Source organism: Electrophorus electricus, chromosome 7 (genome assembly GCF_041902795.1).
Source record: "Electrophorus electricus isolate QZ-2024a chromosome 7, ASM4190279v1, whole genome shotgun sequence".
Taxonomy (NCBI): Eukaryota; Metazoa; Chordata; class Actinopteri; order Gymnotiformes; family Gymnotidae; genus Electrophorus; species Electrophorus electricus.
This window is the reverse complement of record NC_137503.1, coordinates 33,625,001-33,843,020: the sequence shown is the minus strand read 5'-3', so window position 1 is coordinate 33,843,020 and position 218,020 is coordinate 33,625,001. Positions and strand designations below refer to the sequence as shown.

General features: G+C 45.9%; 11 protein-coding genes and 1 long non-coding RNA gene across 44 annotated transcripts; 4 read left to right on the top strand and 8 right to left on the bottom strand.

Moving 5' to 3' along the window:
- Positions 1–275: 275 nt before the first annotated feature.
- Positions 276–20,774, bottom strand: fam49a (family with sequence similarity 49 member A). 9 transcript variants are annotated; one of them, XM_035524459.2, is made up of 15 exons: positions 11,751–13,043; positions 11,589–11,664; positions 11,375–11,486; positions 10,387–10,442; positions 5,252–5,331; positions 4,797–4,876; positions 3,702–3,823; positions 3,056–3,161; positions 2,831–2,967; positions 2,639–2,716; positions 2,403–2,519; positions 1,812–1,891; positions 1,387–1,513; positions 1,146–1,216; positions 276–965 (listed from the first exon to the last, which is right to left on the bottom strand). In XM_035524459.2, the coding sequence occupies exons 6-15, from the start codon at positions 4,867–4,869 to the stop codon at positions 902–904; spliced, it is 975 nt and encodes a 324-aa protein (XP_035380352.1). In that variant the 5' UTR covers positions 4,870–4,876; positions 5,252–5,331; positions 10,387–10,442; positions 11,375–11,486; positions 11,589–11,664; positions 11,751–13,043; the 3' UTR covers positions 276–901. The 9 variants fall into 9 exon arrangements, with proteins under 9 accessions (XP_035380352.1, XP_081574317.1, XP_081574314.1 ...); XM_081718191.1 differs by lacking the exon at positions 4,797–4,876 and having other exon boundaries at positions 11,751–13,044; XM_081718188.1 differs by lacking the exon at positions 5,252–5,331.
- A 123-nt stretch (positions 20,775–20,897) lies between these two features.
- On the bottom strand, positions 20,898–25,325 carry fbxo16 (F-box protein 16). Of its 3 annotated transcripts, none has more exons than XM_027015956.3 (9): positions 25,129–25,325; positions 24,800–24,969; positions 24,592–24,627; positions 24,253–24,459; positions 23,887–24,051; positions 23,407–23,657; positions 22,864–22,927; positions 22,374–22,593; positions 20,898–21,984 (listed from the first exon to the last, which is right to left on the bottom strand). In XM_027015956.3, the coding sequence occupies exons 2-9, from the start codon at positions 24,890–24,892 to the stop codon at positions 21,929–21,931; spliced, it is 1,092 nt and encodes a 363-aa protein (XP_026871757.2). In that variant the 5' UTR covers positions 24,893–24,969; positions 25,129–25,325; the 3' UTR covers positions 20,898–21,928. The 3 variants fall into 3 exon arrangements, with proteins under 3 accessions (XP_026871757.2, XP_035380397.1, XP_081574313.1); XM_035524504.2 differs by having other exon boundaries at positions 24,800–24,942; XM_081718187.1 differs by lacking the exon at positions 23,887–24,051 and having other exon boundaries at positions 24,800–25,325.
- Positions 25,326–25,432: 107 nt separating this feature from the next.
- fzd3a (frizzled class receptor 3a) lies at positions 25,433–40,681 on the top strand. Of its 5 annotated transcripts, none has more exons than XM_027015918.3 (7): positions 25,438–25,637; positions 26,668–27,077; positions 33,200–33,396; positions 33,652–34,669; positions 36,568–36,716; positions 37,339–37,587; positions 37,671–38,615. In XM_027015918.3, exons 2-7 carry the CDS (start codon positions 26,859–26,861, stop codon positions 37,897–37,899), a joined length of 2,061 nt encoding a protein of 686 aa, XP_026871719.2. In that variant the 5' UTR covers positions 25,438–25,637; positions 26,668–26,858; the 3' UTR covers positions 37,900–38,615. The 5 variants fall into 5 exon arrangements, with proteins under 5 accessions (XP_081574311.1, XP_081574310.1, XP_026871720.2 ...); XM_081718183.1 differs by having other exon boundaries at positions 26,603–27,077; XM_081718185.1 differs by lacking the exon at positions 33,200–33,396 and having other exon boundaries at positions 25,433–25,637.
- cdc42bpab (CDC42 binding protein kinase alpha (DMPK-like) b) lies at positions 39,538–90,804 on the bottom strand. 10 transcript variants are annotated; one of them, XM_027015920.3, is made up of 40 exons: positions 89,824–90,804; positions 75,069–75,160; positions 73,441–73,524; positions 73,244–73,339; positions 71,781–71,929; positions 66,480–66,573; positions 66,198–66,398; positions 65,473–65,721; positions 64,031–64,110; positions 63,488–63,648; positions 63,230–63,352; positions 63,000–63,133; positions 62,186–62,428; positions 61,092–61,202; positions 59,348–59,598; positions 58,674–58,779; positions 57,721–57,845; positions 57,360–57,465; positions 56,993–57,141; positions 56,679–56,770; positions 56,337–56,413; positions 55,363–55,401; positions 54,625–54,741; positions 54,462–54,539; positions 53,714–53,819; positions 52,164–52,300; positions 51,686–51,825; positions 51,519–51,600; positions 50,101–50,314; positions 49,936–49,998; positions 48,422–48,720; positions 48,050–48,344; positions 47,831–47,928; positions 47,583–47,667; positions 47,254–47,377; positions 47,022–47,139; positions 45,018–45,135; positions 44,648–44,805; positions 43,945–44,019; positions 39,538–41,191 (listed from the first exon to the last, which is right to left on the bottom strand). In XM_027015920.3, exons 1-40 carry the CDS (start codon positions 89,996–89,998, stop codon positions 41,060–41,062), a joined length of 5,376 nt encoding a protein of 1,791 aa, XP_026871721.2. In that variant the 5' UTR covers positions 89,999–90,804; the 3' UTR covers positions 39,538–41,059. The 10 variants fall into 10 exon arrangements, with proteins under 10 accessions (XP_026871721.2, XP_081574308.1, XP_035380071.1 ...); XM_081718182.1 differs by having other exon boundaries at positions 47,254–47,374; XM_035524178.2 differs by having other exon boundaries at positions 66,198–66,573.
- Positions 90,805–91,110: 306 nt separating this feature from the next.
- On the top strand, positions 91,111–96,214 carry lft1 (lefty1). Its single transcript, XM_027015964.3, has 5 exons — positions 91,111–91,221; positions 94,155–94,464; positions 94,596–94,839; positions 94,965–95,204; positions 95,304–96,214. Exons 1-5 carry the CDS (start codon positions 91,129–91,131, stop codon positions 95,626–95,628), a joined length of 1,212 nt encoding a protein of 403 aa, XP_026871765.2. The 5' UTR covers positions 91,111–91,128; the 3' UTR covers positions 95,629–96,214.
- A 1,633-nt stretch (positions 96,215–97,847) lies between these two features.
- On the bottom strand, positions 97,848–107,362 carry hnrnpub (heterogeneous nuclear ribonucleoprotein Ub). The gene is made up of 14 exons (XM_027015932.3): positions 106,741–107,362; positions 105,408–105,522; positions 103,986–104,059; positions 102,277–102,416; positions 102,087–102,186; positions 101,462–101,574; positions 101,103–101,366; positions 100,857–100,976; positions 100,317–100,445; positions 100,030–100,198; positions 99,616–99,876; positions 99,057–99,340; positions 98,855–98,956; positions 97,848–98,616 (listed from the first exon to the last, which is right to left on the bottom strand). The coding sequence occupies exons 1-14, from the start codon at positions 107,210–107,212 to the stop codon at positions 98,566–98,568; spliced, it is 2,394 nt and encodes a 797-aa protein (XP_026871733.2). The 5' UTR covers positions 107,213–107,362; the 3' UTR covers positions 97,848–98,565.
- A 1,638-nt stretch (positions 107,363–109,000) lies between these two features.
- kif26bb (kinesin family member 26Bb) lies at positions 109,001–126,494 on the top strand. Of its 4 annotated transcripts, XM_027015972.3 has the most exons (16): positions 109,001–109,490; positions 109,621–109,637; positions 109,797–110,186; positions 110,973–111,317; positions 113,207–113,364; positions 113,675–113,837; positions 115,063–115,263; positions 116,120–116,213; positions 117,033–117,295; positions 117,571–117,754; positions 117,950–118,094; positions 118,194–118,353; positions 118,502–121,421; positions 121,609–121,778; positions 124,575–124,719; positions 125,102–126,494. In XM_027015972.3, the coding sequence occupies exons 3-16, from the start codon at positions 109,806–109,808 to the stop codon at positions 125,182–125,184; spliced, it is 5,412 nt and encodes a 1,803-aa protein (XP_026871773.3). In that variant the 5' UTR covers positions 109,001–109,490; positions 109,621–109,637; positions 109,797–109,805; the 3' UTR covers positions 125,185–126,494. The 4 variants fall into 4 exon arrangements, with proteins under 4 accessions (XP_026871773.3, XP_026871774.3, XP_026871771.3 ...); XM_027015973.3 differs by having other exon boundaries at positions 109,001–109,637; positions 124,592–124,719; XM_027015970.3 differs by having other exon boundaries at positions 109,001–109,637.
- A 1,744-nt stretch (positions 126,495–128,238) lies between these two features.
- On the top strand, positions 128,239–138,620 carry cnstb (consortin, connexin sorting protein b). Of its 5 annotated transcripts, none has more exons than XM_027015945.3 (11): positions 128,244–128,395; positions 130,646–130,743; positions 131,388–131,601; positions 132,199–132,302; positions 133,739–133,769; positions 134,333–134,419; positions 134,796–134,913; positions 135,473–135,491; positions 135,606–135,896; positions 136,944–137,085; positions 137,224–138,620. In XM_027015945.3, the coding sequence occupies exons 2-11, from the start codon at positions 130,654–130,656 to the stop codon at positions 137,439–137,441; spliced, it is 1,314 nt and encodes a 437-aa protein (XP_026871746.2). In that variant the 5' UTR covers positions 128,244–128,395; positions 130,646–130,653; the 3' UTR covers positions 137,442–138,620. The 5 variants fall into 5 exon arrangements, with proteins under 5 accessions (XP_026871747.2, XP_026871746.2, XP_081574331.1 ...); XM_081718204.1 differs by having other exon boundaries at positions 128,266–128,395; positions 131,218–131,601; XM_027015946.3 differs by lacking the exon at positions 130,646–130,743 and having other exon boundaries at positions 128,239–128,395.
- A 9,020-nt stretch (positions 138,621–147,640) lies between these two features.
- Positions 147,641–170,693, bottom strand: snap25a (synaptosome associated protein 25a). Its single transcript, XM_027015962.3, has 8 exons — positions 170,534–170,693; positions 159,150–159,294; positions 157,792–157,833; positions 154,945–154,993; positions 152,590–152,707; positions 149,902–150,021; positions 149,514–149,658; positions 147,641–149,219 (listed from the first exon to the last, which is right to left on the bottom strand). The coding sequence occupies exons 2-8, from the start codon at positions 159,219–159,221 to the stop codon at positions 149,151–149,153; spliced, it is 615 nt and encodes a 204-aa protein (XP_026871763.1). The 5' UTR covers positions 159,222–159,294; positions 170,534–170,693; the 3' UTR covers positions 147,641–149,150.
- Positions 170,694–178,817: 8,124 nt separating this feature from the next.
- ankef1a (ankyrin repeat and EF-hand domain containing 1a) lies at positions 178,818–188,887 on the bottom strand. The gene is made up of 10 exons (XM_035524261.2): positions 187,405–188,887; positions 186,709–187,081; positions 185,624–185,823; positions 185,099–185,248; positions 184,743–184,866; positions 183,457–184,291; positions 182,918–183,144; positions 181,850–182,016; positions 181,135–181,269; positions 178,818–179,881 (listed from the first exon to the last, which is right to left on the bottom strand). Exons 2-10 carry the CDS (start codon positions 187,076–187,078, stop codon positions 179,726–179,728), a joined length of 2,364 nt encoding a protein of 787 aa, XP_035380154.1. The 5' UTR covers positions 187,079–187,081; positions 187,405–188,887; the 3' UTR covers positions 178,818–179,725.
- A 151-nt stretch (positions 188,888–189,038) lies between these two features.
- Positions 189,039–200,889, bottom strand: emilin1a (elastin microfibril interfacer 1a). Of its 3 annotated transcripts, XM_081717816.1 has the most exons (9): positions 200,381–200,521; positions 196,680–196,948; positions 195,613–195,732; positions 194,474–194,661; positions 191,406–193,454; positions 190,494–190,610; positions 190,376–190,393; positions 190,149–190,283; positions 189,039–189,992 (listed from the first exon to the last, which is right to left on the bottom strand). In XM_081717816.1, exons 3-9 carry the CDS (start codon positions 195,687–195,689, stop codon positions 189,685–189,687), a joined length of 2,892 nt encoding a protein of 963 aa, XP_081573942.1. In that variant the 5' UTR covers positions 195,690–195,732; positions 196,680–196,948; positions 200,381–200,521; the 3' UTR covers positions 189,039–189,684. The 3 variants fall into 3 exon arrangements, with proteins under 3 accessions (XP_081573942.1, XP_026871731.2, XP_081573941.1); XM_027015930.3 differs by lacking the exon at positions 196,680–196,948 and having other exon boundaries at positions 200,381–200,888; XM_081717815.1 differs by lacking the exons at positions 195,613–195,732; positions 196,680–196,948 and having other exon boundaries at positions 200,381–200,889.
- A 5,805-nt stretch (positions 200,890–206,694) lies between these two features.
- On the bottom strand, positions 206,695–211,449 carry LOC118241033 (uncharacterized). Its single transcript, XR_004775804.2, has 3 exons — positions 210,575–211,449; positions 209,165–209,336; positions 206,695–207,849 (listed from the first exon to the last, which is right to left on the bottom strand). It is a non-coding gene; the product is annotated as an uncharacterized LOC118241033 (long non-coding RNA).
- Between the last annotated feature and the right edge of the window lie 6,571 nt (positions 211,450–218,020).

The window sequence follows — 218,020 nt, the reverse complement described above, 5'->3', positions numbered from 1 at the left end:
TACGCCACATAAGACCAACCATATATTTTAATATGAAGTGAATAATATGTAAAATAGATATATGTAAAACAAATATGTAAAATAGCCCTGCTTTGTCCTAAGCCCATGAGTTAAAACAGGATTTGTGTAAATTCTAGCCTTGCTCTCTGGTAACCATGCAAGGAGTACACTGTGCATAGGCCAGCTGGGTCCAGTCATGGTCTCCACTCTGAGTATATACCAACTGCCATAAGAACACACACGCTGTGATGAAACACGCGTCCCAGTCAGGCCCATTTAAAATATACTCAATGTCATTTTATTTTCATTTTTAAAGCTGTGGTGATAAGTAATGAAAATGTTAGAGAGGCACGCACACACAAAGAGCACACATCACAAAACAAAAACAAAAAAACAACAACAAAAAAAAAAAAATCCAAACCTTTTGCCAAAATCACATTATTAAAAAAACATTTTGGTTACATTACTGCTTACTATGGCATTGCAGAACGGTCTTCTCACTGTTGAGTCAATGAAACAGCACCACTGAGTCAGGGTTTAGTCAGTCAGTCACAGAACACTTCAGCTGTAGCTGGTTCACTTCACTGGACACCCCCACGGTGTCGCACCGAATCCACAATAAGGCATTAGCCACTTTTGGTTAAAACATTCACCGTTTTTGATTCGAAAGAAACAGATCATGAGTATGTATAAGGCTGCCTGGATTCGTTAAGTTGTGCTTTGACAGACAGTACAGAATTTGTTCTGTTTAGATTACAAGCATGTTTTCTTTTCACTGCAGTAACTTGGAGGGAATGGCTATGTAAATACGCACAAGTATTAACACCAAGTCCTTAAATAAATGTAAACATATACATCTTTTGAGGTCTGTACACTGATCCTCTTCATTTTAAAAACAAGCTTACTGGAGCATCGATCTGATGTGTTTTGGAGTCGTCTCATCATTCAGATGTTTTGTGGTGAATCTGGAATAAATTGGGGGTGGGGGGAGCATAAATGAATCTTCCCAATACACATGCCCAAAGCCAAACACAGCACTGGACAGCGTTTCACATTGATGGTTTTCATTCATAGAGTGCGTTCGTCAGCTGTTTAAGAGTTCGGCAGGTTTTGCCACCGTGTATGAAGAGGAGGTCAGAACTCACTTCAGGGCATTCAGGAGACCTTCAACATTGTCAGCAGGCTGCTCTTTCAGGACTTTTATGCATCCCTTCATCTACAGAGAAGAGCAATGGGTAACACCAGAAGCATTTATTAAACATTTATTTATAAATACACTGGAAAACTTAAAATGCATACTCACTACCAATATGAATAAGATAAACAATCAATGGCTCAAAATAAGATTAAAATAACATGAGAATATGATGGAAGTCTTGGTCTCACATCAATTTTGGAGCTCCTGGTGAAGGCACCATTGGGGTGCACGTGGTCATAGAGGATGATGACCCCAACCATCACCCGCATGCAGAAGAGGAGCGTGTCCTCACTGTTGAACCGGCTTGTGTACTCTCTACCAAAACACAGAGCACTGTGAGCACTTCCATCAAACACAACTAATCCCTTCACAAGCAAAGAGCACATATTGTTATACATTAACACAAAAATAAAACACAAAACAAAACAAGGGGAGGAGGGGTCCCCCCACAGTCCTCTTGAAGAACATAAAGTGACAGTACCTTCAGGACTGCAAGAGCAAATGAAAAGCAAAACTAAACCAAATAAAAAAAGAGCCCAACTAAATATCGGCAGTTCTGTTGCTGAAAACATTCCGACTCCTGAGCAGCATCTGAAATAAGAGGTGCACTCACGGTGTCTCCAACATGACTTTACACACACTGGCCATCGTGCTCAGGCAGTCCGTGGTGTTCTCCAGGGGCAACGTCTTATTCTGCAGGGGAAGATGGGAGTAATGACACAGCATTAGGTGCCCTGTATAGCATTAAGTGACATGGCTGGAGATACTCACCCACACAGCCACACCACACTCACAGTTTCAGAATTTAACACAATCTTATGCAGAGCAGTGTGTGTTCTCCCTGGGAATCAAACTCATGACCTTGGTGTTGCTAGTAACACATTATCTGCTCTACCACGCAAGTTACAGGATATATACCCTGTGAAAAAATATATTTACATTTACGGCCTTTAGCTGACGCTTTTATCCAAAGCGACTTACAATTAGAACTGAGTACAATTTTTGAGCAATTGAGGGTTAACTGCCTTGCTCAGGGGCCCAACAGTCGCAACCTGGCAGTAGCATGGCTTAAACTGCCAACCTTCTGATTACTAGTCAAGCAACTTAATCAATGAGCTACCACTGCCCTGTTATATTCAGCAGTATCAAGATGACAGCTGTAAACTTTAATCACAATCAAAGCTAATTGAGAGACATGGATTACCTCAGTGACAAAGTTTGTTGTTGCTGTACTGAGAGTTTTCAGCATGGGGGTAGCCTCAGCATAGAAGAGAGACATTCTGTTTGCCATCTCATTGTTGACTTCATTTTCAATGTCCAACTACAAAAAAAAAAAAAAAAAAAAAATAAAAAAATAAAGGAGTCAAGTACAACTTCAACACAGCTGATTTTGTAAGCATTAGGGAGTGGACACGGTCATCCAAACTGGATTGTTCTTACATTCATGTTGTTTATTCTGTTTCGACTGATTGTTCTTCTGTAGTAGCTGAAATCGTTCTGGATGGCAGGAATCCTCATCTGAAAAAGAAACATTGCAATTTATATTTCAATTTTCATAATCCATTTATTTCCTTCTATTTTTGATGCACTTTTAGAGTCAGCGTTTGAGGGGGGGGGGAAAAAAAGGTATACCTTGAGTTCATCAAAGCGAAGCGTGAAATGCAGGATTTCAGCAAACTGTTTAGCGAGGGCCTGCTCCTTCTCCAGGTGCTGGGTGGGTGTGCACGGTGGACAGGTCAAAGACTCCAACAGACTCTGCAGGGCTTTTTCTGTGCACAGTAGAGAAGAGGTGTCAGATCCACGCTGCACATGGTTCAAACACTACCACGATGGAAAATGCTGACAACGGGGGCATACCCAGCTTCAGCGAGAAGCTGTAGAACTTCTTGAGCCGAATCACGAGAGGACACACGGAGTTCCATGCCCTCTCTTGAAGTAACAAGTCGTTAGGATTCTGTATCGCCTGAGAACAGACCAAAGCGAAGGGATAATCAGACATTCAGGCTATCCATAAGCAAATACATTACTCAAATAACATACTCCTACCACAAACAATGCACTAAAAACAACAGCACGAGTACGAAATCAACAACAGTCTCCCTTTTGTTAATTATGGCAAAAATGAATGCTGGAATACTGTACTAAATCAGTACTGTATTCTGAACTGTTTATGGCTGCTACAGGTGACTGCTATGTTCAGTATAGCATGTCACTGACTCCTATGCACAAACCCACTTTACATATTCCCAGTCTGCTCATTGCGTATTGTATTTATTTTTTATGGTATTATTGCACTGCATTGTATTGCTGCACTCATGTAGTTTGCTTTCTGTTGCACTTGTTTTGTGCTGCACTATGGTCCTGGAGGAACAGTGTTTCATTTTTGCTGTGTATTTGAATATAGCTGAAATGATATTAAAGCCTTTTTGAACCTTTGAATGACTTTTGCTAAAGGATTCTGCTAGATTGTGCATTTATGGGTGGGTGAGTATGCGTGACATACATCTCGTATCTCACGTCCTGCGCCCTTGTATGCCTGCAGGCCAGACAAGATGCTCTCAGATTCCTGGAGCACAGCGTTCACCTGGTTCCACACTTCTCGCTCACTATCTGTGGGCTGCGCATCTGACAGAGACACAGACAGACACACACACACACACACACACACACACACACACACACACACACACACACACACACACACACTTAAAACAACTGGCATTTATGGTGGTTAATTGCAAAAACACCCACACTGAAAAGTTAGAAGGCATATGTAATAAACAAAACTTTGCTCTAAATGCAAAGAAAAATTAATTTTCCTACGCTGCCACAAATGCTTCATAATTTCTTATCACAACTCAAGTTTACATTATACACGTGTCAAGATGGAGAGAATTGTGTGTGTGTATTCAGTCTTTCATCTTTGTACAGTCATAGGGGAAATTGGAATGAAAATTTAGATCAGCATACTAAAAGCAGATGAACACTACTTCCAATAGGTATATGCAGCACCTGTGCTAGGGTTAGTACGAGAAGCATATGACAGGTGGGGATTTTCAGAACAAAAGTGTTTTTACAAGATTTAAATGCCATGCAAATGAAGGTAAAAACAGGATTCTTTACATTCTGCCACACATTATAAAATATACATTATTGGCTGTTAAATTGATTTAAAAGCCAAAACTAATTTAGCTGTTCACATGTATTCTTTTAGAAACGATCAAACTGATGCAGCCACAAAAGCTGGACATGGACTTTTAAACCTCTGTGCTTTTGTCTTTGGTACTGCATTATAAGTATTTACATGTGCAAAGGACATGCAAACCCCCCCCCCGCCCCCAAACACACAGAGAGACAACACTGTGCAGTCTTTTAATTTGCACAAAAAGTATTTGCACATGCAAATGTTCCATGGAGACCCTAGAGCAAGTTCTTCAGTAGAAGCTCCTCACAGAGTTTTAAATAAATGCATGTTGTTGATCATCACTTTTGTGGCCACATCTTTACAAGCAGATTTAAAAACATGATTAGAAGAAGCACACACAGTGTTAGTCATCGGTGAAAATGACAGACTGGGCCAAGCAAAAGCTATGCTCACTTTCAAAGTCAAGGAAAAAGTTTGGTCCCTGATCAAGCTCTGTGCAAGTGAGCACTTTTAAAAGATTCCCCATTTGGTTTCTGGAAGAGAAGAGCAAATAGAGAAAGAAAGAGAGAGAGGTGCATCATGTCATGGACAGTAACATCACTAGGCTCCGGCTTTACTCGCCAACACCGCCCCGACATGCTCACATAAATGTTTGGGGGTTTTGGTGAACACCGGAATGCTAAACTGAACTTCGTGGACTAAGAACTGAGTGAGTAAGATCATCTGTAGCATCAAGATCAGAATGTTTGTTGCAAGTCCTGACATCTCAGTGTTAACCACAAAAAGCATGGAGTTAATATGCACCACGAGAGCATTCGGACATGAACTTCTGAGGCAGGTGTTCTGTGGAGGGGAGAGATGACGGGTTATACAGCTTATACCCTTAGACTCCATCCTCTCAAACTTACTTTCAAAGTCCAGGAAAAAATGTGGATAGTTCTCTATTTCTCTTGTAAGGACTTTTAGAAGATTACCCATTCCAGCAAACCTAATCAAGATATAAATGATAAAAGATGAATGAAACAGCATGTGATCCAACAAGGCATGACTAAATATCTTTGTACATGTCTACAATGTTCAAATGATATTTAAGTGTGTTTATTGTTCACAAACACGCTGAAAAATGACTAAACGCGTTAGCTTCTCAGATACAATGTCATGAAACAAGGAATGTGATTTACAAAAAGGTGATATAGTTGTCAAACTACCTATATGTTTCTAAAATTCAAATGGCCAACAGGTTTGGGGGGGAGGGGTGTCACTGAATGGAAAGCTCTTACTATGCTTTTGGTACATCGTGATAAAATGATGCTTCAGTTAAACTCCCAAAATACAAAATCTCAGTGTGTTTACAAATAATGTAATGTACATTTAAAACATCTGGCAGACACTCCTATCCAGAGTGACTTACATTCATATTGATTTAAACATTTGAATTAAAAATACCAAAACACTGCATGTAAGCAGTTGAGACGGTAATTTTAACATGGTGTAAAAAAAAAACAACAACCCTGTTTAAACTGCGAATAAACTGAACTGTAATTTAAACCAGAAATTATGATCAAGTTTACAGCAACAATACATGTTAAACAGCAGAACTGGTTTTGATGCCTGGAGCTTTACCTCCTAGTCTTACAAGACCATAGGAAACATAGGAGGCAAAAGGAACTGATTTGACTGGCCAGGGGGAAAAACTGGAAGAAAAAACAAATCTCCACAGTAGCATAATCAGATGGTGCAATACTTCAGCATCCCAGAAGATGGCACCAGTGTACATAAAGATGCCAGCACTACAGATGCACCAAGCAAGGTTGTGCTTAGCAAATTAGAATCCAGAGCACTACAGAGCAGCACGCCACACTTTATATTTGCCACCGTTTCAGAGATGAATACATATTACATTACAATTAACGCAAAGTGAAACATACAGATATTCTATATATATTTAATGCAGGGTGGCTTTTTAAAAACTTTTTTAAATAAAGCCATTACGTTGCATAATTCATTATGAAAACATGCATATGGCAACTGGAACAGCCCTATGAAAAGAATAACCAGTGAACTGTTCAATAGCATTTTTTGTTACACTGCAGGAAATGAAAGTATGAAATTACATGAGTTGTCATTAGCTCATTAGCACAGTGGAAGCAATGCTATGAATGCAAGTCTGAAGTTGCTGGGGGTTTTTTTGTGTTTTTGCAGAAGAGGATGTGAAAATAAAGCGTCTTTGTAGCGGGTGGTTAACCATTTTACAATGACTACTGCACATTCAACAAAACTTCCTGTCTCATTTTTACTACTTCAGCTGCTAGACAAACTACTCTTCAAAAAACATTTCTGCTAATTTGTAAGTGTTGTACCCGCATGTGCAAATCCTGTTCATTATACTAAAAGGAGCCATAACATTGTGACTTATTGCCATAAAAAAACAAGCAAATAAACGTTAGCACACATGCATGCATTCAGACAAAAACATACACACAAATCAAGTCATGTTTATAGTCAAGCATGCCTGTGCATTAGACACACATACACCTCTTAAATTCTTGACCCATGTCATGTTCATGACGTGACCTTGCGGAGTAGAAATGTCTGGCGGACCTTCACAGGCTGTTTGTAGAGAACAATAACCTTTAATAACCTTCAACATGCTCCTTGGAACTGCCGCAGCACTCTCAATATGTCTTTACTATGCTAGTGAGAACTAGAAAACCACAAAATGTGCATGAAGTTAGAATTAGGGTTTGGAATCTCTTAGAAGTGTCATGAAATAAAAATGTTAAAAATAAATTAATTCATTAATTTAAAAAAAAAACAGAACAGGTTGGTGAGTAGTTGCCAGAAAACAACTTTCTAATGAAGGTATCAAAGCCAGGGGGAACCTCAAGAAACACAACAGTAAATATAACAACACAAGGTCTAAATCTATTAGATATGAGCATAAGAAAAAGCTCCCGCTCTGTGTAATGCAGTAACTGATTATTCTAGGCAGGAACAACTTCAAGCGCTTTTGCGTTCATTATAGGCCACTGGAATGCTGAGGAACGTGCACAGAGCTACCTGCTTGCCCAGATGGAGAAAACGTTCTTCCTGGTTGCGAATCTGAACAGTTTCCAGAGTTATCATCAGATGATGGGATTTAACAAGATTGGCAACCAGAAAGAAATCACGGCCAGTAAAAGAATCAACTCCACATACTTTTTCTAACAGAATGTCCATCCAAAAATAGCCCCAAAAAGAGGAAACTGATTTTTTTGTATTCAACAGGAAATTCTCTTTAAATGCTCATCAGTACTTGTAACTGCCAACACATCACATGCTGTGATTTATATTCATTTTAGGAATTTAACACGCAAGACCTGAAGCATTTAAAAAAAGATTCATTGTTCTGCCTTCATCACCAGAAACATGGAAGTCCACCAGTTTCTACAAATTCCACACAGGCATTTAGGGTTCACAGCATCCAGCCCTTTCCACACAAGTGATCAGGGCTTATATCCCTAAAGTATGTCAACTTATGACAAACACTCCAGAAAGTATTTTCAGCTCAGAATGTTGTTATTCTCAGAATAATATATCAATCTTCAGATATACACCTACTCCTGCCAAATAAAGACTATATTGTGTTCAATATAGCAAACCAGGAAATGTTCCCAGTAGGGTGACAAAACTAGATACTAGATTAAAATTAGATCAATCTTGAATACATTCGACTCCAGATTCGGCATAAATATAATCCACACAGATTCCACTGGGATCTGAGAGTTAAAATCACTTTCACTATAGGAGGCTCATCTGGGATCAAATAAGTGACACTGGAAGGCAGTAATGTTTGAGAAGAGTCAGCCTGTGAACAAGGCCAGGCCAGCAGCTCCTTATGGTGGTGTTTATTTTCTTTATGGCAGGCTGGGGCCTGTGGAGGCTGTCACAAATGAGGCAGAAAAGGAGCTTGCTTCTTTCCTTCTTTGATGTTTAACTGCAATTTACAGTTTAATTGCAAAGCACAAATACCTTTGATTGCACCAGAGTTCTAGAGGTCACAGGTGGCTCAGCTGTAATGTAGTGCTGGTAGCTTCTTAAGTTAACCTACATGACAACAAAACCAAAAAGCACCAGAGTAACAACAAAAGCTTCTCTGATGCTTTCCCACGTGGCCTCTCTGATGAGTTCACTGACAAGTTAGAGTTGAGAGATCACTAAACTGAACACATGCATCAGGCAGTTCTGTGACTTGCTGGCAAAGAGCACTGCTTTTAGGATGAAAAGTAGTCACTAAATTTGCCACAAGCAAGGGTGTAGCGCCAGGTGACGTCTGAGAACTACAGAAAAAACAACAACACAAAAGCACCTCCCTGAAATGCGATGCACATTTGCCACATATTTGAAATATGTGTATATCAAACTGTCACCTGACTAATTGGCATTTTAATTTTTGCACATACTGAAAATGTGATTGTTGCGATGTCACTGTTGATTAAAATGTGCTCCCTGGATGTGTGGTACTTGGAGGAACTCATGCCACATCCCTCCATGTCTGAGCCCATGCTTCACTTCTGAAAGCTTACATGTCAAAATGTGCTAAAACAAAATGGAGTTAACTGTCTCCTCCCAGTTGTGAGATGTGAAGGTTTCAACTGGACCTGATAAAATACCAACTGACTGATAGCACAGGACTGGTAATATGCTGGAGCAGTATTTAAACATGATGTATTTTAGCACACATTTCTCAGTACACAAAACCAAAATTGCAAACTTATAGCTCACGCCTTGGTACAGTTCAGTTAGCCCTCTCCTCACCACAAAGCTGTGACCAAGATCCCATTTCATTTTGGGCCTCAACAGGTAGGCTTTAAGGAAATGGAACACGGCTCAAACAACAAGAGCATAACAGTGCATTCCGTTTATGTGAATCGTCGTCTCTGGAGGAAATGAATTGTGTCTGGACTTCACTCAGGGACTTGGACCGAGTTTGCTATGACTTTCAGCACCTTCCAAAAACCTCTGCACTGTTTTCAGTCATGGCATAATTAATGCAAATATTTGACAGAAAAGCAATAGCTAATGTGCATTGCAATTCAACAGGTGAGCTTGTTTTTTTGTTCATCTGGCACTTTTACTGTCACTTTGTTGTAGATAAGTTGTTCTAAAATACCTCTTATATCACCTTTGAAGTCAGACCTTGTTCTTGTAAATTAACCCTCATTTCAAAAGAAACCCAAGATGCAACGCTCTATACTCAAGGAACTTACTGGACCAGGTGTATTAGATTAAGGTACAAAGAGACACTCTGAAGGAGTTACATTTTTGGTTGCTCAAGTTGCCATAGCATCCATCATCTAGACTTTGAATTCACTTAGACAGGAAATAGAAGTTCAGACAAAAGTGGTGGTAGTTCTGTCTCATTCAGGAGTGTTGCAAATAAGCAACATCCTGTGATAAGTCTGCAGTGAGCTTCATGCTGTAGTTGGTTAGTTTTATCCGAGTACATGTCTTGTAATGCCAACCATCAAGGGCAAGCTATAGAGGGCCACTGCTGTGACTGCAACTACTACCAGCTCAACACCCACCATTCCAGCAATGATGCCAACGTTTACACTGAGATGAGATGAGAATTATACTGATTGACACCTAGTATGTGGTTAGCAGTGGTGTTCTTGCCAACAGATGGGCCATTATTTGCAATTGTACAGTTATAAACTGGCCAGTGAGTGCTGGTACATGGTATGGTTTTATAATAAGGGGGCACCTTAAGAGTGTGTGTGTGTGTGTGTGTGTGTGTGTGTGTGTGTGTGTGTGTTAAAAGTTATTGATCTCTAGCTACACCTTTTCTATTCCAAAAAGGGAAATTAACTGAAATTTAGATACTGAATACAGTAACTATCGCTGTGCAATTAACGGAACCACTTATACAAATGCATGCTTCTATTAAAAGCATCAATAACAATTATTTATTACAAAATGAAGGCTTATTTGCATGGCCATAGTATATGTCTAAAGAACATTGTCTAAGGAATATGGTCTTAGCATGAAATGTGCACATTACCTTATCTGGAGGAGAACCTTCGATTTCCTTTTAGATCATTCGCTTGTTGATGGTTTCTAAAAGAAAGGTTAAAGATTTAAATTAGCTATACTGTACATACACGCCTACCCGAGGAAACAGAACTACTAATACACACAGGCACAGAAATGTCCCACGCCTGTATAAATGGGAGACAAACTGCAAATTAAACTTTCATAGTCTCCCACAAGGTTTGAGTCCCATAAAAAAAGTTCTGCAGATAGTCCTTCCATTCCACATGTACACACACGCTCATATACGCTTGGACATGCACTTGATTCAAACTTGTTATCATAGGTATGGAAACGGAAACAGTGTTCCAAGCTGGAGGAAACGAACGAACAGCCCCCCCAACCCAACACACACACCCCAATTTTAAGAGCATATTCCTTTTCCTTACACCACTAATGCAATTTCACCTTTGTGCATATACAGTGGGTTTAAAATACATTTGCAAAAGCATGTCAGAAATTCCGGATTACACTAGCACATGAAAATCAAAATCTGATAAGTGATTGCTCTTCTGTGTTAGTGGATTAGTAAATGTCAAGTGAATTCAGGGTCCAGTGAATATAATTAAACGTGACACCACAGCACACATAGTAGGACAGGGCTAAGGCTTCCCTGACGACGCAGTTACAGCACCTTAGATAAGCTTGGACAGTGGAATTAAATAAATACACAAATAAGCAGGATGCTGTACATGGTCATCTGTAACACTGCGAAAACAATACTATAGTCGCTGACTATAGGCTAGGGCTTCACCAGCGCATGCCGGTCATTTTGTTGCCTGCCATCTCTTGGTGAGCTCTGTTCCGCAACCTCCGTCAACAGCGAGCAGTCATAATGGCACCCTCCGCCATCGTACTCGCAACCTCCCCCATCGTACTGGCATCCCTTCAAACAGGATCTGCCTCCATGAGATCCAGCGAGGTCACTACAGGCACCTTTCTCCTCCTGTCCCCCCTACCTGACGTAGACAGCTACAGATGAGCACCGCCGACAAACATGGACGGAGTGAACGGGCAGCACCACTCTGTCCAACCTCGCCTTCCATCTGCCAGGGCACATCACCATCAGTCCTGAAACCACCCCCCCCCACGCCCCTCATGTAAGGAGAGACGGTCATACCTCTTCATGGAAGCAGGTGTATATGTGGCCCCCTCACCCACACCTAAACCCACCTGTCCAGTTTATGCCATCAGCAGGGGCATCCACACGCACCGCTCACCACGCCCACTTTGCAAATCTACACAAATTCTACAAACAGAAGAGATGCTAACAGGCATTAATGCTTTTGTTAATACATAGATAACAATGATGTAACTCAGTAAACTGTATTATACCTCCATCCCATCACCATCATTTTAGAGAACTTCCTGCAACTGTGACAAGGTGCGGAGCTGTTCCACATGAGGGTGAAATTTTTATCTGCGCCATTTCCAGGTACTGGAATCAGGAAGAGTAAAATTCCCTGAAAATAAACATGTTTTTTAGAACTCGCAATGGAATTTTCCATCAACTTGAATAACTCGATCTGCTCCATGCTGAAGGTGCAGTCTCTGGGCCAGTGAGGGTCGGCTCAGTCATGAGCTCCTGCGAGATTAAGCTGAAATCAGGCAGCAAGGCAGCTTGCTCTCTGCAGATGTCACATCACGCATGCTGAACACTTACCGCATGCAATGCGAACATTTTTTGGAGAAACAGAACAGGGCAACACGTGCTGTAATATGAGAATCTTTTCTTTAAGCATGAAATGGCAGTTTGGCACACAAAGTGAATTTGTTTTTTAAATCCCTCACTGAGTGATTGCAAAACTGACTCTACCGCCTTTGGTCGAAATAACTGGCTTTTTTAAAAATTATTTAAAACCCTCTGACCTTAGGTTGAGCTTCACTATGCCTCTAATGTCTTATGAGCCCTTAGTCTCCTAAATCCTCAAACATGACAAACATATTAACAGCACAGCTTGCATGCAGCCTCCTGCCTCCTGTTAGTGTGACGAGTGTCTCCATGGCAACAGGGTCATTACACAGGGGAGCACATTTGAGTGGCAGGTTTCCTCCAGGGCAGCCTAGGGAGACTGCATAACCTAGCCCTTCACAATCAAGGGCTGAGCAAGATGGAGAAATGTACTTTGGGGGGGTGGGGGGTGGGTGGTCCTTAAACAGGTGAATAAAAGAAATCCCTCTGGCACCGTAACACATGAATTGAGAATAACTGCAACTGGAAGTCTGTGCTTCCTATGGAAAGGCATGCTCAGGGCCAATGCTATAAAGACTCACAAAAACTAATAAAAATACATCATCTTCTGGTGAAAGCCTCTGACACCGTGGCCGACTGCACTAGTCCTGTACCCAAGAAACCCATTATCTGCTGGGTTTTTTGTGCGTTATCTGCATACTAAAGAGGTCACGAGGTCAAAAGGGGTTTTCAAGTGCCTTGGCCAAATCAAAAGGAAATGTCAGGTCCAGAGCTGTAATTTTAATAACACTGGACAGTTCAAATGCTCACTCCCTTCTCACCAGAGGAAAAGAAAGGGCTGTTTCCAGCCAGACATAGTATACCTCTAAAACAGAGGCAAGTGATTCAGGATGCAGATGATTCTGCCCCATTTTTGACAAGACTATGTTCCTTCATACAGAGACACTGTCTACCACCACCACCACCACCACCACCACCACCACCAATACTACGTAAAGGTCCCAATAGGAGTAACCACACTGCAGATTAGCAAGAAAAAAAATGGAAAGGAAAGGATCTCCTCAACTGTAGAAATCCGCTGTCAGACTAATGTGAATGACCAGTAGATGGGGAAATTCATCATTCCCCACACCGCAGCTGGTCAGTCAGGCTCAGTGATGTGGCCCACTGTGAAGTCACAGATGGTCTGAGCAGATGAGACTGACCCCAGACCCATTTATATATATTTAAAATAAAAATATCCGCCCCCATGGACACTGGTATGAAAGACTTCACTCATAAACGTTACACACACACACACACACACACACACACACACACACACACATACACACATACACACACCATTTTTCATGCACATCTTTGTAGGAGTTCTTGTTCTTTGTGAAGTTTGTCAAATATTTTAATAAAACACTCTGGATTTCCAGGATCAGTGTCCATTTCTGTTTGTAACAGAAGAACTGATTTTAATTCAGTTCTGTTTGTGTAGACAGAGTCAAAGTTTGCCTTACGTTAAAAGGTACGTTAATAATCCAATACTGCACCGAAGTGGGGTCTGGACATGATGGAGACATTATCCATGGAATGTAATCATGTGACCTCTAAAACACTCCTAGATATCCATTTGGTGTCCACAACATTAGAGTGGTGGGGGAAAAAAAGTTGGGTTTTGTGTTTGGTTTTTTTTGTTTGTTTTGGGGTTTTTTTTACGTAAAGGCAACATCCACTCAAGAGGTTCTTAAAAGAGCGACTCTTCAAAATTCAAGCAGAGAGCATGCAGCACAAGCCCCAGAGAGATTCAATGAACTGCAAAAAGGACCAAATTTCATGAGTAAACAGCTGTGGGTAGTAATCATAACACAAGGCCTGGGGTAAGGAAACAATGCAAGACACCAACATCTCTAAAACTCTTCTACAAGGAAAGTGCTTCAGACTGTTCATTTGTAAAGAATGCCCTCTTGCCTTGGGGTGGTAGCAAGTCAAAGATAACATTCAACACTAAAGTTGTAGGGTCTTTTTTTAACCCTCCTCTTTGTAAACTGAGTTGATAATGGTACTTTAGAGATCCAGTTAACAACTGCAAAAAAAGATTTGTATATTTGTTGTCCCCTTTAAGCACAAGCTGAAATGCAACAACTGAAAACACAGATTTAAAAGGCAGTCGGACTCCTGCAGGCTAGCCGTCAGCACACCTAGGACCACAGTAGATTCCTGCAGCTCACAGGCACTCATCCTAGTTTGATTTATTTACATTTTTTTTTAATTATTTCTGCAAGTGGGGATATCGTGTGTGTGCGCATTTATATATATATATATATATATATATATATATATATATATATATATATATATATAAATAAATAAATCACATACACAGGGTTTTTTTAAAAACAGGTAATTTCAGAGATCCTTCATCAGCTGTGCAAGCAAAGTGCTTTAACACACACGCGCGCACACACACACACACACTTACTTTCCTGTCTCTGTGTCTATGACTGGGAGGATGGAAGACAAATACTTTTTTTCCAACAGACAGCACAGCATAGTTAAGATTAAATACAAGCGAGAAGTGTCAATTTTGCAGATGCACTCTATATTGATCTAATAAGCTCGCAGCCACACACAGCCTCAAGAATAGGTCAGGTAACGTAACCATGGCACTGCAACACTCAGCAAAGCAGGGTCGTTATGGCTGGGATCGTCATACACTCCAGTTGTTCATTAGATGAATGCAGAGTGCAGATTTACTAAATACATACTAAATAAATACAATACTCAAAAATAAAACAAATAGTTAACTTTTACCCCAATTAGTTGTAAATAAAAATTAGAAGTAGTAATCAATTCCAATAACCATAAGGCTAAATATGGGTGAAACTAGATCATGGCAATGTGAAAATAAACAGCAGGTCCCATACAATGATGTGCCAAACAGCGTCTAGGCTAGAAAGGCGTTCTGCACATTAAACCTACTCACACAAGTGGACTGAAGTAGAGTACTGCAGGGAATGTCTTCAAGCACACTGAAGAATTCAAAACACACACCCACACAAAATAAAGAGAGAATGTTGAGCACGTGTGTGACTTGAGGTCCCTGGTCACTTTCCAAACACAGGCCTTGGTTTGTTTTTTTTAAGTAATCAAATTAAGTCTCCTGCTTTGGACACTGCTTTAGAGGGGATGAGTGCTATACATCAAAACGTTAAAGAACTTTGAGAGAGTTCACATCACGATTCTGAACAGCAAGATGAGCTGTTTCACTGCAGGTTATAAGTCATAAGTCAAAAGTCAGCTACACAATAGACTTGAAGCAACCGGCGATGGCATCAGGAATTAAGTTGAATGATATAAATGTCACAATGTCAATTTGCAATAGTGTAAGGTGTTACAATAGAGGAAACCAAATGACTGATATGAAGAAAACCAGCCTCTTTTTCACCATGGTCAAAAGAAGAGGAAAAAAGATTAAAATGTTTAGAACTACTCAATCTGGCATGATCAAAATCATTGCATGTGATGCGCACACAGTAACCACGACGACAGACCAGAGAGTTTTGCTTTAAGTTTGAAGTAGAAGTTACAAAGTTGTTAAACACAAGCCCCATTTTAGCACAGACATGAATTTCAGTCTACAGGTATATTTTGCCTTCATCATCAAGCATTAAGACTCCAGAGAAGGAGAAGTGGCACATACTGGTTAAACCCAATAAGCCCCTCCTACCCTTAGCAACAACTGTCATCAACAATGGCTACGAGGTGGGATTGGACAATTGTGTATTCCATCTCAAGCCTACCATACATAACCCGCATTGGCTACTTGGAGAACGCTAGCTGTGTTGAGTGCCAAAATAATAAGTGCCACTCACAAGAAGCAAGATCAGCATTGGGAGTGTTTCTGATGGCTCTGAAAAAGCAGTCAGCCTCACAAGAGAAGCACTTAGGGCAGGCAACCACTGACAGAATAGCATTTGAGATGTTTTTTCCTATATACTGCAAGCATAGGAACTTGGTTAGATCACTTATACATCATTAAAAATACAACTTAGACATGCTTCAACTGCTCTGAACCATTCACCCCAACATGGATTAAGCCCACATGTTCTCAAATATCCATTTTTAAGAGAGCCCTCATGTCACTAAGGAGAAAAAACAAAACTATAATTGGTTTAAAAGAACTCGGTCTCCTTCAGGCTCCAGTAAATGTGACGGTGGACTGAGCTGGCCTTCAGCGAGGCTGGTTCAGTTCTGCCCTTATTTGGGTACTGGTGGTGGGGGAGAAGGTCCAGCGAGCTCAACGCTCCAGTGATTGCCTGGTCTCCTCAAACAGATGGCTGCACTCCTCACAGCACAAAGCTGGGGATGACCCACAGGCACTGAACAGCAGGCCCAATAAACCACAGGCACATTCTCGCATCTGTGAGTCTTCGCACCACAGCATCGTGGTTGAGAGAACTGGTGGCCATCTCCTTTCTCAACATCAGAACGTGTTAGATCTTTGGGGTTTCTCGTCACCTTAAATCATCAAACTAGCTAGTGATTTTCAGTGCCGGTTTTAATAAGGGACAGAGAGAAGGGAGTTGAACGGGAGGGTTAACAGAGGGGGATTGGTATTCAAAGGGGAGGGGGGGGTGTCTCCACGGCTAGTCATAAAACGTGTAGGAGTACGAGGCATACAATTCTTCTTGAGCGCTCGCCACCGTTCTGAATGACCCTTCTGTGCAGTGAAGACCGCGAGTCTCAAAAGCAGCACGACACAAAAGGGCCATGTCTTCCAGTCTAGGAGAAGACAGAGGGTGTTCACTAATCGGCGAGCCCAATCTGAGACATCACTGTTAAGCCTGCCACAATATAGGCTCTGCTTGACTGTCGCCTCTGTGTCCCTCTGAAAAAACCCAGCCCGATCAGTGGGCTCACATCTTCAACTAAGCTTCATCAGTCTAGCTCATTGCAAGATATATAGAGCAACCGCTTCAAGCTATACTATATATACACACTATACATGAGCAAAAAGTAAAATGATGCCCCACTGGGCAAAGGTGTGATTATTCATTTCAAGAGTGGCAATGACAGGAACACAAAGGTTTGGGAGGTTTAATCAAGGGCTTTATTAATTCTAACAAACCGAACACCAGATACAGTTATTTTTAAATTGCATAACCTCATGATCATCCCCACCAGTTATTAAACCATACTTATAAAACAAATCATCCCCACATTCCGCATATGTTGCCTGGGCTTTCACATTACCATGGACACAAATATCATAAATCTTAGTACTCCAGCAGCTGCTGAAATCAATGAGAGTACACCACCACCAAGGAGAGCCAGGCAGCTCGATGGGCTGAAGATGCCAGCTGGAAAGCAAAGTCTGGTAATCTGACTGCGCTGTTTCTGGTTCCGCTCACTGTACATCACACCTCATCGAAACTGCCTGCAGGTGCATGTAAAGAGTACAGCATCTGTGAGCAGACGGCAAGCATCAAAGCGCATCTGTCAATTGGTTAACGTAAATGTACCCATTAAAATATGAAAGCCTAAAAGACCCTCATACATCACATCTTACTTACAGTACTTCAACAGCAACATTACACAATGTTAGTCTAAGCATTTCACATGATGTACTTCCTCTCTGTCTAACCACAAAGTCGGCACAAGAACTCCTTTCTGATGCACAGGCTGTAAATCCAAAAAGTGAAACAAGAACAGGAAGTGCAGAGAATGAAAGATCACATTTTCACATCATCTTAAAGTGAAGGGATGAAGTGAATACTATGATCCACTCAGCATGCACTTCCACAAAAGTAGCTTTCTTCTCAAAAAAGAGAGGGAGCTTCCCAGATTATGCAATTTCCAAACACTAGAAAATTTGTTTATGCAAAAATGGCATCACTGTAATAATACTAAGCTACGTGTTAGATCTCACACTTCATGAACTAGTGTAAAGATTTCTAACACCATCATTCTCCAAGCAAAACCATGAACAAAGCACACCCTGTTTTGTCCATTATAGTTTCTAACTATTGACCTTTGATTCCAGATCACTACAAGAGAACTGAGAGGAGAGTTTTCTAACCAATTATGCCACAGACCACTTTGCTGACCTAAAGTCACAGCGCTGTGGTTTCACACAATTTCATAACAAGCTTTCCTCCAATAGCTTGCCTAATGAGTTAGCCTACGAACACTTGCATTTTGTTTAATATTTTACAATGTGCTTTTTTTTTTTTTTAAACAGCTCTTTGTAAAATCAGAGCCATTTGGCTTAAGCATGCTACCGTGCTTAATCTAAGAGTGCATCTGCTTCAGACAAAGCAAAGCGCTAACTAGCACACAGTATTGTCTGTCTGTTTAGGGTCATAAATCCCAGATGGCACTTTGGCTGATACTTATATGACGACCACCACCACCACCACCACCAGAACATACTGTACAATAGAAGCTTCTTTAAGAGAATCTAGACTGGATCGAGTTAAAATCTATAATACACAGAAGTAACACAGTAGTAACAGTGTAAAATACATTGTGAATGGCAAAAATAAAAAAAAGATTATAGTAGCCTACAAAGGAACTAAGGACATTAAGGATCACAGACAAGGTAAATGTGGACAATGCAGCCATAGTTGGATGTGTTGGTGAAGAAATTAACTAAAATCAGCGCACTTTAATTAAGACACTTCTTGCCGTCATGCTATGTCTGCGATCAAAACGTCCAAAAGGAAAGCCTTCATTATTTCCTAACTCGTACTGCGCGCTGTCCAAATTCAGCCTTAGTGAACCATAAGAAACCAGAACTAGGCATCTCGTTTCTCATGCTACAGATGTGTCACTCTGAGAAGGGAACCTCCGTGGATTAACAAACGCTTTAACACATGCCTGGCGGCCAGCTGGATGGGCCTGTGAAAGCTCTTTGGACAGCACACAATACATTTTACACTCTGCCAAGACTCAGTTAATGCAGCCTCCCCTCCCACTCTTTTCCCTCCTTCACACCCACACGCTGGCCATGAAAGCCCAACGTAGCATTAACCAATCAGCCAAAGGTGACCCACACTTAGGAACAGGGCACTCAACACAAGCTGATTTTTGCTGTTCTCTCCCCACCCACCCATATGACCTCTATGGTTTAATGAATTGCAAATCATTTTTATAGTCCATATAATAAAAGAGGAAGGAATACATCCCTTTTTAAGCTTCGGAATTTGACATTAAGCACAGGTTCTGGCTTCAGTTAGGCATGGAGTTGGATGGTGCATTTAAATATTTCTGTCGACAATGAAAACGCGCTGTTGTGATGGATACGCTGACCGGTCAAACAGCTCTGTAATTAGATCCTGTTCGTTTCAAGAGACATCATGCAAGTGCACACCCTGGGGAACAGCCACCAGCGGGCTGAGCAATGCAGCTGTTACAGGACGTCTTGGCAACAGGCAGTGCTTCGCTATGAATCAGGGATAACAATAATAATCTGGAAAACCTCTGGTGTGCGAGGAGAGCACACAAGAATACAGAGCTGCAAAACAAACAGTCCAACAATTCCGCTGCACTTAAAAAGACCAAAGGATGTCGCCTCTTGGCCAATCCCTCACTTGCTTATACCTTTCCCATTAACATGCCTCATTATGAGTGTAAATGTAGAAACAGTGGTTGTGGATTGATGCTTCCACTGACACCTTCTGCTACTAAACATTTTTCATTTTGATACAATAAAACTGTATTTATATGACACGAAGATAAAACAATATTTCTTCCATTTAAGCAATTACTATTTGACAGTGGTCTGACGTTCAAAGCTACTAAAACGTACTGGGATAAGCTAGCTACCGAGACGAGGGACCGCAGTGTGTATTACTGTCACCAACCAGTGAACAGGGTATTATTTGAAGCATTTCTTTATAAACATCTTTATAAATTTGAACTTTGAAACGAAACAGATTTAAAGTCACTGCTTACACTTACCCTAGCCGCGTCCCTAACTTACCCTCGCTCGTAATGATGGTGTGCTGGGTAAAGAAGTTAGGTTAGCTAATATCAGCAAGCTAGGCAGTGGCACCAGCAGCAGAGTCGCAGTTTAAACGCAGTTTAAAGACATGGAGACATGAAGCTAGACAGCTAACAGGCTAAGTAGTTCAGCTAGACCTCCGTTACTTCAGGTAAACCCCGCATGGGCTAACGTTAAGGACGGTTAGCCATCGCCATCTAGCAAAACTTGCTGTCAACACTGCGAATCTCGCGAAACTCCACTGACAAAATCTATCGAAGGTTCACATAACAGGCGAGAGCTACTCGTCCGTTTACTCTCCGTCCTGCACGAGACCACGGTCCCTAGCAACGTCCCGCGGCGCTCGCGGAGCTAGCTGGCTCGAGCGTGCCCGTCTGGTAGTCAGGTTAGCCATCCGGCTAAAGACGCAGAGAAAAGTCGTGTGAAGCTCGCGAGGTCTCGGAAAGTGTCCTTCTGTCAAAATCTGACGGGAGAGCCGGCTCGTTCCGCTTCTAAAACACGTTAAACAATCACCACGGTTAAAGACTTACCGGTTTTTTTTTCCCCAAAAGTGGCTCTATTTTTCCACAGCTGCCAAGTTTCTCCTGCACTTTCTCCGGTACCCACGGTTCTGAACTAGTTTAACGTGCACTGGCCCTATCCAAATTCTTCGAATGTAGGGCACTAGCCACTTAAATTAGGGAAAGTCCACGAAGCAGGGGTGTAGCTGAGTGGTTGATAGATGGTGCGACCTCTATTTATTGAAGCTTCAGAATTTTGCCCAAAATACGCATTTAATCACAGCACAGTATTAACGATTCAAAATGAGTTTTTATTCTTATTTCAAATATTGCGGTCTTCAAAAAAGAACTTTACCACCCTTGCCATATGGATTTTCCCAAGTGGCGTTGGCAAGTGAAAGAAGACGAGAATTGGGAGGGAGCCGGAGGTGTGAACTCTGCCACTCTACGTTACAAAAAAAAAAAAGAGCTGCTATGCGGGTAATTTTCAAAGTATAAGTGCCTACGGTGGCTTGTAAAAATTGAACTAACCGCCTAAATTTGATAACAAAAAATGTTGTAGAATAACTTTGCTGTCGTTGTGAAATATCGGTAAATAATTTATTTACTATATATTTATTTATGCCAAATGTAACGAGATTACGATGGCAAAACATTACAATATACTGAAAATTTTTCATAACAGTAAGCAAATCTCTTATGTAAAATTATGTATTTAAAGTATTTTTAGATTGTAAATTATGTTTCAGTATCAACAGGTTTCCTGCTCTTAGGTCCGTGTAGCTATACTTTAAAACATTAAATTCTTAAAATGTTCTAATAAAGCGGAAAATATAAATAAACTGTGAAAAAAAATGCAATTTGTTTTTAGCAGACATAAGCCATACACACACTAGTTCAATATCAGTGAACTGTGGGAAAATAGATATTTTTTAAAGAGATTTTACAGCTTTTTATAAGATCGACAGTGCCATCTAGTGGCCATAAAATATACTGTCAATTCAAGAACATAAAACCTTAAGAATTACAGGCATATTTCTTCCTTAAAAGTAACACATTATTTAGGAGACATAATGATATTAATATTAAGTCTAGCACATTTCTGTAGCTTTCATACATTTCTGTTATTCAACATGTAATTATTAATTTACTAATTAGATAAAAGTATTATAAAAATAATTATAATAAAGATAATATCGTTACATTTGTTGCTATGTTTACCTGCAATAATTCTTAAATATGTATGACGCAACATCCAAATGAAGCCTCCCGAATAGCAGATTTTGTAGTTCAAATATTGTCCAACAGATGGCACCATATGTCAGGCTTCATCCGTGGCTGTTCTCCTCCAGGGCTGTTCTTCAACCAGGGCAGCTGCTGCAATAAAATGCAAGCTATTAGTTCAGCTGATTACACAGATGGTCCGAATTTAGTGGGATTCCTTCTGACAAATCAGACAATACTGATACACCATTCTTTTAATACTTTTAAAGGAACAGTCATAAGATACAGACCAATGCAAGAATTTGAATGAATATCACAGAAGACATTTTTTTCAATGAGTATTGGGCACACATACAGCTGACGCTTTTATCCAAAGCGACTTACAATTATGACTGAGTACAAATTGAGTAATTGAGGGTTAAGGGCCTTGCTCAGGGGCCCAACAGGGGCAACCTGGCTTGAACTGGCAACCGTCTGATTACTAGTCCAGTATCTTAACCACTGAACTGCCACTGGGAAGCTATACATAGCAGTGGCCTTACTTGGTGTGCTCCTCTGGGATCTTAGCAACGCACGGAGTCCCGCCTTACTCAGCCTAGGCACCGGAGCCGTTACTGGACTTGGCCGTATCCCAGCATTCCACTGGCTTGAGCCGAGCCGTTTTTCCAGACCCTGGCCGGCTGAGAATGGTGCTAAGCTGCGCGCTGCCCACTGTGGCCTGCCCTGCCTTCTTTTCCCGTCTGCCCCGGGGTCCAGGAGCATCTGAGAGAAAACATGCAGGAGTCAGCGTTTCCTGACCTCTATATTTCCCACGACAAGCTGCTAATCCCAATTATATCTCATCTGTGATTCTTCAGATTCTTTCAGTCAAAAGCAACACTTCTTTTTTGTTTAAAATCTAACTAAACTTGTCTGCAAATTTGCTGTCTCCCACTGTGCACCGCATTAACATGATGTCCCACATAAAGTGTGCTGAGCGTGTGTAATGCCTCGCGGATCGGAAGCACCCAGGGAAGAACTGCAGGATCTTACCAAGGATTTGGCCTGCCGCAGTTTGTATGAGGAGGCAGACACGGACTTCTTTAGGCATGCTTGTCTGCAAAGATAATAAGGAATGTTTTCCTCCAGTTCACACTTAGAAACACACTTACATGCACACACACCCCCCCCACCCCCAACACACACACACACACACATCCCCCCACCCCCAACACACACACACATATACACACACACACACACACACACACACACACACACACACACACATACACAGTGTTCATATAATAGAGAATTTTTTCATATAATAGAGAACATGTTTTGACCTGGTACCATATTAAAAGTAAAGGTCCATGCTAATGATAATTCCATGATCATGAAATGTGGGCACAGCTGGGTGAGCTTCCTACTTAAAAACCCCAACTAAACCTGCACAAATCATCAAACTAGGCTAGACTTCAGCCCTGTATCTCTGGCAAAGGATCATATGTGTATTGCGTGCGTATTGCTTGGTGGATTTGTGTGTGTGTTTGTAACACAATGGTTCGGGACAGATCATTAAGGATGGCGTCTTACCCTTGTCTTGCATGCTCTACTGGGTCGAGGTTTTCTAAGTAGTTGAAGCGTATTGTGTCTGTGGGGTGCCGGGCTGAGTCTCTCCACGGTGGAAGCCCTTTCGCAGAAGTCGTTACGCCACGCCCTACGGAACTCCTCCCACGCAGGGGGCCGGACTTTGGTTCTTGGTAGCCAATCTCTGCAGTCATCTCCTGCATCTCACTTCCAATCACTTTCACCTCAGGAACTAGGAACTCTTCGCATGCAGGTGCCTGAAAAAAAGGATTGAACAGGGCAGATTATTTTGTTAGTAGAACATCTGACAAAAAATCTTTTTGAACATGAACATAATTGCCTACAAGACAGCAAAAAAAAAAAATCAGTAAACACTGGATTCTATCAACCTAAAATACCAGTGACCTCCTCGTGCGTTAGACGTGCAACATGTGCCCTTTGATTTTCTCCGTATCTTTCAGGCGCATCTCCTAGACTGGGCCTCACCTTGGGCCTGCCGACATGGAGCCCCTGCACCGTCTCTACATAGTGCCTCTTCCACACACCCTGCTCAAATGGTGTGGGCGCAAAGCTTATGCACCAACCCAGCCTCAGGCATTTAGGCATCCACAGCTGCTCCAACTCCACCAGACTCTTCCAGCGCCAGCTGACCTGTCACCAGGGAGACGGGTGAAGCGGGCGGAGCTGCACGGCCACAGACAGGGCACGTGTGCGCTAGACACGCCCGCTGTACATTTTGACCGTGAGAAAAAATGAGCGTCAAATAATGAAGTGTAAAAACCGGAAATTGGAAGACTGAATGTTGAGACGTCAGTCTGATGGTACGAAAGACTCTGGCCTGATGCTATTTACCTGCGCACATCTACAGAGGCTTCTGGGGTCCAGGAAGGAGAAGATGTAGAGAGCTAGGACCCTGGGAAGGACGACGGTGAAGTCCAAAGCTTCCTCGGACACCAGCCTGCACAGGGTCTGTCGCAGGTGCTTCAGCTGGCCTACAGAGCACCGCGCAAGACAGTCCTGTAGCACCTGCTTCCTCTGGCTGTCTGTCCACTTATCAAACTGAAGGACATAGAGAAATGAGAAATGTGTGTGAGGTCTTACTTTAGCCATGACATTGCCCAGAAGGGTTTACCTAACTAATATACTAAATATATACGCATTTTTGGCTATTTCTCAAATGGTTTTCCTTACCCACTTGCCAAGGAGATTTCGTCTCTCTTCAAACATCTGTAAGGTTGATGGTGCACGGATTAGAAACGATAACTATGACCTCAGGATCGCGCAGGTCTACATGTTTTATTTTCTATTTTATTTTAAGTTCAGGCCTAAAGTTAGCGATCATGAAACTGATGAAAGCATGAAGTATGACGTGGTGGGTGCCGAAGACAGAGACACGTACCCGGCTATTGGACGGGCCGTGGTTAAGCGGGGTCCACGCGCTCCGTTTGCTCTGCATCCTGGTGCCAGGCGTCTCTCTAAGCGCGAGGGCCATTCCGCAGCAGCCTCCGCGGCCCACGTGTCCTCCGCTTACACCGATTTTAACTTCGAGCACATTAAATGACGGGCAAGCTATCGGGTAAACATGTGTACTCGTTTGCAATGCATTGCCAAATCGACTGGGTCTGAAAGCTCTGCGATAGATCCACCAAATTTATAAAGATGGTCAACCTAAATAATTGATCACAAAGCCTTTATTACTGGAGAAACCGAGAACAGCGGATAACATACCAATAACAGTGACGTCGAGGCCGTACTAGTAGTGAGGCGTTTCTTCCCCGGCTGTACTGTTCTGCCGAGGTTTTGATGGTTGTGCTTTTCTTGTGCATTTGGTTTCTATAGCAATGTCGGTGTTTGCACCTCCTCTCCCAACTCTCGCCGCCCCTAAGACGCTCCAAGCCACCGAGTGACCGACTGCGAGCAGCTCAGCGCGCGCCAGCGGGGCACCCCCGGGGGCAGCCCCCCCCCCCTCGTTTTGCAGAAGGAAACGAAACTTCTGCAGCTTGGTTTTGCATGGTTCTCTGGTTGGCAGCACGTACTGCGTGTCTTTAATGTGGCCTGGGAACTTTTATTACACTCCTGCGCACGCTCCGCGTCGGGCGACGAGACCGCTGCACTGGCAGCGCGCTACCGTGTGATGCGCGCGCCCGGACGAACCTGCCGCGAGAGACCGGGCTTGTATTGTTAAACCGAGGAGGAGCCGCCGAGTCCCGCACGTGAGTCTTCGTGCTGAGACAGAGGTAAGGCTTATCCAACCTGCACGTTCAGGTTCGCGAGTGAAAACAGCTCGAAGTGAGCAGCGGTGGTGGGTCGTTATAAAGGACGAGCGCACCTTTCCCGCGCCGTTAAACGGGCCGCTTGGACACTCGGCAGACGTCCATGTCTCTGTCCTTTGTTCGCGAAGGCAGCACGTCAGAAAGCAGCTTCACTCTGTCCGGATCCGTGCAGTCTTGAGACAGGTGTCCTCGCGGGTGGGTACGGGCTCGTTCCTGTGCGCGTTTCTACAAACCGCCTCGCCTGTAATGCCGTTACGCACGACGCGAGTTGAGGGTGTAGAGGTGCCGCCGTTTGATCGCATTCCTTATCATTTTCGGACGCGCATGTAAACCGTCCGGATGCCCCGCGCTGAGACGCTTGGCCGGACCTGTACGGGCTGTTCTGTTTTAACTGGACTTGCTCTGGCACAATAGCGCTGTGCCGTTATTGTTAAGAGAAGGAGACACACTTTGGTGAAACGTAGGAACTTCGGGTTGGCGAACAGTATACAAGATTCACGCCTTTGCGCCTTTATTATTCAACACTTTATTTTAGGTTTAGGTTTCCATTTAAAAACTCACGTTTCCGTGCACGTTTTGATGAGATCTACGTATGTTGCGTGCTAAAGGGATCGCTCTGCCGTCTCTGATATGCGCCAGTTAACCCTGACACGTTTGATGTTCGTCATTTCTGTTCCTGTTACTGTGACAATGCGGTGTCTTCGTCTGCAGGTTAATTTAGGCTTACACGTGATTTCTGATCGCCTTAATCGTACTTGAGCTTGATTTAAATGAAGTAGAATTTAAATTTGTTTTCAATTTCACATATTACAACAACATTGTGATGAAAGGGGAATTCATCGTTCACTGTGAGCCTTTTATCCAGGTAGTTAATTATTTATTTGCCAGTGCTTTTGCATCGAACCTTTAGGCATGTGTTTCTTCCACAGATGCTGTAAAATCACAACAACAAAAACAAAACGGTGATTTCAGTTTTTTTGTTTTTTTTTTAAAGCAAAGCAAGTCATCCAGAGATGCACTGTTGCCTAATCGTGGTAATCCAGTGACAGTCCGCTTTAGCTCCCACTCAGCAAAGCAGCAGCGGACACGTCCAACCCCGAGATGACGGAGGCTCTCCTTCCGTTCTAACGCACATCTGAGCCAATCCCCCGAGACCCGGAGTAGACAGCACTTGCCTCTGCTACCATGCGTTGGACGTGTCCCAGGACTATGGGCGTGGCGTGGATGCTGACCTCGGCGTTGAGCGCCTGCGTGGCTATCAACGTGGAGTCGGCCGGCAGTCACAGCGCATTCACCTGTGAGCCCGTCACCCTGAGGATGTGCCATGGTCTCGCCTACAACACCACGTTCATGCCCAACCTGCTTAACCACTACGACCAGCAGACGGCAGCTTTGGCTATGGAGGTAAATCCTCACTCTGCCTTCTCACGTCCTCTGTAACTGAGGAAGACCTGCGTTTTAATGCCACACTGCTGAGATTGGTAGATCAAACACAGATCGGCTTTTCATTTCACACACTCAGAAACCCTAAAAACTCTGATAGTGATGGAGCGCATCGTGATTTTCAGCAAGCCTAGTTTAGTGTGTTAAATGTGTCATGGAAAGTGGCACACAGAATTCACTATTATCCTCTAGAATTCACTATTGTCCTCTGGAATCACACAGCTTTTATTGCCCTTACTGGGAAAATCATATAATTCCTTATGTTATTTGTACATGACATATCTGTGTGTATTGAGGTTTTTTTTAAGTGTTTATTCCCTAATACTTTGTTCATGGGTGGGTGGGCGTATAATACAGACTACATTATAAAATCAAGGGTGAAATGAAATGTGAATCTTTCTGAAGATTCTTACCATGGCCCTGACGTGCGAATCTCCTCACTTCCCTGACCTGAGAACAGTAAGGCACTCGTGCACTAGTGTTCGCACCACGTTTCCAGCTTGCGGGAGTGAAATGTGAGACCGGTTGGACTTACTGGTCACACAGTGATCTCAGTATCTGCAGTTCTAACGGCAGAGTCGATCGCTGCAGCTGGTTAATCTTCCTTGCTGGACTACTGTATGTAGTTGGGTCAGCAGAAGGCCCACAGCTCAGTAAAGTTCCCCGTAACCCTGTGGTTGGGGGTCACGTGGTTTTACTCAGTGCGTCCTTCGGAGAGGAAAGAGTGACGGCGAGAAGAAAAGTGTTGAGGGAGGGAATGAAAGGCTGGAGATGAGCTGAGACCACCATCTGCTTGGCCTCGCTGAGGAGCAGCATTACATAATGACTCTGAGATGGGCATATCTCAGGGCTTTTTGTTGTGTTTCTTCACACACACACACACGGATGCATGCACACGTACATATTGATGCAATTTAAGAATGATGCTGAAGTGTGGTTATTCCATGCAATCGCCTGCTCAGTCCCAAAAGTTGTATATTTTATGAGAGTTAAATAACTATCACAGTCATATTTTAATATATTATTATTATTATTATTATTATTATTATTATTATTATTAGTCACATTTATATAGCACCTTTCTCATACTCAAGGATGCTTTTACAGATAGATATCAGCTTCTGCAATCAGAATATACAGAATATACAGTAAAATTACGTTCGCTGAAGTGCTGAATTTATTCATATGGTGTTTTATATCAATTCTGTAGGAGTTATAAGGAAAAGCTGTGAATTTGCTCTGTGCACATTTCAAAATAATCTTATTCAGTCATGGACCTTCAATATCTATTTATATTTGTTTGGTGAAAAGGGACAATATTACAACACTTCAGTTTAGCTATCACTTAAGTGTTGAAACCTTTGGAATACTGTTGGATCTACCCAGAACTGCTGCAGGGACTTTGTGTGGGTTTTCCACTCACTGCTTGGCTGTGGAGTTTTTACTGTCATCTTGCTTAAAATATTTGGTTATATGTTCATGTGTAATTCAAAAAGGCATGGCTTCTCACGAACTAGCTAGCAGCTGATGGTAATTTGCACTAAAAAACACAGCGTCATATCAGTGCAAATTGTCTAGTGAAAGCTGTTGTATGTATGTTTGTTTGTTTGTTCACTGGTAGAGTGCTTGTAAGCAGTTACCTGCAAGCACAAATGTGGTACTGATTCAGTAAGAATTTTCATAAACAAGTTATTTGAGTCTCACTGTATCACACTTTCACTGTGGCCTGATTCCAGTACTGGAATTACAGTTCCGGAACCCCCTTCCATCTTGGCAATATTTCAGTATTGGAATTCCAGTTCTGGAACATCCTTCCATCTTGGCATGATTCCGGAGGGTGCAAAGCTAATGGGCAGATAAAAGCCCAATGAAGACTGACATAAAACTTTAAATGGGAATTGGACCCACTGAACAGCCTGAGCATGAGGAGTAGTGGGAGCAGAAGGTCTCTTGTAATCCGTACAGCTGTCTGAGCTCGCTGCTCTGCCTAAATGCTTGTTTAAAAATAGATTTGAACAAAGGAATTTTTCATAGCTCTGCTGGAATAGACGAAAGGGCCGAGGGAGTTGTTTTTGGCCTGAACTCTGTTTAACCTCCAACATGGGAAGGGACTGTGGTATAGGAGTGAGGGACTGGTGTGGTGTTTGTAGGGTGTCGGGGGGGGGGGTATCTGAGCATGTGTGGTGCTAACGTGAACATGGAGAACGACCGTGGTCCAAATACTGACCAGTAGTTTGTCATTTTGGTTTGTTTGGGGGAGGTGTTGCATTGTGGGGTCCGGATATTTAACCCCAATTTTGTCATTTGACACTGTTTGGGATGCCTGACCTCCCTATGAGAAGGATTAACCCACCTGCAATGTAACTCAATTAAATGTGGGTATTTAAATGACTGGTACAGTAAGAGGTTTGTATTTAAATGTCTGGTGCGGTATGAGGTCTGTATTTTAGAGATGTTAAAGTGAATCCGTGCCTAATGATGCCCCAGTCTGAAGATGGCGATTCAGTTGCACTAATTTTGGAATATAAAAAAAAATTCTAATAAAATATATAATTATAATAATACTAAAATAATGCATGCTCTTATTTTCTGGTTAAAATAAAATTCTTTGGGTAATTTCAAACATTAAAAAAGAAAAATTCAATTTCAGAAACTGTATTGTTCTTAGTTCCTATATTCCAATACTGTCTAAACAGTCCTTCAGTTACATTTGTGTATTGTGTGATTGTTTTTTTAGATTGCACCAGATTAATATAACCCAAAACCTGGTGAAATGTAAGATTTCATGATTCAGTGAATCATTTGCTGAAAGATTATTTATAATGGATGCACTGGGAATCCAGAGATGTTCACCCTCCACTGAGATGTTTCCTGCAGTATCTTCTTTCCTGTCATATATATATATACCTTATTTGTCTGTCCAGTCAGTCACATTTTAAATTTTGGTCTTAAGGTACATATATAATATTAAGTAAATTAATAATATTTATTAAAATATAAATGCAATTACTAGCTGAGGCACACCAGCCCACAGCAGTGTGTTCTCACTCCTGGGCTGTGAAGCACACATCCTAGCTGCTCCATTTACACCTTTACCAGAGCGCATTCATCACAGTTTCTACTGAGCCTGTGGCCCACACTGTGACCTCCCCCCCCCCACACACACACACACTTTAGCTTTTGTTCTTTTTTTTCTTTCATTCAGACTGTTTCACTCCTCCTACCCTTCTCTCGCTCTCTGTCTCTCCCTCCATTTCTCCCCCAGCGTAAGGTAGTACCGTTGCTTTGGAAACGGGTCCCTATTGTCTTGCAACAAAAGAGCAGGGCTTTCTCTCTCAGGAGGTGGTCCACGCCCCACCCCCTCGGCGCCCTCTGACACTGCCCCATACTGACCCCTCCCTGAACGCGCGCCCGTGGTGTGTCTCTGGTTGCCATGACAGTGGGCTAGATGTGCAGAGAGTAGAAGGCTAAGCAGAGAGCCGTGAGCAGGACAGAGCAGCGCAGAGGAAAAGATTATTCCCATATTAATAATAATAATAATAATAATAATAATAATAATAATAATAATAATAAAGGTAATTGTGTTTCTTATTATTATTATTATTATTACTATTAAAGATTATTCTGATTGTTACTATTGCTCATTTAGAGAAATGCCACAAAGGCTGAAGGTTTTTAGGGGAGAGGAAACTATAAATGAGATGATATTAACGATGAAGTGTGAGAGAGTGGTAGGTCTTTGTATAATTTAGTTGCCCGGTGCTTCTTTGTCCTTATCTCTTTATATTCTCCTTGACATCTTACTCTGATAGTTCAAATAGGTCTGTCACAAACTGACAGAGCTTCCAGCTCTGTGCCATTTATAAAACCCAACTAGGTCTTATTTGTCATACCAGAGGTAGTCTATATTTAACAGGTCTATATCTAAAAACTGAATTGATTCATCCCATAAATCACTGAATTTCATAGCTCCAACTCAGAGATGTCTGTGGCAGTCTGCTAGAAATACAAAACAATTAAAGACTAAAAGAAACCACAAGCAAAACGGATAAATCTCGACTTGAGCTCATAATCAGTGCCAAAGTCACAGGAGATCCGAGATACCCAGATCTCACAAGCTCAGCTTACGACACAACAAAATAGGAGGTGCTATACTGGGATACTGGCACTGGTAATATTGGCACTGGTGTGTTGCTGTCAGATGCCAAGACACCACACTCTCATAATCAATATTCATAATTGCTTATTTGCAATTATTGACTTCAATTAATTAAACAAACTTGGTTGAGGTATGGTCAGCTTAGCTAAATTTAACAAAACACTGAATTTGGCTGAATCATATAATTAGGCAGGCAGTTCTTTTAAATTATAAAATATAATAAAACCAATTTCCCAAATAACTGAAAATCGGGATTCCAGTAGTGGGCAATAACAATCCCAATAATCATTTTTTCCATTATTATGCAGCTCTAGAGTAGCACACAGACTTGCATAAGACTGCATGCTAACCCACAAACATCAGCCCTCTCCAGAAAGGCTGCATTTCCTGAGGACTGCCGAGGGCCATCTGGATGTACAGGCTGGAGTCTAACAGACCAGCCTGGTGCACGTAACATGCCGTGGCAAGATAATGCTCTCCTTCGCCCTCCTCCGCTGGAAACCGTGGCACTTGTCTTTATTTTTAGCTCCCTCTCCATCCCATGTGCATCCACCCATTTGATCTGGCCAGTCAAGTTCTCCAGTGTCTTCGAGCCTTTTGTATGGCAATACAACTACAAGTATCACCAACAAAGACAAAAAGGTCATTTTTGCTCGGTACACACTAGGATGATTCAGAACACCCTCAGCATTCTAGCCAAAGCTACGGACTGTGGTGCACTGGAGAAGTGTGGTTAACCGTCAGTCACGTGATTTAGCGCAGAGAACGCGAAGCTCCCGGCACGGATTCTGGCTCCAAGTCTTGAGTGTTTTGACATAGGGCCGCATGGACATTATACAGCTGCGCCGGGTCAGCGGTGCGCATGCGCACATTCGTCATTGTTCTTTCGCGTATCACGGGGAAATCTCGAGCCAGGCACAACGTAGTGTGTTAAATATGGATTAGATTTGTGGAAATGATGACTTGATGTGAACGCTTTGTGTCAAAATGGGCAAGACTAACATGCATCTTAATCCCTTTTTACAGAGGGAACGGGTAAAAACAGGGAGGCAATAGTAGCCAAATCTAGCTATGAATATTTACGTAGAGTATATCCCACAAGCACTGTGACATGAGCACTGTGGTGGCACCATCAGTGGGTCGAGCTCGAGTTTGGGAATAACTGCCTTAGCATACGTGATGATTTATTGATTGTTTAGTGTATCAGGGCTGCAGGACATAAGTATCCATTTCAAGACGCGTGCGTGCCAAGAACTACATTGACCCGGGTTTGCCTAAGACTCCTTTGTAAATTGTACAGTTTCGTGTGTGTGTGTATTGTTACTCAAATGTAGAGGTTTCAGGATTTGGGGCAAAAATATCACTAGATTGTAAATGAACGTGGCGCTCATCCGCACACATCAGAACCAGGATGGGTTTCCTTCCCCCAAATGTCCATACCAAAGCCCGAGTCTGTCCTGCTGGAGAGAGCGGGGCCCTCCACCCAGTAAGAGGCAATCATTTGCATATTTAACTCGCCCGCCACTCCTACTACCAGAATGCCTCATGGCAGAGTGGGCCTCAGTGAACAACATGTGTCCCCACCCCACACAAAGGGCACAAAGGTGTCCTCACTGAATCCATTCTCTCAGTACTGGTCTGGACAGCTTAGACGTCCCTCGGTTGCTCAGTGTGCCTGTACCACCTATTTGATCAGTTCAGCAGTCATACAGAACAATCTTGTAGTGCTAAAATGTTCAAGCCCATATAAATAAATGAACCAGAATGGAGAAAAACGGTACTGTTGTGAAAAAAGGGATAGTATGCAATTTTAAATAGGTTTTAGTTTAGAAATCTTGAATAGCTTGAACTTGGCAACCCTAAGGAAAGCGGAATGTGGTAAATGATTCCTGCTGCCCTAATGACATGGTCTCTTCCCGGCCAGCCCTTCCACCCCATGGTGAACTTGGAGTGCTCGTCTGACCTGCGGCCCTTCCTCTGCGCCCTGTACGCGCCCGTCTGCACCGAGTACGGCCGCGTGACACTTCCCTGTCGACGCTTGTGCCAGCGTGCCAGGAGCGACTGCTACAAGCTCATGGACATCTTTGGCGTCAGCTGGCCCGAGGAGATGACCTGTAGCAGGTGGGGTCTCCCTGACGCCTGTGCGCTGGGAAAGAGGCTTATACGTGTGTGACCATTTACTTATAAACAGTAGGCAAGAGGGAGAATTGCTCTGAGTAGCCCGGTTGTTTCTACGCATCTCGTTTTAGTATGCGATGTGTGAGATTCTAAGAAAAATAGGTCAGTACTGCGAGGCAAAGTCCTCAGACATCCTTCCACATCCCCCACGGGGAGCCCCATCAGAGCTCCAGTTGTAATGCCGTGACCTTGCTGCAGGTTTCCGGACTGCGACGAAACCTACCCCCGAGCAGTGGACCTTCTCCCGAACGCCGGCGGCACGGGCAGACCTCCGCCGTCCGTGCAGAGGGACTACGGCTTCTGGTGCCCCCGCGAGCTGAAGATGGACCCCGAGCTGGGCTACTCCTTCCTGGGCGTGCGCGACTGCTCACCCCCCTGCCCCAACATGTACTTCAGCCGCCACGAGCTGGCCTTGGCACGCTACATCATCGGCGGGGTCTCCATCATCTGCCTCGCTGCCACCCTCTTCACCTTCCTCACCTTCCTCATCGACGTGGGCCGCTTCCGTTACCCGGAGCGGCCCATCGTCTTCTACGCCGTCTGCTACATGATGGTGGCGTTGGTGTTCTTCCTGGGCTTCCTGTTGGGCGAGCGGGTGGCGTGTAACGCCGCGGCCCCGGGCAGCTTCCGTGCCGCCACCGTCACGCAGGGCTCGCACAACAAGGCCTGCACGTTGCTCTTCATGACGCTCTACTTCTTCACCATGGCGGGCGGCGCCTGGTGGGTGGTCCTCACCGTCACCTGGTTCCTGGCTGCCGTGGCCAAGTGGGGCAGCGAGGCCATCGAGAAGAAGGCGCTGCTGTTCCACGCGGCGGCCTGGGGCGTGCCCGGGGCACTCACCGTGGCGCTGCTCGCCCTTAACAAGGTGGAGGGCGACGGCGTGAGCGGCGTGTGCTTCGCCGGCGTCCACGACGTGGCGGCCCTGCGCTGGTTCCTGCTGGCGCCGCTGGCGCTGGCCGTGGGAGTGGGCGTAGCGCTGCTGCTGGCCGGCATAGCCGCACTCAACCGCGTGCGCATGGAGATCCCGCTGGAGAAGGAGAACCAGGACAAGCTGGTGAAGTTCATGATCCGGATCGGCGTCTTCTCTGTGCTCTACCTGGTGCCCCTGCTCACAGTCATCGGCTGCTACCTGTACGAGCAGAGCTACCGGCCCGTGTGGGAGCTCACCTGGGTGCAGGACTGGTGCCAGCAGTACCACATCCCCTGCCCATTCCAGGTAAGGACCCCTGCCGTGTAGTCTGGACATATTCTGCTCAGGGATGTTACAGTAATTCTCTCCAAGTTAAAGTGCAATGCCAGTATACCATGTGTTAGTGCCAGGACTCTTTTAAACTTTAAAAACCAATTAGTGTTTTTTGAGTTATCTGTTTACTCGGTTTCAATGCAATCTGTATATATATTGTGTATGTATAAAAGTATTATGCCTGCAGAACCAATCTCAACACACTCACTGCACACTGAATTATGCTTTACTAAGACATTTCCGACTTCAGTTTGGTTGTCTGCTGGTGTTTGGCTCACTGCACTCAGTAGTTTAGCTCCGCCCCTAGGCGGAGCCTTTAGCAGCCTCCCATTGTTTTCCATTGGCTGGTAGTATTTAAAGGCACGTGACTGATGTATAATGGCAGCTGCACTGCACCTGTGTTCAGGGCTGTAGGCGCGGGTCTGTGTGTTTTAGACGACTCTGTACTACTGAATGCTGAAAATCTGGGTTTACATCCATTATAATAGATACTTTAGAATATAAACTTGGTTTTATGTGATCAAGCACGCACAAGCCGGGCCTGTAGAATACTCTGCATGTGCTCTCTTAGCTAGGATCCACGTAGTCTATGGAAAGAGACAGGGACACACAGTGGAACATCACTGGATTAGTCTACAACAGATAAACATGAGCAGCTGTGTGTGTGTGTGTGTGTGTACAGTGCATTCTCTCTCATGCAGCATGAATTGAGCCACAGTAGAGGTGATGGCTATGAAGTGTGTGTGTTCCTGAAGCATATTAGATTTTCCTTTAATGAGGCCCTGTCTACTGCAGTATATTCTGATAGATAGGACAGCAACAGACAGGGACACACGACTGTGACTGGCTTGTGTCGCTCTGCGTCGGTGCACAGGAGCACTGGGTAGAATTCTGCCCACAGTCCTGTCCTCCTTTGGACTTAATGGGAGTGTTTATTTATAGCAGTGAATACAGTTAGCACATGGTGAGATTGTGTCCCACTGTTATTTCTTTGTGTGCTTTGCTATGCAGCTAATATACTTGAGCTGCTGTAAACGTGAACCCAGTTAACAGGAAAGTCAATTTGGAGAGTGAGAGAGAGTGAGAGAGAGTGAGAGAGAGAGAGAGAGAGAGAGAGAGAGAGAGAGAGAGTTGTGTATGCCTTCAGCATTGTACTCTGTGCAGAGAGCTGAGATGAAACCCCATCCTGTCCACACAATCACACAAGCGTAGCCCGCGGCAACAGTGACACACAGCGGTCTTGCATAGCGCACAGCTGCACACGGCTCTCTCTAAGGTGTCAGCTGCCACTGATCACATATCAGGCGTTTTCCAGCCTGCCGAGGCAGGATGTGTTCATAAAGGCTCTTGAAGGAAAATTCCTGGCCACATCCGTCACGTATCACATATCAGGTCATCACCTGACACAGCAGACCTGCAGTTCGATTTGTGGTCACGTAGCTGGCTCCTTACTCCAGACCTCTGCTCCGGACAATGGAACGGTGGTTGAGAAGCCAGAAGCCCCACTCTCTCAAATGAAGACAATAGATCATTTGTTACAACAAAAGCTCGACTCTAGATAAAAATGGACATGTCTGGACCCTTTATGTGGGTCAGTGAAATATTGATTCCTCTGTTGATAGCTTAGCCTTGTGTTTTGGCTAATGAATGTGTCCTACCTTTTCATTAATGATGATGGTATTTGAATCCTGAGGAAGACTGGAGCACTGGCTAAAATTCTCCATTATCAGTCTGCCGTCTAACGTCCACCAGACCAGCACGAAGGTTGACGAAGCCAGTGGGGACACAATGGCACAAAATTGGCCTTCTATAATTCCCTATGAGACTTTGTCCTTTGTTTCTGTCTCCGTCTCCGCTGGGGTCCCGCCCAGGTGGAGCGGCTCAGCAGGCCCAGTCTGGCGCTCTTCGTCCTGAAGTACCTGATGATGCTGGTGGTGGGCGTCCCCTCCGTCTTCTGGGTGGGCAGCAAGAAGACCTGCTTCGAGTGGGCCAGTTTCTTCCACGGCCACCGCAGAAAAGAGTAAGTCTCCTAAAACCATCTGCCCCCAGCACGAGACCCGGCTGGTTTTCCAAACGTAGAAAGAAAGAAACACTTCCCTGCATGGTAGTTGGAGCTGGTGTAGCAGGCCCACAGCAGAACATAACTAGCGTTCAGCCTGAGACAGTCACCTGGCCGAAATTCTCTGGCATTTTCATAAAGGACCAGACGCTCCCTTATTGAGTCTCGCAGATATCCAAACAAAAAAAGATATTTCTCCCTAAGCTGATCAAGGGAACTTTCCTACAACACACCCAGCATGTTGGGTAACGATACCAGTCACTACAAATCATTTTATAGCGTGTTAAACTGCCCCAGTTGGTGTGTCACATTGTAATCCTGAATGTTAGCAGTAGCGCTATGAGAGAGAGAGAGAGAGAGAGAGAGAGAGAGAGAGGTTTATCAGTGGTGAACATGCCTTCTCATCTCTGCACTCACAGTCCTGGTTTCCTCTCGATGAGTACATTAATCCTCTCTCCTACTCCCTGCTTCACCAACTTCTCCATCCAACACCACCTGTCCATTCACATTTCCCTTTGCTCCTGCGGCTCTCGCTGACCCCACCCTATTCACCCTTGGCCACGCCCCCTTCCACCGCCTCCAGCGGCACGATGCATGAGAGCCGGCAGGTGCTACAGGAACCCGACTTCACCCAGCTCCTTCTGCGCGAGCCCGGGGTGCCGGTGGTGCGCAAATCATGCGGCACCTCCACGCAGGGCACCTCCACCCACGCTTCCTCCACCCACCTGGCCATGCTGGATGAGCCGGCCAGCGGCAGCACTAGCCGGGCGGGAAGCGTTCGCAGCAAGCCCGCCAGTTTCCACGGCAGCCTGCAGCGCTCACGCGACGGCAGGTGAGAGAGACGATCTGTGCTGATTGGCTGTCCAGAGGGTGGTGTTTCCCACACTCTTAACTGCACTCTGTTTTCTAACACAGGTACACAGCCTGTAGTTTCCGTGGCGCCGAGGACCACCTTCATGAGCCGCCCCAGCACGGCACCTCCCACCGTCTGGATAACCAATCACCGCACGGCAGCTCGCAGCGCCTGGACAGCCAATCGGGGCATGGCAGCATGCGGGACCTCAGCAGCAAGCCTCAGGCTGCGCACTGCGTCCCCGGCAACGGTGTCCACCGAGTCATAGAGGAGGGCGGAGCCATGGCCTAGGCTTTACGAGTCTCTGAAGAGAACGCATACTGAGCATGTGCACATGAGCCACCAGGGAAGAAATGGAAGTTACGGACCTTAAAACGAAACTTAACGTCTATCAGAACTTTAAGGCCTAATCCACCTCAGGACGAAGGCACAGTGAGGAAGACTACATGGATACAGGGTTGAGCTGAAGTCTAGCAGACATGTCGAGTCTTTACATTCCCACCCTGTGACCTTCTGATCACAGGACTCCAGCATCCACAGGGTAACCTGCCTTTTTAACGCTGTTCTGAAGCACTTGCTGCTTAATGCTCAGGCCCAGATTTTACCTGCATCTGGCGTGTTTTTTTTTTTTTTTGAAGGACATTTACAGGTTAACAGGTTCCATTCCGCTGTTTCCATGGCACCTTCATCTCCTCTCCTCCAGTTTCCCTACAACAGGAGTAGCTGTGGGTGGTGCTGGATGCCTGCTTTAACCCAGAACTCGATACCACCTCCAACCTCAAATGCTTGTAACCGCTGTTCCAAATGTAGGATATTTTTTTTTGTTTGTTGTTTTTTTTGTTTTTTTTTCCTTTCATAATTGAGTAACTGGATAGTTTTAAAAAGTCTTCAAATTTGTATTTTTTTCATTCATGGTCCAGCACTAACTTAAAGTAGTTATGTTAGTTGTGTTCATTTTTTGTAAATTGTGAAATTTGTAACAAAGACCTTTTGTACACATCTGGAAATGAGTCTAGTCGATTCTTTGCTGAGGACAGTCACATCTGTGTCTGGTCTGAGTCACATTTGAGTCACATCTGTGTCAGTTCAGAAAAACCTTCACCTGCAGAAAGCGCTCCTCAAGAACCCACCACACACACACACACACACACACACACCTCCCCAAGAACCCACCACACACACACACACACACACACAAACACAAACAAAAACCCTCAGGAACACATTTTAAGTGTGAAAAAACATAATACAACCATGTAATGAAAGAAAACAAATGAATACATCCATCACCATGTAAACTGTACAAGTTGTTACAAAGCTTTAAAAGTGATAACAAAAATCTAAGATAAAAATATGAATATGGAACTACAGAGATGGTTTTATACTGGACTGTTTCCTCTCTCTGACTGTCCAAAGGGTGTGTGTGTGTGTGTGTGTGAGTGTGTGTGAGTGTCATTGGTGCTTCACCCATCTCTAGTATTCTTTCACTTGCTAAGAGGAGCTACAGGTGGAGTTGTACTGAGAATACTAAACTGTCAGGCAAGGCAGAGATCTCTAAAAATGATCAGGACAAACAGAACAGCCGGAATGGCACAAAGACAGCTTCTGTCATAACAGCGTGAGACCCAGGGCCAGAAACCAGAAATTAGAAGAATAATTTTGTTGACCTCTGACACTTTCTAATGATTAAGATTATTAAGGTTATAAATTAATAAAGGACAGAAGGATATAGATCCAATGGTAGCCTGTACAAACCAAAACCAGTAATGGACAACCAGTCCTACAAAATAAGTTTGTGTCAGACTCCCAAGGCTGTTGTAGAACGCTGTTCTTAATGCACATCTCACTGGAGATGCATTAAGGGAATCTATCCAGTTGCACATGAATGAGCAGTTTAATAACAGCACATAATAGAATCAGAAAACCATCTGGAATGGTCACTGGAGGTTTTATTGTCCAACACCAAGGCAAGACCATCATACACGGCATAATCTTCAGAGGAAGACACAAAGCATTCTGGCCAGCTGGTCTGTCTTTCACAAAATAAAGTGAAACTGCATCTTTGTTGCAGTTTGTGGTGAATGTCGTCGTAAATCTACAGTTAAATTACAGGAGTGAATTTACAGTTAAATATAAGGATCACAATACTGTTAACCCTCTCAAACATTTTCCTTCCAGAAAATGTTTGAAAAAAAAGCTACATTTGTTCCATTGCTTAAAAGACCTAAAGTACAGTAAAACCGCACTGCAGGTTACACGTACTGTTGTTTATGGCAGGAATGTAAAAATGTCAATACAGTTTTCTTCTCTCCTTTAAATCCAAATACGCATTGTCAGCTTCTGAAAAATGTATATTTCTATTTCTTACAACACAGTCAAATAAAATGAAAGCAAAACAATATACAGAGATGTGTCCTGTGAGGGATGAAGCGTTTAGAAACATGACTTTGGCCAACGGCTCACAGAAATCTTCAAATAAACCCTACCAAGCATGGTTTTCAGGAGGGGAGAAAAGGTCAAAGCACAATAATGCACCTAAAACCGTTTCAAATGGCCTTGGACTGGCTATGTTAAAATTAAAAAAAAAAAAAAAGAAAAAAAATGAAGATTTCTTTGTTTTTTTGTTTTCTACAGTATTCCATTATATTATACTATAATTATACCTATGTACATCACTGCAACGCAAATCTGTTGTTTTGCAGGTGGTCTATGGAAGTTTTAATTATGCTGAACCGGGAAAACAATTCATGATGTCATCAAAATCAGACAGAGGCTTAGGAGTCTATTACAGGAAGCAACTGATGAGGTCGACCAAGAACATTTCACAATGAAATCTGCAGCCAATCAGAATGGGATTCAAAGTAGGAAACAAGTCTCTGCACATGTCACTTCCTAGAGCAAAAAAAAAAAAAAAAGTATCTGAAATAAAATAAACAATCACATTTATGTCTTTTCCCCCCATAAATGCAGCTGTTTGTATGATCTACAGTTGAAGAGGAACGTGAGAAAATCCATACAGATTTTCACCAGCTAGTGTTGGAAACGAGAAATAAATACTTCACCCCAACCCCCAGTATATGTACAAACGCTAGTCAAGATAAAAGCCTCCTCCTCCCTCCTGCAGTCGTGTGCGTTGCGTATTTCTGGATTAACTGGCTGAAGTCCAGTCAGTAATATTCTGAAGTAAGATCCTCAGTGTTGCAGTTGTCCAATCAGCTTCAAGCCAGTTTGAAAGGGGTCGATTACATCCACTGTGTACGCGTGCACGCACACACACACACACACACACACACACACACACACACAAAAGTGCTCCTCGTTTGTGAACTGCTTGCAAAATTAAGTGGGAGGGGCTGTAGTGCTATGTGCAGTTACGTTGGCGGGGAAGGAGGGAGGGAGCCTGTGGCGGGCAGAGCCAGGGAGTGTTGCGATTGGTCTAGCTGTGCGTCCATCATGTGTCCCAGCCCATACGGTCTGTGCTCTCCAGAGAGAGAGACTTGGTCTTGTGCGGGGAGGCGGGGCTCGGCGGACTGCTGAAGGCGGAGCTGTTGGAGGCTGTGGAGTGGCGAGGAGAGTCCGAGTCCTGGGACGCCAAATCATAACACAAACGTCAGAATCTGAGGACACCCACGCTAACGGAGACGGAATACTTCCAGCACATGCTGCTCTCAGATGTGATTTTGCACTTCAGTTCTTTAATTGGCCTGTTTTTAGATTTTTAAAAAAGAAATACCTGCATCTGACGTATGTCGGCTTTGCTTGAGAAAATACACAGCTAAACCTGTAATCTGAGATCTGTAAACGTACAGCACGTACACAGTAATGTGACTACACGAGAGTGCAACCGGTGGGGACTCCTCGGAGTTCACTGTAAAAAGAATCGGCATGGCCGTGTGAAACCTGTTTGTACGTGCTTAATCTTACAGACACCTGAGGTCTGGGTTCACACGTATTAGATTCCTTAAACTAAAACAATACTGATCCAGGATCAGCTTAGAGAATCTGGTTTGCACAAAAATCATTTTCCACACATCTCAAAGTGTTTTAAAATGATGTGGGTGAGTTTAGTATGACCCTAGCAGATCTACCACGGAGCACAGTTCAAATGATACAACTCTAACAAATCTAACATCGGAGCCTAAGGCTATTGCATGGCTTACAAATCAATTTAACGCAAATGTAACTTTCTTTAGCATAAAATACATACTCATGGCGCAGGTGTTGTAATATTATAGGCTCTCTCCTTCCTGGGGCTTCACTTAAAGTGAAGGTTACAGAACACTATCTCTGCATGTTAGCTGTATATTTATACAATATTTCTATATTTCTCCTTTTCTTTTTGCTGTCTCGTTCTATATATTTCTGTGGAATTACTTTGCAGCTAAATCAGGTAGAAACATTTCACACAAAACATTTTAAAACAGGCAGAAAATGCTTTTAAAAAGAAATGTTCTTTAAGATGCAAAATCTCATTTTCTGCCATTTTTCAGCAGCAATTTAAATTTTAATAAAATATATTTACACTTAAAATACATTTTATATACAACAGGCCTTTTAATGATTCAAAGATATTGTATAATACCAAACCTACCAATTTAATAATAATAATTAGTAGTAGTAGTAGTAGTAGTAGTAGTAGTAGTAGTAGTATTATCAATATTAATAGTAATAATAACTAATAATTGGTATTAATATTAGTTATATTAATATTGGCATTATTAATACTAACTTTGCACACAACAATATCTAAAAGTATATTTCATTTTCATGCCATTGTTTTTTTTCCAAATTTTTAGTCTGGGAAGAATTTCTAATCCGTCACTGATTTCCTGATTTTGATTCTATAGAAATGAGGCTGAAAAATGGTAGAAATCTACCATAACATTCCAGACATTCTCGATAATCCGATTCTGACTGATAGCTGCTTTGCTATGTGTGCGATGCGATGGCCTCCTGCCGGTAATGGCCCTCAGGAGTCGTTCCCCAGGAAGGTCGGAACCTCGGACCAGTCATGGAAGTGTACGAGTTAACCCTGGGGAACACGGAATCTCTCCAGGCCTTCCTGACTGTGGCCCCAATTGCTTTGACTGGCATTTGCCGAGGCCAATGGAGACAGTAAGGCGGAGCATGCGGACAACTTGGCCATCCCTAAATCGAAATTCAAAAAGTGCCACTGCCCCGAGGGGGAGTGCCCTGGATTGCAGTGCCATGGACAGGGTCTCGTAGACCATGGACAGATTCTCGCGGGACAGGGTCTCTTAGACCATGGACAGAGTCTTACGGGACTGGGTCTCGTAGACCATGGACAGGGTCTCGCGGACATGGTCTCGGTAGACCATGGACAGGGTCTCGCGGGACAGGGTCTCGCAGACACGGTCTCTTAGACCATGGACAGAGTCTTACAGGACTGGGTCTCGTAGACCATGGACAGGGTCTTGCGGGACATGGTCTCGCGGGACAGGGTCTCGCGGACATGGTCTCGCGGACACGGTCTCTTAGACCATGGACAGGGTCTCACGGGACAGGGTCTCGGTAGACCATGGACAGGGTCTCGCGGACACGGTCCCGCGGACACGGTTTCTTAGACCATGGACAGGGTCTCGCGGGACTGTGTCTCACAGTGCCATGCACAGAGTCTCACGGGACACGGTTTCGTAGTCCCATGGACAATGTATTGCAGGACACGGTCTCGTAGACCCATGGACAAGGTCTCGCAGAACACGGTCTCGCAATCCCATGGACAGGGTCTCACGGGACAGGGTCTCGGTAGACCATGGACAGGGTCTCGCGGGACTGTGTTTCACAGTGCCATGCACAGAGTCTCGCGGGACACGGTTTCGTAGTCCCATGGACAATGTATTGCAGGACACGGTCTTGTAGACTCATGGACAAGGTCTCGCGGAACACAGTCTCGCAATCCCATGGACAGGGTCTCGCAAGACACGGTCTTGTAGACCCATGGACTGGGTCTCGCAGGACACGGTCTTGTAGACCCATGGACAGGGTCTCGCAGGACACGGTCTTGTAGACCCATGGACAGGGTCTCGCAGGACACGGTCTTGTAGACCCATGGACTGGGTCTCGCGGGACAGGGTCTCGGTAGACCATGGACAGGGTCTCGCGGGACAGGGTCTCGTGGGACAGGGTCTCACAGGACACGGTCTTGTAGACCATGGACTGGGTCTCGCGGGACTATGTGCAAAGGCAGAGGGCTCTGCAATGGCTCAAGACACAGGACAAAAACAATGGCAGTGCTGGGTGGTGTGGTGGGTGGAGGAATGCTTCGCCAACGTGGGGGTCCATGCACGCATCCCCACGCGGTGCCATTCACGTTACCTTCATTTTACTGAGCAGCGTCCTCAGCGCCCGCTTCAGATCGGGCGTCTTCTCCGAGGGCGAGACGGCCTGCCACTGGGGACGAGAGGCAGACTGAAGGCGGCTTCTGTGCAGGCTGAGGCTCAGCAGGGGGCACACGGGGACGCGGGGGGCGTTACGGTATGGAGATGTCAGGTATAATAGGGCCATGGGGGGGGGGGGGGGGGGGTTGAGACACGGGGTCCGCCCGTGGCCTCCGATTGGCCAGGGAGGACGAGGACAGAATGGACACCTAGAGGATGGGGCCAGTAGCTATGGAGAAGGGTGAGCAAGGAAGGGATGGCCGGCCGGCGATTGGCTAGCCTGGGTGGGGAGGGTCCGTGTATGGATGCCATGTACAGACTTCACTGTGTGGGTGGGGCTGAGGTGAGCTGCGGTGCATGCTGGGAGACTGGGATGGGAGCAGTTCCAGCTCAATCTGGGGACACTGGGAGTGCGTAGTTCTCTCTCTGACCCCCAGCCTAACAGCAGACGTGCTTGGTTTTACTACAAAAACAGATGCACCTTTTTAATGTTACTGTAGCAGCTCCATCTATGGCGCGTGTGCTTTTTAGTGAGCGGGAGCAACATTAGCAATCCCATCTCCACGCTGTGGAGGCGGAGCAGTGCTAGCCATGGCTCTCTGGAACTGGAGGCAGGGGACAGAGGCGCAAGGACGACTCACCTCCCTGTCGAACTGGGAGAGCGGGGCGTCTCCCACGTCCATCCCCCCACCCGAGGACAGCGAGCTCTCCGACGGGGAAGTCATGGTGTGGCGTTTGGAGCTGTAGCTATTGCTGGACAGCTCTCTCCTCAGGGCGCTGCCGTTCTGGGAGCTGGGGCCTGGCCGGGGCAGAGACAGGGACACAGGCCTGGTTTATTCACACAGCGCAATAAAAGCAAATATTGATAAGTTGGAATGCAGGTGTGTGCAGGAGGACGTGGTGGGGAGTGTGTGTGTGTGTGTGTGTGTGTGTGTGTGTGCGTGTGTGTGCGGTGTGTGAGCGCACAGTGTATGCGTGTGCATGTGTGTGTGTGTGTGTGTATACACTCACGTATTCCTAGGCTGCTGCTGGCACTCATGGATCTGCCAGGCTCAGCGCGACTCTTCGTCAGTGACGGGATGCTGACGGAGCCGCTGAAGCCAGCACGGCTGTCCTGAGCACGCACGTTCTACACGTTCCACACACAGACGCGCGCACACACACAGACACGCGCACAGACACGGACGCGCACACACACAGACACGCACGGACACGCGCACACACACAGACACGCACGGACACGCGCACACACACAGACACGCGCACACACACAGACACGCACGGACACACAGACACGCACGGACACGCGCACACACACGGACACGCGCACACACACAGACATGCACACACACAGACACGCACGGACACGCGCACACACACGGACACGCGCACACACACGGACACGCGCACACACACAGACACGCACGGACACGCGCACACACACGGACACACACAGACACGCACACAGACACGGACACATGCACACACACAGACACGCACGGACACGCGCACACACACAGACACGCGCACACACACGGACACGCGCACACACACGGACACGCGCACACACACAGACACGCGCACACACACAGACACGCGCACACACACAGACACGCACGGACACGCGCACACACATGGACACGCGCACACACACGGACACGCGCACACACACAGACACACGGACACGCGCACACACACAGACACGCGCACACACACAGACACGCATGGACACACAGACACGCACGGACACACAGACACGCGCGCACACACAGACACGCACGGACACGCGCACACACACGGACACGCGCACACACACGGACACGCGCACACACACGGACACGCGCGCACACACAGACACACATGGACACGCGCACACACACGGACACGCGCACACACACAGACACACACGGACACGCGCACACACACGGACACGCGCACACACACAGACACGCACGGACACGCGCACGGACACGGACACGCGCACACACACAGACACACACGGACACGCGCACACACACGGACACGCACGGACACGCGCACACACACGGACACGCGCACACACACGGACACGCACGGACACACAGACACGCACGGACGCACACACACACGGGTGCACACACGCCACATACACGCACACACATGGACATGGACATGCACAAACACATGCACACACAGACATGTGCACATACACACATGAACATGGGCACGCACACATGTACATGGACATGCACACATATACAGCCATAGACACACATATAAATCTGATGAGGTCAAGTGGTGCAAAATCTTTTTTTTCATGGGCTGTAGTCTCGTAACCGCAACACACCTACGCCCCTCCCTTACACCTAACACACACACTTTACACTTAACAGGCTGAACAGTCTGGGCAAAATATCCAGTTAGCATTGTTCTGCTACTTTACACAACTACAGCGTGTAAAAACATCTGCTAAGCATAATTACAAACTTTACTGTTAAGTGAAGTTCGTACATGGAAAATAAAATGATCGTCATAACAGGAAAATGTTAATGTTCTAAAAAGTACATTTTGTTCATGTTTCACATATTGCATTATATCCACATCCAAATGTAGCATCTGAACCTGAGCATGGGCAGGTCTTTAAGGGTCATAATATCACCATGGGCAGGTCTTTAAGGGTCAAAATCTCAGTATGGGCAGGTCTTTAAGGGTCATAATATCACCATAGGCAGGTCTTTAAGGGTCAATCTCAGCACAGGCAGGTCTTTAAGGGTCATAATCCCATCACGGGCAGGTCTTTAAGGGTCATAATATCACGGACAGGTTTTTAAGGGTCATAATCTCATCATGCGCAGGTCTTTATTGATCATAATATCAGCATGGGCAGGTCTTTAAGGGTCATAATATCATCATTGGCAGGTCTTTAAGGGTCAAATTCAGCACAGGCAGGTCTTTAAGGGTCATAGTCTCATCATGGGCACGTCTTTAAGGGTCATAATCTCACCATGGGCAGGTATTTAAAGATTTTAACCTCACCATGGGCAGGTCTTTAAGGATCTGAATGCCATCTCCAGGCCCCATGTGAGCCACATGGTTGAAGTTGGTGGGGTTGGAGATTAGTTTGTTCCTCTTCTCAGGGTCCCTTAACATCTCCCTGAAGACACACAGAGGTCTGCATCACAACTGAGCTTTTGCTATACCACCTAACTCACACTCACGTCTGTACAGTCTGTATAGTGTGTGTGTGTGTGTGTGTGTGTGTGTACACCTCCTCTGCTGTAGCCGCTCCTCCTCAGGTATGCGGAACGAGAAGCGTCTCTTGTTGGTTATACTGCGCACCATCTGTTTCCGACTGTTCTCAGACACCTCTGGCACCACCAGCTCATCTCCTTCTGAAACACACGCACGCACACACACACAAACGCGCATGCACATGCACACATGCACAGGCAACACGTATACAGACACAAGATTTTCATAGTGGATTCCGCACTCTCACACAACAGACACACACCCATCCCAAAATGACACTGTGAAATCCAGGTGTCCCATGCAGAGTGTTCAAAGCCAGCCCCAAGGCCCAGTAGCTGCTCGCACCTGCTGTCTTGTTTCTGAAGTAGATGAGTCTCACTGTCTCTGTGCCAAGCAGGTTCAGTGAGCCATCCGGGTTGAGGGGCCGCACCTGTGGACATCAGACCCCGTCAGACCCCGCAAGCTCCAGCACAGAGCTGCTCTGTAGTTCCCCCTGACGGCACTGACATCTGCTCATGCTGGTGTGGTCACACACACGTGCGCTGAACTAGTACTACGCTGTCAGCTCAGGGTCACCGTGAGACCAGTCAAACCTTTTTGAGAGGGACGGTCTGTATCCACTCCATGGTGTTCACATCAAACACATCCACAGCATTCTCACTGTACACGGACAGGTAGGGGGCACTGTAGCCTGCAGGTGACACAAAACAATTTGTCCAATACTCCTGTTTTACATACGTGTTAAGTAAAGGGGACATTTAGAACTTTGTAAAGGGAGACATTTGACACTGAAAAGCTTCTGTGGGACTCACAGCAGGAGGTGGGGATAGCAGGCCACATCAGCTCCTGCTGGCGCGAGCGGCGTCCATGCATGTCCACGTAGACGCCCACGCCACTGAAGCACAACAGCAGCTCCCGGCCAGAGATCTCCACGGCGCCGAGCGCATCCAGGCCCTGCTGACCCACAAAGGCCAGCGTGGGGTCGTCAGGGTGCAGCAGGCTCACGGGCGGCGTGTCCGACTGCAGGGTGTAGCGCGTGAAGCCTGCCTGGTAGCCCACCACCAGACGCTCACTCAACAGCGCCATCCACTGGACCAATGCAGGTGCCTGAGAGGGGACGTCACGTAACCCGTGTGTGTAACCTCTTTCATGACCTCAGTCTCTCACATGTGGGGGGAGCTTACCTGGATCTCCCGTAGCCGTCGGTGACGGCCCTTGCTCTTGTTGACCTCATAGCAGATGATCTGGCGCTTCATGGCCACGCACAGGCAGGTGAGGGCGCTGTTGCGCAGTGTTCCGGACGCCAGCGTCTGGCAGCCCTTGGTGTCAGGCAGCTTGAAGGATTCGGCCTCGCGGCCGTCGAGCGCTGCCATGGGAACCAGGCGCACGTGGCGGTTCCTGCCCGAGATGACGGCCAGCAGCTGCTGAGAGGGCAGCAGGTCCACGTTGTAGACTTTCTTATTGTCCCCCACACGGACGATCTCTGTGCAGGAGAGACAGTGGGGACATTCACTCAGAGAGGACCGCGCGTGGGACGTGTCTGGTACAGGGAGGACCGCGCGTGGGACGTGTCTGGTACAGGGAGGACCGCGCGTGGGACGTGTCTGGTACAGGGAGGACCGCGCGTGGGACGTGTCTGGTACAGGGAGGACCGCGCCTGGGACGTGTCTGGTACAGGGAGGACCGCGCGTGGGACGTGTCTGGTACAGGGAGGACCGCGCGTGGGACGTGTCTGGTACAGGGAGGACCGCGCCTGGGACGTGTCTGGTACAGGGAGGACCGCGCCTGGGACGTGTCTGGTACAGGGAGGACTGCGCGTGGGACGTGTCTGGTACAGGGAGGACCGCGCGCGGGACGTGTCTGGTACAGGGAGGACCGCGCCTGGGACGTGTCTGGTACAGGGAGGACCGCGCCTGGGACGTGTCTGGTACAGGGAGGACCGCGTGTGGGACGTGTCTGGTACAGGGAGGACCGCATGTGGGACATATCCGTTATGGAGAAGACCATATGTGGGACGTTTCTGTTATAGAGAGGACCACGCATGGGACGTGTCCATTAAGGAGAAGACCATATGTGGGACATGTCTGGTACAGAAAGGACCACACGTGGGAAGTGTCCGTTATGGACACGTCCGTTACATGTCCTCTGCAGAAAGGACCACGCATGGGGCATGTCCCCTACTAATCTGAAGCATCTCACTAAGAACCTTGACAGCACAGAAGGGACAGAGGTGCTGAACAATAATCAACGTTTGACTGGTTATTCCTCATTTATCTACAACCTGCATCCTGAATGCTCGAACAGATGAGCAGACTGCACCTGATTACCACAGAACCAGTTTACATTTTCTACAGTGGAAGGACGCATGCTTACACGATCCAGTTCTTTATCCTGCTCAGACGTTCACTGCTCCATGTTGCCCCCTAGTGGAATGTCGGACATTCACACTCTTTCTGCAGGATCTTTCGTTTTAAAACATTCTATTTTTATTTGGCCGGCCAGATTAGAACTATAATTGCTTTCCGTATGTTTGACCGCCTCAGGGCAACTGGAATGTTCAACAGCTCCGAGGCATCCGGAATGGAGGCAGGAGGGATGTTTTGTTTTGTTTTGCTCTTATTGTATGAATGCAAGAAAACCCCAAGACTTCGCAGACCAATAGGTGCTCATGTGTGTTTAAAATGTGACACACGCTTACCGTCCTTGGTCACGTGGACCACATAGAGGCCCTCCTCGTTACCCAAAGCCACACGTTCGTGATCTGATGACAGAAAAGAAAGAAAACGGAAATTATTGTCAGTAACTTGCTTGTCGTATGCGGTGGGTAGGCGGGGCAGCTGTGAGGGGCGGGGCTCGGCTGTACCAATGATGGCGGCGGCCTGCGTGCTTTTGATGAGGGGCAGGGCACTGTCGTAGGCCTCTTTGGGTGCATACACGGAACGCTCCTTCAGCTTGTTCTTCCTGAGTAGGCGGTGCAGCTCGGAGAGTAGCCCCGCCCACTTGGCCCGCTCCGATTCGCTGTCGGCCAGGATCAGGACAGATGTCTTCTGGCCAGAGGACAGCTGGGATGCCGTCACCTGAGGAGGATATGGTGTTAGAGGACAGTGGTTATTGTTCAAGTATACAGCAATCAGAGTACAGTCCACAAAACAGATGCCAAAGTCTGATAACGAGAGGTGGGCTTTAGACGGCAATCTGAGACTGCGGCGCACGTACACCCCATGTACACTCTGACGTACACTCTGATTTCTTTCGTTCTTTCAGTCTGGACATGCAGGCAAACATAACTGGGTACAGTGTAGAGCTGTCCTGGGAGTGGCTAGCAGAATGAAGTGTAACTGCCGCATTAATTAAATAAATTAAATGTAACTGCAGCATTAATTAAATGAAATAAATGTAAATGCAGCATTAATTATCTGAATTAAATGTAAATGCAGCATTAATTAACTGAATTAAACACAAATGCAGCATTAATTCACTTAAATGCAAATGCAGCATTAATTAGATGAATTAAATGCAAATGAATCAATAATCATCTGAATTAAATGTAAATGCAGCATTAATTAACTGAATTAAACACAAATGCAGCATTAATTCACTTAAATGCAAATGCAGCATTAATTAACTGAATTAAATGCAGCATGTGCTCATTAAAAAAAAAGCTCGTTTCTGTCTTTGCATCAGTACAGAGATACTGTAAACAGGGCAGCATTATTAATAACCATAAAAAAACAAAGATCCATATTTGTTGGTTAAGTGGGTCCATGTTTACAAAAAGATGCGGCAGGAAGTTTGGAGTTTATGTCACATTATTCTGTGAGATTATTGGCTGGTTACAAAGCAGAATCCGATTACTGCCTGACCCCTGTAAACCCAGAGCTGTCCCATCACTTATCCAAGCGCATGTAAACGCCTTGATCAGATTACTGACAAAAGCGGATTTTCTGCAGTTATCAGATTATTTATTGCATGGAAATACTCTCATTGACACTGGCAATGGGCCCAAGCAATAATGCTGTGTCGGATAACTTCAGATCATATTACCACTCACAACAATGCCACTACCTGCGTGCTAAAGCTTTGACCAACCACCAAAACGAAGACTGGCCATCAGCGGGCATGTGCACACACACTGGGCATACCATCATATGAGCTAGTGGTGAAGTAGTAATCCTAGTTATAAAAGTCACCTATAAGATAGATATTTTTGCTGTGAGTGTACATATAACACACACACACACACACACACACACACACACACACACACACACTCGCTCCTACTCGGAATATGCAGGGGACGTCCTTCCTGTTGGCGTGGATGACATCTGACGACAGCACCGAGCTCACTGAAAACTCTTCGTCCCTGAGCAAGCAGAAAGCAGGTGAGGAAGATGTGGGTTAGTGTCGAGGCGCCACCGAGAGAGCCCTTCCGTGGAGCTCTTCCTCACCTCATGTCAATGACCTGGCTGACCACCACGCTGGGCTGGGTACTCCTTCCCTCACCCAGCTCGTACAGGAAGAGCTTGAAGTCACACACCACGGCCAGCACTCTCTGCCAGCCCTTCTTCACGCCCGTGGGCTTCGGCACCTGTTCACACACACAGCAGGCGGGGGTCACGGGGGTCACCACGCCTGCGGCACTCTGCCTGACAGGTGAGGGTAGAAGCTCGAATGTGAGGTGGGAAGAGAGAGGTGGTGATCAGGTAGAGTAAAACTAAACAAAAAATAGGTCTCCTGCTCCACCTTCAGGTGAGATCTGGAAAACTCTGCACCACCCAGAGGTTCTGAGCGATAGTGACTCACTGGAATCACAGGTGCCCCCTCCAAGGACAAGAACCGTCAGGCACCTTAAAGTGCTAATTTGGCCCTGAGTGGCCACTGTAAGCAGATGTGCTGGGGATCCTGTGCGCAGGGGGAGGAGCTCACCCGGACGTGACCCTCGTAGGCGGTGCCGATTCCCTTCTGCGGGTCGATGCCCAGAGGACCCTTGGTCTGGTCCGGAGGGACAGGGCACACAGCTGGAGCTTTGTCCGCACACGTCACGTGACAGGAGAAATTACACACTGCCGCAGAAGACGGAGAGCGATGCAAGTGTTGGACGTGTGGAAACATTAATTCACATTCATGTTCAGATCACAGAACGAACACACGCGCCCTCTAGTGGTCTCCAGAAAACTATACAAAAAACTTTTTTAAAAAACACTAAAATATATGCCATCTACATCTGTTTCCTAGATTTTATGTTTAAATTCTGTCCCTGTTAACACTTCCACGACCATCTTTTACTTAGCTTTTCCTACTTCACTGTTTGTCTCTCTCCCCCTGCCTCTGCATGTGTGCGTCTCTCTCCCCCTGCCTCTGCATGTGTGCGTGTCTCTCTCTCCCTGCCTCTGCATGCGCGTGTCTCTCTCCCCCTGTCTCTGCATGTGTGCGTGTCTCTCTCCCCCTGCCTCTGCATGTGTGCGTGTCTCTCTCCCCCTGCCTCTGCATGTGTGCGTGTCTGTCTCTCCCTGCCTCTGCATGTGTGCGCGTCTCTCTCCCCCTGCCTCTGCATGTGTGCGTGTCTCTCTCTCCCTGCCTCTGCATGTGTGCGTGTCTCTCTCTCCCTGCCTCTGCATGTGTGCGTGTCTCTCTCCCCCTGCCTCTGCATGTGTGCGTGTCTCTCTCTCTCTGCCTCTGCATGTGTGCATGTCTCTCTCTCCCTGCCTCTGCATGTGTGCATATCTCTCTCCCCCTGCCTCTGCATGTGTGCGTGTCTCTCTCCCCCTGCCTCTGCATGTGCGCGTGTCTCTCTCCCCCTGCCTCTGCATGTGTGCGTGTCTCTCTCCCCCTGCCTCTGCATGCGCGTCTCACTCCCCCTGCCTCTGCATGTGTGCGTGTCTCTCTCCCTGCCTCTGCATGTGTGCGTGTCTCTCTCCCCCTGCCTCTGCATGCGCGTGTCTCTCTCCCCCTGCCTCTGCATGTGTGCGTGTCTCTCTCCCTGCCTCTGCATATGTGCGTGTCTCTCTCTCCCTGCCTCTGCATGTGTGCGTGTCTCTCTCCCCCTGCCTCTGCATGCGCGTGTCTCTCTCCCCCTGCCTCTGCATGTGTGCGTGTCTCTCTCCCTGCCTCTGCATGTGTGCGTGTCTCTCTCCCCCTACCTCTGCATGCGCGTGTCTCTCTCCCCCTGCCTCTGTATGTGTGCGTCTCTCTCCCTGCCTCTGCATGTGTGCGTGTCTCTCTCTCCCTGCCTCTGCATGTGTGCGTGTCTCTCTCCCCCTGCCTCTGCATGCGCGTGTCTCTCTCCCCCTGCCTCTGCATGTGTGCATGTCTCTCTCCCTGCCTCTGCATGTGTGCGTGTCTGTCTCTCCCTGCCTCTGCATGTGTGCGCGTCTCTCTCTCCCTGCCTCTGCATGTGTGTGTGTCTCTCTCCCCCTGTCTTCCTCTGCACGCGTCTGTCTGTCTGTCTGTCTGTATGTATGTATGTCTGTCCTCACCTTCACAGGTGCAGCCTTGCCTCATGAGACCCACCATCAGGGAGGTGCACTGGTGGCATTTGGTGGGGACGCTGAAGGACGTCACCACAAACTGATGGGCCTTAGGCTGCAGCACACAGACCGTCAGAACGTTACTCACGCAGACCATCACAACATTACTCACGCAGACCGTCAGAACGTTACTCACGCAGACCATCACAACATTACTCACACAGACTGTCACAACATTACTCACGCAGACCGTCAGAACGTTACTCACGCAGACCGTCAGAACATTATACACGTAGACCGTCTGAATCTTACTCATGCAGACCGTCACAACATTGCTCACACAATTGTTCCTCATACATTCACAACTATTCTTCCTGCCCATAAAAAAAATCCAAAACCTGAAGAAACTTCTGATATATACATGACGTACATAACAAAACGCCTCACATTCAGAGCCACATCATCATCAGCTTTGCTCAGCACAGTGTGAGACACCAGTGCGGGTCTAGTCCTGTGTGAGACACCAGTATGGGTCCAGTCGAGTGTGAGACAATAGTGCGGGTCTAGTCCAGTGTGAGACACCAGTGATGGTCTAGTCCCATGTGAGACACCAGTGCGGGTCTAGTCCAGTGTGAGACACCAGTGATGGTCTAGTCCAGTGTGAGACACCAGTGTGGGTCTAGTCCAGTGTGAGACACCAGTGTGGGTCTAGTCCAGCATGGTTCTAGTCTGGTACGTGTCTCGTCGGGTGCCTTACTTTAGGGGAGGCGTGGCTCAGGCTGCTGTAGGTGGACCTTCCCGTGGGGGTGTGGAGGCGTGAGGCATGGTCCACCAACTGCAGGAAACAGTTCGGCAGTATAAGAGGGTCGCGAAAACACGCCTCTTTTAACAGTGCTCAGAGGTCAGAGTTCAGAGGTTACCTCGATGGGCTCCATGTCGCTGGTGGTGGACGGTGAGCGAGAGCGTGAGACACGGCGTGATTTAGAGTCCTCGTCCCGCGATGGCGTGTTGGAGGGAGTGAGATCAGCAGAGTCGATCTGGATGGGGAGCAGGGATACATCATCACAGGGGACACCAATCAATACAGGGCACACCAATCGATACGAGAGACAGGGGAGACGCCACACCATGCATTAACAAATCACCACCCCGTAAACCACAGAGGACCAAGGACCAGCTGGGATCTGTGGGTCGTTTACAGACAGCCCAACCCACCAGCACAGCGAAGCCATGACGACCAGGAACGCCCTCACCCCGCATGCACAACAAAGCATCCAACTACAAAGCTACGAGACACACAGGAACAGGAAGCAAGTGTGGGCAGACAGTAAACAATGAGCACATTTTTGGCAATGGAGTTTGGGATGGACAGAAGTTCAGAAAGTGGATGAGACGTTCCTCAACCAACAGGGTGTAAAGCATAAAAACCACCAGCAACCCATGCAATACTCAGACCACGTAAACATGAGATCAGACAATCCCACTGCTCTGAGGTCAGTGTGATGCCAGGCAGACAATCCCACTGCTCTGAGGTCAGTGTGATCCAGGCAGACATTCCCACTGCTCTGAGGTCAGTGTGATGCCACACAGACAATCCCACTGCTCTGGGGTCAGAGTGATTCCAGGCAGACAATCTCGACAACAAAACTGAGCCTTACGCGTCTGCCTTTGGTTCCTGGGCCACAAGAAGGTGAGCGCTTTGGAAGAAGAGAATAAAAAAGAAACAGAGTCATTCCTTTGTGGAGTGACAATAGCAGGAGAAGACATGCGCTGTAAGTGAGGCACTAGTAGCTGTCTGGAACTCCTGAAAGTAAGCAGAGGGACAATGTGCAGAACACCCGAGGACGTGATCTCTGGACGTCCTAACGGACAGTGGGAGACATGAAACACAGGCAGGCGTCACTGACAGGATGAGTGCAGAGGACATCACGAGGACGTGGAATGGGCGGTCTCTACTCGCCCTGTTACTGTAGCAAGACGCGCTAAATTGTGGACGGGCCCTTTACAAAGCGCTGGTCAGATGACCAAGAGGGGCGGGGTGTGTGTGTGGACGCAGGTACACGCCCACTGTCTGACTAAGAGAACAGTCTGCTGGCATGGGCCACTGGGCTCAAGTAAATCACTGCGATGTGGTTTCACCAAGGCGGGGCTCTGGGCTCTGGATCTCTCAGGTATCGGACAGCTATTGCGTTACTGAGGTATGGCAGTGTGCGTTTGTATTTCGGACGTTTAGCACTGATGTGGCTCACGCCTTCCCAAACCTCAGCTACAGAGGAGGAAGGGTTGTCCTGACGTCCAACACAATGAGAGCCATGAGACAAACAAGTCTCATGAAAGACAGGGAGGGATGAGACATGCGGGTCCCGAGGCACTTACAGAAGTGCTGGGTGGTTTCTGTCAAATACAGAATGTCCTCGTGTGAGCACAGACAGGTCAGGGTTGGGAGTACTGTCAGGCCAACACCTTGGCTAGAGGGGAAGACAGTGAAGTGCGTATTCACTCAGTAATAAGTGCTTAGTGACTCAGTGAAGACTTGAGTTTTCTGTCTTGGTTACAGGACAATATTAATGGCCCCGGCGCCTTCCAGGACCTATAGGGTGTATACTCGGCGCTAAACTGGATCGACACTCACCTCATACTGGTCGAGCGTCGAGGTCGGGGTGTTCAGGAAGGCCAAGATAGAGTTCTGAGAGTCCTGCTGTCTGACTCCTGAGAACAAAAAGTCACGGTGTTGAGGTGCGGTTCTGGAGGAATACCATTCAGACCTGGCCCAGGAGACACTGCTCTCAACGCTCGACGGAATTAGTATAGTTATCTGTGTATTTATAGCCTTAGACATCATTTAAAAGAGCAGAGGACACAAACTCAAATATAGCTAAACCAACCCTGCATCCAACAGCTAAACGCCCTTACGTGTGGTACGAAGCACACATATAAAGGACAGAACGCTGGACTCCAGTTCCGAGGGGCTCACCGCGCCTGTGCCGAAGGTCCTCCGCCTCCTTCCTTAACCTCTCGACCTCCACCAGCAGCTCCTGATTCTTGGTCTCTGACTCCTGCAGTTTACTGACAGACACACGCTGTGTGAGTGGAGGCGTTCAGACAGGAATCTAAATCTTTAATGCGCTCCCTCTGTTCACACCTGATTCAGCACATCAAATAACTAGTGAAGTGCTGTTTGGCAGAAACTGGACCAGAGACACAACTAGACTGTGTGTTACTAAACTGTGTGTTACAGAGTCCCGTGGGGGTGTGTTACGAGCGGAGGGTGGAGAGCGCGAGTCGTACCACTCAGTGGAGATGTTGGAGGCTTTGATCTTGCTGAGCTCATCCTGGATGGTTTGCTTGGCGCGAATCTCGGCGTCCAGCGCAGACTGTAGCTCCAGACGGGCAGACATGTCCAGCTTAGCAAAGCGCCGCATCTTCCATGGCATGTCCTGAGAATGGAAGACAGACATCATCATTATCATCATCATCATCATCGTCATCACTCTCATAATCATCAGAGAGATACAGAGAGGAGAAAAATTGTTAGATAAATAGTATGAGTCTACATGAAAGAGAGAGGTGTAAAGAGGCAGAGACAGAGAGAGAGAGAGTGAGACAGAGAGAGAGAGAGCGAGAGAGCGAGAGAGAGAGAGAGAGAGAGACATACAGTGCCTCTGGCTCCCAGGCTGGTGTTTCTCAGACCCTCCAGCTCCTCAGTCATCTTAGTGGCCAGTGCTTGGAGGTAGCATCGAGCATCTTTCTCATCACTTACCCTAAACACACACACGCACGCACACACACACACACACACACACACACACACACGCACAACCTTTAGTCCATCAGAATGTGACACTGGACATCAACAGTTAGAAGTGTTTTAGGCTTATGTTACTTTCAGTGTGGTTAAACTTGTATTTTAGGTTGAGGTTTGAACTGATTAAATGATATACACAAAGACCAGCATGAGATCTCAGAGCTGAGGGGAGTGCAGTCCAGGGCAGCGACAGACAGGAAGCACCACTCACCACTGGATGATCTCAGTAATCTGGGCCTCCCAGTGGGCGACGCTCTCCTTCTTATCGGCCACCTCCCTCGTCTCCTCCTCCAGCTGCCGGTGGCTACTGCTCAGACTCTCATAGTCGGAGCTCATCTAGAGGGAAGGAGAGAGAGGGAGAGAGAGAGAAGGAGAGAGAGGGGGAGAGAGAGAGAGAGATGGAAAGAGTCAAGATGAGGAAACAGAGACGAGGTAGATAAGCACAAGGAAGAGTCAAAGACACACGACCAGGCAGAGGACAGAGAGACATGAGAACAGTTTGAGGACAGTGGAGGAGAAGGCATACGAACACATGATGGATGACTGTAAAACACCACCTACATGCTGTAGCTCGCACTAAAGCGCGTGACAGTTTACGTGACATGTAAGGAGAGGAGATTCTTCCAGTTGGCGAGAGACTGATCGACGGGGACCAAAATGAATGACCTCAGGAAATCAGGTTTCTCCAAATGTGTTTGACCTTTTTCACACCCACCCATGAGCCCTCCACCTAGGAGGGAGTGTGGGTCTCCACCCAGGAGACACCACAGGACTGAACCTGTGTCCTGAGTATATAGGTATTAGTATTAGTGCTCTGTGTATGGGTCTGTGGGTGTAGCAGGTGGAGCTGGCTCTGCTCTGTGTATGGGTCTGTGGGTGTAGCGGTTGGAGCTGGCTCTGCTCTGTGGAACGGTCTGTGGGTGTAGCGGGTGGAGCCGGCTCTGCTCTGTTTATGGGTCTGTGGGTGCAGTGGGTGGAGCCAGCTCTGCTCTGTGGAATGGTCTGTGGGTGTAGCGGGTGGAGCCGGCTCTGCTCTGTGTATGGGTCTGTGGGTGTAGCGGGTGGAGCCAGCTCTGCTCTGTGGAACGGTCTGTGGGTGTAGCGGGTGGAGCCGGCTCTGCTCTGTGTATGGGTCTGTGGGTGTAGCGGGTGGAGCTGGCTCACCTTCTCCAGTTCGCTGCTTAACTTCTGGTTCTCCTCCGTCAACAGAAGCTTCTCCCGCTCAAACTTCTGCCTGCACTCGGCCTCGAACTCCTCGCGCTCGTTTTGACTAATGAACACACACACACACACACACACACACACACACACCCAGAGAGGCTAAAGTTAGCTAGCTGCACTGGTCATCAGTCTGAACCCATAAAAATCCAACGTCCTCCAAAGTCCAGTTCCTGCTCGCGTCCCGCTCAGATTCTCCGTCCTCCCGCATGCTCGGGGGTCCTGGCGCCAGGCTGCTCACAGCGACACGCACCAGGCTGGCGGGTCACTCAGCAAGCGCCATGGCGACCAAACTTTGGACTGCTCTATTATTACAGCTTTCAAATCTCATAAACCATCTCATCACAGAGCGTCGTTTGTCTTCTACCTGGTGTTTGGTGGCCTTGTATTGTTATTCTACTTTCTGAAAAACCTTAGCTATAAGAAAGTCACTATAGAAACAGATAAAACTGAATGAAAAATGGTCTTAGATCCGCCTCCTACGAAGAGGTCTGAAGCAGAAAGGAGACTTGAAGGAATGTCTTCAGATTAGCAACTGCATGTAACAACAATCCAACACAACTCGGTGTGGATGTGTTTATGCTGAGAAGCGGGCATGTTGGCGCGTGAGCACCCTCTACCTCTCCCGCCATGTCTTCTCCAGCTTGTCTTTCAGCACGAGCGTCTCCTTCTGCAGGGTGAGGTGCTGGGCCTCGGCGTCGTGCACCTCCTTGCGAAGGCCCTTGAGCTCACTGCTGTGCTGCGTCTCGCGACGGCTCATCTCCTGCTCATGCTGCGCTCCCTGCCTCTCCAGCTCCGCCCGAAGACGAGCCACCTCCTCCTGCTGCTGCAGCGGTGTGGCGGCCCCTGGCGCAGCGTGGCCGGGGCCCGTCTGCCAGCAAGAGAGACGGTTGGTTAATGGCTTCGGCTCTGTGAGTTTAATTTGTGGAGCAACAGCAATGTGGGCCCAGACCAATATATCATTTATATCTGTATCGTGATACTGGCCTCTACTATACTGATGACACATAAATCCTCAAAACACACAGTTTGCTCAAAACCTGGGCATGAGCACTCCTGATTAAAGCTTTGTGTGTCTTTGGACAAATCAAAGCTTTAAAATGACATCAAATGTCAAACATTTTTGTTCAAAATATGTCAGGAAGACCATAAAGTGTTACTAAAAGGGTTCACCAATATTTTGATTAATACGTCCCAAAAATATTCATACAATATTTATTGAGGAGGCAGTAGCACAATCCAACAGGTGTTAGTGTATTAACAATGAAATACATGTTAATGTGTAAATGAGGAGTGTGTGTGTGTGTGTGTGTGTGTGTGTGTGTGTGTGTGTGTGTGTGTGTGTGTGTGTGTGTGTGAATAATGGAATAGGTATTAATGTAAACAATGGAACGGATGTTAGTGTGTGAACTATGAACTAGGTGTTAGTGTAGAACATGTTAGTGTGTGAACTATGAACTAGGTGTTAGTGTGTGAACTATGAACTAGGTCTTATTGTGTGAACTATGAACTAGGTGTTAGTGTGTGAACTATGAACTAGGTCTTAGTGTAGAACAGATGTTAGTGTGTGAACTATGAACTAGGTGTTAGTGTAGAACAGATGTTAGTGTGTGAACTATGAACTAGGTGTTAGTGTAGAACAGATGTTAGTGTGTGAACTATGAACTAGGTGTTAGTGTAGAACATGTTAGTGTGTGAACTATGAACTAGGTGTTAGTGTGTGAACTATGAACTAGGTCTTATTGTGTGAACTATGAACTAGGTGTTAGTGTGTGAACTATGAACTAGGTCTTAGTGTAGAACAGATGTTAGTGTGTGAACTATGAACTAGGTGTTAGTGTAGAACAGATGTTAGTGTGTGAACTATGAACTAGGTCTTAGTGTAGAACAGATGTTAGTATGTGAACTATGAACTAGGTGTTAGTGTAAAACAGATGTTAGTGTGTGAACTATGAACTAGGTGTTAGTGTAGAACAGATGTTAGTATGTGAACTATGAACTAGGTGTTAGTGTAAAACAGATGTTAGTGTGTGAACTATGAACTAGGTGTTAGTGTAGAACAGATGTTAGTGTGTGAACTATGAACTAGGTGTTAGTGTAGAACAGATGTTAGTGTGTGAACTATGAACTAGGTGTTAGTGTAGAACAGATGTTAGTGTGTGAACTATGAACTAGGTGTTAGTGTAGAACAGATGTTAGTGTGTGAACTATGAACTAGGTGTTAGTGTAGAACAGATGTTAGTGTGTGAACTATGAACTAGGTGTTAGTGTAAAACAGATGTTAGTGTGTGAACTATGAACTAGGTGTTAGTATGGAACATGTTAGCGTGCGGACGATGGAGTCAGTCTTGGCGTGCGCCTGACCTTCGTGACCTCCAGCTCGTCCTCCAGCTGCCGGCTGTGCTGTCTGCTCCTCTCCCTCTGCTGCCGCTGTTTCTGGGCTACGCTCCTCCACTCGTCTGCCTGGCCCTCCAGCTGGGGACGCACAGAAACCTCAGTCCCCCTGGACACGCCCAGGACCGCTCCCTCTGTTACAGTGCTTCCAGAGGACGCTTACGGGGTCCAACAGCACAGTAAAAGTGCTTTCAGAAAATCCAATATAAAGACGCAATGCAGTGCTGCCCAATTATGAGGTAAATAATATTACAGCTTCCAACACCCCCCACATTTACGTGGGTTATTTACTCTATCAATAGAGCCATAACACTACGCTTACTCATATGATATAGTAGGATACAAATATGATTTGGCTGAAATAAAATGTAAATATTAAAAATATAGGATACTAATATAAATGTACATTTCCATTTGTATCCTTACACTTTTTAAAAAAAAATTAATTTGGCACCCTTGGTCTTAAGGACACACTAGAATTCTCTCACCATTTCAGCAATGTAGATGAATATGTAGTTCTCAACTAACACTATTATTAACATGTACGTTTTGAACTAATTTATACTGAGACGTTTCTATGAACATGTTAAAATATTCATAATTCACATATTAAAACAGGGATATGAGGTCTCCTAATTATAGCAGTTTAAGCGTATTTTGAATCTAAAGCTGAACACAGTCCTGTGCCCTCTGAAAGTGCAGAGAGGTAATATTTGCAACATCAAATCAACATTAAGCCAGCAGAGCTTCATCTGTATCTAATATTCTCAGTCTGCCATGTATCATATTCATGTTAAAGAGAGACTCCCCTGCTATGCGGGCTTACATAACCGTATCAGAGCTCGCTGCCTTTAAAATGGCGCTCTGGTTTTGGTCTGGGTGTTGGATCTGCGGGCCTCTTCCCTGTCCCCCTCAGTGGAGACCCTCGAAAATCACCGCAAGTACACACAGAGCTCAGAAACCATGGCAACGGTGCTCGGGACAGAACAGGACAAGCCAAACCCAAGCTGGCAAGCCCATTGTAGGGCAGGGGACCAGGTTGGGCAGAGCCAGCGCACCCTTACCTCCTTGCGGGCCCTCTCGGATTTGCGCGCCTCCAGTCTCTGCGCCTCCAGCTTCTGCGCCAGGCTCTCTACCTCCTCCTCCTTGTCGCGGAGCTGGCGCGTGAGCCGCTGGCGAAGGGAGCGCAGCTCCGTCAGCCGCTCGTTCAGCTCGGCGAACTCCTGCATGGCCAGCTTCCTCTGGCTGTGCGCCTCCTTCAGCTCCTTGCCCTGGGTCTTCAGCTTCTCCTCGGACGCGAGCAGCCCCTGCATGGGCGCAGGCAGCCTGGCTAATCGCGCGGACGCTGGAGGTGTGTTAACGTAGTACTGTCCACCACCATCACCCACTCTGCAGCATCTAGTCCACTGTGCTGTGCTTGGTCGTTTAACCTATACCGTAGGGTTTTGTGTGGCTAACAGTCATTTAACCCGGAGTATAAAGTTCTGTGTACTTTATTGTACAGCGTTAAGTATAGTTTTTATGAGTGTATTTATGCTTTGTTTATAAATATGCAAACAGGAATATGTATTTGTCATGTTTAATGCCTTTTTGCATTCCTGTCTGCTGCCGTTTCATGTCACATGTAGGAATCTTGTAGAAACTATATTTGACTCCTTATTCAAGTTCCTCGTGACAAAGTGGATTTTAACAGAGTAACTGAAGGCTGGGCACCGTCTGCATGCTAAAGGTCAGAGCGGCAGGTCACGACGACTGACTAGCTGGACTCTTCAGGCTATAGACCAACTCATGCCCCTCATCTGTGACATTCTCATCCCAAAGAGACCAGGCCTGCTACAGGCCTGAAGTCCTCAATGCTAAGAGCAACCGTGCACTCACCTTCTGCAGGTCCTCGTTCTCCTGCATCACGCTCTTGAGCTGTTTCTCCAGAGTCTTGATGGTCTTGGAGGAGTCTTCCAGATCCCTGCGCACCAAGCTGGCCTCCTCCAGCTGCTGCTCCAGCTGGCCAGAATCTGGAACAGAAGGACCCCCACGGCCCTCCTTAGCGAGGCTCCCCACGCACCGAACGCTTACACCACGGGCCCCGGGAGCAGGCACGCCGCCGTTACCTGCAATCTGCTTTTTCAAGATGTCGATCTCACTCTTCAGGCTCCTGATCTCCACCTCCTTGCTGCCAGTGACCGGCACGTCTGAGTTTGGGTACTGCAGGGCCTGGACCGTCTGGCTGGACTCTGAGACAGAGGACAGGATTGTTCACAGAGGATCTGTGTGCTTGTGTGTGTGCATGTGTGTGTGCATGTGTGTGCGTATGCGTGCGTGCATGCGTTGGTATCTGTGCGTGCACGTGTGCGTGTGCGTTCACCCACCCTGCAGCTTGCGGCTGAGCTCAGCCTTCTCCTGCTCCAGGCGGCGGATTCTCCGCTCGTATGCCTCGGAGGCCAGACTGTCCTCCAGACACCTCTGGAGCCCTTCATCCACCTGGCCTGAGTCCCCGCTGTCCCGCAGAGAACCCCGGTCTGACAGACAGCTACACACACAGAGATCCCCCCAACAACCAACACACACACACACACGCACACGCTTTCAAACTAGCTCCAACACTAATCCCAAACAAATGGAACACCAAAATCTTTTTTTTTGGATGGGGGAGGGTAGTAGACAGGTTGGAGCTCTCAATCTGCCTGCGTCACTACCATCACTGCCAAAGGAAAAGAAAACTTGCAGAAAGATTTCCACACAAAACCCACATCACTCAAAAAGCGAAGGATAGAGGATTACAGTTAACTCAGTGTGGTTCCTTCAGTGCAGCAGTTGGATAGCTGGGCGGGGTTGACAAACGTCTGATAGGCCGCACACCCATCGGGGGAGGGCGCTTCTCCCTGGGGCTGGATTCTGGAACAAACCCTCACCATTTACTAGTGTAGGTGAATCCGACAAAGGGGAGATGGTGTCCGGAAAAGGCCGTGTGGGAGGGCGGTGGCATCGTTTCCTGTGGCGCACAATCAAAAGAGTGTCAGAGACTATGATGGAGTGGCGGTCCGATACGTCCGTTCTGATGTGCTTGTGCAGTACTGAAGCCATGTGAGAGTCGTTAGCCTGTCACACAGGCTGGTTCACCATCGCACGGAAATCTTAGCGTCTCCTATGACACAGAGCTGTGCCAAAGAGACCTAATTCATGCCAAGGTATAGTGTTCGCTATATTTGTGTATAGCAAGTGTTCTGACACTGCAGATGGTATCTAACAACAGATGGTCTGTACCTCTGGGCCTGGTCCTCTGAAACAGACTCCTGTATCTCTATATCGCCTCTCTTTATATATCTCAGTATATCCTCTCTCTGTATCTTAGTATCTCCTGAGTCTCTGTACAAGTTAAGTTAGTTGTATAACTTGCTAAGTTAATATGCTGCAGGGCCAAGTTAGCTGAGTATATATGCTGTGGGGTTAAGCCAATTGAGTTTATATGTTGCGGGGTTAAATTAATTGAGTTTATATACTGCAGGGTTAAGTTAGCTGAGTTTATATGCTGTGGAGTTAAATTAATTGAGTTTATATGCTGTGAGGTTAAGTTAATTGAGTTTATATGCTGTGAGGTTAAGTTAATTGAGTTTATATGCTGTGAGGTTAAATTAATTGAGTTTATATGCTGTGAGGTTAAATTAGCTGAGTTTATATGCTGTGAGGTTAAGTTAATTGAGTTTATATGCTGTGAGGTTAAGTTAATTGAGTTTATATGCTGTGAGGTTAAATTAATTGAGTTTATATGCTGTGGGGTTAAGTTAATTGAGTTTATAAGATGTGAGGTTAAGTTAATTGAGTTTATATGCTGTAAGGTTAAGTTAATTGAGTTTATATGCTGTGAGGTTAAATTAATTGAGTTTATATGCTGTGAGGTTAAGTTAATTGAGTTTATATGCTGTGAGGTTAAGTTAATTGAGTTTATATGCTGTGAGGTTAAATTAATTGAGTTTATATGCTGTGAGGTTAAATTAATTGAGTTTATATGCTGTGGGGTTAAGTTAATTGAGTTTATAAGATGTGAGGTTAAGTTAATTGAGTTTATATGCTGTAAGGTTAAGTTAATTGAGTTTATATGCTGTGAGGTTAAATTAATTGAGTTTATATGCTGTGAGGTTAAGTTAATTGAGTTTATATGCTGTGAGGTTAAGTTAATTGAGTTTATATGCTGTGAGGTTAAATTAATTGAGTTTATATGCTGTGAGGTTAAGTTAATTGAGTTTATAAACTGTTCACTATCAGAAAGTAGCCATCTACTTTCTGTCAGAAATAGAGAAAGGTCTGATGTCAGAGCTTGACACACAGGAGCAATGAGGTGCTGAGGAACAGGTACCGAGTTCTTGAGACAGTCGTCCTCCACGTCGAAGTTGGATGTGTCTGTGGGGCTGCTCACTTCAGGGACGTAAGGGGCCTCGCAGGAGCGGATGCTGTCCCACTCGATGCCTGAGAAGAACGGGTGTCGTCTGAAGTCCTGGATGCCGTGCTGGCCGAGCCGGTGCTCTCGGGCACAGATGAGCCGCCGCATAAGGTCCTTCGCCTCCTCCGACACGTCGCCCACATGTGGCGGGAACTGGAAGCGCTCCTAAGGAGGAAGGGCGGTGCCAGAGAGCTGGGGTGAGAGGGGAGGAGCGTTCGACTAAGCTGACCTCCACCCGAGGACTCTCGTGCAAGGGTTAACTGCCTCACTGTGGAGGGTTAACTGCCTCATTGTGAAGGGTTAACTGCCTTGCTGTGGAGGGTTAACTTCCTCACTGTGGAGGGTTAACTGCCTCACTGTGGAGGGTTAATTACCTCTCTGTTAAAGGTTAAGTACCTCTCTGGGTTAATTACCGCTCTGTTAAAGGTTAATTGCCTCGCCGAGAGGGTAATCCAGAATAAAATGGTGAAGGAAGGGAGTATTAGTATTTTTTTAAGGTGACAGTAAGCACACAGAAGACAACCTGAAAATATTTAACACTTTTACACCACAGAACTCACAAACCCAGGCCACCTGAGCTACTTGCTAAAACTTTGTGTTTTTATTCAATATTACAAGGACATTTTCAGCAGCGTGTTCACCTTGTGGTTCATGATCTTGCCATAGGTCTCCACGAGTGACTCTGCGTAGAAGGGCGTCTCCCCGTAGAGCATCTCGTACATACACACGCCCAGAGACCACCAGTCACACTCCGGCCCGTACTTCCCCTTACCATCCTCCATGGCCTGCAGGATCTCAGGGGAGATGTAGTCAGGCGTTCCCACAGCAACTGATGACTGTACCTGACAGGGGCATAGCCAGGAGGTTAGACCCAGCAGCTGGCTCACAGGACTCAGCACTGGTGCAGACACACGAGGACTCACCATTCCATCCTCCGTGAGGCGGAGGCAGGAGCCAAAGTCAGCCAAGCGGATGTGACCGTTCACATCCATCAGGATGTTATCCGGCTTGATGTCTCTGAAAGCACGTGGGAAGTTTCCTTGTTAGGAAAGGCTGCCTCACACATACCCTCACCATCTACTTCATTAGCTACATTTACAGCATTTAGCTGACACATTTATCCAAAGCGGCTTACAATTATGACTGAGTACAACTTGCTCAGAGGCCCAACAGTGGCAACTTGGCAGTGGTGGGGCTTGAACCAGCAACCTTCCAATTACAAATCAATTACTTAACCACTGAGCTACAACTGGCCAAGCTACACACATCATAGTTTGTCATATGACATATGTAACGACATACAAGCTACACTACTAGTCATGCTCTGTTAAACTGGTGTAAAACTGGTATGAGTGTATAAAGTAAAGTCCAGTTGTTGGAGGATTTTACACTGCTGGTTTGGGACATTCCAGCCAGCAGCGGTCCTGGAGCTGACCACTGAGTTAGAGGACTGGTAACGCACAACGTGCAGGAAACCAGATGGGCTGCACTTGCACCTGTACACTTACAAGGTATGGGAGAACTTTCTCCAAAAAATCATGGATAACCATTATCTGGGTGCTCTATGATAATATTCCATCCTTCCCTTACACATGGAAAAAAGGTATAATTTGAGCAGTGAAACAAAGCGATAAAGATGCTTTAAAGAGGTTTTGCACTCCAGTTTGTAATCCAAACTGCTTGTCCTCCTCGGTCACTGCCCTCCGAGCCTGGCGGGATTCAGCCCTCTAATTACAAGCCAGATAAGCACCCACGCTACACGTAGCCATGCTAAGTACAAACTATGGCAACAAGACGTCATCGCATTGTTGACATAAACCCAGAAATGTTTTGGCCGAAGTGCTGCTATGTTCTGGGATTTTGACAATGAAGCTTTGAAGCAGGGCTTCCAGCAGAGTTCTGGGACGGGTTTTGTTGCTGGTGCTTATGGGTAACTGGACAGCCATCCTGAAAGTAGGGTAACAGACAGCTCAGTACACTACTGCTGAAAGGTTTGGCATCACCAGTCTTCATATTAATAGAATCATTTCATTCAATGCTAATTTAAAAAAAGCAAATTTAAAATTAACACCAAATGAAACACTGAAATATTTTTATTCAGCAGTATTTCAAGCACTTGCAGCTTCCTGCAAGTTATTTGAATCCTATTAAGTGACCAGCACTAGCATTATGCTAACTTCTTATTATACAGTATGTGTATCTGCCACATAATTTCTATAGTATATGAACCCGCAGCACAATTAATTTTCTATTATTTAGGAATCATAGAAAGGTTCCCAAATTTGAGCAAGAGTTTTAGTCCAACAGGGTCTGTGGAGAACAGCTTACTGACCTGACAGGTCTCACACAAATGTAGTATGTAAAAACATCTGTAGAAATGTCTGATCTACCCTCCTCCACCGCGACCCAGCGGATCACAGGTTAAAGGTCATCAATGTAACTGATGCAACGGTTCATGCTAGCTTCTGCCAGACTTAGCGCCCCCCCCCCCCCCCCCCCCCCAACGTTCTTCGGAAGCCCCTCCCTCCAAAGACTATCCTTCTATGTGCTGCATGCAGGCAGGAAGGCGCGCGTCAGTCAGTGTAGTGTGCAGGCTGTGTGTGTGTGAGTGTGTAGTATGTGTATGGGTGTAGTACGTGTTTGGGTGTAGTGCATATATAGGTGTAGTACATTTGTGTGCATGTCCAGCATGTGTGCACTTGTGTGCTTGTGTGTGTGTGTGTTTGTGTGTGTGTGTGTGTGTGTGTGTGTGTGTGTGTGTGTGTGTGTGTGTGTGTGTGTGCGTGTGTGTGTGTGTGAGTGTGTGTGAGAGTGGAAAAATAGCCAGTGAGCCATGATGTGACTGCATTTCTGCTAAAACTAAACACAAAAGTGTGTTTGCGCTTTGTGCTGTACAGTGCCTGGCTGCTGGCAGGTCTCTCCTGTGAGCACCTTTCTGCTTCCTACAATCAAACACACCCTCCGTTACATTTAGGTTCAGACTGTGAGATAGGCACTGCAGCATAAAGGATCAGTGATGAGAAGGTGTGTGTTAGAGATCAGACCGTATGACTCAGTTTAGCATTTCACACATGGTAAGTGACTGCAGACTGACACGGTTCACACATTGCACTTAGATTATTCATATGAAATCTGTTTTAGATCCTCACTTTATGCTGATCTGGGAGCAGTTTGTGGCTATAGTGGGCTGTTTCACGTTCCCAGTCACACTGGATTTGGTTAAGAATGGCTGATCATACTTTTAAGTTGGCACATACACTCCCATATACTTGCTCTTGCCTTGTCTCATGTCTCGTCATGTCTCGTCATGTCTCGTCATGTCTCGTCATGTCTCATCAAGTCTGTCTGTCTGTACATCCATGTATAAGGTGCGTGGGTGTGAAGTGACTCCACGTGTACTGAAATCACACTTGAATTTAAAAACCCCACCCGACATTAGGAGTATTTCTTGTTGTTGTTTTGTTATTTGTTGTTTTGTCTTAATCAGATTTCTGCTGCGTGTGTGAGAACCCTGGAGGTTACTCTATAATTGACATGATGATCTGATGATTTTTAATATAGTTGTATAATATGCATGCACAAAAATTAAAAATTAGAGTAGTCCCCCAGAGTGTTGCGTGGTGGTGGACAAGGAATAAAGTAATAACTGAATAAATTAGAAATATGAAAGAAAATAAATAATTTTTGATCCACCAATCCACCGCATGATAGTTATGGAACCAACAGACAGGCAGGCCCGCAGTTCAGACAGACAGACAGGCAGACAGGTCCGCGGGTCAGACAGACAGACAGGCAGACAGGTCCGCGGGTCAGACAGACAGACAGGCAGACAGGTCCGCGGGTCAGACAGACAGACAGGCAGACAGGTCCGCGGGTCAGACAGACAGACAGGCAGACAGGTCCGCGGGTCAGACAGACAGACAGACAGGCAGGTCTGCGGGTCAGACAGACAGACAGGCAGACAGGTCCGCGGGACAGACAGACAGACAGGCAGACAGGTCCGCGGGTCAGACAGACAGACAGGCAGACAGGTCTGCGGGACAGACAGGCAGACAGGTCTGCGGGTCAGACAGACAGGCAGACAGGTCTGCGGGTCAGACAGACAGACAGGCAGACAGGTCTGCGGGTCAGACAGACAGACAGGCAGGCAGGTCTGCGGGTCAGACAGACAGCCTTCTCATCCCCTCAGTTTCTCAGTGCAGGTGTGTTCATGACAGACGCTAAAATTGCTTAACCAGTAGAATGGGCAATTTTGTAAAAGTGGTGCTCATAAGACCAAAACTGTCCATTCTGGGCATTTTAATATGCACTAATTGTAAAAAATAAAAATAAAAAATCAACAAATTTAAAAGGACCTATAGGGACATATTTATGCTGTTTTCAGTGACCTTCTGAAAAGCTCTGGAAATATTAGCAAAAAAGACCAGCAGAAGTCTTCTAGGGCATTAGCGTGCTCAGTTAGCACCTCTGCTAAGCTAAGATGGAGGCTGGCCCTTAGGAAAGGTGAGCAGCAGGGGTGGAGCTGCTAGCACGGACGCTAATTGGCCTTCTTCCTCCCAGACTGCCGGCTTTAGGGATAGCAGTGCAGCTCAGAGCTATAAAGAAGTAATCCCCTTTAACAGCACAGATCCCATCTGTGACAGCCATATGGGTATGCCTGAGGTAGAGAGAGAGAGAGAGGGAGAGGGAGAGAGAGAGGGGGAGACAGGGAGGGAGAGAGAGAGAGAGAGAGAGAGAGAGAGAGAGAGAGAGAGAGAGAGAGAGAGAGAGAGAGGGGGGTGGGGGTGGAACCGAGTGCTGCCTCTAGGACTGTTGATTTAACCACAGCTGATGTCAGCAAGAACAGCCCTTGATGAGCTCACATGCACATTCAAGCACTTTTCAAAAAACGTGCAGGCATCCATAGTGCCCTTCTGTCTTTAGCAGCTGACCTGCCTGCCAACAAGCAACACGCAGCAGCTCGGAAGGTTCCAGACTGTTCACCATGTCTTCCTCCGATGAGCGGCAGTGAGTGTCCTGCGGACTGGCACTTTTGGGTGACCAATAATAGAGTGATACGGCGTCTTCCATTAATAGACGTCCACAGACGCGCGCGTGCAAGCACACACACACACACACACACACACAGTCACACACACACACTCCGCTGGCCGCACAGCCTCAAGGGACAGATGCAGATGTGTGTGGTTGATGTTGTTCGGGCGCAGTGGGCTAGGGAGCAGGCTGGAGGTCTGCAGTCTGAACCTAAATGTAACGGAGGGTGTGTTTGATTGTAGGAAGCAGAAAGGTGCTCACAGGAGAGACCTGCCAGCAGCCAGGCACAGTACAGCACAAAGCGCAAACACTCTTTTGTGTTTAGTTTTAGCAGAAATGCAGTCACATCATGGATGCTCACTGGCTATTTTTCCACTCTCACACACACTCACACACACACACACACACACACACACACACACACACACACACTCCTATCACATGCTCTCAGGGGACTGTCCATGCTTTCTCCACCCTCCAAAAGCCAGGCGTGCCAGACTCTCACAGGAGGAGAGCTGACCACACCTCTAACCCCATCTGACCACACCTCTAACCCCATCTGACCACACCTCTAACCCCATCATTAATGCCTCACCATACTCCCCACCAATGTGCTCAGACAACCCCCTAAACAGCATACAATTACTGTAAGAATAGAATGTGTGTGTGTGTGTGTGTGTGTGTGTGTGTGTGTGAGAGAGAGAGAGAGGATTGTGTATACAAATACACACATGTGGTGGAAAGAGAGAGTATATGTATGCGTATGTGCGTGTTCCTGTGTGTGCACACAAGCATATGAGTCTATGTGTGTGTGTGTGTGTGTGTGTGTGTGTGAGTGTGTTTGTATTGGGGCATGGAGGTTTGTGCATTTCTTTCTGTAAGATCAGTTAATTTAAAGGCACACCCAAAGTCCTGCCCCTCATAGGCACAAACACATCAATCATGAAAGGGCGCAAAACTACTGGTACCTGTCCTTATGCCAATGAGGTGAAACCACTTCCTGTGACAACTGGAGACTAGCTGTAGCCCCAGAATTCCTAGCAGTACCAGCATCTCTGATGCAAACCGTCAGAATACAACTGAATCCATTTTGTGTGAAGTCAACATCATCATCATCATCCTCAGAGCAGCACTGGGTTGATGTCCACTGGGTTTATTTCCACTGGCACGCCGGGCATGCGGGGTCTCACCTGTGGACGTAGTGCACCTGGTGCACAGAGTCGATGGCCAGCACCATCTCTGCTAGGTAGAACTTGGCCATGTCTTCAGGCAAGCGGTCCTCAAACTTGCTGAGCAAGGTGAGCAGATCTCCACCTACATAGTAGTCCATCACCAAGTACTTCAGTCAGAGAGAGAGAGAGAGAGAGAGAGAGAAAGAGAGGATGATGTAAGGGAGAGTGAGAGACGATGTGAGAGAAGGCAGATCCATGAGACAGTCAGACCCCCCGACACACACCCCTTCTGCGCCTTCCCACCCTCCCTCTGGGCTTTTTTCCGGCCAGTCCTATTCAGCACACACAGCACCACCTCTCTGCACCACCTCTCTGCACCACCTCTTCTCTGACCTTTTCCAGAGTCATTATTCTTCACGGCTCAGTCCAGGTTCAAACCAGAGGCAGAACACACACTGCCATCCGCTGCAGTTGCATCAGGCTGCATGCTGCTCTCCCTTCACACACACACACACACACACACACACACACACACACACAGAAACACACGCACACAGACACACACACACTCACACACGCACTCACACACACCCACACGCACACACACACACACACGCACACACACACACACGCTCACACACACCCACACGCACACACACGCACACGCACACATGTGCACACACACACACACGCTCACACACACCCACACGCACACGCACACACACCCACACGCGCACACACGCACACGCACACATGTGCACACACACACACATGCACACACACGTGCACACACACACTGTTCCAGACTTACCATCTCTCCTGTCGTCTCTCACTCAGCAAGGGTGATTATATAAATTGCCCATCATTTGAAATCGGTTTGTGCTTGCGGTGATCGTAACAAAGCCCTTTATGACCAGGGGCTCTACATCACAACTGTGCACTTCTGGTTATAACACCAGCTGCTGATCAAATTATAAAGGGAAGGAACTTTCATTGACTTTGTAATGAATAAATTATGTCACATTTATTAATAACTAAATAATATTAGCAAATCTTTAACAATAATTACAATGATTTATTATCTGCTGAAATAGTCCCTCTTAATGGATATTCTATAACAGTATCCTTCTCCTCACTCTATATATAAACAAAGGCACAGGACCCCCTCAGTGGGGGTCCGAGGCAGCCACTCAAACACACAAACACACGACACCAGTTGTGAGTTAATTTCCCATGACACTTCCCATGATGGCAGATTCAGGAATGACAGTTTTCAAACCCAAAGCTTATCTGTCATCAACGTTCAGCAAGAATAGAAATCACCTTTTATGCTTTCGCTAAACTCTTTGGATAAACACAGACACCAGAAGGACCCCTGACAGTTTTACCGATGCCATAAACATCGATACTTTGAGTCAACAATATTAGAGCATTGACAGGTGTGGAACTTTCACGATTAACAAATAATCGGAATTCCTCACCAGGTGGTTCTCATCCTGAAAGGCGTAATGTAATGCGGTGATCCACTGGCTGTCCCCATTCACCAGCACGTCCCGCTCCTCCCGAAAGCATGCCGTCTGGGGGGCGGGGTTATAAAAGGTCAAAGGAAACGGCGGTGTGCAGAGTCAGGTGCTCACAGTGGCTTTGTGGGAAGTGTCAGGTGGGATGGCGTGCTCACCTCAGCCCTCTTCAGCATCTCCCATTTGTTGAGGATCTTCATGGCAAACACTTTGTCTGCGTTCTTCACCTTCACGACGGCCACCTGCAGACAGCGGTGGCGTCAGTGCTAGCAGCAACTCACCCCTAACACCCCCCTTGCTAATACACCGCAGACACACAGTCCCGCCCTTAACACAGAGTGCTGCGTGAGATGTTGGCTGGGACCCAGGGATAACAACTCTTGAGGAGAGTGCAGAGTTGAAACCTCAAAGCTCAGCTATAACAGGCTTTGATATGTTTATGACAAAGAACAGAACAGGAGTTTATGAAGCCAAACCTAAAACTCACTAAACCTAAGTGGAACTATAAAAGCGAAAATTTTTAACAACACCATCCATGAACAAGCCCTAAAACACCTTTGAATGTTACCATCAACGGTCGCGATACGTCAGAAAAACTATTGAAAAAACCTCCTCTAGTGCATGGGACATCGTTGTCTCTGTAGAAGGAGTTCTTGATATGACCTACAGCCGTGTGAACAAATCCACAGTGCCGGTTTCTCTAGAGGGACAGATTCTCTAGGAGGTCTCGGAGCAACAGTGTGGGGGGATCTCCTCGTAAATGAGGAAGGACCCTGCTCTTAGCTCTGCACTACCCTGGCATCTCCTCGTTGCTCTCCATCGCGCCAGTCCCTCTCGGAGTCTCCCAGGTCCAGAGCGACTGGTCGACAACTCGCTGCTTCGTCTCCTTTATCATGCGCTACTGGAAACGGCCTCCCAAAAAAGGAAATACAGGAAGGAGTTTGTACTGGGGTTCCAGCTGGAAAGCACAGAGGCAGAACGGCGGACAGAGAAGCAACACTTCACTCTGGGCATTTAGCATTATTCTTCAACCCCTTCAATTACCTGTTGAATGAGGGAATAAAATGGCAACTGAATGGGAATTCACTAATCAGACGTCCCGTTACACGGCTATAGGTGGCTGTCCGCCACGATGCTGCCCAGATGCAGGCGATAAAGGCTAAGCTGGCACAGGCTCTGGAGGATGGAGGGGCCTGTGGAACGCAGCCCTGATGAATAAGGTCAGACAAGACCAGCCATGGGGGTCTTAGCGCTGGGCAACAAATTTAATTACACTAGATTAGCTTTTTTAATCTTAGCATCTGATATTTCTATTTAAAACTTCTTGTATTCTTGCCAATGAGGAAACACTCAAGATTTTGAGAACACTGCATTTATATTTCAGTGTGATCTGAAATAAGATGATGTGACTACACAATCCTTCTCTGTATTTCTGAAAGACAAGCCCTTGGGATTACACAGATAATGCTACTAAAAAGGTGTGCCCATAAAGCAGTGTGTGTGCGATCACAGACCCCCAAAGGAATCCCCCATCCCACTAACTAAGTGAAACAACATGAAACATTTACAGACATGCATTTTTGTGAAAAATAAGATTTATAATCATTTAGCAGATGTACACCATCCTGTTTTGTGCATAGTTTGTGATAATTTAACACGGTTTCCATCCTGCGCAATACGGAATCGTTTATATAGAACACTCCTGCTCCAGAACCGGAAGCTTTCAGAGATGCAGAGGGCCTGTTATGGGATTCAGGGAAAGCCGCCCCGCGGGCCGCGTGCGTACCTCTCCAAACGCTCCGCGACCAATCACCTTCAGGATCTCAAAGTCCTCCTTGTGCAGGCGCATCTGCTTCACCTTGGAGGTGAAGGGTTTGGCTGTGGAGAGACACACAAGGCAATGTCAGCAGACACTTCACCCAAAAAGGCACCATTGCTAATATGGGACTAACATCAGTAGGTTCCAGACAGCATGAAAATTAAAATCTTGAAATTAAATATAGCTGGAACCATAAATCCCTAGGGAGTGAACATCTGAACATACATGACACCACAGGTCCTCATGTTCCCACTGGATTTTGAGCCAATCAGCTTTGTGAACCACACACATCACCCACCCAACAGTGAACTGAACAGCCTACAGCTCTGCCCACAAGATTACTGGAGTGCAACAGGAGGGTGGAGTGAGGAGTCTCACATCGCCATGTCCCGAGGCTTGCCCGAGGCCATGCAGGTGCAGGGAGGGTGAGGGCAGAGGGCGTGGTCACCTGCCCCGCCCCTCCGTGTTAGCCAGGCCCTCCGCGGAGCAGTGCAGCATGGGAACAGAGCACGGCACAGAGCAGTATCAGCTCAGTGGGGTGATAAGTAAAGTTTTGTCCAAAAGAACCTTGAGCAAACCCTCTCGTTCCTAGTACCAGAGACGCATCCTGCATAAAGGACTCACATTACTGAACAGTGATACTCATGAGGATTTTCGGTGCACCCACAAGAAGAGCTTTGTTTCCCCCTCCCGAGTTCACCACGTGGACGTAAGTACCACCCAAGTTTGGGAGTAGACCAAAATCCCTCACACACCAGCCTAAGAGAAGCGTACAAAGTGAGGCACCACTGTTTCCATGGCAGCTATGAATTTTGCTCAGGGGGAGAAATCCCTCAGGTGGCAGCTTTGTGCATACACTCAGAGCAGAACGGGGAGCAGAACCGCAGAGTCAGGCCACCAAACTCACCGGGCTCGGGACATTATGAGGGAAAGAAAAACAAAACCATTTTTACCACTGATTCTATACTCCACTGATTCCACTGATTATATACTCCACTGAATCCAATGATTCTATACTCCACTGATTCCACTGATTATATACTCCACTGATTCCACTGATTATATACTCCAATGATTCCACTGATTATATACTCCACTGAATCCAATGATTCTATACTCCACTGATTCTATACTCCACTGATTCTATACTCCACTGATTCCACTGATTATATACTCCAATGATTCCAATGATTCTATACTCCACTGATTATATACTCCACTCATTATATACTCCACTGATTCCACTGATTACATATTCCACTGTTTCTATATTCCACTGATTATATACTCCACTGATTCCACTGATTATATACTCTACTGATTCCACTGATAGTATATTTTAATCTTTCATGCAAAGTTAATTAACAGATGAATTTAAGGTATAATCACAGCACATTTGTGATTAAAGGAAACGTTGCCATGCAGAAGTAAAGTATTTGAAGTATGTAATGAAGATGTAATGAAGCGAAATGCAGAATACCTAAACCAACGAGGCAAGTGTTAGAAGCTGAAGTGCTCGCACTAATGACCAGACAACCATGCCTCTCTTTGAGATTACAGTCCGTTACATTTAACACTGTGATTATACCACACCATTGACCCACGCTGTAATCTCAGACCACACACCCTCAGATTAGCATCTTTATATGGCACAGACTACATCACTGTATTCCCCAGTGCTAGTGTGCTAACTGCCCCAGTACTGGTGGGCTAACTGCCCCATTGCTGGTGGGTTAACTGGCCCATTGTTGGTGCACTAACTACCCAGGTGCTAGTGTGATAACTGCCCCGGTGACTGTGTGATAACTTCTTCAGTGTTGGTGTGCTAACTGCCCTGGTGCTAGTGTGCAGCAAAAATGGAGCACTACAATACCCATGAGACACTGAGGTGCATATATACACACATCCAGGCCAGTCAGTGTAAATATGTTTAATCTGTGTACCCAGGGCAAACTCAAGCATATCAGCAATCACTCTGAACACGAGATCACCGGACACTTCACCCTGACCCTGAATGCACTGGGCCAGATGACCGAACTGAACAGAACCCAGCAACAAAACATTGGGCCAGAGATGACAGAACCAAACCCAGCAACAGAACACTGGGCCAGAGATGACTGAACCAAACCCAGCAAAAGAACAATGGGCCAGAGACAACTGAACCGAACCAAACCCAGCAACAGAACACTGGGCCAGATACGATCGAGCCGAACCAAACCCAGCAACAGAACACTGGGCCAGAGATGACTAAACCAAACCGAACCCAGCAACAGAACACTGGGCCAGAGACGACTGAACCAAACCAAACAAAGCAGGAGAACATTGCACCAGAGGCGACAGAACCAAACCGAACCCAGCAACAGAACAATGGACCTGAGACGACCAAACCAAAGAAAACCCAGCAACAGAACATTGGGACAGAGACGATAGAACAGAACTGAACCCAGCGACAGAACACTGGGTCAGAGACGACTGAACCGAACTGAACCCAGGAAGAGAACACTGGCTATAGACCAGACACCCTTCTTCTAACATTAGATCATCTGCGTTATCACTTCAATGACTCCATAAGGGTGGAAAATATAGCAACAATCACCATGACAAACATGTAAAGCGACTTGTTGTTGTAAAGACACGTTACTGTGCGACATGTCTGCCTGTTGCTGCAGTCAGGAACGTTTTGGGATCGGTTCAGATATCCAGAGCAAAGACTCATATCACAGGCAAACCGTCTAAGATAACGAAAGCAAACAGCGAATGAAAGCTACTGAGTACATTCACTACTCAGACTGGAAAAACATGTCTAGGTCTCTCGCAGCCAAACTGGTTCAGAGAGTGTGTGATTGTGTGTGTGAGAGGGTGCCAAAGTGTGTTTGAGAGAAGCAACACGAGCGAGTGTAAATCTGCGCTCCCTGTTGCTGGACACACAGGGTGCATAGAGTTTGGGATTTAGACAAGCCTATGAGGTAGCATGTGAATGAGAGAGAGAGAGTGTGTGTGTGTGTGGGTGGGTGGGGGGTGGGGTGCACGTGTACACATGTTTGTATAGTGTGACAGGGGATTCCAGGGCAGAACCTCCTGTGTGTGTGTGTGTGTGTGTGTGTGTGTGTGTGCTATCCCAGAGCTCTGGAGAGAGGACATCTGGAAACCATAAAACAAATTATTTATAGCCACAGTGAAATAATGAATTAAAAATGTCGTCTCTAGGAGAAGCGTCTCTCACACCTGGGGACAGACATCCCCAGCACCATCCTCTGGGCAGGAGCCCAGATAGGGGCCCAGACACACCCGGGGCCACCACCACCCTTACGTCACACTGTACATGCACCAATAATACACCAAAACCTGTGCAACAGACAGCCGCATGAACACAGTCAAACCGGGGAACGCCTCTGCCCGTGTGCCAGGGCAAGCATCTCAAAACGTTGTGAGTCTTCAGGTGTGGAGGACAGTTCATCTCTGCCTTTATAAAACCTTTATAAACCACATCTAATGCTTTAGTCTAAACAAACTTACTGACACGAATATTCCAAGGCATCAAGTTAAATAAATAAAACCGCACCATAATGAACTTATCTGAATTTTAAGACAAAAGGAATCAGGACGTGTTTATGGAACGGTGCAGCATTGAGGCTCCTCACATGAGGGCAACAGTCATGCACTGAAGCCCTCTGACATTCAGGTGTTTGCTCCAACATGTAGGACTCCAGAGCTGGGAGACGCGATCTGCACCTCCACCCTGCATGACCCAGCATGACCCAGCAACAAGGTGAGCTAACAGACCTGCACAGAGCTCCACGGACCTCCCCAGACCTCCCCATACCTCCCTGGACCTCCACAGACCTCCTCAGACCTCCACGCCACATGCCACTGGGAGTCACTGGGAGTGTGCCACTGGGCATGAGACAGAGACACAAGAAGGGAAACTGGGACAGGGCTTTAAAACATTCATGAGCTCCAAGCATAAGTTATCATGCCCGAGATTCACAGTCATACCAAATACACATGCAGTGGGGCATTAAATTGGGCTCAATGCCACACTGAACACCCACTATGGGCCACGATAAACAGACCTTCTCCCTCCCGAGAGAAAGGGGGGTGGAGAGGCGTCTGGGCGCCTGCAACGACACAAACAGGATATTCTAAAAGAACATCAAGAGAGAGGCAGCAGGGGCAGAAAAACAAGGCGATACAGATCTAGAGTGTCGGACGCTGCGTGAACGTCCGGGGAAAAGCACACAGCTAGTACGCTAAGGAGCGCAAAGGGTGCCAAACACTTTGGAAGAGGGTTTCAACAGCAGTCAGGAGGCAAATCAGCACTGACCCTGTAACAGAGGTTATAAAACACTGTCCAGCACTGAGCCTGTAACACAGAGGCTATAAAACACTGTCCAGCACTGAGCCTGTAACACAGAGGCTATAAAACACTGTCCAGGACTGAGCCTGTAAGAGGTTATAAAACACTGCCCAGCACTGAGCCTATAACACAGAGGCTATAGAACACTGTCCAGCACTGAGCCTGTAACACAGAGGCTATAGAACACTGTCCAGCACTGAGCCTGTAACACAGAGGCTATAGAACACTGTCCAGCACTGAGCCTGTAACACAGAGGCTATAAAACACTGTCCAGCACTGAGCCTGTAACACGGAGGCTATAAAACACTGCCCAGCACTGAGCCTGTAACACAGAGGCTATAAAGCACTGTCCAGCACTGAGCTTGTAACACAGAGGCTATACAGCACTCTCCAGCACTGAGCTTGTAACACAGAGGCAATAAAACAGTGCCCAGCACTGAGCCTGTAACACAGAGGCTATAAAGCACTGTCCAGGACTGAGCCTGTAACACAGAGGCTATAAAACACTAGAATGTGTCTCAAATTCTTTTAATTAATGGACAGGAATTGGGTGAAACTCTGGATAAAGATTTAAAAATCGCAAACATATTAAAAACCTCTGTGACAAAAATGCAAATCAATTGCAGGCTGTGGGAACACAGGCTGTGACAAGATCTCTCTTATTTATAGCTTTGCCCTGGCTACCTGGCTACCTTGCTCTGGTAACTAGAACATGTGTTTTGTAGTTTGGATTGTTTTGCGGTTGTGATGGAAACGATCGTGAACTATCACCTGCAGGACTGGAGTGCTCACAGACGAACGTGAAAGCAAAACCGCAGAAGGCGTGCCAGTGCCGAAGCTCGGGAAAGTGCCTTCAGCTTTGCGTAACCTTTGCAAAGTTATGTTGCTGAAAGAATGCAGACCTTTAGGAACCTGGGCCGTCTCTGAAGAGTGGAGTAGAGTAGTCAGAGGGATTCTTACAGGAATATTACATCTGTAGTCCTGCTTTAGGAACACATTTAAGTTCTGGGATTGTAACATCAAGCACATCTCAATGAGGTGGAATCCCGGTCTAAGTAGGATGTCTCTGGGGCCAAGAGGACATAACTGATGGTCTTACTCCCCAGAGAGGGATACATGCAGGCCAGCGGCAGCAGAACCTCGGAATGCCTTCCACAGACACCAACAGTGAGAAGCCCCCCTGTCAGCTGTCACTGGGATCGTTCCACGGCTCCCTTCCAACACTGCGTGATCAACTCACCTCCCTTCGGCTAAATGCGCCTCACTAGATGTAACTTTAGCCTCGGTTGTTGTCTGGGAGCGGAGGAGTGAGTGAGCTAACATGGAGGACAAGAAGACCCCGAGGCTTGAAAAAGTCCCTTCCCATCTCCTCCTGATTGAGAACATGGACACAAGGACCTGTTCACAAGTGGCTTACTGGGCCAGAACAACCATGTTACAGGACAACTACCGCACGTGCTCACCAAACGCCACAGGTTTGAAATGGCCAGTTACCTGTGAGGTACATTCTAATCTTTGAGCAGGGGATAAGCACAGAAATGAACCACAGTGTTAATACACCACAGACATGAACCACAGTGTTAATGAACCACAGACATGAACCACAGTGTTAATGAACCACAAAAATGAACCACAGTGTTAATAAACCACAGGCATGAACCACAGTGTTAATAAACCACAGAAATGAACCACAGTGTTAATAAACCACAGACATGAACCACAGTGTTAATACACCTGTCACGAATGGCCACCCTCCTGACATCCCTGTTTCCATAGTTTCCCTGTTGTGTCTGTTTTTCTTTTGCTTCCTGCTTGTTCCATTTCTTGGTTTTGTTTTCTCCACCCTGTTCCATGATTCCAGTCCTTGTTTTGCTTCTCCCTGTTCATATGTTCACCTGTGTCTGATTAGTGCTTGATTGTCTCGGTTATTTAGGCCCTGTTTGGTTTCCCAGGTTGTTGGTTATTGGGGTAAGTGATGTTCCTGCCTCAGGTTTACTGTATGCTTGTTGTACTGTCCTTGCTTTCCTGTTTACTCTGGTTGTGTAGTATTTTACTCAGTGTTGCCCCTTTGCCTGTTTTGCCCTTTGTGTTCATATTTCCCTCATTTAAAAAACCACCCCCTGCATTTGCATTCTACCTCTTGCCTCATTCCTAATGGAATCATAACAAAATGACTGTAAAATGAGAATGCAGCAGGAGGGCCACGTTGAGTCACATTGTGTTCCATCTGTGTCAGTCCAGCCATCTAGGCACAATGGCTTGCTCCCAGATGAAGACATGGATTTCATCGTCATTACGCTCTATGCTTAGAGATGGGAAGCCTTTGGCTCTACCTTCACTTATGGCAACTCCTAGCGAGTACAATGGGAAGGGTAAGTCTGTTGGAACATTTGCTATGCAATGCTGTATATACCTGCAACACCTGACCTGCCCTAATCCCCTGGAGTTTGGAGGTAGTGTTTTTGAAAACGTTTCCCTGGGGTAAAGCGCTTGAATGGGCAGAAATACTACAGCTCAGGGCTCAGGAGGCAATGACAGTGGAGGGTTTTCTCCAGTTGCTCACCACACGATTTGCTCCACCAAAAAAGCCTGCTTTAGCTACCAGCCTCCCAGACACCCTGTTAGCTCTTGTCTCTGGTGTGAAGGAAACCACCCAGCCAGTTCCTGCCTCCAGTGTGAGGGACCACGCCTGTCTTGACCCAGTCCCCGGCACGAGAGACACCACCAGTTCTGTTCCTGTTCCCGGCGTAATGGATGCCGCAAATTCTGTTTCCTGTGTCAAATCCATTCACGAAACCTGCTCCCCTAGACCCACCACTGACCGTGCATCCGGACCTCCCTGCTGCTCTGCTGACCACGGCAGCTGCACCTCCGGACGTGCCACTGCAGGACACCACGTCACCGAACCCACCTGTTCCTGGAGTGGAAGAAGCCATTCCACAAGTCCCTGTGCCTGGTGCCAGGCCTGTCCCTGTGGTTGCTCCTCGAGGCTCCCCTGTGCCCCGAATAGCTGCTACAGGTGTGCCTCCTAAGGCGCTTGGGACTCCTTCGGCTACACCTCACAGCAAGCCAGTGACTCTTGGGTCCTCTCCGTCGGCCTTCCGGACCCATATGACTCCTATCTACACCTAATGTACCTCTTCTGCCTCTTGAGGCTGCTGCGCCAGCCCCCTTTCTGGCTCTTTTTCCTCAGTTCCTGTTTTGGCTGCTCTTGTTCCTGTCAATATATCGATGCCTATTGTTACCCTGCTTTGTGGCATTAATGTTCCCTTGCCCGTCCCAGTACCCATATCCATGCCGATTGTGTATTTTGTTCCTGTCTGTTGTGCTGTATATACAGCTGTTCCTGTTCTCGCAACTGTGCCCGCTACAGCACGTCTCCTCTCCTTACTCTGAATCCACCTCCTGTTCCAGCCACATCGCCAGTCCGACTCCCTTTCCCTGTGCTGTTTCCGTGCCTCAATCTGCCCGGACTCCAGTCCAGGGTTTAGCCTCAAATCCTGTGTATGCCCCTGGTTGTCACAATTCCTGACTGTAGTCCTGCTCCTGGACCTGTTCCTACTTCCTACTTGCATGTTCCCTGTGTCCTCTTATCTGTTTCTGCTCTTCAACAAGGTTCTGATTCTAGGCTCACTTGTGTCCTTCAGGCTTCTAAGTCCAGGTTAACTTCCTCAGCATCCTATGGTTCTGTTTCCTGTCCTGCCTCGTCATCCCTAGCTCCTCCTTTTGGTCATGTCTCTGCTTCAGGTAATACTTTTTGTTCCTGGTCTCTTACCTGAGCTCCTGCATCTGTTCCTGGTTCTTGTCCCATTCCCTAGGTTTCTATCCATTCATTTTCCCTGGTTTCTGCATCCATCCTCTTGTCTGCTCCTGTTTGGGTCTCCAGTTTCTCTCAATTCTTGTCTTGGCCATTCCGCTTGTCAGTGTCTCATCCTGTTCTGTTTTGCGCACCCTGGTGTTGCGCTCTTTGGTGGGGGGGGGTTCTGTCACAAATGGCCACCCTCCTGACATCCCTGTTTCCCTGTCATGTCTGGTTTTTCCTTTTGCTTCCTGCTTGTTTTGTTTTCTCCACCCTGTTCCTTTTATTCCAGTCCTTGTTTTGCTTCTCCTTGTTCTGTTCACCTGTCAGATTAGTGCTTGATTGTCTTGGTGATTTAGGCCCTGTTTGGTTTCCCAGCTTGTTGGTTATTGGGGTAAGTGTTCCTCCCTCAGGTTCACCTTATACTCGTTGTACTGTCCTTGCCATTGCTTTCCTGTTTACTCTGTGTATTTTGCCCTCAGTATTATGCCTTGCCTCTGTTTTGCCCTTCATGTTCATATTTCCCTCATTTAATAAACTGCCACCTGCATTTGTTCTACCTCATTCCTACTGGCATCGCAACAGACAAGAACCACAGTGTCAATACACCACAGAAATGAACCACAGTGTTAATGAAGCTACCATTCACATGTTCATTCTAGACAAAAATATCTGGGCCATTTGGATGTTCAGAAACATACCTCTCTCTGAGATGAGTGCATGGGAAAACTGCTAAAGAACATGTATTCCTTACCTCCAAACAATTAAGCTTTAAAAGAAACACAGCTAGATTTTATGACTGTTCATGGAACTCGTAGGTTAACACTTCCACACATACATATATAAATGGTGCTCCATATCATACAAACTGAGTAACGGACATGAACACCTCACATCTGGTATTAATGACAATACTACAACAACCACAAATATTGCTTACAGGCATACAAACAAGCCAAGGGACTATATATATATACACAGTCATGCATACACAATCCTCTGCAGTTTTCCAGTGAATACAATTTCTAGGCCACAACCAATCCCTTAGGCTGGAAACAAGTACTAATTATAACCTGCAGAAGAAAGGTGTCAAGACTGGCACTTCAGACTAGAAGAATGACAAATCTGTGGAGAGGCATGTCCTAACGGGTCCCACGGTACAACCAGGCCTGGGTCTCCACAAAAGTACAGACCTTGCACAACACCTGGTCAGGTGACAGATGATGAAAGTGGGGGGGTAAATGTTGGGGAGTACAGTGAGTCATGTTGTTGCAGTACTTCAGCGCGCGCGCACACAGCTAGTTCCAGCTTTGTTTTGATTTGTCATAAAGCGTGCTACAGTTGCACATGAAAGGTGTGATCACTTTAAGTGATTAGAGCATCACTCCACAGTCCCTGCCTGCCTGTAGCTGCACCAACACACACACACACACCCTGCCTCACATTACGGCTTTGCCACGTGAACTAATCCATTACATCATTAGATTACTGCAGGACTTTTTAAACTTATTTATTAGGGTTAAACTTTCTTTTCCAGCAATCTCTATGTATTCAATATCTATGCATCCTTCATATTGAATTTTGGAATTTTTAAATATGCTGTAAACATATAAACATGTTCTAAACCAGAGAGAACAAATCATGACGTTATAAACAAAGAAAAAAAAGAATCCTCAGTGCAGAAGTAAATATAGTTCAGCAGGAGCATATACTCACTGCTTAGAAAATCTACCTTTTTCTAGCCTTAATATATTATTGGCTCCATTTGGTATCACTGTTTGTTTTCTATATGACGTATTTGACCATATGAACATGGTGATTTTTCAGTACACTACACTGTGACTATATACGCCATCAGTAGGATATTCATCAGAAAAAAATGTGAAAATGTAAAATTGACACTCACTAATACTGCAGGAACCATTAACAAAACAGTCTACGCAAAATTAACAAAACAGTATATACAAAATACAGCATGCATGCAGACTTAAAACAGGATATGAGGCATGCGGAAGTGATGTGAGCTTTTCCTCCAGCGTTTCCCACCGGAGCTGGAGGCGCCTGGGGAGTGCAGGGACAGAACACTACAGACATCACCGCACGCACGGGCTGGAGCACTACAAAGTGTGCTTTTATAGCACACGAGAGGACCACAATCAGATTTAATGTTTACCTCGTACCTCTCTAGTCTGCGAAGCACCTGCCACTGCTGGGAGGAGGTGCACACTAGCGACCATGCCCAAGACCAGTGCATTTATAGTCAAGGCAATTATGTTAAAAATATCCAGCTGCTCACGGATGTTGCTTAGAGCCAGTAGGAATATCTGTGCCCTGGTTGACCTGAGGCATAAAATGTACTGAAGTGTTAAGCTCTGTTGTCATTCTCACATGGGGCAGGAGTGACAGTAATGAGCAACCAGGCTTCAGGCAGGTACTCTGAAGAGCTGGGCTGGGCTGGGCTCACTGGTAGTGCACCGTTTTCACGGGCAGCACCCACGGAGAAGGCGGAGTGCCGTGGTCACCCATGGCCCAATCCCGGCTGCACCCAAAGCGGCTTGCGAAGCCTCCGATTCCTTGTGACTTTGGGAAACACATGGAAGGCTGTAATGACCGCCATGTCGTGAGAGTCCCAACCTAGAAAAAGCCTCAACTCTCCTTGTCATGGTTTGGTTTGGTTTGGTTTGGTTTGATTGGCTGGTTGGTTGGTTGTTTGAACGTACAGCAGGGTTGTGAGTGCTATACTGAAAAGGCACCGTGATAAAGTCTCTGATAAAGACACACTGCACAGCCTTCAGCTTAGCTGTTCTGATTATGAACAAACTGATGAACTCTTTCAGTCTCTGACAGCAGCAGACTGCAATGACGCAGACTGTGCTGAAGTCAAGCGTCAGCTAGTATCAGGCCACCTCTCATCTGCGCTGAGCGCGAGCCCCAACTTTGTGAGGGAGCATCCCAGCAAGACGGAACCAAAAATAAACCTGGACACCCACTGCAGCACGAATGCAGAAGAACAGAAGGACATTGCTCTATGAGTGCTGCACACACACACACACACACACACACACACACACACACACACACACACACACACACACACACACACACACAGGTTAGAGCAACCAGATAAGAGCACAGTACAGGGCCAGCTGAGTGTACAGTATGTGCAATGCTCCAGTGAGTCAGCAATGGCAGAGGGGCGGAGCTTATCGCCATGTGTCTGACTCTGCACACAGAGGGCTCACCACTGAAGACAGAGAGAGAGAGAAAGTCCACAAAAACAGACACACATACAGGCAGTTCTGTACGTGTGTCTACACACACGCACATGCACAGATAAATAGCATCAGACAGGGAGATCTGGAAATATCCGTCTATATGCCATATGCTGATGTGTGTGTTAGTGATGGAGAGATGCAGAGAGAGATGGAGAGGAAGGGAGAGAGGTGAGGAGATCTAAGAGCGGTGCGATACGCCAGCGGAGAGCTCTTACTCAGCTCTGGGGCCTCCCCACAGCCACAGCCACGCTCCACCTACAGCCACAGCCACACTCCACCTACAGCCATAGCCACGCTCCACCTACAGCCACAGCCACACTCCACCTACAGGCGCAGCCACACTCCACCTACAATCACAGCCACACTCCACCTACAGCCACGCTCCACCCACAGCCACAGCCATAGCCACGCTCCACCTACAGCCACAGCCACACTCCACCTCCAGGCGCAGCCACACTCCACCTACAGCCACAGCCACACTCCACCTACAGCCATGCTCCACCTACAGCCACAGCCACACTCCACCTACAGGCGCAGCCACACTCCACCTACAGCCACAGCCACACTCCACCTACAGCCACGCTCCACCCACAGCCACAGCCATAGCCATGCTCCACCTACAGCCACAGCCACACTCCACCTACAGCCACGCTCCACCTACAGCCACAGCCACACTCCACCTACAGCCACGCTCCACCTACAGCCACAGCCACACTCCACCTACAGCCACGCTCCACCCACAGCCACAGCCATAGCCACGCTCCACCTACAGCCACAGCCACACTCCACCTACAGCCACACTCCACCTACAGCCACGCTCCACCCACAACCACAGCCATAGCCACGCTCCACCTACAGCCACAGCCACACTCCACCTACAGCTATGCTCCACCTACAGCCACAGCCACGCGCCACCTACAGCCACAGCCACGCTCCACCTACAGCCACGCTCCACCCACAGCCACGCTCCACCTACAGCCACAGCCACGCTCCACCTACAGCCACGCTCCACCCACAGCCACAGCCACGCTCCACCTACAGCCACGCTCCACCTACAGCCACGCTCCACCTACAGCCACAGCCACGCTCCACCTACAGCCACACTCCACCTACAGCCACAGCCACGCTCCACCCACAGCCACAGCCACACTCCACCTACAGCCACTTTGTTCCCACAAAACACACTGGGAGACCCTGTATTGCAATTATATTGCGATATACTATGCAAACACATCACTGGACACCTTCATATGACCTGGCTGAAGACTGGCCCATGTTATTTTGATCAGAATTATTGACACTGTTTGGATTATAAGCACAGAGGCTGCACAGGTAGAGAACTTGGGCCCCAGGGCAGTGCGGGGGTTGGGGGGGTTGGGTGCTGACAAACCGTAAACTACAGCAGTGGCAATGTGCAAAGTCTGCACTGGCAGTATGAGACCTGAATTCCCTAAGGGGGCCCCGTGAATTTTTGCCAAGGGCCTCTAGAACCGCCACTGAAAATGAGTACAAGGTCAGTGATCTTGCATGTAAACATCCGGTCGGGTCTGGGTCCAGTTGGGCTCTGTTGATAGCAGCCAGGGTCCATAGGAAAGGGCAACAGACTGGTGCAGTGCCCTCTGGGATATCCAGCGAGGAAAACCCAATGGAGCAGTTGGGGTTTCCATGTCTAAAAACCCAAACTCACCTCCTTCCTTCTCCGTGACCCGGATGCATGACACATTAAGGAAGTCCACATGTGCGTGTGTGCCATAAAGAGACAGGACGTGCAGGTCCCTGGTGAGATCCCACTGAGCCTGCAGGCCTCTCTCTGTCTCTAAATCCCCACAACCGTGAACGCATCTGTATCTTCCGAGCCGTGTGCCAAACCGTCTGGAGTGCCTGAATGGGTGTGTGTGTGTGTGTGTGTGTGTGTGTGTGTGTGTGCGTGTGTGTGTGAGTGAGTGTGAGCTCACGAGTAAAGGATCTGATCCACCAGGTGGCTCTTTAAATAGTCAGACATACAAAGAGGACAAACACCACGCACTGCTGTTTCCCTCTCTGACATCATCACCGTGTCCGGTGGCCCTGCGTGGCTTCCTTAGATTGCCCTACTGAGCCTGCCCACAGGAAAAGGGCACGCACACACACACACACACACACAACTCTGTCTGTTTCTCTTTCTCTCTCTCATCCATGCAGACAGACACACACACACTCACTCTTTCCGTCTCAAACACACCTTCTCAAAGCGGTCTTGAACCTGAAGTGGAGCTTTCACCCGTATCCTGTCAACTGGCCTACATAAGTGTTTCATGTACCTGATGTTCCTGCAGGTTTTACCAACTAATGGTGTCGGTTACTACGTTCTCCCCATCCTAGATAAGCGCTGATTCCAGTGTGGCGGGTCAACATGTCCAGGTAACAGTAACAGGAAACAGCACCTCAACGCCTGCTCACTCACTTCACCTTTTTATTTATTTAAATCATTATTGTAGTTATTTATTTATTTATTTATTTGTGAGCAAATCCATTTGGGGAGACTAAGGAATGTTCTCACTGACAAAGTGGTCTAGACATGGTAGGCCAAGGGTTTGGTTTCTTGCGTTTGTCTGAGCTAAACACTGGGTGAGACGGTAAAAAACCTGTTTATCTGAAGGGCATAACTCCCGTCACTAATGGTTGACAGGTTGCTCTCTGTTTCAGACTCCCAGGAATGAGGTCAAACCCAAAGACGAGGTGATATCTGTTTATCATTGGCCCCATTCTGGGAAATACCACAATGTGTCCAAAGCCACATCAGAAACAAAGAACAGATGACACCAGCGCTGTCAGAGGTTTGAGCGAGTCTTAAGGACTACTTCAACAAGCCACTCAGAAACAGGCCAACAGTGGTTTCTCTCTCTCTCTCTCACACACACACACACACACACACACACACACACACACACACACACGCACGCACGCGCGCGCGCGCGCTTTGACTACAGCTTGGACTTTGGCCCTCATCAGGAGCGCAACATGAAGGCAGCTGCGATTAAACACCCCCGACCCCCCCGCGCGCACACACTGCACGTCGCAGTACGGCACCTGAAGCCGCGAGCTCGGTTTAGGTGAGTCGCTCGCATTCCACATTCGTGCACAAACCAGTCCGGCCGTTATGTCATTGCTCGCGCTCACCCCTCAGCCAACAGAGGCAGTACAGCCGTGATAACGATATACGCGTGCAAATGCATGCGAAAATCCTGCAGTGTTTAAGCGAAAAGGCCGTAATGCACAACACAGCAAAGGGAGTATTAGAAACAGATTTACCCCACTCCAGGAATTCCAAAATCTTCTTCTCCCTCCGGAGAGGAGAGTTGGTGCACTCATCGTAGAGGCAGACGAGGACGTCCAGCAGGGCTTCCACGCTCAGGCACTGGTTCGACTGGCACGGCCCGTCCAGAAACAGCTTCTCCAGCCTCCTCAAGCGCACCTCCCCAGACATGGCTCCAGCTGCACCGTTGGCGAGGAGGTGTACCTCCAGCACAAATAACCCGACTACGCCTGCCAGCCAGCGGCACGCTCGGATGCTCTCGCCATAAAAGCTCAAGGCAGGGAAATGACCGTCCAGCTAAAACGGCTCAGACATGGCCGGCCTCGCCAAAAGCGCAGAACGACGTGAAGGTTAACGTGACGAATAACATCGCCCAATGTCTCCTGGGCTTTCTGGACCTGGGCACATCAAGGAAGACTTACTCGCCCGCAAGCGACCGTGCCCTGGCCGGTGGGTTTGACGGAACCACACGCTTGATGCTTCTTTCTCTCTGGGTTTCTCTGATTCCCGCAGATCCGCGCCAATAGAGCGAAGCCCCGGCTGCTGCTACATGTGTGTATCCAGAGTGCAGTAACCAAACACGTATCGCCGCTGGATCTGCAATGCTACAAAAGCTCGGATGCCCCTCCTCTGGCAGGACTGCGAACGGCGCGAGGCGGCGCGAGGCTGCGCGAGCTCGATTCTTTCCTTTAGATTCCGGTCTTCGGAAATGAGCTCGCGGATGCGTCTTCTCCTCCGTTACAGCGGTTGGCGAGACGCGTCTTCATTGTGGGGCGGAAAAAATTAATGATTTCATGTTTTTTTTTTTTTGTTGTTGCTGTTGTTGTTGTCGGAAGAGGAAAAGTTCTGCTGCGAATTGCAAGAAATTGCGACCTTGCTGACGTCAATCTGGGCTGCCTGTCCCTGTTCACTGCTGCGGGCAAAACCCCAGCTCATCATGGCGTCCGGCATCTGCTGCAGGGGATGCAGGGATACTGGAGGGAGACCGGGGGGAGACTGGGGGATACTGGGGGAATACTGGGGGGAGACTGGGGGATACTGGGGGAATACTGGAGGGATACTGGGGGGAGACTGGAGGGACACTGGGGGACACTGGGGGACACTGGAGGGATACTGGGGGGAGACTGGGGGAATACTGGAGGGATACTGGGGGAATACTGGCGGATACTGGGGGGAGACTGGGGGATACTGGGAATACTGGCGGATACTGGGGGGAGACTGGGGGGATACTGGAGGGAGACTGGGGGATACTGGGGGAATACTGGAGGATACTAGGGGGAGACTGGAGGATACTGGAGGTCATGGGAACTGCAGCTGCTGATGAGGAGCATCGCTCATCAGGGAAAGACTGGACTCATACCTGCGGATGCAGGACATGGCAGAGATTAAACGCGGTATGCTTCTGTAAATTATGGAATCTAGTGCGCGAGATCTGTTTCATTGTTGTAACAAGTTAAACGTGAATTAAAATTAAAACAGTTGCTGACAATTGTGTAAACATTATTATTGCTTATAAAAATTGATTGTGGAAGACCTGAAGCAACATTGCATTGCAACATTTTTAATGAAATATAAAGATGTCAGGAAAAATTCTATATCATTTCTTGTTTAATTTTATATAACTCAGAGGTAAACACTTCAATTTTAATTTAAGACTTAACATAATATAAATGTTTTGGTCATCTGTTTCATCATGGCGTTAGCATCGCGTTTTATGTATCCTAACAAAAACGTTGCAACTTCTTACCGCACAATATGCATAAGAAATTTATTAAAGGCACACTTACGCCACCTGGTGTCGTAATGTAGGTTATACAGTTCATTTAAAGAATAGCCCATCCTTTCTGAGGCTGCAGTACCGCGTGAAAGTGTGTTTATTTAGAATGACAATTAAGTCGTGTTTTTAATCTTTAATTTGATATTTATTTTATTGAAAGTTTTAGATAAAGTGAAAAAATAAACTGCGTGTTTTGTTCAAAAGTGTATTAATTAAATTAGTTAAACTCTATTAAAGAACTAATTTCCTAATTATTCGACCCCAAACGCATTTTGGGCCGTTTTTATTTCTGTTTTATCCTGAGTAAGGACTGGCTTTCTATATTATCCTGAGTTAGGACTGGTTTTATATAGTCAGCCTTGTTCCCCACGTTGTAACTCGGAGCTCTGGCAGTCCGCACCCCACGGAGTTATTCATATGACCGCGGCTCAGCTCAGCATGCAGCCTTTGAGGTACACAGGGTGACAAGACGGCCCTCCCTTCTCAGCGCAGGTCTGCCGCAAATCGCTGCAGTTTAACAAATTTCGATCTGGCAAGAGTCACACCATGGCTAATAAGGTGCTAAACTCGTCTTTCATGTCAAAATATCAGATGTAAGATAAGACTCCGGAAGGAGCTGACGTGACCAAACTGGAAGGTAGCGTTTAGTTATTGATCCGCATTCCGTTTCAAATAACTTTCCGTCGGTTTGATCCAGTCGGACGGTCTGCGATGTTGATTTAAAGTTGGATGCCATTTGTTTGTTTATCAATAATTGTCTCGGTCAGTGAAAGAAAGAACGCGCATTTGTATTTTGCCTCGTTATCTGCACCTGTGGTAGCCTGCCATTGTGTGTTGGTTTATGAGGCGGGATCCGTCTAAATAGGACGTCTTTTCTTATGCAATAGCTGGGTGGTAATTAGCACGCGCTTTGTGGATTGGACCTTCTCTCTGTGCTTTGATTAAGGGCCACGGCATCCGCGAGCGTTAGAATCCGCGAGCGTACGGACGAAGTGGCTCGAGATAATTGACAAGGGAAGGGGAGAAGACTGACACATCGCACGAGGATTCAAGCCTCTAATTTACTGATGCGTGCTTTGTGTGTATTGTGCAGAACAGACGACTGGAAGCATGCAAGCTGGGATTTCGAGTGAATATCGTGTTATTGTCACAAGTCACAGCTACAAATCTTAATCGGAATTCATTAAAAGACGTATAGCTAATGTGCTTGTTTAAATGTTTAAATCTTGTTTTTTAGTGGATCAATCATTTCTTGATATACTATTATGTTTCAAGCATAGATGGGTGCGTGGTTCTTAAAAGTCCCTTGAAATGCCATTAAAACCTAGACATTATTACATTATTTTCAAACAGTCTGCATGCATTAACAACTATCAATAAAAGATATGTCATTTTGGCAAATGTAGTTTTGACATAAAGCAGGTATGACAGTGCTTACTCATGTAGAGTCAGTAAGATTGCTGTCTTAGTCTTACATTGTGTTCCATTCATTTTCTTCAGTAGACTGTTCCTGTGAGCTGCCTCAGTCTGTCTGACATCTCAGGGCAAACAGAGGACCAATACACAAACTCAGACTGAGGTCCCTCTGCATCGCTGGCTGCCCTTCTTATGTTTGTGTGACCAAACAAGGCATGGCAAATTTGGCAATGGAATCAGATGATCACCAACCTGTGAAGAGCTCCCCAATCCACATTCACTCTGACCTCCCTGGATTAACTGTCTGTTTGACTAATAATTTTAATCTGGGGATGCAGAAGCAGGGGTGCTAATCTTGGAATAAACATCTGATTGCCACCGCCACATCCTTCCATCCTCCTCCTGTCGTGATACGCTGTGTGGTTAAAGATGATGGTGCACACGAGATGAGACAGCCACGCTGTTAGACACTCTCCCAGACTAGGAATGTTTTACAGTGTCCAGGGGAATGTACACACAAGGAAAGGGAGCAGTGCTGCACCACACACACGCGTGTGGATGAGAGAGGATTGCCCAGGGCAAAAGGCCAGAATGACTCAGCAAGAAGCATCTTAAATGAATTGTTGAAAGTTTAACTTCCTTATGTAGTGGAAGGAAGCCATGCTATGAATTACAGCAAGGAGTTTGCTTGTGTTTTGGGGGACATGCATATTCCGGAAATTCCTACTTCAGAAAAAAAGGCTAAACACAAAACTGTTTACACATTTTGCATATTTTTTGCAGCTTGTTGTATTATGACATGAAGAAGTTAAAAGTTAATAAGAGAATAGTTGTAGATGTATCTTGTAATTGCAAATTATATTTTGCCTTATATATATATATAAAATTCTATCCAGTAAAAAGTCAAGATCTAACTCATAAGAAAGAGTACTTGGATATTAGAAAAGCTGTTTTTAATTACATTAAATGAATGACAGATTTATTGATTCAGGTTGAATTGAGAATTTTGTAGCTTTCATGTCACTCACTTCCTCTCATTTATGTCACCACCCCCTTGTCAGCGTGCGAATGGTCGGGGGTCGCGCAGGCATATAAGGACGAGCGTCTGTCAAAGCGATTTTACTTTGTGTCCAGGACAGCTTCAGACCCTCTCCAACCTCCCAGGTTCTCAGGCCGATGGCTTCGCTCCTCGTTTCGTGCCTTCTCGGCGTGGTGTTTCTTGCCCTGGTAAAGGGTTTTACGCACGAAGATATGAAAGACGTCATGCTAAAGAAACTGGGACTCGGCGAAGTCCCAAGAATTCAAAAAAGGGATTTGGAGAACCTCGTGGTGCCCGCGCATATCAAGAGCAAATACTTATCTATGCTGAGACTTCACCATAAGAGGAGACGTCGCTCCCTTCCGAGCTTGGCGGGGATTCTTCGGGGCATTCCCGGTAATGCAGGTAAGATGGTTTTTACACTTCAAACTGCGTCCGCGCGCTAAAGGGACCGCAGCATTCACGCATCACATTACTTACCCGCATCTGATGCAAACGGTTTAACGAGCACCCTTTTTAATTGTACGTTCTTTTAGATATTTCTGGGGACTTTGTTTACTCTGACACCAGACGTCAGGGAGTGGTTTTTGAGATGCATTCACGGATCCCGGAGAACAGCGAAGTGACTATGGCTGAACTGAAGCTATACAAAAAGGCGCCACATAAGCGCTCCGCGCCCGAGAGAAAGGGTCAACGACCGGTGAACAACGCCCGCGTGAGCATTTACTGGGTAGATGTCCAAGAAAACGGGTCGAACCGAACTTCCCTCGTTGACTCAAGGTACGTTAAGTGGGCAGACAGAGTCCCTATGATTTGCCCATTATGATAATGACGTTGCTGCTCGGCGCTCTCGTCGTTTGCAAAAGAAGTCCGAGATCTAAGTGTCACATCGCTGATCTCCGCAGGTTAATTCCTATTCACGAGACTGGATGGAAGAGCTTTGATGTCACCCAGGCTGTGCACTATTGGTCCAAGTCTCAAAAGAAACGGCCAATGCACCTAGAAGTGTGGATCGAGGGCGAGCGACCAGGCGGTTACGCGGCAGAGATGGCCAAAAGTGTCCACTTCACAACTCAAGACCCCCGTGACAACACCTTAGGAAAACCCGAGCTCGTTCTTTACACACTTAACTTTGACGAGTTTGGGTAAGTGCGACTGTCTTGTATGGATAATGTTTATTTATGCCCGTAGAAAAATATTTGGTGTACATTTTAATGCAATTGTTTTCCTTTTTTAACCTGCAGGTCAAATGGTGACTGTGAAATAAACAAAAACAAACAAATGTGCTGTCGGGAAGAACACTTTATAAATTTCCGGACTCTCACCTGGACACAGTACTGGATCATCGAGCCTGCTGGATATCAGGCCTTCAGGTGTACCGGCGGCTGCAAGCAAACTAAGCGCAATTACGGCTACGGGGAGCGGAAATGTGCCGTGGTGGAGAGCGCGCCGCTACCGATGATGTATCTGGTGAAAAAGGGAGATTATACTGAAATCGAAGTGGCCGAATTCCCCAATATGATCGTCGAGAAGTGCGGTTGCACAATGGATAATATTTCAGTTGTGTGAATACGCGACGTCGCCGCATTGGCGAGTCTTGGAAACGCGAAGTACTTAAAAGTGGACTGTTCTTGACGCATTGTGTCCTGATCGGTCTTTGTTCTGGCGAAAAACATTAAGCACTTTGTATAAGTTTGTATATAAGTTGCCTGTTGGGCTCATAAAACGTGACATATATTTTTGCATTTGCAGCCTATATGACGTTACACTAAACGTTGGTATTAATTTTCAAAATGTATATTTTGAATTGTAAATATCATGGATTTGTTGTGTGTTTCACTGTGTAGGATATATAAAGTAAAGTATTTTTCACTGAGTGGTATGTCCGCCGTACTGTTATTTCTAAACCCAGCCGAGGTTTGGGTATTGTGCTGTTTGCAGGCGTCAGGGCGGGTAGTTTAGTCACACACAACGCAGACTTCAGCACACAAACCAATTATAATTGTGTTTGCTCTGTTTTGCATTCTAGGTCACAACTCCATACAATACTACTATAGGTTTTCAAACTAGACAAATACACATTTTCTCGTTTTAAAACGTAATTTAACATAGTTTTCTTTTTTATGTAAATTGTATCCCGCTTTCTCAACCTGGGTAGTTTTCACATTTCTTTTCAAGACTAAGCACTAGATCCTCAATTAACACAGGAAGTCTCATTTTAAAAGATTCCAACGTCCAGCATAGGTTAAATAAATGGATAATCTCTGAATTACTCTTATCCTGTATACAAGTGCTTCCACAACTGTATGAATGGTGAAATAAAACGACACCAATTGGGAAACATTTCACAGGTTTATTACATAATCTCAAATGCCATTACCGTCTTTGCATTATCTAAAGTTGTTGGAAAAATAAATGCCACAATACAAAACAATATAAATAAAATGTATTTGTATGCATAAAACCTTAGCATTCTGCGAGTCATTCAAGTTACCATAATCCCATTTTTGAAACTCTAGACCATTGTTATATTCACGAATATTTTGAATATCACATGCATATTCATAAACACATCAACACATTTATGCATGTCACAGGACAATGCCAACAAAACCGAACCCAGAAAAGGACCACTACGGAACAAACCTATATCACATCCGGTTTGTTTTAAGCACAGGGCGCCAACAAGACTTATTCCTCCATACGAAGGTTTCTCATTTCAAGTAAAACCTAATAGCTGCCAGGATTCTGGTGGCTAACATCCACCAAACAGGTAGCAGTGCAGGGACTGCGAGCAAGGTGTTCTTCAGCCAAAAGTGCAAGACTGCTGACTTCTGGCTGACGTGCGCGCTGGGTGAAGGATTAAGGGTGGAGCTGAATTTCATAAAGTAACAGATTGGTAAAGGTACAACTGGTAAGAAAATCAGTGGTTAATATTTTGGATATTAAAGAAAGAAATCACATATCTGGAAGACTTTCAAACTTTCAGCATGGTTAGTTTCTGAGTTTTGAATATTTAGCTTTCCTGACATAAAAAATACTGTAATATAGCTAAATAATGAGTAATATCAGGTGTAGTAGTATTAATTTTTTCTACAACATTAAATGAAAGTACATCCTGAAGAACCAGAAGATTAAGAAAGTGTTAACTATTTTGTAGCATATTTGCCTGCATCAGTAGTGCATGATGCGTAAGTTAATTTTTAGTTTAACCATAATTACAAAACATCCCAAAGATCACCATTAAGAAGAAATTATGAACACCGTAGTTATATTTTACACTATTTGAAGTAGCCTATGAAAATCGTTTTTTGATTCCATAAAAATGTCTGAAAGGGAAAAAAAAAAAAAAAACCTTCCAATTTTTAATACGTTGCTGCAATCATTACATTAAAGTTCTCGGTATGGCAACATTAGCTTTGAAAACGCGGCCTTGTGTAAAGGAAGCCGGATATAAACGCTCCAGAGTGGGGATGTGAGGAAGCGTGACGCGCCACCGCGCTGGAATGGGGCGGTCTCTACTCAACATTAAACTTTCTTTTTCTCTCCGTAAACGACTCCTGCGTTGAGGTACCGGCACGACTACGTTTGTGATCCGTTCAAACGTGCGAGTGCCGAGCAGCTCTGGAGATTTATATTTCTCGTCTTGGCAGAAAAGGGAAAAGCGAGCAGGCGACAGGAAGGAATCAGTTGGAAGCACAGGCGCCCCCGGCCATCTTCTCCAAAGGCTCTTTAGCACCTTTGACGTGTGACTGCAGACGGGCTCAGTCAAAAACCAATACAAGCGGTACAAAAGCAAATAACCCATTTATTGTAAACCTATGGAGTTTAACTATTACATACTTGACCGAAATACACAAGGAGGGGGAGGATAAAGAAAAAAAAAAAAAAAAAAAAAAGTTCATAAGAAGAAATTAATGTATAATAACAATGATATCGCTTTCATATGATCCATGAAGGGGCTGTTTTTGCTGCTAAATTCTTACAATTACTGCCAATAAGCCTCTAAAAGGACCAGTCTGGATTTGCAGGACTCTCACATACTACGATTCTGACACAAAAAATACTTGCAAAACAATAATTTACATTTAGTAAAAATGACATTGTACAGAATAAAATGCACAACCCTGAAATTTAATCAAAACCATCCCACGCAGAATGAAATGTTGTGGTTCTTGATAACAACATATCAAAACATGGGCTCTTCAACAAAAGGAAAGAACAAAAATGAGATTTACAAAAACAATGTGGAAAACGGAACCCATCACGCGTCTATGGGAGACCTCGTCTCGGGATGTGGAATGTTTGTCCATTTAGAATTTCTCATTTAAAACGTGTGTTTAAGAGTTCAACGTTTAAAAAAAAAAACAAAAACAAAAACAAAAAAAAAAACAAAAAAAAAAACCAAACCACACGAACAGAAGAGTCAGTAAAAGTGGATGGGTGGGTCTGTAGTCACAAGAGGAGAACCTCCACAAGCCACCAGTCTTTAATGCAAAAGCCCACTCAGTAATATCCCGGGTGGTACTGCTGACTCCATGGCTTCTGGCTCCAGAACTAAGGGGTTAAAGAACAGGGTCTGGTCAGTGCGAGGGCTTCACAGTCATTCGTCAGTGTGCATTTACACGAGGCCTGCCGAGCTGCGCCATTTCATGGAGCCAGTATGTTGAACAGTACGCAAAATATTTTGATATGAATATATTTAACACTTCATTTCCTTAGCCACACACACAGTCATTGTACAGCTCCTGTGTTCCATGCTCATCTCCGTCTGTACCCATGTGCTGCTACTCACCCCTTGCTGCCAGCTCTGGTTGAAGGCCTGAGCCTTATTCATGCCGTTCCTGTTACCGAACCCACCGCGGTTCTGCTGGTTTCCTCCCCTCCCGCGGAATTTCTGCAATCAAAGTGATCAGCTGGTCACCATCCAGACAATCCCAAAACAACCCCCCTCCCTTAAAAGCCAGCGGCTCGGTGCACGCATCAGCCAGACGCACCTGGTTGAAGTTGCCCCGGCTGGGGCCGCCACCTTGCCCGCCTCGGTTCATGTTGCCCCTGTTCATGGGCCGTCCGCGGTTCATGGCTCCACCCCTGTTGCCCATGTTGGCCATGCCACCCCTGCCAGGGGCCCCCCTGGGAGCCATGCTCCTGTTGGGCATGCCACCAGCACCGCCGCCTCCGCCCCGGTTAAAGTTGCCGCGGCTAGGGAACCCTCCGCGGAAGGCTGGCGGTGGCAGGCCGCCACGTGGGGGGCGGCTGAAACCTCCACGGGGACCGGGCACTGGTGAGAAACACAAACCAGAGTTGAGTGTTCTTAGTCAGGCTTCTTCAGGAGAGGAGAAGCTGGACCATACAGCCAAACACCCACAACCCTGCAGATGTGTTATAACCCGAAGATGTTGAGATGTCCCCCAAAAGACCTTTACAAGTCTCAGGAACTATGCAGCACACCTCCAGGAGCTGGGCTGCATGTCCATGCCTTTTTGTTTCCAACAGAGAGTAAAAAAATAAATAAATTAAAAAAAATCAGGTAGACAGAAAGCCAGATGTACTTACTCCCTCGGAAGTTTCCGCGGTTCTGGAAGCCACCCCGGCCTCCGCGTGGGCCTGGGCCTCCTCCCCTGTTGAACTGGGCCTTGCCGCGGTTCCGAGCTCCCCCCTTCTTGGGTGTGCCCTGGTTGGGCTTCTTCTCTGGGGGCAGGGCACTCTTGCTCTCCTCCTTGTACTGTTCTAGGAGCTTGGTTGCCTCCTCCTTCTGCAGCTCCACGTAGGTGACCTCCGAGAAGTAGTCGCCCACCTCCGGCAGCGTGTATATGCCTGCAGAAAAAAACAGGAGAATGGAAATCAACCCGATTACTCCGTCTGCCTTCAGTGGCCATTAAATTTAACACAGGCCCTCATAACCCACTTTTGTGACTATCGCACTTGGATGATTTTGTAGTGCAAACTAAGACACTCTCGGGGCCTCACCCTTCATCTTCAGCACAGCGTGCTCGGGGACGTCTTTGCCATCAGTTTCGGCTTTTTTCTGCGTCCTCTCTTTGTATGCCTCGTCTGTGGGCAGGACCACCACAGCCTTGCGCTGGAAGCCAGCAAACAGGCACATCTTCCTCCTCTGGGCTGCAGCAGACACGTTGGTCTTGCAGGAGAGGGGACACACAAGGGAGGGGACCTTTGAAGCCAGGGTCTATTGCAGCATATTCAGTTTGATGTAATTTCCTCTTTCCTGCGCACACAGGCTGGCGATTGGCCCTTACCTGATCAAGGATGTAGTTCCTCTTCTTGCGTGCGGCGATTTCGATGAATTTGCCCAGGAACAGAGGGGCACTCTGGGAGATTGCCGCAAGTTTGGTCGTGTCTTTGTTCTGGCGCTTCAAGCTGCTAATCTGCAAATGTTAACAGATTTTAATCCAAATGCTTCATACTCAATTTGAATTCAAAAATTAACCAGCAAAATATTTAATTGTCTCATTTTCATAATACAATCGTTTAAAAGACTTCATGACAACACAAACATTTAGATCCTTAAGCCTTCATTAATACTGATCATTTCCAGTGAATTCAGCATGCTATCAGTTTTTTCTGGGTGTTTTACCTCTTTTTTCGTATTTAATATTTTCTACCAATAAAAATCTTTTGGCCAACTCGGATACATTTACATTTATTTAAATTTCGATTAATGTCCCTTTCTCAAAACAAAGAAAATTAATGTATATTGGAGTCAGTGGATTATGTCCCAAAACACAATCATATAAGCACAGGTGGAAAAATGCACGTGGCCAGAAGAGAAAGCCCACCATCATCTTCTCCACGATGGTGTTGGTTCCCAAGACGGTGTATTTGCCAAGGTTCTCCTCGGTGTGCTTCGTCACCCATGTGGTCTTCCCTGACCCGGGAAGACCAACCATGACAATCACCTATGCCAGCAGACACACAGATTACTCTCCACCACAGCCTCCTCTACTTTTCGTGAAGCACCTGAACCATTTTGGATTTTTCAGTCTTAAAAATGGCTCACAGGAAGAGAATGTGTGTGAAGTCACCTCGCAGTCTTTCTTAGCATCAGGGCCCTTGGGTCCTCGAACACGCTCGTCCACAGGAACCTGCTGGAGCATGGTGAAGCCCTCCAGCTGGGTGCAGTGTGGTGCCTCCTTCTGGCCAAAGTTGAACTCCACAGCACAGTTGTGGCAGAGCACGTGGGGGAAGAGCGCACGGTCAGCCAGTGCTTCCTTGCTCACCTTAAATGCCACGCCGAGGTCCTTCCCGTTCTTGGAGTAGGAAATCTCAACTTCGTCCCCATCAAAGTTCTGTGGGTGAAATTGAAGAATAAAAACACTGACTCTCAGCGGTTCAACAGGGGGAAAACAGTTAAGCTTTAAAAAAAGGGAAGAAAGGGTCTTACAATAAAGCAGCCAATGACATCATTTTCATCAAAAGCCTCTCCGTAGTCTTCGGTCACACAATTGGTGGTTTTCTTCCCTTTGAGTGCATAGGCATAAGAGTGCTCCTCCTCGCCTAGCGAGAGTGATCACAGACACGTGTTTCACAACTCCATCACCACCATACTCTTACACTTATAAAAGGAATACATCATAGGTTAACTGGTCAATACATCTGGTTTTAGATCAAGCAAACGTTCTCCGGCAACCTCGAGCACTCAGCTGGATGGGCGATTCTCAGCTTGGGAAATTACTAGGAAGTCTTTACTAGTCATGCTCTCTCACTTTCATTCCAGACACGTGGCAGCTTTGCCAATCAAAGAAACAAACCTATATTAAACGACTGCTCCAGAGCAAAAAAAACAAAACAAAAAAAACCCAAACTGACGCTCTGGTTACAAAAAACTGGACCTGTACATTACATCATTACCATTGGAATTGTGCACATGGCTTTACACAATGCTGTCATTATGGTTGGTTTGCTACAATATAAACCATAGCCGAACCATTACTGCTCAGTCCTCATCCCCCAGACGAGGACAGCGATCCTCAAAAACATGACCACCCTGCTACATTCGGAGGACTTACCCAACAGCAGGGTGCTGTTGGCCAGGGACCAGCCAACCTGAACATCGTGGACATCCATGCTCTTGCTCTTCACGTGCTTCACAGGGATCTTCTCAATGATCTACAAGTTCCACATCACCACAATTAATTCCGACTGCTGCGCCGCTCTCCGGAGGACTGGCGGACAGAACAGGCAGGATGTGTCTCTCACCTTCATTTCAAAGGAGGCTTTGCCCTTGTTCACGCCGTAGGAGCCTCGACCGCCAGCCCACAAGTAGGCAAAACTCTCCATGGTGAGGGAGGTGGCGCTGTAACGGTCTCGGGACACCTTGAAGTGCAGGTCACAGTTGTCTGTGCAAATACAACAAAGGAAAACAAAGAGGCATGAGACTAATTAACCTGACCACTGACATATGCAGCTCTGCACTGGCACCATTTTTAAAAAATTTTTATTTATTTTTAAAAGCCCTCATAAAGGAATAACACCTGTGACTCAAGGTAATTGACTATGTAAATACATCAATTTGCATAACGTTTTGCGCATTGCTGGCTGCTCCCAGTCCAACTATGGATCCCCCTCAAAGGACAAGCTACAGCTTTATTTAAAAACCCACCTTGCCCATGATAAGCTAAGGTGGGGGAGAATTTGACAGGGACCCAACAATGTGTTGCTCTGCAAGATCTGCAAATCGGAAATGGCTCATCAAAGCAGCAGACCCCAGAACACCGTTTCAAGACGGCAGCAAGATAGCATTACTAATCCTGTTTACTTTTTATCGCCACCCAATGACAAAACATTAGGACCATCATCAACACATGGAACGTGCTTGTTAGTAGTATTCACTTAAAATCAATTTTCTAAAATGTTTCTTCATTGTCTCCACAATAAAACTAAAATTTCTGCACTGCTGCTGTTATGCTGTACTAGAGCGTTCCAATAGCTGGTATCTAGCTAACTGCCACTTGGTCGTTTTATGTTTTATGCTTACAAAAATAGGCGTGTATGAGTATGAAATTGGCTTAAACATTTCTGGCTGTTATTTTTGTCTGCATTATTTTGCTTGTCCCAGACCATTGCATAAACACAACACCAATGACAAACTTAACTCCATATTACACCAGGGATTGGGTGTGGGGGAATTATTTCAAAGCCATTTTGAGTTTTAATTCAAGCACTTAAGTAAAAAATACCCCTCATGACACCACACACCTTTGTTAACATCCTTAACTGTGTCTAGTTTCCCTTAACATTAGTGTGTGTATTTCCTCCCTTGGTTCTACTTTTGGTTGCCAGTTGTTTATTGAGTTTGTAAGTGTTTTGTTGAGTGCGACTATTTTACATAATCCTGTGAAGGTTAATGTGCTGTTGATGTCTACGTGCATAAGTATTATAGGCTGCCCTGTCTGTGGTGTTTGTATTTGTTTGAACATCTTTTTACTCTTGGTTTCCTGCTTGCCCTCGACACAATTAGTTTCCTGTTAATTTGTTAAAAGATATAATTGAAAATATTAACAAGACAGGTTTTTGATATTTATTCTGGGCAAGTTGTTATATAAATCCAATAATAAAGAAAATCTTAGAATAGCCAAAAAACTAGTTGCTGAATTAACCAACATATCTGAAAAATAACTATATTAATCATTAATAAAATAATTGATAGGTGCAGCCCTACATGCCACACACAAACACAACCATAGCTTGACTTCTATATTAGTCTTCACAAGTGTGATTAATTAAAAACCAATTCTGAAACGTACTGTACATTTACAGCAGCTGGTAGATGCCCTTCTCCAGACCGAATGAGAGATTTATCAGTGTGATGTTATGGGGATCGAACCAATCATCTGGCAGATGCCAACACCTTGCTCTAGCTGCTTGACCAGGTGAGTTCAGGACACCCACATTGGAGAAGTACTTACATGGATCCAGACACACCAGGGTGTCATCAAACTCCTCATCCTCCTCTTCCAGAGGTGGCAGAGGGGACTTGGCCCTGGAACAGGAGAGGGAATAGTTAAACCCAAAGCAAAAGGAGGGGCGAGACCCGGCTGGAGTGCTGTGGCACGGTACCAATCCAGATTAGGTACCATTTTTTTTTATGCCACATCGGGAAAGGATCTCTAATACGCATGCTTGACAGAAAATGGCTTCGGTGCAGACACACAGGAAACTTTAAGATTACCATCAGTACTTATCAGCGGACCCCAGCACATGGACACTGAAAGAAAGCTGTCATACTTTGTTACAGAAATTGATAACGAAATAAATAACGGCAGATAAAGATCAGGGTAGATCAGACATTGACCATCAGTCCTATGCATCTTCAAAAAAAAAAAGGTCCTCCAAGTATATTTATATCCTCTAGCTGTGCCTTCTGGAAAGGTCAAGACAAGTCAAAGACTCAGAAAGGATTTAAAATGGAAGCCCATTGTGAATTTAATCTAACTTGTGAAAAAAAACACTGTAAAAGCAAGAAGAGAGAGAATCTTCACTTCTAATGTTGAGAAAAAGAACGATTACCATTACTGCAGTGCCCTACAAAGACTGGGATGTCGTACTTACCCACTGAACAAGTATGAAATAATCATTAAAACAACAAGGACACACAGCTTTACACTCACTCACACACAACCACCCAAAATGAAAACCAAAACAAGAGATATGAAAGACAAGGACCTGCAGCATACATTCAACACCTTGAGAAGCATAAACAAACAAAAAATAAACAAAAATAAAATCCCTGCAAGAGAGCAACATTAATTCAGAGAAGACAGGCTAAATGTAGCATGCAAACAACAAAGGTGCGAGTATACATCTCCCCCGACCACCCCATCCTGCCCTCCTTCACCTGCTTTGGCTCGTTACCAGAAGACAACACCTAATCGCCCCCCAAAAACATGCTTTCGGCTACGTGACACGCTTAGATCTGTACATGACATAACGGCCCCTTTCCCTCCCCTCAGCATAAGACAGCTGCTACTCTGTTGTTTGACCCCTCTGAGCCAAAGGGGTGCGTTCACAGCCATACGCGCGTACAACAATGTCCTTGCCAAACAATGTATGAGGAACAATGACAAGTCAGAATTATGTGAAATTCTAGATGGTAAATATCTGACCAGATATTTATTTAGGTTTTATTTTATTTTGCAGACTTTTCAGAAGTTACTATAAACGCTCTGAAACTTTTTTTATAAGCCGAGGATGACCCCCAACTTTTTTACACTTTATTAATGAGATGTGTGAGGGTATTTTTCCCTATAGGTAAGGCATTGGCTTTTAAAGCCAATACATATTAAAAGTGGCACTTCAGGGATAATGAAGGCCATTACTCCCATCCTTACCGGCTGTATTTGCTTTCTTCAATAAATTCAAAGTAGCCCCTTCCATGTTCCTCCCGGCGTCTCTTAACCCCCTTCTTATTCTTCTGATCAGCACTGATGTCTTTGTCCGCATCTCCTTTGGGAATAAAACAAAGAGTGATGAATTGCTCTGGCGTGTTGGACCCTGGATTTAAGGGTGGCCCACACGACTTGGAGCTCTCGGACTCCTCCCACCCCAGTTACAGTAAATTGACCACCTCTGATCAGACAGAATATTTCTTATGTAGTTAGAAATGTGCATTCATGCTCTAGGTAGCAGAGTAGAGGGCCCACTCTGGTGTAATGAACCAGATGAGCAGTTTAACATGACTTTTCAAATATGAGCAATGAGGATGAATAGCAGTTTGCATTTACAGTCGGTCCTTTTGCTCAAAAATGTGCAATATAATTTACACGTCCAAATACAATTGGAGGTAGCGGTGAAAAGTTGACCTACTTGCTGATAACGTTAGCAAGCTATTTTCAGCTTGGACAATTGCGAGCCTGACGTGCCTTTGCAAAGCAACAGCCAGCTAGCTAACAGTGGCCTAAAGCTGCACTAAACGCCTGAACCAAAACCGGACCAATTCACCTTTTTTTGTGTTCAAAAACCTGACTGGTGTTTCTAAACCTCTGTAAAACAAACAATTCGGCTGTTATTATACTGCGGATGCCGAGGTTGAAGCGGCCTCACGGCTCTGTGGGAACGTTGAGGAGACGCTCGAGCCCCGTAGCTAACGCGAGATAGCAATCCAACCGCGCGCGCGCCGTTAGCCAGCTAGCTGCGGCGCGAACAAAAGCATCGGAAGGCGCTACAACCGCGAAAAAGATACTCGCTTGGCCTCGAACAACACGACGAGGCGAACCGCTAACTGCACACACGGGACTATTTCCGATTTACACGCGTGAATATGACGAGCTATTGTTTAAGGCGGACGCTTTTATCTAGTCTAGCGAGCTAAATTACATTCAGAAATACCTCAGAGAGGACCCAACCGGCTAGCTTAGCATAGTTAACTAGCGTTAGCTAAACAATAAAGACAGATGGTTTGTGCAGGACATGTTGACCATCTTTACACAACTAATAAGAAAACCCCTTGCCAATACGAAAATAAAACGACGAATCAGCAAAAACCGACCAATTCAAGACCGATGGCCAATTATCTAGCTAAGCCTTTTCACAACATCCAAAAGCCGCCAGCTACCAGAGCCTACGCGGCACAACGTAGGCCTACTGGATGGATTCCGCGGCCCCGCAAGGCACACACGAACACGGCAGGTTAGCAGCTTTGAAAATGTCCACCGCAGCACTCACCCTCTGTTGGCTCTGTTGGCTGCGATTCTTGTTCAGCATCCTCGTCGTCGATTTTGTCTCCGTCGTCGTCCTCTTCGAACGCTTTGTCCATCTCAACCCCGGCGTCCCCGTCCTCCTCCTCCTCGGCCATTTCGTCGTCCTGCCCAAGGTCCTCGCAGTCGCCCGCTGCGGCATCTGCTTCTCCCCCTCCGTTTTCCTCCTCAGCCTCCATGCTTTCTCCGACCGTCTCTTCCTCCTCTTCTTCTTCGGCCATGCCTTCTTGCTCTGGTTCGAGCTCGCCGGTGTTTCCCTCGGCCCCATTTTCCTCCGCTTCTTGCTCGATGGACGCGTCTCCAGCTTGGGCCTCTGCATCGAGCGCGGCCTGTAACCGGTCCATAAGCTCGGCCTTCAATCCTTTATCCGAAAGCTGGCGCTTTTTCAGCTCGTCCTTAAGCTCGTTCACTTTGAGCTTTTTCACGTTGATTGTACTCATTTTTTCCGCCTTAAAAGTATAATTATTTATACTCACTTATATATATATAAAAAAAAACAAACGAGTTGCAATCGCTCTTCAGGACGATAAGACTCAAAAAGAGCTACCCAGCTACTTGGTTTCACTTTAACTGCGTCGATCCTCAACAGCGCCGACGGTCGTAAACCCCTCCCGTGTGGAGCTGCAGGGAGGCGCATACCGTAATCATTGTTGTAGACACCCAAGTGACATCAGCTCACCCATTAAGGCTTCATATCAGATGCAGTTTATTACCTTTTTTTCTCCACATGTGCTTACAAATAACACATAACTAGCTTTACGCAGATATGTCCTATCGCTGCCCGGGCCTATTTCCAGACGCCATAGGCTAACGGTCACTCACAAGACAATGTTAAAACAGATTCATCATAATGGGTGTATTAAGGACAATGCACGAAATAGCTATTGTTTCATATTCATTTTAATCTTGCAGTGGTCATTTTGAACTGCAGCGCAACAGACATATTTTTTGGCAGTAAGATAATTTCTCAACACACTGTCGTAAAGTTGCGGGAGAATTGATAAATTGGTAGCGGGTCAGAAAAGATTCTGCTAAGGAACCCTGAAGAAGACAGCTAGGCTAAATAACCACAAACATATACCTGCATAAGTATACAGGAAATGTAGAAATGGATTTTTTTAAAACCGAGTGTCATACTGAATGAACTAAGTAGGCCTACATTTTAGGCATAAACATACGCTCAATTCTAACTTAGGCCTTGTCTTTTTTCTTTTGGGTTGGTTAAAATTAGATTCTTACTTGTAGTCCACACATGCATTTTATCTCCATTTCCCCTTATGTTTCTCTTTCTTTTCACAGATTTAACTAACAGTTCAATCTAACCGTGTATCTCCCTGCCGCTTATCTCATACATGCTCACGAGCTTGGGGGGACAAAGTGTATTATCTGTCTCTGCTGTACTACAGACCAAATCCACACTGTTCCAAAGAACTGCCACAGAGAACATCATTCGTCACTGGACTTTGACATTGAAAGGGATAGCCACTCTTGCAGTAATTATAAAGAGATATTAGAAATCTTTAGGACCAGAAACCATGTATATAATTCACAACTGGCACTCCGTTTTGAATGACCATACAACTCAACACTGAAGATCAGGCATCTAAACAACTTCTTGATAAAAAAGATAGGACAACTGTCCTAATTATTTCCCATTATTTTAAAAATACTGTGTAATTGACAATATACTGTAATGATATAGTATAGGACTCGCTTTTATTGCCATAAAGCAAAATAAACATGAATGTAGTCTATTTCACTGACTGCCATTAGCATCAGTTTGTTAGAGCAGTACCAATACCTGGCCTCCTATTTCTAACTTCTAACTCAGATTGTTTGGTGCACGTGCTATGAGTCACTGGAAATTATTAAAAAATAAATTGGGTTTTCTGACGATTTTATATATATATATATATATATATATATATATATATATATATATATATATATATATATATATATATATATATATATATTACTACTGCAAGAGTCTTTTTCTAGGCGAACCTTATTTAGAATAATTTCAAATATCAACTCTACATTCTAAGTCTACTTTCCCCCCCCCCCCCCCCCCCCCATCAACAGTTCGCCATACCACGTTTAATTACGATTTCAGCAGTTAGGCCTACGTGCTTAGACTGGCTCCTGGAGGCGATTTCACTCTTGTCTGCTGGTCCATGGGTGGCGCTATTTCTTTCGGATAATCATTCTATAATCACCATGCGGTAACCACAACAGTTTGCAATCTCCATGCTTGGACTCATGAGAATAAAAGGGTGGTACCCTGCTGTTCGGGATGAAAAGATGTGCACAGAATTTAGGCCCAGTGCTAATTAACAGGGGGAAAAAAACAGTTTATTTTTAGGTTTTTCCATGAATTGTGTAGCATAGTCCGGTTTAATAGCCTACTGTATTCCTTTGAATAACAATGAGTAAAGTTAACATCGAAAAGGGGGCGAAAGATGGAGTATTCGCGTGAAAACTTGGGAATGATTTTATTGTCTCAGTAGACTGGTTGTGTCGATGCTGGAGGCTCATCGGATTCACTGAGCGCACATTCATCCCTGGTGCAGTTTCTGCCTTTCTGTGCGCTCCTCGTGATGCGACTTTTAGCCGACGCCTGCCCAGTCCGGGAATGACAACTGCGATCAGAGAAGTGCGTGAAATCACACCAAACGCGGACAATGTCCTAACTCATCTGTCTATGTCGTGGCTGATGTGAGTGACCGCAACCTTCTTCAGTTTGGGATTTAGCAGTAATTTATTCGTTGAACGTAGGACACGAAATGATAGATTGAAAAAAATATTTTTGTCCTTTTTTTCTGTATAATGGGGTCCTCGGAAATAGACAAAAGTCAAAGATACGTAAGTATAAGTTTCGTGTACAGCCAAACGAGTTTTAAATGATTTAGGAAAAGCATTATTAAATCTAAATATTGCATTGTAGACGAATATTGCTGTGTGATATGTCTGCAACGGTTTAAATGAGTCAGATCGTTTTTGCATGTACTGTATTGCTTGCAGCTCTCGCAGATGACCTGTAACAAACTCGGTTCCCGGTTCAGCGGGACAAAGAGTCGCACAGCGCTAGTGAGCTTTCCGTGCGTAGAGCGTCCCTCGCCCGAAGGCGCCGGCGCTTCAGGTGATGCCCACGGCGCCACACTGAAGACGGCCGATTTCTCGTCCGCGGGTTGTCTGGTCGGTCCCTCTGGACGCACTGTCTCAGGATTCAAACTGTCCTTGGAATCCATCGCCGGTTGTTCGGGATACAACTCTATCAAGTCCTTTGGGGTGAAAGACAAGACCCCGCCGATACCCGACACGGGACTTCTGTGCGAAGAATGTGTCGCCCGCGTGGATGTCTTCAGGGAGAAAGCGCGAAGGCTGTTAACTGAAGGACACTTTTCTACCAACGTAAGAAGCTCACTTTCACTTATTATCAATTCTTTACATTTTTCTAACTTTAGGAATGGGTTATTATGCAGGCCTATCACATCTTTGCTCACGGCTCCCCCTCAGACTGACAGACTGAAATGACATGACGTTGATCCCACTAGCTGCAGTCTCAAATATCCATTCCATGCAGAAGCGAGTGTTTTTTTCTCCCTGAAGCGAGTTTAAATCGATTAGCTTCTGTAATAGAAACGTGACTCACATGTCTCCCCTGCAACTGTCTTTAATGGGGAGAAAAGAGATAATAGGTAGAATGAATATATATATATATATATATATATATATATATATATATATATATATATATATATATATATATATATATATATATATAAACATGTTCCTTACTGAAAGAAAAAGAAAATGTAATCTAATTTAAGAAAGAGCCATGCAGTAACGAAGATGGGTTATTGGCTCAGCTACTACCCTACACCACTCACACGGATAACATTTGAATGCTAGGTACCTCTTTTGTTTTGGACTATAAATGAAGTGATTTACTTTGACATTTATCATATTTGTACAAGAAAATAACTTTTGCAGGTTATTAAACATTTAATCATCATGATTTATGGAATTAATCCAGTCATACTACACTGTCTTTCACATACTGCGTGGACGCCAACAAAACCAGCCTTGGGCATGAATTTTCACTTGCGAGACGTTACATTAGGGTGAATCATGCTTCCGAAAAAAAAAATCCGATCGAGGGTCCCACGCAACACGTCTTCCTCCTTCTCACCCCAGGACCCGAAACTCTCCGTTCTCCTGTGCGAGAGCCTGCGGGTGAGTGCCGATCGCTGCGACGTCTGCTCCACACACCAGAGCCAGCTGAAGCAGGAGGCAGTGCGCACGCTCCTAACCCACGACCGCGCCATCTGGCCCGGCTGTGTCCCTGCCAACGTCGCGCCTGGGAGCCCCGCCTTAGGGGCTCACACCCTACCCAGAGCTTGTGGCTCCCGCTTCCCTGACTCTAGCCCCCGCCAGAGGCCCCGCAGCCCGGACAAACACTGCTGGGTCACACAACCCACGCATTTGCACACCTTGTGGCCTCTTTCTGAATGTAATGGAGTCTCTTCTTTCAGTCACACGGTAGGCTGCTCCATTTAAATGAAACAGGCCGTTTTTATTATTATCACGGATAACTGCACCATATGGAAAATGTCACAGATAGATTTAATCCAGATATTGCATTCAGAGTGTACAGTATACACACATAATTTATTGAAATACTGTATACCATAAATGTTGCATTTTTTAGAACCATATCCATGTCCATTTGGAAACCTCCCAAATGAATGGACCCAAAGCTTGTTTGCTAATGACTATCCATTCTGTTACTTTGCTCTTGAACCATTATCTCCAGTATACGAGGCTTTTCCATGCATTTCCTCATGGCATATCACTTTCCTTTCATGTTTTATGTGCGCTCTGCAGATAGCCAGGGCACACGTGTGTCAGCTTCTGATTCACTGCCCCTCTAATCAACCTCAATTAGGTCCTTAGCTGTGGCTGCAGCCCTACTATAGCTAATGGCAAAGTGGTACCTGATTTATTCCTGTCATACTGCGGACAAAAAAGGGGGGACGTGATCAATATCATGGTAATATTTAATGACCAGTGAAGCATTCATATCCTCACAGGGCTGGGCTGTAAATAAAAATGAAAGGGTAATGTGTCCAACTGCAGTGAAAGTTTGTAAGCAGCGCCAGGTCAGGCGCGCGACAGCCAGCTCACTCCATTAGGCCAGCGCCATTTCATTACCAAAACATGCAGACATCATGCACTTGAATTTGCATCCACTTTAGTCTGAATGGCAGGCACCACATGGCCGTCAGCGATGGGGGAGTTTATCCACGGTGCGCAGGTAACTAAATCTCCTTTCAGAGGAGACAAAGTGTGCATAGACAGAGGCTGGAGGAGAGGAAAGTTGACCAGAGGGAGGGTCAGTATAGATGACCTCAGCATGGTCATTCCTGTGTCGCCTCTCAGATGTCTGAGCAGCCCTCCCAGTGCCGTAATTACAAAACTACATTATAATCTTGAAGCAAAAACACAGCACTCCCATTTTGAATGGCTAGGAGTAGACTTCCATGAGTCGCAGAGGCACGCCCGGGAGTACTTAACGTCACCGTATATGTGAGAGAGAGGGAGAGAAGGACCTTGACCTAGGCTGTCTTCAGATGCTGCCTGTAGATTCAGCCAGCCATTTTGTGAGTACTGGCGCACATGTCAGGGAGTGCATGATTTCACCTGAGTGTCTTGGTCAGCTTGTGCTCAGTGGGGGTTTGTCTCAGGTCCTGTGAATTTCAACCTAGAAATATATTACATTTATGGCATTTAGCTCTTATCCAGAGTGACTTAAAAAGTGCTTTGTCATCTACTGATAGAATGCATCCTAGCCAGTACAATAGGTTTGAGTCCAAGATACCATTGGACTAAGATACTGCTAAATACAGGAGTCAATGCTGACACCTAGAAAGAATTACACAGTAAGCAAAAGTGAAATACTAAACCACAATAAGTGCTAGATGCTCAATTAATCAATAGTTGTGCAATACAGTATTTCCATAAGTGCAGGATTGATGGTCATTTAAATACCCCACAAATAGATGAGTCTTCAGTCTGCACTTGAAGACAGCAAGTGAACGTTCGTTCCCACAACCAGGAGCCAAGACAGAGAATAATCTCAATGCCTGTCTTCCATGAAATAAACAGTAAGACAGAGACATCAGGCATTATAGAACTTGGCCTGATCACTCTTGCCACTGTGAAAATACACAAAGTGTATATAAATGTATCAAGAATATTATCAAATCTCTCCTTTGCGATGCCAAGCTGCTGTCATCTTTGACAGATTCCTCCATGTAGACATATATCACGACTCATACATTTTCTGGTTAGATTAATGAATAATTGAGAGGAAAATATGAATCATTTCCTTGGTTAAAATGACCCGTGTGTCCTGTGGCATTCTGCAGATGTCCCAGGATGCTCTGAATAAGAAGAAGGAGGATGAGAAGGCTACATCACCAGCCACGGTGCTCTGCCAGTTCAGTGGTCCCCTACACTTCAACACATCCAAAGTCTCCACAATGCTGCCTGCAGGAACCTCTGCTGCTGTCTCCTTCATTGTCAGGTAACTGATGATAGAGCTAATGTTCACTTAACACATAGGTCATATTTGTTGTGTCAAAGGCGGGCCCCATGAAAAATGCATTGGAAAGCATTAATAATGTACAGCTGGCTCTTCTTAAATACGCTAGCAAACTAACTCTTGAGTGGATGAATGAGCCGAAGACTTTATAAGTTGTGATTTTTTTTAAATTTGAAGTACATAGGAATGTAGTGGATTGATTGTAGGTTTAAGTGAAATCAGATTGACTGAGTGATATCAATGAGTCAGCAGTTTCTTTCATCAGCAGTAAACAAAGCCCACATGTCCCCAGGGCTGTCCAGAAGCTGAACTTGACCTCACGACGGAGGAAGCAGCGCTCTGACGACCGCTATCCAACCAACTTCAGTGCTCTTCTCCACAAGGCGCCTCCTCCTGTGCCCTCAAACCTCTTCCACAGTGCCAGCAAGGGCAGGGAGATTCCAGAGACAGGGAAGGTGTGAACATTTTATCCTAGTGGACCCGTACTGCAGTTTGGTAATGTAATGCACACATTTGCCAAATTGGCATAACAATGTATATAAAAGCAGCATGTCTGAGAATGAATGATTTTGAAATTATTTGGATTATTCACCAACATTTTTCACACATATAGCCATAACACAGGCTGCATGATCAGTTTGATTTGCTTTTATCCCGCTTTTGTCACATATTGAAGACCCTTTAGCTGCTACATGTATGTTTACAACTGCATAACTTTTAAAATTTAGACCTTAGAGTGTCCTTCACAACTCCTTTTCACTGCCACGAGAGCAGGAAAATTGTTTGAGTTAAAGTAATGCATTCACCACCTTCACAGTCCACACTGAGGAGCTTCTTAAGTTTCACATTAGACTGCTCTCACGGCAGCACCTGGTAGTGAGCATGCACTCAACCAAGCTCATCCAACAAGAAAATGGGCCTTTAAATAATTAATTTTTCATAAATTAAATTTGACAGGTCACTCAACTGAGCTGGAGATAACGTCAGTCATCGAACAAATGCATTACATATCAAACATCGCATCAACTTGAACTCAAGCTCAGAGAACTGGCTATACAGTAATTTGATTCATTGAGATCACAGTTCTTCAGTAATGGGTAATCAATTTTACCATCACAGCGCCAGTTACTGAACTGGGAAATATTATCTCTCCACAAGAGTGTTAATGAACTTTAAAGGAAGACTGCATAAACATGCAGAAAGACTGTATGTTTCTTCTGTATTTGTCCCAATTGTCACAGTTTACCATTTCTGATATTTTTGTGCCAGCAACCTTTTGATTATGTAAAACTAAAGCATATTTCACAAATAATACAATAAACCTGTGGCAGTCTATTTGATGTCTAAGTATTATAATTAAGGGAAAAATTAAGCATCTAGTTAATTTACCAATGTATTTAAGTTTTGTTTCACTGAGATATTTATTGAACTTTTATTCCAAAACTAGAAATAATCACTAATTAACCAATTGCTAATTTAATTAATTACTAATTTAATTAATTAATAATTTAATTAATAATTAAGATGCAATTTGCTGGATAATAATAGTGTTCATTTGCATTTGTTGCTCATGTTGTTCCAGGCAGTCTACAGCCTGGAGTGTTTCTAACTGTCCTTCAAATGCTGACATTTGTGGGGGGGTTTTTAGTAAATTAGATCCTTTTTTCCCCATATTTCCAGGTTAAAGTGATGTTGCGTGTCAGTCCGTTCCCCAGGGCAGACACGTCCCGGTCACAAGCTCTCAAACTGGACCTACGCAGGAGACAGGTCATAGTAGTAGAACCCACCAACAAAAGCAGACACGGGCGTTTGTCTGAGGGCACTGCATTCACCCCAAAGGCCTTCACCTTCGATGCTGCTTTTGGCCCCGGGTCTTCCCAGGTCGTTATCATGCTTGTTGTTTCTGTCTTATGACCTAAAAACACATTTTGCCACCCGGGCTATAATTGTATCCACATTTCTAGCATCAAGGTTCCCAGTTGTGTATATTTAGCAGAGCTGGCTTCTACATGGTTCATGGAAAAATCAGCTTCATACAAATGTATCTGCAGTTTGCATGCTGTTGGTCACAAGCATTCTTGTTAACTATGTTAGCACCGAATGTTCCAGTGCAAAAACTAAAGCAAAATTTGGGCATCTGTAAAAGTTTGATGTGTAACATGGAACCAGTTCATTTGAATTGAATTGGAAAACATTACACGTGTAATCGATTTGATTTATGCCAAAACTGTTCCACATTCATCTCATAAGAACATTCCAAAACACAGTGTCCATGTGTTCATTAAAGATGTGACATTTGGGTTGTTCTTGCCTTACATCACTACAATCCAACAGTTACTGCACTGATGGGAATACTAGACACGATACCATTAGTAGTTTTTTATTTGACTTGCAAATGTTTTATGAGCTGCAGTCTAGCATATATGGAGTCCAGCTTTGTACTTAGGTTGAGGGTTATGTTCACATCTCACTAAGGTATTTGGAGAAAATGGGCGGATATTAGCTCCTCAGCCCTTTCACTTTAAAAAGGCACTGGTGTACTTTAACATGGTTGTCAATCCCAAGTTACTCCAAGGGTCCTCTAATACTCTGGGGAACATTCTAATTCTGTGGATAAAAACCTCTGCTGTGTGGTGGCAAAATATTAGGCTTGCACTTTAGTGTAATTAATTCAGATAGGGGTCAAAACATATTTTATATAAACAGTTTTAATCCAGCAACCACACCCTTCCACTAGGCTGAGGTGTGCGAAAGGAGTTTGCTTGAGGTTCTTCAGTCTGTGGTCGCTGGATCTGATGGCTGCCTTCTGAGCTTTGGGCAAACCAAAGAAGGTAAGTGCAAAGCTGTTTATTATATTAAAACCTTCTGCTGAAAGCTGAAATTCACTAGCGCCATTTCATATAAAAGACCTGCTGTATCCCCTGCCTCCTTTCTAAGACATATTGTTTACATTTAGGCATGTTAGTGCTATGCTTACAGCATCTGTTTCATTGTTAACCTTTTGTAGAAATGCACCAGATCAGTCAATTATACACTGGCAGGGCTTTCAGGCACTGCATGCCACTTGCCTTATGGACACAAAAAGGCTGGAATTCAACTGCCTAGCATGCAAATGCCCATAGAGGAGACTTGGAGTTACTTCTAATGGATGTGCATTAATGTTGTCCTATCGTTGAGGGGAGGGGGGGTCCCTATCCTGGAGGTCATCGTGGGTCATTCACTCAGAGGATTATTAATAGTTATCCACCCAAAATCATGAAAACCATTCCTCCCTGTAGCTTGGAGCATTACGTCATTCGCTGTTAACTAATTGAATTTGCGGCCATCTGTAAAGGTTCCTGGCCTTCAGCCAGACATTATAAATCTTTTAAAGCGGCCTGTAGTCATGAATGCCCAATGGTGCTTTGTATTTAATTGAAGATGACATTTCCATGACATTTTTTTGTTACAAAAACATAACCCATACACACACATTGTAGTACCCTTTTAAACTTTCGCAAATCTAAATGAGTTTATTCAGAAAATGCAGATGGTAAGATTATTAAACCATAATTTAAAAGATGCCTCTGCTTCTGTTGTCTCCTATAGAAAGAAGTCATCTCTCTTACCCTTTCTCTCTCTCACTCCCTCTCTCTCTCTGTTATTTACAGGAATGTCTTACACAATGATTGGGCGGGATGATTGCACATCAAGTGCTGGAATAATCCCTTGTGCCATCTCTTGGCTTTTCAAGCTTCTTAACAAGAAGAAGGACAGAACATGGGCAAATATTTCAGTATCTGTGTCAGCTGTGGAAGTCTGTGGAGAGACCGAGGTCATCAGGGACTTGCTGGCTGATATTGAGTCAGGCGATCGCAAGGACACCCATAAGTCAAACGTTTGTCTCCAAGAGGACCCTATCTGTGGAATAAAGGTATAGTTTTACATACACCGCTATTAAAATCCCATTGGTGAGACTGGGATCCATATGTGTTAAAAAGGTAAATTATACATAGACTAGTGACAAATTAAGACATTGACTGTATTCATAATTGCTTTTTTTTATAAGTATTTAATATTAACATTTATAATTTGTCAGACAACATTTTTTAAATTAATAAGATTAAATAACATCTTCATCAATATATATTAACAGCCAGTTAAGAAGGCTTTTAATGTGCTAGTCAAGTTGTCAAAATTTCATTTTAGGTTTGCAACAACAGTGTGCTGAGCGCTCCTACGGCAGAGAGAGCAGCTTTCCTGCTTGATGCAGCTCTAGTGTCTCGGCGCACCGGCATGGCAGGACAAGGCGGGACATCCCTGCACAACTGTCACATGTTCTACACCCTTCATGTCTGCCAGAAACACATAGAGTGTAGCACCAAATCGGGAAGTGAGTTACTTTGACTGCTTTATTTTGCTATGCCAAATTTTGATATTATGTTATTGTTGAATTATCTGTGAATATGCATTTCTAATTGATAATTATTTTATTTTCAAACCACATATGATTTATTTGTTGTGTGGACTATAATGGGTAGACATGTATTTATTTATTTTTTATATCTTCACATTTGCTCTTTCTTAGTGTATGTGGACCAAAGCAAGCTAAGCCTAATTGACCTGGGTAGCTGTATGAGAGAGAGCAATAAGACCAATACAGCAGTGTGCCTTGTTGACCTTGGTAATGTCATTATGGCCAAGCTGAGTGGGCATAAACATCTCCCTAACAAGTATGGCAAGCAAATATTTCAGCCACATAGTGAAATGTTATATATACATGAACCATATATGAGCATAAATACAACGCATTGTCATTGTCTATTTTACAGGGGAAGCAAACTGGCCATGCTTATGCAAGAATGTCTGGGCAATGTCAACTGCTGCACCACAATTATAGCCCATATTTCCACGTCACATGAAGATGTCTCAGAGACTCTTTGCACCATTCAGATTGTCTCTCAGATTCGGAGATTACAAAAGAAGACCAGGGTGTGTCTCCTAAATGATTTTTGTTAGATCTAAAGGAAAACATTAGTTCTTTATTTACCTAGGATTCCAACTATTGTTTTTTTAAAATAACTATTTCTATTTGTGATTGAGTTGGTGGTAATGCTGATAATCTTTTTTTCATGATTAGAAATCTGCTTCCAGCTCACCTGGCGGAAGAAGCTTGGGCAAAGAAAGGAAAATGAACACTTCCCCCAGACTAAGAGCATTTCGGTCTACAGGTACATTAAATCGTGATTTCTCTCTGCCTAGCCTCTTCGATGACCCAGAAGAATGCTCTGGAAGTGACAAGTCATGTGATGCTGTTATCTGTGTGGATCCAAATGGGTGTGCCAATTTGGACCAAGAGGTCAATGCAAGTCAAGAGTTTTTGCCAATAATTCCGTCCTTGCAAAGGAGCAAGGGAGGCTTAAAAGTGTCTACCTCTACAAAGCACTGTGATCTCTTATGGCCAGCATCTCAAAACCCACGTGCACCAAAAATGGAAACAAAAACTCAGACCACTCAACAAAAATCATTAGGGTGTGGTATTCCTGACTTGGAGTGCCTCAAGTGTAACACCTTTGCGGAGCTGCAGAATCGATTGGTGTGCATAGATGGAATTGATGTGGCTGGTGTGAATTCTTGCAAGGAGCAGGCAGCTAATACTGTGATCATATCAGAACCTCTCTCAGGCAAAACCACTAAAATCCATACTGAACAACCAGAGATCCAAGGGTTTCCAAGAAAAAAAGACATTCATGACAAAGGATTAGGATATTCCATTCAGAGAAATACCCCAATGAAGAACACAGCGGAAAGACCTTATAGTCATATTAGTCAAACAAAAGCAGTTCCAAAGATTCTCCATGGTTCCTCAAGGCTTGTTAATAACTCTATAAAGTGTAAACAAACATCTGGACCTAGTGAAACTGAAACAATGCACATGACTCCTTCCTTACAGCCGCCAATAGAAGGACTGTCATCAGAAGACTCCACTCTGCCCCCTAAGGTTCGGATCTCTCCCCTAGGTAAAAGTTCCTCAACCTTGTCTGCTAGCCCTGCTTCTTTTCCTATCACTCTTAATGAAGTTCCCATGGAGAACCAAAAGGAAATGAAGGCCACAATCACTGTGACAGTTCAGCAGCCACTGGATCTGAATGGACATGATGAAGTTGTATATTCTGTGGTTGAGGAAGTGACAATCAGTGGGGCAGTTAATAAAAACAAACATGCAAAAATAGCTAATATTACTGACTCCAATTCTTCTAAGAGCTTGGCATCAGAATTGCAACCTGTGATGATTATCAGTAGTGTAGGAGGAGAACAGGCTGCAGCTGATTCTGAATCGCAACTTCAGTCTTTAGAAAAAATATATAAGACCTCAGGGTTATCTGAAGGCAAAGCCATTCCTTTGGCTCCAAACTTTGTTGTCAACCCACAGATTGACAACAACACTTCTCAGCTTGGTAATAGCTCAGAAGAGTCTCAGAATAAAATTCAGAATACCATGAAACATGTCTCGGAAGGACCCATTACCCAGTATGAGGTTTTAAATTTCAGAGAGCACTCATGTGAGATTAGACTAGATCAGAATGCTACTAAGCGAAAGTGTAACCAAGGTAACAGGCAAAATTCTAAAGAGAGCAGTGGCAGCTTCTCTCCAGTTAATCAGATGTTAGCAGATGGTTACAGGATAGAACCACAAAAAGATCCAGTTAGTAGTTGCTTTGCCCATGGCACAAGCAGTCCTACAAGAGGCTGGCTCAGTACAGAAAAACAGGATGACCACAAAGACTCCCTTCATACCTCAATGAAACGGGACAGGGAGTCCAAGTGTGGAAGCTCAAGAACAACACTCGAACGAAAACTGTGTCCCGTCAAACATGGTTTCATGGAATGGGCAGGAGAAAGAGACTCAAGCCCACCAGTGCAGAAACCAGATAAAAACAGCCCCAATAAGAGAAACAGAAAACCCTTTATGACTTCATGCCTAGAGTTAGACCGACCCATCCCAGACAGTAAACACAACAAAAATACCCCCAAATCCCCCGTTGAGGACAGCAGTAAGCTATTTAGTGCAAAACTTGAACAGTTAGCAAGCAGAAGCCGATCCCGGGGTAGATCACGTTTAGACTGCTTTGAATTCAGATTCGTTGAGCAGTGCACTAATGTTTGTAGTCAGGACTGTTCAGGAAGATTGGTGGGTGGTGGTACCTTACCAAGGGTCACCAAGAGACATTTTGAGCATGGCCATTACATGGCCTTGGGTTCTAAAGGAAATTTGGAGGGAAACTATGCTCAGGCCAAAGGTATGACCCCACTGGCTGAGAAGACCTATGAAGAGGACCTATCTCAGGCTAGCTGTAGTCTCAAGATAGTTCCAAGGTTTCACCCTATGCACAATGTTGTTGACAGTGATACACCCCAGCCTTCCAAACCAAGTCAGTCGAAAATGTCAAATGAAAAAAAAATGTTGCCCAGTCCCAAGATGTCAGGAACTATACCCAAGAATTCATGTGTATCTCCCAGATCTACCAGGCACTCAATTAATAGGAGCTCAAGCCTTTCTCCTGATGGATTCTCTGTGAAAAAAATCTCATGGTCCTCTCAGTCTTTATCTCGAAAGCAAGGGAAAGCTTCTATCTCTTCTAAAAATCCTGGCAGAGCCCTGAATGGAAGGGTTGAGCTACTTAGAACAGGTGGAGATTCTCTCCGCAGCTCCAGCCAAAGTAGCTTGGACACTGATGACCCTGAAGAATCAAACGAAAAACTGAAATTGTTGACTCGCCCCTTACCTTCCCCATACAGTAGAATCACAGCCCCACGTAAACCGAGCCACTGCAGCGGGAATGTCAGTGACAACACCAGTGTTCTAAGCGGGGAGCTTCCCCCGGCCATGTGTAAGACTGCCTTGCTGTATCATCGCAACAGCACAGTCAGCAGCGGCTATGAGAGCTTGAGAAGGGACAGTGAGGCCATGTGCAGTAGCACATCAACACATGACTCCATCAGTGATCACAGCTTCTTCTTCAGCTCACCAAGAAGTTCCAAGAAAAGAAACAGTGCAGGTAAGTTTTCTGCAAAGTAAGAGTATTTATGGTTTTATGGCCTTTCTTGCATTTATGGCTTTCATGTTGGCTTTAGCTGTAATGTATTTCAAGTTATTATAATAATATTATATTATAATAATATTGTCCAACTTTTTAAAAATATATTTTTTCAATTATTTATTTACACTGGCGTTTTTATTCGTAGCATCTCATCAAAGACGTTCATCGCAGGATACCGTCCTTTCTGAAAGGAGGTCTGCAAGTGGGTCTAAAATCTGCTGGGTAGATCGGGGAACCTCAGAGTCATATGAAATCAAAGTCTATGAAATTGACAGCGTGGCTGGATTGAAGAAGAGAGGAGAAACAGGGAACAAGGTAATGTCTAAAATAAATTCAGGCTATAAGTATTACTGCAGTACTCATGCCCACATATTAATTGCCTATGTCTTATCAGGCACTTTGGTGACTTGAATTAGTTTTAAAAACTGGGGACTCAAAATAGAAGGGAATATAACTACATACCCATGAGAATATAACTACATACCATAATGATCTGCCAACCCCACCACGGTACACAAACCGTGGCCCAGGCATTCACTCACCACACTGGGCCGTTCCACACTGAGTCAAGCTTAGGCCAGCGTACCTTCCAGTGGTTTGGGTTAAACAGCCACACTTGACTGCCTACTCTCAAGACAGCTGACGTAAATCCAGTGTTTGGTGGTCATGATAGCGAGCTGAGTGGTGAGCATTTGATTGAAGTGCTCCATAAGGCCATTGCTCTGGGGATGGAGTGGCTGCCTGGCCAGTAGTGTAATACAGATAGAGTTCTATGCCATTGTGGCTGCCCGGCCAGTAGAGGTGCCACTGTAGCTATTTCAGCATTTCTGCCATGCCAAATGGCCCATGCACCACTCCCAGCACCACTAGAGCCTGGAGCCCCCCATGTGCCCAAGACAGCTCCACATCTTCCTCTTTGGTGCAATGGTATTCCTCACAGCTAACAGTGTTGATCCCAGGGTCAGACAGGGTTACTGATGGGGTGATGGCATCAGCGGCAGAACTCCTCTCAACCACTGACATGTTTTCCTCGATGCATGCACAGTATCAGCATCCCTCAGTGGCACTGGAGTGGCAAGTCAGGGCATTAGCTTTACTGGGCAGGTGCCCAGCACGGTGGTGAACGATGAAGCAATATTCCTGCAGTGCCGTGATCCATCTCACCACTTGGAATTCAAGTTCTTTAAACTGCATAAGCCACAACAGTGAAGTGTGATCAGTCTGCAGGTCACAGGGGACATCACAGAGCTGAGAGCACAAATGGCAGACCCCCACCTCTACAAATAACACTTCTCTTCTTGTCATGCCATAATTTCAGTCTGGCTTGCTCAATCACCTACTGTTGTACACTACAAGTACATCTTCTATCTTTGATAGGATGGCACCAATACCTTTATTGCTGGTGTCTGTGTCCACGATTAACTCGTAGCCAGTCCCGGGGAAAGCTAGCTCTGATGTTTTACATAGCCAAGCATGGAGCACAGTGAACGCTCAGCCTCCTTATCCCAATGGAGCATGCTCCACTTTTCTGTGCACTAGTGTAGAGGTCTGGTAAAGTTGGTAAACCCATACGTGAAACACCGGTAGTACGATGCCAATACCAGGCAGTTCTGCAACTGACTGGACAGTGTCCTACGGTGTGGACCACTGCCACAACATGTCCACTGTAGCACAGCCCACGATGTGCTCACACTGTTGGAGGATGTTGCACTTCTTTGGCTGCAGCTGGACGTTTGTTGTAATAAGAGCCTGGAATATTTGTTTCAGGATTGTGAGTGCATGCTCAAAAGTGGGCATGTGGACCAACACATTGTCAAAGTTTGTCAATCAAATGTTCAAATGTGGCCGGTGCATTATGTTACGACCACGTCCAGGCAGGTGGCAATAACACGGTGTATAGAAATTATGGTGAACAATGCCCAAAAGCCATAACTTTGAATGGCCAGAGTCTGGTGTTTAGTGTGAATGCTGTTTTCTCTTTAGCATCAGGGGCTTATGCTACCTGCCAGGCAGCCCCAGCGAGCTGAACCACACTGGCGAGTTGATCCAGAGCTACGTCAATGTGTGTGATTGGATGTGAGTGGAACTCAGTGACAGTGTTGAGTCTCTCTGATAGTCCCCACAGAAATGCCAGCTGCTATCCTTGTTCCATGCTAGGACCACTAGTTTGATGGCTCGGTGATCCCTGCAGCTAGTCTCTTTCCATGCAGCCTCTTTCTTAGCTAGAGGGAGCCAGTGGGGATGAAATTGGATCAGTGTAGCGTCGCCAGTCGTAATGCTATGCTGCACTGATTTGGTGTGTGTACAGCTTTTCTCTGTGACTGTGAAGATGTGACTATAACAACTTGGAAGCCCCCACATTGGCTGTTTCTGCTCTTTTGTTAAGCCTGACTCAATACGTTGCCGCAGTTCACTCACAGAAAAGTAGATGTTAAAATAATAACATTAATTCCATGGGGTTCTAAAGTTCTGAGAATGTAGATGAGTTCTTTTTCTTTGAGTTTCCTAATTTCATTGCTGCCATAGCAACAACTGGCAGTGCCAATAGACGTGTCATTAATGCAGTGTCCGATGGCATTAAAATGCTTTGCCATTGGAAATGACAAAACTTTAATTGTGATTAGTGGAGGCTCCTTAACAGGGCTGCAGTTTCTGCATTATCCTGCAGGATTTTGTAAGTTGGCACCAAAGGAATTGTTATTGTTTTAACAGTAGATTGTATATAGGTGAGTACATCTATTCTCTGAACAGGTAAAATGAGCAAAGGCATCATCTATGAAAATATTCCAATATTTATGAAACATTCGCATCAGTATCGATTAGCAATGTCTTTGACCTAGACTCATCTAAAGTGATCTCAAACCCATAATAGCCAAAAGTACAAAAATGTTCTATCATTCGAATCAACACTCCTCATCCTTTGTTATTACTATCAGCTGGCCACAATAATTACCACCTGTGAAGGTGATGATGAATTAGAGGTATGTCCAAATTACTGTTTGCTGAAATGGTCTATACAGTCGATTTGCATTTCATTTCAAGTCTGGCAAATGCTCATAGTCATTGGCCATGATTAAAGGGGCCTCTCCCTAATGTTGGCCATGTTGTCAGAGTGTGGTCTGTTTCAGTGCCAAGCTAAAATTCCTGGAGCACGAAGAGCAGAGGATTGTGGAGGTGAGGGCCAAGTACACCAACCTAAAGAGAGAGATAGAACTAGTCAAGCAGCATCTGATAGTGGATCCACTGAAAAGGACTCGTGAGTGTTGCAAAAGTGGTTTCGAATTATTTACTTTAGCTGTGTTACTAAATGACAAAGAGTTACTAAAGAACCACCTTGTAATTTTTAAGGGTGATGTTACCATTTTTTATGTATTGTTTTACCTTTACATATGAATGACTTCTTAAAGAAGCTAATGGCAATTTTATCATTTTTGAAACAAATTAAAGGAAAAACACATTCTTTTGTCCTAAACTTCACAAAGTAACAACAAAGTCCACTTCCTTTAAATGATAACATTACCATTGATCTACCATTACCAGATACAGTAATACAGTAAATATAACAGAAATAATATCAATAATGTTTTCAGTGCCCCCCTTAGACTATGTAACGATTATTTCTGCTCTGGGCTTTACAGTTGACCTTTGGCAGACATTTGAAGGTGACTCCCTAGAGCAGGGAGAAGCATTGGAATTGGTGACCAAGTGGCTGGAGAGTTGAATTAGCCTTTACAAGGCCAGCGTCCTGGTGGTGACCTGCTTTGGTGCCACACCTAAGCGCCGGAAGAAGAGACACCTCGGGCCACCTGTGGATTATAAACATCTAACGGGGACGCAGCATAGACAGCAATTCAACAAACTTCCCACTCCATTTAATAATGCACAGAACTGATATTTACACAACACTGTCAGAAACACCTCTAAAATTCCATTAATGTCTTTAGGCCAAGTTTCACTGGTGCTGATCAAATCAAATTTGGAAAACAAAGCTGTTTTGGCCTTTGCTAAGGCTTGGACACAGGTCAAAGCAACATACGGGAGCACAGGGCTACAAATGAACCTGACAGATGGAGGTCCTGAGCCAACCAATGAGATGAGTTGGTGAATTCCTGAGCTCCTGGTTTGCTTCTGCAGCCATGCTAACAGCATTCTCAGTGCATTACTGTGATAATGTACCCTCATCTATCACTCAGAGGTTGGTCAACAATGCCAGTTAACAACATTAACCACAATGTCTTTGAGTCTTTTTCTCATAACATAAATTTCAGTTTTCAGTTAATGATTTTGTGCATTGCCACACTAATGTTTTTCATATGCAAAAATGTACAAGTCTTATTTAAATGGGCATTATATTTGCAGAACGATAAAATGTACATATAGATGCATGTGTAGTGACCACTCATTCTATTTTACATTTGCGTAGAAATAGCCTCATACTGCTCATGTTTGTTTAACCTCTCTTATTATGTTGCTTTTCATGCATATTCACTAAGTGATTCTTTCCTCTCCTTCATTAACCAAACAGCAGTGAACGTATGTCCTTCACAAAAAACGACATATTAAACGTATGTTGTTTTTAACCTAAGTTCACTGCAACCTAATTCAAATGTACTATGTATCCTCTACAGACCAACCTATTGTGCTGTCCGAAGGAATGTTGCTCACCTGAGGTGGGGGGTGGGGGGTGGGGTTAAATTCAGAGAACCGGAGAACAAGGCCAAATAAAGTTTGAGTTCTCCTTCTTCTTCCAGGACACTGTATGTTCCTCTCTGCTCCTGTTCCTGCCAGTGGGTTCCTGTCATATTCCCCTTGTTGCCCAAACTCCTTATTTATTCTCTAAGCTAAAAGCTGCTGAGGGTTAAACATTTACTACTGTCTATTACTCTTTTCTTTTGTTTTTGTAATCAGGAGAGAAATTAGAAATTGTAGAAACTCAAAGGTAGTCTAGACATGAAATAAAGTTTGTATGTATTGGCATTAAACAATGTGCGGTTTGTTAAGGTGAAGTGTGTGGTAACTGCTTCACCATTAGTGATATATAAATGTGGGGTTTTAATCATAATGTACATATTGTGCATATTTCTCACACAGTGTTAGCGTGTGAGAGTAATGGCTCAATACTTCCACCACAACTCTCTCTATCCAAAAACACCCAGATCTTTATGTAAGGAAGGCCAGCAGTGATGTTTTGTAATGTGCAGTATTTAAATGGTGGCCATTTTCAAGTCTTTAATATAGGATAAATTATTACCAAAGTTTCACCTTCCAGTAAATGGAAAGCCCCTGACAACTAATAGAAAACTGTAAACATCTCTGTTTTGTCTAAATTATCTACCAGTAAGTCAGTCTACATCCATCATTTGATTTTCTTAACACACTCCTCAGTCTTAGTGTGGAGACACCCCTCGTGTATGACTCCTGATGCTTTGAGGTGTAGCGTTCTCCAGTACCTTAGAGATTACAGAATATTCAAAACTGGTCTTCACAATCTGCACCCACTTTATTATCAACACCTCATTTTCCCCAAAGACTCACGTGCCATTGTAGCTGAACTTATAGGTGCATTTTTTGTGTGTGTATTTATAGACCAAGGCCCATCTGTTACCATGCACAGCTTGTCAGCCACCCTCAACACCCTTCATCACTGATCAGTTTCCCCTCTCGGGTCCACTGCTGGGTCATGGTGCCATCACAGAAGCACCATGGTAGTGACACGGTAGTGGATGTTGCACTGTTATGAATCAATTGGGCACAGCAGTGTCCCTGGTTTGTACATGTGTCAGTGTCATGGCTGGGCTGACAGTGGTCCACAACCCAAAAATGCCCAGGCTAGTGGCCAAGATCGGGCCAGAAACAGTCCGCTGATGAGGGGTTGGAGATCAGCCAATGCAGATCATCATCCAGCCAACAGATGGACAACAGACTCACTCTTAAAAAGCTGTTTCCAAGAAATAAATATTTGTAATAAAGGGGGTGGTAAGTGAATTAGCTCACACAGATAGAGGTTCAGTTTCTTAATCAAATATTTGATTATTGCTAAATTGAGAGTTTTAGGAATTTAAAAGAAAAATGTACATCATGTAATTTTTATTACTTTATGGAGCATATTATGAGAAACCATGACCAAGAAGAGTTTTTACCATAAGAAGAGCCTCAATATTCAGTATAAATTGATGTTCAACGGTTAGTAGTAGTAGTCAGTACTTCCAAGGTAATGTGGAATCCTGTGACATGTTAACTGACACCAGCCAATTGTAATACAGATACAAATGTTGCTATGGTGTGTTTTGTACATGATCAGAATTAACGCTAAAATTGCTAACAATTACAATTACAACTAAATTTGAGTTATGAAATATTGGTAGAAACTCGCAAACCCTGTGACAAGAATAGCTTTTATTTGTGGATAAATTAATTATGTTAAGAAAACAATATTAAGTTTGTAAATGTGTTACAATTTGAGAATTTTATTTGTATCCAACTACATCTATTACATTGTTATGAATAGTTACTATGTCATATTCGGACATTTAAAGACTGCTATAGGCTATACGGAGCCTAACCTGGATAAATGTCACCTGGTCAGCCATATATTCTGTATAATAATGATCATGTGTAAGATAGATAAAATATCTCACAGCAGGCTAGAGCTCACAGTGGGCCCTGGACCCTAAATATGAAGCATTCAAGACCAGTACCGTCAGTAAACCGCTAGATGGCGCTACAACTTTACAAAGAACTTTCAGTGAAGCGTTGCAAAGCGACGCCCCTGACTGCATCGAAAACAGCTGCACAGTTGTGAAACCCGCCTTCCCGATCTGTTTCCACATATATGTCCTCCCTAGTTACAGCGCCAGGTTCCGAAGACCCGTGGAGTACGCGCAACCCGTCGCCCAGCAGGGAGCTTTCTGGGACCAGTGTCTAATTCTGATGTAAGTGAATGCATATTGCACGGAACGCTATGGCATGCGACAGAGCTGTAGAGTTTTGTAACGAACACGCAAAAGACAGGTGATACCGTGCATGGCAGGGCGAATGACATAGGGCAGCTTATGGCGTTAAACCATGCTGAGCCGACTGTGTATTGGTTAGGCACTTATTTTATAAATACCTTAAATATGAGTGGGGCACGCTGTACACTATCGCTTGCAAAGAATCAGCAGACACGCACGAGCAAGTGACACGCGAGCAGGAACACTTTTTAGCTCAGTGCGCCCTGGCAACCTCACGTCCGCGTGCCAGATCTAGGCGTTTTGAATGTTATTGTAGGATAGCAACCTGGTAAAACTAAGAGAGGATAGATTTACCACTTACTATAAAATCACACTGGCAAATAGTTTGGAATGTCCAAAATTAAAGACTACAAAATAACATTGAAGGTTTTATTATTTTACACTTTTTGTGCAATGGAATCTTTTGGTTATATAAACTGCAAAGATTCGCATTTATCTAGAAAAGAGAACTATAGAAAAGGGCTCCATTCTAAAAAAAAAAAAAAAATCTATAGATCATATTTGGCAACAACTTTGTTATTAAACCATGTTCTTCCCCTGCTCCTTTCGTTCTGTAGTTGTTCAGAAGCTGCCAGATCCCTCTGGTGCTTGGTCATGTCTCAGTAGATCCAGACAGCACACGAGCCAATAACGCTTTTCTGCAGCTTTATAGTGCAGCGTTCTCTTAACAGGCTGCCCAGCGGGTCACAGCTGCTCATGCTGGAATGACTTTAACTTTCAGGAACCACAGCAAGCATTCTTTCCAAACTAACTAGGGCTGTACATGAAAAGATCACAACTCCTGGCAGGTTTCCCTGGGCCAGTTTCTCATTAAGGCTACACAAATCTCACAAATTCACTAAGCTTGGTCTAAATTAAATACGAGTAGGTATTTAATGAAGCGATGTGTCCTTCACTCCCCCTGGTGGGCGGAGCTAGTCAGAGCCACTCCTCTCAGGCCCAGCATGGAGTTCCTCTGGCTCTGGAGGTCAACAATAAAGAAATACCCTCAAAGAGCTGTAAACTCACCAACAACCTCCATGCTGGAGGAAAGATCTACTACACACAAAAGATAGTCAGATATAAAAGCAAATCAAACCCAAAAGGAAAACTAACCAGTACAAAGAGATGTCAGGCTTCTGAGGGCTTTATAGAGACATATGATGCAATGATAAACCAGTGGGACTGTTCATGTGTGGAGAAAAGAAAAAACAACTTCAGAGTGTTGAAAACATCCCATAGTTTCTTATCCATGAACCATAATGGAAACAATGGCATGACTCAATACTCCACACCTGTGCTCCGTACTACACAACCATACTCAACAACGACGACGACGATGACAAACAAGTTTATTTATAAAGCATGTAAATGCAGCTCAACATCCTTTGTAGTGAAATGTTAAAATAAAGAAAGGAAACAAATAACATTTTAAAACTTAAAACATTTTAAAACAGTAACATAGTTAAATGTATCACTTTACTTAACTCTGTAGGACAAATGCAGTACATCAGCTTCTGTTTAATAAACCGTGCATCTGACTCCAAGCAAATGGAGGCAGAGGGCATAGATCACTAAAAACCACAACCAGAAATGTCTTGGCAAAACTTCAGTACCTCAAACCGAAGTTGCAGGCTTGATGGATTTATTGCCTGCAAGAAATAATGCATTTCTTTTAAAATATTTTAGCATGCCATAATTGACTTTAAATTACAAGCACCTAAATTTGGGGGACTTGGCATAAAAAAGAGCTCAAAAAGGACCATTATTCTTAAAACAGTCAAACCACACATGCACCAAAACACCATAAAATACCACATATGCACCAAAACAGCATAAAATATCAGATATGCACCAAAACACCATAAAATACCAGATATGCACCAAAACAGCATAAAATATCACATATGCACCAAAACACCATAAAATACCTCTATGAACCAAAACATAAAATACCACTATGATGCCCTGTGGCAGAGAGTAAACTACTGTGTCTAGCTTGGGCATAGACCAGGCATTCTGTGCTTTATCGTCCAATGTCTTCTGTTGCGCTGTTGTTGATACTAAACGGAGCACATCTGTCATGATGCGGGCGTGTCGAGAGAGGAACGTTCCTGGTGCTTTCTTTCAGCTTTCTGTCCCCATTGTTCACCCTGATTACCTTACTGACACGTCACACTTTATTTCCAGTGAGCACCATGGTCAGCACTCACACCCCACCCCTGCCGCCTCGCTGTCCTGCTGAGCACATGCAGAAAGCACCACAGGCCGGTGGTCACTGCTTGTCTGTGAGTGCACACACGAGCTGACATTCTGCCGGCAGCGTTCCATCTGGCCTTGAGAGTAGCAGCGAAACGATAGAGGAGGCAGGAGGTTACCACTAAGGCAACCCGGTTTCAATGCTTTGACTAAAATGCAGGCCAATGGTTAGGCCCAAAACACATTCCTTCCAAAACAAGTGTGCCTATCTAAACACAAGCCATTTATGTTTTAGGTTTAGCAAGGTGAATAAAATGTTTACTGCATAGGGGAGGATTCTCTGATGTACTTTGATGATTTGTGTTAAAATATCACAATTTTAGGTGACCTATTTCACAGGGCCATGTGGCCATGTGGCTATAACACGATAGTTGTTTAGACATTTGAAACAAAAGAGGGAAGATTTTGTCATAACAGCTGTATTGTTAGAAGAAGTGAGGTTTTATTTATGCACCGAAGTAAATATTTTATAAAATTTGTGTTTGTCAAATTTGAATATTCAGGCTCTTCATGGTCACCTGTTGGAGTGCTTTGATGTTTAGAGTGCTTTGAAGTTATCGGAGACCCCAGAACAGAGGAGGCCAAGGCAGGAGGTGACAGTAGCATCAGGGAGTAGTCCAACAGCAGAAACACCATCATCACCTCCTGCTCCTTTGTTTCTGATGAGAACCAGAACAAGCTGATGGAACCAGGAGCTATCGACTTGGGAGCAGTGCCAGAAGACATCAGGAGTGAGAACCCAGACGAGAAACCAGGGCTGGAGCCCACAAGATGGAGCAGGAGCCCAGACGAGAGACCAGGGCTGGAGCCCACAAGATGGAGCAGGAACCCAGATGAGAGACCAGGGCTGGAGCCCACAATTTTCCCCTTAGACAGCAGTGGATTGGGTAAACATGTCTGAGTGTAGTAGTGAGCAGGTCCCGTGATCTCCAACCCAAACTGAAAGAACATGCAGTTTGTCTTCATGATGTAACTGTTTATTTGTTGCGTTAGGCTGAACAATCTAATGCCCTTCTTTAACTAATGTACTCATGCACATGACCATAATTTAGTAATTTTGCTTAAACATTTAAAAAATGATTAGACCTACTGTTTAGTCAGTCAGTATTTGATGAGAATATCTCTAAACACTTCTTGTAATTATTACCCAATTTTCTGCCTTTTGTATTTTATACAGAATTCTTAGCTTGTTTAAATTGTACATTCTGACCTTATAACCCATATTAAGGTAAATATGAAGGCAAAACGTATTTGGGGTTTTCCATTCATTTTGAAAGATCTGGTGAAAAGGGTCTGTGTGCCAATGAATGAACATGAAACTACTAAAAACCTGCCCGTTGAAGCCGGAATATTTGGTAGTTTTTTTCCACCAGATGCTCCATGCTGACCTCAGAGGTCATGCTAGTGCATGAATGTGCTTGTGTTGTCGAAGGCTTTAATTGATGCTACTAACTAGGCGCCATTACCTTGGTATTCGTTGGAAGGTGCTTTCTGTAGAGCTCCTGGGCCGAGTCCCTCTCTGCTGGCCTCTCTGCGCTCTCTAGCTGAACACAGCAACCACATGCTTCTGCCACACTCCTTACACCAGGTCTGTTTTTGGTCCGTTCTGCACTCATAGCTGCAATTAGCTCCCGACCACTTGATTAAGCATAGCATACAGTGCAGTCATGGCCATAGAGATAGAGGTAATGTTATACTGTATAATTTATGGTGCATACAAATGTTAGTCAATTTATTTTTCAAATGCTAATTTAAATATGTATATCACATTTTCTTGAGAAAGACAATAGACATGATTTCTATGGTCTTTCTTGCAGTGCTGAGTCACCAAACCCATTTGGCAACTTGCTGATTACTTCATCTTTCTTATGTTTTGGATGCCAGCTCTTGACAAGACCTTTTGTTAGTGTAAAAGCAATCAGCAAAAAGGTTTTGGTAAACATCTAGAATAAGTGTCATGGGTTGGTCTTCTCAGTGTTGTGTACAGGTGTGACTTAAGATATGTGTTTGAAAGTCCAGATTGTCCACCTCGTGTTTGGAGGTCCAGATTGTCCGCGTCATGTTTGGAGGTCCAGATTGTCCACCTCGTGTCTGGAGGTCCAAATTTTCCACCTCGTGTTTGGAGGTCCAGATTGTCCATCTCGTGTTTGGAGGTCCAGATTGTCCACCTCATGTCTGGAGGTCCAGATTGTCCACCTCGTGTTTGGAGGTCCAGATTGTCCACCTCATGTCTGGAGGTCCAGATTGTCCACCTCATGTCTGGAGGTCCAGATTGTCCACCTCGTGTGTGGAGGTCCAGATTGTCCACCTCGTGCAGAGAGAACCTTCCTGTGCCCTTGTTTTTGCAGCCACTGGGTTACATGATACATGATCAAGCCAAAGCACTTCATTAATAATTAAAGCTCCAGTTAGCAACTGCTGTGACCACGTTTAAAACGCTCAACAGATGCTCTCAAATGCTGTGTAATGCTGCCACCCTGCACACCACACGACGTCTGCAGTTTCTGTACCGTGCACACAGAATGCAGGAGTCTACAGCAAGGTCTTAGCACCGAGATTTGTTAGCGTATCCGTCATGATTTTACTACTCCACACTTAACGTCTTTAACATGAATCATATGCTGCTTTCCAGAAAGAGAACCGGTCTTGGTAGAAGCAGGTAAGCATGAAGATCAGTAGGGTCTTAGCTCCCATGTGACTGTAAGACTCTAGGGTCAAGCTTGGGTCAGCACAGCACTGCCGGCACACAATCGACGCAGTCACAACTACTTCTTATGAAGGGAGCTAAAATTGAATTAGAGCTCAGAATCAGTTAAATGTTCGATCTGAACACTATCCAGCTGAACTCCCATCTTACAAGCTAGACATCTATTAGTCTACAAGGAGACGTGACCTTGATTTAAGCTCTACTGGGAGTGCAAGCTCACTATGGCCAAGCATGTATCTGGAAGTAAATCAGGTTAAAGCAAGCACAGAGACGCGACAGTGAGGTCCATCTTCATCTAATGATTTCCTTTTTTACAGATAGCAGAATCGTATTTCCTTGAGGAGGACTGTATCCTTTCAACTGGGGCCCACCCCTTTTAATAAACAGGACACTGGAGGATAATGCTAACTTCTATTTTTTTGGTTGTAGATTTCTGTTTGAGTGTGCCATGTTTCAGGGTCCAGTGTAGCAGTAATCAGAGTGATATCTTATACCTTAGCAGTGATTAGCATCTGATCTCTTAGCTGTGATCAGGATCTGATCTGATTACAACAAAAGTCGGGGGGTTATCTTATATCCATGTCCTCTTTTGTCTTCCCTTTACTGCCCTTCCTATCTGGGATAATTGCGCTGTTTATTCTGTCGCCATGGTGACATGAGTGGGTGTGTGCTGGTGGAAGCTGTCAAGGACAGACCTCTCTGCGCTGATGTTGGCGCCTCTCTAAAGAGGAAGGGCACTGGATCCAGTCTGAAGGAATTTCAGATCATAAAATGATACTTTTCTAGTGTGTGCTCCCGATAGGAATTAGCTTTCTTCTAAAACCCAGAGATCATACTGAGACTTCAATGAAAACCATCGGGTTGTGGTCACCACGCTAGGTGTGAGGTCTTTAACGCACCTCATCTGCCAGACCCGTGGGCGGTGCAGTTTCTGCGCCTGGAGCAGCTGTACCACGAGAGGCTGATCTCCAACCTGACCTCCCTGCAGGAGGAGTGGGGTAAGGCAGGTGGCGTCGCACACTACACCTCCACACACGGGTGAGAATCATGCATGTTAGAAGCTGTAGCCCTTCAGAAGTGCCTCATTAGAATGCTGTTCCTGGCGTAGCTGTACACTGCTGTAATAGCCAGATCTCGTGAGAGTTTGGTGAGCTGTCTTCTACTTATCTACAGTACTGAAACAATTCATTTGTCTGGCACAGATGGTTTAACTTGTTTTTCAGCATAGCAGCATGTAGACTGGGTGAAAGGGGAGTGTGAACGTGATGTTAAGATTGTGATTAAAGTGGTGCGTGGAAAAGAGACAACGGCAGGGAAAGATGAGGAGGAGGAGGACGAAGGCTAATCAAGGTCATCAATTTTGGTTGTTCACAGAATCCCAGTGGAAGTCTGGCACTACAGCCGGAAGCAGCACACCTATGAATACCCAGGGCAACGATGCCGAGTCCAAATGCATGGACTCTCTGAGTCAAATCTGCCAAACACACCAAAGGTGAGGTAATGCTGTCTCTGCCTCATTGATATCAAGTGTACATGGACCGTCTGATAGATGAGGCAGAAACCCAGCACAAGCACTCTAAAGACCAGCTCCAGGACAAATCCAAAAGCCACGGAGAGTTTGCAGAAAGGTTGTTTAGTGAAAAGACAAACCAAATGCTGACACAACATACAATCTGATCATGTTTGGTTTCATCTGTGCTGTGTGCCTGCCCAGTTTCTTTCTTTTTTTTTTTTTTTGCAATATTACAATATTTTAAATATTTACAATATTTTTACAGTATTTTTGTAAATAAAATAAGAAGAAGACACACAACTAACCCGCTGAAACAAGTACATGTTTGAGCTCGACTATGTAGATGCACAAGGCAGCCTGAACACGTTTTTTTCTGTCCAAATGTTCATGTCAAGACAAGAACTTGATCCTCGTTAAGAACACATTCCTAAATGTACAATGGTGGGCTGTACGTGGTCGTTTGACCTCAGAGTTACCATGCCCATAGTGCGTAGTTTTGGCGCAGTGAGACTGAACACCTTGCCTCTCTTCCTTTCAGACCTAATCGCACTGGTCAGGTAAGGATGAAGCCAAGCAGACACTGTCCCGTCCACAGATACAGTCAGAACGACCTTTGCATGGGTGGGAAGTAGGTTTTGGAGCGTATAGTATCCAAGGCTGCATTTCTACAGGGCGTGGTTGACCTGGCCACCAGCCCAACGCCAGCAGTGGGGGAGAGGAGGTCGGTTGAGGAGACGCCCCGAGGGTACCCAGCACGGTGGGAGGAGAAAGAGAACGAATCCTCGTTGCCACGCAGCGAACCAGAGGAGGGAATGGAGGATGAAGAGGAGGAGTTGGAGGAGGATTTTGGGGAGGAATTTGGGGAGGAAGACGATGGTTTGACGGACGAGCTCCAGGACGATTTGGCCACAGCAGGGTTGGCGTCTGGAGAGGAGCTGGTTAAACCAGTTCTAGCCCAGCAGGTGAGGTGGACACATTCTGTAGTGCAGATTCTTTCCCTTAAAACACCATTTGAATAGACTGGAGCCTGACACGGGCAGATTGGAGGGAAGTTCCAGCTTTAGACCCGCCTCGTCACCTGTTGGACCTTATAGCGCTGTAAAATCCCTCAGAGATCTGGAATAAGGGGGAAAACAACTGCCGCTGTGCTGTTGCTAACCTGACCGAGTGGCATCTGCTTCCAATTAGCTGACCCCTTTGGTCAAGGGGAGGGAAGCATCTCATTAAGTCTCTGAAAACAAAACCGAGGTGATGTCACACTCAGGACTCACAACAGCCGCAGGAATTTGTGGAAAACTGGTTTAGGGAGAATACGACTCCCTAATCGGCCGGGCGTGGTCCTGCTGTAGAACACAAAGACGCCACAGGCCCACAGCAGAGGGGAGAGCAGGCACAGATGCGTCTGAACTGCACGGCAGACAGGCTGAGTCTCTGAAACACCTAATCGTATTCACAAACACTCACTTTTATTAAACGGCTTTAAATAAGCTTGTTAAACATAGAACAAGTACTTGTTTCTAAAGTTAAAAGTTCTAATAATGTCTTGAATGATTTATTTAATATGGCAGTTACCTAAATGTTACACAAATAACACAGAAACCGAGATGTAAGACGATGAATCTGCTACTAATTATCATTATTATCTGACATCTAATTATCATCTGTGTATGACTGTGCTAAACCTGTTTATATTTGATTTTGTAATCCACATCATAAACACAGATGAAAGTATTCAACATGATAAGCACACATGCAACTCTAGTGGATGGAGAATTCTCTCAGTTCACTCGCTGTACACACTGACCCCATGTGGTGACCCTTTGCCATTACAACATCAGCTCTAGCGCTGAGGTGGCGGTGTGTTAGTGTCACTGCTCTGTGTTTGCCTAGTCTGTGCTTGTTCATTTAGCCCCTGGACCGTAATCTCTCTGTCCACTGCAGTCCTGAAAGACTCCAGCCTTTGTATGGGAAGCTTCATACGTCCTGATGTCTCACTCGTCTCGTTGTAGAGCGTCCCCTCCAAAGGCCTGGTGTCCATCCTGAGGAAGAGTTCACGTCACTGTGGAGCCGGTATCACCAACCACGTTCCACCCAAAGGCTCCTACAGACGCAAAGTCCGTTTCAGTGAAATGGACAACACACTCGACACTGGTACGACACCGCCCACGTGCTGTATCAGAGTCGGCGTTTTATGGATAAATGCTTACTGACTGGCACCTCAAATAGCATCGTTAAACTGTTTATGAAGTGTAAATTAACGAAAAAATTTCTGCATTTCGTACTACACAGATGAAGTGGGCGGAGCCTCTTGCTTGCTCTTCTTTCTTCTGTGCCTGGTGACCACGGTGATCAGCATGGGTGGGACTGCAATTTTCTGCCTCATGGGCGGGGCTTATTCAAACGTCTGCACAGATTTTTCACAAAACATGGACTTTTACTTTGGACCCGTGCGACGAGGGATGGACACTCTCACGCACTGGTTCACGCCCACGTCGTCATCGCCCTGATTAACAGCCTCTCAGACTGGAACGACGCCCTGGTTTTCCCAGTCATTTCTTTGAGTTGTCAAAAGACTCCAAGGGTATCACTGTACCTACTGAAAAAACTCCTTAAGATCTCAATATGCCAAAAAGGCCTTAATGTTACTTAGTGAAGCCACTGTGTAGTTGTGCATGATCCACATGATGCACATTTAGATTCTGCAATACACTTGTATAGATTTAACATGAAATTAACTGGATTGAGCAATATTTCTATGCACTCAAGTTCCATCACCAATTAATTTCATAATGTACTGTTCATGTCTATTTATGTGTTAAAATGTATTTGATACTTATGTTTCGACTGGACAGATTTCTAGTGGTGTTATCACCACAGAAAGTGCACATTTTTGTTAGCTTTGTTTTGCATAATGTGAAGGTAATACAGGCACATTTGCACAAGTCCCCAGCACCTTAGAACTATGAGATTCACAGTTCAGTATTGATCGTTGCTTTGTTGAGAAATAGACTTTCTTCACTTTTATTCATCTGTAATGGGGAACTGATTTGCTTGTAGTCACTTTTGGATGTTTGGTGATGGATGTGGTTTGTAGAAGGGCATGGATTGCTGAGGGTGTGGTTTGTAGAAGGGCGTGGTTTGAGGATATGGTTTGTAGAAGGGCGTGGTTTGTTGAGGATGTGGTTTGTAGAAGGGCGTGGTTTGTTGAGGATGTGGTTTGTAGAAGGGCGTGTTTTGTTGAGGATGTGGTTTGTAGAAGGGCGTGGTTTGTCGAGGATGTGGTTTGTAGAAGGGCGTGGTTTGTCGAGGATGTGGTTTGTAGAAGGGCGTGGTTTGTCGAGGATGTGGTTTGTAGAAGGGCGTGGTTTGTCGAGGATGTGGTTTGTAGAAGGGCGTGGTTTGTTGAGGATGTGGTTTGTAGAAGGGCGTGGTTTGGTGAGGATGTGGTTTGTAGAAGGGCGTGGTTTGTCGAGGATGTGGTTTGTAGAAGGGCGTGGTTTGGTGAAGGGCATGGCAGGGCACAATAAAAGGATAGTAGCAGATCTTAAGGGGACAACATTGAGTCTTGTAGTGTTGGTAGTTCTTTAATAATGTTCTGTATTTATGTGTATCACTATGGAATTTTCATATTCTTTTATGGTCACTGTGATTACTGAGATAAATAAAATCTGTTGTTCTGTGACGTATCCTGCGCCATATTTTCATTTTGGATCAAATTTGTACAGCAGTGTGTTGTCCAAAAACACCCCCTTTTTTGGTTGTTATTCCCTCATTCAGCAAAAGAAAAACAGGAAAAATGGCTTAGGTTTAGGTGCAAAATAAAGTACATTTTAAAGTACATTACAATGGGACACTTTGTTCAAGGATCACACACTGTATCAGTAACTGATGGGGCGCCTCTCCTGTCTGACAGATTGGAATATGATGTAATACTGAATTCGTAGCACAAGGTGTCACTGTTGGCAAGCTGACGCTCAGGATCCGCTATCTTTCTCCCGTGGACAGCCACGGCTGTGATCCGCCGTCCTGCGATGGCATGCGGGTCTTGTTCAGTACAAAGCCTCGTTTATCGAAGTTACGCAATCTGCATGTCAGTACCTAATCTCGATACCTGCGGGTGTAATGGCGATGATTTCCCTGTCCAGCAAAAGCCCTTATCACTGAACCCATAACCATGGTGACTTGATGCGTACTCGGGATATCCAGTAGAGGAATTCAGGAAGGTCGACTCAGTTATTTATTATGATAGGTTTCATCACCCATGCGAATGTCTCTTCTTAACACTGATCTTTAATAAGGACTAAACCAGCCCCACGGCAGAGAAATGGAATCAGCCTTACAAAGGTCATATATGCTGATCACATGCGACCGGGTTACAGCTGCACTCATCGCTTCGTAAGACGGGGACAGATGAATCCCCCCCTCAGCCGGTTCATGGATCCAGCAGCCCCGTAACCTCAGAACGTTCATCTTACCTTTAGGTACCAGTGGCACAAGCATATGACCTGCTGTGGTGTAAAATGGTATGAAAGCTTTAAACTTTGGAGATGATGGGCTGACACAAATTATTTTATTCTCCTGAAAAAAAAAAGAACTACACTGTTCCCCCGGCACATCAGAGCTGCGGGACGTGGAGGTTGACATGGTACACGTGACTGACGTGGCCCAGCTGTAGTCTCTGGCCATCGTGTGCCCGCAAGACACAGTCGTGCTCTTGGAGTCCACGGTGCATGTGGCAAGCCATAGATAGGAGGTGGACCGCACACCTGTCTGGTGTCGTGTCATAGTCCTGGGAAAAGTGACCATCATGGCAGGAACACTGTTATTCCGAGTGGAGCAGCTTAACAAGATGGTTGTGAATGCTGCTGACTAATGCTGAGAATGGGTCTCACTGCACTGTGTCCACTGCACTGTGTCCACTGCACTGTGTCCACTATACTGATGTCCACTGCACTGTGTCCACTGCACTGTGTCCACTGCACTGTGTCCACTATACTGATGTCCACTGCACTGTGTCCACTATACTGATGTCCACTGCACTGTGTCCACTGCACTGTGTCCACTGCACTGTGTCCACTATACTGATGTCCACTGCACTGTGTCCACTGCACTGTGTCCACTATACTGATGTCCACTGCGCTGACAGCTGTGTGGACATGGCAGCTCATTGTGGTTCTTCATTTCCGTGTACTGTTTGTGTACATGGGTGCTTTACAGAAGAGGCCACTTCAAAGGTGCGTGTGTGCGTGTGTGCGAGAGACTCTTGAGGTTTTCATAAGCAGATTTAAAGATCATCTTTTTCCTTCTCACTCATCAGTGCTGAATTTAAAGTGGACAAATACAACCCTGTTTCCAGTATATTTGTATAAAACACTTTGCATTAGGAGCTCTGCTTGCCTGCACTTGCCTTTAAAGAGCAGCAGTGAATAACATGTTTTAGCACTTTCACAACCCTTTTGAAATCTATTTTAGCCGTTGCTTCTCGGCTGCATCTCTCCTGAAGTAGTTAATGTGAGGTACTCATGACACAGACGCTAAGAAGATCTGGAGCTCTCTCCGCTGTGTCTGCGAAGTGTCGTCACCTTGTCCTAGCACACCTGCCTCTCTCACTGCCTCGGCCAGCTTCGTCGAAAAAGAGGACTGTTTATGCATTGCTCTGCATGGACATGTGTCTTGCTGGAACGCCTTTGATCTATTATTAAACCAATCACAGGGGAGCATCTGCTCATGCTAATGAATAGTGTAAAAGGTTATTGAGGCCACTGCACTGTGGGATTTGGAGTTTACCAAGTGCAGTAGTTCTGTGTTATCTGGGCCTAATGCCGGAGACGTCCTGCACTTCACAGGACTGCTGTCCCGAGTCCCTACACTCCTGACACGGAAAAGTTTAGTGCAGGGATACTAATGGATGAATTCCAGCTAATGCCACCATAGAGTATTTTCATTACCAATAAAGCAGCTGTACCTTTGGATTTATTGACGATGAAAAGCATTAGGTGTCCCGTGGGCCAGTAAGTGGAATGATTTTATACGTTTGAATAGTGTGTTAGCTTACAAGTGCCTTCTCTGTGTGCAAGGAAATTGCAGGTCCCAGATGAACTGTGAAGCGTTCCAGTGGGCTGTTTGGGTTCGGAGCCGTGCCAGCGCAGAGTCCGCGGGTCTGCAGGTCTGCGGAGGGCGCAGCAGGTCTTCAGCTGCAGCTGGTGGTCTGGGCTCTGCTGACAGCAGCAGTTTTAGAAGTCTGAAGACTGGCGTGTGGCATATCTTCCTGTTGTGGGAGCTGCCACTCTAAAGCAGGTAATAACGCCCCTGTATACCTGCGAGACCATTTTAATATTCAGACGCTTTACAAATGAGGCTGGTGCAGTAATGACTCCACCCCAATGAGAAACACCATGCTTGTACCTACACTCGCTGGACTCGCTGTTTTTTGTGCACCTGAGCTATAAATGTGATTTACAGACCTACAGTTACAGACTGCACCTGTTATTGTGTGCAGTCTGCCGTGCACCAGCGACTCCAGCCATGGATGGTCAGTTAGGAGAAGTATTTAATTCCCTTCATGTGGTCTGGTCCTTTAGGGGGGACCCTGCACCACCACTTCCACCTGGAGTGGCACCACCCACCCACACCACCACCACCACTTTGTTTACATGCAGATCTTTGTTTACATGCAGGTCTTTGTTTACATAACACTTTCTTACTCTATTACGAACTGGACGTTTGGTGCAAAGTTAACAACCTGTTTCTGAATGTGGACAAAACAAAAGAGGTGGTTATTGACTTCAGGAAAGTACGGCGCGATCTCTGTCCGCTGGACACCTGAGATTGTCTGGAGCACCCACGTCCGGAGAAGGCCAAAGAAAGCTCACCTTCTCCCACCATCTTCCCCTGGGTAGAGAGCGCCCCATGCAGCCACATCTCAGCCTGGTTGGGGGGGATTTCACCACCCCTAGAATGCAGAGAATAGTGAAGACAGACCAAAAGATCTCTGGAGTCCCTCTCCTCTCCATTACGGATATTTACACCACCCACACCACCCACAAAGCCACCAGCAATGTGGATGATCCCACACACCCCTCATAAACTCTCCTCTCTCCCGCTGTCTGGGGAAAGGCACCAAAACCTTCAAGCTCTCATGACCAGACTGTGCAACAGTTTCTTTCCCCAAACCATCAGGCTCCTAAACTCATTCACATGCTCACACACACACACACACACACGCACGCACACGCACACACACACACACACACACACGCATGCACGCGCACACACACACACACACACACACGCATGCACGCGCACACACACACACGCATGCACGCGCACACACACACACACACACACACACACACACGCACGCACGCACACGCACACACACACACACACACACGCGCACACACACACACACACACACACGCACGCACGCGCACACACACACATATACGCATGCACGCGCGCACACACACACACACACACACACACACACACGCATGCACGCGCACACAAGCACACATAACTTACACCATCTTACTCTTGGCTAGAACTGGACTCCATACTTCTCCCCTGATTCAGTGTGGGAGCTATTAGCATGTGAAAAGGGCCATGTGGGAAGAACAGATGAAGCTGTGAATGATTCATGCCCCTCTCCCCCCTCCCATGACTCATCGCTCTCCTCTCCTGTCTCCATAGAGATTATTGGAAGTGATGTCACTGGACTTGTGAGGGTTCTGGCAAAGCGCTTCTCTTTGCTAGTACCTGTACAGACCAGCGTACGTGAGCCGTGGCCTGTTACTGTAAAGTTCTGCACATCTCTAGTAAAATCATGGTTGTCTGGCTCTGATTGGTCGGATATGTGTAACAGGAGGGAAGAGGGGAGTGAATCCCTTCCTGTTGGACCTGAGTGTCTATCTGACATGCTAAAAAAACTCCCTCCGGTTCTGCAAATTTTTCCGTGTCTCTCCTAGGTCCAGTACGGCGCGTACGTCAGTGCTGGAGGGATGTTGTCGGTGGTGAAGGCCCCCCCCTCCCCCTCCGAGGGCCGTTTAGCTCGTGACCAAATGCAGCCTCTTACCAGCGTTCTGTCGACTACACCACACACTGCGGCTGTCCGTCCTAGCCTCGAGAGATGGTGCCAGAACATCGAGCGTGAGATCCTTCAGTATAAACTAATACTTCACCTAAATGTTGATACTGAATGGAAGATGGAGGCAATTAATGGGCATAGTGGACTGGAGGTCTCAAATTACAGCTCAACGTTTCACTGGTGTATCCATGGTGGTTTTCTCCCTTGCTATGTTCTCTAGGGCACGTTCTCGCATGGCCTTTAAATGCCACATTAAAGTACTGCCTCCCATATATCTCCTGTAGCACTGCCTCCTGCACTAAAAACAGCTGGACTGATGTTGTGGTTTGGTGGAGGATTGGTAGCACTCTTATCTCAGCTGCGAGGACAGGACCTTCCCAGGCCAGCCATGACCAGACATCACCAGAAACACAAAGCCACCTTCTCTTAGTTCCTTAGTACAATCAAATGGAATTTATTACAGGTACAGTTGTTCTAGTTACTGTTGTCATGCTCTGCAGAGGCAGTTCACATGGCCACACCAATCTCAGCAAACCAGTCACTGAGCCACAATCCCTCCCAAACACGAAGATCCTGCCAATCTCTGTAAAGATCAATGCAAACTATGGATCTTTTAATGATGGACGGAAGTCCAGGATCTGACTTCAGTTGGTATATATAGTCTGACTTCTGCTGGTCAGATGTGTGTAGGCTGGACCCCATGGTGAGAAGGTGTTGTTTTAACAGAGGTGGCTGGCATGTGCTGGAATGATTCTCACACACAGACTTCGGATGAGCACGTAAAACACATCAGGAGACGCTCGCTGTACCTCTGACTCTCGGACTGTGACAGACAAACAGCTCAGAAGCCTTTTAGAAGGTTCTAGAACTGTGATATCATGTTGTTAGGAAGGTTTATGTTCTACAACTATTATAAACAGCATAAACTCACCCACAGAGAATGCAATCATGAAGTGATTAGTAATTCAAGACAATGGAGCTGTAACTACATTCTTAAAATGATATGTTTAAATATTAAACCATGAATAGGCATCTTAGCATACCCTTAAAACTATTCTCATCACGCACAAACATTAGCAGGGAGGACTTGGAAATGGTTGTATTTATGAGCAGGAAAGGAACGCACGTGCTATGCAACACTTGCCTCGTGAGTTCTTCGTTGTTTTACAGTGTTCCTCTGATGCCATCAAAGACGTGCAGGTTACAAATACACGCATCCACCTGGCTTCTGCCGCCCGCTGAGTTTCGTGTTTTCCTAATGAAAACGTATGAGCCTGCACCAACATAATCCCACCGCATTCCCTCGTTTTCATACCAGCGTCCAACACAAGGTGGCAACATTTCCCCGTTCGCCCCATCTTGCCCCTTGAGTCATTATTTTACGAGAACTGAGATGACAGTAGAGGTTATTCAGTACGTATGTGCATGTGTGGGTGCAGGTGTTGTTTGGGTGAGTAGGAAAAGCCTCGGGCGTGTATTCTGTGGGTAAGTAGTGATTTGGGGGTGTTTTGGATGGTGAGGGCGACGCAAGGTGAAAAAGTCAGGGCGAGGTTGGAACGGCCTGGAAGATGTGACTGTGAGTGTGACTCAGCCGCCCAAAGCCCCCATCAGAAGCGCCCACCCACACCCTGCCCTCCACCCACACAATGACAACATGCACGACTCACAGTCAGATGGAGAACAGGCAGAGCTCATGACATTCTTATCTGAAGTCACAGTAGCTTCTTTCTGTGCTGTGTTGATTCACGCCCGCCTGAAGCGGCAATGATAGCGCGAAGTGTTAACCTGTGTTTAAAAGCATCTCTCTCATACAAGGGGGTGGGGGATGGGGCAGAAAAGGAACAACAGAGCAAAGAGATAAATGAGAGAGAGAGAGAGAGAGAGCGCACTGGGCTGGAATCTGAGACCCACCCTCCTGCTACTCTTCTTTTGTTATCGCTGCTGGAGATGCAACTCTGCTGATATTTTCATATTGGAAGCACATCCCTCGCCTCACTCCACACCAGCGCAGTGCTTAGCACGTGTCTCCCCACACACACCCCACACACACCCCACACACCCCCCACCCCCCACATCCGCTCCTCACCCCTCCTCTGGCTCGCCTCGCCATGAGTCGTGGCTGCAAATTACCCACAAGAGTCTCTTCCTGAAAGTTTCTGCTGCAGCGTGAGCCAGCCATTGGCAGTCCAGCCAGTCTGTGCTGCTATATCTCTCTCTCTCTCTCCTCCTCTCTCTCTCTCCTCCTCTCTCTCTCTCCTTCTCTCTCTCTCTCCTTCTCCCTTTCTGCTTCTCTCAGCTGGGTCTGTGAGTATATCGTGCATTTGCTGTGTACTGCAAAAACCTTACATAACACTTCCTCCTCTCTCCCTCTCTCTCTCTCTCTCTCTCTCTCTCTCTCTCTCTCTCTCCCTTTGCCCCCTCTTCATCTCTTCCTCCTCCTCCTCACCAGGCCTATGCCAGCTCACCACGGGAGTTTGGCACGTTGTCACGGGGCGAAGCCCCATGCTGTTGCGCCATGCTGTTGTAAATAACTGTCGCCAGGGCACACGCGTGCACGTGTGCTTACAGGGCGCGTCTCTGCTGCCCCTGCTGGTGTCTTGTTCACCCCATGTGGTAGCACAGACGGGGGTGGGTGGGGGTGTTTCTAGAGCATTGCAGGAGAAGCAGTAGATGGCTGGGAAGCAGGTGGAGAGAGAAGGTGCAGAGATGTCAGAGGAGAGTCACGGAGGATGTGTAGATCTGCGCAGGAGACAGAGATAGACTGTGACCCAGGCAGGTGTAGGAGCAACGTGGTAAGTGGGACGTGGAATCAACTGGGCGTCACAGCATGCGCTAAAGGGCGCGTGGTATGACTGAACACCCACGTGAAACAATTACGGAATGGAGACAGGAATGCTACACTAACATAGCAGAAGCTTCTGTTTCAATAAATCCACATTACATTCAGTCTGGTGTTAGTGGGAGAGATCACCCTAAACTCTAATGCCAATACTGGACGAAAGGCCACTAGATTACAGGTGAGATTATGCTCCCTGCTGCTGTCTGTTGTTTGCAGCATAAGTGCAGGTAGGTGTAAATACAGCAGAAATTGTCCCTCCATCTGGAGAGACGACAGGTTCTCCTCCACAAATCCCCACCTCCCAGATGACTGGAGTCAGCCTCCCCTGGTACAGAGGAGAGCAAGTCCCCCTGAGTCCCCTAACCCCCCACAGGATGGCTGGGACTCCACGTGCCTGCGATGTGAGCAGCTCAGACGGGGAGGGAGCCGAGAGGAGATGTGCTACTGTCTGTCTACCGTATCTGCCTGGTCTAGGAACAAAATGCAGGTGTTGCCTTATGCTGCAATGTCTGTCTGCAGTACGTGACAGATGTCAGTCTGTTTACAAACACACAGGAGCAGGGCCGAGGACGGGTGCCGGACGGGGGCGGGGCGGGGGACATATACCGGCAGACAGCGTCTGGCCTGGAGGCGCTGTTCGGATTGAACTGTGTGTGTGAATCCTCCTGTGTGTGTCTGCCTCTCTGTGTACCAGGCGTAGCTAGGTAGGGCCGCCGCGCGGGATGGTGGCCCAGTTCTTGCCGGCTGTCCTTCCTCTGAATACTGCCTGTGCCCTTGAGCTCGAATCGCCCTGGGGAGATGCAGCACAGTCCCTTCCCCCGCGCAGCCCCCACGCACCCCCACGCACCCCCACCTGAGCACTGGATGAGGACAGGGAAGCGCTAAGTGTCCTGTCACACATAATAAAGACACTAATAAAGACACCTAATGTTGCAGAGTAATAATTGATTCTCTTATTCCAGGTGGAAAAAAGTGTGTAAACACCAGTCGCCCAGCCCACGTTAACTCCAGTGTGGATGGTTTTATTATTTTAATAAATAATGCATACAACAGTGTAAACGATCCCTCCTCCCCTCAGGGGTAGTTTATAATGAGGTCCAAGTTCAGACCCTAGCTGGGGCCTTTCTAGTAAAGAGTGCCCATCTACAGATACATTTCTCAGCTTTTAGAGTGTGAAGGAACTGTGTTATTCAGTATGCATTTCTGGTTCACCATGTTTAGCACTGCTGTAACTGACACACACTTCATTCACACAGCAGCCCATGAGCCCCCAGAGACACACAAGCTCCCTCATTTGCAGTGGAACAAGATGTACTAGGACAGAGGGTCAGCAGGTGACAGTAACTGACTGACATACGTAAGAGAAAATACTCTTATTCTTATTTAAATAAACGTATGTTTTGGCTAACCTTTAGGTAGACTTATCTGTCAGGGAAAACAAGTGTGATGTGAAATGTATTGCGATGTTGCTACTGCCTAATGGAAGTAGATTAGAATTATGTATTATAATTATTTAATCGTGGAAACACATTGATACTTTTATTCATCCATAGCTTTGGGAGACATCCCCACTCCCAGAATGCAACACTGCAAACAATAAGACTCCAGTCAACTTAGTCATCCTCTCAGTTGATTTTAGTGGGACTGCTTTAGCTCTTTGGCTTAGCACTGTGAGCTAGTAACAGTAAGTAACAATACCTCATCCAGTGTATCTTCTGTACTGTACTGTACTGCACTAAGTTCCTCGTGCATTCATGCAAAACAATAAAGACAACCCATGATGAAGAGGGGTTATATTACTTTTAATCAATTCAGCTAGCTACAAAATGTCAACCACGTCACAGACTGATAGGATACAGTGGGAGATTTTTTAATAGTACATGCGTTGAGGACATCAATCTCACAGTTTGACTTTTGTGTCATCCAGGTATTTATTTGTCTTCTTATACTGACTATTCAACATCTCAGCGATTTGGTGTGCATAGCTCTAAGTACCGTAGCAACAAAAACGTCATATCATATATATATATATATATATATATATATATATATATATATATAGTTTTATAGTTTTGTAGTTTTTTGTTATGGAACCAAACCACATGGGGTAAGTAAACTTACAGGATACCAGTATACAGTCTTCTTATAAAAGTAATGTCTCTCAGAAATATGCAACTTTGCTTTACATTGCAAACGTTTATTTTTTTATTTTGTCAGAGCATCCAAAACCTATGATACAGTAAACAACCAGTCCACACTGTTCAGTACTTAATCAGACAAAATCTTCATTGAGCTGCATAATCATTTAGAAAACAGGTCATTTTGCAGTACCTTATCCCTCTTACAGCTTCTCCCTGTCATCTCTGTTACATCTCCGCCTCGCCATCCCTGTTACATCTCCTCTTAGTGAACTCTGTTACATTTCCTCTTTAAGTCATTTTGCATTATTTTACAACAATGGTCACAGTCTGTAAATATATATTGACAGAAATAGTTGCACTATTGCAAACTTGCAGGAATATGGAACGTTCAACGGGGCCTAATACTGAGCATGCGTTTGTCGAATTTTGCTACTGTTGTGATTTTTTTTTTAAATATTTTTTTAACAAGTTTTATTTATAAGATTCTAAAATCTACCATTTGTCATGCATAACGCACAATTCACATCACCTGGAATGCAATGTCTATTACAGCCACAGAATCTAGTTACACATCGTCTAAACAGTAACTGATAATGGCTATGAGGATGAACATGAACCAAGGCCAGATATTGCAAGTGCTTTTTGTATTGGCTTCGTCGTTGTGTAATTTTTACCCCTTTTTCATTTGTCATGACAACATCAAAATAAGGAGCGTGACAGTACCCAGTAATGGAGGGACACAGCTTTACTAAGACAATACTGAGATACTGGAAAGGAAAGACAGATTGAATAGCATTCCTAGTATATATTTCATCCAACAAAGAGGCTATATATACGTATATATGTATACACCTATATGCGTATATATATATATATGTATACATATATACATTTTTAGATATAGGTGATAAAGAGAATAAAAACTTCACAAGTGTGCTTGAGCCTTCAAGTCAGCATTATATACAACCTTTGGAAAGAACGAGGCGGATTATAAGAAACCATTTATGAGAACAATCATTGAAAAAGCCGACAAACCGCACACAGAACGACGCTTACAACGGGGGAGGTGATATGTGCATGTGTGCAAACCTAGAAGGTAAATACCATGACAAAGCATGTGTGCACCTCTGGCCACGCTGCAGGCGGCAGCTTAGCCACTACCCAGCATCTTTGTGGCCCTCTGGTTGGCTTCGTCAATCCTGGTCTTGTTGGACTCAGCCTGGTCGATGACAAAGAGAGAGAAATTCTAATTACAGTGGCTTCCCCGTTTAAACATATTGCTGAGATTTTCTAAAGTTATTGCTCTTTTCAAGATTCATGTATTAGGTTAAATGAGCTTTAAATTTTGTATATTATGTATTTCTGAACTTCTCTTTAAAGAGGGAACAAAGGATAATTAAAAATGAAAAATCAGAAACATGGTGTCTGTTGTAAACTTTAGAAACGGATGCACGATGAGACCTTAGTTTGTCACAGACACTAATGTTTGCCCAACTGGGTGACTGAGCCCTACCTTGTCCATGATCCTGTCAATCTGGCGGTTCTGGGTGTCGATCTCGTTGCCCATATCGAGGGCCATGTGGCGCAGGTTCCCAATGATTCCTCCCACTTGCTCCAAGTTCTCGTCCATCTCATTTTCCCTGGCATCGTCTGTTACCCTGCACCAAAGCGCACGTACCGATCAGGACATGTGCCTCCTTCTGGGACGTGCATGCCACTGTTCCCAGGCAGTGAGGTAGAAAATAGAATTATACATGAACGCAGTGTAGCTCAATGCTTAGATATGCTAAAGGTTTGAGGACCCATCAAGGGCCCCCTGCAGCCAAGGCCAGTCCTTAGAGTCAAGCAGTGACCTCCTCTCTGTGCAGGACCCCTCTGAGGCCCCGAAGGGCTCCCCTCACCTGCGGATGAAGCCCCCGCTGATGGCCATTTGTTCCCGTTCGTCCACCACGCGGGCAGGCTGGCTGTTCACCACGCCATCCTGGTTGTTCCCCCATGCTTTGCTGCCCCCGCTCTTCATTCTACAAAAGGAGCCGAAGAGGGCCGTATCACCGTGGTGACCGGGACGCTTCTGTATGAGCAGACCAGCAAGGCACAGTACCAACACTGCTAACAGCAGGGTCGAGCTCCTGCTCCTCTAACCGAGATGGTATAACCTGCTGACATGTAACATGCGTGCTCTATTCGCTAAAACACGTAGCTTTTTAAAGGGGTGACAAACAAGTCAGAACTTGAGTAGCTAGCAAAAGAACTGTTGGACCCAGAGGTCACCCTTCAGTTACTTCATTTGTTGAACTATTTTGCTTCTGCACTGGTTATAACCTGTTCCCCCATCCCAGACTATGACAAATAACAAACAGGACAAACCTCGGTGGACAGACAACACAAAGTAACAGGACTGCCACATCGTCAGAGACAAGTGCAAACAACCGCAAAGAAAAAACAAGCGGGAGGGAAGAGAATCTATTGCTAGGCCGCCATTATGTTTGGGCTTCCCTCCGAAGACACTTCCTGTTCCTTTGCATGAGGATCGTTTCTTTCTTTTCTTTTTTTAACCCTGTGACTTAAAACGCAGCTCAGCACATTCGCCACCGGTGCCTTCTGGAAATGTTGCCTGTCTGTCAAAACATTGCGCTAGGGTTTGTTCTTAATACCCGAGCCAGACTATCATATTCCGCCTAAATGAGCCAGAACGCTGTTGTTTGATATAGGCTCAGTGATCGTGGAATCCAGGACTTATTTGATTTGAAATAAGCGGAGATGGGCAGTCCGCCCACTGCAGTGTTTATATATAGATAAGGATTAGTGCCTCGGTTCTACCATCACTCCTACCCGCCATCTTGGCAGTGTATTAAGCTCTGCCTAACGTGCCCTGATCTGCTACCTTCTATGATGCTAACAGGCATCTGCGATTCTCAGAAAAGCACAGCGAGGACAGAGAGAAACTAGAAGTGCCTGATGAGATATTCAAGCACATGACCCACAGAACAGACCTGCTACTAAAGCTAAACTTGACTTAGTGTGAATCAGATGCTGTCTCGTAGTAGTGGGTTAAAACTCTTTATTTTGCCTTAGCAAGAAGTGAGGCAATTTACACGGCGTTATTATTTTAGCCAAAGACACTGGTGGCAGGCACTACAAAATTAAAGCAGAAAATCTCTCCAGCAGAGCTCTCTCTCTTTGTCCGTCTGTCTGTCTCTCTCTCTGCTTGACCTAGATGGAGTCATCTCTCCCCCCGTGGGGAGCAGCGATACCGCTGCTCTCTTCATTGTGATCTAACGCAGCCTTCTCGCGTTTTCTGCCTCTGTCTTCTCCTCGGCCCACCACTCCTGAATCCAAACGCCAGCCCGGGCGAGCCAAGCGGCACACTCAGCGTAACTGCTGAGCGAATGTTTTAGGCGATCGGCTTTGCTCGTAGGACTGTGCGTCGTTATGTAGCAGGTGGCAACATTGTCATTAATAGCAAGAGTTGCATCAGCATGCATTGGGCATTCAGGTTCATGCTGTCCCTGACAAGCCAGTGCTTTTGATGGATGTGCTCGCAAAGTTGCATGGAAAAGGCCTTTTCCATGTGGACTTTTCATTCATCCCTGACAAATTGTAAGTCCAAATGAGAGGACATGTAAATGTTTAATTATTGGTGATTCCAAACTGGTTCTGATGGTTTGAGTATAAGTGAGCAGGGATATCTTACTGATTTAAGTAATGATGAGCTCACCAAAAGAGCTACAAACAGCATCAGTGTTTATCGTTTATTATCAAACTAGCTCTGCTTTCAACAGCTGGTGTGTAGACAGTCCTTCCCACATTGCAAATGTAACCCTAGGCTGGGAACTCAACTTTGGCACATCCATACAGTTCTTAGAGTGGATTCTTCAGCAGTTCAGACTGCAGTCTTTAAAAACGACAGACTGTTTCATCTTTGCATGCGGGTCTCAGAGAGGGGGGATCTGTGAAGGGTCACACTATAGGATTAGTGCAGTGTGCCTTACATCATACGACTGATGGAAAACCTGCCAGGCCCAAGGCTGCAGGACAGTTGTTTGTTTTTGTATGTGTGTGTGTGTGTGTGTGTGTGTGTGTGTGTGTGTGTGTGTGTGTGTGTGTGTGTGTGTGTGTATGTGAGTGAGTGTGTGTGTGTGTGTGTGTGTGTGTGTGTGTGTGTGTGTGTGTATGTTGAGCGTGGGTGGTGGAGATGAGTGGGTGGAGCATGGGTGGAGCGTGGATGGAGCATGGGTGATGAGTCTGAGTAAGTCTGGCTAAGGCTACGAGCCTCTAGGGTGTGTGTGGGTGGAGTGAGGGTGGAACGTGGGTGGTGGGTGGAGTGTGGGTAGTGGGTGGAGTTTGAGTGCAGTGTGGGTGGTGGGTGGAGCATGAGTTGAGTGTGGGTGGAGCATGGAGGATGGAGCATAGGTGGAGTGTGGGTGGAGTGTGTGTGGTGGGTGGAGCGTAGGTGGAGTGTGGGCGAGGAGTCTGACTATCATTGGCTAAGGCTATGAGTGTTTTTATTTTTATTTAAAATGAGTTTCTTTTTTAAGTCATTTTCGTAGGCAGGCAGGCAGGCAGGCAGGCAGGCAGGCAACACCTACTTGTTACATGGACAGGAGCAAAGACCACAGAATTTTCCTAGATCGTTCAAATTCTTTTCTGCATCCTTCATGTCCTTATTGATTTGGTCCATCCCCTCTTCGATGCGCTCCAGTTGTTCTGATTAAACAACAAGCAATTTATCCCCCACAGAACGAAGCACGTGTGAAGAAAACAGGGAGGAGAGGCAGAGGAAAGAAAGGACAAAGAGAAGACAGAAAGGGAAAGAAACTTCAGACACTCACTGTGACAAAAGGAAAATGAACGCAAATAAAGGGAAAGTAAAAAACACGGACGCCACCACAGACGCAGAAGACCCTTCCGTCACATGGTCAGTACCTACTTGTTACACGGACATATGAATAGGCCACAGCATTTCCCTAAATCTTTTAAATTTTTCTCGGCCTCCTTCATGTCTTGGTTGATATGGTTCATGCCATCTTCAACACGATCGAGTTGTTCTGGTCAGGACAAAGGGACGACAGCAGTGACATGAATTTTATTGGCTTTTTTTTGTTGTTGTTGGAGAAATGAATACTATGACGATGAGAAGTCTGAGTCCGCTGGAATGCACCTTGGTGGGGCAGCATGCATTTTAATAGGGCTACAGAGACACCAGCAAAGTATCCAAAATAGCTCAAATCTCTACACTGGAAAATATTCCATAGCTAAGGATATTTCTATTTAAAGTGTTATGGGCTCGAAGGAAGAAAACGTTTTTTAAAAATGTTGCATGTGAACAAAAGTAGAGTTGACAGCTCTAGAGTGAATGTGAACCAGATCGCTGAGGTCAGAGGTGGGACAGAGATTTTATGTCCCATGAGGGCAGGACTTCAAAGGCCCATGATTTTAATTAGACCTCAGTGATAAATGAGAGACCACCTCTGTCTCTTGCCGCCCAGGGAAGTAACGCCCTGAAACACGCCTCGACAGGACAACGTGTGTTTGTCCGGCTGGGGGTTTGTTTGTCCGGGTGGGGGTTTGTTTTTCCGGGTGAGGGTTTGTTTGTCCGGGTGGGGGCGGGTTGTGATTGTTTGGGTGGGTGTTTGATTGTCTGGGGGGTGGGTTTGTTTGTCTGGGTGGGGGTGAGGGATGAACATGGCACAGGTGTCTGAGCGACCTGTGGTGATGCAGCCTGGTGCTGTTTTGGCAGGGTGGGCGTGGCATCTAATCCGTGGCCCATGGAGAGGAAGTCTGGTGAGGTATGTTGGGGGGGTGGGGTGGGGTGGGGTGGGGTGGGTGGCGATCGGCAGGACAGAAGCCTCGAAAGTTACATTTGTAGAATCCCTGGCATTAAAGCTAAAGCCATCTGCATCTGACGGGAAAATGGTTATTGTAAAATACGAAGGAACATTCAGGGAGCTGTTTTAGTGGCTGTGCCTTTTAACAGCAATTTGTCATTCTTCAGTTTCATCAGCTCCGTTGCCTGCTTGGCTAGTTGAGATCATTCCTGCACTGAGAGCACTCCCAGCTGAAACACGCTGCACGACTCAGCCGTGAGCGTTCAGGAACGTCTCATCACCGTTACAGCCAGACCGCAAGGGAGTAATCATCAGCCAATCACAGTGCCCATAGCAAGGCCAATTACACCTGAATCATGCTAGGATCGCACTGAGCTAAACAAGCAAATGTTTTCTTTTAGTGTTGGCCCAGTGCGGAGGCCTGGGTGGGACACTGTGGGTTCGTTCCCTCTCTGAATTCTAAATGGACATCATGCAGCTAAACTCTGAGATATTCAACCAGAGATTATACAAAAAGGATATTAGTGTGTTTTATGGGAAAGAGGCATTTGTCATTACCAGCTAAATCGATCGTTTTAGTTCTCCCCGCACAGAGAAAGTCGCTCTTGACTACGTTTTCACACATTTGGCCGTGTTTACTGCCATGATGGTACAGTTAAAGTGAGCAGTCATAAGATGGAAACGGGGAATGTTGTAGACGGTAAAAGGACATGTTCAGTGACCACATTCGCTTTGTTAGTGGAAAGAAAATGAATTATAGAGAGCATCTCAAAGTTCAGAAGCACATTTGTCAGAAAAAAAGATATAAAGTTTTAAAAAGTTGTTAGTTAAAAGAAAACAGTTGAAATGAACACTGGCAAACACTGTGAAAGAAATACTGGCGGTATAATTAATGATAATTGATTAATCTAATAGTCAAGATATCAGGCATATGATTATCTTAATTAAATGAAATCAAAATTAATTGTAAACTTGTGTATCAAATATGAGAAAACATATAGAAGAAAAAAAACTGGAAATGTACTAATACTACAAATAAGTGCTTATTCCATGTAAGGAAGTGCACTGTAGCAGTTGTTGCATGGTCGTCATCATCCGTTACGTGCTGGCACTTACCTCCCTGCTCATCCAGCATAACCAAAGTCCTGATACCAGCATCTTTACTCTACACATTGAGGCATGGAGGTGACAGAACAGAGGAAAGAGAGAGAAAAGAAGGAGAGAGAGGTGAACTCGACACGGTTCCTTTAAGAGTCAAGCAAAGAGAAAGCTCACAGGACACAGGACGCAAGCACTGCGTCCACACCTGTTCCGCTGTCTGAAAGGAATGGGACAACCTACGTCCACAGCTGTCCTGCTGTCTGAAAGGAACAGGACACATTACGTCCACACCTGTATTTTGGGATTTCTAGTCATTAATGTAACTGTAGTCTGTCCTCACATCTGGATCCCATGTAAATGAGGACATTTTGAGGACAGTGATACACACTTTGAGGACAGTGATACACACTTTGAGGACAGTGGTCTGCACTTTGAGGACAGTGATCTACACTTTGAGGACAGTGGTCTGCACTTTGAGGACAGTGATCTACACTTTGAGGACAGTGGTCTGCACTTTGAGGACAGTGGTCTGCACTTTGAGGACAGTGATCTACACTTTGAGGACAGTGGTCTGCACTTTGAGGACAGTGATCTACACTTTGAGGACAGTGGTCTGCACTTTGAGGACAGTGGTCTGCACTTTGAGGACAGTGATCTACACTTTGAGGACAGTGATCTACACTTTGAGGACAGTGGTCTGCACTTTGAGGACAGTGGTCTGCACTTTGAGGACAGTGGTCTGCACTTTGAGGACAGTGATCTACACTTTGAGGACAGTGGTCTGCACTTTGAGGACAGTGATCTACACTTTGAGGACAGTGGTCTGCACTTTGAGGACAGTGATCTACACTTTGAGGACAGTGATCTACACTTTGAGGACCGTGGTCTGCACTTTGAGGACAGTGATCTACACTTTGAGGACAGTGGTCTGCACTTTGAGGACAGTGGTCTGCACTTTGAGGACAGTGGTCTGCACTTTGAGGACAGTGATCTACACTTTGAGGACAGTGATCTACACTTTGAGGACAGTGGTCTGCACTTTGAGGACAGTGATCTACACTTTGAGGACAGTGATCTACACTTTGAGGACAGTGATCTACACTTTGAGGACAGTGGTCTGCACTTTGAGGACAGTGGTCTGCACTTTGAGGACAGTGGTCTGCACTTTGAGGACAGTGATCTACACTTTGAGGACAGTGATCTACACTTTGAGGACAGTGGTCTGCACTTTGAGGACAGTGATCTACACTTTGAGGACAGTGATCTACACTTTGAGGACAGTGGTCTGCACTTTGAGGACAGTGATCTACACTTTGAGGACAGTGATCTACACTTTGAGGACAGTGGTCTGAGCTCCTCTGGTCTACACTGCAGAACTCCACTTCATCATAAAAGAGACGAGTGCATGAGCGTCACCATTACCAGACTGCATTTACCTTCTGCTCCTCCATTCTTCCCTTGGTTTTACTATAATGGCCATAAAGTTGATTCATTTCATTTGAACATGGAAATCAAATGTATGCAGGCCTATCACAACATGAACTGGGTTTACGTTTCCATAAAAGGCTTTAACTCATGTACCACTGCCTGTTTTAATTTAATTCTACAGTTTTGTGAGTTTTAAGACTTGTTCATTCAACACTCATAACTGCAAGTGTTGGGGGACTTTAGGACACTAAGATCTGCACCAGAGTGGCCGTAGCTAGTCACAGCCCAGGACACGTCTACCAATAGTCCCCACAAAGAACCAGTGATGGAGAGATTTAAATAAAGGAGCTGAATCAGACGTATCAGATTGATCAGATTCCTGCTTCAAACGTATTGGTCGTATCAAATTTCAGCCAAACTGGTCAGCCAAACCCCGCTGAGCTAAGGCTCCAGCACACGTGTGCACACACCGCACAGCAAACACACAGCACATTAGTTATTGATTAGCTTCGCTGGACATATTGACTTTCACTAGCCTGCATTCCTTCCACGGTGACGGCGTACTGGGTAAATTCAGTTGCGTTCAGGGAGGTGATTTTTCCTGTGCTCCCCTGCTCTGTTTGGGAGTATTGGGAGAACGTGGCATCGCACAGCTTCAAGAAGCACCGTAGCTCCCTCAGTGTTTGTTGAGGCAGGGACCTACCCACCCTTTCCCCTGACTCTGCCCACCCTGGAGAGGTGACTGCTGGCTGCTCACTCTGCTGCGTCTCCTCCACCTTTTTGCTTTCCTCACCGCCGCCGCGCTTCCCAGGACCAATCGGGGAAGGGAGGAGCAGGGAGATGCTTCTCCCATAAGTAACCGTGGTGAATCAGTGGCTCAGAAAACCGGCCTCTCTGCTGCTAGTGTTCTTCCCCGCCCCGGCTGTTTGACACTGCTGGGGCAACTTACCACTTCCCCCTCACCAGTTAAAAGGTGTGCGGAGGCGCATTGCACCATGACAAAGCCACTGATTATCAATATGACCTTGAGCCATCCCACAGAGGCTTGCCAATGTGGCTAGCCCTACCCCCAGCCCCGCCTATCCCCTCAGGCCCACACTTCCTCACTCTGTCTACTGCTCCTTTTCTCTCTGTGCCTTCCTTTGTCCTTCTCTCACCCTAGCCCCGCCCTAGCCCCGCCCTAACCACGCCCGGCCCCGCCCACTCTCTCCATAGCCCCCCAGCCCAGTTAAGAAAGGGTGCGCTGCTTACATCACTCAGTAGTGGGAGTAGCAGTGGAACAGAAACCCTCCTCTGAAGATCGATCTCACAACGGCTTTTCCGTTGTGTTTCGCGTCTTGTGTTTCATGTCTTTGATTTGATCTGAAATTGCCAAAGTCCCAGTTGAAGCCCCACAAATGCTTCAGGTGTAACACAGAGAGGATAATCACTCACCTCCTCCACCAGCTGCAACATGCGGCGTGTGCTCTCCAGCGACTGGGGGAAAGAGAGAGGACATGTGACATGGGACAGTTAATCAACGGGGAGGCAGTTACCGTGAAAGAAATAATGGTCCTTTCACACAACCCAGTGACTGAAACAAAACCCAGAAATGAACCCAGGTGTGAACTACAACCTTTTATCTTACACGCAATAAAGCATTCTGTTTAATGAGATCAGAAAATCTGGCACTGAGAAAATGAAAGTAAAAATGAATGACTCCATTTCAGGAGTGGATAACAGCTAAATGTTGTGTGATGTGTGCTTGTGTCCCTTTCCACACAGACTGACTGTGTATCCCTGCACCCTGTAGGATCCAGAAGAGTAGATCTCCGGGCAGGAACACACCTGAAACTGCAGGCCCATCCCTCCGCCACACCCCCTGACACGCCTCCCTGACGACCCCTGACACGTGCCTGACATCACATGAGGAGCGTCATGGTTGCAGCTCTTCAGATAAAGTGTGCTGAATTCGAATTATGTTGTAATTTCCTTTTTTTAAAAGGAAGACTCCTCTTCCTGGGCTGTTGATTTAACAGTGAGAGAGAGAGAGAGAGAGAGAGAGAGAGAGAGAGAGTGTGTGTGTGTGTGTGTGTGTGTGTGTGTCCAGATGAAAGGGCCACAGGATGTTTTTGCAGTGTGGAACTGTTTGCACTGCCATTTTATTACTGCATCCAGCTGTGAGGGTGATTCATACACCACGCACACACACGTGCTTGCATGCACATGCTTGCACACCCTTGCTTGCACACACACACACACACACACACATGCATACATGCACACACACACACACACACATGTTGGATCAGCTTAGTGTTTTCTCTGTCTCACACACGCACAACAAACGTTGCAGTGTTATGTAAGCCTGGCTGCAGGCAGACCTTGTGGCAGGTGTGTGCGTGCGTGTGAAATAGCACAGTCACAGTTCACAGGACAGAGTATACGGTCCCCAAAATGAACTAACAGCCACATAACCTAACAGTCAGCAGTAGCAGCACGTGCCTAGCGTCCGCCCATCCACCGAGCAATCGACATCCTGCCACAGAGGACTGCAGTCCAGTGCAGGGAATGTATGGCACCCCCGCTATTGAACAGAGCTCCGAAAAGAGTTACCAGAGCACACTGCAGAAACTCATCCGCAGGACGTCGCATGCGTTCCTGGGACTTGAACCCAAGAGTCGCAAGCACCTTCCTCTACTAGGTGAGGTAGACGGTAAGGGTTAACCCTCCGGAGCGCCTCTATGGCCTGTCGTTATGTCTGTTTGCTTGTCGGCCTCAGGGCTGCGAGGCGCACGCCCGGCGGGCCTCACCTCGTCGGCCAGCTGGTCGGCACGCTGCTGCATGTCCGATAGCTCATTGCGCATGTCGGCGTCATCTGCCATGGCTACTGGTTGGAGTGGGTGGAGCTGGTCTCCAACTGGCAAGTGTGGGTCCTACTGGGAGTTCGGGGGAAAGCTGAGAGAACAAGGGATGGGAATAGAGAGAGAAAGAGATAGAGAAAATAATTAGACAGTTAGACAATTTACATCACAGCTCAGAAGCGTGGAACGTGTATTCATTCACTGCTCTTGAGTTAAGATTTGGAGGGGCGCCTCTATTGGCTGTGCAGGAGAGCTGTTGCTGCTCTGGCCTGGACCGCCAAAACTGCGTGACGACTGGTACCAGTCTGGTTTAAGGCTTAGAGGGGGTAGACAGGCAGGAACCTTAAGCCCATACTTTCCCCACCATGTGACTTGAGATTGACTCACTGTTACCGTGCTATGCCACGCCACAGTCAGCTCAACTGATGAGCGCAATAAGGCCGTTCGGTTGATCCAGATTAACATCACTTTGCCCGCAGTTTTTCAGAAACTCTTTTTGCATAGAAATGCCAGTTCCATAACCCGATAGATTCACATTAATGGATGCTGGGTTTTACCCAACAGCAGGGTTGCATAACAATGAAAGCAAGCCTGTATTTATTGAGTGGGATTGGAAAGAGCCTTGTCGTGACTGTTGAGTTCAGCTGTTCAAAATTCAACTCTAGCACCAGTACTAGGTATACCGCCCGTGCTTGGAGTACCATCAGTACTGAGTCTCCTGCTGACGGCTAGTAGGGCGTCCCCAGGGAACCAGATGGACAGAATGCTGGACGTCCATTTTTTGTTGCTGTTGCCTCAAAAAGGAAACCTACCCCTCTTAAAGTATTCCACGCGCCCAGACTAGTATGTGAGAACACCATTCTATGAAACATACTCTATATCAGCTGCAGTGTACTGCATAAATATCTCCTTGATGTCTTTCCAGTAGAAAATCCAGTGAGGTCTAGGCAGGCATTAAAGGTGTACGAGTGGAATGTGATGTCCTGTAATTGCATTAACCAAACTCGGTCAACTGGGTTTAATGCGGCAGCCTGACTTTGTGCTGTAATGGGAAATGCAGAATGACATCTCGGAAGCCTCAAGCTTCCCTCTTATCTTCCAAACCTCTCAAAGAGGCGAAGAAGGCCAGCATCCATATTAAGAAGGGATTTGGGTACCAGCTCAGGCTACACAGAAGTGAGCCACCACCGAGTGTATTGTAACTTCATTTAGACCAGTGTATGCAGACATTAATGTTAATAATTAATCATATATGTCATATATGTCATATATGCTTTAGAGAATATGCGTCCCTACACTGATGGCAGATCAGTAAATGTACACTGATTATTTCTTCATTCATACCACTTTTTTGGTTCTGGTGACATTTAACCTCAGACATGATCAAATGTTGCCAGCCCAGTAACACGGTGTAAAAGCAGCACGGCGTAGCTGACATCTGAGAGAATGAGGTGGTAAAACCAACACCATCCGCCGGAGACTTAAAATAACCCAGCGCAGCCAGCCAACCAGCGACTGGGCTTCATCTCGCCATGTCTGAGCAGAGCGGATTGGCACCAAGGAGCAAGCCAGTGGGAGGCCCATGCTTCTCACCTGTCCATGTCCCCTATGGTATCGGTTATGTTTTCTGTCTGATAGCTGGACCGTGCCGAGCCTTATTCGGACTCATTCTCGTTTTCTGCTGATTTATTCCACCTCTCCCTCCTGGTCTGACGGCTGACAAACAGCTTGTTCCAGACCCTCTGCTTATTCCCCTTTATCCGGTAGGAGCTTTTTGCTTTGGTGTGGTCCTCCCCCATAAGATACTGCTTTGGTATGGTACTTCCCAATAAGAGATGTTGTTGGGTGAACACTGCTAGGTGGTCCAGACCCTCACAGTTAGAGCATTTAAGAGATGCTCCTCTCCAGTAAGGGTTGTGTATGTTCGCCGACACATGCACTCTCCAGGAGTCAAAGTCACCAGGCTGCACTGATCTTCTCAAACCAGCCTAGTGCAAGCCTTCACGCTGACTGCAGAGGGACAAGATCATACTAAACATGATCCTCACTGGAGAAGAATCTAGAAAAGGTCTAGAATATCCAGTCACATGGCTTGCAGAAGAAAACCTGGTCCTTGCTCCAAACATTACAAGTTTAAGACCATGGTTACTTATATGAAATATGTAAAGTTAGTTTGAAAGCAGTTTTATTCGTTAGTTATGATGCAATGATGATGCTAGGTTATGATGTTATCATTAAACATTTCGGTTTTCTGGGTTTCTGGTTTGGTTTTCTCACCCTTGAGAGGAGGACTATATATAATTTGCTAGACATAGTTGGCTATTCTATATAGGGATATAATACAACGGGTGAGAGGACAAAACAAGACAAAAGTGATATCACCATGGTGATATCACAGTATCTAAACTCAGTCTTACTCAACAACAGGGTTGTCCAGTGTTTTCCTGACTGTCCAGAAATGTCCAATAGTACACCTGCATCCTGCTTTCAGAGGTTCTAGAGACGGACACTTCACTTTGAAGTTCTTTCAAAACCAACCTATGGCGCGGCCCTGATGCCATATTCTCTCATATCCCATGTTCAGGGTTAAACCCCCATCCTGACTCACTGCCCTGATCTCAGGCAAAGCACAGTGGGTGTTCTCTGCAGAGAGGGGCTGGCACACACACACACAGAGCATAGGTGCACTTTCCTTCTTCACTCGCACTCTGCATACATTTTTCACACTTGCCCATGACAAACATATCCAGCAACACGACCTGGAATTATTAAGCATTTAGTTACTGCTAAAGTCATCAGGAAAGGCCTCGGGTTTTAAAAAGACCTCTGCAATGTAATCATCCAGTGTTCTAATCGTGTGTGTGTATCCGTGCTCTAGACAGCCGGCCCTGATCCCGTTCCCCACACGCCCGCATTCCACCAAAATCACAGTGCCAGGAGCAGCCGCCAGTTTGCCTGGACACTGTCCTGTTTGTCAGTGCTGACGCGTGTATGCGCCCCCCACAGAACGCTCGTCAGACCGTCCAAAGCCGAACCACACGCTTGGTAGCGGATAGCGAGGATGGGGGAGTGAGAGAGGACTCGGCATTTGTGATAACCAAAGCTCGTCGTGTGATAATGGTATAATCAGTTGACGGAACTCAAGTGCAACAGAAGAACGTCCAGTAGTCTGTGTGTTGTGGATTAGTACAGAACACAACAGAACCCAGCCTACAGAACCTTCCCAGTGCCTGCAGGACTCTGAGTGTCTCTCAGAGGTGTGAGATACTGGGACAAGCACTGATACAGACTTAAACAGAACAACTCCACTATGCACTCCACATTCCTCTACTCCACACCCCCACACTCCACACTCCTCTCCTCCACACCCCTGTACTCCACACTCCTCTCCTCCACACCCCTGTACTCCACACCCCCACACACCCCTGTACTCCACACCCCTACAATCCACACTCCTCTCCTCCACACCCCTGTACTCCACACTCCTCTCCTCCACACCCCTGTACTCCACACTCCTCTCCTCCACACCCCTGTACTCCACACTCCACACTCCACACTCCTCTCCTCCACACCCCTGTACTCCACACTCCACACTCCACACTCCTCTACTCCACACCCCTGTACTCCACACCCCTCTCCTCCACACCCCTGTACTCCACACTCCACACTCCACACCCCTGTACTCCACACCCCTGTACTCCGCACTCCACACTCCTCTCCTCCACACCCCTGTACTCCGCACTCCACACTCCTCTCCTCCACTCTGGAGTCTGTTGGGAGGACCGTCCGTCTCACGGTAGGATGCAGTTCCTTTTTCTCAATGTCACGCTGGCCATACTTCAAAATAAGAGTCACGATCACTTTCCATTTTCATGTTCTCTCTGAAAATCACCAAAGACCACAGAAACTGTTCCTGGACAAAATGTGGTCATGTGAAATGGATAAATCATAAGTAGCTACGTGCATTTGAATCATCTCTGAGCTTGAAAAAGTAAAAACATTTGCTAGGTATAATTTCATGGTTTCACCCAAATTTGTTATATTGAATCTGTACTGTATTAGAAAATAAAATTGCAGTAAGTATGGTATTCCACTAATGTGCCACAATCATATTTTTCAAAATGAAAAGGTTTTGACACTTTTAGCACTAATCACTATTGTATATAGTATATATAAGTGAAGAAGAACAAGGTTAATGAAACAACCAGTCTGCTGATTGAAAGCTAAATGACGGAGTACAATTCGAATTTGTCATAGCATCTCTGACTCATCCAGCGCAAAGGTGATTCCTTATTAAAAGCTTCCTGTGACCCCCATCTTTAATCACTCAGGGCCCACACTCACACCCACACCCACGCCCTCGAAAACTCCACCACGTTTTCCATAGAACAACAGGACCTTTCACAAGACAGCAAGACGTCTTCGGGTGAAGGAATCCCATAGGTCCAGGATGTCTGTTCATACCTCACTAACCAACGGTGCTGACAGAGATGCATCAAGGACATGTGAACACATTCAGAACAAATGCCTCTTGAATACATTTGAAAATGTAATACTTGGTAATGTGCCAAGTTAATCTAGTGCAGAGGTGTTCACAGTCCTGAAGCCTCACGCCTGCTTGCTGCCATCTCTGTATGTAGGAGTCGGGTGTGATGACACACTGGCCAACCAGGTACATGAATCAGCTACACATGACTACTAAATCCAGGGCTGGATTTGAATTCGACGTCTAGATTTGAATACTGCTGCTCTGGTATATTTGGCCATTTGTATAAACTCACAGAGGAAAGTGCAGTAAGCTGATATCATTTCATAAAGGCAAGCGCTACTCTGCAGTTCTGCCTCTGCAGGGCTGTGAACTCTGACTGCTGACAAAGCTCTGTTACTAATCGCAATTACACTACGTTCGCCATTCAGGGATCTTGTATCTCAGCAAGCGGCATCTCAGTGGCACACGACACTCGGTGCCCCCGTCAAAGCACAATACAATCAATCCTGCTCGCTGTGTCTAAAGTCAACAGGCAGGACAGTGAGTTTATTCCCGAGCAGACCCAGTGTTCACTCTGCCCCGGGTCCTTTCTTCCTTCTGTATGACTGCTGATTTACGACTCTGACGAGGGATCATCTCCCAGGTCCATCTGAGCCCATCCAGCAATAGCGGCAATGGGTTCCACCACAGTGACTAACCCTGACTCCCCCCCCCCTCCAGCTCCCACATCTGCTGGTCCATTCTGCAGTTCGCTCATTCCGGGCCAGACCAATGCCGCTGTCTCTGGGGGTTTATTAATGGTACGGCCATTAATGGCTACAGCCTTCCACTTACATCATGCCCTACTGGCATGGAGAACCTCAGAGATGTGTTCCACCATCAGCAGAGAGGGGGAGGGGCCTGAGGGGTGGGACCGGGAGGGGGAAGGGTCTGGGGTGGGTGGGACAGAGAGGGGGAGGGGCTTGGGGGGGGGACAGGTTTGGTGTGACCTGCTTCTAATGAAAAGTGTGACCTTTCCTTTTTTATTGCTGCTTTATGGTTTTGTAACAATAATTAAAGGGGAAATGTCAGTGTGTTGCCATTGGAGTGGAACATCGATCCATTTTTATTTTCCCAGATGCTCAATGAAGATGTGATGGAATTCTGAGCCCTGCAAGTAATTGACAAGCAATGTACGGATTGCACTGTGGGTATGTGTTAGCCCATAACAGTGTACGGATCACACTGTGGGTATATGTTAGCCCATAACAGTGTACGGATCACACTCTGGGTATGTGTTAGCCCATAACAGTGTACGGATCTCACTGTGGGTATGTGTTAGCCCATAACAGTGTACGGATCACACTGTGGGTATGTGTTAGCCCATAACAGTGTACGGATCACATTGTGGGTATGTGTTAGCCCATAACAGTGTACGGATCACACTGTGGGTATGTGTTAGCCCATAACAGTGTACGGATCACACTGTGGGTATGTGTTAGCCCATAACAGTGTACGGATCACACTGTGGGTATGTGTTAGCCCATAACAGTGTACGGATCTCACTGTGGTTATGTGTTAGCCCATAACAGTGTACGGATCACATTGTGGGTATGTGTTAGCCCATAACGGTGTGTTTACACTACATTCATTAGCATCGTATCAAAGGGAACCATTAAAAATAATTCACATTAGCATAAAAAACCATGCTGTTAGTGTGATGACGAGGATGAAGAACACGTTAGAAACTGTATGTGAAGAAGTGTAGCAGTGCACGCTCATGAGGGTTTGAAGCTTCAAGCTGAAATATTTGAGGAGCAGCAATGGAAAAAAACAAAAACAAAAACAACAATACAACAAAGACATTAAAAAGCCTTCAGGGGGGCCAAAGGTCAGGACAAGGTCACAGGTGTCACTTACACTCAGCAGAAGTAGAAAAACCGCATTTGTCAAGTGACAGTAATTTGGCAAAAAGCCATTTACTCCTAACTTTGGCTCCTACTGTAGGATAACTTCAGTGCCCCCAACACTGGAGTTTTCGGACACTCTTGTTCCTGAGTCTGAGAGTGTGGGAGCGTCATGGCAAGCTGACAAATGAGCAGGAAGCTGAAAGCTTGTTTCTCTCAGCCTGCTGCTAACGGATCTTTCTCCAGCAGAGTGGTTCAGAGCGCCGACGTCAGAACCATCGTCAGATTACTGCCTAGCACCGCGTTCGCTTTCATGGCTATACGCAATTAAGGATGCGCTGACGTGTGGTCGGACAGGACACCGGAGCAGGGCTGGGATCCGGAAAGGCTTTAGGCCCAGTTGCTCATTCACATCAGTGCATCACAATCAATTAAAATGATCTCCCAACCACACAAACCTCTTTAGCACTGATTTGATTCAACTTGATTTTAGCTGAAAAAAGGGAAAATCTACTTCCGCCAAAAGGAATTTATGACTGAACTGTCATAACTTTGGTGCAGATACAAATACTAATATAGGACCAGAAGATTAACACAGTGCAGATAATAATCTGACTGCATCTATAGGTGCTGCTCACCAAATGTAAAGCATTGATAAATAGTCCTTTTGAAAGCTTATCAGGCTCATGTTGACAGATGCAGATTAACGCTAACGCTGCCCATTGCAGAAGAGATTATAAAACGTTGTGCTAATCCTAGTCAGGAAGGCTTTAGACAGACATATGACACATGACAGAGCTCAGGCTAGTGGACTGACACTTTCATAACCACTGTCTTGACCTGAGGACACAATCAGGACCTTCAGAAATCATCAGTTCCAGTATCCTTTCACATGTCAGTGATGAAGTGACTAGTATCAGAAAGGCAGAGCTGGGCATGTAATGGAGGATTTAAGGGATTGGTTTGCTGAAGGTTGTTAGTGTTCCTTTTTTTTTTTAAATCAATTTAGAAGTGATGGCTTCTTGTAAAGATGAAGGCAGTCAATCCCTCTCCTGTCTAATCTCTCTCCTGTCTAACCTCCCTCCTGTCTAACATCTCTTCTGTAACCCCTCTTCTACTTAACCATTTTAAAATGGTCATCAACTGCATTGACAGCCCAGTAGAATGTATATGAAGAGTCTGCTGAAACATAACACAGGAGCCCAACCTCCTCTAAAACGGAATATCTAATACTACATTGATATTACTTAACACTCTTATTCCTTCATAGCTATTTCATTCAGTAGTAATTTATTGAGCTAATGTGATTTTTTTTTCTCATAGAAGCCATTTAAACCCACTGACCTATTGTAACACCCTAACAACCACTTTAGACTCTATAGCGACAATAGATGAGGTGTCATGTTCAGGTGTTTAATGTCATGTTTAGGTGTTTTAGTGTCATGTTTAGGTGTTTAATGTTACGCTCAGGTGTTTCAATGTAATATTCAGGTGTTTAATATCCTGTTTAGGTGTTTTAGTGTAATGTTTAGGTGTTTAATGTTACATTCAGGTGTTTTAATGTCATATTCAGGTGTTTAATGTCATGTCTTCAAGTCATCATCTCCGTTTTCTGGTATCTCCTATTCCTTTCACAATGATTTAACTCCTGCCTCTACAGCCTCTGTTTGTGATAAAATCGAAGACAAAGTTCACAATTGTCCCTGTTCTGCATGGCGAGTAGATGGTTCCACTGACGTCCGAGACCATGCACCACAGGCTATGGTAGTTGGAGATGTAGACAGGCCCTGGCAGGCCAAATTCAGCAGTTTTATTGGAGTGTTTGATGTGTCAGGAGGGCAAAGTACCAGGTCTGATGTTTGAAATAAACACATGCATGGCTACAATTGCAAAGAAAAACTTGCAGTTAAAAAATATATAACAGGGCTGCTGTCATGTCTTCTTCTCTGACTTTGGAAAAAGGTTAAAGAAACTGCCCCAAAGGAAATGTTTCTGTACTGCTATGCACACAAATCAAACAGTCACATCATTTAGCTGACACCTTTATCCAAAGCAACTTACAATTCTGACTGAGCAATTGAGGGTTAAAGGGCCAGGCTAAGGGGCTCAACTGCAGCAATGGGGCTTAAACTGGCACCTTACAAACTGAGCTACCACTGCCCCGGTGTTATGCCTGCTGTTACCACAGGGGACAAAATGCTCTGAATCCAGATTCCTTTTTTGCACCACTCACTGGGTTTGCAAAATTTTTTGCTAAATCTACTAAGAGGATGGTTGCTCTGGACTCTGCGGGACGTGCACAGTTGCCCAGAAACACTCCTACTCGGTGGAACTTGGCATCATGGGTAGTATGCACCATGGCTAATGACTGTGCTCAGCTCCTGCGAACCTTTGAAAAGATTTCAGAAGAAGAGACAACAGAGGAGGACGCACTCCGAGCCACCAGAGGCTGCATCCTGAATGTGTTTTAACTGCACTATCTCAGACGCAGATATGGTCTTTGGCATTTTGCAGCAGGGGATAACAGATGTGCTCACCTACAAATACAGAATTGAGAGTCTTCTTGCTGTTGCAAAGGGAAAGAGGTACGAGGAAGCTGTGTGGTATCAAATCTCACATCAGATCCTCAAAACGAACCAAGAGGAACGTGTTGGTGTCTTTCACAGTAGCAGGACCCCCAGGGACGTTACAGAAATCTGTACATGGCCACTTCAGTGAATGCATTTCTCAGTGCCTTTCCAGTTTGGAAAGTATTGAACTAATCAGTCCAAGCAATTTGATTAAATAAATCAAGTGTTTCCTGAAGCTTAAATATTATGGCCACTTCTTTGATGCAGGGAGACTGAGCACCAGGTCTACTCAGATCATGACCTTCAGAGCAACAAGGCAACTTCTCATTTTGTGAAGACCAGGCGTTGGAAAAAGCTTCGCATCAACTACACAAGCTGAGGTGTTTAGCTGCAGCCATCCGCACTACGTCAGAAGTTATAGAGAGAAGCTTCTGCTCCAAACAAGCAAAGTCATACAGCTGGAACACAACAGCCCCAGACCGTTAGAGCAGTCTCGCTCTTATGGCCACTGAGTGAAACCTGGACGAGTCTCGGGAAGAGAAGCCCTGTTGGTAGCGTGGGGTAAGACAAACCAAGGACGGCAGAATGCACTTAACAAAAAAAATACAAAATTTTAATAATTGGCTAATTTTATGACGTAGACCGAAGCTGTGGTTCCCCTATTTCAAAGACCACCAGTCGTCACTGATGAGTCACCATTCGGGGAACAGCCCAGCAGCCAGCGCTCTGCAGTCTAACCAGCGAAAGCCGCATTCATCGACCAGGTTCAACAGTCGTGCCGAAAGCACCCCCACCGCTTACAACACACTAAAGATAACGAAGCGCACCAAACATAAAATAGCTCCGTAATGACGCATTTTCGACGGTCTCTTCTTAAAACCTACAACTCCTTTTATGAATTTCTGGTCTCAGATGATAGCTCTTTGGAGGTTTCCATTGTAAGAAAGCACGTTTCGGGATTTTTCTTTCCTTTTTACGCGTGAGGAACGCGGAATGAATAATCATTATGAAAATCCGGAATAAAATGATCCACATGGATGTTAACTATGCAAAATACAGCACTAGACAACACGGGCTACCAAAATCACTGCAGCTACGAAAATAAATAGCATATGGAGGTGCAAAAAAACGGGCACGTGACAGAGACAGACGTCTGCAGCAACCTGAAATGCCAGCTCGCGTGTGTGACAGTGCGTAAACAGGCGAATAGTTCTATTGAAAATAAGGTTTTTCTTCAAACATCCAGCTAATTTATGGGTTGGACATTAATGTTAATATCACTGTGCCACTGCAATGCGCGCAATGCTCTTAACTTCCCGTGTAAAGATGGCCCGTGTGGTGAGTAGGACATGCGTCACGTAGCCTCAGTAAATAGGACCCCGAAGATGCATCAGTCCGGGTGTTTCCACCGTCCGCCCGCGCCCACAGTCTTTCACCAGAAAGACACAAGCGGTATTTACTGCCTCGTCACGTAAACACGGCAGGGCTGTGGCCATTTTGACGAAATAACTGTAATCTGCAAACCTACATTTCTTCCGCGCTCCGCTAAATAAGTTTGATGAGAGCGCATCCCCCCTCGCCAGATTCCCGAGCCTGTCTGCCGCAGGTCACGCCGACAGCCCCCCTTCCACGAGCTTTCCATACCGACTTTTTTCGACGTCAATCCGCCTTGTCAATACCGTCGGTTTCTCCTTTTCGCTACGCGTGAGTATTTCAGACAACTGCAAAGTATCGCTCAACTCCAAAATAAACGTGCCGTCCTTCATTTGATCGTATTGGCGGGGGGAAGACAATATACGAACGAACAAACTAGCCTTACAGAAAACCTAGAAAAAGCCATACCAACCAAATCTTCAGGTGCAAATGAGTCCTTTGAAACATTGTAAAAAGACCACAGACCCGACTTGACATTCATGCTAAATATTTACTAAACCTATAAATAAACAAATACATAAATAAAAAATAAAATCGCATTTGGCCGTCGTTGTCCAAGGTGCTGAAACGCAGAAACCGCCCACATCGTACGCATTAACACACATGCCGGATCCAACATAGTTGAAAATGCGTATTCGGCTTCATACATATAACTGAACCACATCGACACAACCGTCAGATAAATAGCAACTCCATCATTATATTATGAATTTAAAGCGGTTTCACCAAATGAAACAAATTTCTTTGTTAAGTACCTAATTTTAGCAACAGTGTTCGACATAAGCTTGCAAAAATGCTTTCACTAGTTACCCTCTGTCTGCGATTGTACTGAAAATCTAAAACAAATGTTAATTTGTTAATTTGGTCCAGATTTCTTTTGTAATAATATAACAAAAAGTGTTATTCTGTCATTCTAAACCGTTTTCTTCATGTTGAAGTGAAAGCGGTCCTTACCTGGTCCCGCTGTAGCTCTCCGTCAGTAATGAGGTGAATAGGTCTGCGTATTTCAGCCCTTCTGCTGGGACTGACGTGCTGCAAAGACACTGCGCGGGTTTGGTGCCGCTACACTTCTTCAATGGAGCGCGTCTCTGCCCTCGCCAAAGATGGCTGCCGCTTTGACGTTAGCTCCTTTTAATAGAAGGCTGCCGGGGGAGCAGCGCAGCCCAAACCAAAACTGGCAACGAAAACGCTGTTTGGGACCAACGGAGAGCCACGTGAACGAACACACGCACCCGCATCCAAAGCACTTTGTCTGCACGTCTGCTTTTACTGGCAAACTGTGAAAGGTTTGTTTGTGAAAATAGCACATGAAAACCTGGGCCCACGTTATGGACTTATAACTGGCTTATAAATAGCATGTCATACAGCCTGATATCAAAACCATACTGGAAAAGTAAAAAGAAAAGAAACCAAATGAACGCTGTATTATAAGCGAATCAAATGAGCGCTGTATTATAAGCGAAATGTACTTTGGTTTCTTTAGTTTGATGGCCTTGCTGTAATTTTTATAACTATTGTAACATTTTACACAGAATACTGCCGATGTTGGGCTATGGAAAATGTGGGGGAAAACTGCTGCTAAGTCTGAGCTTTTGAAGTTAATTCTGCTTTCGTGTTGTGGGCAGTGGTCGCTCAGTGGTGAAGGTACTCCACTTGTAATCAGAAGGTTGCCATTTCAAGCCTCACCACTGCCGAGTTGACCCCTGAAGAAGACCCTTAACCCTCAATTACTTAAGATGTACTCAAATATAATTGTGGCAGTCCCTTTGGATAAAAGCGTCAGCTAAATGTCATAAATTTACATTTCTGTACACACTGGAAATAGCTTCAAATTTCAAATGAGTAGAGTTTGTAGTCCATCACGAGTCCTGTGTGCTACTGTAATAAGAAAATGTTCAACTGATTTGCTCTGAAATGGAAGAGGATTGAGGTTTGTTGACCTCAAGTAAGACAATAAGTAAGTGAATATCCAGATAATGTGGTTTACTGTACAAGCTCCTGTTTGTATTATCCGTACATGTAAACTCATAATGGGGACAGACAGCTGCACAAAACCTCCATTTAAAAGAAATAGACTTTTAGATAAGATTACCATATATTATAGATTTATCATACATTGTTATATAAACCAAATCTAATGTTTCTTTTTTAAAGCCAAATCCCCATCACCTTAAGAAACAATGCAGGCTATGCCTGTGGTGGTGATTTACTATTGGCTGCTCTTAAGAGTTCCCACAATGCCCCCGCTCCTGGGTCGTCCCCAGCTCCTGGGGTCATGCCTGCCACTTGTGTAATTGCTGCCTTTTCTCGAGGCCTGTCTTTTCCATGTCACCGTGCTCCTCTGCAAGGTAGCAGCACTGCCAGCCTCCGTGACTGTCGCCGCATAAATCTTAAATGCTTCGTGTTCTACACTGGTAGGACAAAGCTGAAATCCACTCGCTTCATGTTAGCAACAAAAATAAACAGATCCTAAATAAACCTGCTGTGCATAAGGAGTTTTAATTAGGAATGCCTATGGCAAATCTAATAACAGAATAAAAATGTGTTTCTATTTTCCACCTTTGTAACGCACCGTCTTTCTTTCTCTCTTTCACCACGTGAGGACATTTGGGAGAGAGCGAAAGAGAGTGGGAGGAGACGCACAGGCCAAGAGAAAAAGAGGAGTGGAACAGGGGAGGAGTGGAACAGGGGAGGAGTGGAACAGGGGAGGAGTGGAGGAGTGGAACAGGGGAGGAGTGGAACAGGGGAGGAGTGGAGGAGTGGAACAAGGGAGGAGTGGAACAGGGAGGAGTGGAAGAGTGAAACGGGAGGAGTGGAGGAGTGGAACAGGGGAGGAGTGGAGGAGTGGAACGGGAGGAGTGGAACAGGGGAGGAGTGGAGGAGTGGAGAAGTGGAGGAGTGGAACAGGGGAGGAGTGGAGGAGTGGAACAGGGGAGGAGTGGAACAGGGGAGGAGTGGAGGAGTGGAACAGGGGAGGAGTGGAGGAGTGGAACAGGGGAGGAGTGGAGGAGTGGGAGGCGTGGGGTGTGTGTGCATGTTCGTCTGCTGCTGAACTCTAGCAGTGAGTCAGTACTCTCCTCCCCCAAGCACGGCGTCTCCCCCCCCCCGGCCCTGGGGAGGAGTGGAACAGGGGAGGAGTGCTCCCCACAGGCTGCAGAGATGACTCAGGGGAACAGCAGACTCGCCACTGAGCACCAATTTGTTGTAGTGTTGATTTGATTTCATTATTTACAGCACAATGTTTGTGCAAAGCTGAGCTTCCTGTGCACATGCATCCCAGGACCGGACAGGGAGGAAGCAGGCCGATAAAACACTTTCATCAAGAATATTTATATGAGAATATTAACGTCGTCTCGTCTGCAACATTTGCTCACAAAGACACTACAGACCATGATAAATGGCTTGTGCAAGCTTGCTAGCTCATAATGCAACATGTAACCTAACATCTAAAGTGTCCAGCGTACGTACGCGTGCTTGTTTTAAAAAAAGCAAATCACTATCTGTTATTTTCCACATTTTGGTTTCAGCAATTTGAAGTGGATCTTTCCGCGATCTGTGCAAGCCTGCAGTGTTGACAGTGTGTGTGCTGGTGAGATGCAGTGTGATAATGGGCGAGCAGCTGGATCTCAGTGCCACGGCGATATTGATAAGTGTGAGACTGAAGGCCCAGGATGTGCGTGCGGCAGAAAAGTGTCAGAGGAGAAATCGAGCCACATCGACCTGAAGCTCTGCTCCTCAGAGTGTGGAACCGGGAACCCCTATGAAGGCCCTCAGCACTGTGTGCGTGTGTGTGTGTGTGTTTGTGAAGTAGCGAGAAGACAAAACAGCTGCATACCTTGTTTGTATCTATCCTATGTATTTTTGCCTGCATTCTCTGTCCCCTTTCTCTAGGAAAAAAAAATGCACTTCTTGGGAAAACTTGTTTCTGTTTTGCAACGTTGCCAGAGCTAAATGGAAGAAAAATGTGTGTGTGTGTGTGTGTGTGTGTGTGTGTTGCTTGATGCAGTCGTGCACCAGGCCAGAATGTGATAGGTCTCCTGGCCAACACTCTGAAAGTCCTACATTGTCAGCGGTCAAACACAACCTGTGTGTGCTCACCTTGCCTGTGTGTGCAGGCCTTCTCTGCTCGAGTGGGTGTTTGTTTGCTAGCATGTTCCGGTGGCGAATGTACGTGTGTACGAGGCATGACACAGTTTCATGAGAACATCTGATGTGACCACTGAGCAGATGTAATGAGTTCACCATCAACACCAGCAAATCAAGGCCCAGTAAAAATAGCCCCCTGAGAAATACTGCACCCGCATGGTCGGCCATTTTGACTCAGCAGTTCTTTAAAAGGGACAGTGCTTGTGTGGGCCTGAGTGTCATCTGGAAAACATACAGAGGACAGGAGAGAGTTTAGTATGTCACGAGAGACATACGTCCTCCTACCTGGAGGGCTTGTCTCTCTGTCTGTCTCTTTGTCTGTCTGTCTCCATCGTTCTCACTCACTGTCTCTCTGTTGTGCAGGATAAGCATGGTGTTTCTGACCACTTTAACATCTGATTGTTATACCAAAACCCGAGTGTGTGTGTGTGTGTGTGTGTGTGTTTGTGTGCACAAATCACTGTTTGTTTTTTACATGTAGGGTGTTGTGGCAGTACTCTACACACAGAGCTCCTTATTGACTCTCCATGCCTTCACCTGCACGTTGCCATGGAGACATGGGGTTCCTCTCTCTGCGTGCGTCACTTGCAGCCTCACTTGTCGTCCCTGCTCTCGCGCGAGACGTCTCCGCTGAGGTCAGCAGGCACCAAACGCCGCTCGCACTTCCACGCCATCCACAGGGCCAAGTCATGTGATACCTCACCTCTCTGCTTTATCTCACACACACACACGCACACACACTCACACACACGCACACACACGCACACACACACACACACACACACACACGCGCACACACGCACACACACGCACACACACACACACACACACACGCGCGCACACGCACACACACACTCACACACACGCACACACACACACACACACTCACACACACACGCGCACACACGCGCGCACACACACACACACACACACACACGCGCACACGCACACACACGCACGCACACACACACACACACACACACACACACACACACACATGCTGCAGGAGAGTGTGTGTGTGTGTGTGTGTGTATGTGTGTGTGTACGAGGTGCTGAAGGTGGTACTGCAGATGGCTCCACTGTGGTGAAACTGAGCCCAGAGCCACTGCCACTCTGCTGGATCGATAGAGTGAGGCTTTCCGGCACCTCTCTATGGCCGTGTTGTTCCCAAATGTGGGTCCTGTATACTGTTCTACTGCCCTCCATGGCCAAATCCAGCCCCGTGGGGCTCCACCCTGTAACACCCAGCCCTGCCCCACTCTGCCCTGTCACACCCAGCCCTGCTCTAGCACACCCAGCCCTGCTCTAGCACACCCAGCCCTGCTCTAGCACACCTAGGCCTGCTCTAGCACACCCAGCCCTGCTCTAGCACACCCAGCCCTGCTCTAGCACACCCAGCCCTGCTCTAGCACACCTAGGCCCCACCCAGTGCTGCCCCATCACTCCATGTGCTTCTGCTTTACAGCAGAGCGCAGTGCAGTCACTCTTGGCTGTGAAGATACTGAAGACAAAAGCCCATTTGTTCCCAGAACCGGTACCGCTAAAGCCCAGCTGAATGGGTCTGCTGTTGTAGTTGTCCGTGTTCAGGATCAATAGTGCAGCGTAGAGGGAAACCAACAGAGTCCGTTATTCAGTGAATGCATAATGCTCTGTGGGTGGATGTCATGTTTGATATAAATAAATGTTTTATAAGTGTTTTATAATCCTTATTCATAATGAGCTGATAGCTGGGTGACACCAAAGGGCAAGAACGCACAGACACCGTGGAGCTGGAATGCCAGACACTAGCCATCAACATCAGAGCATCTCTTAGGAGCACAAACTGTAACGTGTGCCGGAGCCTTGTTCAGCGCATGGACCTGAACCTGGACCTGGACCTGAACGTGGGCCGGAGCGTGGGCCGGAATGTGGGCCGGAGCGTGGGCCGGAATGTGGGTCGGAGCGTGGGCCGGAACGTGGGCCGGAATGTGGGCTGGCAGGGGAGCAATAGGAGCACAAGTAGGTCCAAAAGGGTGGTTCTGGATCTTTCCTGTGAGAACTGTAAACAGGCTGATGGAGATGATAAGTGGGGCTGGTGATCTTCTTCACGCTACACAACACCTCATCAATCGTCAATTTGTTTCTGTCTCTTCAACCAAAATAAATCTCAGCGAAACTGTTGGTTCATGGAGGGCTGTTGCATAAACAATGTGCATATTTACATATTCCTGCAAATATAGACACCAGGTCCATGAATTTTGACCAGCATTATGTACAAAAGCATAGAATCCGCATCTCATTAACATGTGCAATACAGAGCCCATGTCTGATTAATAGAAGCCACAACACCAAGCCACAGAGAAGAGTTTAACAGAATGACATTACCATCATGTTCATTCATAAAGCACTGTGGCCCTTTAATTAAGAAGCTTCACAACCCCGCCCCCCTCCGGGCCTGTAAAAGCCCATCTATGAGTGAGGTAAGCCCTCCATAGACCAGATGCCATCCTGCTTGTCTAATCTCTGAAGATGGGCTGTGCTTCACAAGTCATAAACGACTACAATTCCCATCCGTAACCTGTCCCATCTGCCAGACTGAGGTCACTCCAAGGTCACTTTGGCGAATGTTTTTTTTTTTATATATATACTATTTGAAATTATCACTAGTGGTTGAGATGCACAGAGCTTTGCTGGCAGCCTTTTCTCTAACGTCCGACACCGGGGTATCTGCCTACCCATCTGCCCCTCAGAGAAGTCATGCTTCTAAATGAATGATGGCTACATCTATTAGTAGCACATCACTGCTGCCTGAGCAATATGCATAATTAATCATTTAAATCTGCAAATAGCACTTATCTATCCAGATGATACCATACATAGCGCAGAGTTGAGTGCTACAGTCGCTCAGTTAGCATGAACAGGTCCCAGGTCAGTCTGGCTGAGGTAATGAATGTAGCGTTATCCTGAGGGTAGGCCTGGCTGGCTGTTCTCAAATTTGTGGCACTTGGCTGGCAGCAGGACAGAGCTGCTACAGACGCTGAAAAAGCATAGCTGAGCTGGAGGAGGGGAGAGGCGTTCTGGCATGGATGGAGCCCTCATCTCCTCTGGGTCCCAGGGAGCAGAAATGCTGAGTCAGCTGTACGTGTGTGAGTGTGTGTGAGTGTGTGTGTGTGTGTGTGTGTGTGTGTGTGTGTGTGTGTGTGTGTGTGTGTGGCTGAGGCACTGCAGTGCTGTGAGCAAAGACTTTCATTAGAAACCAGTGCACAGTGGCAGATCTTTTCAACTAGAACACACAGACACAGCACGGAAGAACATTCCGGCAGAACAGAGCAAGCCACCTGGTCACAACAGAGAATCCATAACAGTACCAACACCAAAACACACAGACACACACATGCATGCACGCGTAAACACACACGCACACACACACACACACACACACACACAACCACACACACACAGCGAAATTGATCAGCAGCTGGTCAGCACTTTCTCACTGCTCTTGTTTACAATAATGCAGTAGTGCATTGATTTCATTAAAATTTCACCCCTCACCCTCACCCTCTCTCTCTCTCTCCCTCTCTCTATCTCTCTGTCCCTCTCTCTCTCTCCCCCCCTCTCCCCTCCCCCCCCCCTCTCTCTGTCCCTGTGTCCCTGACTCACCCTACCCTGCTCCCTGTCTCGGTAGACCCATCCACAGGGATGAGTGTCACCCCTGGGCTCAGTCTGACACTATCGCTTTCATTCGTCCTCCATTCTCTCTCTCCCTCTCTCTCTCTCTCTCCTCAGTCACTCAGTGTGTGTCTCTCTCTCTCTCACTCCCCTCAGTGTGTCTGTGTCTTCCCTCAGTGTTTCTCTCTTCCTTCCCTAAATCTCTTTATTAAATGTGCGCCACACAGCGCCACACACACATTCACACACTCGTCAACCTGTCTGACCGAAACTGCCCGTCAGGAACTAAGCACAACACTGTCAGGGCAGGCATGCAGGTTTCAGGGGCTCAAAGGGGGCAGATCTGATTTGAGACGTGGGTCTCATTCGCGCATCTGATGACATAACAACACCCCATGGACTGTGAAGACACTGCAACCTATCAATCTAACTGAGTGCTGGCGGGGGGGTGTTATCTGCTCCTCCATCCACGCTTCAAACACACCTGTTCCGCTGCAACTCTCAGAATGTGGCATTAGGGTGGTTCACGCTGACGCACTACATGTATCATCTGTGAAGATCCGCTGTGCTTGGGAACACTGGTTTCCAGACCTCTGGTATAAGAGATACTGTTCTGGGAAAAGAGCACCCCAATGAACACAGCCTGCCATAAATGCACAGGACTCCAAATGACAGCTCACCCGTGCCTCATCAAATGTTTTATTTTCACTACCAGGCAACATTCGGCTCCAAAGACCAACAGTTGGATTGCAGATCCCAGTTGTTGTGGCTGCCATTTTGCTAAACTGCGTGCTAGCAGCAAAAAGCTTCCCCGAAGAGCCTGGCCAGCTCTACAAAACAAGTTAGAATTCGTTTGTAAACATTATGCGGCCGCCTCCTGCTGGCCACTCGCAGAACTGCAGTGGAAATTAGACCGCTTTTACAGTGCGGCAGAATGGCGCATTTGGACTTCAGACTAAAAACGGGTAACCAGACCTATGAAAGACCTCACGTCTAATCCAATCAGTGCTGCACGTGTAGAAACGAATAGAGTTTACCATAAAGCTTACTAAACTAAAGGATTCTTCCTTCCTTTGATGAATTTTTGATGAATTTGGTTTTTGAAGACTTATTTCAGAAGTGAGCAAGCATTACGCTATGAGCAGAATGCAGTGTGGCTTGTTTATTCTTGCTGGTAAACAAGACGAGAGCGAGCGAGAGAGAGAGAGAGAGAGAGAGAGAGAGAGAGTGAGAGAGAGAGAGAGTGAGTGTGTGTATGTGTATGTAACATTTCCTGCAGAGAGTAGCCCAGCACCCAGCAACCCCAACAGACGCTACTGCAGTCAGGACACACACCATGTGGTAACAGACACACACACACACCCCTCTCAAATACATGCCCTGTCAGCATTCCATACCTACTGCCTCACACAAATACCTCAGTAACCCTTCCCTGACCAAGTTATCATGAATACAGAAAACATGCATAATTTATTATGACGGCACTACAATACAGTGTGTTACAGTTACACAGTACGTGCAGATTGCTGACAGAATGGAGTGTTACAAGGGAATCTTTTATTTCACAAACAGACCTGCCGCAAAACATCACCAGAATATTCAAGTTATCAGTCATCGTGTTTGATATTAATGTTCAGACATGTCTACACCCGCCTTCACCCTTATGGTATGTTTACATTGCAGCAAAACACTATGATGTTTGCTCCGCCTCTCGCTATCTAAGCAGACAGATAATTGTGGGAGCGAGCACTCGGAGATCCAAGAGAAGAAGTTGAGCTTCTCTCAACATTATGCAAATAACAAGCAAGTTTTGCTTGGACAGTAGCCAATCAGCATCGAGTGGTGCGATTCATCCTGCCACGTCAGTGCTGTGATGGAGAGGATTCATGTTTCTGTGTCTGTATTACGAGCACAGACATTTATAAACAAACAAAAGAAACATGAAGGTGAAGTGTCTGGAATGGTGTGCCTGGATGATAAACTCGCAGGCCTTCTTTGCAGCACACGCCCAAAGTGGCCAGTAGGGGGTGTAATAAAGCTTTTTCCTCTGCTGCAACGTAAATGCACCATTACAAATGACACAGAACATGTCGCACTATATAAATGTTGCAAAAAACAAGCTTATTGCCATGTTCTTGTTCGACCCTGATAACAAAATGTGATGATGAAAATATACGCATCTGAGCTGGATGGTCATGATTTTCTTCCACACTGACGTGCAATTTTTCATAAAGGAAATCTTGTCAGTGCACGGTGTCCGTATATGAACGGAAGCACCGTCACTGTGATGAGGACATGCGGTATGCTCTGCTAAGGGAAAGGTGTGGCGTGTCCTTCAGGAGTCGGAAGCTACTCGGAGCTCAGTGACAGTTCCGCAATCTTCTTCCGAATGTTCTTATTGAAGGGCATCCTGAGGTCGTCGAAGTCCACCTCGTATCCGAGCTGCTTACGTCTCCTCTGCTTCTGCTCCATCAGCTGGCTGGAGGTCAGGTGCTTCCACCACACCTACAATGCACACACACACACACACATTACATTTACATTTACGGCATTTAGCAGACGCTTTTATCCAGAGCGACTTACAAAAGTGCTTTGTCATTTACTCATAGAATATATCCTAGCACAGTACAGCAGGTCAGAGTCCAACATACCAATGAACTAGAATACTGTAGAATACAAGGATGAATGCTGATACCTAGAAGTGCAAAATACATAAGCTCTGTCTTAAACAATGATAAGTGCTATAAACAATAAGTTCTTGAGTTTGTTAAACAACATAAACAATACCCTACAATAAGTACTAATTATTCAGTCAATATGGGAGCAGTGTCAGTTGTCCTTTAAATATTCTGCAAATAGATGGTCTTCAGTCTGCGTTTGAAGACTGCAAGGGACTCTGCTGTCCAGACAGTAAGTGGGAGTTCATTCCACCATCTTGGAGCCAGGACAGAAAATAGTCTCGATGCTTGTCTTCCATGAGGCCTGAAGCACAGTATTTCAAGCCGAGCTGTAACTGAGGTTTGAAGTACTTGAGGTATGAATCAGGCTTTGACCATTGACCACACACACACACACACACACACACACACACACACACACACACACACACACACACACACACACACACACACACACACACACACACACACACACACACACACACACACACACACACTCCTTCTGGCACTTCTAAACACACGGGTTACAACCCCGAGCAATGACTGGCTAACACTGGCGGTTCCAGACTGGGTTAATGTAGAATGCCCCAGTGGGGCAAAGGTCAAGTGTGTGGAAATACTCGTGGCATTCTCAACAGTAACTCCACTCGAGACCAACGACATCATGACCAGTGATATAGTGTGAACAGTCACCAGCCACTGGATTAGAAACATACACCTTGCACAGTGGCCACCGTGTTTACATTTATGAGTGTAATTTAATAATTGTACAATTACTGAAGGTTGGCCATCTGCTGGCATGTAGAACTCATCAACCACCCTGTGTGTGGTAACGGATGGGCTATAGACTCGAACTCAACACCTGTATTGTTTTTAAGTAAGTGACTGATACCACTATGTACATATGTTTAACACAACATACACATACGTTTATATATTTAACACAATATAAATATATAAACATATATTTGACACAGTATAAACATATGCATATATTTAACACAATATGAACATATATGCATATATTTAACCCAATATAAACACGTGTGCATGCATTTTAGGTCCCTGGAGACTCCTCACCGTTCTGGGTGTGAAGCTGATGTCAGCTTTCTTCGGCTCTCCACGGGTGATCTGTGTGCGGCACATGACCACGCTGTTCTCCGAGGCCTCCACCTTCATCTCTGCCTCCTCTGCATGCGGCGTAGACGCTGCCCCCTGCTGGACAAAGGTGGAATGACTCCTGGACCTACCCCTACGCAGCTGCAGGGGTGGAGCCAGCACTCCCTGCTGGGTAACCCAACACGCCTGCTCTTATTGGCTTACAGCTTGTCATAGGTGGAGTTTGTGGCTGCCTTTCCACAGGCAGAGCAAATCGCTGAAATGCAGATGCAGTCTGAGCTCAATTACAACTCGCATCTTAAGTGACAAACTTGTGTGAATCAGTGACACACGAGTGTTTGTGTTTATACTGTACATGGCTGTGAACATCACCACAGAAAATCTTTCAGCAGAAAACCAACCAAAAAAAAAAACCAAACAAAAAAAAGCATCTCGACTAATAATCGGAAGGTTGCCAGTTCAAGCCCCACCGCTGCCAAGTTGCCCCTGTAGGGCCCCTGAGCAAGACCCTGAATTAAACCTCCATTAATCAAGATGTACTCAGCCATGACTGTAAGTGACTTTGGATAAAAGCATCAGCTAAATGGCATAAATGAGTTGACACATTCTCTCAGTATGATTCAGAATAGGACGTGTGTGGAAACGTGCACCTGTGAGAGTGTGTTTGGTCTTGTACCTTCTCCTTAGAGGAGGGGAAGGTGGCTGGGTGGACCCTGGGCTGAGGTCTGCCAGCTCGGCCCTTCATGCGGGCCTTTGGCTTGGGGAGGCTATCAATCCTGGTCCGGATCAACTCCACTGTCCTAAAGTCTGCGTAAGCTCGGGCCACGTCCATGCAGCTCTGCCCTGCAATGAAAGGATATGAAAGGCCCGTGACTCCAGTGACAGGCAAGAACACAGCTGAGCAGTCTGAATGATGAAGGTGGGCACAGCGTCCCTTGCTACCCGGAGGTGAAGTAACCGCGGAGTTGTGGTGCATCGTTAAAATTCAGCCGGTAGAGTGGAAGGGAACGTAGAGAGTGTGACGCAGATGTTTAGAGTCAACAGGAGGAGAATGTGACACCGTGATGTGGCTAAACAGAGGAAGAATAAGTTTACATCGAGACCCCTACGTGGCAGGAGCAGGTATAGATCCCAAAGAAATGCAGGTGGACTTGAAAAAAACTTTTTTCTCCAAGTATTTATTTTTCTAAGTATTTGGTTTTTTTTAAATAAGTACTTCAGCAAAGCAACACCTTTTCAATATTTTTCTAATCCGAATAGCCAATATTGAAGTAATTTGTGACATCCACTCCAAAAGGCTGCTTATTTCACCTTTAGGTGTTGGATGATTTGCTAACTGAGTTGGAGATTACAGAGTGTTTATGAGGACTGCTGTAAGTGTCTGTGTATCTGTGATTGTCTGTGTCTGTGTATGTCTGTATGTACATGTATTGCTGTATGTGTCTGTATGTCTGTATGTGTCTGTGTGTGTCTGTATGTATATTTATGTGTCTGTATGTACATGTATGCGCTGTATGTGTCTGTATGTGTCTGTGTGTGTCTATGTACATGTATGTGCTGTATGTGTTTGTATGGGCTGAATGTGTCTGTATGTGTCTGTGTGTCTATGTGTGTCTGTATGTGTCTGTATTGGCTGAATGTGACTGTATTTGTCTGTATGTGCTTTTTTGTGTCTGTATGGGCTGTATGCGTCTATATGTGTCTGTATGTGTCTGTATGTCTGTATGTCCATCTGCTTCCATACCTGCTTTATTCTTTGCGGTGACTGTGGCCCCAGCTTTGAGAAGGTAGTCCACGCAGCAAAACCTGCTGCTCTCAATGGCCCTCATTAAGGGTGTGGCCCCACCAAGAGTGGGCGTGTCCACCGAAGCGCCAGCCTCCACCAGCAGTTTAATGATGTCAAGCTGTCCAGCGTGGCAGGCATGGTGTAGGGGACTCCAGGAGAACTGATCACGTGCATTAACATCAGCCCTGCCACACACAGTAGCACAGTCTAAAACCATGATACAGGATGTGCAGTACAGCATGTAAACATACTACAACTGAGCTGAACTAGAACATAATGTGTGTTGATTAAAAGATGTTTGCAAATTACATAAATGCAAATGAGAAGCACTCATGAATTCCTTAAGAGGGTCTGTGAAACCTATAAGACTTAAGAAACAAGCTGACCTAATCAGAATCATATACACTTGAATTATATAAACATATACATTACACAGTGAGGAGCTGCATATGCTGTAGTGCTAGGGATGGTCTAGTTTGAACGTTGGTTTACCTTACCCGAGCTCAAGCAGAAACTCCGCCACTTCGTAACTGCCAGTGGCACAGGCGGTCATGAGTGGCGTCTTATAGAAGCCGTCCTTCACGTCCACAGGGACGTTCCGGCTAAAGGCCAGCCGCAGGGACTCTGTGTCTCCTGCCCTGACGCAGCAGCTGATGTTCAGGTAGGTCTTCTCCGGCTCTTCCATGTACCAGGCTGAGTCATCCTCTATCTGATGCCCCGGCGGGTGGTCACGGTTAAAGCGCCTGGTGTCCGTAACGAGTTGGTAGCTCTCTATCATAAAGTGCGGCGGCCCGCCGTCAGCTCGGCGACGGACGAGTTCCGGAGGGACAGTGCATATCGGCAGGGGAAGGTTGGCCTTGATCTTCTTCCTGGGCTTCCCTGCCACGCCTGTTTTTTTCCTTTTCTTTGGTTCATAAGAGGCCATGACGAACGCTCTGGGCAGGTATCTGAGACCCGTAAAGAACTCTCTGATGTTAACCACACCTTCACGCCGCTTGTCATGTGAAAGCAAGACTCTCTGGATGTTCTCGTCCTCTACCGGTGCCTGGAGCTCCCGGAGAACAGCGAGGAACGTCTCCTTGGAAACCGTCTCCACGTCATCGAGTCCGTACGACGCCGATTGGAAGGCCTTCAGGAGCTCGGCCTCGTTCTCATGAGACCAGTCGTGGAGGGTTATGGCCCACGGTTCCGTCTTGCCTCCCAAGCCCTGTGAGATCTTACCATGCAAGCGTTCCGCCTTCTTTAGCTCCCGGACCGAAGCCTTATAACCCAAATCCTTAGCGATCTGACGGGGGGTCACGCCCTCCAGGTTCTTGAGTTTGGGGTTACATCCTGAAATAGGATACAACTTCAGCTCCTCCAGTTTTGAGATGTACGGTACGGTTAGTGATTGGCTGAAATACAGCATGGGCAACAGCAATAAGAAATCTACCCACATTTTCCAGTCGTCATACGTTATAGCTACCGACTCCGACAAAAGCACATGCTACTTAAGAAGACAGTCGGTGGGAAATTCATCCAGCTGACAACTGTGACGTTGATTGTTTATGAACCAGAGGACTGCTGTGTTACTCTTCACTCCCAGTCCAGGAGAACTGGTCGGACACATTCAAATCTACATCAGTCAGCCCGATATCAAACACTCCATCACATTACCGAGGCATCCTGGAGCAGTGTAACAGCCCTATAGTAGCACGTACCACGCTACTATGTTAAGATATTGTTTACATCTCCACGTACACACAGAACAGAAGACGGGGAGGTAAACAGTCTTGCAGGCTACCTCTCTGAGCCAAGAACCGGCAGCAGTCAGCAAAGTCCCCGCGGGCGGCATAGTGCAGAGCTGTATCGCCCTCTGTGGTTGTCACCCCCATGTCTGCCGCGTACGCCGACAACATCCGGATGAGCTGCAGGGGAACAGAATGCCGTTAGGGGACGTGCCACCCAAAAATGCGAACCAGGCTTAAAGGAGGATGTACACATGTAGGAGGAGTCAGAACTACGCAATGAATCAAACCCATCACTGTCTTTGATCGCACGGAATGTGAATTACATCCATGCGAAAAATCTTTACGTCTCGTTTTAAATCCAAATGACCAGTTTGGGTCCATCTGGCGTTCGACCGGTTTGTGCATTTACTTCGAAGTGACCTCCTTGGGCCGCGAGGTGAACGGCGTGGAGACGCTTGGTGTCCACTGCGTTGAGGTTCGCCCCTCTTTTGAGGATGGCCTTCACCAGTTCCGTCGCCCCACACCTCACCGCCTCCATCAGAGCTGTGCGGCCCGTCGTCTGCGGGGATACACCGGTAATCTTTCCTCAAACACCTGTCATCAACGTGCATTCATGCACCTTTCATCTCCCAGCAAGGTTTTGCTCCTGACGGTAATTTGACAGATGCGTGAGGAGAGGATGATCGTGGAAGGTGACTTTCTGTAAGACAACATCTCTGGAGTTTGGGATCGTTTGGTCCCAGAAGAGGCCTAAGAACAGCTCTAACATCCATCATGGTCCTTGTATCTCAGTGTCACAACCAGTTCACACATGTTCTCTACATTTCTGTTACATGTGCAGAAGTCACCAAATGTTATAACATGCTACTTTGTAGAACTAAAATGATAACCGAGGTGGGTATCTTCTTGTGTGTATGTGTGTGTGTGTGTGTACCTGACTGGTTGCACTGGGGTCGGCTCCACTCTCTAGCAGAATGAGGCACATGCCCTCCCAGTCGCAAGCGTTCTCGCAGGCCTTCAGGAAGAGTGGCACGCCCTCGCTGCATACATTGTTGACGTCGACCGCGCTCGCCAACGCCACTTGCATACAGCGCATGTGCCGCTTGGTGGGGCAGAGGCAGTAGAAGAGGACGCCTGGGAGAAGAGCCAGAGGCGGGTTGGGTTTCCTGCCCTGGTCCTGAATCAGACAGCCCCATTACCCTCCAGCCAGCACATGGCATGACATCACGTCTAATCCCCACGGATGGCAAAGCGCGTGTTAAATCGCGTGACAGATGAAATATCTGTCAGAGCATCGCTCAGTTTGAGGGGTTTCTGATGAACAACGCTTGAAACTTCATGAATATGTTAGCAGGGGGACAGATTGTGTGTTTTAGTGACAAATGGTCATGGTTTTATTTTAGGTCATCCATCTAATATAGCATTGTAACGCTCACAGTGCTGGAGGTGGAAGAATGGCCGTGTGGAGGAACTTGTAGAGACACTGCTTAAAGCACGAAAATGAAATACTTCTTTATGCAAACGAAGCATAGCAACTAGAGAAAGACATTAATAATATCAAGAATTTATTTAACAAATTATTTTTAAGAAATCTAGCAGACCTGAGATCTGCAAGTACAATTGGCTCCACGAGTCACAGATCAAAGCAATCATGTGTGGAGTAAGACTACCAACCTTCTATATGCATAAGCCATTATCAAATGATCAAACAACATGGATGTTTGAGGACTCTGAGAACGACACAGATAAGAGTTCTTGACTGCTAAGGCATTTATCTGATGCTTTTATCCAAAGCAACTTACAACTGGGAGTTAAGGGTCTTGTTCAGGGGCCTAACAATAGCAGCTTGGCAGCAGTGGGGCTTGAACCAGCAACCATCCGATTACAAGTCAATTACCTTCACCACTGAGCTACCACTGCCCCCGCTGAGTCATAACTGCCCACCGCTTGACACGGAACGTAACCAAAGCCGGTACTCCAAGGAGAGCGCAAAGGTCGGTGTTGTGTAGACTCGCCCACCTCTCCCCGCTCCGTCCGTCAGCCTCATGTCTGCGTGGTGTTTCGCCAGCACGGCGACCACTCCGTCGTGCCCGAGCTCTGCGGCGAGCATCACCGGCGTGCGCCCCCGCTTGTCCCGCACGTCGGGCCGGGCTCCTCGAGCGAGCAGGAGCTCCGCCACGTCCGCGTGATTGGCCGCCGAGGCCGCATGCAGCGCGCACGTGCCCTCTCGCGGTTCGGCGAGGTTGATGAGGTCGTGGACGCCCGTGGCGAGCAGCCGCTCGATGAGGGCCTGGTCGCCCTCGTGAACGCTCTGAAGCAGGCGGTACGTTTGCAGAGCTTCCAGCCGCCCACCGGACACCGGGCCCGCGGGGCTCGCTCCAGAAACCATCGGCTGGGACACAGAGCGTGCGAAGTAACCAGTTAGCAATGCTCAGCGCTCGGTTTTGAATACTTAATAGCAAGGCTAACCTACGGAATAAGCGGCACATCGGGTATAACCTTGGACTGTAGGGAAAATAGACGAATTAATGGATAACGACAAAATGAACATTTAAATAAAATAGCCCTTTGGACGTTGTAAAATACAGGTTAAGGTTTTCGCGGGGGGAGACCCGCCTGAAGACCCCTGTGGTGTATTAGAAATGAACTGTGTCATAATCACATTTCTCCACTTGGGTATTTTGATTGAAGTGGTAAGGGTTAAACGCATCCTACCTTTGCGGGTAATCCAGCAGATTAATGGCTAATTTCTCCACCGCAGCACCGTTAACTTCAAAGCTCCAAACTCGGGTTTCTCTTTGTGCAAAACTCGTCTCTATGGCAACAGAAAGCGGACGGTCTCAGAAGGGAAGCCCGAGGAGCAGGTCTCGGTTCCCTGAGCTGTGTCTCCCCTCCTTCTTGTTTAATTTGTCACCTCAGGTAGAATTACAGCCGTCTTAACTGGCCATAGGCGAGGGACTAATATCAGTTTACATGGTAGTTCATAGAACCTCTGCCACAATACAAGCCATGCGCTGCATCATTTAAGGGGCAACCAGTGGTGGGCTCAAAGTTTTCTGTGTCTCTTGTGTTCGCTAAATCTTCATGCTGCAATCTTAAACTTTTGACACAAGAGGTCACCAGCATCACACAGATTGTCACTAGTGTACCGTTGGCGGGTCTTGACACTAGTCCTTTCCTAATAACCTCTGGAATTATGCCACACTGATACATGGTTTCACGGTATAAAACTTCAGAATTATATTATGTAATGTGTAAAAATATATTTATTTAAAACACGACAAGCAGGCTGTAATGTACATGTCGTTGAACACAACACAATTGTCATCATGTTAATCCAACAACAACAAAAAAAAGTTAGAATATTTTCAACAGCATCGTCCAGTGGTTTTATTAACACATTCATTACATAAACGCCATTTGATGTGTTTTAATAGCGTATGGGGAAACAGATTTTGCTGCATATGCAGAAAAGCTCAGAAAAGAAGTCTGAATCTCAAAGAAGCACCAAGCTGCTTAATAAGACTCTAACTCCATCTCCGCGAGGCTGAATGAAATGTAACCCACAGGCTTTTTATAAAAATGTTCTCTTTGTTCTTCCCTTTTTTGGGTTAGTGGAGGAGGTCACTGTTTGTTCTCACAACATCTTTGGAAAAATGCTTTTAAAAAAAACATTTGTATGAAGTTTTCCATTTATTATAGACCATCATGAATGCTCATGTCACAGTGCAATTCCTGGAAGAATTGTAAGCTGCAAAGCACTATACTGATGTGACTGTAGGGCAGTGTGAAGACTAGGGCTGTGTGAAGACTGTAGGGCTGTGTGAAGACTGTAGGGCTGTTTGAAGACTGTAGGGTTGTGTGAAGACTTTAGGGCTGTATGAAGACTGTAGGGCTGTATGAAGACTGTAGGGCTGTGTGAAGACTGTAGGGCTGTATGAAGACTGTAGGGCTGTGTGAAGACTGTAGGGCTGTATGAAGACTGTAGGGTTGTGTGAAGACTAGGGTTGTGTGAAGACTTTAGGGCTGTATGAAGACTGTAGGGCTATATGAAGACTGTAGGGTTGTGTGAAGTGTAAAGGTTTAGCTGTCCAGGGAATTGTAAAATACTTATGCAACCAATCAAAGCATATTTTTAGTGTTGTGGTTGGTACCCTTTCCTCTGGCCTCTAGGTCTGTTTTTACCCCCCTCCCCTGAAGTATCCATGAGAAAAGAACCAGAAGTATGATGGGATAAACAGCAAATGGAATAAAATTAGAAAGACATTTATTATGGTCATTTTAAGGAAAGCTTTGAATGGAGTCTTTGAGGAAAGAGTTTCTTTAAAGTTCACAGACTCACTCACTCACTTACTCTCTCTCTCTCTCTCTCTCTCTCTCTCTCTCTCTCTCTCTCTCTCTCTCTCTCTCTCTCTCTCTCTCTCTCTCTCTCTCTCTCTCTCTCTCTCTCTCTCTCTCTCTCTGACTACCTCTTTGTCTCACTTATCCTCCCACTTTGCGGTTCAAAGTCAGCATGGTTGGGGATTTTGGCGAGACCTCACTCATATTTTAGAAATTTGCTCTCAGGTCTGGAGGGCTTGTTGCAAGGCAAAAGTAAAAGCAGTTGCACTCATGTACAAAACAACATTAACTCAACACGGTGACTAAGATAATACAACCTTCTTGTGTGGAAAAAAAAGAACCATTACAACTTTTCCCCCAATACAGTGATAAATGTTACTTTAAAAAAGAACTATAAACAACCACTTTAATGTCAAAACTTTCTCATTGTTCTGCTAGAGATAGACTCTTCTGTGGCCAAAAACATCATGGGCGGTATTAATGATGCCAACCCTGAATATAACATATAATACACATAATGCGTATCTGACTTGCCACTCAACAGTGATCATTTATTTCTGTACCTTCAGCTAAAAGCGTCCATGTTTAGTACTACAGTTCTGTTCAGTCCGTTGTAGTAGTTCATCCTTAAAATACGAGATGCGCATCATCACCTTAGAGTAGCATCCCATTAAAGATGGTCAGGGGTTCGACCGAGTCAGCCAGTTTACCCGTCACCAGGTCGATGCAGACGCTCTCGCCCTCCTGCAGGAGGAGAATGACGCTGAAGACAACCAGGGAGCCTGGCGTGTGTCTGGTCTCTGCTATGGGCTTCTCCAGGCCCTCGGGCTGGTAGCCAGCCGAGTCGCCGCGAGCGATGCCGTAGTTCGACTTGGACAGCACCGCCTCGACCTTCACGTTCTTGTGGCCAGTCAGGACGGCACTGAAGTAATAGTGTCCTTCCACTGGAGCTGTGAAGATGCCTTTAGCAACAGAGCAGCGGAAAATCAGCTCCATATACGCACCGACATGACTTAATCGTTTATGAAACGTAATCAAAGTCAAATGGCGCAAGATTACTAAATGCAACAAACGCAATTTACTCTAAACTATAAATAAGATCTCAGGGGCTGATGTACCTGTGTGCTGATTATATGCCTCTCCTTCATTGACGAAGACGTTGTTGAAGACGATGGTGCCTGCATTGACCTGCGGTCGAGTGAGTGCAGCTGAAAAGGCCAGTCTTGGGATGTTTTCCTTGTCTCCTGGTGGGCCTGTTCCACAGCGACACACACGCAGGTCATATGGGCCGCTGCGGCACAGACGTCCGACGTTCAAAAGTGGTGAATATGGAAAACTCACTTACCCTCTTCACCTCTGAGGCCTGTGGAACAAAGCGAGACTATTAATTGCGATCCAGGACGAAATGGCATGACAGCACTGTCAGAAATAAACCCTAACTTAAACAGAAGCTGTGCTCCCACCTGGTGGGCCCACCAATCCCTGCTTTCCTGGGATGCCTTGTGGGCCTTCTCTGCCAGGGGGACCCTGCGGACCAGGCATGCCAGGGTTGCCATTCTCTCCTTGTGGTCCAGGAGGTCCTAAAAATATTAAATATCTGTTGTTCTTCTTCAACTAAAAAGGAAACATTTATACTGGGGTTTCTTGCACCAGCCTTACAGCACATGTTCTTAGTTGTTGTGTTGCTATCTTCACATTAGGGGTCTTTATTTGGATCAATGCACATGGCATTTGTGGTATAAAAGGTTTAAGAGTGTAGTCAGTGTTATGCAGTGTGTGGTATGCAATAATGTGTCTTATAACTCTAGTGTTGTCCACAGACTGAAAGTTGACCAGCAGCTGTTTTTAAGCAAGTAGACTCACTAGAAATAGTATATAAAATTATTTATATTAATGAATTTAACTCTTTAATGATAGATAGATAGACACAGACAGACAGACAGACAGACAGACAGACAGATAGACAGATAGACAGACAGATAGATAGATAGATAGATAGATAGATAGATAGATAGATAGATAGATAGATAGATAGATAGATAGATAGATAGATAGATAGATAGATAGATAGATAGATAGATAGATAGATAGATAGCTTCTTGGTTCAACAAGCAGGACTTCCAGGAATTCTCTTGTTCATCAGTCTTTTTTGCTGATTTGGCAACTCAAAACATTCACAAACACGCACATTTTCCAGCCATGTGTCACTGTTTGTGTGATGTAAAAGCTGTGTCTTGCTTGTGAAGTGTCCTTAGGTTCTGAGAATGTTGCTATATACATGGAACTTCATTCATTTTGCATCCAAAGCACCGGTTATTTTTAATAGTCTTGAATTGTGTGATGAAGGAAAATTGTTATTATGAATGGGTACGCACCAGTAAAGTCTTGTTCAGTAAAGGTCTGGAATTTGTTGTGCATGTGTAGCAGCGAGGAGTTGAGGTTGGTGAGCTTGTCCTGGATGTTCTCCAGATGAACATTCTGGATGCTGTCAATGGCCACTCCGTGAGAGACGACAGAGGTGTTGAGCCCGTTAACGCAGGTCCAGAGCCCAGACACATGTCTGCTCAGACCATCCCTGATCTGCTGCAGGTTCTGTGAGAGTGAGTCCAGTCTCTCACATACTTCCTCCAGCTTCAGAAGCCTCTTCTCCAGACCCTCTCCAGCACGCCTGCACTCGCCCAGCTCGACCAGCATGTTACTGCTGAAGTTCTCTATCTCCCGGCCAACTTGATTGAAGCGTCCCTGGCTGTCCTCAATGTACTCGGTCAGGTTCTCCTGGATTTTGTCGATCTCCGAGAAGATCCTGTCCTTAGAATTTCCCAAATTGATTAGAGTGTTGCCGTGTCTGTGAACGGTGTGACCAAGCCCCTTCAACGTGTCGTTGAGGACGCCGATGTTCAGCTTGACTCCCAAGAGCTCACCTTGGATAGACTGGAGCTCCTTGTTTAGTGTGCCAGTTAGAGAATTCTGTTGGCTCATACTGATCTTGCACTGCCCCTGGCAAACCTCCACTTCCTCTTTGAGCTTACCCACTTCCTCCTGCAGGTTCGAACACACCTGTGAGCACATGCTTTCATCAGAGTCCACTTTGTTCCACAAATTGGTGATTTCACCGTGCCATCTCTTGAGGACATCGCTGGTGGCATTTCTGAAGCCACGGAGCTCGTCACCTAGGGAACCGATAGCAGAACTACAATCGTTGCGGTCTTTCCCCAATGTCTCCACCTCGGTGACAATCATGTTGAAGTTCTCACCATTCTCCCCCATCAGACGCTGGAGCTTCTGAACATCTTGGCTGAGGTCAGAAACGTGACCAATCAAGGAGTCACCAGACACGGAGAGATCCTTCAGCCTGGTGTCGAACCTCCGGATGTCTTCCTTATTGGCAACGACTTTCCACTCCAGGGTCTTCACCATGTCCTCGGTTCGATTTCCCTTCTCCTGCGCAGCGCACGTCTCTGCACACAAACCCGCCGCTGCCTTCAGCTTGTCGCCCAGCACGGACATCGTGTTCTCCAGCTGGGTTATTCGATCCCTGTGGTCATAGACGGAACCCTTCAGTTCCGTGATGTCCAGCTGTATGTTGGTCATTCTGATGCTGTGGTCATGAGTGAGGACAGAGTTGCGGATCTGGCCGATCTCCCTGTGCAGCAGCTCCTTCATGCTGCTCTCGGTGTGAGCGCATTTCTGCTCGGCCTTCCTCACGGTTCCGTTCAGCCGGCGCTCCAGGTCCCTGAGCCGGCCGTTTAGCCTCTCCTCCGGCGCTTTACCCCGGCCTCCGTTTCCACTCAATCCCTTCAGCTCCTTCTCGAGCCGGCCTTGGAGGATGTCGTGCGCCTCCGCGGTGGAGCTCGCCTTCCTCTCCACGGCGCCGACCCGCCTCTCCAGGTCCACCGCAGAATCGCAGCAGCTCCGCAAGTGCGACAGCTTCCCATGCAGCACCTCCAGCGTCTGCTTGTGGTGCTGCTCCATGACGCTCACGTGCTTCTCCAGGGCCCGGATGCGTTCCCGATCCTCCCGCTGCTGCTGCAGCACGTTCTCCACCCCGCTCTGGCACGTCGAACAGGACAGTGCAACGCGAAGTTCCAGCTCCCGTAGGACCTCCTCCTTCAGCGTGCCGTAGTGACCTCCACGGTCCTCGCTGGTGCTGCCCAGGTGGTTGCTGATGTTGTTGAGTGTCCTGTCGTGCATTTGGGTCATGTTGTCCAGCATATCCAGCTTGGTCTGGATGCTGTTGATGGTCTCCTTCATCTTTGGTGGGGCAGCATCTGAGGGGTTGTGTCCACCATGGTCGTCTCTGTGGCGAGACTCCTCCTGTAGCCGCTGGTTCACTCCATGTAAGCTGGACTTCACATCTTGGAGATCCCTGGTCAGACTTTGGATCTTCTCCTCAAGTTGTCTGATCTTGTCGCTGTCACCTCTTCCTGAGGAGGACGAAAAATACTTTTACTTTTTTAGGACAAAAAAAACAATTACAGCGCAGGCCTCAAGTATCTGGAAAACAACACAACCCCAGAACATCTGAACTTAAACAACTGCTATGAGGTCAGAGTGCACAATGTCAGGTTTCATTTGAGGATTAAGAGGGAACTATAAGTAACTGGACAAAATTAAAATGGTCTTAATTCATTGGCCTATTTACTAGATGACACTGAGTGCCTAAGGTGTGTGACTGGTCACCAGCATGTGGACATCATCCAGACCTGGCAGGCAAGCAGACATTGGCCTGCTGCTGGACAGTCCCACCACATTTCTACGGGTTTGTTTTGGATCTTGAATGGTTCCTGTTTTTTTCCTTCACATTTTAGATAATCTTCATCTCATCTATCTAAGAGGCCTTAAGATAGCACTCCATAAGCTTTTGCACCTGGTAGCAAACCATAAACCAGCCTTAGATTTAAGTGTAGTTTCCATTGTGGAGGAACCCTGTGAATTATTTCGATTGTCTTAGATTTCCATAGTCTTCTTGCTTCCTAATAATGTTCCTGACAGTTGATTTTGACACACTGCACATGTTTTTCTGTGACGGATTTGTTCTGATTTTTTAGCTTCGCCATCAAATGCTGAGTATAGTTGGCTTTGATGGTTCTTCGGTTCTGATGTTGAGAGAACAGCACCAGGAATGACCCAGAGGCTCCATCCAAATACTACATTTACACCTCATGGTGAGTGCATGAATGAACACAAAGCAGACAAAAACCCCAAAACAAAACACACACACACACACACACACACACACACACAAAACCAAAAAAAAAAAACCTGAGCAGCCAATCTAATCCAACTAAAATTGTGTGACTGCACCACTGGACTGGACTGTGTATATAACTACCTGCTAGGGGGTGTTTTGAGTTTCTCTACATGTCAGATGACATTACACATAATTATATACATATAATAATAATACACATAATTATATACATTAATTATGTACATATAATACCTCCTCCAACTTCCTGTTCATTCCTGGATCCAGTCTGTGTTGTCGAGGGTCTGCCACTGCTGACCTGTGAGTCACCATGGGAACTGTGACTGCAGTCTTCACCTGAGTAACCGTGGCAACACTTCCACTCCATCTCTGTCACCATTTTGTAAGCAATCTTGTACCTGGGTCTTCTGTATGTTCTATACCTGCCAGGTAAGTGCATTACAGATTTCGATCAACAGATTACTACAAACAGACAGTCAGGGAGGTTAAAATAACGGTGTCTAGTAGATTCTAGTCTAGTGTTCAGAAAAGGACCATCACAGCTCTTAACACCCATCAGTAGTCATTAAACTGTTTAAATACAGTCATCTGGTACTGCACTGGGCAAATTAAACTGATTCACGAGAAACTTTCAATGACTCAGCTCGAGTTAACAGAAAAGCATTTGTCATGTCAATATTAAGGTCATTTATTACTCAGGTTTCAAAAAACAGAAAAGCAACATTAACCACTTCATAGTAATATGAGACCCAAATGCTTTGACAAGGCTGGCATAGTTTCTTTTTATGCCCTGCTTGCTACTTTGGTACCAGAACACGTTGTTATCTGATACATTCTTTTGTTCGGTATAAATAAATAAAACAGACTCATGAGATCCCAGGAAATATTTGTGGATGATTTCTGAGCAACGTTGACATTTTAATCATGGCTCTTCTTTAAAAAATGCTTCATGCTCTTTGAAGTTTGTGATGTATGTTCTGCATGTCTCCAGGAACCCACGAATAACTGGTAGACTAAAGCCTGGACAGGGAGAAAGAGGGAGATAGCCCATGTTTCCGTGCTCATCCGGGAACAACAATTTCCTCTAGTCATTAACAAATCAGATAACTGTGGGCAAAAACCTGAACAGGCATTCCATGTCAGTCCTCTTCCCAATAAAAGCAAAAAGATTGGGCTCTGCTGGTTTGCCACAAGAATCAGGAGTCAGTTAATGAAGCCTGCAGACGTCATTAGCCTCACTCCACAACCATCTGTGGTAGACATGCACCCAGCCTGGTGGAGGACATGGATCACTGTCTTCCCAGCTAGACAGAGACAACAAGCCCCACGGGATTTCTTGTCCTTGACTTTCTGCGTTAAGACTGAACACTTACGCCACGACCCGTGAGCACTGGCCCCAGGAACAGCGCTGGAAATCTGGCTTCACGTAGGTTTCCACTCCATCCTCCATGACACAGCTAACAGTCTTCACTACTACATAGGCACACCAGTTCCTGTTCACACACACACACACACACACACACACACACACACACACAGCCCAAGAGGGGAAATTATCTATGGACATCTCTTGGCACAGCAGAAACACACATGGAATATGAACTACACATACACATGAAAGACACCATCCATTACATTACTCCAGCCATTCTGTTTTTGTCCATGACAAGACACACAGGATGCATGGGAATGGCACACTCCCACTGGTCCGTGGCTCACGCCCACACATTCCCTATCACGCCCATGCATCAAACCTTGCTGGCTTTTCTGACACACTGTTATTGTTGTTATCTCCCAGTTCCAGTTTGGGACATCCTGTTTAAGGAGCATTCCCATCCATCTCAGCACATGAGTTATTTTAATCACAGCAGCCTAATCATGCTGCTCAAACAAGCAGTGAGCAGCTGGCGCTGACAACACAGCAGACCTTTTCATTCCCATTTCACCTGTGTGACAATGTCCCCAAACTGGACACGCAGAAAACATGAACTACGTTTGATGTTCAACATGAATGGAATCTTATGCTGATGCTTGATGATATCTGAGCGCAATTAAGTTTGGAATACAGGGTTGTTGTTGTTGCTTTTTTTACAATTGCTTAAGTATGATTTTGAAAACAGGGTCATTTTGTTAAAGCACTACACACAATTAACACAGCAGAATACTTCAGATCTGTTACAGATTTAAACATTTCACTCAAATTTATTATTTATAATTGATAGAAACCCAGTTTTGTCACCATATGGCACATACAGGTTTATATGATCTGATTCTGACTGAAATAGTCTGTGCTCAGTCTAAAACTCTTAATGTTTCTGCTTTTCTAAAGCTAAAGTCTGGGTTTGGTTTTTTTTTCGAGATGTTGTTAGACTAAAGCACATGGATATTTTCACCAACACACCACACAACACCATCACTGCACACTAATGAAAATATTTACTTTTCTCCACACTGTAAAATCTGTCAGTCAGGCATTACATCCAGATATTTCCAAAGGTCGTATCTTGTATCGAAACAAAAACCGTGTTGGACACTGTATTGTTGTAAAGGCCCAAGCTGTCATGGTGGTAAAAGAGCCCACCCTGTGCGACCACCACACACATTGGCCTGGGACATCCAACAGCTCTGTGGCCTTCTGTCAGGTTAAATCCAGCCTCCTCTGTGAAGATTCAGGCTTGCAAAATTGTACCAGTATCTCTTTACAAGACTCTGAAAAAATGTACATATAAAAAGAGTGTGAACACATACTGAAGTGAACACATCACATGAATACATTACACACCTCCGTATATTTATCCCACAGGTCTTTTACTCATAGACAGGAAAACTCACCTGTTGCATTTTTATAGTGCTTACGCCTGATTGGTCAGTTTACAGTTAAGCACCTAAGTGTTTGTATGTTTGACAGGTGTGTTTGATCAGTTGGTTCATAGGTGTGGGATTATATGTCACAAGTGTGGGATTATAGTTCACAGGTGTTGTATTTTGAAAGGTGGTACCTTGTAATGGCAAAGCAGTGACATCATGTTCCATTTCAGTGTCTAATGTAGACAGCATTCAGACTGAGAATGTGTGTACAGTTGTGCAGATCTGCACTGATGTTTTGCTCCTTGAGTGTCAGGTTTCACTAACTCTTGGCTATTTTTAATTTCCTTGTGTAAGAAATCATTTAAAAAATGCAAATTTCAAATGGGCTGAATAAGTACATTTTTTCATTGAGAAATCCACTACCATTTATATACATTTATTTTGAACAGGAGGGAAATAAGACGTTTATCTTCTGGTTATCTTCTGGCTCTCCCAACAGTGTGTGTGTGTGTGTGTGTTGCTTTTGTGGGGATGTTTACATGGATGTGTTTACTCCATTTGAAAGCTACTTCAATACTAATTAAGTGTTCATGAAATTATGCATTCAGCCAATTACCCAGGATAACCCAGGAGAGACAAAAGCCAAGCACATTATTGATGCTCTTATGCAGAGTTCACAACACTACGACTAAGAGATTCTGTGTATGTCATACATCACTAACACATACGATGGCACCTGTTCCGTTATTTTCGGATCGGGATTTAGGGGGATTTTGGAAGGTCATCTCTTTGTTTTCCAGTAACATCCAGAACTTCCAGGAACCAAGGAATGTCACTACAAACATTTCCAACCCTATAAGGTCAAGTCCCACACACCAAAATACATGCTTGTCATAAAGAAACCAAAAGTATGAACATTTTGCTTTGAAAGGCCTCTTTCTCTCTTTCATGCAAGACTAATTTGTGATTTTTATCAAGGAAGCAACCAAATTGTTTGTTCAGCTGCACTAGTGCTTCAAATCACTTTTTTTGGTCATATAGAGTAGTAAAATTGTATTTTCCTATTCTATTTGACAAGCTACACTTACTAGAATATTACCTTTTTATACAACACACTGCCAAAAGAAGATTTGATCTTCATCTACAGTTTGGCATTGGACACTAACCAACCAGTTTGGTACTGGACATAAACACTTACTAACACAGTTTGGTACTGGACATAAACACTTACTAACCCAGTTTGGTACTGGACACAAACACTGAGCAACCAGTTTGTTACCAGACATAAACACTTACTAACACAGTTTGCTACTGGACATCAACACTGGCCCAGTTTGGTACTGGAGCAGGACTAAACACTGAATGAAAGGTACCATAAACATCAGGAACAGCAATGCAATGCATTCACACACCTTTGTGTAGAACAGAGAAACATATACATGGATTAATTTATCCATATCAACACACACACACACACACGTTTAATTATTCAAATTTACCATTGTGATATTGATCTGTTGCCTTCTTGACTATCTACAAAGTCCTTGTAAATCTACAAATGTCCATGGGTTTCCATAAGCATAAAAGGGTCTTTGTTTGGCCCGGAGGTCAACGCAGGCCAGGCCTAGGGCCTCTTTTGAAGGTACCTCCAGGAGCTTTGCCTCCCTGACCCCACTGAGAGAGCGAGACTGACGGCCTCTTTGAAGCACAAAATAAGACCAGTGGCCTGCCATTTAGAGCCAGTGAGGCACAGAACCAAGAGCTGCTGAAATCTCCATTTAAATGAAGGCCCAGAGCTCGTATTTACAAAGCTGCTCATTGTAGGGTGTCGCGATACTGGGACAGGTTTGCTTTTTACTGAAGAGCGATAAAGATCTGGAAATGCAATGGTGAGGGTCCATGTGCTGAGGTGTCTTGTGAATCAACATCAGTTTTGTTTGTGTGTTTGTTTGTTTTTTAAAAGTTTATTATTTTATATTTCCCAAATAGTCAGGTTGTGAGATAACTAAGAAGTCACTCTTAGTGAACCAACATATACTATCTCTGTGTTTCCATTTACTTAAATCTGATTTTGAGAAATTAACCTAATATTTGAATTTGAATGTAATACTTGATAGTTTTCATAGTTTGGGCATACCTATTTCCTGTCTGTCACTTCCTCACAAAATGTGAAGCTGAAGGATGTTTACATGTGATGGATGTTAAGGAAGCATCCTGCGCTCACACACCACAAACTCTACACGTCAGCATATTTTGTACATACTGCAGGTTACGTCATCATATTTGTTGGGAAAAAAACCCGGAACACTTCTACATTTCTTCTACGGAAAAGAGAAGCGTAAGGAGACGCAATCTGCTTTACGCGCGTCAGATACTTGTAGCGTAAGGAGACGCAATCTGCTTTACGCGCGTCAGATGCTTGTAGCGCGAATAGCGGTTTATTTAAATATGAGTATAATACATATATCCGAAGTCCACATTCAGCCTTGAGAACAGGAGAAGAAGTAACCTGGAAAACTAAAGGAGAAGGAGGTCGAAGCTAGTCGTGTAACATTTTGCACATCTGCAAAAACAACATGGAGTTCAAACGTTCAGACGTTGACGCCAAAGCGGCAGTGCCGAGCGCCAGCGCGTTCTTCCACAAATGCTCGTGAAGGAGTGAGCGCAGCTCGGCACGCGGACCAGCACGAGCCTCCCTGCACCTCCAGGAGGTCGTGCCTTGTGCTCCAACAGTGTCAGAACTTTCCCATGACGGTTCAGGCAGTGTGTGCTAACTTCAAATATAAGAACTAATATGATCAAAATGAACCAACATCTGTGGAAAGTATAATGTCCATGTTCTATCGAGTTTTCAGGGGGAGAGAGGGTGACATCAAGCCAAATATTGCGACATAAAATCACATTTCTTTGATGTCGGTATCTTATTTGTAGTCAATTAGATCGTGTGGACTTCGTGTGGCTAGACTCGTATGCTCTATGCCACTGACTACACTAAGCGACGAACGTTTCAGCCCCCACGTGCTGAACGCCCCTAACGCATGCTCCACTACACGTGCGCTGCTGACACTCGCGAGATGCCATTCGAAGAGTCGTGATTTTTTAAAGAGTCGCGGTTTAACCCGCGTTACAAGCATGCCAACGAAGAGCAGTTGCTTTACTTTTTATGCAGTTTTTACTTGATAAGCACAATGCACGATGATGCAAAGTTACGAATTCTACCAAAAATCGACCAGCACCTCAAACTCACAGTATATGTGTTTATTATTATTATTATTATTATTATTATTATTATTATTATTGAGCAACGTCTTCTCTGTGTGACAGATCTCATACCTGTGTCTGCTCACTGGTCTCGCTCCGTCCTGAGCGGCAGATAATGCCAGACTTTGGTCCACATGTTGACTGTGTCCTGCATAAGGTCCTGCTCCCTGTATGTGTCCTGGCAGAGCCAACGCCACAAGACAGCACAGAAAGTGCTGTGCCATGGCTGGAATGCTAAATAAAAATGATATACGCAAAAATACATAAAATAACACCTCAAAGAAAAAACTCCGCCTGCATATACCGCAACGAAGAGCACTCGGTCCTCTAAAAAGTTTTAGTTGGATCTCTCCATCACACTGCTCGATGTTACCATGTTTGAAAAGGTCCTCACAAAAACGTGTGTGATACTCTCAAGTATCGCTGTAATTTGTCATTCATATTTCCATCATTACGCACGGGGCGAGTCCGTGGGTCCTGAAGTTTCAATTAAAATCCGCATCGTGAACAGAGAGAAGTGCCTCCCACTCCAAAGAGCAGTCTGCGAAATCATGATAAGAAAGCCATCCTCTCCCTCTCTCTCTCTCTCTCTCTCTCTCTCTCTCTCTCTCTCTCTCCCTCTCTTCCTCTCTCTCTCTCTTCCTCTCTCTCTCTCCCTCCCTCTCTCCCTCCCCCCCTCTCTCTGTCTCTCTCTCCCTCTCTCCCCTCTCTTCCTCTCTCTCTCTCTCCCTCTCTCTCCCTCTCTCTCTCTCTCTCTCTCCCTCTCCCCCTCTCCCTCTCCCTCTCTCTCCCTCCCTCTCTCCTCCTCTCTCTCCCTCCCCCTCTCTCTCTCTCTGTCTCTCTCTCTACATGATGCGACACATCATAACATCCCTTATTGCTTACTTTTAGATTTCTTCTAGAGTTTTGTTATTTAGTTATATTACTTATATATTTTTTACAGTTATATAAATAAATATATTAAAGAAATGTTTTAAAGCAAAATCTAATCATTCCAGCTGCACCCTCCCACAACCCCAAAAATGGCCCATTTCACTTTTCCTCTTCCCAAGGTCTGGAGGTGCAGGGCTGTTGTCTTGGGAAACGTGCCGTCGCTGTGGGCTTCCTGGCAGAGAAGGGAGGACCAGCCGATAAAAGACGTGTCCTTTCCCTTACGGTCAAGGAGAGGTCACAGAACGTCACGCGCTGAAGATCACAGCTCTCTGGAACTCTTTCGTTTTTAGTTTAGTTTAGTAGCAACGTCAAGCCGAAGAGATTTGTCGACGTTTTCGGTAGATTACAGCAGGCGACGCGAGATGCACGACTGCAGTCAGCCAGTTCAGCTTCCTGCTTCAAACGTGTACAGCAGGGCAGGGCTGAATTAACTGAATGAAATAAAAGATTCTCTGCACAGGGCAGTGGGGTGTGAAGGGAGACGTTTGGGGTGGCCCTCGGACCGCGGAGCAGAATTGATATGCATGTGTTTAGGGTTAGCAGCTAAGCAGAGTTGGAAATAGATAAGAAAAGGGTGAGTCTGTGTATGAGTGTGCGAGAAAGAGAGATAAGAAAGGCGTGCGTGCGTGCGCGTGTGTGTGCGTGCGAACACACGCACACCTTTGCTGCTTTTCACAGCCAACATAGCACATCTCCTGTATCTCCATCCTTGTTACGACATTAGTACCTTGTCCTCAGAGTCGCCAGTAATTATCAGTCACTGTTTGTGAGGGTAGAGCTCTCTTTCTGTTCTTGCTGTGATTGGCGTGATCAGTCTAGTCTCGCATCTACAAACTGTTTTTGAGTCTGATGGTTCCGGTGTCTCTTTTCAGATGGTAGAGATCGGAACAGGAAGTGGCCAGGGTGTGTGATCTCAGAGAAGATGGTTCTGGCTTGTTGTAGATGTCTTGGCTGGGCTGTAGTCTGATGCCTGAATCTTCCCCTTTTAGTTTCAAGCCCAAAGCAAAGATGGACATATCGCATTTGATCTAGTGAGCAGTCCGAATCTGAATTCCACCGTGCGCAGCAGTCACAGGTCTGCTTCCAAAGTTCAGCTTCCCCTGACACACAGGGAGAGTTCGTGACGCCCAAAGGCCAGACCCTCTGACATTTCCGGACCGTCTCTACGAACGTTCACGTTTGTGGCCATCCAAATGTCTTTGTAATCTTTTGCATATATCAAATACGCATTTATGGTACCATTAGCAACCCCCTCAGTCTGAGGACTCTGAGTTAATTGGGGGGGTTTTGTCCATGAAGTCACTGTGTCTGATGAAGTGTGTTTATATTCTTCTCCCACTCCCAGCAGTCTCTGGTGTTATGTTTGGCTTTTATTGTGCTATTGCATATGTTGTTATTTTGTGCTTTCCCACACCCACAGTACGCCTCTGACTGTGGAATGCATCCCTGCTGTAATATATTTGGAATAGATTGTGGTGGTTTTGCTATTACGACAAGGCCCTAATGTAAAAAGACCAATCCTCTGCGCTTTATTCTGGCTATTAGACTATAGCACACCACAGTGCATGTTGCAAACACACATTTCTAAAATAACACAAATACACTCAATCAAATGCACGAGCAGCTGCACTTCCCCTGCAAAACACTGCGACGCTACAACCGGCCTCTGGGAGGTGGCCCTGCTTCCAAGATTAGCACTGCCTCATGTCTTGACCTTTCAGGAATTATTTTCACAGTGTCAGGAGGGTGAACTTCTAAGCTTACTAAACCAATTGGTCCCGAGTCCGCTATGCTTTAGACATAGAGCCAGTAGGAAAGAGGGGGCATTTTACAGCTAATGTATGGGGACACGTGACTGGCTGACAAACAAACGGTTGTGAGAACCCACAGAGCAGAATAGCTCGAGCAGTGTGTATACCGGGGACGCCTCAATATCTTACCCAGCAGAGGCAGTTACAGCTCAGCTGATCCCGGTGCTTCCTGCTTGGATCATACGTTGGCACGGATCGGGGTTATTATCCTGTCTTCTCACCATCGTGGATGTTTATTACTGGCAGAGCAAGTGGAGTCTGGCAGCATCAGACCTCACAGTGGAGAACCGAACAGTCTTCTTAAGATACCACTGTGTCGGCCAAGAAATGCAGCAATCACGACACGGTGCTTTTCAGTGTCTGGTAATAGTGCCATGGCAACAACATGGTAGTGTTTACTTAGTTGTGGCTGCCAGTCAGACCAGTAAACATCTGTATCCCGTGCCTGCATTACCTAGACACGCAACATTTGTGGTCCTTAACCAGTAACTAAAACCCCAGTTGGCTTTTACACACAGCATACGCAGCACACGAGAGAGACTAATGACACAAGGTTTGTTGTTTAAATGTTTGAGTTGTAGTTTAATGTTTCCCAGCTGAACCAAGCTTCACTCTGGAGATCCCACACAGTTAATAGTCCCAAACAGTGCTTCTGTTGGCATCGGCTGGCCTGGTTTCTCCATGGGAAAAAGTCAAAAGTGTGTCAGTGTTCCTCTTAAAGCCAAGCGTGTGCGTCGGTGGATTAGGTTCCTCTTGGAGAAACACACCAAATCTAACCAAAAGAATGTGATTTGTGTCCAAAGGAATGTGAACGTGAAGGTCTATAATGGCCGAGTGAGAATTTCAGTTTAGCAGATCCCTGCAAAGCTACGCATGAGTAATGAAACAGCCGACCGCTGAGCTCTTGGGCAGGACTGGCAGACGGCACAAGCTTGGTGAAGGTTTCTGGGAGAGCAGGCTTTCTCTGCTGTGATGTAGTGGGGAGGTTAGTGGGGAGGTTACTGGCCCAGACCTGGAGCAGTGGCTTCGTGTTTAGTACCGGGCAGAGGTCTGGTGAAGCCAACAGTGCTACACCCACCGTGCACTGAAGGTACTCACCTGGTGAGTTGCTCCGGCTCCAGTGACTCATGCAGGGGAAAGGGAGCTTTAATGGGAGCAGGAGTAAAGACACCAAAGAGACAGGGAACAGAAAGGCCTCCTTTGTGTGAGTGGACGAAGGGAGGAGGCATCCCGTTCGCCAAAACCAGCCGTGAAACTCCATACAAGTCAAACATTCTCCTCCAGCTCCTGCCTCCAGGATTCCGACTAAAGACGGGAAGTTTGGAGAGCAGAATGAAACAACCCGATGCCGTCTGACAGCTGCCCCAAACCCCAGCCTGCAAACGAGACCCCCGGGAGGTCCTGACCCAAACCAAGCCAAGCATATTCAAGCTGGAGGCATGGACCTCATTAGGAAGGAAGTGGGCGTGGAGTCCACCTATATAGAGGCAGGGAAGGGACCCAACAAGAGTAGCGTTTCAGCCGCAGGCACGGTAGAACGCCCGATGCTTTGTTTCATTTCTCCCTGCACCCTGGAACGCAGGGGTGAGATGGAGCTGAGGCCTGATTGGTTGCTCAGATAGAAAGAGAGCATTCACGCTGCACGCAGGCTGTCCAGCAAGGGGTGTTGACCTCCTCGCAGAGGACTGTATAATCCAGGACGTGACTGCTAGCTTGGAACAGGGGCTCTTAGTTGAGGAAAAAGAAACCTGCTGTCCGGGCATTTTTATTTATTTTCTTTTTGCCTAAAAAGTGCCTTGTAGCAGAAGTGTAGCACTAAGTGTGTATTTGCTTTGTGTTACTGCACTGCAGTGACTAAATGGTTGCTATGGAGACCCTAAGGTCAGACTCGTCACACCCCTAAGTTAACAATGCTTTCTCACCGTGAGAATACGTGTTCGGAGAATGTCTAGTGCGAGAGTGTTTTAGAGGACTGTGTGGAGTGGTGCATCTGGGTTTATCTGGGTTTATCGTGCAGTCTGGGCACTCAGCCCCTGAGCACCCCACCTCCACACAGCACCAGAGGAGGCAGGCATCTCCGCTTCTCACACGATCCAGACATGAATAAACAGCCTTTCAAAACACTGTCTGCCCACAAAACTCATTAACCAAATAGCCGACAAAGATGAATCGGACTGAAATGGCTAAAGAGCCTTACAAATGATGTTGAGGTGCACCTGTAACACAAACCAAATGTAATCTGATTGCTTTCCATTACTTTAAGATTACTTTTAAAGCCCTTAAGAGCCAAAGAGTCCCAGAGCACTGGTCCCCTACAGTATGAGCCAGTACGACCACTAACAAACTCCCACAAGCTCCTGTATTTTCTCCATTCAGACTCAAGAGCTGCTCAGTAGATGTTAAAGTTGTCCATATAAAGCACATGTCTCTTCCCCAGCAGTCCAGCATTGCTGAGAAGGCCCTTCCCTACAGAACGGCCAGCCTCTCCACTTCTGTCACACTGGCAGGCTCTGTCAGATAGCTGGAGAAGGTTTCAGCATCGTGGGAACTGAAGCGCCGTTTGGCGATAGAAGCACTTGTCCGTTTTTGCCGAAGATGGTACTCCTGTTGGAAACGGAGTAGTACGTGGCTGAGAACGCGGCACAGCTTTATAAAAGCAGACTGTAATGCAGGTTCTTTACTCCCACCACATTATAACGAGTGCAGGAAACTGTTGTCTGATCATGAGAACAGGATATAACAGCAGTAACAATCAGCAGCTCTAACTGGCTGTGGGAACTGCTGTACTCTGCACTCTATCAACTTTATCATCCCCAAAAACATTTATTTCATCGAGATGTCACATTTAAGTAAAAGTACTGAAATGCATCCAGGGAAGCAGCACTTACTTGAAACTTTTAATCTGTTTCATTGCGAAGAAATAAAGACCAAAGAAGTGATGCTTAATGAGTCTTATGTTGGAATGGATTCCTGATCCTAATCTCCATATTTTAAAAATGCTCCTGTAAGATACACCTGTCTTTATTCTCCAACTGTAACGGAACACACATATGCCTTTTTGAATACATAATGCCGTTAAAGTATCCTGACTACATAATCCCATTACTACCCAACCCTATTATTCTGTGTTGTTAATTTTGTAAGTTCCTGTAAACCCCAAACCTCTGTGCTGCCATTCTGTTACAAAAAGTTCTACATTCCTGTGTAATCCAGAACTCTACATCATTCTGTGTTGCTATTGTTTCTGGACGCCTGCAGGACCTGGTTACTATGAGTGAGAGAATGCAGGCAGGATACAGGACCTTGGCCAGGAGACAGGAGCCTGAGGCTGAGGTCATGACCTTTCAAGCATGAGTCGTGGTCCGTGATACAAACCAAACCAAACCAAACCAAATATGTGTGCTAAGAACACCCTGAACATAGCAGCTAAAGACAAACACAAACACACCATTCCGCGGTGGGCAGGGAGAAACAGAAGACGCCGGAATTTGGGCTCAAAGGTCCAAACTCTAATCCCGATGACTGATGGGTTAACAAAAGAGGAAGTGAATGGCTGCCGCCCCCCACACCAAATCAAATGAAGGCTGTTGCATACTGGTGCTGTTCACAATTAGCACTGGCCACACTGGAAAGTAACGGCAGGTTTCAGTAGTTTATTGCACTAGTTGATTGATTGAAGCACAAAAACGCTAATGAATAAGTGAATAACCAAACATGCTAACGCATTAAGCACATGGAATAACACTAACCTGCTGTTCAGGTTCATTGTCAGCCACTTTAGCATTTGGGTGAAGTAAACTCTAAATATTTATGACATTACGGGCTATGAGAAAATGTTCATTACAGCTCAGCCCTTTCATTGCCTTCACAGCACCATTAAAACCACAGAACAATTTACAGTATATTCATAAAGGTTTCAAACCAAAGTTGGGATTTGGCAAGCAACAAGACACAGCATTCGTGTTAGTGTTCAGGCAGAAAGGTTTGGCTTCTGCACTGGACTTTGGCGTGTTTATTTTTGAAGAAAACGCACTGTACGGCTCTAGAAATGTCAGTCAGGTGAACACCTCTCCTGTCTCGAAGCCTTTTTGTTTATGAGCTCACTCTGGAATTCACACCTGGAGCTACGGTTCTTACCAGCCAAGGTCAGTGCCGTCAGGTCCTCCTGTTTTGTGGCCCTCTAGTCCCTGAGGGAAGGTAGTGTGGGTAACTCGATAGGGCATACCCAACTGGGTCACTCCTCACCCCAAACACCCTTCTTCCTCCATAATGGTTTCTAACTAGCCATGAGGTTTATTTCCCCCCGTCGGTCATTCGCAAGCGTCAGACAGGAGATTTTTATGGCCTCCCCTCGCCTCCATGCTTCCCACTGGGCCGTCCGGAATGCTGCAGCAGACTGCGAGTAATCCTTCCTCAGCCTCCGTGGTAGCATGTCTCTAAATCCAGCTTGAAGCATTACCGGGTGATGAATTGGAAACAGTTTTTCATGCAGGCAGACTATCAAAGCCTCCGACAAGGCCAGGGGTTGTTCATGGAGGCTGGGCCGTCCAACCCTGGCAGAGGGGCCGAGCTGGTTCAGGTTCACTCTTTTCCCATCTGGCATTCAGACACATGAAATGCCGAGATCTTCCCATGGATGTGGTCCAGGCATCCCTTCCTCACCCACACCATTGTCCTTTGAAGCATGGGACGCCATCGCACGTGTCTCGTGTAAACACGCACGTTGGTCGTCTTGGCAAAAACCACATCCATTTCCCAACAGAAGTGTGTCGAGCAAGGCAACCCATTCTTGGATACCTGAATATGATTCGATCATAAGTTACAAGAGGATTTCTAAACGTTTCCTTCGCCTTGTCTCAAGACTCTTAAAATTCTCCAAAACTTCACCATTTCGGACACACAGGCATTAAAAAGGGTTTTGTTCTCCTCTAGAATGTAAATAATGCATTAATTGTATGTTCTGGAACTTTGTTTCAGTTTAATGCAAAAATAGACTTAAAGTAAAACAAATTGTAATGTGTAACTATAAAATATCACATTGTTAGCACTATGTCATTTAAACATTTACTTAAATCCACACACTGTTTGACTGTAGAAGAAGCACAAATGTAGACAAGATTCAGTGTTTAAAATAAATGTCAAAATTCCATCAACAGTTCATAAAGCAAAAAAGCTTGGCAGACGTATACAAACGTTAGCCTAGTACACTAAGCCTCAACACTACTGATGGCATCTTTACAAGACGTGAAACTCCCTGTCTGTAATTCAGGGCTACAATTCGATTACCTAAATGCTCAGAACTGAAATCTTACAGGTGCAGTGATGGTTCAACATTTACATTTTTGTTACCCGTTTTCTTCCCCCCCCCCCCCCCCCCCAACACATCCCAGAGCCTCTATCGGAGCCCGTCTCTCGGGGTGGGGGGGATCCTAGTGGATTTTTGGTGCAATGCAAAATATTTGTAGAGTTTGCTTTATGTCAAAAAACATGACAACCAGGATGTCTGTTTCTCATTATCCAGGTTTCTTTTTTAAATGTTTATTTAAAGTTTCAATCAACCAGTCAGGAACTCTGGTTAAGAAAGCAGCAGCGGACGCTCTTCAGCAGGGAGTATTAACAGTGACCCGCTAACCCTCACATGCTGTGCATTACGAAGGCATGCAAAGCCTAGTGTGTTAGCACACCTCCCTCTCCAGAGGGCTGGTGGGGTAGGGTGGGGGTGTAGCCCCAGAGTGCTGGTGGGGGTGTAATCGCAGAGGGCTGGTGGGGTAGGGTAGGGGTGTAGCCCCAGAGTGCTGGTGGGGGTGTAACCGCAGAGGGCTGGTGGGGTAGGGTGGGCGTGCAAACACCACTGTGTGGGCAACCTTCCCTCTCTAGTGTTCCTGTGGAGTAGGGCCATTTACTGAATCCTAATGATGCAAGAATGAAATGCGGCTATCGAATCGATATCTTTCAAAAGAAATAAAACAGTAAGTAAAAGCTCTAACTGTGTAGACCAAATAAAGAAAGAAAGAAATCCTTCTTGTCAGAAATGGGCTAAAGGCTTGGACTGTTTCCTGTTGGGAGAAGATAACGGCAGGCCCTCCCGGATAAGCAAATATTAATAACTTACTCTGAGTGAGCAGCATGTTATTACGCGCCATTCCTTCCACAGCAGAGGCGCCCTTGATGATGTTCCAGGGCAGTGGAGGCAGATGGCCTCCCTCAGTGTCGCCCTGGTGGGTCTACTGGTGGGATTACACACGAAGGAGTCGGATGCTGGGAGATCCGGCGGACTCGGGGAGCTGTCCAACCACAGAGAGAAAGATCACTGATCTGGGAGCAGCTATACTTAGAGAGTAGATATGTTATGATATAGTATATACTTAGGGAGTAGATATACTGTTAAATAGGCCTACATATGCACGCAGGTATAGTGTAAACATTCAAATAAACCCACATCACACTGAAGCCAGTCCAAATGCGTCACTTCATGGTTAGAGAGACAAAGGAGAAGCTCTTTTCAGTTACCGTCTGACTATGGTCAAGTCTGCCAAGCGTCTGGTCATTGGCACCCATGTCCCAGACGCGTCACCGCTACATTCGTCATCTGATCTGAGCTGCCATGTACAGAGCACGTTTGTGTGTGGAGCAGGGCACTCACTGACTCTTGACCTAGGGCGCAGCTCTAAGGACTCCGTGCCGACGAACACCAGGCCAAGGGGAGTTAAGGCAACGGCTGCAGTGCTTTGTCCCGCAATACCCGACCTACTCTCCACGCGCGAGTGCCAGGCTGTAAAAGGTTTACTGCTTCCTCATCCTCCAACGCTCGCACGCTGCCCACAGCTGGAAGGAGTTCACAGTGTGTGTTGGAAGCAAGCCTTTGTCTGCCTGCGCTGGACCCAGTCCCCGGAGTGCCTGTGGAACCTGTCTGGCCAAGGGCCTCGTCTGTTCCTGACCGCCTCTCTGCATGTTGGCTGCCGGAGCCGTCTTACGCCCCCTGTTCCTAAGTGGCTGGGGCGAGGCTTGCCTTCCGAGGGGACGTCACATCCTCCAGCACGTGGCGAATGAACGGCCCGGCGGCGGAAGAAGGAAAATGCCGCCATGGAAAAAAAAAAGCTTTCCAGGTCTTGGGTGGAGTCGTCTGTCAACGTCTTTCTCTGCTCAGAGGAGAGCCCATCAGAACACTGACTTGATTGGACGTTCCTTCAAAACAGGCCCATGGACACAGTTGAAGGGGCTCGCAGGGGGAGTTTAACTTTCAGATCTGAATCTGAGCAGCTGAGCCAGCCATGTCAGAGTTTACTCATGCAGAACACAAATCTGCGCGTTTTACCCGACACCCATTTTTAATGAAACGGTATCAAAGGCAGCACCAACCTTGGTATCTGGAGTTTGAGAGTATAAACGCTTTATGGATCGCAGAGCAGATGAAGGTAATAATTCATTCTGGAGCCTCTCTGAGACAAAGCCTGTGATGTGTCTGTGTGTGTGTGTGTGTGTGTCACACTATAGCCTCTACTGTGTGGAAAAAAACACTTACAGTCGCGTTAAAGCTCAGCTCTGCCATCCACGCAGAGAGATCTCAGTCCTTTTATGGTCAGCAAGCGTCTGTGTCGTGTGCCGTTTGTGCGAGACGAGAAACAGCACGCGGGGCAGTGGAATCGCACTGCATTGCTGCGGTTCGCGGAGATCTTCTCTCGGCCGAGGCTTTACAGCCAGTCCTGGTCATGAATGCCTGTTTTCTTATCCATCGTGGCTGAGGATGAATCCGCTTCTTTCGCCACCCGCTGTCTAGCTCGCATCCTGCAGTCCGGCCACACTCGCAGCCACTCTCTGGATGGCTCGGTACAGCTCGGCATGGGGTCACATTCGGACAGAGTGAGACGGAGGCTTTTCCGTCATGCCGTCTTGAGTGGCACAGACTCTGATTCAGAGGATGAATTAGAATCTGTTTGGTTGTTCCACAGACATCATCTTTGAAACCACAGTAACAACTCGAAAAAGTTCAGCTAGACAGTTACATTTTTTAATTATTTAGGTTTTATGTTAACATATTGAAGACATCTTGGTTTCTAAAGCCAAGCACAGATATGTAGCCAGTCCATCCTTGGTTCTGTCTAGCAGAAATGTTTTGTTTAAAGCTGATACATGACAATTTCTGATGTTAAAACACACACTTAGAATGCCAAACCTACCACTGTAGGCATATGTGGATTTAAAAAAAAAACCAAAAACGCAGAGACCTGCAGCATCTACAATCAACATGTGCGCTACATTCCACCCCGAGGCTTACTGACATGGTTTATTCCTGCAGGGGCCCTGGCACGCCACAGCCGGGGACATCTGCTCATCAGATGCATGTCAGCGCCTGGTGTTCTCTCCAGCCAGACCTAATGCAGTTTATTCTCTGCAGGACTGGAAGGTTAATGAACCCGGCATAGCTGAGCCCGACGGGAGGAGGACTCGACAGGAAGATGAGCAACCTCTGAAAAATATCTCGCATTTGTGGCCGAGAAGGTCGCTGCCCTTTATCTAAACCGTTGGAGAGATAGTGAGAACGTAGTTATACACTTCCCCACCAGTACTGTAAACAGATTTGTTCCCGGATGGTGTGAGGGGAATACTTCCTCCAGCCTACTGTTGGACAGATGGTTTACATGTTCCTGATGAGATGCTTCCTTTCTCAACTCCCTTCGAGCATACAAGCGCTTTCTTTCTGACCGTACTAAAGACTAGATGACCAGGTCTCGGAGCCACAGAACAGCCAACCAGACCAAAGATTCCTTCTCACCTTGGATAAATACAGCCTTCCAGGACATGATTCACAGCCAGACACTTCATGAAGTCTGCCCCATGACATCAGAAGAGCACGTGCAGTCCGTTCACAGTGGCAGAACCTCACGACTTGGGCCGAGAGCGAGCTGGAGCCACTCTACCCCAGTCCAGCTTCTCCGAGGTGGTTTTCGAGCTGCTGTTTCTTACCCTCATCTTGCTGGTAGAGTTCTGCCAGAACAATAACTGTTCATCTTCTCACCTATATATGATTTAGCATGGAGGGGCTACCACACACACACCACACACAGACCAAGCTCCCCTTCTCATCTGGGGTCCATTTTAAGTACCAAACCCAATCTATCCCTCTGAAGGAAACAAAAAGTATCGTTTCATTTAAAGAACCAAGCGGGTGTCACTCAGAGTTAGGAGACCTCCATTCTGCTTTTATGTCATTGCAAGTTCTACTTAGAGAGACTCCTGAGAACCCTGGTTTTGTTTGTAAAGAACCTTTAAGATATGTTTATACGGTTACAACAGAACTAAGATGCTTTAGGCGTCTGTAGCGCGAACTGATGTGTCCACGCTCGTGGGCGTCTAGCCTGTGCGAACTGAAGGTTGTGATTAGAAACTCATCGCTCATTTTAATGTTCAGTCATAAAGTAACACACGTTCACCAGAAGAGGGCGCGAAGGCATCTGCAGGGTTAGGCGTGAGCTCCACTGCAGAGGCGCGGCTGAGTTGCAGGAGACAGCGTGGTCTAGCAGCAGGTTTCACCTCACCTCCCGGTGCTAGCTGCTGCAGGAGCCATGACAGCCCACGAGCTGGACACACACAGAAGGAGGATTGTGCAGGGCACAATTCCGCGCGGCAGTCTTTAGAAATACAAGTTAAATATATGCTGAAACATTTTTTTAAATGCTTTAAAAATGATACACATTTCATTTCAGGCAGGTAAATAACTGATAAGAGTAATGCCGATAAGACAATTATCGAAACCTGACTCAAATTACTAATACTAAAATACTTCTGAATTATTTACATCGGTTTTTTAAAAAACACCTCTTGTAGCCAGAGACCCAGTGCACCTTGTCCTGCTTAACAAGTCAGGACTGGTGCTGCTCAGCGTCACAACACACCGAGATGGCCGCGTGGGCTGTCTCGAAGCCTCTCCGACCGCGCGTGAGGAGCTCACAGAGGGTTATCAAAAAAGAAAGATGAACCCCGCGCCACAGACTCATATACAAGGGCGTTATGACAATTACCCATGATTTCCTATCTTTGCGTCCCGGCTCACTTCCAGCGCTCCTGGGAACAATCAATTAAGCAATCAATAATCAAAAGGCCCGCACCCCATACGGGCTCCTCTGCTCCTGATTGGGCCTCACCTGCTGACCCCGCCCTGGAAACGCCTCCGCATTATCATATGCACCTGAATTTGGTGAAGTCTCGCGCGGGTCCGTGAGTTTCTTGTAATTCTAGTACTGAGTGTAATACCTTAGCGTGCCTGTTCCAGTTTGTTAACGGATTGTGGATTTGCTTTTGGTAGATTTGTTTTCGATTTCGATCGCCCGTTAAGACCGTGATATCTGTACATGTATACATGTATCTAAGTCTAAGGACTCTCATAGTACCCAAATGCCATTAAGTTATTTTACCTCGGTAATTAGTATAATTAACCCGGTATAGTACCCCAGTAATATGGTACAAATCGAGAACAGACCAGTTGTATGGCTTTACATACAAAGAATCCGTTTGTACTGAAACACCGTGAAGCAAAGCACTGGGTTCTCCGCCAAACGCGTCGTCCTCACGTGAAACCCACCGGACCTCTAAAACATCCTCCCACTCCCTCATCTCGTCTGCTGCTGTACTCCAGTGACCGCGGGGGTCACGTCCAGAAGTCATGCCAAACATCTGGGAAATATGTTCCGAGATAGTTGCTTCAGTACGTAACGGTGTCTGTCGGCTCGGAGTCGCTGTGGCTCAGAGCTCAAGGGCGCAATATTCCGGACGCAAACCGGATCAATTTAGTGCCTCGCACCGCACATGTTAATGACAGTTCTCCGCCTTACATGAGACGCGGGGACGTGACGAACGGCAATGAGATCGTTCCGTGGTTTTATCGACGCACGGGGTCTTTCTTGCTTACGGCTCAAAAAGACGGCACGACTGTCCTAAACACGCCCCGTTTCGGTTCAAGGCCTAGGGGGGGATACGATTTATGACGTGGCTCAAGACCTTCAAGGTCATTCTGGGTTCTGAAAGGTAAATAAGAGACTGAACGTGATGGTCTTTTTTCTTGCTAATGTGCTTCCAGTACGGTTCTGCTGCTGCTGCTGCACGGCCACACTGGGCGCGAGCGCTCAGCCATTCCTCCACAGTGGTAGCTGACGCATTGCTGTGGCCATGGCAACAAGCTTGAGAAGAGTAGAGAGCATCTGGCGTGTCAGCATATCCAAGGGTGGATGAGAAGGGAAAGAATAAAAAGATAAACGTGGGCTTACTGGTTAAACGTGGGCTTACTGGTTAAACGTGATCTTACTGGTTAAACGTGGGCTTACTGGTTAAATGTGGGTGCAGTGCATATTACTCTGGTATTATTATCACTGTATTGGCTTCCTGTCAATTTCCATATTGATGACAGAATTCTGTTCCTGGCATCTACAGCACTACCCGGCATCGATCCCCAGGGTCTGAGTGAACTTATTTCCCCTTATGAACCATCCCACCTACTAAGATCACAAGCTGCTGGAAATCTACTAGCAAACACCTGGAACTATAAAGCAACAGCAGGGGGAGGAACACTTCCATACCAAACCCCTCCAATAAAACGTATTTATGTAGTCAAGCTCTCCTGTCAGATAGATGGTGCAGATGTTGAGGTTCATGGACATGCAGTTAACCAAGGGTGCTGTCGTCCGGCTGTCATCACTCATTCACACGGGCGTGTCGAGGGTAGAGCGGAGTGCTGGGATCTCAGGAAGGGCTCTGCATGTGCCACTGGCCTTCCTGGTGAGATTAAAACCTGTGGCTGACTGTCATGTGACTATGGTGAACAGCCCATATCCACCATCCTCAACTCTCCCACCCAACTGGGCTTAGATGTTACCTGTGTGGACTAGAACTTCATATTGGTTCTACCTGAATACTCTTAATACCACTGCAAAATCAGTGTTAGTCATTTCTTAAGACTTTTTTTAAGTTATTGCCCAAAAAAAGCATCTTTATTCATTCTTTGTTGTTAGTTTTTATCTGGCATGGATGAGAAGAGGATGAGTTATCCCTCTTGGTTCTTGTCATGGTTCCTCTAGTGTTTAGAAGCTCTTCCTCATCGCTTGCTCATCAGAGACCCAGATTCTCTGCAAAGCTTAATTTTTGTAAAGTGTATCAAAGCATATGCATATTATTTTCTCAGTGTTTTAAAACGGTAAATGCTGCACATAGTGTTCTCAGAGTTTAATCTGTGATGTGTATAATGATATGAATATTTCCTTCAAATATATATATGTACGTCTAAATAATTAAGAGTCTAACCATTAATCTTGCTATGCAGACTCGACCCATAATGTGGCTCCCAATTGAAAAACAACACATAAATCTGTTGACAATTTCATGTAAAACCAACTTAAAGTGGTGTGTGTGTGTGTGTGTGTGTGTGCGCATGTGTGCACTTGCATGTGCGTGCATTTTCCTGTTTACTCTCTGCAAGGCAGTGCTCATTCTGCGTACATTAAAATGCCAGGTCTTAATTACAAATCTCTATGGAAGTAAAAATCCATTTCCTGTCCTTTATTCTCACGTTGCTCCTCTCTTTCTCTCTCTCTCTGTCTTTCTCTTTGTCAGTGGTAGCTGGATGCTTTGGCCTTTGAGAGCAGTAATTCAATACTAAATCAGAAAAGCAATTCTCTCGTATCTCTAATGAGGATTCTTGGTGATTCTCACTAGCCCTGATTAGAGGGAGAGGGGAAACTGGAGGAACTACAGGAAGTACTGCCTCGCTTCCTTTTCTTTCATTGTTCATAATCTGTGCTGCATCAAAAAGTCAAAGAAAAAGTGGTGATTTGGGGGAAGGGGGACAACTGCGTGAACTCTGGGACCGGGTGAGGAAGAGTCCACTTCCTGTGTCTTCATGCGGTCATTTGAATTTAATTTAAATGCGCAATCTAATTTGTGGCCTGATCAATAGTAATGTGAGTGAAGTCATTGTAAAGAGTGAGATGATGTCAGATTGCACTACCCCTCCACACACACACACACTACCTGAGTGACTCATGTTCAGTGTGCATGCACACAGCTGTGTGAGGTGAATCCAATTCTGCTGGCATATTAGCAAGTCTCAGTGTGTCTCTAAATTGTTTATTTCATGGCTTGTGTGTGTGTGTGTGTGTTCTTAACATGTAAGGCATATACACCTCTTAGGCTGGTGATACTGATATTCCCAGGGAATGTATGTCCGTAGGAACTTCAAAGCTTGTTAAGTGTCTGTGGTGGACTCCTGGTGCAACCTGAAGTCTTAACGCGTTGGCCATGTCCTCCCCCAAACCCGCCTCTTCTCTTCAGCAGCCCCACCCTTAGCCGCGTTACCCGCTGTGATAAGGAGCTCGTGGAAGCTGTGAGGGTTACGAGCAATTCTGCAGTGTGGGTGATCTCATTCGTGGCGCTTGATGGCCCACTCATTTCCAGTCAAAGATTAGGTCATTGTTTAGAAGATGGAAGAGATTACTGCTGTGCGAGATCTTTCCTGGAAGGTGGTATTCTGTTCGCTGCACTTTAAATGAGGCTAAACAAAGGGACCCTGACAACAGAACACACCCTCAGCGAGGCGACAAGACTCCAACAATGCAAAAGTGCTTCCCCCCCCAACACAAGCACACACAGTCTCTCTCTCTCTCTCTCTCTCTCTCTCTCTCTCTCTCTCTCTCTCTCTCTCTCTCTCTCTCTCTCTCTCTCACTAACACTGATCGCCGTTATCTGGGTGACATCATCTAAGTTATGTGAGCAGAAGTCAAACAGCAGATTAAAGAGGCATGGCTTTTATCTAACATCACAGCCAGTAGCACCACATGTCGGTGTTGCACCCAAGAACCAGTGGCCTATAAACACAAAGGTCCCTTTAAGACAATTTAAACATTTTGTTCAAGTGAACAAGTGAAAAAGCAATCTGATTATTGCTATATGTTATGAAAATCAAATAAAATATATTAAAAATTTTATATATATATATATATATATATATATATATATATATATATATATATATATATATATATATATATATATATATTAGCTGTTTTAGCTAGTTGCCATACAGGTTCCTATAAATGTCTTGTCAGTATTGCACCACAGACGGGACTCTTTAGTCTTGCCTCCCACATCTGCAGGTGTCAGACGTTGTTTTTGTGTGTGTGTGTGTGACAAACAGCAACAATCCGTCTTTGTGCCTTAGACATTTTTTTTCAAATGAAACGCCCAGAGCTTAAAGGAACTGACCAGTCAAAAGGGTGCCATCTAGAACACACACTCTGCATCTCCACAGAACGATGTTTATGAGCAGACTAGAAAAATGAAATGAGAACAATAAACCAGCAAGGACTTTTTATCTGAGAGAGCTGATTCATTATCCCGATGCGATTAGGCACTTTCAGACTGCGGTGATTACGAGTGGTTTCTTGCTTCTGCTGGCATGATTGCACAGAGCAAACAGGAATTAGTAATCAGGCATGCTCTAATTTTCTCTCACAAGAAGGTTTGTTTGCAATGTTACTACAGAAGACCCAATACCTGCCACATTTTCACCCTGCAATGCACCTTCTCTATTGAGCATGTGTGTCACCGTGTGGAGTGGACTGCTAGAGAAGCACAAAGAAGACAAACTGAGGAGCCCAGGATGCTACGATCAGATGTTTAGTATAATTCAGGTGGAAAACTGTCAAAGTGTTAACGTTATTGCAGATCTTTCAGGCCATTTAAGGTCATTTGTGTTTACACGTGTGAAGAATGCTCTGGTGTCTTCGCAGCACAGCGGAGGATCATAAAAAGAATCACAGCATTTCGACTGTGGTGTTTGGACTGTGGTGTTTGGACTGTGGTGTTTTCAGCATGCACAGAAATACCAGTTAATAATTCAGACACCCCTGTATGTTGCACAGTCCTGCAGAACACCATAACGAGAGCCAGCCCCCCTGTTCTTCTCTCTCCCTCCCTCATTCTC

Excerpts from the sequence above, each read along its gene's own strand:
- fam49a (XM_027015937.3), bottom strand. The coding sequence starts at position 4,869 with ATGGGGAATCTTTTAAAAGTGCTCACTTGCACAGAGCTTGATCAGGGA. Across the intron at positions 3,162-3,701 it reads CAGGACGTGAGATACGAGAT|GCGATACAGAATCCTAACGA; the intron begins GTATGTCACGCA and ends GTCTGTTCTCAG. Across the intron at positions 2,717-2,830 it reads TTCGCTTTGATGAACTCAAG|ATGAGGATTCCTGCCATCCA; the intron begins GTATACCTTTTT and ends TTTCTTTTTCAG.
- fbxo16 (XM_027015956.3), bottom strand. The coding sequence starts at position 24,892 with ATGGCCCTCGCGCTTAGAGAGACGCCTGGCACCAGGATGCAGAGCAAA. Across the intron at positions 24,052-24,252 it reads GCCTCTGTAGATGTGCGCAG|GTCAGCTGGCGCTGGAAGAG; the intron begins GTAAATAGCATC and ends CCCTGGTGACAG. Across the intron at positions 21,985-22,373 it reads ATCCCAGAGGAGCACACCAA|CAGCTGCCCTGGTTGAAGAA; the intron begins GTAAGGCCACTG and ends ATTTTATTGCAG.
- fzd3a (XM_027015918.3), top strand. The coding sequence starts at position 26,859 with ATGCGTTGGACGTGTCCCAGGACTATGGGCGTGGCGTGGATGCTGACC. Across the intron at positions 34,670-36,567 it reads ACATCCCCTGCCCATTCCAG|GTGGAGCGGCTCAGCAGGCC; the intron begins GTAAGGACCCCT and ends GGTCCCGCCCAG. Across the intron at positions 36,717-37,338 it reads CACGGCCACCGCAGAAAAGA|CGGCACGATGCATGAGAGCC; the intron begins GTAAGTCTCCTA and ends CACCGCCTCCAG.
- cdc42bpab (XM_035524178.2), bottom strand. The coding sequence starts at position 89,998 with ATGTCTGGGGAGGTGCGCTTGAGGAGGCTGGAGAAGCTGTTTCTGGAC. Across the intron at positions 66,574-71,780 it reads CAGGTGCACTACGTCCACAG|AGACATCAAGCCGGATAACA; the intron begins GTGAGACCCCGC and ends ACGTGCTTTCAG. Across the intron at positions 58,780-59,347 it reads GAGAAGACATGGCGGGAGAG|TCAAAACGAGCGCGAGGAGT; the intron begins GTAGAGGGTGCT and ends TGTGTTCATTAG.
- lft1 (XM_027015964.3), top strand. The coding sequence starts at position 91,129 with ATGGGAACTGCAGCTGCTGATGAGGAGCATCGCTCATCAGGGAAAGAC. Across the intron at positions 91,222-94,154 it reads CATGGCAGAGATTAAACGCG|GACAGCTTCAGACCCTCTCC; the intron begins GTATGCTTCTGT and ends CTTTGTGTCCAG. Across the intron at positions 94,840-94,964 it reads ACTTCCCTCGTTGACTCAAG|GTTAATTCCTATTCACGAGA; the intron begins GTACGTTAAGTG and ends TGATCTCCGCAG.
- hnrnpub (XM_027015932.3), bottom strand. The coding sequence starts at position 107,212 with ATGAGTACAATCAACGTGAAAAAGCTCAAAGTGAACGAGCTTAAGGAC. Across the intron at positions 105,523-106,740 it reads GCCAACAGAGCCAACAGAGG|GAGATGCGGACAAAGACATC; the intron begins GTGAGTGCTGCG and ends TTATTCCCAAAG. Across the intron at positions 99,341-99,615 it reads CCGCGGAAACTTCCGAGGGA|TGCCCGGTCCCCGTGGAGGT; the intron begins GTAAGTACATCT and ends GTTTCTCACCAG.
- kif26bb (XM_027015970.3), top strand. The coding sequence starts at position 109,602 with ATGGGGTCCTCGGAAATAGACAAAAGTCAAAGATAC. Across the intron at positions 113,838-115,062 it reads AGATTCCAGAGACAGGGAAG|GTTAAAGTGATGTTGCGTGT; the intron begins GTGTGAACATTT and ends CCATATTTCCAG. Across the intron at positions 115,264-116,119 it reads TTGGCCCCGGGTCTTCCCAG|GCTGAGGTGTGCGAAAGGAG; the intron begins GTCGTTATCATG and ends CCCTTCCACTAG.
- cnstb (XM_027015945.3), top strand. The coding sequence starts at position 130,654 with ATGGTCAGCACTCACACCCCACCCCTGCCGCCTCGCTGTCCTGCTGAG. Across the intron at positions 131,602-132,198 it reads CTTAGACAGCAGTGGATTGG|GTGCTTTCTGTAGAGCTCCT; the intron begins GTAAACATGTCT and ends ATTCGTTGGAAG. Across the intron at positions 134,420-134,795 it reads CTCCCTGCAGGAGGAGTGGG|AATCCCAGTGGAAGTCTGGC; the intron begins GTAAGGCAGGTG and ends GGTTGTTCACAG.
- snap25a (XM_027015962.3), bottom strand. The coding sequence starts at position 159,221 with ATGGCAGATGACGCCGACATGCGCAATGAGCTATCGGACATGCAGCAG. Across the intron at positions 157,834-159,149 it reads CCGACCAGCTGGCCGACGAG|TCGCTGGAGAGCACACGCCG; the intron begins GTGAGGCCCGCC and ends TCTTTCCCCCAG. Across the intron at positions 152,708-154,944 it reads TATGCTGGATGAGCAGGGAG|AACAACTGGAGCGCATCGAA; the intron begins GTAAGTGCCAGC and ends TTGTTTAATCAG.
- ankef1a (XM_035524261.2), bottom strand. The coding sequence starts at position 187,078 with ATGGTTTCTGGAGCGAGCCCCGCGGGCCCGGTGTCCGGTGGGCGGCTG. Across the intron at positions 185,249-185,623 it reads ACCCCAGTGCAACCAGTCAG|ACGACGGGCCGCACAGCTCT; the intron begins GTACACACACAC and ends GTATCCCCGCAG. Across the intron at positions 182,017-182,917 it reads CACCGCAAAGAATAAAGCAG|GGCAGAGCTGCATGGACGTG; the intron begins GTATGGAAGCAG and ends CTTTCATTGCAG.
- emilin1a (XM_027015930.3), bottom strand. The coding sequence starts at position 200,532 with ATGGCACAGCACTTTCTGTGCTGTCTTGTGGCGTTGGCTCTGCCAGGA. Across the intron at positions 193,455-194,473 it reads TGAACAGGAAGTTGGAGGAG|GAAGAGGTGACAGCGACAAG; the intron begins GTATTATATGTA and ends CGTCCTCCTCAG. Across the intron at positions 190,611-191,405 it reads TACTGAACAAGACTTTACTG|GACCTCCTGGACCACAAGGA; the intron begins GTGCGTACCCAT and ends TAATATTTTTAG.